This window comes from Procambarus clarkii, chromosome 28 (assembly GCF_040958095.1).
Source record: "Procambarus clarkii isolate CNS0578487 chromosome 28, FALCON_Pclarkii_2.0, whole genome shotgun sequence".
Lineage (NCBI taxonomy): Eukaryota > Metazoa > Arthropoda > Malacostraca > Decapoda > Cambaridae > Procambarus > Procambarus clarkii.
Window position 1 is genome coordinate 3341929 of NC_091177.1, and position 273772 is coordinate 3615700.

Sequence of the window (273772 nt, forward strand, 5' to 3'; positions counted from 1 at the left end):
TTGCCCCAATTGTGTATATATTTTGTAATGATTGTCTGTTAATGTAAATATCTTTCATAAAATTTTTAACAAAAAACGTTACACTTTATTATTTTATAATACATTCATAATTTAAAACAATACAATTCAATAGAATAAAATTAATTATAATTCCTCTGTTATGAAGAGGAATTATAATTAATGTTATTCATAAATAATAATTTATTAAGATTATAATTTATTATAATTGTCTTAAAATTTAATGTGAAATTTGGGTTTGCTATTTTAAACTTAATAACGTAATTCGCGGTTGCATTATATTCTTATTAATAGACCATTTAAACTTTTAACGTTTTAGTTTTTAATCTATATGAAATAGATGGCAACTAAGTTGTACTTTTTTCGTGGAACCACATGGAACACTGCTTGGAAATCACTGTTCTAGAGAATGTAAATTCAGCTTTTTAAATTTCTTCATAAAGAAGTTTCTAATTTATAAATTTAACGTATTCATCCTTTTCTGTACGTGTTCAAGGGAATTTATGTCCATTCTATAACGGTGACTGAAAGAGAGCTGCATTTATGCACATATTTTTGGCCTTATGTTCCTACTGCTCAATACTCAGCCCTAAAAGAATATTGTTGTGAAGACATGGGGGTCTACAGAGACAGGGAGGAGTGTCGTGAAGACATGGGGGTCTACAGAGACAGGGAGGAGTGTTGTGAAGACATGGGGGTCTACAGAGACAGGGGGGGAGTGTTGTGAAGACATGGGGGTCTACAGAGACAGGGGGGAGTGTTGTGAAGACATGGGGGTCTACAGAGACAGGGGGGAGTGTTGTGAAGACATGGGTCTACAGAGACAGGGAGGAGTGTTGTGAAGACATGGGGGTCTACAGAGACAGGGAGGAGTGTTGTGAAGACATGGGGGTCTACAGAGACAGGGAGGAGTGTTGTGAAGACATGGGGTCTACAGAGACAGGGAGGAGTGTTGTGGAGACATGGGGGGCTACAGAGACAGGGAGGAGTGTTGTGAAGACATGGGGGTCTACAGAGACAGGGGGGAGTGTTGTGAAGACATGGGGGTCTACAGAGACAGGGGGGAGTGTTGTGAAGACATGGGGGTCTACAGAGACAGGGGGGAGTGTTGTGAAGACATGGGTCTACAGAGACAGGGAGGAGTGTTGTGAAGACATGGGGGTCTACAGAGACAGGGAGGAGTGTTGTGAAGACATGGGGGGCTACAGAGACAGGGAGGAGTGTTGTGAAGACATGGGGGTCTACAGAGACAGGGAGGAGGGTTGTGAAGACATGGGGGGCTACAGAGACAGGGGGGAGTGTTGTGAAGACATGGGGGTCTACAGAGACAGGGAGGAGTGTTGTGAAGACATGGGGGTCTACAGAGACAGGGAGGAGTGTTGTGAAGACATGGGGGGGGCGGTCTACAGAGACAGGGAGGAGTGTTGTGAAGACATGGGGGTCTACAGAGACAGAGATGGGTGTTGAAAGCTTGTCTGATGCTAATGTTTACATAAATGCTGCTAGGTCATCAGAGTTGCGTGGTTGTGCAACTGAGAAAGTAAGGCGTACTTGGCCGTATCCCGATGCCTCGCAACCTGAACACTTCAAGGCTATACATACGCCCTTTTTTTCAGTATACTTAAGCGGAATGAATTCAAGTAGCTGTACGAATGTCATTTATTAACAAACAATTTGACTTAATGACACGTGCTAACTAGCATACTAGATTTGTACTTTGCCTTATTGACCAGAATCGATTATTGACTGTCAGCTGCTATTTTACTGCAAAGGTCATCACCACTGTGCCACAATCCATTGATTCTGGGTTCGATTCCCGGACAGAGCGAAACTTTGGGCATGTTTACATAACATCGAAAACGTTCAGCGAAGGATGACAAAATTTATCCCTAAAGTACTACGAATTTATCTTACAAAGATAAGTTAGGATTTACCTTTCTTTTTCTAGAGAGGCGTATAAGGCTACAAGTGGATGAAGACCATTTACGAGGCGTACATAAAGTCATACAATAATCGTCAGGTCTGAATTCGTAACACTATTTTTAAACTGGTGAAATTCCGATTTAAAAGGAATGCAGAATAGGCAAATGTAAGACCATATAAGAATTAAGGAAACTTCAGAAGGCCTATGGGCTCATACATGGCAGCTTCTGTTTATATCCATACAAACTCATTCATATATGTCTAATATACGCTTGAAACAATCCAGTGATCCCACGTCTATTATGTAATCTGTCCCACAGATTACTATAAATCTATTCCTTAGTAATAGCTATGGACGAATGAAATATTTCATTGAAGATAGCATCAATATAGCATCAATGTAGTATACCATACAAATTGAATAGATCGTATACTAATGACCCAAAGTGGATAACAAAGAATTTGAAGAACCTTATAGGTAAAAAGAGAGCTTGGTACAAAAGGATTAAAAATGGGGAGGTCACTTTAGAACAGGAATTCGTACAACTGGTTAGAAATGTTAAAAAAGAGATAAGGAAAGCAAAAAGGAACTATGAAGTTCGCATAGCAGGGCAAGCAAAGACAAATCCTAAAGGGTTTTTTCAGTTATATCGTACTAAGACTAGGGAAAGGATAGGTCCATTAAAAACTGAGACAGGTCAAATAACAGATAGTGATGAAGAGATGAGTAGTATTTTTAATAAATATTTTGTATCTGTATTTACTAAAGAGGAACTTAACAATATGCCTTCAGCCGAACAAGTCTATGTGGGTGGGGACGAGGACAGGTTGACGAGTTTAGCAGTTACCAGGGAGGATGTTCTTAAACAAATAGTAAAACTCAAACCAAACAAATCCCCAGGGCCGGATGAAGTGTTTGCTAGGGTGCTTAAAGAATGCAAAGAGGAGCTTTGTGACCCACTGTCAACCATATTTAATAAATCAATAGAGTCAGGCAGAGTGCCAGAGTTTTGGAAAGTTGCTAATGTGATACCAGTTTTTAAGAAAGGAGATAGATCACTTGCGTCTAACTATCGACCAATTAGCCTAACGTCTATTGTGGGAAAGTTACTCGAATCTATAATAGCAAATAAAATTCGTCTTCATCTTGAAAAACATAAATTAATAATTGAGTCGCAACATGGTTTTATAAATGGCCGTTCATGTTTAACAAATTTGTTATCTTTTTATTCTAGCATTGTTGAGGCAGTTGATAGTGGTAAGGATTGCGATGTGGTATACCTTGACTTTAGCAAAGCTTTTGATACAGTGCCACATGAAAGACTGATTAAAAAAATAGAGTCTCATGGTATTGGGGGTGCTATATTAAGCTGGATTAGGGCATGGCTATACCAAAGGAAACAGAGAGTTAGTATAAATGGTATCAAGTCAGAGTGGGAAAATGTTGTAAGTGGAGTGCCTCAAGGCTCTGTCCTGGGACCTCTGTTGTTTATAATATATATAAATGATTTAGATTCAGGTTTGAGTAGCAACATTTGCAAATTTGCCGATGATACGAAAATCGGTAGGGAAATTAATTCGGAGGACTCACTATCACTTCAAGTTGATCTAGATAGGGTTTTGAAATGGTCAAAGGATTGGCAGATGCAGTTTAATGCTGATAAATGTAAAGTTCTGAGGTTAGGTAATGATGATAGAGTTACAAGATACGAGCTAGATGGTGTTGTGATTGCGAAGTCGGATTGCGAAAGGGATCTGGGAGTTATGATTAGTAAGAATTTAAAACAAAAGGATCAATGCATAAATGTTCGTAATAAGGCAAATCGGACACTTGGATTTATTAATCGCAGCGTTAGTAACAAGACACCTGGTGTGGTTCTCAAGCTATATCTTGCTCTAGTTAGGCCCCATTTAGATTATGCAGTTCAGTTTTGGTCGCCATATTATAGAATGGATATAAATTCACTTGAACGTGTCCAGCGTAGGATGACTAAGTTAATTCCCCAAATTAGAAATCTTTCATATGAAGAAAGATTAACAAAGCTTAAGTTGCATTCACTGGAAAGGCGAAGAGTTAGGGGTGACATGATAGAGGTTTACAAGTGGATGAATGGACATAACCGGGGGGATATTAATAGGGTATTAAAAGTATCAACACAGGACAGAACACGAAACAATGGATATAAATTGGATAAGTTTAGATTTAGGAAAGACTTGGGTAAATACTGGTTCAGTAACAGGGTTGTTGATTTGTGGAACCAATTGCCGCGTAACATTGTGGAGGTGGGGTCCCTCGATTGTTTCAAGCACGGGTTGGACAAGTATATGAGTGGGATTGGGTGGTTATAGAATAGGAGCTGCCTCGTATGGGCCAATAGGCCTTCTGCAGTTACCTTTGTTCTTATGTTCTTATGTTCTTATCAATGAAGATAACATTTTAGTGTTTTGTTGAGCATGAAGGAGACCTCCCCTGAGCACTGGTTCCCGTCACCAGATCGAAGTCTTGTTCAGTGTTGTAGTTACCGAGGTGAAACAGTGCCCTAGTACAGGTGTTGCAGGTCCGTGCGCATCCTTCACACGCCAAACAACCTTATAAAATCAATTATGTCTTTGCAGGTGATGGAAGCAAGAAGCAGCGTGACACGGGGTCAGTGGAGGCAGGAGTGTGAGCGTGGCCCTGCCAGGCTTGGTAACCTTCAGGAAAGGTGCCGTGCAAACACTGATATTTACACTCCCTGGTATATATGGGCTAAGTTAACAAGTCTTATAAACTAGCGCATATGCTGCTGGTTGCAGCCTCACATTCCTATTATATATCACAGTATTACCAAACATATTTGTCCAGATGTCACACCAGACAGATTTTCCCAAAGATGGCAGCCAGATAAAGTGTTTGGCTGATCCATAGCGTCTGATCAATGTGCTTCCAATGTTGGGATTAATACACTTCTCAATGTGGTTTATGTATGTTATTAGCGAGAGACTCTCGACCCTTATCCCTGAGGGAACTCGCTCATTCCTGAGAGCCTCGCTCATTAATGAGGGCTAATCTCGCTAATCGCTGACGGACCCGGTTGGTTCCCAAGGGACACCGCTCATCTATGAGTTTGGAAGCCGAGTTGAACGGAAGAGATCTTTGAAAGCCTTGACAGGTTGTGGAAAGGGAAATGGGAGTTTCCGTGCTACATATGATATACATAAGAACTATGAGACCTCTTATCAATTATGCTGCACTTTTCATTTCTTGTTTTAGTAAAAGTAGAATAAACAAATTGGAGAAGGTACAAAACGGAGTCATACAAATAATTATTGGATCCTCATAAAATGCTGTTTGAGATGACAGCATTTTTAAAATGAATTTACAGTGTTGGGGATTGAGGTTCCGAGATAAATGTAGCTTAGGCGATTAGATTAATGAGGGGTGGGAGAGCTAATGAACTAATCCACCCAGTTCAAAAGGCGGAAAGAAATCAACAATGTTTTATGGGCTATTCATGCCCGTGCCACCTCTTGGATGGCTTAATCTTTATCAATCAACAATGTTCACGGGAGACATCTCCCGTCACGCAGGGTGCCGTCGCACCTTCACAGATCTCCAGTATCAGTTCTTGATACTGGTAACGGCTCAAAAGGGCCACCACTTACGGGCTATTCATGCCCGTGCCACCTTTTGGGTGGCTTAATCTTCATCAATCAATCAATCAACAATGTTGTGATAAAGTTTTGATGACACATCAGATAATGAAGAAACGACAACGTTTCGGTCCGTCCAGGAACATCATCATCATATGACTTCATAAGGGATAGGGAGTGCTGACTTTGACATCGGCACCGTAGTTACTATTATTACATATCGCTTAACTGACGATGTCTCTTCAACGCAGGCTGAACTTCAAGCTGTATTATCAAGCTTAAAAGAAGTAGCTATGGGTAGTATAGATGCCTGTTTCCTATTGATCGTGAAAAAAAGTGTTGACTAAAATATTAGAAGACCTGGGGCCAGATTCACGAAGCAGTTACCCAAGCACTTACAAACCTATACATCTTTTCTCAGTCTTTGGCAGCTTTATTTACATTTATTAAACAGTTTACAAGCATGAAAACTTTCCAGTCAACTGTTGTTATTGTTATAAACAGCCTCCGGGAGTTATATAGTTTTGTAACTGGTTACAATACCTTGATAAATAATAAGGCGAAAGTTGTACGAGGAAATTTTAATGGAAGTATAATATAATATTTATTTATTGGTACTTATATATATATATATATATATATATATATATATATATATATATATATATATATATATATTATATATATATATATATATATATATATATATATATATATATATATATATATATATTATATATATATATATATATATATATATATATATATATATATATATATATATATTATTAAATATGACCGAAAAAGTAAGATTAATAATTCTAACACGAATTTTCTCAATCTTTCGTACATTATGCTTCACTGTTGGAGGTAAATCAAAAATCACTTCTCCAAAATTCATTTTTATTTCTAGTCTGACGCGACACGGGCGCGTTTCGTAAAACTTATTACATTTTCAAAGACTTCACAAATACACAACTGATTAGAACTTGCGTTTCCCTGATTTTATATCTACATTTGAGTGAGGTGGCGAAAGAGTGAGGAAAGCCAATAGGCTTTCTACAAACACTTCTATTCAATACCCATTGTTTCTGTTCTGTCTTGTGTTGATACTTTTAATACCCTATTAATATCCTCTAGTGTTCTGTCTTGTGTTAATGCCACATCATCCTTCCCACCTCACTCAAATGTAATGCCACATCACCCTTCCCACCTCACTCAAATGTAGATATAAAATCAGGGAAACGCAAGTTCTAATCAGTTGTGTATTTGTGAAGTCTTTGAAAATGTAATAAGTTTTACGAAACGCGCCCGTGTCGCGTCAGACTAGAAATAAAAATGAATTTTGGAGAAGTGATTTTTGATTTACCTCCAACAGTGAAGCATAATGTACGAAAGATTGAGAAAATTCGTGTTAGAATTATTAATCTTACTTTTTCGGTCATATTTAATAATATATGTCTACAGGAAAGACTGCTACCAAAATATACTAATATATATATTATATATATATATATATATATATTATATATATATATATATATATATATATATATATATATATATATATATATATATATATATATTATATATATATATATATATATATATATATATTATATATATATATATATATATATATATATATTATACATATATATATATATATATATATATATATATATATATATATATATATTATATATATATATATATATATATATATATATATATATATATATATTATATATATATATATATATATATATATATATATATATATATATATATATATATATATATATATATATATATATATATATATATATACATATATAGGTGGAGTTATGTATGTGATAACAAAGATAAAATATGGAAGTTAATGTTAAACTTTCAGATATAATTGTTATGATTTTAGCAATATAAATAGTTTCCAAGACCTTTAAGTTTAGACTAAAAGCACAAGAAGTCAGTAGAGGGAAGTGGGTAAGTGAGGGTGTGGGTAGGTGACTGGGTGAGTGTGGGTGGATGGGTGAGTGTGGGTGTGTGTGGTGAGGGCTTCACAGTGACCTGCCACAGCTGAGGACACAACCTGCCTCAGGGGCACACCAAGAGTGCAAGAGACACCCACATTATCACACATGTGGTGTTCAGGGCGTCCTGGGGTGTTCCTCGCCTACTGAACCTTGCACCTCCAACATCTAATAAAGTGAACAACATAGATCTTAGACCAAAGGATCTTAGACCTCTTATGTTTTAAATAACTTCCAACAGGTTCGAAATTGCAAATTAAGAATTTACCTGCAGGTAAGTCTTTCTTAGCATGTTGCAATCAATTTCTAATGGTGTTTGATAACTTACAGTACCAAAGCAAGGGGAATTTTATGCATTGGATCTCCTTACAAACTGTAGAAATGTCAACATTGGCAGACAATAAGGCATTTAATAACGTCCTCAAAATCCTATTCAACATTTTGCCTTGGTAAAACATCAAATTAAACTCTCGTAAACAATAATCCAATAACTTAAAAGTTGGAGCAAAGTTTGAAAGTTCTATTTATTATGGTTTAAACTGCATTAGTGACTTGAATACTAATACTGGCGACTACTTCACTACCACGACAACTTCCCCATACACGAGCGGCCAGCTTGGTTTTAATGGTGTGATGTTGTGGGTATTCCTGGAGCGGCCAGCTTGGTTCTAATGGTGTGATGTTGTTGGTATTCCCTGGTAATACTTTGTCGTCTTCATCACTCGTCCTCGTCGTCAGCGTCGTCATCCGGGTAGTCGCTCTCCTTCTTCTTCTTCTTCTTACTTTTCCTCTTTGTCCTCCTCTTCTTCTTGCCCTTCTGCTTGGGTGTCTCCACCTCCTCCACGTCCAGCCCGGACTCTTCCTCTTCTTTCTTTTCTTCCGTCTGTGGTATGAGGCTATTATTACTCTCCCTTCTCTGTGTCTCTGTCTGTCTGTCCCTCCGTCCGTTATTCTCTCTCTCTGTTTCTCTCTCACTGTTCTCTCTCTCTCTCTCTCTCTCTCTCTCTCTCTCTCTCTCTCTCTCTCTCTCTCTCTCTCTCAGTTTCTCTCTCACTGTTTCTCTCTCTCTCTCTGTTTCTCTCTCTCTCTGTTTCTCTCTCACTATTTCTCTCTCACTGTTTCTCTCTCACTGTTTCTATCTCATTGTTTCTATCTCATTGTTTCTCTCTCACTGTTTCTCTCATTGTTTCTCTCTCACTGTTTCTCTCTCACTGTTTCTTTCGCACTGTTTTCTCTCTCTCTCTCTCTCTCTCTCTCTCTCTCTCTCTCTCTCTCTCTCTCTCTCTCTCTCTCTCTCTCTCTCTCTCTCTCTCTCTCTCTCTCTCTCTCTCTCTCTCTCTCTCTCTCTCTCTCACCTGGATCCTGGTGTAGTTCATATAGAGGTAGTCCTTGCAGAGGGCGTCACAGAGCTCCTCGCCACACTCCCTGCAGGTGGGGAACCTTGTCTCTGGCAGCGACCCGCGACCCGGCACCACCTGTAGTGGTGGTGATCACTAGGGTGCACTCTCCTATTTCATTATCACCCCTTCTAACACCACAGTGTTACAGGGGAAAGTACCAAACCATTACGACTATATAGCACTGGGAAGGGATCAGGGTTTGGGATGGGACGGGGGAAAGGAATGGTGCCCAACCACTTGGATGGTCGGGGATTAAACGCCGACCTGCGTGAAGTGAGACCGTGATTCTACCGTCCAGCCCAAGTGGTTGGGCCAAGGGCAGTCAAAGCGGTGTTACGGGGGATTACTCACTGTGAGGATAGAGACAGCTTTCTGTAACGTATACAAGTAGTTTACTGTGAAGATACAAGCAGCTTACTGGGAAGCAGGTTACTGTGAGAATTCAGGCAGGTTACTGTGAGAATTCAAGCAGGTTACTATGAGGTTACAGGATTTTTTTAATGATACAGGACACTGTAGTCAGAGAAGACTCGCTGGATGCATCGTAGTGATAAATTTCATGCATTGATATGTATTGAAAAGCACGTGACCTAGTTTCTGTAAGCAGACTTGTTATTCAACAGCATCTATATTTCAATGACGTCGTGCAGCAGGCTGTGGCAAGCTCTCAAATGAATTTACAAAGTAGTTTGAAGCAGCGTACGGTAGCGAGAGAGTCCGTGCGACCTCTAGGAACTCTGCCTATACATTTCCAATGTAGTGAGAACAATTTCAGCTGGGAACACTTGTAAATTTAAATAAATTTAAAACAAATCACCCATTAAACTCCCTTATGTATTTGCCCGGGGGATTGGACACATGGGTTTGATTCACTATCAACTCAATATACATTGTATTTATTTTCCCTTACACAACCACTTGAAAATCCCGTTCGATGAGTGTATGATGAAACATTCAAAAATTTACTTTTTCTCGGTAAAATATTGATGTAAATTAGGTGCGACTTTATATATAGGGAGATACGGCAGACACCAAGTTGTGAAGCCTGGAGGCCCTCAGTGTATAAGGAAGTGCTATCGACAAGGAAGTGCTATCGACAAGGCAGGCCCTTGGTAACGTGCGGGACATTAGGCTATCAGGAGGCTATCACCAGATATGAAGAAGCCAACTGGTGAAGCAGTCAAGCTACTAGTCAACACATAATAACATTATAACACTAATAACTCAGTCTCCGTGGTGTAGTGGTAAGACACTCGCCTGGCGTTCCGCGAGCGCTATGTCATGGGTTCGTATCCTGGCCGGGGAGGATTTACTGGGCGCAATTCCTTAACTGTAGCCTCTGTTTAACGCAACAGTAAAATGTGTACTTGGATGAAAAAACGATTCTTCGCGGCAGGGGATCGTATTCCAGGGACCATAGGATTAAGGACTTGCCCGAAACGCTACGCGTACTAGTGGCTCTACAAGAATGTAACAACTCTTGTATATATCTCATTATGCTACAACTACATCACATACTGAACATATCGACGTCACATTAATATAAATGATAGATAATTGTCAAAATTAGGTAATTACAGACATAATTTACAGGCTACCCGCTCAGTCATTTAGGTCATTATAGTGGGTAATTTTATTTTACCAACATTAAAATGGGATGACTATTGAAAAACTGTTGAAAAGCGAGCTGTTTTAGATAGTTGACAAGCCTATTTCACACGTAAATTTCCATAAATATAACATTTAATATTTAGTAATTGTGTTGGGGTGACAGGCAGCAGTGTATATGATTGATAAAGATTAAGCCACACACACAAAAGGTGGCACGGGCATGAATAGCCCGTAAAAAAGCAGTGTATATAGACATGCTAGGCTTATATCGAGGTCCCACCTCCACAGGTGGAATTACTGACCCCGCCCAGAATGCAGCCACACAACAAGCTGACTAACTACTTACTGGTAAAAATGCATTAGGTAATAGGAAACGTGCTCTACCATTTCTATCCCGCCCGGGATTCGAACCCTGAATTTTCGATTGTGAATAGAGAACCCGACTGTACTACCGAAACCGCTTTTACAACACGTAAATATTTAGCAAATAATGCTGTAGTTATGGTGAGTAGAAGTGATCGTTGTCAGTTACATTCATTATATAATGTAACAATAAAATAACTGCGCTTACAGTATTTAAAACCAATTATGAGAGGCTAGCAAAAATGAGCAGAAAGCATTTAGGAAAAATCATGTAATGTGGAGCTTTCGAGCTGTAACTCGGACTATATAATGTCAATTACTTACTTCTTGGTTTATATTTTAAACTGGTTAAAGGTAGTACGACATTTCCTTGTAGTCGGGAGGTCCTTCCACAATTTAGAAACTTTTATTTGCATGATAGTTCCACCTTAGTCGAGTCGCACTCCGGGAAAATCTAATAGATACTTGGAGGCGATGAGTCACAATAACGTGGCTGAAGTATGTTGACCAGACCACACACTAGAAAATGAAGGGACGATGACGTTTCGGTCCGTCCTGGACCATTCTCAAGTCGATTGAGAATGAAGTACTGACTTGAGAATGGTCCAGGACGGACCGAAACGTCGTCGTCCCTTCATTTTCTAGTGTGTGGATTGGTCAATAGATACTTTTTTCCCTGTTATGTTGGCCTGTTGCAGCGATCTGTGATGCGGTTATTTCTTAGGTTAGAAATGGCATTGCACTTCAAAACTGAAGATATATAACACATTTGAGAAAGTGTGTAATAGTAATTTTAATTTAGCATGTTCAAGGAGTTAACTAAAGTTATTGCATGCTGTCTGCGTTAGGGTTTATTATTCTAATTGCTTGTGTTGAGTAATTATGCGTCTGAGGAAGTTTTGAGTCATTGAGATATAGATAGATGAATAAGTCATACAGTGGAATCAGTGCTTAGCGAGGGTCATAATCCCCGATTTTAGGAAGTAATAATATAGTTTAAGACAGTTTTCTACGGCAATTTAAGATCAACATGTTGTGTAAGTGTACATCTAAGAATTTCCAAAACTTTTCACTCTCCATCTGGGAGTCATGTATTCTTAGAAGTGTTTGGCTGGTGGATATATTTCCCGACAATGTGCATGTTGTGAGCGTTGAGGCCAAGTTAATGGTCAACCATTTTAAGTAGACTTGTCACTATAGTCACTGTCACTATAGTCACTACTTGTCACTGTAATGTCGTGTAGGACGTAGCTGAGAAGACAAAGGTTGTGTTATCAATAATATTGGATTTGGGTATCGGGAAACATGCTTTCCTTTCGTCACACTGAGGCCCAATAAATATTACAATATATAAATAATAATAAAAAAAACCTTGAGAGTGAATTGGTGTTGACCTTGACAATTCGCCCGGTCCAGTCCTTGCCCTCGGCCAGGCGCTCGGCCTCTTCCCGCACTCTCTGTAGCTGTAAGCGACCCATCTCCACGTACCTGTACAAGCACACACACCCATGTACTGCTTCTCCGTGTGGCTACTGTCGCAGACTCTCGCAGGGGTATTCTGACAGCCTCTGGAAGGGGTACTGCCACAGCCTCTGGAAGAGGTACTGCCACAGCCTCTCGAGGGTATGTATGAACAAAGCTCTACCCCGCAAGCACAACCAGGTGAGTACAAAGGGGGCCAGCAACGGGGCACTAATCTACATATATATATACAAGTATGTATGAGAGTGTGTACATGTATATATAACATTAATAATTGTGTAACTAGCGTCAAAAGATTGTTATTTGCTTAGCTAAATGAACTAGAGGGTTCAGTTCCTGAACCGACCAATTAAATAACCGACTTGATTACCTACACTATTGCTTATTTTGGAGTATTTATCCTGTACAATTTATATAAATGAATTACACTTGACGAGTGTATTGAACAAACACATTTTAACAAAATTAATTCTGTATACATTTTGTATTACCATATTATAATAATTAATGTTAAATAACTCTCATGTTGTATTTCTCTTATTATTTAATTACTGGCGTCTTATAGTCAGGAACAGGAAGTGTATTAGGCTTATCCAGGTCTCCTGAGGCCAACAACTAACAATGCCGGCATGCAACCCACAACAGTTGACTGATTGATTGATGAAGATTAAGCCACCCAAAAGGTGGCACGGGCACGAATAGCCCGTAAGTGGTGGCCCTTTTGAGCCATTACCAGTATCAATAGAAGACACTGGAAATCTGTGGAGGTGCGGCTGCACCCTGCGTGACGGGAGATGTCTCCCGTAACAGTTGACTGACTCCCCGGTACCTAGGTACTGCTAAGTGAACAGAGGCGTCAGGTGAAAGGTGACGTGCCAAAATATTTCACCCTGACCGGGAATTGAACTCGGGTCCAATTAGTGTTATGATTATTATTAGTAAATTGATTAAAATACTAATATGCTCATTCTTCCAATGATGCCATTTGATGCCAAGTATTAGGACACAGTATGTGTTTTAAGGTGTCAGGAGCAGAGGTGCCATGGGCACAATCAGAGAACACTGTATGAACATCAGAGGTCCACGGTTGTTCAACGTCGTACCAGCGAGCATCAGGAATATTACACGAACAACCGTGGACATCTTCAAGAGAAAACTAGATTGTTTCCTTCAAGGAGTCCCGGACCAACCGGGCTGTGGTGGGTATGTGGGCCTGCGGGCTGCTCCAAGCAACAGCCTGGTGGACCAAACTCTCACAAGTCAAGTCTGGCCTCGGGCCGGGCTTGGGGAGTAGAAAAACTCTCAGAACCCCATCAAGCAGGTATCAACCAGGTCAAGGCTGCTACGTTCAAGAACACCAAATGCGGGAGAGGAAAATGTGGGACATTTGACTAGCCGCCGGCTTCCTGTCCTCGTCGAAGCCACTAATGAGTTTTTTTTTTAACCAAGACTAGGATTTTTAAGGGTTGTCAAATGACGTACCTGGTGAAACTGCAAGCAAGAGCTGTTATCCTACCTCAACTCATCTGAAGCCTGCTCCTAGAAACTCATTTATTTCATGAGAATGTACTTAGAAACTATCACACAGGGAACTATCATAAAGAAACCTGGTGAACAGGCAGCAAGAGCTGTAATCCTGCCTCAGCTATGTTGAAACCTTTCTTTCCTCTGGAGAGAGAGAGAGAGAGAGAGATAGAGAGAGAGAGAGAGAGAGAGAGAGAGAGAGAGAGAGAGAGAGAGAGAGAGAGAGAGAGAGAGAGAGAGAGAGTATACACAACACCTAAAGTATACCTGGAGAATATCTCCTCCTCGCATTTGTTCTTGGGTCGAGCTGTGGTCAGCATCCTCCAGTCAATATCCACCTGTAATAACATTAACAATCACAACCAGTTGTTACGGCATACAGTGCTGACAATGGTCAACACAAACATCACAATATATATATATATATATATATATATATATATATATATATATATATATATATATATATATATATATATATATATATATATATATATATATATATATATATATATATTCCAATTTTCTATCGGCATTAAACGATAAAATATACCAATATTCTACGACTACGAAAACCTTTCTATGACGATAGAAAAACAATTTTCTATCGTCAATAAATGGAATATTCTTTTCTTATCTTCAATGATCGTTCGCATGTGGATAAGTTTGTTTTGCATTTTCACCCTAAACATTTAAAACCGACTTATTTATGATATTGAAGTAAATTATAAATAGCATGTCTTGACTCGCTAATTCCTGATATTGGTGATAACTGATAATATTTTTTTATATTTCCGCCGATAATAAAACCTATATTCATGAGATTAGGCTTACATTATCTAAGTTGTGTCCTAAACTATTTCAGTTGAATACAATTAAAACTGTTAAATAGAGCATTTGTTCTGATTAAAAAAATGTCGATGCTGGAATTAAGTTCTTATGCGCGTTTTTTTTTTTTTAATAAAAGGCTGTTCCAAACCTGTTTTACTGAATATCGAGGAAAACTACTAATATAAAATTTTGTACCTATCGGAAAAATGATCACAGTTCCTGAAGCTACTAATTATGCAAAATTACCTTAAAAGGGGACTATTAGCTGTCATATTAGAAAGGAACTTAGGAATATTCTCAAACATTCCTCTCAGCAAAATAACTTTTAGTTTGAGCTTGCCAATAATCATAACACTAGAAAGTATTTAAAAATACACAGATCCTTTAGCCTTTCCCCTCAGATCTGGTGTTGTCGATCTTCGTAAATTTTTGAACTAATGTTCAGTACGTGGGGAATACCTCACGAGTAAGGGGGGAGGGTAGAAATAGCCTAAGCTACTTTGGGATGTATTTCTTTCTTATCTCAATAAACATACTTGAACTTGAACCTCACGAGGACTTAAAACAATACTTTGGCATGTATTGATGAGGACGGACTCCGTATCCCCGGAGTCCGTCCTCATCAATACATGCCAAATGTTTGTTAATCCAGCCGCCAGACCCCCTGTTTACGACTAAACGGTTTACACACAATTCACAACTGATGATGTTGAACCATTTCTCGAACAGTGCCTCGCTGACGACCTCTGTTCGAGCCTCACGCTGTATGCTTCACCCATGTAATTTATAGGAGGAGCCGGTCGGCTGAGCGGACGGCACGCTGGATTTGTGATCCTGTGGTCCTGGGTTCGATCCCAGGCGCCGGCGAGAAACAATGGGCAGAGTTTCTTTCACCCTATGCCCCTGTTACCTAGCAGTAAAATAGGTACCTGGGTGTTAGTCAGCTGTCACGGGCTGCTTCCTGGGGGTGGAGGCCTGGTCGAGGACCGGGCCGCGGGGACACTAAAAAGCCCCGAAATCATCTCAAGATAACCTCGAGATGTACGTCAAATACAAATAATCGCCAACCTAAATAACAACAACCTAACCTATGCCTAACTATACATAGAACTTTAATATATAACATAAATATATAAATGAGAAGAAACTTATTTTTCATACACAATATGTTAAAAGTGATGAACATGTCTTGGTGGACGGCCGCCGCTTTAACGAGCCTAGCGAGGGGGGAGCGGTTCAGACCAGCTGGCTCGTTACAGACATTAAGACACTTACACACATTAGACGAAAGAAAACATATAGTTTACATGTTTTCCAATTATCAGTTATTATTATTATTATTATTATTATTATTATTATTATTATTATTAGTAGTAGTAGTAGTAGTAGTAATAGTAGTAGTAGTATTATTAATACTGTTACCTGGTAGAACTCGTGCATGTTGAGTCCCTGCATGGAGGGTGGGAGGGGGTCGGCATAGCCGGCCTGGGGCGGCTCCTCGCTCCTGGCTGGGGTGTGGCGCCACCCCCCAGGTCCGTCACCCATCACCTCACCTGGACGCACCTGTGGTGAGAGAAATGAACATGAGAGGTGAGGGAAGGGGTTCTAGGGAGACAAGAGTGGTATCACAATAATTATACCTGCGGCCCTGCAGCAACTGACATACACTGATGTTACACGTTTACCAGCTGACACAGACATCTCCGTATAGCTTACACTCTAGAGGTTGGGTCAGGAATCCTTATACCCAATGTCCGTGAAGAGCTCTTGCATGTAACGTACCCGCTGGCCGTGTGACGCCGCTTACACACCAGTTATGCAAGCCAACGTTCTCAGGTGAGTGGCCAGTATCAGTTGTTGATGATAAGTGGTATCAGTAGGTTTAGCGTTGATGATGATATAACGGTCTCTAGAACAATTATCAAACTGTGTACACCATTCCTTATGTTAATAGTGAACTAACATAACTATTATGTTATTTTATAACATCTTCAGTCAAATCTGACGAGGTCAAGAATTTATAGATAACATATACTAAAAACAATTAATATTTAGTTGGAAATAATATACCACAAATATTTGTGACTGTGAAGAATGTGTGAAGCAAGAGTGATTACCATTGAGGAACGTGTGGTGGCCAGCACCTGATGCATCAGTGTCAGGATCCCATCAACACAGTTATGGAGAGACTTAAGTAATCTATCCTCTACAGCGACAGTGTTGGCAAGAGAAACTCTGCAACACAAGTAGCATTATACCTTCCTCTGTCTCTCTGGCAGCAACACCACCTTACCTTGAGGTGCTTCCGGGGCTTAGCGTCCCCGCGGCCCGGTCGTCGACCAGGCCTCCTGACATCTGACAGACCACAACAACATCTGCAGCCCAGCATCCATAATAATTTCTCTTCTGAAATCGACTCTAAATAGATCGACGTAACTTGGGATGCCGATATCATCGGTGTAACCATACATGGAGAAGGTTACAAGGCTAGGTCGTTCCAAATATCTCAAGCGCTACATTCTCGGCCCTTTTAAAATGCCCTACCTACATTGTCTCTCACTCAAACCACACTCACCTTCTCTGGGCGTATCTTGTACTCCGGGACCTTCTCAAAAGCCTTGTCAAAGTCTTCCTTTGTTTTGATCTTGGTGCGGAAGAGGTCGAGGGCCTGGGCTGGCGCCTTCACCACCGTCAACATGTCCTCCAGTTTGATCGTCATCCTGCAGGTGCAAGATACAGCTCAGAGTAGTTCCTCAGGAGACACATCAGGGACAATAAAGACCAGGGATGCAAGGTGATAAATGTAAGGTATTAAGCGAGCTGAGAGGAAGGAACTGAGAGAATCAGGAAAGAGAACCGAAGATGAAAAGATAACTAGAAAGCCAATACAAATTCGAAGTTGTGGACCCAAGTGAGATAAGCAGTTGGTTGAAATTAGATAATGAATCAAAATGATGCTGATGTAATGATAAGATGAAAAGATGTGGAAGCCAGTATTACAGGCACGATGGGGAGAGGGTAGGGAGGGAGGGAGTAGGGGGGAGAGAGAGAGAGAGAGAGAGAGAGAGAGAGAGAGAGAGAGAGAGAGAGAGAGAGAGAGAGAGAGAGAGAGAGAGAGAGAGAGAGAGAGAGAGAGAGAGAGAGAGAGAGAGAGAGAGAGAGAGAGAGAGAGAGAGAGAGAGAGAGAGAGAGAGAGAGAGAGAGGATCACTTACAAACAGTAATTTGTTGTGATTTTGAAGCAAACTTTTTATTTTCAAGCAAACAAACTAAAAAGTAAATTTTCTTGTAGTATAACCTATGTTAACCTTCAAGACATTGATATCAGAGAGGAATTAAAAAATCTTATAGCATTTGGCACTATTATTGAGGAATACAATATAAAAAATACTGTAGCACAATTTTTACCTTGCTGTTGTTGGCAATAACCGTTTTTACGGTGGCAGGAAAATCAGGTTCACACGTACAAGTATGAAGATGAATGTCTTGTCTCTGCACTCCTTATAGTTGATCGCCTAAAGCAGTTACTTGAACACAAAACATGCAGATTCTAAAATTGATCTAGAGTCCTTCGTTAAGTTACACTAAGGCCCTTCGCTGTGTTGATAACGCATTTACTATAATTGTTAATTCGAGCAGGATAATAAATACTCGTTAAAATGAAACACAACTTGCAATAGTGCAGCACAAACACGCCATCAAACCTGGAAGCACTGTTCACTCCAACGTTCAGTTGTGTATGGCGTCCCTAGCAACCACTCTAGCAACGGGGAGCTGCTGTTGTCGTTCGTGAATCCACTTGTGTCGCGGATGGCAAACAAAATTAATTTTTTTGACATTTAGAATACATCTAGGTAATGAGTTATACATATATTATAATAACACCAGCAAATTCGTAATCTAGCAGTGACTCACATAACTAAGTAAGATAGACAAGGGTCGCCATAGGCCTCCAAACACTCTTCAATTCAAATTAATTTGGATGCAAGATAACTGAAAATGGCGGGTAAGAACTAACTAAAGTCTTCGAATGATGGAGATCTTATAGGCAGACAGATAGAGATCAAGACAGGGAGATAGAGAAGAGACATACAGAGACGGAGATAGAGTGATAGACGGTAAAATAATATCACATATCTTTAATATGGCCATTGGAACACAAGCCCAGGCAATACAACAAAATGCCCTTGACTTTATTATTTTGTGGCTGTAACGAAGACTTCCCCGACGCTAAATGTATAAATTAACGCTTGTGCTAAGCCGTTCATAGAACAGTTTCTTCTTCTTCGAAGACGGCGGGTAAAATGTCCACAAATAAACCCAAACATGTGGTGCGAGGCTTCAGACACCATCTAGCCTCCACCAAAGTCTAAACAATTTTATACTCGTTGATTTTAAAATCCAAGGTTTCTAGTTATACAGTCATTAAGGAAATTACATGTAATATTGCAAGGTCTCTTTATTGTTGAGTTTTACAGTTTTTTGTTATATTAATAAGTATACAATTATGTATAATGCAGCTAAGAGAATATGTATAATGCAGCTTAGAGAATATGTATAATGCAGCTTAGAGAATATGTATAATGCAGCTTAGAGAATATGTATAATGCAGCTTAGTCACCTAATTAACGTCATGTAACAAAATCAATTCACAAATCTTCATCTAAAATAAATCAATTTGTGTTGTTGTTATCATTGTTAAATACTATATTTGTATTCCTAATATAGTTGCTCATGAAGCTACGGATTGTATAAGAAAATAGACAATACCTTTCCTCATTAACTATTACTTTAAAAACTGTGCATCATTTGATAATTTTATTTAACAGTTCAAATGTTAGCTAACTTATTATATAATGTTACATGTTACCCAATGAGTTTTAAACTAAATTCTCTTATTATTTAAGTTGTCTGAAACACCTCGTGTGTAAGGAAGTGGATTCATATGATATATATATATATATATATATATATATATATATATATATATATATATATATATATATATATATATATATATATATATATATATATATAGGGGTTCTTCTTCTTCTTCTTATTATTATTATTATTATTATTATTATTATTATTATTATTATATAGCCTAGACAAGGTCGATGCTCGTCCTAAACACTCTCGTGGTACACACTTCAAGGCTGCCCTACATATCACACTCCCATGACAAGGATCACCCACACTCTTCGTGTTGGCACGTGGCTACTGCGGCTTCTGGTCAACAGGACCACAAACATCAACAACGGTTAGTTAGCTTAGTTAATTTAATATGCACTCTATATACCCATCCTTCGAGTGGTGGTGGGAAGGATAGTTACATAATAATCTCAGGAAGTACATACATTACAGACAGTAGGCTGATGTATGAGCCTATGGAGCCTCTGTAAGTCTTTCCACTACCGTCCACAAGATGGGTATGGGGTGCATAATAAATGAACTAAACTAACTAACTAACAGTAGGCTACCTTGTAATAATTTACTATGATTTTGAACAACATATAACTTTGGATGATATATGGAGGTATTTCTTGAACATTGGTGATATAGTTATCTCTAAAGTCTTTGCAAACTAGTGGTGCGGAGTGTGTGGATAGTTGTGTTGAGTTTACATTTGGCCGGGTGTACACCATCGTATAATGCAAACTCACAGATATACATATAACAATCTAAATCGAGTAGTAGTAAGATGTATATAGGAGCCCACTGTACCCAGCGGCCCTACTGCTGGAGAGGCTTCTAACTGTGTTCATAATCTGCGTACAGTCTAGTCATTAAAAGTTTCGAGTCTCTGACAACTTGTGTATTCCCACGTGGCTGTGATATATTGAACACCTGCGTGCCACAATTTACATATAAGTATATGTACACCGATTTTATATAGATAATATATTTTAATAATAAATTTTTGTGCCACAGCTGTAATGAATTGCCTAAAATAAGTTGTGAATAAAGATTATAAAATTAAATGTAATCAATTATTTAAATAACCAAATAAGCTTATTACTCTGGTGTGCAGTTAATGACGTTATATAAAATCAAATCAAATCAAATCAAATGTTTATTTAGGTCAAAGTACATACATACAAGATGAGCTACAAACATAATGTTGGATTTCTAGATATAGCTAGTACATACAGTGCCCAATGAACAAATCCACAAGGGCCGTGATGAGGGTTCGAACCTAAGTCCAAAAGGATCCCAGACGCGCCTTAATCGACTGTGCCACGACATGGTTAAAAGAATTACAACCGGGAGTGCTACTGCCTGTGTAGTGTAGTGTAGTGTAGTTAATGCCTAATTAAACGTACAGCGTTTCGGGCAAGGTGTGGGGGAAAAAACACTTAGACTAAAACATAATACAAAGTGAAATCAAAGCAGAAAATGAATTGAAAAAGGGGAAAAAAAACATGGCGGAAATCATTAGTTAGTCAAGTTGGTCAACAAACAGCATTGTTTAAAATAACAAGACATGGGTTGACACTTAGGGGGTAAGGTAGGTTACATGGAGTTTATTAGATAGTACTTAGTTTTCTTTTCTCTATATATAATATATATATATATATATATATATATATATATATATATATATATATATATATACATATATATAAAGAATGGTCCCCAGGTTGCATTGTTTAAATAATTGAAAAACATAAGAACTTGTATACAGTGTAGGTGGGTACAGATATTTAAAGTTCTCATTTCCTCATGATCTCACCCCTAGCGTCAGAGGGGAAATTTATTAACTAACAGACCTGAGTCACCGCCATGTATTCCCTGTGAATCATGTCCAATATAACCCTGTGAATATCACCTCCCCCAGCCTGAAGCTTCCAACGTTGTTTTGGGGCTACTGTGATATTTCAAATTAACTGTTGTGGTAGCAAAATACTGTTAAGATTTGTTCATTTACTGTTAAGAGATTACGTTGTACTACATGTGTTAGCATTGGAACATGTGAGGGGAATGGTATTAACTGGGTGCCGACCAACAGTATTTTCATGATCAATACGTGCGACAAGACCCGGCTGTTTGAGTTGCCAGTACGTCTACCTACCTTAATTAATATTTACCAAATTCATATTCGTCAAAAAGTTCAACTATTTACACGGTACTAGAAATTACATTTATAAATAGTTTTGAAAATATCAAGGAACGAATGTAGTGATGTATGCTGTATAAAATAATGATCTCAAATTGAGGTTGAACCTCAGCTATGTCGGGCCTGACCGGCGCAGTCATGAGCATGGGCTGTATATTTTCCCTAGTGCAGGGAAATTCTTCCTCCCTGCCACCTTCCCTACATGAGATCGCATATTTAGTAAACACATGAAAATATAATATAATCTCTGTATAAGTAACATGGAACTATGAAAGATAAGCTATTAATTATCTCGTTTCTTAATGTCACTTTATTTTGTCTGCATAATACCTTAAACCTCCATGTAATTAATGTTATTGAATATGACCGAAATGGTTATTTTAATGATTATAGCATGAATAATCTCTATATAACTGCTTTCGAAAAAGTCCAACACCAGGCAACAAAAATCATCCCAGAATTAAGTCGACTCTCATACCAGGAACGGTTGAGGGCCACAGGACTAAAAAACACTGTTAAGCATGACGGAGCTAATCTCACCAAAACTTTAAAAATACTGAACAGTTTGGAGGACACTGATCCAGACAACTTCTTGAAAAAATTAAATATAACACAAACAATTAAGAAGCAACGGTTTAAAGCTCATCAATTAAACCATAATGTAGAGCACGAAACAGGAAATGCTTTTTCACCCACAGGGTTATAAACCCATGGAATCGCATACCCGGCGAAGCCGTAAAACACGGTTGAATTGCAAAATAATACTATAAAATCATTAGGACAAATGTGGAGGGTCCTTTGATAAGCCTCCGGCTTCCTGTCTTCGTCGAGGCCACTAAGAGGCTAAATTCGTGTAAATGTCGATTATTTTTCATTAAAAATATATTACAATAAGAAAGTTGGGAGTGCGAGTGGCAGAGATGTAGGAACTCTCAATACCATAAGGTTTATATAGCACATTTCGTCTTTGTATTAATTCGATCATCAAGATAATTTATATAAAGTCGAGAATAATGAATCACCAAGTCTTAATCTGAAACAAGTAATATGTTTGTTTACTTAAAAATCTTTTTTGTAAAACAAGTTATAATTGTAACTTATATTATGCAAATTTGTAGTATGAAACAGTTGCTACCATTATATTATTAGTTAATATCAGTTTAGTCGTAAACTCTCGCGCATTAAAGTTAACTTTTGTAGCTTATGTATTTTGTAAATGATCCATCACGTTCATTAATTATTTCCAACTAGTCTAAGAAATAAAAAAATAATAAGAAAAGTATTTCAGTATAATTATGCAAGCCCATTAATCATAGCTCCACATATGTAGGCCTATTTTAAATCTATATAGACAACTAAGGCAATAGCTTTTCACCTATATAGCTTCCATCCTTTAGTTATACCGTCTCCACAACTGTGGCATTCATTGTATCATATGATTCACTACCTTTCAAATTCACCCATTCAAAAATACAACATTATGCCTATATAATAATTTTCAGGGAAACTTCCATACCATAGCTTCCCCTAAAGGATTAGGGCCTCTAGGGAAAATGGTGGTGCACATGGCAAGTTTTCCCCTGGCATCTCCCCGGTCTTCCCTGCAGCAGTGTGGCCCGAGCGCCGGTAGTGACAGTGTGTATTAATTTGATACTTTTGGCAGCATCTGGACTAATACAGGTATTATATGTAGAGCTTTTTATATTTATGCATTGAAATGGAGGCAACCGGGGACTATAATACAGGATTTATGGTGTGAATTATTTGGAATGGGTGAGTATTGATATTTTGTGTTCAAACAGGGTGTGGACCAGTTGGCCAAAATTTAAGAAAGGGGAACAATATGGACTCTGGCTTGGTGGACATATTGCCTTATTGAGTTTGTATTTAGTGTCACGCTATCGAGTTCCATCTATTGGATAACGACATTACTTATTGCAAGTTTCACGCACACTGCGTATGCATAACCAAACATATATAGGCGAACAGAAAGAAACGGACACATTGGAAATTTTCCCTCGTATTAATTTCAGAATGATTGACTAAATTTGTTTTCGTATTTACGCTTGCTGAACGCCGTAAGCGATCACATCATTTATACATGAGATAAATAGCATCAGTATTAACTTAAGCAACGTGTTATGTAGGTCTAACGTGACATTATCAGCTAGAGCTCTGTGGACTTAAAAATACATTTCTGACGGTAATGCGATCTTTGAGGTATTACCAGGATAACAATGGACATTATAGTGAGACTAGAGTCTGTGAATGCTGACTACAATCATATAAGCTACGTGATATCGCAGATAGATGGCATCATGTGTGTGTGAAAAGTGGTAAACATTATTGAATATATGGTAGCCTAGCCTGCCATGACAGATGCGTTTGAAGGAGGCTTTCTTCAGTAACAGGAAGATAAGTTTGATGACTTGCATATGCTACTAACATTGACGCTCATTATTGGGAACACCAAGAACAAGAACGGTGGGACTGGGGATGATCTCACGAAAGGTAAACCCTAATAGGGAGGAAACAATGATCAGTGACCATGACCAGTCTTAGTGCACGATAAATATCTAAGAGACATTGCAACAGAAGGTGGACATTGAAACTAGGAAATATAAACCTGTAACAGTTCTTTGTAACAATTCTTGTGAGTATATACAATCTTAGTTGACTGAATAGCAATAGTTTAATTGAGGAAGTGCAGTACTAAGTGAGATACATTCTTGCAAAGCCAATAACATGCATAAGGTTTCGGACGAGCCCGGATTGTCATAATGATTTAGTTACAATATACCATTTCCAGTGAGTATGACATCAATCAAAGTACCGCCAGTCTTAAACAAATGCTTATATCTAGTAGATAAATTATAGCTATACATACGAGTACTGCGGGAAAGTGCAATTCAGTTAAATATTAAGATAAGAGCCTTGTACTGTCGGTCATTGTTTAATAAATCCCTGAACTATATGTTTGACAAATCTCTCACCCTGTCCATGGAGGACAGAATTAAATGTATATATGCTAGTTAGCATTGTAAATGTGTGGCCACGTCTGTGGTAGAAAATAATAATAATAATATAAAAAACTGTCGGTCACTAGCAACATTTTGTCCATAAAATTCCATATGGGGAATATGTTTGATTTACAGTTATACGGTAATAAAAGACCTAAATTAAATAGGTTTGTTAACAATTGTGCAATAAGGTAACTAAACAATGTATTGACAGTTCTATACATTAATGAGGTACCTCTGGCATTGTCCCTGAGAACTATAGGCTTCACCGGTCTTTGACTCTTCGCCACACCCAACATAAAACCCCCCAAAAATGCCATAAAACACGAAATTTCTACACTATTCACAGTAAATAATACAATTTAAAAATACTTAATAGAAAGTAAATTATATTATATAAATTATTATTGCTTTAAATAATTTTATATTTGTACCCATTTACTGATGATTAACTGTGAAGGACGGCGTATATAATTCGAAAGGTGTACCAAACTACTACTCTGTGGAATATTATCACGACATACAAAATACTGAGATAAATATACAAAAACAACTTCTTTTAAAGTGAGAGAAAACACACAGAAAGGACATACCGGTAGATGTACGCAGGAAATGTAATATGTCGAAGAAATGTAAGGAATTCCTCGTACCCTATTCATGTGATCAACAATTAGAATACACTGAAAGATGAAGTAGTATAAGTCACCTCCAGCAACAACTGCAAGGTGAGATATGGCAAAAGTATCAAAAGTCAATAAATTTAAAACAGTAATCCTCCCCGTAGCAACTGTTAGGTAAGCCCTACCACCACCAGATCGATATATTGGACTTCTCCTTAAGTCTTATCTCTTTATGACGAGTTACTCCGGAAACAGTTGATATAACGAATGTTGTTAATGACTCAGGGGCAAGAAGTCTAAGCATAGTGGCGCCTGTATATGCCTTGCATGTCGGGAATATGTACACGTATGCTTGTCTTAGTAAAGGGGCCGAGCGTGTACCTGTGTGGCGTGTGTGTACCTGTGTTGTGTGTCTAAAGTGTGTGTCTGTGTGGCGTGTGTACCTGTGTTGTGTGTGTGCCTGTGTTGTGTATGTACCTGTGTGGCGTGTGTGTCTGTGTGGCGTGTGTGTACCTGTGTTGTGTGTGCTTGTGTTGTGTGTGTGTACCTGTGTTGTGTGTGTGCCTGTGTTGTGTGTGTGCCTGTGTTGTGTGTGCCTGTGTTGTGTGTGTACCTGTGTGGCGTGTGTACCTGTGTGGCGTGTGTACCTGTGTGGCGTGTGTACCTGTGTGGCGTGTGTACCTGTGTGGCGTGTGTACCTGTGTTGTGTGTGCCTGTGTGGCGTGTGTACGTGTGTTGCGTGTGTGGGTCGCATGTTCTAGTGCTGAGGCGTGAGCGTGTGCTCGTTCCATTTATTATGAACTCGTACTTTATTCATCTAGTGCTTGTGGCGGCTGAGCCTCAGCTCTTGGGTCAAGGCAACCTTCAGTCGCTTGGTATACATGTCCCTGTATACCAGGGATATGTATCAGTATACAGGTTGTCTCCACCACTTCAATACCCAGCATTAATTTACTTACTGCACTAAAACAGCCAAAGGTTTAATGTCTCTTTTGCTCATTCAGGTACTTAGTTTCAAGTACCTTCCCTTCCCATCTGCCCCAAGATTTCCCCCCATCACATATATATATCCTCTCCTCTCCTCTCTATCCCTCTTACTCTTTTTACCTTTCTCCGCCCTATGTCTCTCTCTCTCTCTCATTCTTAAGATGTAATACATCGTTCTCGAGTAACAAAATTAGTGACTGGGTCAGCCACTTTTCACTGATCGGGAGGGGTCACCATTCAGCCCGATCCCCCTCCTTAATAGAAGAATAAAACCGACCCGACCAGCCTATGTCTATTCCCTACCCCAGATCACTCACCCTACAAAGTTGAATGAGAGTAGCCCTAAGCGTCTGGCCTACAACCTTGGACGAACAAACAGACATTCTTGTAGATATAGTCTGTCTTTGTTTACCATCAGTTGCCGTCTCTACTGTTCTGTCTTCTGACGTTGTGAGGTTTAGTTCCTTTAGACGCTCCTAATATCTTATACCTCTTAGTTCTGGCACTATCCTGGTGTCACATGTTCCTCGGGATTTATTTCAGATTAATTTTGTGTTTGCGAGATAAGGACTTCATGCTGGAGCCGAAATACCAGAATTTATCAGACGTATTTGGTAGAGCCCAGAGATTGTTTCCTTGTTCAAATTTCAGAATGCAGTTCTTACGTTGGCTAAACCTTGTATATGCAGCTTATGTTTTCCGGTTAATGTTGTCTCTTAAAGAGACCAGTTCCATGTTATCTCAGTCATCAGGTCTTTTTTTTTCCAACACAAGAAGGGCCCCTCTTCCATGTGGTATATACCTTGTGTCCGGTCATATAGCACCAATCTTCATAACTTTGCACACGTAGAATTACATTCTAACAGTCGCTTTTTGACCATTCTTTAACTTTTTAAGTTCTGTCAGTGTTTTCTACAGTATCCTGCGGGTATATTCTGTAAAGGTGTTTGGATATGCCATAAATGAGTATGCACTGTGAGACACTCAACATATTAGTCAGGGACAGGATAGGTGTTATTATTGAGCCTATGGAGCCCCGCTAACAACCCCTCGACGCTCTGATACACTCCTACCAACCTTATTGTTTATTTACTTCTCCCATATGGTAGATGTCGTGGACAGGGAGCATATTAAGCTCTAGGATGTCTCTCTAAGCCAACAACTCCACGATGCAACCCACAACGTTCACTCTGCTCTCGAGTACCTGTTTACTGCTAGGGTAACAGAGGCACATCGGGTATAAAGAAACGTGCCCAAACATCTCGCCGGTCCGATGAATCGAACGCTGGTATAAATGGTTATGAGCAGAGGCTAGCCACTGTAGCACTTTCACCGTCACTTCTGACCACTTCTCCAAATTGTATAATAATCTGATGAAGAGTACCGTGCCAAAGACTTTCTGACTGTCCAATAGTATGCAGTCTTCCTGTCCTTTTCAAGTTTGTATGTTTTTTGTCGCCCTCTGTGTGTGTGTGTGTGTGTGTGTGTGGAGGGGTGGGGGTGGGGGTGCGTATACGAATAGGTGGGTGAACAACAGGTGCGTTCTAAGTGTGCGCAGGAAACATGCTGGGGGTCGAGGTGAGCGATGTGTTGAGGAAGGAACACAGGTGGCAACGGTCAGGTAATTGTGTTTCAGATCAATACTGGCCTAGGTACTGCTACCTTTTACATCCTGTCTGCTTGCCTGTCTGCCTGCCTGACTTGTGTCTGTCTTCTTGCTTGTCTCCTGTCTCTATATATGTCTAAATGCCTGTCTGCATATCTACCTAAATAACTGACTACTTGACTCACATAACTAACTGCCTGTCCACATAACTGACTGCCTGTCCACATAACTGACTGCCTGTCCACATAACTGACTGGCTGTCCACCATGATGTCGTCCTGGTTCCTGTTGCCGTATCCTTTCCTGCCTCGCCAAGTCCGCCTGCAACCCTATAAATACTCAAGTAATACTACATTATCCATGGGGACAATACTGTATCCCACGGACACTGCCGCACGCAGGGACACATGTACGCTGGGACACTGATGTACGCAGGGACACTGCCGTACGCAGGGACACTGCCGTACGCAGGGACACTGCCGTACGCAGGGACACTGCCGTACGCAGGGACACTGCCGTACGCAGGGACACTGCCGTACGCAGGGACACTGCCGTACGCAGGGACACTGCCGTACGCAGGGACACTGCCGTACGCAGGGACACTGCCGTACGCAGGGACACTGCCGTACGCAGGGACACTGCCGTACGCAGGGACACTGCCGCACGCAGGGACACTGTTGTATGCAGGGCCACTGCTGTATCAGAGGGACACGTCTCCTCCCGGCATGCTTGACACACACACATGCCTGAAGGTTTAACCGGTGGATGAAGTCTGGTGGAGCTGGGCAGCACAGCTACTCTTTAACTCGGGGGAAGGGAGGAGGTGGTCTTGTCAGGGTGGCCAAGCTCTCTCTCGAGTACAGTTAAAGGGGCAGAGGGATGAGGGGCGTGATCTATGGGGCGCTCCCTTGCCTTGTAGGGATCTATGGGGTGATATCTTGCCTTGTAAAGGGCTATGGGATAACCCTCCTAATCCGGTTATGTTGGGATATATATAAACGAAATTGCAATTTAAATGGCAAGCGAGGAAGCACTTAAAGTAAGTGACTGCGAGTCAATATCCCAGCCAGTACTAGTCAACTACAAAGAACTATCAAACGAGTTTTGAAACAAAAATTCTGGCTGGAACACAGCGCTCTATAACACATCCCCCATCAACTGCTCGGCACAAAACACGCCTCCCTCTGTAACGAGTAACCGTGATGGTCGCTAAAGCTGGTGGACCAGTTTCTGGATCTTTTAAGTTTAGTGCATGAGTTGATAGAGCTGTGTTCCGCCATGAGGGGAGAGAATTGTCATGGCAAAGCACCAAGCCATTACGACTATATAGCACTGGGAAGGGATCAGGATAAGGATTTAAGATGGGATGGGGAGGAAGGAATGATGGCCAACCACTTGGACGGTCGGGGACTGAATGACGACCTGCATGAAGCGAGACCGTCGCTCTACCATCCAGCCCAAGTGGTTGGACGTTCCGCCATGAGGATAGATTTAGAAAGATTGACGGAAGAAGTGAAAGTAGATGCGGAATTGTCACAAGATGAGGCTAAGACGGATGGGGATCCTGTGAAAACAACACGTTAGCTTGTCTTTAGGATAAGGGCCTTATGAAGAGGTCTTTGGTATTCATTGTGAAACCCTCTGCGCTGAAGGATGAGTGATGGAGGGCGGTAGCTGCTCGCCCGGTAATGGAGACAAAGAAGATTTCAAGTCAGGATGGCAAGAGGCAGGACACCGAAGCGACTCAACAGGAGAGGAAGGAAAATCTTAGTTGTTGTGGATTCTCAAATAATATATGTTGGAGGCTTTTTTGTACAAGAGATGCTGGTAATAGGATGACGGTGTGTTTTCCCTGTGACTGGTATAGGTGACATATCACACAGACTAGATAACAATTTGGGCGGCAATGTGAACAAGCCTATTGTCTGTTTCTGTTGGAAGGAATGATGTTGGCAAGGGTAAAAGTAACGAAATTTTAAACTGATTCAAGTTAGCACTAGAAATAAATAGGCGATGAGTCACAATTACGTGGCTAAAGTATGTCACAATCGACTTAAGAATGGTCCAGGACGGACCGAAACGTCGTCGTCCCTTCACCTTCTAGTGTGTGATCTGGTCAACTAGAAATAAATAGTTCCGCCGAGGTTCGGTGTTAGTAGTGAGTGGTTGTCAAGGACAGTTGGGATAAATCTCCGATTTTAAATCATTCTTTAGTTGTGAAATAACATTCATAAACAACTGGGACTCGTTCAGTGGTCAGAACAAAAAACTCCTGTATACGAGGGACGGGGTGGCGACCTTGACAAGGAAGACGTCTGGACGTCTGCTCCGTCTGGCGGCCGCCGGAACACGTGGCGGGAATTTAAGTTTCTGGTGTAGACATTGCCGTCAGACAGTCCTAATTTACCGGTCTAGAGTGTTACGACGCCTGGCGTACTTATCGCCCAGGATCACATGGAACTTTATCATTTTTTTTCAGTTTTCTGGCTGGTTCTTCAGGCGGGGAGACGGTGCCCGGCGCCGGCTTGGCCGAGAGATGCGGGGAGAGGGAGGTCTTAGTGGGCTCCTACTGTGTCCTTGGAGAATGGTCAGCTCCTGTACTCACCTAGTTGTGTTTGCGGGGGTTGAGCTCTGGCTCTTTGGTCCCGCCTCTCAACCGTCAATCAACTGATGGACAGATTCCTGAGCCTACTGGGCTCTGTCATATCTACATTTGAAACTGTGTATGGAGTCAGCCTCCACCACATCAGTTCCTGTGTGGCCCTCAGGGTGTGGTGGTCTCCTGTGTGGCCCTCAAGGTGTGGTGGGCTCCTGTGTGGCCCTCAGGGTGTGGTGGGCTCCTGTGTGGCCCTCAGGGTGTGGTGGGCTCCTGTGTGGCCCTCAGGGTGTGGTGGGCTCCTGTGTGGCCCTCAGGGTGTGGTGGGCTCCTGTGTGGCCCTCAGGGTGTGGTGGGCTCCTGGTGTGGCCCTCAGGGTGTGGTGGGCTCCTGTGTGGCCCTCAGGGTGTGGTGGGCTCCTGTGTGGCCCTCAGGGTGTGGTGGGCTCCTGTGTGGCCCTCAGGGTGTGGTGGGCTCCTGTGTGGCCCTCAGGGTGTGGTGGGCTCCTGTGTGGCCCTCAGGGTGTGGTGGGCTCCTGTGTGGCCCTCAGGGTGTGGTGGGCTCCTGTGTGGCCCTCAGGGTGTGCTGGGTGGCTGGCTCCTGCTGTGTCAGAGGTCACTAAAAGTCGTATATGCGTATTTGCCTATTTGGATATGAGTTTATTTGGGACCGTGTTTTTGAATAGACTGTGTTTGGCTACGCAGTGTGTGTGTGTGTGTGTGTGTGTGTGTGTGTGTGTGTGTGTGTGTGTGTGTGTGTGTGTGTGTGTGTGTGTGTGTGTGTGTGGTGGAGGCCCGTGTCTGCCTCCCTGAGGGACTCCTTAGGAGCCCCAAACACCTGCTTATCACTGTTTGCTTCCGTTGTTGTTGTTGTTGTTTCAGATTTAGCTACTCAAAAGGAAATGTCCATGTAGCACGGGCTATGGTGAGCCCGTAAATGAGTTCGGTTATTCGCGATAACCTTGTTACTGTGATATTTGGGTCAAAGTTGTTTCCGGCGACAGGCGTCGTTAATATAGCCGTAAGTCATTGCGTCTTACCCTCCAATAAGGGCACGCCGGGGCACGCGAGGCAACACTGCCCTTGCCGCTCTGAAGTCAGCATCAGAAAAATGGAAAGAAAACCAGTGAGGGGAATGTAAAAGGGGTTTAGCTAAAAATATTATTGGTGAACACAAGCATCAACATAACACCCTAAATGTGTACAACACAAGCAGTAGCAGTATTAGAAACAGGCGATTTAAGTGCTCCTTATATATATATATATATATATATATATATATATATATATATATATATATATATATATATATATATATATATATATATATATATATATATATATATAACAAGCCACACGTCTTCAGTACAGAAACCACCAGAAATGTAGAACCGATAAATAAACAAATCCACAAGGGCCGTGACGAGGATTCGAACCTACGTCGAATCTTGTCATCACATCTCCCAACACCCTTAATTACATCTCCTTCGCAGCTTCCCTCACACCTGCCAACATCTTAATTCTTGTCTTCTTATGTCAACACTGTGACCATATGTAACACTGACCTAGATATTGCCATACTGCGCCTGCTCAGTTTCCAGCCACGCTAACACTGGCTGACACTGAAGGCTCTGGTAGATAGTGCTAGGCGATAGGATGCAGAGGGGAAAGGGAAGGGTAAGAGCGGGGGAAAAGAGAAGAGGGGGGAGGAGAGAAAGATGAAGGGGTAAAGATGGAAAAGGGAGAGTGAAATAGAAGGAAATACAAGACCATAAAAATCCAGAGATAGACAACAAGACTGGTTCATGAGTTGAGGTGACTGAGCTACGAGGAAAGGCTGAGAGAAAGAAGAGTGCCTCAGCACCCACACACGCACGCGCGTGAGTGTATTTGGGGGAGACGGCGCCGGCCGAGGTCTGTGTAAACCACGGAGGTTGCAGCTCTGGGTATTCCTTGTTTACCCGCGGGGTAATAAGATCATAGGGTTCGGTTTAATACTTATATTCATAAAGGGCGTTCCACACAAACTGGGTCGGTGAGTGGCAACATTGCCACTCACGAAATAGGAGAAGATAAATGAGAGAAGGGAGCAGGGGGGGGGGGAAGGGATATTATCACTCAAAATGTGTGGTATGACATTACGGGCTATTCATGCCCGTGCCACCTCTATGGTGACTTAATCTTCATCAATCAATCACTCGTGGTACTGGCCCTACTGGTGCTGGTCCTCCCAGTGTTTACCCATACTGCACATTTACTCTCACAAACAACCTTGTTTAAATTTAGGTTGACTATATTTTGTAATTCCATGAAGGTTGAAATAAGGTTGTATCACCTGCCTTCGCGCCATAAACGGTATCAACACAGGCTTAGCACGGGGTGCGTGCGTGCATGCGCGCATGCATATGTTGGTACGCGTGTGTGGTCATGTCTCAATACACATGTAGGAAATGTAGATGTTTATCTCTCAGAATGTTTGGTAATATGTTTATTGTTTGTGATGTGTGTATATGTATGTATTAACACGATGTACTGAACGGGGTGAGAATAGCTTGAGCTGCCTCATCCCTTTGTGTGTATTTTACCTCAATAAACTTACTTCAATTTCAATTTCATTACACATATCACGTGAGCAGAAGGACCGAAATAATCTTTGATGGTAAATGGGAACATGTGTGTATGACAAAGATATCAAACATTTTTATTTAAATAATAATAATAATAATAGATATAATGCATTTAGCAATCCCCCGTGGCGCAGTGGTAAGACACTCGCCCAGGGTTTCGCGAGCCCTTTGGCTTGGGTTCGTATCCTGGCCGGGGAGGGTTGCTGGGCGCCAATCCTTACCTGTAGCCTCTGTTCACCCAGCAGTCAATAGGTACCTGGTTGTTAAACGATTTGGCGGGTCGTATTCCGGGGAAAATTAGGATCCAGGACCTGCCCGAAACGCTATGCGTGCTAGTGGCTGTACAAACATGTAAGAACTCTTGAATAAATAAATAAATAAATAAATAAATAATGTTAGTAATACTAATGACTGCACTGCTGGTGGCGACGATAAAACGATATCGAGAATAGACGCAGCACAAATAAGATAAATATATAGGAACTGGCCAAGAAGGCGCCCATGTTGCTCGGTACAGACGGTAAACATCACTCCTTCCCGGACTACATAACCCCGCGAGACGTCTCTAGGTCACCCCGCTGCCGAGGACGCAGACCACTCTGCTTCAGAAAATAACTACGACACGGGGCACTGCACTACGCGCTTCCTTCATGATGTGCTCGTCGTTTAAAAGCTGTTTATGTGTATGTTTACTATAAATGTTCGTAGGAGGCAGGAGCAAGGTCGCACGCTCCTAGTCCGCGTGTCTCAGGTTACATACCATCGTGCGCCTACCATAGTGGGATACTCACCTATTTGTACTTGCGGGGGTTGAGCTTTGGCTCTTTGGTCCCGCCTCTCAACTGTTAATCAACTGGGCGTACGTTAGCAGTTGCAAGCAGACGAGGAAGTTGTTTGTGTATATTTGCTCACGCCTGATAAACACGTAAATCTTCCTCCAATAATTTAATAGCTTTATCGTTGTATTCTATTAATATATTCACGCTCAAATGTGACATTACTTTACCGTTTCAGAGAGTGAAGGCAGCAGGAGTGCCTGAAGGTAGCGCTGCTCATGTGGGAGGCCAGCCATCCTCTCTCCAAGAGCCAGGACCACGCCCTCTGGCTACCTGGGGGCACACCAGCCACCTCTGCCTCAATGACCGTATCACTGCGACGTCACTGATGGATTCATCATTCAGCTGCCTGGCGAATTCATAGGAACCCTTGGTGCCATATCGAGCTGGTGGCACCACTGGCACGCCTCCCCTAGAGATAGGGTTAAGGCTGGGCCCTGCGTGAGGTAGAGAACCGCTATGGTGTAGCAAGTCTCGTTTTATTGTGAAATAGTAATCGGGAGGCTGAAAAGTGTTCTTACTGGAAGAAGACGTCTTGCTTGACCGTGAAGAGATCTCGTGACAGGAAGGGTAAAACAATGCATGCCGTGTGTGTCCCCAACACTACTTGCTGGTCTCCGGTGTGATCAACATCTTCCCTCCCTAGCATTCATGGAGACTTTAACGTACATACATTTGCCACACAATTCTAAAATGGCATTCCCAGCTCGTAGCAGCAGCGTTGTTTTAAAGAGCTGTTATGAGACTATATCTGAAAGTTCCTAGGAAATAACTTTAAGGTTTATCAAACTTAGGATAATTACCCATGTTCCCAGTCTCCCCTAAAGTCCCTCTCACGGCACCGCGCCAGTCTTGGTGTTGATGCATTGATGCACTCCACGCTCTGAGACGAACTTTAAGTTTGGATATAAGTGTTTAGCTGGTTCTAGACGCACTTCAAATGTGTGAGCTTTCTTAAATTGGGTCTAGAAAGAAAAGTTGAAAAGGTGTACGTGTTTATTTACAAAGACATCGTCAGAGTAGCTCTAAGACGGGCTGAGTCACCATCTGAACACAAGAGACAAAAATATCGGTCATATCCTAATACCTGACGGAGGAGGACCTCTGCCCTGGTGACACTGATCCAACTGATACGCAGAAGCTTGTCCCCCGTAACTTCAAGTCTTTGACACCATCTGCTAGGAGGCTCTTGTCAATACTGGCCTCTTGTTACAAACTCCAATATTATATTATACCGGTTTTTGCGAATTTATTTAAGGTAAAACCCTACGCCTTTATTGTCACCTTTAATTTAAGAGGTTCCTCACTTTCGTTTGCGAAATCCTTTAAGAAAGACACCCCACCATCCTGTGAAGTGCAACTACTTCAAGGACACCCTCTAAATTATTTCATCAACCGCTTGAAGGAGAACCCTTCCCTGAGTGAGTTCCTGCAGCACCCGACCTCCGTCAGGCTAAGAGGGCTGTGATGACGGACAAGGGCGTGACCATCGAGCGGTCCCCGTCAGGGCTGGGGATGGGCGTGTTCTCCGCCCACCTGGGCGGGGGAGGGAACAAGACCTGGGAGCCCCAGCAGAGCACCATCATCACCAAGCTGGCCCAGACACCCACTACCCGCATCCACACCAACGAAACCTTCGAAATAGACAGACGAATCAGAAAAACGGACGAGAAGAACAATGTGGTAAGTAGAGCAGAGTGAAAAATGTGGGAAGAGAGCGAGATATGATTATACACTAACATTATACAAAGTATATAGCTTGTGGGTTCATAGGATCAAATAATCCGTCATCCGGTTCAAAGATGACCAAATAATTCGGTTTCGAAGGTCCAAATAATGTGGGAACCGACCTGTGAGATTTATATTTATTTAATTTATATGAATTTATATTTACGTTAATTTATATACTTCGATAGCAATTTGTATAATGTTAAGTGGACTGTATTTCTGCAATAATCTCATAATCTCACAAATCGATCCTCTACACATTAGGGGGGGTTATTAAATTAATATATATGCAACCAATCAAACTACAGTAATAGCTACATACATTGATGAGGTTCCTTCTCTTATAGTACAGCAGGTTAGTCCACCAGGTATAACTAGAGTGTAGACACCAAATTATCCTCTTTGAGGTAGCTTCTATCACCCAGTAACTGGTGCACATAATCTTGCATCCTCGTCTTGACCTGTCAAAAGTGCGCTAGCTGTGAAGCCAGAATCCTATATATGACAAGCTATATCAGAGAAAACACTATACAGTACATGGAACATTAAAGACCTGGCTTAATTACCTTTAGTATGAGGCGATTTCGCGTTCTAACCGGCTAACCCTATATCCTGACATTAATGGCCATAAATGAATGATATACGGGTTTCGGATAGACACTTAACTTGATTGTAGACATCGTGTTGGAGATGGTACCTTTGGTTTCCATAACACTACGTCCAAGTAAATTAACAGGAGCCGAATTTGCTCCCGTGTGAGCCTCTGGTCTCAATATAAATGGCTGCATCTAACACTCCATTCTATTGACGTCACTGGCCGACATTGTCCAGAATGATAGGAGCCGAACTCGCTCCACACGTCTCGGAGGTGACACAACAATGGCTGCCCTCCTCCTCACTCTGACGCCTGGCCTACATTGTCCAGATTTCAGAACGTGATAGAAGGGTCACATTTACTCTACTTTAATATTGATAATTAAGTTAATTTATATAAGATGTTTTTATGATGGTAAAGTCCAAAGACTAATGTATTTAAGAATAATTCCCAGCAGAATAGCTGGTCAATTTATAATGGTATGTGGTGATGATATCCCGTTTTCTTTAGACGGTAATTCCACTACAAGTTACGTTTTCTATGGGTAACTTGTTGGTAATACAGTTATTATCTGTATGATTATTAAATGGTGTCGGATTTTCCGACATAGCTATTTAAAAACTAAGTATATTAAAATATGTAATATAAAACTAATTATAGTACAGATATTTTTGGGTAAATTTGTAAAGTGAGCTGATGTAGGATAATAGTTAGATTTGTAGAATATGTTAGAAATATCATTGGTAATCATTTTGCAAGAGAGCGAGTTAACTCGTATCATATTTATGCTTGAGTTGCTACAGTCATTGTACGGAAGCTTTATCTTCAGTTAATTTGATTTCCAATTTGGCATTTCTCCTCATAGTGAGAGATAAAGAGAAAAAAAGAGATTGAGAACGAGAATGAAGAGAGTGATATAGATAGCCTAATAACACGAATCAAAATATAACTCATGGTTATATGCAAAATGACCTCGCCCAACTCCCCCTTAACCTATAAACACGATGAAGGTATAAACAATTAATTTACACATACAGCCTTCACCCTCACTACCACAATCTCACCCTCACTACCACATTCACCACTACAACCAACCTCCACTAGCATAACACTACAACCACCACCACCACTATCAACAGCCCCCACCACCACCTCAAGCATCATGCCACCACCCATCACTAACAACGAACCCCTACAGAACCGGAGCTGTGGGTGTGGTGGGTGGGCGAGGGCGGCGCAGCTGGAGCACGACCTCACAGAACTCGCCTTGACCCACCAGAACCTGCTGGTTGGCCTCCACCTTCAGGTCGATTCCCTCAAGCAGAAGAACAGAGGTAAGAAGGGGAGGGTGCATGGATTGGGGGAATGGGTGATGGGTAGTAGGGGTGATAGGTAGGGGTTGTAAAAAAGACAAAAATTAAGTATTATTTAATATTAAAATTACTATTAAATTATCAAATTATTAAAACAGAACCGCCGACCCTCCGAAGCCGAAAATGTAAACATTATTTCAAAATTCACTTTAAACAAATCTCATGAAAAACCGGGAGGACCTTTGACAAGCCGCTGGCTTCTTGTCCTCATCAATGCCGCTAGAGATAGTGGCTATCAGGTAAAAATTATTATACAGCAAATTAGTGTATGTTCCTTGTTCATCAGATTAAAGAAAACTAAACTTCTCTATTTACAAAGAAAACGCATTGACTGTATGGGTAACAATAATACATATGAATAGGCCCGTGACGCAATAAGCTTGACTGTCGCCGTCTATCGAGTACTCCAAACTCATCACGTGAGCAGTAATGTATTGTGCACTCTATACTAATTCTGTAAGTGGCGGTGTATTGTGTACTCTACAATCTTCCTGTGAGCTGTAGTTTATTGTGCACTCCACACACACACACACACACACCCTGTGAGTGACAAGGTTAGGTAAGGTCGGTGTTTTCTATGAATCTTTTTAAGGGTATCTATTATGTTTAGTATATCACCTATGCACGTAGTTAATAAGTCAATATTGACTTTACGAATTTGCGAGAACGGGTTGGAGTGATAGGTTATTGTGCACCCCATGCTAATCCTGGGAGTGGTAGATTACTGTGCATACAGTATTCATCCTGTGAGTGGTAGTTTACTGTGCACCACGTACTCATCCTGTGAGTTGTAGTTTACTGTGAGCCACACTCATTCTGTTAGTAGTAGTTATCTTTATCATTTATCAATTCTGATTGAAATTACCTACTTAAAATTATCTGCTAGATTAAGGACCTGCACGAAACGCTGTGCGTACTAGTGGCTTTACAAGAATGTAAATACTGTACTATCCAATGTATTCTCACAAACCCAATGTACCTTCTTGTATATATATAAATAAATAAATAAATAAGTTTACTGTGCACACCATAGTCATCCTGTGAATGGTAGGTTATTGTGCATCCCGATACTTGCAATGGTCTGATGTAGTCAAACTTAGACACACCAAGAACCACCAGTCTCTCTTCCTCCTGCGTGCCACACAAATTTGATTTCGTCTATTATGAAAGTTTTCGATTTCTGTGATCAAATGACCGTAATGGAGGCCACTTGACATGGGGCCCCAAGCCATAGAAAAGTCAACTGTCGTCACGGGAACATTCGGCCCGAAAACTTCTCGTAAAGAGGGAATTTATCCGTGTTGTTTTTCGTATCCACAAATTTCACTAAAAATTTTCTTGTGGAAATTCATAATATAAACTTTCACGTCTTTTCCGCTGAGATCACATACACAAATTTAATATTTAGTGCATTAGGTTTCTCGTCATGAATGATAGTTATATAATAATTAACACTTTATACACATTTTGCGTACGTATTTTGATATAATGCGAGTAATCATGCTACATACATATATACACATTCATATCCATATAGTAAGCTCACTCCGTAATTGCAGATCTGACCTTCCAACTCCTCATGGGCCCATCAGCTGCACAGATCAAGCCTGATTTTCCATTCAGCCCTGAGAGTGATGAGGCTTCCTCTCCCAAGGTGAGTGAGTGAGTTTTTGGTAGTCCCACTGCCGTTAGTTAGTTAGTTAGTGTTCTATCAGCCTTGCAGTTACTGACATCATATAGCCAAAGGTTAATACACAGTGTGCACTCATTCTCCATGGGTATATATTACATATCTTCAATGTCTACTTCAATTCCGCATGAAAATCATGGTTTAGTCTGGCTGGTAAAATAGTTTTCATATTATGTTATGACGTTCCTATCGACTGTTTCTACAAACTTTGGTCTCTAAAAGTCTTCTCCGAGTATTCATTGTATTCTTATAGTTGATGTGCTCTGTCTACAGCGCACTGGAGAATTCCTACACTGGCTCTGTTTGCATCTTCATATTTTGCCTGGAGTCTCCTGTTGTTCTCTGGTGGTTTTAGATTACTGCCATTACTATTATTTAGATTTTATATACAGTACTGTATATTGAGTACACTTGAAAGGATGTGCAGTGACTTGATATCTAACATATTTACAAATTCAAGTAAGGGGGCCGAGTGCTGTCTGGGGCCAGAGATTGTTATTGTTCCAATTGCTGATTTGTGTCGAGTAATTAGAGGCCTAGATGGTTTTGGGTAGTAGAACCCCCAAGCACAAATACCATAATTGAGATAAGGATAGATGAAAGTAATAGAGCGTTACCAAGGCAGGGCGAGGTACATAATATCTGCCTTTAGAAAGAATGCCAACAGTTTTAGAAACTTTAAGCTATATTTTTAAATCTAGCTTAACTTTAAGCTATTTTTAATTTAAGCCCTGGAAATTCAGCTTGTTATCAATGAGAACACAAAGAAATTTACCATCTACTTTGTTACTAATTTGGATATTGTTAATTCTTAGATTAATTTGATCAGAGGATTTATTACCCAAAAAAATTATAAATGGTTTTATCAATGTTAAGGGTGAGTTTCTTAGCAGTTAGCCACAGATGGACTTTAATTAGTTCAGTATTCACTGTCTTTCAGGATAAGAGGGTTAGGACTGGAGAAAATGAAGGTTGTGTCATCAGCAAATAAAATTGGCTTGAAGTGTTGAAAGGCATTTGGAAGGTCATTAATGTAGATGAGATAGAGGAGAGGGCCAAGTATACTGCCCTGAGGAACACTAATGTTAATGGATAGGGTGTGACAATTGGAATCATTCACAGAGACATACTGGAGCCTTTCACAGGGGTAAGACAGAAAGTATTGGAGGGAGTGACCTGACTCCATAATGTTGTAATTTAAGAAAGTTATTGTGGTTAACAGTGTTAAAAGCCTTACGTAGGTCAACATATAACCCAACAGGGTACTCATTTTTATCAAGAGTTATATGTATCAAACAAACTAATCAGTAATCTGTTTAGATAAGAAAACATTATAAGCCTGACTGGCATGTAACACTCAATCTCTATTGTAGAACGAAATACCAAACAAAGTAGAGCCAAATAACCAAAAAAGAGACAACAAATCAGCCAAGACTGCAGACACCAGCCCCGTCATCACTACCTCCACCGCCAGAGTTACCAGCACTGATACCGCCAAGGCCCCGCTCACTGTACAGTCACCGCCAGCCTCTCTCCTCAACGGTGACATCGTAGTAAGGTAAGAGCATTACGGTCTTATTAACGGTGACATCGTAGTAAGGTAAGAGCATTACGGTCTTATTAACGGTGACATCGTAGTAAGGTAAGAGCATTACGGTCTTATTAACGGTGACATCGTAGTAAGGTAAGAGCATTACGGTCTTATTAACGGTGACATCGTAGTAAGGTAAGAGCATTACGGTCTTATCAACGGTGACATCGTAGTAAGGGAAAGAGCATTACAGTCTCGTCTGCCGGAAACGCTATGCGTGTTAGTGGTTTTGCAAGAATGTAAGAACACCAATGTTATGTACTCTCACAAATCCATTGTACCATGTAATGTAAATAAAATCAACGGTGACATCATAGCTAAGGTAAGAACATTACGGTCTCATCAACGGTGACTTCGTAGTAAGGTAGGAGCATTACACTAATCAGCAGGTGACATTCGTAATAAGGTAAAAGCATTACAGTCATGACACAGGGGAAACTAGACCAGTCTGGCCAGTAACTGGATGAGTGACTGTACTAATAGCCTAGCATGTGTGTAGAGGAACATGACCAGCCTAATTGACAGTTTTTCCTCTAACAACACGCGTCCCAGCATGATATCTCAATGTCAACTTCGCCTTCAGGAAGACACTAGCGAGTCTGCTTATGTCCTCTGCATCATCACCTCCATGGCTATACAAATAAATAAATAAAATATGGGCAAAAGTGAGAAAAACTAACCCTGTAAACAACTCGTGTTCCACCTGGTGACACAAACCGGAACTGTAAACACAACTCGTCCTTCACCCGGAGTCAACTAAACCTGTAAACAGAACTCATACTCCACCTGGTGACTAAAACTGGAACTGTAAATAAGACTCACACTCCACCTGATGAATAAAACTGGAACTGTAAATACAACTAATGCTACACCTGGTGACTAAAACTGGAACTGTAAATAAGACTCATACTCCACTTGATGACTGTGACTAAAACTGGAACTGTAAATAAGACTCACACTCCACCTGATGACTAAAACTGGAACTGTAAATAAGACTCACACTCCACCTGATGACTAAAACTGGAACTGTAAATACAACTAATGCTACACCTGGTGACTAAATTAGTAAAACAGACTATCATCTACGCTAATATTTCAATATTTGATTAACACATCATGAACGCTCTTTGTTCTGGCGATGAGCTGTGTAAATGTGAACTTGTGAATAAAACTTAAAATAAGTTTTTTAATGATAAATAGGCATGAATCCCAATGTCTTACTAGTTATTACCTGAATTTGGCCATGGGCTAGTTATAGGTCAATAGGACCCTCTACAGTTTTCTTTATTCTTATTTTGCAGTTCTGTATTACTCTGCCATGTATTCATAGAAGCAACTCAACTATAATATAAAACTTAAAAAATACTGTACTGTACAGCATAACCTAGATAATTAAATTTATATTTATAATTTTAATATGAGAGGACAATTTAGATGTAAAACCTTACAATAGTATCAGCATGCCCTGTATAGTCTCCTCCAGCAGTAACTCTCCTACTGGCAGATAAATGCTTATTATTATTAACATCTTTATTGACAAAATTAATTACAATTTTGCCTAATCTGAGGATTTCAATTAAGTCATATTAAAGTGAGGATAATGCTGGTATTCAGTCATGCAGGACAGAGGGTCATATACAAGACAATAGGTCTAAACTGGCACATATATATATCATGGTTACAATCAATGTCTGCCATTAATAATTCTTCCTCTTCCGCTTCACTGTAAATGAATTTAGTTTTTCTTGACAAATATTTTGCTGTCAAAGAAGATCTTTTTACACTATATAAAGTTTTATTCAAAAAGTGTCCCTCTTCCTCTTCTATAAATGATTTACTTCATAAGGATTTCTTGATATGAATTTTGTCCTTCTATGTAGACATAGAGTAGCAGTCACCACAGCACATCTCTCTTTATCAGACGCCCTCTTCCGGGGCGTTCAGGGCGAGGCGACCCTCGACTGGTGCGGTCTCTGGACCTGGAGCTGCTGGAGGAGGAGGCAGACCACACCCGGGGCCTACTGGAGGAGGAGCGAGCCAAGAACAAGTACCTGACCTCGCTAGTCGAGGACCTTAAGAGGTAAGGCTGTCTCCGCTACATTATCCCAATATCATGGTGTATATATCCCTTGTTGTTCAAAGTAGCACGGGCTATGGTGGGCCCATAGTGGACTTACCTGGCACAGGAGCGGGGCTGTAACTGTGTGTGTGTAAGCTAGGCCATTGGCGTGTTTACATGATAATGGCGGGTGAGGTATGGGTGGCCGGGAGCCGCACCATACAGCACAGACGTGTCCAGTGAGGCAGGGGTCCAGTCCGCCAAATGTGGGCAAAAGTGATAACAACTAAATCTTGTGTTAATATTTTAGGCAATTTTTAACAATTGTAACAATAATTTAGGCAATTCATAACATTTACAATGTTATGGAGGAATTAGTTGGGCATTTGATATGATTTTGATATTTAATAGATGTCTGAATTCATGAATGCTTTTACATTTAATAACTTAATGTCAAAAGTTGTGTCAATAAATATGTTGCAAAAATGTATATATTCTGTCGAGAAGCGACAAATTTTAATTAGAAATATAGGCTTTATGTTGATTATTTTTTTGGATCAGTTACCTTCATACCCTGAGAGTTGATCATTGAGGATTATCAATCTCCATTTTCTCCGATTTGCAACTGTAATATTAATGAATTATATTTGCAAAATAAAGTGTATGCAAATGATTAGGCCTACAAAATATGAACCAAATAATTGTAGGCTCCATAAGAATGAATTCTGAGGTTGATTTATAAGGATTTTTCTTGTTTAGGAAATATGCCTATAGCTTGCCCTCCAGTGTGACATTGACCAGCCCATGTGAGATCTTCAATAGGTCTAAAATATGCCAGGTGTGATCTTAAATAGATCAGGTGTGGTTGTAAATAAGTTTTGTGTGTCTCAAATAGGTCTGGCGTGTAAGCTAGGTTGTTGTTGTTTTAGATTCAGCTACTGGGAACAAGAAGGTCCAAGTAGCACGGGCTACATTTAAATAGGTCATCTATAAGTCATGTGTGATGGTAAATACTTCAGGTGTGGTCTTGACTAGGTCTGCTGTGATTTTGACTAGGTTATGTATAGTCTTGGCTAGGTCAGGTGGGTCCTGACCAGGTCGGGTGTGGTCTTGACCAGGTCGGGTGTGGTCTTGACCAGGTCGGGTGTGTGGTCTTGACCAAGTCGGGTGTGGTCTATGTTTGTTGACTACTTATTAAACAAGTGAAGCTTGGGTTCCACAAACTAGTTTCATATCTCTATAATATGGATCTGGAGGAGCATGCTCCAATCCCTTTACTAAACGATCTGACCAACATCCGTCAGGATGCTGCTGGAAGACGACCCCCCGCCTCCTGCTGCTGCAGTGGGCACAGACGCTGAGGTACTGTGCTCAGATGATATCTCCCAGCATTCCCCGTGGTGACTGCAATCATGTTGAGTGATGTTCATGTGCACTGTTCTTTGGCTTTTCTACAGCAACTGGCAATGACACCAGAAAGCATGTTCTTGCCTTGGATGTAAACATATGCCTGAACGTGTGCATTAACTTCATCATGAAACTAGAATTAAGGCATTCTAGGTGTTTATTGCCATGCAGAAGGCATTATAAGTCATTCACCCCCTCTTGCCTTTCAGCCCCCTCTGCCTCTCAATCCCCTCTGTCTCTCTCTGCATCCCTGACCTTCTCATCCCCTCTCTGCCACCTCTTCCTATCAGTCCCAATTTACCATTCAACCTCTGGCTAGCCCACAACCAATGCTTGCCTCACAACGCCTTTCATTTTGCTACCTCTCTTTTTTCTCTCAACCATTATATTCCACTTTAAATATAAGAACCTCACCGCCTCTCTGTCAACCTCTTCCTGTCTCACATCCACTAATTCCACACACTACTTCATTCATCTCTCACTTGCATACCACACCAATAGAGACAAATAGACTGGAGTGCTCTGTGAAATCAGGGAATAGAATGTCCAAGAAGAACCTCAATATATGGTATGTTATATAGAATATACAATAAAGGAGAGGAAATAAAAGAAAGTGTAAGTAAAATAGAGTATGACGTGATTGCAATAGAAGAAACCAAAATAAATGAAATGATCTCGGATGCAGTGTTTCCAGGGTGATACCAAGTAATGATAAAGGAAATGAAACAAAGACAGGGAGGGAAAGTGGCACTCCAACAAAACGAAAGTAGAAGTTTGAGAGGAACTAGAACATAGGGCTTCAAATGGATACACAGATTAAATCACTTGCACTCTGACAGTAGATGGAAAAAATAGTGGTCCTTGTAATGTGCAATCCCCCGACAAACAGCAGAACATTCAGGCAGGAATACAAAGACACCAAGAAAACATGCATAGATTGACTGTAGAGGACAACAACAGCAGTACATAGACGAAAAAGCAAAACTACTAATCATTGGGGAAAATAAATGAGAGAGAGAGAGAGATTGGTAATTGAGAATCCTCATGGGGGAGAAAAACCTGGGTAGCAAAGTTAATGGTAGTTATGGTAATGAACCTCTTAACACATTGCTCGACTTTATTAAAATCTGAGAAGACTGGGACTTGTCCTCCCAAAATGAGGACAATATTGAGAACTTGGAGGATGACATATCACTAGGATCCAGCGATCATTGTACAATGGTAGGAAGAACTGTAGAAAACAGTCCAGGAAATGATGGATCAAGTCAAAGGGAGATGCAGAACAACTGAAGAGAGATACATACTAACAATAAAGGGGAAAAAGGTTTAAGGGAATATATCAACCGATGGTTCAACAGACAAAGCCAAGAAGTTAACTTAAAAAGCAGGAGGAAATACAAAAAAATACAGAGAACAAGAGATAAACCTAATAGATGTAACAAAGCTAGGAATGAATACATAAACATAATAAGAGTGTTAGAAAAACTATGACAATGACAATTTAAGTACGGTAAAGAAACAACAGAATTTACTTAATAGTCACATATGAAGGAAAGTGTGAATGACAAAGGGACTAGATTATACATGAGGGTAGGAAAACATACTGAACAAAAAATTACAACGAAATTTGTGAGGAACTAAATGCCAGTTTCCATTGAGTTTTCATGATTGAGCCAGAACAGTTCCCAGTGCTATGAGAGGAGGTAATCCTAAACGAAAGACTGACAAATATTGAGGTAACAGCAGACGAAGTAATGAGGCACCTATAGCTTCACTAGATGAAACTAAAGCTATTGGACCAGACAATGTATCTCATGGATATTAAAAGAAGTTGCACATGTCCTCAATGTACCTCTAGCTCTGATCTGAATCATTCAATTGTGAAGGAAGATTTTCCCAGCTGCTTGGAGATGGCAAATATGGTACCAATAATATACAAGCATTCCCTGCAAAGTACTCGAAAGAATAACAACAATAAGACTAAACACCTATGGATTATTAGGATTGTAAACAAACACCAACATGGTTTTAGAAAAAGGTAGCCATGCCTATGGAACAAGAGATTCTCGATAACGAAGCGAAAATAATCTAGGAGTAAAGAGGATTGGGCAGTTTATGTATTTCTGGATTGCTGAAAAGCCTTTTACACAGTTCCACACACGAAACTACTTCACAAACTTGGGAGGCAGGTAGGAGAATGTGGAAGAGCACTGATATTGGTAAGTGAGTACCTAACAGAGAAGGAATAAGAGAGTAACGGTGAAGGGCGAGAAGTCGAACTTTCCAATTTATTGTCAAGACATTATTCGTGCATTAAACTTCTGTATTATGGTGTGTGGCGTATAATTCCTGACCATCCCAGAGTGCACTGTCGCACTCTCAGCCTCAGTTACTGTGGCTGTCTTTATTTTGAGTTTAATATGAACTCACTGTTTGGTCACAGGTTTATCATGAGGGGAAGTAAATTATGAATCTATTAAGGAAAGTAACTTTTAATTACTTATATGTTTGGGCCTCTAGAGACATCAATATGTGTGCACATGAATATTTTATTTTATAAGATAAATTTTGCAAAATCAAATCATATTAAATCCTTTCATTCACACTTAAAATACCATTATACTTTTAAATAATGTTGCAAATTATACGCTTAATAAGTTCCTCAAATTAATTATAGACTGGTGGAGGGATATTGGAAAATTATCCCAAACACTACTTAATAATAGAATATATTTGTTGAAGGAAGCTTATAACAGGATTATATTACCTTGTAAACATAAGTCAGTTATCATATTTGTTCTCTATGACATCCAACTTTGATCTGACTAGCGGCAAGAGGTGGCAACCAGTCTTCAAGACTACGGTAAGTGAAAGCTAATTGTCAGGAACTAAGTTTTGCAAGAGAGAGAGACGTTTATCCAACCCTTCCAGGCAGTTGAAATTATACTTTCAATTGAAGACATCACAACTTATGCAGAAAATTATATGAGCATGTGGTCAAGATTTAGATTATAATTGTGTGTGTGTGTGAGGGGCAACCACGATACCACAGATTTGTTAATTTTGTGTATGTGTGGACACGTTCACCGAGTCACCTCCCTCCCCTCCCAACACCCCCAGGCAGGCGCGGGAGGCAGCCAGCGAGAACAGCCTAGCACATCTTAACAAGAAGGTGGGCGCGCCCCCTGTTCTGCCCCCACCACGCCCCCCTCCACGCCCACAACCACGCACCGCTGACCTCACCCCCCGCGCCACCGTTCACACCTCCCCGCACGCTAGACAAGTGAGCATCGATACGCCTGGGTCACGCACGCTCTCATTTTCTCTACAATTGTCACGTTATTTGATTTCCACCGACTACTTATATTACTCTAATACGAGTTTACAGTCGTGGGGTTTGTTTATGAGTGTTAATGATGTCCACCTTGACCCACAAGGACCCACTGGTAAACATAGCTGCATTACTTTACTGTCGAACCATAAGTAATTATTACATTTTCAGTGATAACAATATTTAGTAAAACATTTATTTATCTGAAAACGAACAAGTTACCCGAAATTACCTGTATTGTAGCCGCTCACAAGCCATACAGCAGACTTGCAAATTAGCCAGTAATTATACACTATAAACCCAATATATCGTTACAATGTACAAAGAATAGATTTGGCAAAATGTGTCGTTAAGCTTGTAGAATGCTTGTATAATGACCATGAAAGCTTGAAGATCAATCACCATATATACTTACGTAATTGTCGTATAAGCTTGTACAGTAAACATGGAAACTTGAGTAATCGTTATGAAAGCACATGTAATCGCCAATGAAGTTTCTTTAATCGCTATGAAAGCTATCTGTCTTACAGTGTACCAAATCTCCTCTAAATGTTTTCTTTTACGCTTTCCCAATTTGAAAGGCAATTTGATAAGTGATTAAAGGCCTAGACGAAGATATATGTTCTCAAGCGTCGAACGTGATAGAAAACGTGTTCACAGTATCGACAACTTTACTTCAAGGACTACCTAAATTTGCATCTATGTAAACTTCAATATATGTAGGAGTATTAATACTTGGGAACATATTATGGCTGTCACCCTGGTGTTTGCCGCCACTAGAACACCCCCGAGGCTAGAACACCCCCGGGCTAGAACACCTCAGCTAGAACACCCCCGGGCTAGAACACCTCAGCTAGAACACCCCCGGGCTAGAACACCCCCGAGGATAGAACACCCCCGGGCTAGAACACCTCAGCTAGAACACCCCCGAGGATAGAACACCTCGGGGATAGATCACCTCCGGGGGGTAGAACAAACAAGGACTAAAGCACCCCCGGGGCTAGAACACCAGAAGCAGGACTTGACGAGTGACTTTATTGTAAATTAGCTTTGCTTTATTGTTAATTGTCGCAACTCCATAAATCTCAATTTCAAGATTTCCTGACTATTATTAACTGGCCGCGTACGGACTGTTATATATTGGGTCTACTATTGCTTGTGCGTGCGCTTTTATCAAAATCTATGAACATTTAAGTTCAAATCTATGAACAAAGTTAAAATGCAGCTGTGTTTTGTGCCTAATAATGTCTCATTGTATAATTAATTTGTTAAGGGGCTGAAATTTTCTTACTCTATTCGAGATAAAAAGGAAATAAATTAGGATAAATATAAAAAAATTATCATATAGTTATCCCCGTAACATCTGGAAAACTTGGGGTAAACAGTGACAAAAGAGCATAAGTGTGCAGTAGGCCTATACTGCAAGGGAATAATTTATAATACATTGGAGAAGTAGGCTGCGATAAAGTCAAATACGGTGGATAGTAATAATGTAGTAGAGTTGAGAGGAACATTAATAAAACACTAAAGTAATCAACAACAGTCCATAACGTAAGCAACTCCCTTTACTAACTGCTCCGACACCTCTCTATTATAAGTATCTGTTCTTTTCTAAATTTATATGTAATATGCTCGTTAAATGCTCATATGACTCAAGAATACAGTCACAACCTTTACTAAAATAGCAAAGATCTTAAGCTATTTAACAAGTGATAGGAAGTAAATTAGTACTAGTTTAGGTATCAATAATCTTGTCTCTGTAATGTTAAATACTCGGGGGGCTAAATAAAGACTGGAAATAATAAAACAGAAGTATATTATAAATAATGTTCGTTTGTTATTAGTAATGATATTAATTTGTTTAATTCAAAATTGGATTTACACTAAATCCTAAAGTACTGTAATGAGTAAAATCCATTTTCCCTGATTTACAAGATAAAATCCCTTACCAAAAGTTGAGTAATGTTGGTGGGCTTGGGCAGGTAGGCAAGAGGGAGGCGTCTCCAGGCTCCCAGCTGGTCGACCCGTTACTGGGCAACACCACCTCCTCCCAAGTCCAGCGAAGCCTAGCAACAGACGTAGGCAGGACCCAGGCGGATCGAGAACCTCGCTTCCCACCCCTCCGTCAGCACCACCAGCAGCAGCAGCAGCAGGAGAGAGGGGCGAGGCCGCTACCCCACAACACCACCAGTCCTGCCAACCGTCGATTGTCGGAGAGGTGATCAGCCATTACTTTAAGCTGGTGTTCTGCCACCCAGGTCCTTGTACGGACACTCTTATGGTTTTTGGTTTTCATCGACAATATTAAAGGATTAACATGTGTTCGATATGAGTTATAATTTATTTATTGCTGTATAACGTAAAGTGAGAATATTGGCTATGCGATAATGATGACTCAGTATCCTGGGTGATAATACAACCCGCAAGCCTCATCTTCCCCGATCATTAGAATTCATATTTCACAGATCAGGCCACATTTTCCCACTTGTGGATGCGAGAATCATCTGTACGTATATATAGTTTTTTTTTTTTTTACTGTGATGCATGTAAACTCGCGCTGTTAGACGAGAAGTGTAGTTCTTAGTTCACATATAATAAGTTTTTAATACTAAATTTGGTCGGGATTACAGTACTGTATACTTAAATAATAAAAAGTGTGATCGAGTGACCCTGGCAGTGGATAAGCATAAATCTTAAAACCTAATCTAAATAGTTGGATGAAGCGGTGTACTTATATTATACAGGTAAATTACGTTACACTCTTGCAATAACCTTTCGTCATTTTCAAATGTTAATTTTCATCGCTTAAAAGATGACTGATGTAATTCTTTACTGCAGGTCTAGTGAACGCGATAGCGGAACCACCTTTCCTGCCATTGCTTCAGCTCGACCGGAACAGCAACAGCACGAACAACACCAACAGCGGGGCCGAGGAAGGTACTTCGGCCGAGGGCGTACAAGAAATCGACAACAGCAGCAGCCTCAGCAACAATCCCAGCAGCAACAGCAACAAAGACAAGAGGCTGTTGAGGCAGAGCCTAGTGTTCACCTGGCGAAAGGCTCTGGGCGACCCCCTCCACCCCGGGAGGACTCCAGGAGCCGTCGGGACCCTGTCAGGACACCTACTTCACCTAGAGACTCTTCACAAGGACCACGAGGAGGCAGGCATGGCCGAGACGGGTCTGTGGGTGCCACCTCCTCATCTCAAACAGAAATTAAGCGCGGGGCGTCCGGACAGGAGCAAGAGCCCCGACCTGAGACGCGTATCAAGGGGCGCGGGCGAGCACACAGGCGAGGTGGGCGGGGGCGTCCGCGCAAAGAGAAACACAACACTCCATCAGAGCAGCCAGAAAGCGAGCAGTAACGTCTTGCTTGTAATTAGCTGCCAATACACACACACCCGACCTCAGTGCTATGCATACAGTAGACGGCTTCTTTCTCGATATTAGATGTGATGCCGTGAAAGGTTCCCAAAGGCTCCGTTCAGCATCCACTTATACTTCTGATAATGGTTACAAACATTTAATATCATCTGTTAGCTTTTAAATATCTGAACTAAAGATGATTCGCTCGTCAAGATGGGAACTGGTCTGGCGTATCCTAAGTACAACCTGTTAGCGAGTGTTGGAACTATCACATCAATATCTCGCTAACAGGGAACATTAACCTAACTGTTATGGTTGTTATATATTCCTTTGGCAGACGATCCCTAATGGTCTGACACTCCACTGGTGTGTAGAGTTTGAAATGTGAAGTAGAAAGCAAAACTTGAATTAAAATGTATTATGGCCAACTATATATTAATTATCCTTTTAAAGTAGCTAAAGCCAAAATCTACGTGATCATTGCAAAATTTAACATTGGAACTCCTACAATAACATATTTTCACTAATTTCAAATAGTCAAACACTAAGGTAGAAAACAGACATTCTCTCGTATAAGTATTTATACGAAATTATATATGTATATATAATATATATATTATATATATATATATATATATATATATATATATATATATATATATATATATATATATATATATATATATATATATAGATGTGTGTGTGTGTGTACAATACTGTACAGTATATACTGTATATGCATACTACAGGGATATTCGGCGGTGCCTGGGTCTGTATTCGTTTGTCTCTCTCCCTCCCAAACCAAGTTTGATGTGATTGTATAATGTTACAGAGAACTCAAAACTATACACAAACAAAACTCTGTACCAGGCATAACAGGTAATATTATCCGAAGACTCGTGACTGTCTCACCTCTCACATGACACCACCGCTCCCACCACCACCACGGCTGCCTGGAGTTCTCTCCACTCTCAGTTCACGTCTCGGCACGCTAGGGAGTGCATTCGGCTGACACTGAAACTGTGGACTGGTGGGCTGAACAAATTCACATTAAATTAAACAACTTCGACAATATACTTTCTGAACGAAGCTAAGACTATCTTAGAAGATAACGTCGTAATTGGTGACGTTTATAAGACCTAACCTTGTAACATCTGATGTTTTACGCGACATATTTCTGACGTATTCCATCAAGGTCTGTAATCAACCAGTAATACTTCAGGTTTGGGTGGTGCTTGCGCTACACACCTAAAATGAGTTTATTAGCATTTATGTTGGCCTGTGCCTTGACTAGCCTTGTGGTTTACGTCTATGAGACCAGGAAGAAAGACAAAAAAACAAACGCTTAGACAAGGCACAGTGTACAGGGCTCTTGCATACGTACTGAAGATCTGGATTCTAAATTAGACATATGGAATAGATATGAGCTTATGGGCATGTTGTTGGTCAAACACACGCAAGAGCTACCGACACAATTTATAATGTACATCGTCATCCATTTTGCTAGTTGGGAAGTCACATGATTATATTGGATTGTTTACTTTTAAGCTGTAGCATCTAGGGTACAACAATATGGGTACAACTGGCATCGGAAGGCAAGCAACCCAGCCACCAAATGACAAGCTACGTACAATGCTGTACAAATAACTGTAATGTACACATTAGCATATTTAGACACATTGATTATACTCTGCAACATAACTAACATATCGTCACATCAACACCCAAACCCCCGGTAATTAACGATATAAAATACAGTAACACTGTCAGTATCACATCACTCACGCATATCAAAGCTATAATATCAAGTTAGAAGGTCTAACGTGAAGCTGACGAACTACAAATAGTTCTCTCAGGCAGACACTAGACTACTCCGACAAACATGGAACCAGCATCGACACTTAAGACTTACTCCAGGAAAGATGAGCCAAGTATCAACACTTAGATGTTCTCCAGCAAGCAGACTAAAGCACCACTATTAACAACACCAACACGTACTCTGGTATTGCGCAATTCTACAAGATCAAAACTGCTATAATAATACTTATACAAGGCGCAGCGCCTCGGCATCAGTTGGTATTACCACACAATGAAAATAAGAGTGGATAGCTAGGAACTCAGTACAGTAACATACTGTGATACAGTACATCTAACACGTCAAGATCAGTAAGTTAAACGTTTTTAACAAACTAATACGTACATTTCATCCTGTAATGGGGAAACAAGCTTAACTCAGCTCACCAAAAGAGTCAGCACATTAACATCTCCTCGAACCCACGAGATTAGTTTTACCACAAGAAAATTTCGCTATTACACGTCCGTCAATAAACTAGGAGTATATAACCACCTGCAGGATCAGCAACGTCTTCAGTCACGTCACAACGGTGTGGTAACATGACGTCGCCTCGACGTTGTGTTCTAACTTAAAGTGACGTCAGCGTTTAGCGCGAGGTCTCATGGAATGGTTGGACAATAACAAAGTGGTTCTCATTGCCGTCACATGTTCAGGTGAGTACATTTTAATATCTAAATTGTAAACTTGTTCTGTTCGTCGTCTAAACTGATTCTGATAAATTATGTAACAATTTACCTGAGGGCCATCATCTTTAGTGACTGGAGTAGGAAGCCGGCGGCTTGTCGAAGGTACCCTCCTTGTTCCTGAGGACTTTTTCCACGTGGATTTTTAACTCAATAACGTCTATGCATTTACGGCTTCGGTGGGTAGCCGGTTCCATGGGTTCATAACTCTGGGTAAAAAAGCATCTAATACCAATCTGTTTTGTCTCTTTACGGATGCAGTCTAAGCATTTGGGCGCAAGGCGCGCCGCATCAACCTTCAGAAAGTATAGGTTGTATCCGATAATTTGACTTTAATGCACTTATACATGTATTGCGTCCTTCCTTCACCCTCATTATAATTATTATTATTATTGAGAAAATACGTAGGAGCCGTGATGAGGATTCGAACTTATACTCTGTGTACTCCCAAGCACACGCCTTTGACTCCCGATGCACTCTGGCTCTGTCGTCCAGGAATTCTATCTCAGACGCTTCCTCTTTCAATACACAGAGAAGTGGCATTAACAGAATGTTTAATATAATAAGAATAAGAATAATAATAAAAGTAAGTACACGGTAACCAGGACTCACTATAGTAATTTCAAATCAAAATTTGTTGTTGATAAAGTTGAAATTCCATCTTTTACCGTGTAGGAAATAAGTGGTCGTCCCGTTTTAATGCTATCTACTTAGCGTATTCCAGTATTCCATCTGCTCATTACTCTGACACAGAAAACATTGATGATGCGGGGTACAATACAAAAGATATAGACTCCACGCCCTTGTTTTTTAATTGTCGTTTATTGTGCACCCCATACTCATCCTGTGAGCGGTAGCGCAAAAAGCATTACAGAGGGCACAAAAGGTCTCCACTAAGATATCCTGGGAGCCCGGCGCGGGTCTTCACCACCATCACCGCTCCACTCCATAAATGGAAGCAAAATCGATCGCTATGCCGGCCTGAAACCTTTGAACTGACTGTTTATTGATTTTCTCTCCATAATTCTTTGTTTCTTTCTCCACCTACGCAGCTACTTCTCGTTCGTCAACCCGGCTGCCTCTCGTTAATCTCCCCAGTTGTTATAATGTTAATATTAATTATTTGCAATAATTTGTATCATATTACATGAAATGTATACCATCGTTTAAACCAACGAGGTTGTGTATACAAGTACCACTTAATGTGTACACACACACCAGGCTGTGTATACGAGCACCAGGCTATGTATACGAGCACCAGGCTGTGTATACGAGCACCAGGCTATGTATACGAGCACCAGGCTGTGTATACGAGCACCAGGCTATGTATACGAGCACTAGGCTATGTATACGAGCACCAGGCTATGTATACGAGCACCAGGCTATGTATACGAACACCAGGCTATGTATACGAGCACCAGGCTATGTATACGAGCACCAGGCTATGTATACGAGCACCAGGCTATGTATACGAGCACCAGGCTATGTATACGAACACCAGGCTATGTATACGAGCACCAGGCTATGTATACGAGCACCAGGCTATGTATACGAGCACCAGGCTATGTATACGAGCACCAGGCTATATATACGAGCACCAGGCTATGTATACGAGCACCAGGCTATGTATACGAGCACCAGGCTATGTATACGAGCACCAGGCTATGTATACGAGCACCAGGCTATGTATACGAGCACCAGCACCTGTGTATACAAACCTGCTCACATTTTTGGAAGCGGTAACAAGGTATTGAGACAAAGGACCTCCAGTAGCTGTAGTATGCATGGACTTTACGCGGGCTTTTGGTACGGTGCCACAGGAGAGCCTGGCAGGGGAATCACAGGCACATAGAATAAATGGTAGAAAACTTAGAATGGGTAAAACCCATTTAACCATATGGTTAAAGTAGGGAAAACGGGCCGGGGGAATGGGGAGGGGGTCGTCCAAGGCGGAAATGAATCTGTCTGAAGAAATGTGGTGAGTAGGGGACCGCAGGGTTCATGATGGGGCCGGCCCTTTTTGTGATACATCAGTGACATAGATGGGAGCATTACAAACCACATCATCAGATTTACAGGTGGTTAATATTTATGGTAGAGTGGGAAATGAAAACGACATTCAGCATATACAAAGATATACATTCCCTCCACAAGTGGTATTAAGACTGGCAAATGCTTTTTAATATCGAAAAATGCAAGATATTGCATGTAGGGCATTGCAATCTACGTCACACCTACCACATTAACATCATTTCCTTGCAGCAGATTGATGAAGAAGAGAACACTGGAATAGAATCCGTCATTCACTGGAGGATGCACAACAAGTGGGAGCTGCAGTAAAAGAAATCTATCCAGGCCCCGGGAATAGGCAAGGCCGCTGTCACTTCAAGGAGAAGAGGGTGGTTGTTCAATTGTATCAATCTCTGGTGCTCCTCCACTTGGATTATTGTATCCAAGCAGCATGTAGACCTCATCTTCAGAAAGATATAGCTGCTTTGGAGAAAGTTCAACACAGGGCAACAAAAATTATTCCAGAACTAAGTCAACTCTCATACCAGGATCGGTTGAGGGCCACAGAGCTAATAGCATTGCAAACCAGACATGACAGGGCTGATCTCCTCGAAACTTTTAAAATACTGAACAATTTTGAGAGCATTAATCCAGACAACTTTTTCAAAAGGTCAGATGTAACACAAACAAGGAGCCACGGTTTCGATCTCAACCAGTCACAATGCAGGACAGAAAACAGGAGATGCTTCTTCACCCACAGGGTTATAGACCTATGGAACCGCCTACCCGCCGAAGAGGTAAATGACAAAACATTGCTGCAATTTAAGATCCAAATATATAAAATCATCAGGACAAAAGGGGAGGGGGTGGAGAGGGATATTTCACAAGCCGCCGACTTCCTGTCTTCGTCGAGGCCACCAGAGAGATTGGCCCTCAGGTAAATAAGTAATTAGCGTGCATAATGGCAACTGATGGAATACAACCATCAAGGATATTCAGAATCATACTGTGCAAATAAGCAGTTACATTAGACGCGGAAGGCGGCCACAAGTACCACAGAGAGACACCACAAGCCGGGTTGAGTCAGGTGCCTGTGACCAGCTCAGGAACCTGACACTCAACCTCCAGGTCTAGTCACGGCCCTCGAGGTCAAGTTATACCGCCCTGCTGACCCTGTTGTTATGTGGTTGTGACGGTGCTGTGGTTAGTGCTGCTGTGGTGGTGGTGCGGTAGTAGTGTGGTTCTTGTGGTGCAGCCACGTAACCAATACCATCAGTACCACCACAGCCACATAGCCACTACCATCAACACCACCACCACAACTACTACCATAGCCGCAACAATCATCACCACCACCACCACGGCGCCTCTGATAACACAGTGCCACTTGAAATATGAGTCCATCAGGGCCAGGGGAAACCTGAGAGCCAATTGGAAAATGATGTAACGTCCAAAGCTGTTACAAAGCCATACTAGGAGGAGTATCATCATCTGCACCCAGGCCTCTCTCCTCCCTTCCCCACTCCCCCCTTCTTTCCAACTCTTCCCCTCTCCCCTCTCCAAATTTCTTCCCAAGATTCCCCCTCTCACTTCCTCTCCTCTCCTTCCATCTCCACCTTTCTCCCTACACACCACTACAATCATTTTCACTACATGGGCGCTCACTGATAGGTAGGTACCACATCTACCAACCATCATCATCACTATCTTCTCCTTCACCATCTTCCCTCTACTTCAGCATCTTCCCTCTCCTTCAATACCTTCCCTCTCCTTCACTACCTTCCCTCCCCTTCACCGCTCTCTCTGCACATAGGTCGGGAGGCGCTTGATGAATCTTAGGATGGAGTTATCCTTTAAATGGATAATAGTAAGCTTGGAGTCTTCACGGGAGACATCTCCCGTCACGCATAAACGCTACGCGTGATAGTGGCTTTACAAGAATGTAAAATCAACATCATTTCTATGTACTCTCTTAACCCCCAATGTACCTTCCTGTATATAAATAAATAAATAAATAAATAAATATATACGCTGTATGGTCACGTTATACACTGAGTGTAGTCACATTATATAGTGGGGGTTACATTATAAACAATGTGTGTGGTCACATTATACACTCTGATCACATCAGCTATCAATCATCGTTAACTCATTAAGACCTACATCACAATATACAACCTTAATATCCAGTAGATACACACGGTGTTCGACAAAATATTTGTTCACATGTTTTATATAAATCAGCGTGAGAGAGAACCCACCAGGAGTCAGGACCAACGACTGTGTACTGGTGGCAGTGGGTCTTCCATTTGATTGTTGCCGCCGAAGGCGGCTAGTTTATTGTGCACCCCATACTCATCCTGTGAGCGGTAGCGCAAAAGCATTACAGAGGGCACAAAAGGTCTTTATCAGTCTCTCACGTCACGTCCTGTCCGGCCAGTGTATGTATTGTCGCTGTCCACCTGTTGGAGAGCTCGGGGAGGTGTGAGTGTGTGGCCAGGAGCAGTAACCATCTGGGAGTCAGGCTGGAGGACTGGCTCACCCCAATACTCCGCTATGTTAGTGTATTACTTGCTTCTAACATCCACAGGTAATACTTATTAATTATAACTAAAACATTTGATTGTTGACCAATCCACACACTAGAAAATGAAGGGACGACGACGTTTCGGTCCGTCCTGGACCATTCTCAAGTCGATTGTCGATTGTAAAACATTTGATTTTTAATAATTTTGGTTTGTACCAAAACTGATGTCTTAATTGTTGCTAATAGGAATTGGTAAATGACCTGAGTGTGGTTAAGGTCATCAATACTGACTCCAGATCTGCTTCTTAGTTAATGTTGTACTAAAGCGGAAAGTTCAATAATTTAGAGTTAGAGGGTCTAGTATTACAATTTAGTTCGTTCGCAACTGACAATTTGGGGTCCCGGGTTTGATTCCCAGGCAAGTTAAAAATAGTTGGGCATGTTTTCTTTCACCTAATGCCTCTCTTTATCCAGCAGTAAATCGGAACTCAGGAGTTAGGTAACTGTTGTTAGGTTGCATCCTGGAGAGGGTCAGTAGTTCGACCCTGGGGGGGGGGGGGCCTCAATAAAATCTTAAAAAACATATATGCTCAGGCTTCCTGTCGCAGACAACACGAATTAATTAAATTAATATATCATGTACAGCTACTGCAACATGCAGAGGAGGTGTAAACACAACTTTAATTAAGTTAATTAATTATGCACCCCATGCATACCCATGCTGTGAGTGGTTGTGAAAAGGTCACAAATGCATGTTTTGTTTGCATGTTGCCAAACATGATACAATATTTTAAGCGATTGTTTATCAACCTTTACATATAGATGATGCTGGTTCTCTCGTCCACGATGTGTTTCCCCTGCCTGTCGTATAGTACTCCCACTTACGTGTTAATATATGACAAGCAGTGTGTTCTCGGGGGTTGATGTGGTTCCTCCCGGTAGTGGTGGGTGCTGGCGGATGCCTGGCGGCGTTGCGGGCGTGGCTGCAAGGTCCCACCTGCAGGAGCAAGGCCAGGCTGGACGGCAGGACGGTGGTCATCACGGGCTGCAACACTGGCATCGGCAAGGAGACCGCCAGGGACCTCTCTCGTCGGGGTAAGTTATTCTAGGTCAGTGCGGTGGCTGGATCGCCAATTAGGTTTAGATCAGTATGAATAAGTGGTCAGTGTTGTAGCCGAGTGAGTCAGTGGTGTGTCAGTCACTATTATTAACACTGGACTCGTATGTGCCACTGATCTTCCTATGGCTTTACCAAACTGTAAAACTTGTTTAACTCAGAAACATCATTTACATTTATATTACTTGACTCCATAATCTTGCTAGATTCCTCCAAATTTAATTGTCCGCACAACTTCGAATGATCTCGGTAACCACTTTCAAAGCAAATCCCTTGATGGTGTTTGACTCCGGCAGGAGCCCGGGTGGTAATGTTGTGCCGGGACCTGCAGAAGGCGAAAGTGGCGGCGGAGGAGATCAACAAGGAGACAGGGAACACCGTGGGCGTCTACCACCTGGACCTCGCCTCCCTAGAGTCAGTCAGGAACACCGCTGCCATCCTCTCGCAGACAGAGCCCCACATCCACGCTTTAATCAATAATGCAGGTGAGAGGGGATGTATGGGTAATGGTGCAGTGAGAGGAATGTGGAAGTGAGGATGTTGAGAGAGGTGTGTTATGAGTGAGAATCTGACTGGGAAAATGTGGTGTGTTATAACGTGGTATTAGTGTGCAAACAAGGTATCAGGAGTACCACCAATAGGGGCTAGGCTAAGTTCGGTCCCCAGGGGAGCTACTTTCCCGAAATTAGATATAGAAATAGTCTGCAGTCTAGAAACAGATCGCCTAACCCTAACGATCCTGGCGCCTACATGCAATATAATAGGGGCCAGGACGCAATAGAGTGGAGTACCACAAGGTTCCATCTTGGCGCCAACCCTTTTTGTCATATATATCAATGACAGATGAAAATATTACAAACCACATCATCAAATTTGCAGATAACACTATAAAATCTATGGTAAAGTAGAAAAGGAAAACGATATTGAGGGCTTACAAAGAAAAAGATCTACATTAACCTCACGAATGGTCGGAAGACTGGAAAATGGTTGTTAATACAGTACTGAAAAATGCAAGACCTTGCATATAGGGCATAACAGTGCACATTACAACTATCAAATCAACATCACTATTATGAAGCAGATTGGCGAAGAAAGTTATTCAAATCATAGGAGCTGCAGTAAAATAAAAAAGATATTTGAATAGTCAAACGAACCTTTCACTTTAAGGAAAAGAAGGTAGTTATTCCACTGTACAAGTCTGGTGTGCAGCCCGTCCTCCAAACAAAGACCCAAAAGTGATTCCATGCACCCGCCAAACTCCCTGTTTATGAATGAAAAACGGTTTACACACGACTCACAACTGATTTCCTTCGAACACTTCCGGAACAAGTAAGTAATTATCAAAGAAGGCACCAAGCCGGGAAGGCTATGTGCACCACTTCCGGAACAAGTGCTTCACTCACGACTTTTGTTCGACCCACAACGCTGTAAATGCTTCAAATACAAATACAAATAATCGCCAACAGAACCTAAACACCTAACCTAACCTATGTCTATATATGCACACTATACTTATATATTATAATATTAATTTATATTTGAGAAAATTCCCGTTTTGAATGAACAGCATGTTAAATTTATGAATGCGTCTGTGGGGTCGACCGCTGGATGGAATGTACTTCGTGAGTGAAGAGTCGAGGATGGGTTGCTGGTGCGCCCCCATCTGGAATACTGTATCCAAGCACAGACCTCACCTTCAAAAGGACATATCTACTTTAGGGAAAGTCATACCAGGAACGGTTGAGGGCAACAGGACAAACAAGACTGTAAACCAGACAAGCGCTGTCTTCCTGTCCCCGTCAAGGCCACTAAAGACGGTAGCCCTCAGGTAAACCGTATTGTCACTACGAGGCTCGTGTAGCGAAAAGCAACACAGTGTCTGGGATGCTCTCGGACGCAGGTTCGAATCCTCGTCACGGCCCTTGGATTTGTTTACATGTCTTTCATATTTATAACCTCTTGTCAAAAGCTGTGTCCTTACCTAGCCACGTGTCCCTGTGGCAGGTGTGATGATGTGTCCGCGGTGGGAGACGAAGGACGGGTTCGAGATGCAGCTGGGGACCAACCACTTGGGTCACTTCCTCTTGACGTTGCTGCTCCTCCGTCAGCTCAAGGCCTCAGCCCCCTCCAGGATCATTAATGTCTCCTCTATCGCTCACACACGTAAGTGCTCCTCCTCCTCTTGCTGTATAGTTGCAATGGCTTGGCGCTTTCCCTGATAATCCCCTTCCGTTCCTACGGGTCACTCAATACTCTGAAGTAGGACGTCTGCGAGGTCGTCCAAACGTCTCACATTCTGTATATTTTGGTCTGGTTGACGGCCAAGGGATGCTATGAATAAAACTGCACACCTGAGTCGGTATTTATGGAGCTGTTAGAAAATAATACAATAAATAACGAAAACATTTATGAAATTAGGATTTATTTTCTTGTTGAATTACTCCCCGATTGATTTACCTCTCTTCTTGCCCATCATATTTAGCCATTCTCTTCACATCCTCCCTGTGCCACTCTGCCCCATCATTTATATTTCCTTCTATCTTTAAAACTCCCATCTTTCCTGATTAACTTCTTCCCATATTTTGGCTATCATTCCTCGAAGTCATCTGCATGGTAGATGGCAGCATCATCGATCAGCTTGTGTAGGTATGGCAACTATTAGTCTATGCATCAATACTTTGAAAAACGTGACTCTCGGTTACAAGTATCTCTGGGAATTTTCATTATCTGCTGATGGAGACTTGACCAAATGTAAACTGTATCTACAAAATTATTAGCACACCCTCCGTCACTATGTGATGGAATGCGAAAATATACGTGAATTCAGAGACAATTCTATAATAAATGTACCAGAGATGTGTAAATATTTAATTCAAAATGATCTGCTACCAGAAATTTTAACTAAATATCCCCAGTTTGCTAACTGTAGGTAGTAACTAAGTGATTGTAACCTATCCACTGGATGGGGGGCGGTGTGCAGGACAAACATATCAGTTGTGACACTAGCTCTCCACATATGTCAGTTGCTTAATTTAGAAACTGCACTTGTGGTCGATCTCGAGCCCAATGATGATGTGACAATGAGCATTGAATTTTGTAACTAGCTCATCAAGATTGTAACTTGCTTAGCTAAATGAATTGTGGGGTTCAGTCCCTGAGCCCATTATGTGCCTCTAACACTTTCCACTACCGCTCACAAGATGGGTATGGGGTGCATAATAAGCTAAACTAAACTAAACTCTGGTACACCTCGAGGTGTGTCAAAGTGAAAGGACATCTCTTCCAACGAAGAGATATCAGTCATGTACATCATCTGGACCCATTTCATTATAGACAATTTTAATATTAAAATATCTATTGCAATTAGTACTAGCACTAATAGCAATCAATATTAGGATTATAAAGATGCGTTGTATATTCTGCCATTCTTTAACCTTACCCTGGCCAACAGGTCCTGGACTGACTGCTTGCCATACAAGTCCTGTACTTTTTGTGTGCCTCCGGCGACAACAATCAAAATACAATTTCTCATCGCAAAAACCACCTTATTTCTCTCAAACATAGCCTCTCAAGAGTATTGCCAACTTATCTGCCTCTTAACTTCCGTCATTCTCGATAGGATCACTGACAAATTTTCTCTACTCACTTAACTTCCACCAGTTTCAATAGGGCCGCTAACAGCATTCATTCAGTCCCTCTTGCCCAGTCCCCAGCATCACTAACAGCTGGCTCATGCCTCCAGCAGAGGGCAGGATGTACTGGGAGGACTTGCAGCTAAAGAAGAACTACGACGCCAAGAAGGCCTACTGTCAGAGCAAGCTTGCTAACATCCTTTTCACACACGAACTAGCTAAGCAACTCCACGGTGCGTCTCCACAGTATTTTGTATTTTAAGTACTGCCTGTAAATTCTTGCAAGTGTATGTTTGACCTTTTTATTAGTTCAGCTACAAGTGGAGATCCATACTCATGGTATAACTTTTTTCTATTATATTTTATCATTCATAATTTTAAAACAAAGTGTGTATGTGTCAGCTAATACCTGCATTTATTTACACTAGCTGCACAGGTTTATTCATACTCAAAGCTTATTACCTGGACCATGCAGGAACAGGTGTGACCACCTACTCGCTTCATCCAGGAGTGGTGCAGACGGAGTTAGGCCGCTACATCAACCAGTCCGTCAATGGCTTTATCCATTGGGCCTTCCACTTTTTTGGCAAGTTTTTCTTCAAGACAGTGGAGCGGGGCGCACAGACCACCATCTATTGCACTGTCAGCGAGGACATCGCTACACACACTGGCAAATACTACAGGTAGGCAGTAGTGTACCAGGTCAGGTGCAAATATCTGGGATGCAAGGAAAATGTTCCAAAATTCCGAACCCCGAGTAACCATTATTTAACTACAGTATCTGCCTTTTAAATGCCTATTATATGCATACTTATGTATGCCTCTGCTTATGCATTTCAGTGACTGCAGTGAAAAGCAACCATACCCCCATGCAGTGAGTGATGCAGATGCCAAGAGACTGTGGGATACAAGTATTCAGCTGGTGGGTTTGGAGGAGTATAGTGTATAGAGCAACGCTGCAATAAGCTGCCACTTTTATCACTACATAAAAGTAGGTCTAGCCAGCCACAAGCTAAAACATAGGAGACATTCAGCATTTCATGATATATACCCATACAAGCTCAGCACCCTTTTTTGATGGTATACCTATTCCAGCATTCAATAAAATATATACAACAAATACAATAACACTATATAATTTTGCTTGTTATACATACATACACACACACAAAGTAAAAAAAAATAATCTACAACAAAATTGCATTTCACAACACCAACAGATGCATGCTCTCCATAATCACACAAATCACGTTCTCCATGCATGCCACTAACACACGTACATGTTCAAAAACCTTGCTACTAAATGCTAATCCTGATCTGAAATACTTCCTTGATATATACAGTAGAACCCATGAACACTACACGAGAAATAAATATAAAATCTGATATCCATAGACTAAATCTGTGCAGACACACTATGCAAATAAAAGAACCCAGTCTATGGAACTCGCTCCCTAAGGAATTAAAAAAAAAAAAAAATGTCCAACCTATGCAGATTGTATTATGAAGTACTTTACTTCAGAAGCAAAGTACTGTACCTAATTTCATCCTCATAGTTTGCTACCTTGTGCTTCAAACTCTCACCATCTTGTACTACCCACTACCCCCATTTTTAGTACTCAAAGGTATTCAGCTTCAGTATAATCAATCATTATCATCAATTTATATTGTACTGTAGTTATGTTGAACTCAAATTCTGCTACAATGTATCTTTTAATACTATTACTTTATCTGTTAGATTAAGGACATGCCCAAAATGCTGTGTGTGTTAAGTGCAAGAATGTAAGAACACCAATGTTATATTCTCTCACAACCAATGTATCTTCTTGTATACAGTATAAATAAATAAATAAAATGAATAAATTAGACTATTTAACACCATGTTTTCCCTAGAACACAAAGAGGGACAATGCAGTTTGAACAATAAGGAGCAGGGCAGCGCTCCATTAAGTGCCTGTGAGTTAAACGTGTATGACCAATATATAACCTTGCCAGAGCCGTTTTCCTGCCGGTTATAGTGGTAGGAGGAAGGCCACAAGGACACATTACTCTTTAGAGTATGCAGTGTGCCTCTGTAACCCTTTCCACCACCACCCACAGGATGGGTATGGGGTGCATAATCAAGAAAAATTGAAATTGCCCTTTAAGAACGTAACGATGAACTCAGCCAGTCCTTGTCCAGCATATTTAATAACTTACACAGTAGTCTTAACAAAGAGGTGGAAGAGTTGCAAATGTGGTGCCAATTTGTAAGATGGCTAAATCACTTGCATTAAATATGCTTTAGACCTATCAAAAGGATTGTGTAGCAGAGATTTCATGAGGAGCTGGTGGTTATGAGCGAAGTACAAGAGGCTGGTGATGCACAAACCAATATCCTCCCCAAAGGTGACAGTGTAGGAATACACACAGTACACAACACATTATAGCCTAACAAGGGCATAAGGCAAATGGAACAGACAATAAGGGCAAGATGGCCCTCAAATTTATCACACTATGAATTTGAGAGACTCCATATGATGCAGTCAAATATACGTTTCATGGTTAATTTTTGTTAGGGGGGGGGGGAGGGTTTCCCCACCATAGCCACCTTTTCTAAAGTTTCTGGAACAAATAAGTTACCAATGCATAAAGATTAAATGGTTATAACTATCCTTGCAACAGAAACCCAAATTACTAGGATGCTAAAATAGCTTCATAACAATGAGGTTTATTTCTATTTCAAGAAGATTGTTAGTTCAAAAACAAAAAAATTTGTCTGTGGAAATTTAATGTTTAAATTTAGTACGTATACAAACATTATATAAAAGGTTAAATAAAACTTTAATTTGATAAACCATGTATTTGTGTTGAAATACCAGGTCCCCAGCAATACCCCTTAGGGATACAAGGTAACAATCTCACGCGCCAGACAGGGCAGCACACGGGCACGAAATTTAAGTTATAGCACTGGTGTGATATGACCATTGAACTGTTGACATTCAACATCAATGGCTAAGAACTAAACCAACGATTAGATTGTTGTACAAATAATGAAGGGCTACATCTTCTGTACAATTACCCTACATCCTCAAACAACCAAACAACATCCTTCCTGCCAACACCACCACTAATAAATGTACAAGTATAGTCATGTTGCTATAATTCACCAGAAAGAAGTCTTGTACAATCTTAGAAGAGTTGTGGCAGAGATGTGTCATGGTTGAAATTAACAACTAAAAATGTTCAGGTTTGCAGCACCATAAAAAAACTGATGATCCATAACCTCTCATGTGCAGAGGGAAGCAAGCACCAAACGCCATCCCAATACCCCTCTTACAATGTGTCCAGGTTAAACAAGATACCACGTAATGCCACCCGCCCCTAGGACAACCACAAACTGCCACACTGTGTTCTTGGCTCCTTGCACCATACAAAATAGTAACAGTAATCTTGGTCTACGGGGTTTATTACCACAGTACTGGATATGCTGACGCAAGGCATCAGAAGACAAAGCAAGCCCACCCGGAATGGACTGGAAACTTTAAAAGTATCCTTAATGGCCTACTGGAATTGTCTTCCGCTTGTCATACAAAATTAATCGGTAAATTATGTACCACTGCTGCTGCCATATATAAAAAAAGCACAATTTGTATTGAATATCTAACTCTCAGTAATTCTGTATGCATAACGTCAAGATAATCCATGAATGTGAAAGCTAGAACATAACCTTAACCATATTGTTAGTTTTTTCAATGGTACATTACTTAGCTGTCCTTATGAAGAGAAAATAAAACCCTTATAAAAAGGGCAATTATCACTGGAATGAGCTTTGTAACAAAGTATAGCAGTTGAACCAAAGAATGCTCCTGCTGCATAGTAACAAAGTCTTCAAAATAAAATAAAATAAAAACTCAAAAAAAGAACCTAAGGAATAATAACAAAGTCTAAATCAATGCTTGGCAAATGCCCCCTACCCCCTGCAGTAATGAAACCAAAAGAAAGAGGTGCACCCATGACACTTGGGGTGACCAGATCTGCCACCAAACCTCTTTCCCTACTGGTCATACTCATGGCATAAAATAATGTTTCAACAATGGTACTCTTCATGGCATATAAAAGTAAACAAATGTATCCTTAATGAAACAAACTGCCAATTGCAACATATGTTATGTGCTCGAGACTGTCCTGCAAGACTTCACCACCACTGGCAACATTGCACTTTAAAATGCCACATGAAATCTGTCATCTCACTTCAGTATTTATATCGTGCAAATATATACATATACTTGTATATGTATATATATACATATACATGTATATATACATATATATTTACAGATAAAATCTAAGTAGTGGGTAACCTACACAAGTTCAATCTTAGAGAAACATGCTGGGAATTGAACTTTTGCACAACCCAAAACGAGCTTCTACTGGTAACAGTCTCCAATAACTGCCCGTCATTACCCTTAAAAAATTTACTTTAGGAATATAGTGCTATTACCCATAAACAGCACAGAAATACAAAATTATACTAATATTGCAGCTCAAAAGGTTTACCCACATGTGGTCCCAACATGAAACAATCTGCCATGAAGCAACAATTTCAATTTCTCTTCCTACAAAAGAAGCTTAGTACAAAATACAGTTAAATTGAAAGATCTTCATGGCAGAAGTCATTACAGTGCTAGTGGACACACCGACACCATGGCTAAGAATGGACGTGAGCCAATGTCGGTGAAATTCTTGCAGGTCAAGGCTGCTTGCTTGCCCCCAATCTGACTTGTCACTGCGTGGCACCAGCACCCTGCAGAAAGCAAAACAACAAAATTAATTACAGTTCCTATAACCTACCTCATTCATGTTCTAAAAAGTATTTATATTGTCTTGTCTCAAGTTTCTAACAACTAAAATCTATGCTATAAACATATTATCCTGCATAGCATAAATTTTTCATCAATGCCCAGTATGTCAACCAACAACTTAAGTGTGTATATATACTGTACAACATGGATGAACAGGCTCTACATAACAGATAAAAATAAGCAATAATATTAACAGCAGTGTCTATGTGGCTGATTCTTTAATAAAATGAAAGGTGACAATTTTAGGAATTAGGTCAAATCGCACCTTTTACAACTTGCTCCTACCATTCAGTCATGGTTTTCCATACTACCTGCATGTGGCAGATAAACTAGGCATTTTCTTTTTTTTTTGGTTAGGCACAATCGGCCAAGCACCCTTATAGTCATTCAGCATTCAAGTTAGGATAAGTTAGTTTATTATGGATATTTTTGGTTTGGAGTAAGCAGGAAATGGGTCGACAACCTAAAAATGCTGTTCTGTTGAGTATTATTTACATAATGAATATCCAACATTAGCTAACTTACTGTGCAACAATATACAATGAGCCAATGATGTTTACTTTTCAGAACCTTTTATTATCAATATATTGTTTAAACACTTGTGAAAAGGGAGAAGGGAGGGAGTGTTAGGATTTGTAACACAGCATCAGTAATATATTTGTAGCAAAGTAAAATTAGCAACAAGAAGGAAGATAAGGAGGAGGAAACAAATATTGTGTCATAAACAAAACAATTGCCATCATTGAAAGAAAAAATACCTTGCATTTTTGTTCATCGATCACCGATTTTCCTTATATAGATGTTAATACTTAAAACTACTATTTTGTTAAATGCACATAACTGCACCAATGTCAATGCATGCTGACAATAACCTTGAAGTCATATTTTAATATATTTGTCAACAAAAACAAAGCATGTATAGTGCAAACTCAAGCTTCTGTAATAGAGGTCTTGTTAACCTATTTTCTTGTGTTTGTGGACCAAGTAAGAAATCACCTATTGGGATTAAGTATCAAAAGTAGCATTAAATCAGTAGTTAAAGAGCATTCTGTTACAGAATATTTGAGAGTTCATAGATATAACTTAAGACGCTACTATGTGAGCAGAAAAATAAATAATCGATGTCAAACGAGTCATTCACCGAGGCTTTTATCAAGGGACGCATGACAGTGTGAAGCAAACATTACTTGCTCGGATTGAACACCTTTAAGAGAATGGAGTAGATATACAGTAATTGGTAACCTCCATTAAACCTACCAAACTTATCAGCACCAGGTCAATTATTACCATCTATGGCAAAGCTTTACTTTCCCAAGACGGTAAATTAACTATGTGAATTGTCAAAATGGAATTCACACCCTAGCATATCAGTCTGTCATGGCCTCTTACCAAGATGTCTCTCACGTGTACACCATTTGCCCACCACCTTGGTCCTCACTCTTACACTTTATCAATTAACACAGTCAATGCCATCTTATATGCCTAAAGACCATACCATCAACATTCTGTTCTCAGGGAGTCTTAATTCCTGTCCCATTTACAAGCACAACAATGTTAATGCAATACCATGAAATAAATAATACAACAATAATTTGCTGCACAAGACTATCAGTTTATATAGAATTATTTATGCCCCTATAAACAAACTTAAAATCAAACCATTACAATATTGTGATAAGTAAGTAATTATCAAAAAGAAGGCACCAAACCGGGAAAGCTATGTAACAATATTGTGATAAAAATTATCTACTGTACTTGGAAAAAACCATTTTGGGCACAATAGCCGACTTCATTATTGATCATTTAAACTTTTTTTCTAATAGGCGAATGTTAAGAAAGGCAACATTTATACTTTACTTACAAATACTAAAATCTTTTTTTTTTCAATTTTCACATATACATCCCCATGCATTTTACACAAGCAATTGTGAGGATGTTTTCTAATAAGAGAATTACAACCTCCTACCTTCACAAGCTAGGTATCCAAATGGATGAGGACTTCGTCAAACTTTACATATTGCTGTTTTAGTCTCATCAGAAATGTTTCCAATATGTTATGACGGAGTTACACATTAGGGGAAAAAAAATTAAAAAAAAGAAAGACAAACAAACCAGCATGCAAAGGATTACTAAAAGATGAAAAAATGTCATCACAAACCCAGGTCAACAAACAGGAATAGCAGTACAAACTCAAAGCCACACAATGGTGTGATGCAAGTGCATGTTCTCTACTAACCAATACACTAAACTGAATACTGGTAAATGCCACAAACACACTGCCCCAAACTTTACAAAATTATATAAATTCATAATACATGCTTCAGTTAAAACTAAGCATATAGTTCATTAATTATTCAATTACACACCCCTTTAAAATTACCATATACTAATAACGCTATAAAATTGTCTAATATCAAAGCAAAAGCTAAATACAGTGATGCCTTCACCTGTGACTAATCACTATAGTATTGATTTACCAGAATACCTCCTTTGTGCTCATTAAATATCAATGTCACACTTAAGAACAAAGCAGTGTAAAAATGAACACACTGGTATCCATGAAAATCAATGGTAATCATGAGCAAAATCACAGGAAAATGAAGGTACTAGGCATGTGCGTGACGTGCATCAGTCGGCCTGCCAACCAAGGACAACCAAGGTTACAACACCAATGCAACTGAGGAACAATGGAAATACCTTAAGGGTCAGTGCTTTTGCCAATTAGTTTTCCAAAAAATCCCTGAAATAAGAAAATGGGGTTAACAGTTTGCAAAGAGGCAAATAAAATGAGTGGGCACCATCATTAACGAGCTATTAACAAGCGAATCGTTAGTCAAGACACACGGGGTCATGCAACACTTACGCACTAGAAAGCTAATCCACATCTAACAGGAAGAAATATAAAAATCAGAACATAACTACCCGGTAACCAAAACCTACACATCTTTTCCCAATGTGCTAAAATATTCATTTGCAAGCACTTTAAACATTCTAAAATATTTGCTGTACTAAATTTGCAAATGCTCCAAGATAAAGAGGTACAAAGTAATTGTATCTTAATTTAAGATGTTATTCGGCCATTAATTCCTTTAACTTCAGGCGCCTGTAAAAACTTGAGCACACATTAAATTAGAGAACAACTGTGAGTATCTGAAAACACGTGCTTATCACTAGTTTAAAATTTTCTTATTTCAAATATTTCATTATTTTGCAAATAAATATCTTACACTTTAAAGAATATTAAACTCAGTCCCACCATATTGTCTCTGGTTGCAGGCAAATTTCAGTAAGTACAGTATTCTGAACACTACCTTGGGGGAACATCAACATATTGTTGAAAGTGAGAAACGAGTATCAAGCTTCATTTTAAATTAGCACTGAGAAATGAAGCATTGACGGAAAAGCAGCAGGTATAAAAGCACCCCCTCCTCCCCCCAAAAAAGTGGGATAAAATATTTTATCTCCAGGCAGTGTCATAAGCATTTTCTAGGTAAAAAAAATGGATACTATAGAGCTCTTTGAAGCAAAAGCTGCACAAATTTAGCCCATGTCCATTAAGATATCAGTCAAGACCTGTGTAAGTCAACTTGAGAAGGGAAGAGGTGGGGGTAGCAATGTTCTCAGCCACACACAAGATGTACATTAAAAACATTTGCAGACATCTCATCAGTGCAATTGGGCAAAACATCTAAGGTCCTCCGAGTACTTAGTTTCCTAATGGGAAGACACTTCAAGACAGTCCTCGGGGACTGTTGATGTTTCCCAAAATAGTTAAAAGATATGCAACAAAATCTGCAAAACACAAAGGGAGATGATTTAGGATCTTAGTGAATACAGACTGGGTTCTCAGCCATAGATTTCCAGTGAGATAAGACATATTGGAGTTCAGGAAGAGTGAAGAGATTGTTATCGAGGAGATGAAGGAGTGCGCCAAGTCCATGGGGCTTACAAGTGGGAGAAAGACAAGTACTGGAGCTAATGGCTGAAAAATGCAAACCCAGTTCGTTCATGACCAGCACAAGATCTGTAACAACAGAACCAAGAAAAAAAAAAGGAATAAATGTTTGGAACAAATTTATCCATAATCATATGATTCTCTTCCAGACACAAAGAAGGGTGCCTAACAGTAATTGGTGGAAAATCATCCACCGTTATGTAAGATATTAAAGCATATCCAAGATTATATCCATAGATGACATACAAAGAGACCTCATGGTTGATATGACTATATTTAAATCAGAACCCAAGTGGTTTATGGCTATATACTGTATAGAACATAACCATGTGGCTGCCTCCAACAATAACAAAAATTGCAATCAAAGCAGCTGTCAACGTCACAATCTAAGAAAGTCTGTGCGTTTGAAAATAATTTATAAACGTTATCTAACCAAGATAATATAATCCCTATAGGGTTGTTGATAGAGGAACACTAGAAATAATCACAAAATTAAGAATAGCAAGAAAAAAAAAGTTTCTAAATCTGTCTAGGCAGCTGAATCCAGCTACCTGGTACATGGACAAGGAGTAGATGACACTAGACAGATTATAAACATTACCTCGTGAGGGCATATCTAGTGCTTCATGGAACTTTTAAGAGACTATATCACTGTACAGGATTTAAGACTAACGTAACTACTAGTGCCTCATTACTGATATTGGGCAAGTCTTCATGCTACAAGACTTGAGCAACCCAGACATCATTAACAACTCCATTATGCAGAAAAGGTGGTTTGTGGTAGCTTTGACTGGATCCGTATTGTTACACTTTTTGACTTAGCCTATAACAAAGTTTCCGTTATACCATGGGCTTGTTGAGCTCAACTAAGTCAGTTTCAATAAGTCAAAGAATAATTGTAGTTAGTAAAGATCAAAATCTTGTTAAAAACAAACACTGACACTAATTAATCATTGATAATAAATTTATGACCATATACCAGGGTAGTTATAAATAAACTTGGCTAGATCTATAACAAGAGTGCCAGTAGCTTTCGCTTCACTGATTTGTATCAATTTTCACCAAACATTGCTAATGTAGGATTACATACCAGGACTGTTCCTGAACAAAGAGCCTGGATGTGCCACCCCATTTAATTTTATTTTTGTATTTACAAAAATTATTTAATGTTTAAATAAGAGTAAATTCTCACAGATGTAGATTTCCAAGCCTCACATTTCGATGTACAAATGACCCTATGGGCATTCGCACTCGCATTCCAAAACAGAATTAAATATTTAGGCCTTTGCTGGCATCAATACTTTTACCAGGAGGCATTCTTACAGCGTACATTCCAAGCACAATCAGGATTCCACCTAGAAACAAACACTTCTGTATGCCATAGGAACCATAGCGAGGAAGAGAACAGATGGCAACATCGAATAAGGGGTAATGAAAAAGAAGGACGGGGCAGATCACGAGAAGTGCAGCAGCAGCAGCATCACGAGAAGAGCAGCAGCAGCCCAGCCACGGTTCAGTGTATCTATGAATCACAAAACAGGACCTCAGTGCTCCTTTAGAGTAAGAACACGTGCAAGTACTTCACATTCGGGATTCAGTGACCAGGATTCTGATAATAGCAGTGTTTGGCTCAAGTTAATGATGCGAGTAGTAGTGACGAGCGTTTGTGGCTATGCTGTACGGTACTGTGATCAATGGTTATGCACATTAATCACACTTACCAGAACTGCTTAGTGGTTTGCAATGGTGCATCAATATGTAGATAATTATATACAACATGTGTAGCGCGATAATAGCAAAAACGTATTCTCCAAAAAAAATACAATAGTGTGAACACATAAGTGACATGAATGTATTTCTGCATATCTATGTTCTGCATGTTTTATTATACTGTACTGTGTAAATTTATCAAATTACACACTTACATAATAATAATAATAATAATAATAAAAAAACAGCGTTGAATGTAATGAAACGCCATTTTCTGGGTGAGTCCCGGAGGCTTCCCGGAGCTATCCCAGGCTGGTATGCTAATGTTAGACTTTGGCATCAGTCATGTGTATGGAGTTCTTAGGCCTACCGGGGACCACGCCCAGAACCGGGCCCCCTCAGAGAGGCAAGGGGAGCAATGGCCTATAGAAGCCCCCGTGTAGTTGGAAGCATTCTATGTCTGCCATCGACCGGAACAGGCACCCAGAAAGGTAAGCGCCCCAAAACAAACCCCTATTCTGGTTAAAATTGCTACCAAAAACCGAACTAGTGGATAGAACTCCCCAACCGAAAACAAGCAAACTAGTGTGACGTCACACACCGCCGCGCCGCTGTCTGCGCAGCTCCCCCCTCCCCGGGAGGGGGAAGGGGGAGCCCCAGACCTCCCGCGCCGGCTACCCACACCTCAGTTCTTGAGGCTGGATGTCAAAAACACGAAAAACCGCCGACCGGAGGGAGGGAGGGATGCCGGGGAGCCTCTGGGACTCGCCCAGAAAATGGCGTTTCATTACATTCAACGCTGGTTTTCTGGGGGGAGCCCCGTCGGCTCCCCAACTACCCACAGACAGAAAAAAGAGGGACTTACCCGGGAGGCGGTCGTCGCTCACCCCTCAACTCGAAGCAGAGACAACTGGCTGCAACCGCCGACCCAAAGCAACACAGGCCCGACGAGGCCCAGGGACATTCACAAGGTAACGAGCAGCCAGGACCCTGTTCGACCGCCAAAATCCCCGCGCCCGAATATCAGACCAAGACATATTCCCAAAGACGGCAGCAAGAGCCGCGAACTTACGAACGTCATGGGCACAGGGATAGACCGCAGGCTGGCTGGACCTAATAACCCTGCGGACGACCTGAGAGACCCGAACCCGCGAACAGGGAAGAAGGGAAACCGGATCAACCCACAGCGCGTCCCCGGACACAGAAGCTGTGGCGCGCAAATAACGGCGAAGCGCCGCAACCGGACACAAAACATGATGCACCCCCGGCCTGACCAACCAAGCATCAACCACCCATGGACCCCTCCGGAACGCAGCAGTCTCATTCTTCGCCAGAAAAGAAGGAGACGGCTGCAAACGAACAAAACAATCACCACGACCAAAAGAGCAGAAACCCTCAGACGCTTCCTCAAGAACTGAGGTGTGGGTAGCCGGCGCGGGGGGTCTGGGGCTCCCCCTTCCCCCTCCCGGGGAGGGGGGAGCTGCGCAGACAGCGGCGCGGCGGTGTGTGACGTCACACTAGTTTGCTTGTTTTCGGTTGGGGAGTTCTATCCACTAGTTCGGTTTTTGGTAGCAATTTTAACCAGAATAGGGGTTTGTTTTGGAGCGCTTACCTTTCTGGGTGCCTGTTCCGGTCGATGGCAGACATAGAATGCTTCCAACTACACGGGGGCTTCTATAGGCCATTGCTCCCCTTGCCTCTCTGATGGGGCCCGGTTCTGGCCGTGGTCCCCGGTAGGCCTAAGAACTCCATACACATGACTGATGCCAAAGTCTGACATTAGCATATCAGCCTGGGATGGCTGCGGGGAGCCGACGGGGCTCCCCCCAGAAAAATCGGTAACACTAAAATATATTAGTCTAAATTTATTTGCAGCAACTCCCATCGCATGCCTGGCCAGGACAACCGCCTCCGGGCGTCTCATCCAAAAACGCTCATGTAACTGGATGTCATTCCAAGATTTTCTCTCTCCACAACCAAAGCTACATACAGAAATAAGCTAATTTTATAACAAAATACTGTAACACTAAAATAGATGACAGGTGACACCAAAGAAGCCAATCGTGCAGTCAACTTACTTTGGTGTCAAACTTATTAAATTTGTTATAAAATGAGGTTATTTCCATGTAAAATTATGAGTATTAATGTTATACACTCAGTGCTAATATTAAGAAATTTTTTAATTTCTTATAAATTTACAGAATTCAACATTTTTTGGGACAGTAAGTAAATTTTAAGGGTAATTTTAATAGTACAGGTACCGACTCGTTAAGAGAACCGGAAAGTGGCATTATTTCTCTAATAGCTCATTACATTCAGATGAAGAACTAGTTCATGAAGAGCAATGTTTACTACATCCTTAGCACCCCAAACAAGTTCCACCACCTACCTTAGGAAAAAAGCATACTTGAACAAGTTTTCAAGATCTTGTATGGAGAAACACCTTGATGCTTGGTTAGTGCCAAAGTCATCTTCACTGCTAATATCCACATAATATTATGTTGCATTATGTTTAGAGTACCTAGTGGAGTTTTAAACTATTATGTATTTATGTACTTTTTTTGTAGGGGTGGGGGTGTTTTGGGTGGGAGAGGAGAATCAGGAGGATTGACCAAATGTTTGAGCATTATATTTCTGAAAGTGACAAACTGAACTGATCAAACTGGGAAATGTTGAGTGTAACCATGTCTTATGAAACTAGTAGACATCAAGGTGGAAACACAGAAATAGCATATCATTTTTTGTTCCGGCATAAAAATGTATTCTTCTCTGTTGATACCTCTTTTTTTTTAATTAACACACATTGGCATGTGCTGATTGTAAGTAAAAAAATCTATTTGGGCGCCATACCTCGGCTAAAGTCATCTAGTAAAATTTGAAACACCAACGGTCATATTTCAGCATGATGGGACTTGCTGTTCTAAACACGGTTGCTGAGGAACACACTTCATGCCCATACCAAACTACTACTACATCATGGCTATGTGTAGCCATAGAAGAATGAGATTACGCACCCAATGTGCCATGGGCCAACACTTAAAAGTTTGGAAAACTTATGTATGCAGCATTGTGCAACTCAAGATAAGAAACCCTTATGAATCTCTAATCAAAGACCAGTATAAAGAAAAATACCTTTTATCCTTGGACGTTATTCTGTGCCCATTTAGAACAGGTTTGAGTGGACTAGATGACTGAGAAAAGTGTATGGCCAGTCTTTGCAGGAGCAACAGAATAGAATGAGGCACCACAAGGCTGAGTACCTCTGAGAAACGAAGCAGAAAAAAGACTAAACCACACACCAGAAGATTAGGAAATGACGACGTTTTGGTCCATCCGGGACCATTATCAAGTCGAAACAGAAAGAATGAGGAAGACAGCAGATAATGCAAATACTTTACATGAACTGCTCAACAGCTACATCAAGAGGAAGGAAACACTATGAAACATGATTAAACCGAATCCAACACATTTATTAAATGACAGGGAAGAGTGTGAACAAATCTGCAGGAGATTCCAAATTTTCATAATAGAGCAGGGCTGGAGGACAGATTATCCAAGATAAAGTAAGGAGGTACCTGTAAGAGCTGAATATGACAGGCTGTGGGGACAAATCTTGGTATGAACACTGAATTCAAAGATCAATGTAAGCTGCTGTTATGATGTATAGAATTTAATTAGAAATAGAATTAGAAATTTGGAGGGAAGCCAATGTAGTACCAATATACAAAAAGAAAGATAGGATGCACTTTAATACCAGGCAAGGTAATGGCCAAGACCATAAGAAGGAAGCTATTAGAACATTTGGAGAGGAGAGACTTCAAAATGGGAAGTCCAGTCTCAGAAATCTCAGAGTTCTTCGACTGGAATACAGACAAATTTGACTCCAAAAGACTCTTCAATGCAGTACCCAAATACAACTGTTAGCAAGTTGTAGAAATCAACACACAGTGGAGAGATTTCAGAGTAGTGAGATATTGCCAATCCACAGGGCTTGGCAAGTTCCTATAAATGTTATTAAACGAGTCAAAACTAACATGTTTACATAAAACTTGCATAACCATGTCAGTTTGTTCTCTACCAATTGCTTCTGAAGGTCTGCTAATCTTTTATACAAGCCATATTTATAATTATGAAAACATAGAAATGCAAGTAATATGTTTGATACAAATGCAAAAGACCAGTTACTATGACCATTAGCTACCTTGAAGAAAATCTTGATATGGGTCAAAAAATGTAATACTCCAAGTGTAATATGAGACTTAGGAATCTGTGTATAGTGTACTTAAATAAGTGTTCATTCAATGATTTTGCTGCCAAGCTGCAAGTATGCATAGTATTTTCTTGACATTCATTCAGTTCAACCTCTAAGGGTGACATTGTTCTACATCTATGGCAGACTGTGTTTAATCTTGTAAGTTGCTTACCTTCTTTTTCTTTTTGGCCTTTTTAGCTGATGCCCCTGACTGAACCTGAGGTGTGTTAGTATCTGTGACTGAAGCAGAGGAAGCAGACATCAGACTGGCGGTGTCGGCCCTCGAAGTGTTGTCCTGGTAGCATCAGTCAGCAAGGTAAGGAGGGGAAAAGCATGCTTTGTTAAGACACCCTTAGCAACATCTACACTCCCACTGGCCTTTAAAAACTTCATTTACACCATGATCACTACACCACTCCCACACCTGTCATGCAACAGACCATAGATATAAAGGTTATACTTCTTGACCTTTAGGGGTCACTCAAAATTTTAAATATGTACACAATAAATGTATGTGCACAATTCAACTTTAAAATTGACCTATTTACATCTATTTCCTGTTGACATGAAGGCTGTGCTCAAGCTCTGCTGGTGACACAAAACCGGTTAGTAAATACTCAAATTGTTTAGCACCAGTAAACATGCAATGTATTTTAAGGTGCAGGAGAGCATTAAGCCACATGAAGCTACATAAAACTTCATTCTGAAGTGCAACTACTATATTTTAGAAAATAGCAATCAATTATTGTTAGGCAGTTATCGATACAGCATATTAAAAGCTTATGCAACATTCAAATAAGCCCTGCATTAATAATATTAGCACTGCTTGCTGCAAAAATTTAAAATTCTGGCTTCAGGTATGAAACAGGTGAAGACTGAACACCTGTAACAACATGTCAAGTGCCCAATGCAAGTGTGACAGCAGCCAAAGGAAAAACAAGCCAGGATTACAGAAGGATTACATCTTGGTACTTATCACGAGCACGTCTACCTCAACCTCGTTAAATATTTACAACTGTGTTGCAGATTGTGCCTGTCAGTTTTGTGGGACATGGGACATTTTCATAACATTAATGGCCAAATATTGAGGTACTCACCTCCTGACATTGCTCCTCATTAGCTGGGCCATTAGTGCTAGCAGTCTGTGGAAGAAATCAAAACATTATCCAAATGGTTAAAAGACTCATAATTACTGAACCTATCAACTTAAAAGTTAAACAGTAATGAAAATGCTGCTCAAAACAGATTTCCTTCATTCAACTGTAAAGACCTTGTTTGCATAATGCAATCTTGTATAATTTACTCAACCTACCATGCGATCTGTTTAAAAATATCAAACAATATATGTCCACGTAAATATACAGTAAAATACTGCAAGGTAGCCATGAATGTGTGTGAAGACCGTTTGTAACCAGGAAAAGACCATTTGTGTGAAAATACTATACTTTAAGAAGTAATTACAGAAATGTGGAGTCAGTATGGCTATATATCAATATGTAGTTCTCAATCAAAATTACCTATATATAATGCAAGACAGTTGCAAAGTGTAGAAAGTGTGTTTAAGATGTGAGTATGGGCATGTTTACAATAAGTAGTAGAAAAAGTCTCCTGTAAACAAAAAGAAAAATTGGTACCATAAACAAAAGGAAACAATCAAGTTTAAACAAGAAGCCTTCAGACCTAATTGGAAGACAGAAGCCAAGAATTGCTAAGACCAGCCTGACACTAAAGAACTAGATCTCTGATCAGTGTTGGAGAGTTGAGAGGGTAAGGGAAGGGGAAACTACCATGAGTGACAGATGAGCATAAAACCGAGTGGGTGAGTGGCTGGGCAGAGTCAAGTGTTAACCTGTATGGATGCCAGTACTCTGTCTTAATAAGGTACATACATACAAATATTTAACCATATTATTATACAAGATTTGAAGTTTAAAAGGTTAGCAACTATAAGATAGCAATAAAGAAACTGTGTTGGACAACTTTTCCCCTTTAACCATTAATATATTTTCTTGTGTCATTCTCCTTAAACATAATTGTTCAAAATTTATACAAGGAAATAAGCGTGTCTATTAACATCATTCAAGTCTGTAAATGCAGACCCGATCGTAAATATTTCAGCTAACTCAAGGTCTTACTCGGTGACGCCTAAAATGTTTATACTGAACTAGGTTTTCTCAGCTTAGGGTGTAACTAAATTTGGTGTCAAAATGTTTGCAAATGAATTTAGCATAGATACAAAAAAAATGTTGATCATCAATTATACATGACTGCTAAATATACAATTGTTTATGAAAATGTTACATTTCAGCATAAAAATGGAAATGGTTGGTCTATAGAAAAAACTTCCATAGTTCTCCTGCAGATAATTTGCAAAGCACAGAAAGATATTCCCAAGCATGGCAACTATCACCTTAAGCCATAGGTGGTTGGCAGAAATTATTTTTGGAAAGCCCCCCCCCCCAAAAAAAAAGACACATAAGAAACTACACATTTAAGCATTATCGGAATGCTGAAGTGTTAAGTCTGGAAGAATTAATTTCCCTTCCCATTGCAAATTAAGAAATGTAAAAGTAATGGTTGTGAACCTCATTACAACAGAAACAGACTTCTCAACATTAATCCCAGTTTGGTTTAGAAGGGGTGAAAAGGAGAGGGCATATTGTGTAGCTACTGAGCATCATAACCAGCAACACACAAATACACCACAATGATGTATCTTATCCCAACCCATCCTCTCAAACAGTACATCACATTTTAGTGTGTATATCCCCCTAAAGCCAAAAACTGACTTACTAATAATAATAACTTCTCATTTTCTATTTGTGGGTCCTCTGTTAGGTTGGGGCAACTTAGTACCCCAGTTTAGTGACGCTGTGAATGCTCAAGAGGATGGGCTGCTTATCCAGATCAAATGGCTCTGTGGTCTTGCATTGACAAGGCAAGTTGGGTCAGATACTTTTTTTTTTTTTAACCATAATGTAATAAATTTTAGTGCACATTCTGAAACACATTGTAACCAATTTTTTACAAAATGGCCAAATTACAGTACAGTATTCTGGTTTGCCACATTATCAGGATACCTAATCCAGAAAATCAAAATGGAGCCCAACTATAATTTGTTCAGACTTGTGTTCAACTAAATTTCATAAAAGTGAAAACCCACTATGTTCAGACAAAAATATATTGTACAATTATTCCTCTACTGGTCTCCACAGCTAAGGTATTCTACACCAGGAAGGGAGGGAGGGAGAGAGAGAAATCGGGAGTCCTGAACAAAACATTTGATTATACCAAATTTACCTCGCCATGACAAATTCAAACCAAGTAATAATGCTTTCAGCAGAATAACCGAATCAATTTCCTGCAACAGAAGACTAGGTAGGTTTGAAAGTAGTCAATCAGATGTATCCGTAGATATGCATCTCTCAGGGTATAAAATGTTTTAAGGAGAGAACTGTGGAGGTTAAGAGGTGGGTATCAAGACTAGTTTAGGGTCATGAACCGAGCACAGGATAAAGCAGTGAAAAAGGCAGTGAAAGCAGTGAAAAGAAAATGTATGTGTATGTGTGAGGCTCAGAACAGCAATCAGGAGGCCTGGTCAGAGACTGGGCCACAGGGATACTAATTCTCAGAATCTTCAACAGTGAAGGTGTAGGGAGTGAAGGCATGGATGGCTATGCTAATTGTGGTGATAGTACAGTAATTATACAGTACATAATAATTGTGTACTTTTAGGAATCTCCCAATTTATGTACTCTTGACAAAGAAAACCGAGACTACATCCATCAACTTGGCCAAATATAAACTGCTACATTTATACAAGCAGCAGGTGAGAAGTGTTACATTATGGAACCAGCAGAAACCACATTACTGCACTAGCCTGGTACCCAGGAGGCACAATATAAGAGTAATGTTAATTCAATCACAAATCAACGTTACACTTGGATAATGTGCTCCCGTGCGTATGAGAGCCAGTGATGCCATACTACATGAGTATCAACAAAAAATATATCCATTTATTGGAGATGGCAATATTAAACATTTTCCCAACTATAATGGAACAAGAATGCGATGGCAGAATTTCTTTGTACGGGTTCTCAAATGCTACATAATAAAATCACTTAAATTTTCATAATACAGTATAGTATAATAAGCTCCATGGGTAATAAGCTTAGCCACTTTTAGACTACCAGCAGTACTGCCCTGTACTAAACTTCATACAAGCAACTAATTTTGGTACCATTTATAAATTCAAATTTTATATTCAATTACTTAACACTTCTTTTTATAACTGGAGAGCAAAGCGTTTATAAAATATACATTGATATAGATGAGGCAACCTTCATACTGCTAAGGCATCTACGGTGGAACTACAAAATCAATTTAACAGCAAAGAAATTTGAACAAAGATGGTGCAAACCTGCTTGAATGCATCCCGACGAGTGGAAGGTCAGAGTAACAAGACATTGTTCCGTTCATAAGAGTGGTTGCTATGGAAAGTTTCTCTGGTTCAAATGGTATAGTAAATGGGAGAAATGGGGAGGAAGGGGGACGTTCTTCCAGTGATTTTTGTATCAAAATGGGCACCAAAAAGTGCATTTGCACAATTGTGGCAAAATTTTATTGAAAATAATACAACCCATCCTCCTGTTTAGATAGTAATTTTTATAACTATGTCCACAATAGTACAAACATTTATGTACTACGCAATAAGTAGAACTTGAAAATCATTTTTTGGTTTGTCCACATTCAGTAGTACCAATTTCTACTTTCTAATTGTGTTGCACATCAGTATATGAACTTTGGTCCTCACCCTTCCAATAAGTACTACCAAAACAGGAGCATGGGCTGAATAATAAATATCAGTTGCAACATATTGGCTCATTAATGAAATGATACATTCAAGCAGGTTAACAATATACTGTACTGTACTTGACTTATGTTTGACAATGCTAGAATGAACTGCATCGAGCTAGAAAGTAACATACATCATGTCCACTTAAACAAAAAATTATCACTTGTTGCCACACATACACATGCAATAACCCACTCGATATGTACATGTGACTCTCCAACAAATGAAACAAATTACAAATTTGACAAAAAGAAACATCCTTCCTAAGACATCACATCACACTAGTCAGTTAACCTGTCTGCCAAATGTTTTATATTGAACCTTCTTAATGGTTTGTGTGTTAGGCCTGTTTACATTTCTAGAGAACTCAAACTCTCTGAGCTAAACTGAAAATAAAATGGAGATAAAAACTATTCTGTAATTCTACCATTTAAGAATAATTTGACTTACAAAATAGGTAGACATGTATACTGCATCTGTATTTTATGCAACAGCTCATACCATAAACATATACACACACAACCCTCTACATGACCTATGAGGGGTGATTGTCCCCAGTGTAATAATGCAATGCTATACATTACGTAGTGGATCATCGTGTCTATGTAAATCAAAAGCCTACATACACTAGCATAAAATACCAATTATTTTTATAACATTAAAATATAAAAAAAGTTATGTGAAAACTTTTTACAGTGGCTGGGAAGAACACACATTCCCCTCCCCCCCCCCCAAAATACAAGACTTACCAAATATGACGACTTGTCTCTAAATTTATCACTGTATGAGGTTCTTGTGTTTAAATGCCATGTTTTGTACATCAACATATCTAACAAGTGAGAGTATGCTTACAATTTGTATTGATAATGTGTACACATTTAAGTACAATATAAAAAAATATTTCACACATTCAGTTAAGTTTTTAAATTCTGAAGGAATTTTCAATCCTCGTACATTAATGAGACAGCACCCACAAACAAGTGAAACTTAAGCAAAGCTACCACCATAAACTACACCAACACTAAAAGCTGGCCCCTAGAGGTAAATACACAGAAGAGAGGAAATGCAAGCAATGGAGGTTTGAGGGAGAAAATAAAATACAATAAACACTTTAATTTGATGACTCTGCACAGAAACAAATCTGAACTAATGCAATCTACTACTAGACGCTAACAACATTCATATGCACTGACACCATATTTGAGATATAACACCAAAACCAGCATTTTGCATCCATACATGTCTGCACTATTACAACAATGGTTGATGTGGATGTCAAGAGGACCAGTGTGGCAGATGACCCAAGGAGCTCTAGGGCAACATGAAAACTGAAACCAGCAGCTCAATGGTCACCTGCTGTTCCATCGAGTTGTTGTTGTTGTTGATGGTGTTGTTGCTGTCGAGTCCCAACCAACCAGCCATGTAGCCCATTTTACTCACACGGCTAGCGGCCAGGGCTGCCTGCAACACCACACACCCACTAGTGTTAGTGCACCAACCCCTACTCACTTCTCCCTAATGAAAATGCTAGCAAGCACCCAAAACCCACTATAAAGCTTGCAAGATTATTTTCTACTTCTAATATTTGAGACGTAAGTATTGTACATTAATATTTACCTATTCCAAACCATATCCACTTTCACTATTATCAGGGGGTCATTTCTAATATTAATATTTAGAAAAATATTAATATATAACAGTACTGTAATTCTAATTTTTACTCCAATAAAAAGCTAGAGCTACCTATTTAAAACATGTGGCTCAGAACTCAACAGAGTAACCTACCCCATATGGCGAGTTTATTTACAGATGCCGGGGAGAGGACATCATTGTTTAGATGGTAGAGTTTATAATGAATGAGCTACACATACTGAGTTTTAATTTAGTAATTGGACGTTTCAATTTGAATATTATACATGTACAGTTTTTACATAGCTTCAAGCACTAAGACAAATCTACCCTATTACCATTAAGGTGATGATCCAATGACTAGATCTGTGGGTGAGTATGGTAAGTAACGTGTCTATGTCAGCCATGCAACACCACTAACCTCGGCGCAAACCAATTGGCAGCTTCTAAGCAAACAGTATGCAGCTTCTAAGCAAACAATACGCAGCTTCTACGCAAACAATATGCAGCTTCTAAGCAAACAATACGCAGCTTCTAAGCAAACAATACACAACATCTATCAAGCTAACAAAATCATTTACATGCATCGTCATATACAAAAATCTGCCAAGAAAGCTAAATAAAAGAACCAGCAAAGAAACAAAAGACAAATGGCTTAGGATGCCATCATGCAGCTTCCAAAAGGAATAGTAAAAACAAGTGCTCAGATTAAAGCTTTAGCAAAATACAAACTAGGCGTGTTATTGTACATCTCTCATCTTGCTTCTGATCATTACATCCATCTTACCTGTCAATTTTCACTGGTTTTGCTTTTACAGTACTGGTGGATGTCCGATCTTGACTCAATATATGGTGTCTACAATCACTAGCTAGCAAACTTTTGCATTCATTTTATATTTTTCAATATCAACAATAATTATGGCAAACCATTTAAATGAGTGATAAAATCATAATTTGACAAATGTGTTTTCTAGCTAGTGGCACCAGCTTCATGAACACCCCCATTTCCCAATGTGGGACTATCACGCAAGAAGCGTGCACCTCGTCTATCACCTACCTTAACAGCAGCTAGCTCCTTCTGCAATTGTTCGATAAGCTGCTCCTGCTGCCGGCTGGCATCCTGCCCCACACTGACCAGTGTTCGCAGCTTGTCATTGTTTGTCTTCAGCTCCAGCAAAGTTGCTTCATCACTACCACCCTGCACATAATGCTGAGGGTTGGTCTTGGAACATGTCAATTCACTTGCTGAGGGTATCAAACTTTATGCAACATACCCAAACCATCCAGAATTATATATCAATGGCTTATCCCAGGTTAATTTTCCATAATATTAGCTCTAACGGGATTGAAGTGTAGAATTTTTCTGACCTTTTCAATACAGTCGAATTAGCATTGATCTACGACACCCAAGTTCTACATAGTAACCTCGAAGGTGATGAGGATGACATTTTCCAACCACCCACAGGATGTGCTTGTAAACCCAGATATGTTATTCATGACAAAACTATAGTTACAGTTCTAAATGTAAATGATTTGCCAACATCTATCAGCCTTACTGCCATTCTCACCAAATAGATTGGAACAAGCAAGTCCATAGAAAAAATTGAAATACTATAATCCCATTATTTTTAACTCACGAGGAAACAACCCAAGTGGCAATGTTGCATAATGTTTAGCAACCAAACTCATTGATCCATTTTTTCCCTTCATTTCTCTACACTCTACCTTCATCCTCCAATTATCAACCTTATTAATCATGAACAACAAACTTTTTTATCATTATTCTGTTCTCCACTTCTTCTCTTCAGATATAAATTTTTTTAGTTAAGATGGTAATGTTGCAGCAAACCCATCATTTGTCACTAGTCAATAAGACTAAAATAATTCAAATAGCCATGGTTTTAAATATTCATTTTTAGAATCAAAATCTGAGGCAAAGTACACTTAACTGCCTTATAATTTGAACTTCTTCAGATGTCATTGCCAAAAATTAACCAAACATCCATTCAAGCACTATCAATGATACAAGCATATTCAACATTAAGCAAGTCAAACTACATGCAGTAATCACAATAAAATATTACTACAAATTCCCTGCTGTAGACACCAAGACGGACTCTGAAAAACATTGTCTATTAAGTACAGTCAAACATAAACCCAGCTTTATGAAGTGTGACACTGTAGTGTCTTTGTCCCGGTACTTCCCATCCCAGAACCTTAAGACGAGTACTGGCATCGCATGATGAAGTTAACTATTAACCCTCAAAATGCGGTCATCGTCACATGTTGTTGTTCTAGTGTAATGCGCCAATCACGTATCATAATGTGCATCAATATTTGAATAAGATTGATACCCACGTGGTTCTAATAGTTCAATGGTGTCTCGACAGTCATGGGAGATCACAAAATTTGCAGTCGGGCAGGCTTTAGCTCCTGGTCCCACCATCATATCAGCCAATCTAAACCCAGTACAGTCAGCCATGTGCTATCCAAACCCCTTGGGACTGAGACTGAATGGATAAGACGTTGCGTTCGGCTAAGTGGTTAGTCATCCTGAAAAGCTGTTTTGTTTGTACTTGCCAATATATGTTCTTATCTGCTTGTTATCAAAGCTCCATCAAATATAATCTTCAAGTTATTTAGATAGAAAAGATGGTGGTGGTGGATGATGATAGTGTTGGGTTCACAGAAGTGGAGATTAATGGTGATGGGGTAACCTTGGCAGACTGCCTTTTGTCATGTAGTCTAATGTACCCAGTGTCACGGCAGAGTTAACAGCTGAGCCATCTATTAGTCTATGAACACTGCTCATGTGGTGCTGGGTACAGTCACTGGGCAAACTTGTTTCATCGTTATCGCACATTTTTATTCAGACTACCTGCCCTACCAGTTATCCGAACAAGCCCCAATTGGATAACAGGCATTTGTGTGTGACAGGCATTCGTAAAGCATGTGGCTGACTATATTTACTTTGACATTCTTTTTACTTTTGCATAGATCCTTTAATTATATTTTGTATAAAAAAATTTGTAAAATATTTTTTGTTTAGTCCTGGCTCACATCACAATACTGTATTGATAAATGCCAGAAGAAGGGTAACTGAACGGGTAGACATACGATCCTCTGTATACTGTATTTTCCACTTTTGAATATAGATCTACTATTATATAAAAAACTGAGTAAGCAAGGCGAGTCAGTTTTTTTTATACATATACTGTATATGAAATAATAATAATAAAACCATGATTTAGCTATGCCTAAATATCCACTTAGGAAAATTTAACAAAAATTCAGAACACTTTTGTGTTTGAACACATTGTCAGGGAATACAGACAGAAGGTACGAGATTACATAACCCACTACACCGGAGCAGATAAAGATCCAGAAACAAAATATTGAACAATGAAAATGACATGAAGGTGGGATGATTAACTGGGCATTCCCTCATTCTTGGAATATATTACACACACACACTTATTCGTTACATTATTTTATACTACTGTATCAAGAATCCCACCAATTATGACGCTATCTAATTTATATAATCCTGAACTTGCATTAATATTATCTAATTCACTACTTTTTGTAACTATGCTGGCCAGATAAACATCTTGACGAGAGAATAAAAGAACCCAAGTATAGTACTGCACAAGGACGGGTCAAAGAGTCCAATGCATTGTTCGTTTACTAATATTGTAATCATTCAACTGACAGGACTAATTCATGCAAAAGTGTGGAGTGTAAATAAGGTACCGAAAGAATTATGATTAAATCTTCATTTATAAGAGGTAGTGAATTAGATAATATTAATACAAGTCTAGGATCATATAAATTAAATAGCTTTATAATTGGTAAGATTCGTAATAGGTATAAAATTATATAAAGAATAATTGGATATAATACATTCCAAGAATGAGGGAATACCCAGTTAATCATCCCACCTTCGTGTCAATTCCCCCTTATTCAATATTTTGTTAATGGGTCTTTATCTCCATAAAGTAAGGTAACTGGATCTTTATCTTCACGACTTTAGGTTTAGTAGGGTATATAATCCCTGTCTTCTGTTTGTATTCCTTGATAATGTGATCAAACATCAAGACATTCACAATTTGTTTCATTTTCCTAAGTGGATACTTAAACATATAAGTGCATGTGTATATACGTGTGTTTTGTGTATTTTATGTATACTGTACATGCGTGTGTGCACGCACACACACAATATTATATATATACTGTATATATTATATAATGTATGCATGTGTATATGTATATAAATGTGTATGTATGTATATATAATGTACAGTATGTGTATATATAACAATTTTGACCAGTCAGGTTGAGAATTTGGACAATACACACACTTTGAGGGTTTAGCATCAGTAATTTTACTAAAACCCAGTTGTTAGAAGATTTTACAATGTAACAATATAGATTTTATTAAATTTTTGCAACTTTCTTTTCAACAAGAATCTCAAGCCAATGGAAAATTCATCCACAAAGTTGGTGACATCAGTCAATGCAAATTATTTGCAACAGGATATAAATCCTTAACCTCCAAAACACCAGGCCTAACACCTACTTCAAATACAATAGGCCAATTCCCTTATAATTCAAGTCCAAAATCGCCTAAATGTACCAAGCTCAGTTCTCCTTCAAATTATAAATGTTTCAGCCACACGCCCAATCCTCAGTTCTACTTACTAAGCAACAAGATATTGGTCACATTTGGCAAAGTCTCTGGACTCACTTTGGTGGCTGTCTTGGAGAGCTGGTCCTGAGCAAGTTTCAGTTCTTCCAAAAGCGAGGACTTCTCCTTCTCTTCCTTCTGTAATTCCTGCTGTAGGACTTTAAGCTGAGCCTGCATCTGCAAGGAAAATATTTAACTATTAGTCACAAGGAAAGCGACTCTGCAATTAAATTTATCTAGTTGAAATGTGTGCAAAAAACCATATACATAATTCAAACATGAATTATGAAAGAAGCAAAAATAAAACCATGAGTGTTTATACAAGAAATGGTGAATGGAACATTTTGCAAAATGTTTTGGAGATATTGCATTTCTGGAAATCTGAAATAAATTTTACATATAACTTCTATGCTAGTCAATGGCAGCCAATGGACCACCAGGAAACAAATACTGAAGTAAATGCAAGTCCAAGCAAAGTGGGTTATATGAGTATTTGCATTCAAAAGATAGGCAATGCAACATACTAAACGAGTTAATCTGGAGAAGTAACAAATAACCTTTTTCCACATTAAATGTGTCTTGTACACATGATGTTACATCATTCAATGTTATGTAACCTCCCTTAATTAATTGGATAAAAATAAATTATTATATAGTAATATTTGTGAGGTGTAAGAGAGGGTTTAAAAGGTACCACAATTGTCCATTTACTGAACTTTATTCTACCACCAATAGCTAGTAGCATTCACAGCGTCCAGGGACTTGTTTCTTCCGTCATTGACCGCTAACCTTGTACATATATTAATCCTGTGACTGCAATAAGTCAATGTTGTGAGATGTCACCTTCATTATTCACTATACAATATACATCATGAGGGATCTTGAAGTAGGTCAAATGAATAATGTTAGATGGGTATAAACCTAGTGTATGGGTTTAATGTAGGTAATTGGAGACTATTTTGATGCATAGAGATGATGCAGTTCTTTAAGCAGAGTAAAGAATTAAGAACTACTTAGTTGAAAACTTTACTGAGGTGTGTGAGAAGACTTAAAAGTGAATGTGAAAAGTTAACAGTTAAACCAGTATAAATGAATAATCAGAAGCATGCATGGGGTTAGAAGAGTGCATACGTAGAGAATGAGAATGTCAGGAGACACGAGAATGCAGAGTCAAACGGCAAGATTGAGGGAAGAGTACTTCAAGGGTTTGGACATGTTGAACAAATTGATAAGTATTCGAGTAAAGTTAAGGGGCTGGAATGCCAGAAAGCAGGTGGTGGACATGGTAGCAAGTGTAGGAATTGTGAGTGGAAGTGGGTTATTAATTCATGAACAGCATTACTAATCTACATCAACACAACTAAGCAAGTTTCATGTTATACTTCAGTTAACTTTACATTTTTTGAAGATTCATTGATGTTAAAGTGTGTCCACATATAGGAGGAATAAATATTTTACAATAACATTTCCATCCAGTCTCACTGCAAGCAAAAGTAGTTAGTGCAAGGGTGCCTGTAAGCTTTAGTATGTGCTTGAAAACCATACAATAAGGAAATGTTTAATAATGGACACTGACTGCTATAACCTTATTCTTTACACATTACAACTAGGCAAGATTTTCCCGACAAGCAATGTATCAAAACATTATGTAGTCTTCTAGTCCTATAACATGTCCTTATGTACGGTATTAAAGCAGTCAAGCGTGAAAAACTAGACTAGGGTGGCTAGAATCACTTCAAATATCATTGAGCCCATTAGTGTCACAGCAATACTGTACTGTTATTATACTAATTATAAACTGCCACTAAACAATGTAACCTTGCTCGAACAAATTGTAATGGACTGGAAACCATGTCGTGTCAATAAAAAAAGCAGAGAAAAGTCTGGTGAAAATTATACTTTCTTTGGCAAGCTGTCTTACTAGACTAGCTCTATTTGGTGTAATTTTTTTTTTTTTTTTTTTTTTTTTTTTTTTTTTTTTTTTAATTCTGGTGAACCCTATATCCAGGTTAATTAGTACAGCCATGTGACTAAATAAATTATGAATAATAAAAATTTATCGTCAACTGAATTGATTTAAAATTAAATGGTTGCTTTATTTTAACTATGCAACCTACCGTGTGGAGGTTCTGGGGATCAAAGGCCCCATGACCCACCCTCTGACCAGGCTATCTTCAATGTCTCTCCCATGATTCCAGTTGCATTTTATAAGATTGTGCTTATTTAGGAAAATAATTAAATTTGAGCAGAGCAATATTAAAAAGAGATGCCATTCATACCCATCTTTTACCCACACTGTAGGCAAAATCCTAATCTGTACCCGTTATATTATGGATCCCTACCAACAGAATACACAAAGATTTTACCAGCATCTTCATTTTTGTCAATGCCAGTCCTTCCATATTTTTCCTAACTTTATTTTTTGTATGGAGAGCACCATAATCCCCCCTAACAGTGCAATTGAACCAAGCCTATGTAAGCAAGGTGTTATTCATACGGCTGAAGAAGATATTTGTTACAGGTAAGCATGACTAGGCCAATGACAAGGGCAACAAAACCCTAAGGAAGAGAAATCACATATTCACAACTTGAATAGGGAGAGATCACAGACAGTGACGACAATGCGATTGTTGATTTTGACAAAACTATGACGGTACAATCCACAGAATGCTTAAGAAGGGCTGATGAAAATGTGATTATGGATGATAATGTGACAGGTTCAGTGGAGAGAGATAACCCAAGGTATAATTTGCTAACAAGAGGCTCAAAATTGAGTAGTGTGTTACAAATGGTTGAGAGGAGTGCTGGTGGTGATGCTGGCCTAGTAGTTAAAAGTAAGCTAAACTTTTCCTGTTACTACAGTACCTAGATTTTTTTTTAGGCTTCCTGTGAAATACAGAAATTAGGAAGTTGCAGGTTTATATCACTTTAGGTTGGTCAAAGAAAATTACTAGGTAGTGATGAGAATGAGACATTTTAAACAGTTTAGAATGCTGTCAAGACTAATTGCAAGGGATAATTGTAATCTGAGGCAGGACACTTAAGCAAGACTTATGTAATTTGAAGGTCCCTCAAAACAGTCCTGCACCCTATGTTAGACCATTTTAACCATTAGTTATGCAGTTATAGCAAAATGGTTATTCCAGTCTATGCATAAAAAATAAAAATTTGAAAAATAATTTTTCATTATAGAATTATTAAGTTGTATGCAAAATATAAGAAAAACATGAAAATTAGTAAATAATATTCTTTTTACTGGGTGGAGGCACTGAAACGTGTGGTTACTATGTGGTCTAACGTCTGTCAACACGCGATGCCCAACTTTCCCGACACTGACGTATGCGAGACATTACCCGTGTTCTCCTTGGATATTTCTCTAATTGTTTATCAATTGTTTCTCTATAGAAAAATGTGCGTTGAATAAATTCATAACACACAGACACACAATGTTTCAATTAAGAGATTGGTTTACCTGGTATACTCCATTACAACCATTTAGAGCAGTGAAAAGAATATGAACATAATATGGCCCAATTGGCACCATATGGGAGGGAAGAGTATACGCTGAAAGCAAGGTGTAAGCCACTGTGCCGCCACAGATTATGGTAGGCTCCTAATACACCTAACACGTGATAGTGGTTCAATTGATGATTGGTTTATCTGGTATACCTCACTACAACCATATAGAGCAGTGAAAACCATATGAACATCATGGGCATACATAGCGTATAGTTATCAGGGAATTTTATACAATGACGACAACTGCATTAACATAAGTTATGTAACCATGAAATGATAGCAGGATTTTTTTCCATGTGTCAAGGTAAACTCCATTACATCCATACACCTATTATATCCTCATGTCCATCATACTTGTAAAACCCAGATAATAATGGTTTAAATCATCATATAACGACATCTGCATTACCCCGTGAATCATCATAGGATGGTAACTGTTGCCTAAGTATTAAAAGTTCTATAATAGTGTTAATTACTGTAGCAGTGTGTGTGTAATTACCTAAGGGTAGTTACAGGATGAGAGCTACGCTCGTGGTGTCCTGTCTTCCAAGTACTCTGTCGTATCATGTTTTAAAACTACTGACGGTTTTGGCCTCCACCACCTTCTCACTTGTTCCAACCATCTACTATTTTTTTTTGTGTGTAATATATTTATGCATGTATGCATGTTATCCAATTTTAGGAAAGAACAAATTGGCAGTAAATAGCAAACAAGTGAACATCGAGAACAGAAACCCTTAGTGAACCAAAACAGGTCCAGTTCCAATTACAGTTGTCTGTTAGAACAAGGTTACATTGTAAAATACGGTAATTATATCCCAAGATTTAGAATAAAATTAATGTGAAACAGCAAGCTTGTCTCCATGAGCCCAAAGATGGTAGTTTAACCAACCCTTATTGACAATGGCACCCTTTACTGTCCCAAATATACCTGAGTAACTACGAGGGGTAGAGACTTCTCTATGCAAGTTAACGCAAACTCCATCCCACAAATCTCTGCCGTTGCCTAGAAAAAGAGTGGAAAATCGTCTCTCAAACAGACTATGAGCATGAAAAATCCTATGGCCACCAGTACACTACTGTCCCAATACAAACATTCTCTAACACATTTCAAGCAAAATAATCTCAAAATAAAATTGTTACCTTTCGGCATCTTTCAGTACAGTAATTTTGTTTCCCTACAGTATTGAAATATCTTACTTTTTAAATGTACTTATTTATTTTCAAAACACTTAGCCATCGTATTCAATGACTAATTAACAATGACCTTGCTGGTTCTGATCAAGATTACCCAAGCACACACACACTTGCAGTATGTGTGTAAACCAATGCACACTTCTATAATGAATCAATAAATATTTAGTAAAACTTCAAGTTGAAATTTTAAAGCCACACATGTTTGGTTCAACAAAAGACATTTCACAATACAAGACAATATGGATAATACTAAACCCCACAAAGTCAATGGATTTTCAACCGACTCACTGTGATAATACTCCTGGATGATGAAATTAGCTCACCATGATTTCAATAAGGCAAGTTGAGGATAATGAGTGTTGAAAGGCTACATGCACTTGATCCACACTAAAACAAAAGCCAGTTAGAATAATGTGATTAGTGACAACTCTGGGTACTCACATCTTCTGACTTTTTAACCGTCTTTAAGGTATCTTCTAGTTGTTTCACCTCGAGTTTCAGGTTGGCTTTGTCTGCCGTCAGCTGCCGCACACTACTCTCTTTCTCGGAGAGACGCTCCTTCCACGCCACCTCCTCTGACTCTACCGAGGCTTGTAGTGATTTTAACAGATTTTCCTGCCAATACAAAATAAATTAGTATTATTTGTTACAAATATGCACAAAATATATTGGTAAAATAACCAAACACACTGAAGCAAAATGAAGCAGTCTTAAGACTTAACAAAGAATCAAGAGCATTTACTACAACATTAGGTTTTGTACAGCACAACCAAGTAGATAAACAATTTAAGCAGTAAAAATGAACATAACAAGAACAAAAGTCATGTCATATGAATTCAATGTTTTTATTTTTGGCACTTCGCCTTTTTCCCATCAATTCTGACCATAAAATACAAAGTAACCTAGACAATCCAGAGCACATTGCCAAGTCTTTATTACCAATTATTAATAATGTAAATAATTCATTAAAAACTGCACCATGAATTTGTCACATGCAACAGGTGAGCAGCGCAGGGGTATTTTTTGTGTTGCCTCATCTTGCCTTCCTATTCAATTATATAAAGAAATTACAAACCTAATATTTACATCCTCCTTGTAACTTTGATTACCATACTGTTTTGCACCCTGACTTTTGTCATTCATAAGTGAACACATCCAGGATTCAATGACAGATAAAAGTGGGTCATCCATATCAAGGAGGATGGGAAGAGTAAAGATAACATTCAGAAAAACACCACTCACTGTATCTGCCAAGACCTTCTGGTAGTGGGTGACCTTATCAGAGACTACACGCACTTCTTCCTCTAGTTCACTAATTCTTTGGCTGTCATCTACTGATGGTGAAGATGCTTCCTGGAGACCAGCAACCTAGAATAAAAATACAACACATGTGTACCAAGCACGCATACACCAAATACACTACAGTTCTGACAAGAAACAAGTGTGAAATTTTAATGTTAAAGATTGTCAATCAACATCCAATAAAAACAAGAACTCTACCATGAAAAATATATTTCCAACAGACTTTATTAAGTACAGTTTAATTATGCAGTCTTAAATCTATGGGTAGGAATTACCCCCGCTGCTTTGACTCGCATAGACAAGGCAGTCGATACTTCCTCAAACTTGGAGGTATGGATGACAAGTTTCCAACACACAAAATTCACAAATGATAAATTAGAATATAAACAATATTTGAGAAGTATAGAGAAAGCCTACCTGTGATCGAAGGTCAGCATTCTCTCTGGAAAGCTCCTCAACTTGTGATTTAAGGGCGGGATCCTGTACCTTCACTTCAACCTCTTTCTCCACAACCTGGATAACCATGATAAATGCACATTAACATAATTAATTATATTAAACACTTCCTAAACCATCGGTACCTGCCAAACACACACTGAAACTACGACGTTGGTACAACGTTCGAACAAGTTTTAACACCTAACCAGTTATAACAACTAATATAGCAAGTTGTAACAACGTTCTAATATGTCATAAAAGCGTTAAGCCAAGATGTAAAAACTTTATTACAAGTTATAACAAGCGGAAAATAGAGACAGTTTCGGTTTGTGTTTCCAGGGTAAAATACCAGCAATTAGTCTGTTCAGTCACGATAACAGCAAAACTCAAAGCACATGATCTATAACATTTGTCTCCTGGTTGTTCTCAGATCAATTACATTATGCACATTTATTACTCATTAAATATCAATTCCCTTTAACAAAAATTAACAATTAAAAAACTTGTCATTAGTGTATTCATGAAATGTATCTCGAGCTTGGGAATGTCTGATATTAGTGGTCATCTTGGTGGTTGCTTAATAAACATGTTCAATGTGCCATTATTTCATTATTATTGCAATTAGGATGTAGTTCTTTTGAAATAAATATATACACACACACACACACTTAGGTAATTACACACACACAGAGGGAGAGTGCGAGTGAATTGTTTTTGTCAAAGTGCTATAGTAATTGTAATGGGAGAATTGAATGGTTGAATTCATCAATTTTTTTTATCAAGAGTTGCACAGGTCAGTTGGGGTAGAGACCAAAATGAGATTCTCCTTCCTTTGAGGAGGAAACAGGTGACTATTTGATGAATGGATGATAGACTGGTGGGGAGGGAATAAACGAGTGAATTTGAAGGTTTGAGGAGAAAAACCCGGAAAAGATGAGCCAATATTATGAATATTTGACAACACTGAAATTGAGTGTGAACAGCACATAATCTAATGTAGACAAGGCTAGGCAGTAGCATTTTTTTTTTTTTAAGGAGTAAATGTTCAGTTTGACTATATTTAACAAATTATAGAGAACAACATATGGAGAAAATGCAAGATTGAACCAGTGAAGAGCAGAGGTGCCATAGTCACAATCGGAGAACACTGTATAAACATCAGAGGTCCGCGGTTGTTTAAGTCCTCCCAGCGACTATAAGATATATTGCCGGAACAACCGTGGACATCTTCAAGAGAAAAGTGGACTGTTTTCTAAGAGAAGTTCTGGATCAGCCAGGCTGTTGTGGGTACGTGGCCCTGCGGGCCGCTCCAAGCAACAGCCTGGTGGACCAAACTTTCACAAGTCGAGCCTGGCCTAGGGCCGGGCTTGGGGAGTAGAAGAACTCCCAGAACCCCATCAAGCAGGTATCACAAAACATGTCCTTGTGCACAAGTGAGTGAGTTTAACTGTGAATACTTAGCTAGTGTTGTGGCACGTCTTTATCCCTTCAGTTATATTGAGTGTATAACGTGGCGAATGAAAGCACGTTTTCTTTTTTTCTTTGGGCTGATGCCTCTCCATCCCATGAAAGTGAGAAATGGGTAATAATGTTCATATATAAAGCAAATAAGTTTTAAAATTATTCATATCCATAAATTCCCATTACAAGACTCTCGAGACCGTTATCATTTACCCTAAAAGGAAAAACTGACATTTCCAAACTGGTATGTGTACTCTTAATTAACAAGCACAACTTCCAGTCTTAACATTCACTCACACACACACAGCCCACCTTGACAATTTCCACAACCTTCTCTACAACCTCTGGTTCAGGCTGCTGAACAGTCTGGGTCGCAACCTGTAATGCTTTGCTCTCAAACTCGCTCAGGAATGCTCCCTGATCCTGAAAAGAAAGACATAAAAAAATCTTAGGAATTTCAGTACTATAAATCCAGTGATGTAGCCCTCCTTAAGTTATAATATGAATAAGTGCTACAAGACACCTCGTATTAAAGAGCTACCTGCATATAGTCAAGGTGAATTATCCCAGGGCTTGTGTAAATATTTTGAAACATTGTATTATCTATATCAAAAGCAAACTCTCAACACTGGAGTACTTCATCCCAGTGCACTGTACAAGGAAAAGAAACAATTTATTACAACAGAACCTTGAAACTAATTATTTATGAACATGGAACACTCACTACAACTCTGGGTTATACTGTATCTCGGCTCACACCTGACACCCAGCCTCTACCATGAAACTTATTAAAATTGCCTGCCTTGCACATACAAAAAATAAATTACTGTACATCAGTTGCTCTGGCTGTAGCTTCCTTATACCAATAATTTTAACTGTAAAACTTCCAACTCACAAGCCTTATACACAGCTTAACACTGGCAACTTAGTGTCACCTGCTACACAAATGTATATACAAAGTTACATGCTTCAAACATACAATGTAACAAATAATGTAAAATCTGAACATAAAATTTTCCAGTTCTCTGTTAACAACTTTTCCATTAATACTGTATATACAAAGTTGTGAGTGGTAATGAATGCCTGTTATCTGCCCTCAAGAGATTGGTCTACTAACCAGTGGTTTCCATTTTCACAAAAACTTTATTCTGACTTTAAATTTCACCATTTATTTTAATTTTGTTAAAAATCATTTGTCAAGTCCAATAAAATTGCCCGAGTCCATCACACAAATATGTAAAGACATTTACTCCATGCTCACAAGTTGCTTCATCTATGCTTCCTCCCACAAGTCAGTCAACAGCACCAACCAATCTTGATACACCTCTCCATGTTATAATTCACACTTCCATTTCATATCTTTCCATATTTTTGTTTTCGATTATCTATTCACATAATGTATGCTTCACATTGTCCATTTCCACTGTTCTAGTTCTTATTTGTCATGCACATGTCACACCTGCATCTATCTGTATATGAAGGAAGGCATTACCACTACTTCATGCAGCCCTCTAGGCACATCAATTTCATTCTTCATAAGAACGTTATGCATAGTGCCAGGTACTTTCCTTCCCCGACTCTACTCTCAACTTGGCTTGCACAAATTCCTAGTGTCAATCACACCTCTCGGATATTTAAACCGATCCGTCACCTCTGTACACACAAATTTATGCATCCATACTTCACACTGCACCACGCCATCACTTACATCCATACTTATTTTTAGCAGTCAACAAAGCCAACTGCTCTAACATAGTTAGCCTTCTCTGCTAGAACTTTACCATTTGTATATAGTAAATATGACATATACAGTAGTACTGTATCACATTCCATTTATTATTATTATTATATACTGTGAATGTGTGAATAAACATACTATTGACCCAGATATCGCACAGCTTGTGTACTCCTACAGTAACGTCAAACTAGTCACTCGACACATTATTAACACTCTCCCTAAGAAGTACACTCCAAATACAAACTATCTTTAAATTTTCTTCCAAGTCAATTTATCATGTAGCTAACAGTTTTAATAGAAGTATTAAGAAATTTTAATGTGAACCTCATTTACTATCAAACTAGTGCTGATATCCTAACAACAAATATTTAATCATTACAAATATTTAAGACATTCTATCTTTCACGTTTGTTTTGTTTTTTGAAGTCCTATGTGTAAACCCATTTATTATATAACAATACCCTAATATAATGTTTGTCATTGCCTTGAAAAATGTGTCAGTTCAAAATACTAGAACAACCTACCTTTATATGTACAAAGACCTTAGTGACTTGCATTATAAGTACAATAAATATGATGCAGTGCCAATTATGGGAATATGTGCATAATGAGCTAAAGCCAATAACAATAATACTAGCCAAAAGGGGGAAAAAAGGCCACTTACTGTTATAAAAGAAGGAAGACTCAAATCAAGCCAACAATCTTGAGAAAAACTAGCCGTCGTCTTATTACGGTATAAAATTATTTACATCTAGCACTTGAAAAGCTGTCTTCAACCAAGTAGTGGTTTAATGTAATACAAATTTGTTGTTTTATATAACCAGTTTGATTCAAATTTAACCTTTTCAGTAATGCTACAGAGTATGGCAAGTACATACATACATACATACTCTCCACTGGGTGTCATTCTAAACATATCCCTTTTCTTCACTACATCACATTTTCCTTTCTCTGGTATGCGTTACCTCACTCCAAAGAGAAAGATTCGGGGGTAGAGACAGGGAAATAGTACGACATTGAGAAATACTCAGTGAGGAGTGTACTGAATGCATCTCAAGCCCTAACTGAACACCTTTGTCTAACTAGTTTCAAATTACCTCAAGGTACTGTACTACTGAAAAATTGTAACTACCGAACTGTAAAACTAGACTAAACTAAAACTACTGAAACTGTAAATAACTGCAAAGATGCATTTCCTGCACTAGACTCAACCACTATGAAGTTTACACGCTAAGGAAACTATTTACAAGTACTGTAGTTAATTTGCTTAAATAAAACATACAAAAAGTAGTACAGTACTGTTATCTTGAGGTGATTTCGGGGCTTAGCGTCCCCGCGGCCCAGTCCTTGACCAGGCATCCTTTTTGTTACACAATTACACACCCCCAGGAAGCAGCCCATAGCAACTGTAACACCTGAGTACCCATTTACTGCTAGGTAACAGGGCCATCAGGGTGAAAGAAACTCTGCCTATTGTTTCCGCCTCCACCGGGGATCGAACCCAGAACCTCAGGACTACGAATCCAAAGCGCTGTCCACTCAGCTGTTAGGCTCACTGTACTGTGCTTTAATGAGTATCACAAGGAAAGTCTTCCTTTTAAGAGGAAGAATAACAGAATCCAGTCCTAATTTTAAATATATTTTTAATTGTGGTAGAAGAACCTTTGAGGATAAGAGAATCTAAAAAGGTAAAAAGGTTCTTTCAGATACCAAATTTTGTATAGTGTTGTAATTTATAATAATCAAAATGCCCAAACACTACCAACTCTCCAGCTTAGGAAATATTTTAAAGATAATTTTAATTCAACCAAAACATTTGTGAAATATGTTCGACTGAAGCAAGAGCAACGGGGAAGTTAGGAATACGTGTGGACTAATCGAACATGCATCTAGGAGGAAAAAAAAAATTTTTGGATACAAAGTTTTTCTTGACAAGTGCCAAAATCATTTAATAGGCTGGATGACACCCACAACCCAGGCCAACATGGATTTAGAACATGAAACTCATGCCTTTTGTAGCTACTCAACCACTGACAAAATTACAAATGCCTTGGAAGAAAAAAATGCAGATGTGGAATACTTTGAAATTGACTTTGGTAAGGCATTTGATGTGACCATGGAGTGATAGTCCATGAACTGAGGTTGGTAGGAAAATTTAAGGAACTATATCTCCATCATTTGTAAAAATATAAACTGAACACACCTGAGCCTGGCTTCTACATGCATACAAATATTACCTAAAGTTGGCAAAGTGTGTAAATTTCATAAAGTTTATATTTATGTTATCAAAAGCTGGTAGAACTTATTCTACAAAGTTTATATTCTAGTACAAGACATCTCTGTTTCTGTAGTTAATAATCACAGATCATTTAAAAAATTATGTTTAACAAAGAAACCATTCAATAGTCCTACTTTAGTAGTGGCTGCTTCTTTGTCATGTTTTTGGCACACATCTGGAACAGCTGTGACACTGGGAAGACATACTGAGGTATTCTTTTTGTCCGAGTGGCTAGCAAAGCTAGTTTCCTCTACACAAACAGCGGTGCATGAACCCTCTGGTTTTGCTTGTGCAGATGCGAGAGTATTCTCGGGCACTGGTGCATTATTGGGTTTGGCCCCAGATGACTTCTTGCCACGATTCTTCTTCTTCGCCATTTTAACCAAAACTGTTGCACAGCTTGCCCTTTCAAGATGCCAGGTATTTTGCAACTACAGTTCTCAAAGCCTTAGGCACAGCATTACATCACATTTGAGAGATTAACAGCATGTGTTTAATCTCTATTGCTCTTCAAGCTCGCCTGCTCTCCTGCACCACACACGGAGGCAAGCTCCACTGAGGGGCGACGCAGTGCCTCCTCTCTCCTCTGCCTCTGGGATCAATACTTTAATCAATAGACTCAGGCCGGCACTGCGCCACAGTTGCTCAACCAGCCTTGCCAACCCTACACACAAGGATTATTATTGCTCTATTCTTTAGCAACATTTTTGTATTTTTACTTTAAAAGGATAAAACAAGTACAGCATCACTTGATAAATTCCAGTTGAAGCAGACTGCTACCTCACTGACATCTGAAAAACCGCCTCCTAGCTGGATGTCCTGAACAGTTGGGGGTTCAGCTGTTCCACGTTGGGGACTAGCTTTTCAATCACTAGACACAACATGCTATCTCCGAGGGAAGGGGGGAGTTTGCCTGTGATAGTCAAGGATGCTTCGTCCACAATACCCCCAAAGCCTTCTCAGAGGTAAAAATGGATTTAACTTTTATCATACCCAAGAATATTCTAGTTTCTGCAGAGCTGCATTATTTAAATACTAGTATACCTGTACTGTACTTAAATAGCCTCAAGTAGCACTACAGCATTTTCTTATTTTCACACAATAACAAAGGCAAGTTAAATTTCCACTACTAAATGTCTTTAATTTGACTCTTGACAGTGTTAAAGGGCAACAACTGCTCTCCATTAAGAAAACCATTTTTTATCAGTGGCACAAAGTATATATAGTATATTATTGTCCCATTACCCACCTACCCTGGGGAGGGGGAGGCAACGGTACCATTACCCACCCCTCCAGGGAGGGGGAAAGGCCCCATTACCCATTCCCCCAACGAGAGGGAAAACAATGGCTCCATTACCCACTCTTCCACTGGAGGGGGGCAACAGACCCATTACCCAAACCTCGAATGGAGGGAATGGCAATGGCCCTATTACTCCACACCTCCGAGAGGTGGCAGCAGCGGCCCCATTACCCACACTCCCAGGGAGGGGCAGCAGTGGCCCCATTACCCACACTCCCAGGGAGGGGCAGCAGTGGCCCCCATTACCCACACTCCCAGGGAGGGGCAGCAGTGGCCCCATTACCCACACTCCCAGGGAGGGGCAGCAGTGGCCCCCATTACCCACACTCCCAGGGAGGGGCAGCAGTGGCCCCCATTACCCACACTCCCAGGGAGGGGCAGCAGTGGCCCCCATTACCCACACTCCCAGGGAGGGGCAGCAGTGGCCCCCATTACCCACACTCCCAGGGAGGGGCAGCAGTGGCCCCCATTACCCACACTCCCAGGGAGGGGCAGCAGTGGCCCCCATTACCCACACTCCCAGGGAGGGGCAGCAGTGGCCCCCATTACCCACACTCCCAGGGAGGGGCAGCAGTGGCCCCCATTACCCACACTCCCAGGGAGGGGCAGCAGTGGCCCCCATTACCCACACTCCCAGGGAGGGGCAGCAGTGGCCCCCATTACCCACACTCCCAGGGAGGGGCAGCAGTGGCCCCCATTACCCACACTCCCAGGGAGGGGCAGCAGTGGCCCCCATTACCCACACTCCCAGGGAGGGGCAGCAGTGGCCCCATTACCCACACTCCCAGGGAGGGGCAGCAGTGGCCCCCATTACCCACACTCCCAGGGAGGGGCAGCAGTGGCCCCCATTACCCACACTCCCAGGGAGGGGCAGCAGTGGCCCCCATTACCCACACTCCCAGGGAGGGGCAGCAGTGGCCCCCATTACCCACACTCCCAGGGAGGGGCAGCAGTGGCCCCCATTACCCACACTCCCAGGGAGGGGCAGCAGTGGCCCCCATTACCCACACTCCCAGGGAGGGGCAGCAGTGGCCCCATTACCCACACTCCCAGGGAGGGGCAGCAGTGGCCCCATTACCCACACTCCCAGGGAGGGGCAGCAGTGCCCCCATTACCCACACTCCCAGGGAGGGGCAGCAGTGGCCCCATTACCCACACTCCCAGGGAGGGGCAGCAGTGGCCCCATTACCCACACTCCCAGGGAGGGGCAGCAGTGGCCCCCATTACCCACACTCCCAGGGAGGGGCAGCAGTGGCCCCCATTACCCACACTCCTAGGGAGGGGCAGCAGTGGCCCCCATTACCCACACTCCTAGGGAGGGGCAGCAGTGGCCCCCATTACCTATTCCATCTCAGGGAGATAAGGTAACAGCTCTATTACTCACACCAAGGGAGACTGCAGAACCCTGTAGGGGAAATAAACCAATAGTTCAACACTTAAGATCAATTGTTGAATGTCATGATATTTCAGCTTAAGAGAATAAACAAACCAGTTTAACCTATTACTAAAGGCACTTGTGTTCAAGAGTAGCAAGTGATGTCAGTGAAACGAAGAGATTATTCGACTTTTCTCACACTGCAGCATTTCCAACTTTCATAATAAGGCCAATTACAGTTAAATTCACCACCAAATAATTTAATACTTAATGCAAATTACTAATTTCGATCAAGAAGTTTTGAATACATCAAAGAATTGTTCCCCCAAAAATATAAAATGGCAACAGACATCGTGAAAGGGAAAAAATCAATGTTGTATACAGATGCCTCTTCCCCCTCAATCAATACAGGAAAATCAATACCAAGTTTCCCTGCACAGTACAATCTATCCCTGTCTTAATGTGCTTGAACATAAAAAATAAAGAAAACCTCCATAACCTCCACACTTATACATTAAACACTTGTACCCCTTCCCCCTCATCACACTAAAATGCCAAGTCATGCATTAAACCCACATATTACAAACAGCCACCACTGAGCCTGGATTCTTCCACTGGCCTGATCCCACATGTATCTGTTTGTCATGGAAAAGGCTGCCACATTGGTAAGTGGAGCAAGGATCCAGTTCCTAATAGTCTGGCAACTTCAAAAACTGTACAGGTAAATAATTTAAGTTAACATATAAAGAGTTGAGAATTAACCAACAATGCTAAACTTTCTATTCATCCATAAACAGCTAAGCCAGTGACAACAGCATTGTACCGGTACTATAAAAATCTACTCAACAGAACAGCAAGTGCCTACCTGCTGTTAGTACTTTGCAAAATGAAACTACAAGAGAGGATTCCAAATGAAACTATAAAAAATGTAGACAAAATATTTACAAATACTGTACCTCTGAACTCTTCATCCCACTCAGGAAGGAAATCAACGAGAACAAAAAAAAGCAGCAGCAGCACAGAGGCAAAGAAATAAGAGAAATTAAAATTTGTACAAATTGAGTATTCTTTGCCACCACACACAACTGGCAATTAACTAAAATCTTGACTGTCTTTAATTTGCAAACAAAAAATCAGTGTTGAATGTAATAAACGACAATTTCTGGGCAAGTCCTGGTGGCTCCCTGAAGCTACTACACTGATACAGTGCCATACTACTAGGTGCCATCAGTCATGTTCAGTGTACATACTACTAGGTGCCATCAGTTCTTATTGGCCTACCAGGGACCACGAGCCAAAACCTGGCCCCTTAAAGAGGCTCAGGAAACGGTGGCACTATGAAAACCTTTTATGTAAAGTTATTCATGTCTGCCACCACCATGGCAAGATGCCAAAATGTCAGCAAAACAAAACATGAAAAATGAAAATTGGGGGAAAAAAACTGGAGAGAGAAATGAAAGCGCAGAACCCCCTCTACAACCCAACCCCCGAGAACGAGCAACCAGGGAGAATCATAGCAACAACCAGACATGTAAGCTTGGGACCCACCTCAAGTTTACACACGTCTGGGAGTACGTCCCACCAGCAATAAACACTCCCGTCATGAGGAAGGACACACAATTCGAGACAACTAGCTTACTTGAAGGATGAGGACCACCACAGGCGAGGAGACTCCCTTAAGGGAGTCTAAAGGAGTGTCTCCTGAACACGCCAGGAAAGAGAACCCTGATTGTGCAAGGGTAGCGATTAAGGCACACCCAAGGAAGGGAACACTGAGCACATGCAGCTCCAAGCACACTAAATTCCTGGCTCATGTTACACATATGCATACACAAGCATCCTCAAAGGCAAACACCACTTAAGTAAAATGGGAGACTGGAGCCAAAGTGACTTAAGCGGGAAAACAGACACCGGGTACATCAGTAAAAGAAATGGGGGTGGAGTAACTGGCTGACCCAGCCTGCATCCCTCCTCCCTCCAAACGAGTAGGTGGGAGGTGGAGCGAACTAGCTCGCAGTAGTTTCATGAATTTTGGCCACTTTGTTTACATTGTTGGCAGAGTTCTTTTGGCGGTTTTCAGGCTGCGGTCCCATTTCTTAACAAGCAGTAGACTGTTTTGTTTCATGACTTTCTGGGTGCCTTCCCTTGGTGGTGGCAGACATGAATAACTTTACATAAAAGGTTTTCATATTGCCACCGCTTCCTGTGCCTCTCTAAGGAGCCAAGGTTGACTTGTGGTTGCTAGTAGGCCAATAAGAACTGACTGATGTCACCTAGTAGTATGGCACAATTTCAGTGTAGTAGCTTTATGGTGCCACAAGGGGCTCCCCCAGTTAATGCTAGTGCCAATATCACTTCAACCTCCCTACTCCAAAGTCTGATAAATTTTCTAAACCACTTTGATCATAAGACAATTCAATTAATCAAATTTCAAAAGAAAATACACAAAGGTAAGACCACTCCAAAACAGAGATAAAAAGATCATCTAGTGTCAATAATTGGCAAATCTCAACATATTTCACATATACAAATGTTAACATTTATGCAACAGTGCAATGACACCAAGCAAAGTATTGCTGAACATTTACTAACAAGGACAAAATAAAAATTAAGAAGCATTGATTGTAATTTAGCACCCTTTTCTGGTACTCGGTATCTCCTCAGTATTGATGCACTGATACTAACAAGGTGAGGGGACCTTTGTATTTGATCTACCCAAAACTTAAAAGGACCAACCAAAAAGTTACACAAACCAAAAGACACCCAATCCACAAATCTGAAAATGCAAATTTATAACATTTTGATCCAACCTGGACTATTATTAAGTCATGGATGGAAAGAAACCATTGTCAATTCTTTTATTTTCAGATGTGTGTGTTGGGTGTCTAATGGTAAGTTGAATGGTAAGTCACAATGTGACTTGCTGTCTGCGAAACAAAAACCACCGACTAAATGAGATGAACAATGAAAAACCGGTAATCTAGTTTACTGTTGGTGTACAACTCGAGTCCTAACTTGCCTGGATATCACCAGATGGCAGTATAAGGCCTCCAGGGGGTCTCTGCTTGCCACCTACCTCAAGAATCGCCAGTACTGTACCCGAAAAATTTCCCATGGGGAATGGTGTGGAATAACTAGGCAGGATAGGAAGAAAAGTGTTTCACATTTACTGAAAAAAATCTTAAAGAGTAGAAGAAAAGTAGGACAAGGGCTTATACATGAGATTGTATAAAGCAGCAGTATCAAGTCTACCAGATGCCCAGGTCGCGGACAAAGAAGCAAAGAATGCTGCCGAAGCAGCAAACTGGCCCACCATGGAAAACGAATCCTGGAAAAATTTGAAAAAACCAAAAGGGACAGACAGACCCATCAAAACTTCAAAACACATTACAGTGCAACTTCAATTATTCAGACCAATTGGTACCTTCAGAAGCCTGGATAACTGAAAATTCTGATCATCATATTCACATCCTAATTTTTCCATGCGTTGTGAGTGAATTTCACTGAGCAAAATTATAATTGAACCCATTCATACAACCGACATCCACCAGAACATGACTAGAGATTTTTTACCCTCATCCACCATATTCCCAGAATCCAGACCCTAAAGCTTATTTTAATAATAATAATTCATTGTGTTAGGGGAGCCGGTCGGCCGAGCGGACAGCACGCGGGACTTGTGATCCTGTGGTCCTGGGTTCGATCCCAGGTGCTGGCGAGAAACAATGGGCAGAGTTTCTTTCACCCTATGCCCCTGTTACCTAGTAGTAAATAGGTACCTGGGTGTTAGTCAGCTGTCACGGGCTGCTTCCTGGGGGCGGAGGCCTGGTCGAGGACCGGGCCGCTGGGACACTAAAGCCCTGAAATCATCTCAAGATAACCTCAAGATAAGGGGACAGGCAGCCAGTATGTATTCATACATGTTAGGCTTATATCAGTCCCCCCACCCCCCTAAGGTCAAATTACTGACCCTGCCCAGGATGGAACCTACAACAAGCTGACTAACTCCTTAGTACTTAGCACCTACATACTGCTAGCTGAACATTGGCATTAGGTGATAGGAAATTTGTACAAGCATTTCTGTCCCATACAGAATTTTACATAGGAAGACCCCCCTTAGTGAAAATTAACCAGGTCCATGAATTTTCCTATACAGTACCTATACCTATTTCCTATACTTGTTTAGCTCATTTTCTAGGAAATATTTATGGACCCCTTTCCAATAAATGATCAAAAATATGCTATCTTCAATATTCAGAACATTTTCAGTACCACCACTGAGTCAGAAAAGCCACTAAACAAAAACTGGTCACATCCACTGGCCAGTTTCCACACAGGCTGTGTGGCTGTGTTTCCACCAAGCCCCCAAGCCCTAACACCCAGAGAACATGGGGTAAAAACCACACTAGACAAGAGCCACCTGCCCAGGAATGCAGGAGAGAAAACTCAACAATCCAGAGCACAATTGGAGAGGAGAGGGGTGAGGAAGGAGACTTACCAGTGTATACATAGAATTTGTAGCATTTTTAGAATTTTTAGACCCATGAGACCCTCATGGCAGAGGCATGGCATGATCTTCAGGCCTAGTGGTACCAGTAGGTTAGCACAGGGGAGCTACCGAGAGGACCATACCATAAAAAGTGTCATTACAGTAGGATTTAAGCTTTAAACAATGTTCCTAAAGCAAACTTATTTCAGATGAGATTTCTGCTATACAGAAATAAAAATTACTAATAAATATCTTTAACCATGTTTTATTAAGAACTAATTTTTCTTCTAACAATTATAAGTGCTCTATGCAATAGAGCACAGAGCAATAACTTCAATAAGCCAGACATAATTAGGTACACTTTATGCATCAATATATGCATTAATTAAGTTGTAAATAATTGTGGATGGACAAGCGAGGTATTTGTGTCGAGGAGCAAGCCATCACTGAACTGGTAGTTCACAGGAGCACTAACATGGCAAGAAAACAGTGCTATGCTAACATCTATATTTAAGCCTTGGTGGAAGAGGAAATGGAGGGCCAGTTCTGGGGATTTTGACAAATTTTTTATTTAAAATACTTTTAGTGGGATTATTCATTAGGAAATGGAACAATAAAAACACTAAGTTATTCCCATCCACAACTCAAACAAGTAAGAAACATTTTGCTTTTTTTTTTTTTAAAGAAAATGTTACTATACACACATTAAATAATCCACCATGCAATTTCCATTAATGTATTTTAAATTATTTCTACTCACTAATGCAACTGGCATAAACAGTATTGTGTTCTCTAATGAAAAAAAAATGAAAAAATTAGTAAATGGTTTCCACATCCCTGTTAGGCTTTACCTCTAAATTCTGACGAATGTTAAGGATCAAGTTAAGCCAGTCAATGGTCCATGCTAACACTACTTCTGGTACAAAGACTATACTCACCTGCTCGCTGTACACATCAGTTAAATTATACAAAGCTGGTTGGTCTCCAATGAAAAACAAGGTTCCGGTAATCTTTTCCCTATTAACTGCCATTATCAATATTTTTTTTTTTTTTAACACCAACCTGTTAGTGCACATTCTTAATTAACATGAAAATTTTAAAAGTTACCTTGTAATTACAAGAAATGCATATACTGCTTTATCATCATTTTCCAGAGCACAGGCTGTTTCTTATATTTCAGTACAATATGCAAGTTGTATGACAACCTCCAAATTATGCGATGAAGCACTACCAGTGTTAAGGCATTCACAGTGATAGCAAGTATTATACAAGTAATAGGTTTTTCTAGAAAGTTATCATCATAACTTTCTTATCATCTAAGTGTGGCCCATATCATGTCCAGTATTAAAAATATTGAGAACATGTTGAAAAAGAAACCTGGAAGAGGAGACGAAGATTACATGTCATGATGCAGAAATTATGAAGAAAGGCAAAAGCTAGTAGGTAAAACAGTATAAATGCCGTACACAAGATCAATGAAAACCAACTTTTGCACCGACACCTTACCAACCAAGAAGTTTCTTTTACTCTGATAACTAAAACAAAGCCCTGCTAGTGGTGCTCCCCTCAAAGTCACACATTAAAGTGGAAATTCTGTCCATAATTTAACTTCATTTCCAGTTGAATTGTGCGATACAAGCACACTAGATTTTCACAAAAATACACTACCATAATGATGAGAGAAGCAAGGGTGAATTAAGGCAACAATAAACCACATTTAATTGTAATGAAATGCCATTTTCTGGGCAAGTCCCGGAGGCCCCCTGAAGCAATCCGAACTGTTATGTTTGGGCGTCATCAGTCAAAGAAGTTCTTATGCCTACCAAGAACCACGAGCTAGATCCTGGTCCCCCTCAGAGATGCACAGGCAGCAACGGCCTATGAGCACTTAACATTTAAAGTATTGGGCGGGGGCTCATTTAAGGAGCGCGGGGGTTTATGAGGTTCAACAGCGTCTTTGCCACCAGGTACCTAGTGAACGTTCTGGTTCCTTCTCGGCTGTGAGTGGTTTTCGGGCTCCTGTCGCAGCCATCTGTCTCAAGAACTGGAGTGGTGGGCTGCCGGCTTCCTCCCCCCTCCAGGGGCAAGCAGAAGTGCTAGTCACATGAAGGGTTGTATGTTTGGTTTCTTTCTAGGGAGAGTTATTTTGGTCTTTCAGGATGTAGATTGCACAGGTTAACCAGACAGTGGTCTGTTTTGATTTGCCTATCTTTCTGGGTCCTTTCCCAGTCGATGACAATGACATACTTTACATCTGAAGTGCTCATAGGCCATTGCTCCCTGCGCCTCTGAGGGGACCAGGTTCTGGCTCGTGGGTCCCGATAGGCAAGAACTCCTGTGACTGATGACCCCAAACTAATACAACACACATCAGTTCGGAAAGCTTCAGGCAGGAGATGGGGCTCCCCACAGAAAAATGCCCGTTTCCAATGTCTACTTACTTTGCCAATATTAGTCCATGTAAGACACCATTAAGAACTAATACAAGGCATTAACTGGTATGCATTCAGCTTGTATGTCAAGTTATACAACAAGTGTTATTGGATGGATGCTATCCTAACGTGTTAATTTCCCACAAAATTGGTATTCAAAAAAATTCCAATTAGTTTCCCTTTTTTTTTAATATTTTATAATGACTGTACTGTAGTGTAACACCATACAGACCCTAATCAAGCAGGTAACACTACATCTGGGTTAAATGCCTGTGTGACATTTCAAATTTATTAAATTAAAAACTAAAATTTTTTATATTTTTATAGTGTATAGTGATCATGAAACCCTAAAAATGTCACCCAGTTCAGTCACCACAAATCGGCCAGAGTGATTTTACACTGGGCAGTTTAACGTGGACCTGCTTCGACAGGTTGAAAATTTTTACGATCATACATCGGTTTTACAGTGTGAATGTTCTGTTGTGTATGAATTTGGGTAGTAATTGCCATTCAAATATTGCATCAATCTTCTTCATACTGAATGTGATAGAAAACTTATCTAAAAGTAGCCTTTCTGAATGCAGTCATGTAACTGATAATTTTTTAAAAACCATTTATGGCAGGGTTAACGTGGTAGCTACAATTTACTTGCCTAGGCTGTTTTTTTAATTTAAAAAACCCAGGCATTTAAAACAAAAATTTTGTTTATCTATTAATTGGACAAAAACCCAACCTTCCTTAACCCCAAGGGGGTTTAAGATTTTTTTTTTTTTTTTTTTTTTTTTTTTTACCAATCCTGATTTAAGGCTATGCTCAAAGTGATACAGGGTATACCAAACATTTAAGTTCATCCTGGTTCAGCAGGTAATGTGTGTGTGTCTGGGAAGCCCAGGGACTTGAATTCTATCCCATCACATTGCCTCAATATTCGTTTTCTATCCAATGATTATAATTGTCATAAATATGCACTAAAACAATTATTTTCAAATGACATACAGTATATCAGACAATGGCAAAAATGCAACAAAACTTAACATTATCTAGATACACACACATGCCAGGCATCAAGATCAATACACCTATATGGGCAGAATTCTGGTTGAGGTTACGCAACTAAACAAATTTGCCTTATATTCCACTATTACTTTTTTAGTACCTTTCATAAATAATTATTCACCAGTATGTTTAATGACTCAACACTGACAAATGTTGACCACTACTGTACTGCCACATAGAAAACATTATTATTTTTGTTCACACATTGTAGGAATTAAGCTAAACTTTCCCCTTATTTTATAAAAGCAAAAAAAAAAATCAACATTGCATTATCTATTAGTGTTTTCCACCCACCATGAGACAAATCCTTCGTGCATCCATGCACATGCATTCATGCTCATGTTCTTATCTACACGTGCTTACAGGTAGATATGACTAGCTTCCTCTTCTCTTTAGGGTATTTAAGACAATAATACACAGTTCCCAATGACTGTCTTAAATTGCTTTACCTGTTAACTTAATTGGCTTAAACTACATCTTTCAATTGATTCTGCCTCAGTCATCTAGCTCAACTTTTCTGGAAGAGTCTGCACTCTTTAACTTTGTTTCGATTTATATCTACTGTTAGTCTTTCCTAACTATGAGCGATGTTAATGAAATTCACTATGAACATATTATAAAACTTCATTTAACACACGAACTATTATTGCTCCTTAAACTGCCGTAAGTTTTCACATTTTACACACTTTCAATTACTTTACAGTATCATGGCTAAATCTCTATCCTTGTCTATAATCATCCCCTGCTGTCCACTTTGCTATACTCTGTATTCTCTTTATCTTGCACTGAGCACTAACTAGTCCAAACGGCACACCAACTTCCTTACCTGCAAGGATCAGAGACAGACCTGGGAGTGGCAATAACATCAGAGCAACAGACTAACCAGAATCATATGCAAAAATTGGCAAAATAAGAACATTTAAAAATCATGCCATTCCTAGAAAACACAGTATCAGTGTCAAATCCCACCATCTGTCACTGTCACCCCCAGGGGCCACTATCTATCTTGCTTGCCCATGTTTAGCTACATGATAAGGCCTATGCATGTGCTCGCCACTCTTTCATGCATTTTATTTCTAAAATACTTGTTGACAATTGCATTCTTTAAATTTTCAAAAGGTGCTGATGTTTTTCCTACTACCCTGGGTCTTCGATATAAATTTCTTCCTTATTACGAAATATATATACAGGGTATTTGCTTTATTATTCTGATACTGTATTTACTATCTGACATATCTCTCTTGCCTAGTATTTATGTAATCTTTATAATCACACTGAGGTTTCTGGATGGTTTTATGTACTTGATTGTTGCCCACAATTGTAGCTTCCAGGGACCCATGTTCACTGTAACTTGGTAATTGTCCATGACAAATTCCAATTGTTGCTTCACATGTCTACATCTCGTTTTGTGTCGGTCAATCTTGACTAGTACTTTTATTTCCTAACATCCTTCAAAAAACATTTCAATATATTCATGCTTTCATTTATGGACACAATGAACATAGGTGGACCTCAATTTGGGATGGGATTAGTTCCTATTAAAAACTAAATACTGTAATCATAAATCCAACCTAAACATAATTGGGGAAATTGCAATTTAGATCCCCTAACAAAGTCCAAATTTTTCAACTCAATAAAATAGTTTTGAACTTTAAATATTTAATGCTTCCTCAATTTTAATGCTTCCTAAACACTTAATTAAGCCCAAAATTCATACAATGTGCAGTGTTAAGAATATTTCAAAATTAGTAAAATCTTAAGAGGTGTGAGAAAGCCGAGTACACTGCTGGGAATGAGGCAGAACTGCAGATTACCACAAAATATCTGCACTAATATGCTTTAACCTGTGCCTAACCTGTGAACCGTTGCAAAATTTACCCACACACTTATCTAACTTTGGTGTACCTTTTTTGGCATTGGACCCATATTCTGCAATGTTGCATTACTCGAGGGCTGCCTGTTAAGGTGCCAGCATAATTCCTTCCAAACAATATTTTTGACTACGCCAACGAAATACTTTACTGTGGTCTGGATAGAGAAAAGCCTTCATCCAAGCAAGAAGTGCACCCTTTACTACACCAAAGCGTTCCAATTTCTAAAAAAAGCTTGTCGTGATCATGAATGCATACATTGTACAGTACATATGCAACTGTTTACAAGCTTCCACAAAAGGTCAGCTCAGTTTTAGGGCAAGATTCCCAGTGTAATGCTCAAATTTCAGTTATTGATAGACAAAAAAAAATAAAATGATGGAGCCGTTAAACTTCCATACATCACTTTATTCATTTTAATATTGCAAAGCTTATTCAAATACTTAAAAAATTTCATTTATAATATTTATGATAATGTGCAAGTGTTCTTTGTAATGATTTTTTTTTTGCCAATTTTACAAATTTGCTGTATTTAAACTTTTCCCCCCAACTCCAATACCTCTAAGCTTCCACTCTAGCAAATATGAACTGTATTAGTAGCTATTGCAACTGCCAAATTCAAACGTGTGTTCACTCTGACCGTAAAAAACATGAAGCTTCTGAAAACTGGCATGCACAGTTTCAGCGATTTACAATCATCCAATACTTCAGTAATATTCATCATTACCCAGTTTCCCATTTGCAAAGGAAGTGGAGCCACTTGTCCAGAGAAGACAAAGAAACAATACAGGGCAAGAGAGTATTAGAGAGATGTTCATAATGACACCCATCTAGTAGAAAAAGCAGCATTCATGACAAAGGACCATAATATTAAATAAATAAAATATGATGCTTGTAACTCCTCCTGCACCTAACACGGTGTTTAAAGTAAGATACACAATAGTCGAATGAAATTCCACGAGATAACGTATAAAATTATGTAATTTGAGTAATCTGGAAGCCAGCCCAACTGGATCCCCGGAACCTTGTTCTTCAGTTTAGCAAGTGATGTGAGCAATTTAGGACAGCATGACTAACAAATGGTTTACCTGGTATGTCTTTTTCCTAACAGGAAGGGCCTGAAATGGGAACAACTGCTGTAGGAAGGTGCTGATCTTCCACATTCATTTAAAAACATATTTGAGTAAAATTACCTCACGTGATTGATTAAACTGTACCCGGAAACATACAGAGCCAAATGTCTGCTGCTGACTTGGGAATCAATAATGACTGGGAAAATTACTTTTTACTTAAATTACCCCTCAAAGTTTTACTTAGATCATGTAAAGATTTCTATTAATCCCCCTTGCCTCTCGTTCACAAATCTTTAAGCACTAATTACATACAATCTGGGTACAAGAAAATATAAACAAACCCTTATTGTTTCAATGAAAAAAAGTAAATTAAAAAAAGAAAACTATGCCCTTTCAAAAGGAAAACCTGAATACTGTACATCCATTTCTTAAATAAAATTAATAATAAAAAAGAAACTCCAAATACACAACCAAAAATAAAAATCACATACATGCAGTGCTTCCCCACCCTCAAGCACCAAACACTGAATCAAGTTTCCCCTCAGCTTTACAAATTGCATCAACTGCAAAAATAATAAATAAAAAATAAAAAAATAAATCATTGCACATACACGCATTCAGATACACACACACACAAACAGAAGCACAGATACTCACCAATGCATCATCTACAACAACCTCGGGGAAAATTCTTCTTAGGACGGCACGAACCTTTGCTTTCTCCTCTTCCACTTCACCAGATGCCTCCTTCAGACAGAAAAAAATTATATTAATGCTGGCAAAGGTTACAAAGCGCCAATCATCATATCAACCATATTCTATTAAACCAACGTGCAAACTATATTTGGGGAAAACCTTACATAACCACTCACACCAATATTGCTTTCTGTAATTTTGTTCTACAATCCTTTCAGACAATTATGATATTTTTTGTAATGCCTGCTAAAATATAATAAATTAAAAACCACAATGCAGAGAAATAATAGAACAAATTTCAAGTCATTGCCCTTCTTCCTCCCCTCTCCTGTTTTCAATGGGTAGAGGCATCAGCCTCAAGAGAGGGGGGGGGGGGGAATAATGGCCACGAGGGAAGAAAAAAATTAAGTTTCTAGTAGAGTGAAGGAATGAAGTACAAGTACTTTAAGTTCCAACAAAAAAAGTGTAAAGTTTTATATTTAAATTTTCATGTGCTATACTAGCGAAAGCAGCATGCCACTCCACATAAGAGAACCACTAATGGCCTGGTAGCCTGGTGGATAGCAGCGCAGGACTCTTAATTCTGTGGCGCGGGTTTCGATTCCCGCACCAGGCAGGAACAAATGGGCAAAGTTTCTTTCACCCTGAATGCCCCTGTTACCTAGCAGTAAATAGGTACCTGGGAGTTAGTCAGCTGTCACGGGCTGCTTCCTGGGGGGGTGTGTGTGTATGTGGTGTGGAGAAAAAGAAAAAAATGTAGTTAGTAAACAGTTGATTGACAGTTGAGAGGCAGGCCGAAAGAGCAAAGCTCAACCCCCACAAACAACTAGGTGAATACTAATGCAGCATTTCAACTTTATTCTGAACACAACTCTGGATCATACATTAGAAAAAAAAAACAGATTTCATTGATAACTGAAAGGAGGCAATTTATCTTTACTATTGAGGCTGGTTAAGAAAGAAAAATTAAACAAAAATTATTAAAAATTTTTTTACATATGATTAGAATTAGCCTAATTATCACTCTTGCAGAACCCCTAGTTATCTAGGAGGTCCATAGTCCCCAGGTTACGAACCCTTGCACTAGTAGACCCTGAAATATTAAGTTTATACGAAGGTGAATCTGAGGAATATAACCAATTTCAAGGATCTAGTGACCCTGTCATTAGTGATGGGGACAGTGACATTGGCTTTCCTGGTGGTAACAGAGATATTTGTCTTCATGGGGGGAAAGTGGTGTCAGTCAAGTTCACGTGATGTCTCGGAGGACAAATCGAGAGATTTTCAACATGTTCTCGTGTCCACTGTATTCATGGAGCTCGTGCTAAACTGCCCAGTCAGTGTTGTTGGTTCACAGCCAAAAAAATCCGGGTTCAATTACCACACAGGACTGACATTTCAGCAAGTTTCCTTTTACACGATACCTCTAAACACCTAATAGTGAATAGGTACCCAAGAGTTAGGAAACTTCTTGTTTGTATCCTGGGAAATGGCCGTCACTGGCATAAGTAGATCTCAATAAGATTAACTGGTTTCCTGTTTCTGACAATGGGAACCACGTTGACAGCAATCAGCACCACTAGTCTCCTCCTTGGACAACTCACCACTTGGATTCTTCAAGAGTCAGAGAGAGAAAGACTTGGGGATTGATATCATGCCAGACCTGTCCCCTGAAGCCCATATCACGAGGATAACATCAGCGGCATATGCCAGGTTGGCTAATCTAAGAATGGCCTTCAGAAACTTGTGTAAGGAGTTATTCAGAACCTTGTATACCACACGTCAGACCAATCATGAAGTATGTGGCTCGAGCATGGAGTCCATATCTAGTCAAGCACAAGACTAAATTGGAGAAGGTTCAAAGGTTTGCCACCAGGCTAGTGCCCAAACCGAGAGGTACGAGCCACGAGGAGAGACTACGGAAACTAAACCTCACGCAGCTGGAAGACAGGAGTTAGGGGGAACATGATCACCACATACAAGATTCTCAAAGGAATTGATAGGGTAGATAAGGAAATGCTATTTAACACAAGGGGCACACGCACTAGGGGACACAGGTAGAAATTGAGTGCCTAAATGAGCCAGAGATATAATAGAAAGAACTTTTTTAGTGTCAGTGGTTGACAAATGGAATGCATTAGAGAGTGATGTGGTGGAGGCTGACTCCATACATACAGGTTCCTGAGCCCAGTAGGCTCAGGAACCTGTACATCAGTTGATTGACAGTCGAGTGGCGGGACCAAAGAACCAGAGCTCAACTCCCGCAAGCACAAATAGGCGAGTACTTAAGTTCTCACGCCAAAGTTTGCATACAACAAAATATGCACATTATTAAAGATCCTCTTGACTCCCAGTCTATGATATTTATTAAGTGACACCATTTGTATCAGGTATGAGAGCAAGCAAGTCTACACCTTCACTAATACGCAGGCACTAATTCTATTGATGCAAATTTGCTGTTGTCATACCTCCTGTCATTACAAAACCAGTTATAAAGTTTAGTATTCACAAGTTTTTGTTTGGGGGAATAAAAGTGTGGATGGATTAATTAATATCTATAAAAACAGCTAGGCTGATGGATAAAAATTAAATGGACGCCCAATGCAAGGCTATTGGGAGTCTTTGAGAAGGATGTGACAATCTGCTTCTCTTGCAATCATATATACAAATTTTCATTAGGTATTTATGGATGCTCAAATTAAAAACTTCTCAAATTTCACTGTATGAGAACTTTAATCATTCTTTGACAGTTTATTGGGCAAGGTAAAGCATTTGTAAAAAGTTTTAAAATATTTCAAACAGGTATTCATAGGACATGCTTACAATTGCTACCGAGCCATGATAACTAACGTAATTTTGATGTTAAAATACCTATAGTGTTACATTACTATTTGTGAATAAATGTAAATTAAGCAGATGCTAATTGATTGTACTGAAAAACTAGTTCGTGAAAATTATTATTACCCTCAACAGCCCGACAACTGAGAAAGGAAAGTGTTAGAAATATTAATAGAAATGCTAACAACATGAATAGAAATTATTATGCAGAGAAGGTGTCAGGAGTTAGTGAATATGAAGCAACCAATGTGGTACTGCAGTATTAGTGGTGCCAACATTATTCTATAAATTACCCAGTATCTTTCTTGTAAGTACTCTTATTTTATTTATTTCAATAATTAGGCTTTATTGAAATGACCGACTAGAATATTTTTCCACTTTTCAGTCCAAACTTATAAAGTATTTTACTCTACTACCTTCAAATATGCACAAATAAGTTTGAGTAACCAAATGCTGACAAATCTAAACATGATAATCATACAAAGCATATGATGGCCATACCAAGGAAAAAAAGAAATTTAAATACCCATACTGCAACGTTATCATGCTCACTCGCTACACTTTACATTGCCAAGCACCTTGTTGTAATTATATAAAACTTGTATACTGCATTCTATATATATATATATATATCCCAAGGACAAGAAAAGCACTATTAGCATGTTAGAAGAAATACTAAAATTGAAGACCAGCTAAAGGAGATTAACAACCTTCAGGCTCTATGTTCCTTTTAACCAGAAATGACAAATAAAAAACCCCAATACTAATTTTTACTATTAATATCATTCCATTAGTAAGCACTATTACAGTTTCACTTAAAATTAACTACAATTTCAAAATTTTAGAACGAGTCAACATATGATGCATACTAACAGAAACGATAACCGAAAACGTACATGTTTTCCTCATTCACAACACATTAACTCAACCATTTTATCTAAATGCAGAAAAAAAATCACCTCATTGATTAAATTTGTCCTTCACCTGAGAGTACCTCTAATATTTACTGCACTAGATAAATACTGTATGTAGCAAGTGAAGCTAGCTATACAAAACTTGCCCAGTTTTTTAAATATAATGTAGTATTTGAAACCAGGAATCAACCATGCATAACAAAAACCTGTAGGTTGTCTTAAATCTCAATTGGCGAATTCTATTTCTCATCAGACCTTGCAAAGCTTTCTTACTAACAGTAGAGCAGCACTTACATCCACCTGCTTGAGTCTAGCCATCAGTTTTTCCTCTGTGCTCGTTAAGGCCTCCAGGACTTTGTGGTTCTTTTCTCGTAACTCCTACAAGGCAGGGATTAACAACACACGTGTTAGACTTAAGGGAATCTAGTACTGGATCTCATTAATTATTAAGCTTGTTAATAAATATATGGGTATAGGCATTCCATTCAGTTATCCTCTTATGATAACTATACTGTATATAAAATTTGCAAATTGTATGAATTGTAATACAAATGTTTGAAACAATAGGTCAATGGATACAGAGTGGCCACACAAAGCTAAATCTCAGGTGTGAAAGCAATTCTAGGCTGCATCAGGTTTAAATCATACAGTGCCCTAAGAAGCCCACACAGTAAGACATTGCATGCACACCAGCCTAGGTCTGCTTGATGGGGGGGGGGGATAAAGTCTCATGGGCACAGGCAATAGGAGCAACACTAAGAGGCAGAGGGAGACTTCTACACACAACCACATTGTGACCAAAATGTATTAAGCTCGCTCTTGGGATGTCTATTAGCCCGCAAAGTGAGCAAAGTAAAAATCAATCACGGTTAGTCATAATCTCTCCCTCATACAACAGGGGGCATAGACTCAAGCTTATCAGACAAAAACAAAAAAAAAGTGTGCAAGTGCATAATACAAATCAAATTCTTCAGTCTAACAATAGTGATACAACATGCTAGAGGTTTTATTCTGCCCCACCAGAGGCAGGCTTATAAACTGGTTGAGAAGTGGTGTCGTCTACCAAGGCAGGTAAACCACTCCCAAAAAAGAAGCAGTAGGCTCACCATTTAAGTGATATCTTATAACAAAACTACAATGGATTACAATAGACTCAACATTTAGGAGCTCGGGTACACCACAAGACTTGTAACCTCAATTCCACTTACCAGCATTGAAAATCTTCTAAACACAAGGGAAAGTTTTCAAAGCTTATAAATAGGAAAAAGTGAAGACAACAGTACATCCAACATTAGGTGAAAAATACTAAGAAAATTAATCATTAAAAATTATACCTAACTTACAGCCATGCAAATTCCAAGAGTGTGTGTCAAGTAACAATTAAGTAATATGCTAAAGCACTGCTGGAACAAAATGTGGGGAAAAGTTACTCACATTGTTCTTCGCTCTTTGGCTCTCTAAATCTTCTTTTAGTCTCTTAATTTCTTTCTTCAAGTTTGCTACTTCAGACAACTGTTCTTCTATTAGGTTTTCTTTCTCCTTCACTCTGTAATGTCATTACTTATTATTTAATAATCCTAATGAAAAAACCTGAACACAGTATGATGTTCATGGAATCAATAGTTTTTTTTATGACAACCATTTCAAATGTCAACACTGATTTCCAAACATTTCTGCCATAATGTAAAAAATAAAGTTTAATTCTTACAATGATTCTAGGTGGGCTGTGTCGGGCGCTGAGGTCGGTTCTGTATGTACATCCCCATTCTCTTGCCCTTCAGCAGCTGGACGGACGCTCTGTGATGCCAAAGACTCTTTCTCCTCCTTTAGTCGCTCAATCTGATGACAAGATCAAAACTTCTAAATTAAAAGTATGCAAGATAAAATCACTGGTTGTCAGTCACTATGTTATTGTTTGAAGTGGGCACACTCATACAGGTATTGACATCATGGAAAAATGTGTGACGAATTTAAAGAGGATACATTGACCTTAAAATTACAATAATATAGCCTGTAGATGCAATACATTAAGAGATTGACATTTGTGTTTCAGGGGTAGTACCCAATTTGGTGTCTAAAGTAAACCACCACTTCAGTCACCCACTTTGTGAGAAAATGTTTAATCTTCTGTTTGTGAACCCATTTAAAGGCTTAAATGGTAAGGCAACCAAGTTTATGAAAGTTTACCACATTACCACATTGCACAACTGTGTTTCTCTGTCAAAAGGCAATGTGGTAAAGCAGGAGAGGTCTTGTGAGCTCTACCTACACAAGCGGCTGAGTATTTCACTTCTCCATTTTAACAAATAATGGCTGGTGAAATGATTTGAGGATAAAACAGTCCCCGTGGCCTAGTTGGCAAGACACTTGCATGGCGTTTCGCGAGCAATTTGTCCTGGGGTTCGTATCCTGGCCGGGGAGGATTTACTGGCCGTCAATCCTTAACCGTAGCCTCTGTTTACCCAACAGTAAAATGGGTACACGGTTAGAAATTTTGTAATAAAAGCACATCAAAGTGCCACACACTACGTTGCCAATGGCACCTGACATGGCAAAAAATATCTCCCAATATACTACACACATTGCTAACTAACCAAAACACTGCTATTATCAGAATCCTGGTCACTAAATACTGAATATGAATAATTTTCCCCAGGTTTATTTTCCCAATAGGACACAAGGTCCATTTCATGACGCGTAGACATGCTAAAAGGCAGCAATGTGTTGTGGATGTCCGATTCTTGCTGTGAACACTGTAACCAGCATTGGGTTCACTGATGTCTAAACCTTTTATATAGTTTTTGTCAGTCAGGATTTATATGCCACAATCATTAAATAATTAGTTATTTATGTCATTATTAAACGATGCACAAGCTGCAAGGCAGTGCCGTGAGCTGCTGTTGCATGTACTACACATACAACAGCATTTTATTAATGGTAATAAAACAAAGGGTATTAAGGGTATTACCATTAAATCCCCAAAGTATTTTGAAAACAAACAAAAATGTCCACTTCAAAGCACCTTCATGCAAGACAATATTTGAAGGTGATAAATTGCATTAACTGGAGTTGATGAAACTTGTTTCAAATGCACTAAAAGACTGAAGTGTTACAAGTCCTACACAAACTGCAGCCCACTTTTCCTGCATGCATTGTCATTAAATGCAACCTGCAGGAATTCAATATACAGAGCAACTCTACAGTGTGACAATATTTAACATTTCTACAGGCTGCGGCTTGCACAGATACATTTCAAACCAAATTAAGTGTAAAAAGCCCAATTAAACCCTTTAAAGTCACAAAAAATATAATGACCGAGCTTACCTGAGTATTTTGGTCTAAAACCACTTGGCGTACACTACAAAGCTCAGATTCCACTTGAGTCAATCTCGAATCTACTTCGGTTTTCTCATGTGATATTTCCTGAAAAAAAATGCACAATAAGGTTCTGTATAATCCTCAATACATTAAGTCTAAAGGCAAATTAAATATTTACCTTGTTACTTTAAAATCTTCTGAAAGTACATTAAACCTTTCCAACCACCTTAACCTTATAAACCCCCCCTATACGTACTATACTTGCAAATGCACTAGCCAATGTTGGGCTCAGTTGGTTTTAAAATCTGTTGCCAAACTATCTTGTGTACAAAGTGATTTATCCACAGTGCTTATATATTTCAAGAGGTTCATCATGAAAGTGCAAATAGGATGGTAATGAAAGTTTTGAAATTCCAAAATCGGATTACTCGTTTTAGCGTAATCCAAACACTTACAACAAATTACTGTACGCTAAATTACAATTAATTACTGTATGCTAAAACATGTTATTGTACCAGAATGCTAAAGGTTAATCCCAGGAATTAATAATGGAAGTATTAAGAATAAGAGTTAACGTGATTGAAGTATACACAAGGATAAAAGTGCAAGACAAATGAGATATTAATACAGTGATAAATAAATCACCACAAAAGACAATACAAAACACAGTACATTAACGAATTCAATTGGGAAGGTAAGTTTCAGAAAAGACTGGTAAATACTGATTTGGAAATAAACTTGATTCATGGAACTGATTACAGAGTAACATAACACATGGAAGTCACTGGATTGCTTGCAGGCAAAGTTTAGGCATGCTGGTACTATATACGAGTTTGGAAAGTCACAAATGGGAGTTGCCTTGCATGGGTCAATAGGCCTTCTGCAGTTTCCTTTATTCTTGTGTTATTTTTAAAATCACTGTACGATTCCCACACATCAACTAATCCATACTCTAATTCTACTGATACCATAAATATAAATTGCACAAATCTAAATTTGCATTCTCCAAACTCAAGCAGAGTCAGGGCTGCTTGTGTAATACTGCTAGCTACAATTACAATACATACAACTAACTTGGGCTTTCTAGAGATTTAGTAAATATTACATCTTACCTGTAGTTTGTGCTGTAATTGTGCATATTTGGCTTTATCACCAGTTAGCTGTCCACTCAAGGCATTCCGATCTGCATCCATGGCTGCTAACTCTGCCAGAGCTTGAGCACGAGCTGCATCGGCACTTTGAAGCTGTGCTTGCAGCTCTGATAGCTGAGCATTTCTGGCTACTTCTTCCCCATTACGCTTATCTTCAAGAACTCTTATGTGCTCCTCATATTGTTGGCATCTTTGACTTAATTCTTCGTGTTCTTGTCGAAGCATTTTTGCCTGCATTTCAGCCTCGGTTAGTGATGCACGTAAAGTGGTCACTTCACTTTCATTACTGGTGCTCTGCAGTTGATCCAATAGCTGCTGCTGCTGCTGGAGCTTTGCTTGGTACTCTTGTTCCAAGGATGTGCGCAATTCATTCAAACGTGCTGCCTGTGCCGACTGGGCACTAGCAGCCGCTGCCTCCTGTTGTCGAAGATAATTTGCAGCAGATTCATCCAACTGAGTCTTCAGCTTTGATGATTTGGATCGTTCTCCATGTAGTTCTGAGCACAGATCAGTAATCTTTGCAGAGAGGGCAGAGTGAGCTTCATCTTTATCACGCAAGCGATTTTCAACTTCCTCCAACTGCCGTTTCAACTGTGTGATAGGGTCCACTTTGCCTTTCTTTACCCAGTCACCTCCAGCATTGTTCTGCTGCTGCTTATTGAGAAGGACATCAATCAAGGTTTGGATCTCGTTACCAGACAGTGGGGCTCGCTGCACCATGGGAAGGAGCTTAGATTCACTCAAAGCTGTAAAAGAAAATATCACTGAGAACCATCATAAGCAAAAGTTTATAACAAAAATTTAACATTAAAATGGGTTTCCTAACTTTACTAATTACACTTTAAATAATCATTGTTTTTTTTTATGTTGGGAATTAGGCTTTACTTATTTTCTCTAGAATGTGATCTACCAAATACTTTACATCTAGGTCTCCCAAATTATTGTTGCTTGCAAGGTGAACAGGCAAGAGCATAATCTATTATTATTGTTTTCATTATTTAAGACCTTTATCGTTATTCCATCTTAGGAGTTTACTTCTCATACTTTCCTTTCAACTCTCCTTTAGTCTCCATTCACACACAAGATACATGTGCCTTGCTAAAGCTCTTGGTATCTCTCCATTTATCCACCTTTCTTCAGTGCATGACCTTTATTAATAAGCAAGAGACAACACAACAAACTGGAATAGGTGGAAATTGAAAACGACGAGCCAGAACTGTGTAAGAATTTCTTGTACAAAGAACCCTAGTGTAGCGAGCCCTTACCAGTGTAGGGTTGCCTTCACCACATTCACCATTTCAAAACCAAGTACAGTATGAGACTACCAGATAGGAATGGAGGAAATATTAAAGTAGCATCTACGGTGTTCATCTTCACACACTATGCCATTGCCTGGCCTGTCCTCATGTCCACACCTACACTTCAAATATTTCACAAAAAGAATTATAGATTTCTGAAAAATAACTATTAAAAAAAAACAGCTCTCCTTCCAGGCATTTGTTTATTAATGGCCACACAAATTTTGCCAGAAATATGAACTTTGTGAGGAAAACCAACTTTAGAATGAGTGATGTATATAATGGTTTAGTAGGTCTACAGAACAGAAAACTCGTCAGCAGAGAAAGCAGGGATATCACCAGCAGACATTATTAAAGAATTAGTGACAAAGATTGCTGCCCGACAGGCATTTTCAATACAGTACTGCCGATAATTGTTCGTCATCTTTCAAATTTTATGGATCTTATAGATTTGCTTCAAATTAGGTAAAATCTGTTGTTTCGTCTAATATGTTTATGTATGTAAATTGTAAACCTCTTTAAATTTATACCATTTATTACGGATGTTCATGTTACCACTAGTATTACTACGAGACTTTTACAAATATACATCGCCACTCAAATCAGCGAGACTTCTCTCTTCATCTTGTCCCCCTTTCCTTTTAATCTACATTCTCAGCTATTTTTTGTTATATTTTATATCAAAACTGATAAAGATGTTGAAATGATATACTGCTGTAGTGTTTTACTTGTGTAATAACTGTGTACTGTACATTTATGGGAAGCTAGTGATTGATGAATTACTAGTATTTATCAAAAGGATGTCTTGCTTTTCAGCTGTATATCCCCTCCAAATGCCACAGATTCACACTCAAATTATTCTAACAGACAAGAATGGCTATAGACATACTTTACCCCAGCACCAAATTAGTAATTCCCAATAACTATCCTCGTGGTTCTTGCAATAGTGTAGTAAAGGTGCTGATAGCTCCATTTGTGAATAAGGACCACATTTTATATATGTAGACAACTATTATACCAGTCTCTTGCTAACTATGTTGCTACTTTAACTTTACACTGTGTGTGGGGTTAGTAAAGTAATTAAAGTCATGAAGGAAAGAAATGCCAGTGTTTGACCAAAGAATTTCAGATGGTGACCTAGTCAAAACAACATGAGAAAATGCAAGCGCTACATTTTCTCGACAGGTGCAACATTAACATGTTGTGAATACTGTACTGATGTTACACACGATGAAAGATATAAATTCCTCAAGTGACCAGTCCATAATGTAACTGAAAAAAAGATTTCAGTCACATTGAAAAAATACATCAACTTGTGATACTTCCCACTGCACACCAACCCAGGGGAACCTTGGCTGGTTATCTCCAGAATGAACGCTCATAAATCGATGACGTTATCGTGAGATATGATCCCTTCATTACAAGCAAAGTAACTTGGGGTCGAGCTCAACTTACTGGTGATATCATTTTTCTGTTTCTCTTTTTTCTTCTTTTTGTCCTGGGGTGATGTAGGCTTCTCCACAAGAGCAACTGGAGCCACAGGAGTCACTGAAGCCACAGGACTCTCAACAGCTGCCTCTGTGACTACTACCTCCACAGCAACAACAGGTACCTCAACAACCTAGGAAATTTTAATAAAGTTTCTACAATATGCCTACAGTCCACACTTTACACATTTTATTTATCTATCAATTTCCAACTCAAATCCGTAATCAAGATGAAAGAAAAACATTAAATTTTTGTTTGACATTCATATCTAGACCCTTCCACTGTTACATTTATCTAGTGGCTACCTTTTGTGTGCAGCTTTTATTGACATTTTTTAAATAAATTCATTACTGTAACAAAAAAAAGAAAATTGAGGAGTTTGAGGAACGGTAACAATAAATCAATTAACCAGGCTCTTTGTGTACAATCAGTTGGAATGCCTCAGAAGGACAGATGTAATGTTAAAACATGATACAGGAATGTAAAATGTATTGCAAATATCTTCAAAAAGGTCAAACATGGGTACCTTTTTATGTCCATAGAATTCCTTTCACTTTTGCAACTAGTACTTTATTTTTTATAAATAAAAACTTATCCTCCCACAAACAAATGAACACATTCAAAACATTAAAACACACATTTAACTTACAACTTCTTTGGCCTCCTTGACGGGGGGTAAGGATGCAGGCTCTGGAGCAGCCTCAACCCTCACTGCCTCTGTCTTGATGGTGATAGTCTCCTGAACTTCCTCCACTACTATCTTCCTGGGAGTATCTTCTACCTCTCGTTCCTTTTCTTTCTTCTTTTTCTTTTCCTTCTTCTTCTCATGCATCAAAATTAAACAACAATTAGAAAAGTCTACACTGATTAAATGCACTTTTGAATGTAGCCACTTCAGAGTTATCCTTGTTAGTCCATTTTTAATCTGCATACTAGATCTCCAAAATTCATAAGAACACTTAAATTTTGAACAAGTGCTCATCTGCATTACTCTGAATACAGTCATTATCAATAAATGGAAAGCAAGGACATACCATATTTATTATTGGCCTCAAGTCAAAAGACAACAAAAAATTAAGTCAATCAAGTGTTAAAAATTACCTGGGTAGGCTGGGTTGGAGGTTCGTTTTCTACGGGTGGTGGTGGTGGGGGTGGCGGCATTGGCTTGGGCTTGGGCTCAGGCTCGGGCTCGACCTCCACCTCTTGTACTGCCGTAGCACCCACGGATTCTGGATCATCCTTTTTCCCTTTTACTTTCTTGACCTATAAGATGTACATATATGTTATTAGCCATATTAAAATACAATGTATAGCACTGCAATTAGTATGAGTTTTGGCTCTAAGGTCAAGTGCTAAGGCATCTGTATCATTCAGCACTATGTTGCTAAGTAACCGTGTAAATACCTTAAAATCTCCCAATTCCCAATATTTTTCTGAAAACTTGCAACATATGCTATACATTTGATAACTGGCCATTTATCTACCACAACTTAATTTGAAATTCCTTTTTTATTTTTAGGAAGAGGAAGGTGGTTTAGCAGCTTACCTGTTGATTTCAAGGTTCAACATCAAGGCCTGGCATCTGACCAATCTTGTATTCACTGATTACACCATCTGACAAGTTATCGTACTCCTCTCTAACGACTTTAACAAATCATTGGTGTGAAGTTAGTCATACCTTTAACTAAAAATCAACACTTGCAATTTCAAACTAACCTTAGATTATCAAAGAGGGCTGCCCCACTCACCTTTGGTTTCTTGTGCTGCTTATCGGCCTTAGTTTGTGCATTATCTTGGTCGCGTTTTTGCCGTTGTTCTGCTATAGCCTCTTCAAATGGAGTTTCTTTTGTGCCCAGGGTGGCCAGCAAGTACACCACCATTGTCAACACCAGCACCACACCTCCAAGAACTAAAATGTCCATGATGTCTTCTTACCAACACCACTGTAAAGAGTACTGTAAGTAGAATATTAATTAGAAACAGTACTGTACAGTATACACAAGAATAATGCAAAAGACATACTTGACCCATATGAATTTGCTCCCTATTTATATCCACACCAACACATTCATATACTGCATAGCTTGTGTAACCTAGCCTTGAAACTTGCTGTGCCATCAGACATCTTGTGTTACTCAATAACTTTTCCCATAAATCAATCCTAATATCTACCCAGTTCTTTCCTGAATCTAAGCTTATCGAGTTTATATCTATTGTCTCGTGTTCGATTTTGTGCCAAAATGTTTAAACTGTAATTTACCGTACTTCTTTTGTTATACCCTTTCATCCATTTATATACTGTACTGTACAGTACTTCAATAGTGTCACCAAACTACTACTTTCTAATGAATGTAAATCAGCTTTTCAAATCTTGTCATAAGGGGGTTGTTTAATTCCACGAATTAACTGTTAAGTTTTCAAGGGAATTTACACCCATTCTATAATGCAGCCACCAAAACATGTTAATAAAAATCGTTTATAAGCTTAAATACTGCACAGTACTGTACAGAATAATTATGTACTCTATAAAAAATATGCTATCTATCATTGCTTACCCAAGTTTTGGCCCCATGATCTAACTACAACACTTAATTTGAACTTGGAAACTCTTTGAAGCACAGGGTCCAGCCCCTGTCCACCTAGTTGTAAATAGTTACCCAGGAGTTAGTCCGGCTCGCTGTGGGAGTTGCATCTGAGGGGGGGGGGATGGAAGTCAGTAATTCGACCCTGGATGGGGGAACCACAGAATAAGTCTAACACGTACTGTATGTATACCTGTCCCCCGTCACGAATTATTATATTATGACAGCCACCAGCAGTAACTAACCTCTACTGAAAAGGCTTAACATCTTTACTTTCATTGTTAGCCGAGACCATTCCTCACAGATTGGTCTAGGCTCGAGAGATTCCTGTGAATCACACAGGAATTGTGATTCCTCTCAATTCTCGGAGGAATCTACAGTAGATAAAGATATTGTTCAACACGGGTGGTACATGAACAAGGTGACACAGGTGGAAATGAGTATCCAAATGAGCCACAGGGATGTTAGAAAGAACTTTTTGAAGTGTCAGAGTAGTTAACAGATAGACTGCATTAGGCAGTGATGTGGTGGAGGCAGATTTTGGGCAGGGAATCGGCCCTGGCCACCCCCACAGCCGCGCAAACCGGCCCTGGCCACCCCCACAGCCGTGCAAACCGGCCCTGGCCACCCCCACAGCCGCGCAAACCGGCCCTGGCCACCCCCACAGCCGCGCAAACCGGCCCTGGCCACCCCCACAGCCGCGCAAACCGGCCCTGGCCACCCCCACAGCCGCGCGAACCTGCCCTGGCCACCCCCACAGCCGCGCAAACTGGCCCTGGCCACCCCCACATCTACGGGAACCTGTCCCTGGCCACCCCACACTTGTGGGAGAACCTGTTCCTGACCAGCCCACATCCGCGGGAACCATCACTGACCGGCCCACAACCGCGGGAACCATCCCTGACCGGCCCCACAACCGCGGGAACCATCCCTGACCGGCCCCACAACCGCGGGAACCATCCCTGACCGGCCCCACAACCGCGGGAACCATCCCTGACCGGCCCCACACCCGCGGGAACCATCCCTGACCGGCCCCACACCCGCGGGAACCATCCCTGACTGGCCCCACACCCACGGGAACCATCCCTGACTGGCCCCACACCCACGGGAACCATCCCTGACTGGCCCCACACCCGCGGGAACCATCCCTGACTGGCCCCACACCCGCGGGAAACATCCCTGACCGGCCCACACCTACGGGAACCATCCCTGACCGACCCACACCCGCGGGAACCATCCCTGACCGGCCCACACCCGCGGGAACCATCCCTGACCGGCCCACATCTGCGGGAACCATCCCTGACCGGCCCACATCTGCGGGAACCATCCCTGACCGGCCCACAGCTGCGGGAACCATCCCTGACCGGCCCACACCTGCAGGAACCATCCCTGACCGGCCCACACCTGCGGGAACCATCCCTGACCGGCCCACACCTGCAGGAACCATCCCTGACCGGCCCACACCTGCAGGAACCATCCCTGACCAGCCCACACCTGCAGGAACCATCCCTGACCGGCCCACACCTGCAGGAACCATTCCTGACCAGCCCACACCTGCAAGAACCATCCTTGACCAGCCCACACCTGGAGGAGCCATCCTTGACCGGCCCACACCTGCAGGAACCATCCCTGACCGGCCCACACCTACGGGAACCATCCCTGACCGGCCCACACCTACGGGAACCATCCCTGACCGGCCCACACCCGCAGGAACCATCCCTGACCGGCCCACACCCGCAGGAACCATCCCTGACTGGCCCACATATGCAGGAACCATTCCTGACTGGCCCACACCCGCAAGAACCATCCCTGACCGGCCCACACCCGCAAGAACCATCCCTGACCGGCCCTACACCCGCAAGAACCACCCCTGACCGGCCCACACCCGCAAGAACCATCCCTGACCGGCCCACATCTGCCAACCCAACACACCAAACGTCAACAAACCGACAAGCACAGCTTGCAGGCGCGTGTCACCCCCACACACGCCGCCAAGCACAGCTGGCCCTGACACCTGCCAGTGCCCAGCGGCCGCGCCAGTGTGGCTGACGAGCAAAACACAAAACAGCGTCAGGTTTGGAAGGGTCTTTAAATGAGTTTGACAGGCCGGTGGTAGGAGGTGTCAACTTGGCCCACCACCACCCACAGATTGACAGAGTTTCTCCTTCACTGTGACGAGACACGCGCCTCCTGGGTAGCCAGGCCTCATGCCCTGGCCTTACTTACCTCGCTGATACACGTAGAGGGGGGTTATGTGAGGTAGGCGAGGCAATAATAACAAGGAGGGGTAAGAGAGAGAGAGAGAGAGTGGGCCGCTCCCTCCCCTGCCTCACTGAGAGCACTGGCCCACCCGGCATGCAACACCTCCCACCATTGGCCCACAGCCTCGCATGCAGCACCGACACATCACGGAGCACAACTCCTCTATCTCACTCATTTCATCTCAATCCCCGAATGATTTATAAATCTCTTTATTTATTTTGATCTATATTATGATGCTTTCTTCCGGTGTGAGGTATATAGGGCTAAGCTCTGTTGTTGTAGATGGTTATAATGGACGTTGCTCCGTAGTGGCGCCTCTAGTGGCATGGCTGTTCCGGCCGGCATGTTCCTCCCCTGCCACGTAGCCGCCATGGCAACTCCAAACAAACACCTAACGCGCCGGAATCAAGAGTCTTTCTCATACATGTATCTTTTTAACAACTCATTTTAACCCCCTTTCATGCATCAATTAAACACGCTTGCTTACTCTTAAGCCGACATTTCTACCTCATATGAACGGTCGCAATTGCGTGAAAAAAGTTAACCCTCTTAAAAAAAGAGTCTAAAAAGTTTTGGGAATGAAATAAAATATATAATTACATATTTAACCATGTAACTAGGGTTTCTAAATAACATTTTTTAATTTTTGGTTATTTGTGGCAGCTTGCGGTACGGTAGAACTCTCAAATAGTGAGTGCTCCCTCCATCAGCTAGGCTGACCGCTATATATACCCCATCAAGCCCCATTTTAACTCTAAATTTCATAATGAAACGAAGTCAGAAATCTTTGGCCAGCATTGTGAAGGATGTGGAGACCATCATGGTGGACATAGAGGGCACGACGACTTCCATTAGCTTCGTGAAGGTGAGTTTAGTGGGATGCGAACCCCGGCGGACAACAGGTGCCGGGGGAGGAGGCGGAACACCCGGGCCCCCATGACGTAATCTCGCTCCAGTTACGGTTTTTGGGGGAGATTCTCCAGCCGGAGGGTCGTGCCCCGTGGTGAGGGGCACGTGCCCGACCCGGGGGCACGTGCCCCGACCCGGGGGTGTTGTATGGGTCGGGCATTACAAGTGTGTGTGTCCATCATATAGGAGGGTGACGTCATGATGGTGATAGACCCGGATACACTGACCCAGTGTATGTGTATATGATCATGTCTCCTGCTCGCTCACTCACGCCTTACTCACCATCACCACTCACTCCTCACTCACCACCACCACCACATATTCCTCATTCACCACTTACTCATCACTAACCACCACACATTCATCACTAACCATTCATCACTAACCACCACACACACTCATCACTAACCACCACACACACTCATCACTAACCACCACACACACTCATCACTAACCACCACCACACACTCATCACTAACCACCATTCATCACTAACCACCACACACTCATCACTCACCACCACACACTCATCACTAACCACCACCACACACACTCATCACTAACCACACACACTCATCACTAACAACCACACACACTCATCACTAACCACCACACACACTCATCACTAACCACCACACACACTCATCACTAACCACCACACACACTCATCACTAACCACCACACACACTCATCACTAACCACCACACACACTCATCACTAACCACCACACACACTCATCACTAACCACCACACACACTCATCACTAACCACCACACACACTCATCACTAACCACCACACACACTCATCACTAACCACCACACACACTCATCACTAACCACCACACACACTCATCACTAACCACCACACACACTCATCACTAACCACCACACACACTCATCACTAACCACCACACACACTCATCACTAACCACCACACACACTCATCACTAACCACCACACACACTCATCACTAACCACCACACACACTCATCACTAACCACCACACACTCATCACTAACCACCACATACTCATCACTAACCACCACACACTCATCACTAACCACCACACACTCATCACTAACCACCACACACTCATCACTAACCACCACCACACACACTCATCACTAACCACCACCACACACACTCATCACTAACCACCACCACACACATCACTAACCACCACACACTCATCACTAACCACCACACACTCATCACTAACCACCACACACTCATCACTAACCACCACACAGTGTATTCACATTTGAGTATCTACAATCAATAAGTCACAATAACCTGTCTGAAAATTAGACAACCTCAACTCTGAACATAAGGAAAGTTCCCACATTTGGGTCCAAGACAGACCGAAACTTTGGCAGTTCCTTAATTTTTCAGAGTCATGAGTTGTGTGTCTAATTATATTATCTAGTGGAAATAAAAATAGCCTGCTCATAGAAGGGAGCAGTAAGCAAGGAATACCGAAGGGGGAAATTACGAAGAGATGAGAAAATTCCTGATGGAAATACCATGGGGAAACAGAACTCGGAAGAAAGACTACAAAAACGCAATGGAGTACATCACACAGATGCCAGTATTGCCGGAACAACCCTGGACATCTTCAAGAGAAAACTGGACTGTTTTCTAAGAGAAGTTCCGGATCAGCCGGGCTGTGGTGGGTATGTGGGCCTGCTGCAGGCCGCTCCAAGCAACAGCCTGGTGGACCAAACTCTCACAAGTCGAGCCTGGCCTCGGGCCGGGCTTGGGGAGTAGAAGAACTCCCAGAACCCCATCAAGCAGGCAGACAATATTTTCCTGGTCCATAAGGAAAATAATCAATTGCAACTGAACCCATGGTTGAATTAGGATAGATGTTAAGAGGTAAAACAAAGTGCAAGAACATGGTTGACACAACAGAAATGATGTGATGACTTATATTTAATTTTGTAACTAGCTCATCAAGATTGTAACTTGCTTAGCTAAATGAATTGTGGGGTTCAGTCCCTGAGCCCATTATGTGCCTCTGTAACCCTTTCCACTACCGCCCACAAGATGGGTATGGGGTGCATAATAAATGAACTAAACTAACTAACACTACAGAAATAAGAGAACACAGGAGGAAGATACTGTAACAATAAAGAGGGACCGAGGGAGACTATTGCCCCCAGGGTATGGGACTGTGTAACACGTCTGAACAACCATCATGTTGGCAAAGTTTACCACCAGGTATGAGACGAGGTGTTCCAGTCACTGCCGCCTCGGCCGGAACAATATATAGGCCTATATCACTATTGAGATACACACTGCAAGGTGACAAGTTGCAAAGGCGGGCTCTGGGTCTCTGCCATCCAGTGTTGGGGGGATGGGGGTAGGTTCCTCTCTTGGAGAACAGCCATTCGCTGTAAGACCACGCCCAAGAGCACTGACCGGGGCATTGGTCATGTATGGGCAAGGTAGGCCTAGCTTTGTTCTGCCTGGCGATAGGTTCCAAGTGGTACCAAGGGCTGGAATTTTCAAGGAGCACAAGTCCGAGAGTAGAATTAGTAGTTAGTGCGAATTTGGTGTCAAGTAAATGAGGGAGTGTTTTCCTTACAGATAGCAGGTCTAGCAGCAGACCTGGGTTTACAACTGTGCGAGAGAATGGTGTTCTCTCAGCTAATCATGGCTGCTGTGCTGAGTAATGCTGTGCATTCAGCCTGTGTAATCGCCTGTATTCAAGGTCACAAGTACAACTCAGAGTGGCATCATGTCACCAGTGGAGTCCCAGAGGGTTCAGTACTAGGGCCTATCCTGTTTCTCATATACGTAAATGATTTTCCAGAGGGAATAGAATCATTCCTCTCAATTTTTGCTGATGTTAAAATTATGAGAAGGATTAAGACAGAGGAAGACATCAAATGACTACAAGACTACCTGGAGTGATCCAACAAATGGTTACTACAATCTAACTCAAGCAAGTGTAATGAAAATAGTTGAATGGAGCAGGAAGACTGCATGATCAATCCCTAACCCAGTCACGGAGGGAGACTGCATGATTCTAGCAGTAACAGTCACGGCTGAAAACGGCTAGGTATAACTGTGAAGAGAATGATTGGCCTACATAGCAGCCCACACCTTTACACGGAAGACGGAAATGCCACTCTGAGCTCTCTGACCTTCACGTCTTTCGATCTATATTGTATATTGATTCAATCCTCAGTGTTACCTGCTTTATTATTGTTAATATTTAATGTAGTGCTGCAACCTTAAGTTTATTATTATGTCTCGCTACGTGAACCTGTTTATAATTTATACTAAGAAACTGCTTTATGCACGGTTCCTATGTTTGTGTTTGTCCGTTTTTTTGTTTTATTATTTAGTTTATTTTCTTCCACGGACGCGGCTTTTCATTTACTTTACTAACCAGCATAATCACATTTTCTTCTGTCCTGTATAGACAGGATTAGAGGTCTGTTCTCGATATATTGTGCTGTGGAGCACTCGCCTACAGAAGATATAAAAGGCACACTTTCGGTCTCCGACATATTTGGGCAATTAAATAATTGATTCACCTCGTCGTGTACCGTGTTTGGTAGGTGCAGGCGAGTTGATAGCTCATACGTGTTGAAGCTCATCCTGTATCATGGTGTTCCATCACCATCTGAACATGACGCTTGAGGTAGGCGTATGTTGACGCTGAAGTGTTGCGCTCCATTCCAAGATGGCGGGAACATTAATATGGCAGTGTTGGTCGAGTGTGAGGATGAAGGGGCCACACTGTGATCTCTCGCACACTACGTATACCCCGGACATTTACTCCTATACAATTTATTATGTATAACAACTACCATGAGAACGCATCATGTAAACCCAAAACTGCATTGAAGTGAAAACCTCGGGTTGGTTTGTATGTGATCGGCAGCCCGTCCTCCGTGATCGCCATGCCCGTGGGCTGGCGTTGGGGGGCGTCGACCTCCTGCTGGCGGCGGGGTGCCCTGGCGTTATCATCTCTCCTAGTTCATTCACACATCTCAGGCCACCATTGAGACTTACCCACTTAGACTTCCCTCGTCTTCGTCAATTTGTAGGCTGGCAACTTTCTGACGTGTATTGCATTGCAATGTGGTCATATCTGAGGCTACATTTGTTGTTCACGGTCCATTCATGCTTTGGAAGTCGTGTTCATGTCCTACTAGGCCAGTGTTTATGAGGGTCTCGGGTGTAAATGTGATTGGAAATATCTTAGTGGAAGCGAGTTCGGAGCAGGATTGTGTCTGCCTCATACCTTCTTGGAGCGTATATTCATACACAGGTATACATGGGGACAGGGGAAGTAGGTGAAATGGAAGAGTTTGATTATATGTATTAATAGATGATGTGAAAGTAGTGTGACAAGTGCGAGGGGTCGTGAGAGAGGATGGTGTGTGTGTGTTGAAGAAGGCGGTGTTCGGAAAGAGGATGTCACGTCTCCACAAGAGGCTGTACAAGAAATGATATAGTGTCGAGAAAATGAACTACAGTACTGTACAAACATCAGACGATAGAAAGTGATACGACACTAAATATGTGAGTGGAATGAGACGAAGGTGAGGCAGCCGTGTGGGGGTTGTAAGGTGGAAAGTGAAGGTAAGTGAGGCGTTGCTGACTGACACTGTCAAGGAGGCTCTTGAGGGATGTGATTGATTGATTGATGAAGATTAAGCCACCCAAAAGGTGGCACGGGCATGAATAGCCCGTAAGTGGTGGCCCATTTGAGCCATTACCAGTATCAAGAGCTGATACTGGAGATCTGTGGAGGTGCGACTGCACCCTGCCTGACAGGGAGATGTCTCCCGTGAGGGATGTGATGCATGGACAATGTTGATAAAGGAAGATGTGCCGAGTAATGCGAGAAGAATAGTGAAATATAACAATTGTCAATTGTTTGTAAGGGAATTGAATTGGGATAAAACAAAAAGATAGAGGATGAGAAAGTTGAGAGAGAGCTTCGTGATCAATAAGGTATATTTAACATAAACGTTTAGATACAGTAGTAGTGAGAACAAAGGAAGTTACCCAGTGAAGGATGCTGGAGAAGTGTTGAGAGAGGCGTGTGATGCTACCAACACCACCAGTCAATATTTGATGAGCATATCTGTACAAATGTTGAAGAAATACTCACATGCTTTCAAATGGAGTGAGTTGGTGGTAGAAACATGGGTGCAACACACGAGGAGAGGGAGTCAGTATATTTGTAAAACTGCGAATAGAGTATAGAGAAGAAGGACCCCCCTGGTATAGATGAACTTACTGCAGGTACAGTGAGGCACACGAGTGAGGTGATAGTGGACATGTTATATGGGCATCTTCAAGAGAAAACTAGATCATTTCCCCCAAGGAGTGCCGTGGTGGGTATGTGGGCCTGCGGGCCGCGCCAAGCAACAGCCTGGTGGACCAAACTCTCACAAGTCAAGCCTGGCCTCGGGCCGGGCTTGGGGAGTAGAAGAACTTTCAGAACCCCATCAAACAAGTATGCATGTTCCTGTGTCACAAGGTCGAGGTCCTCAGCACTGGGTAAAGGTCATATAGTCTATATATATAAGAGAAAGGGAAGCAATATGTGAAGCTTAGGGGGGATTAGTTTACTTAACATGGGATGAAAAGTACAAATTGAGAGAGCTAACAAAGTAGAATAGGGGGAGGAAGAGGGTGGATTTAAGACGGGAGGATAAATTGCGGCCATTGACAGGTGTATGCAGATAATGTGGTGTCCTCGGGCCAGAGTGATGAGCAGTGGCTCAAGATTGTCACTCAAGTTGAGAGTGAGTGCAATAGAAAAAAAGTTGAAGTAAAGAAAGAAGTCAGTAAAGACAAAATTAGATTATGGTGTTTGAAGGAAGGGAACGTGATGTGGATTTTGTAGATCTTCATAGAATGACAAGACAGCGACTCTGAACTTTAGGGGTTAATAGTTAGTGAAGAGATACAGCAATGATTGAATACGTTTATGTACTTAGGGGCCAGTGTTAAAGATGTGTGGAAGATGAAACAAGAGATGATAATGAGTGGAAGAGTGATAGAGGTGAATAGTATAATGAAGGGAATAAAATAATGTTAGAAAGCCACAGCAACTACAATGGTTAAAAAAGCAGTTGAGGAATGGGATACCCTAGTGGACACTGTGCATCTATATCCACCACCAAGATAATGTTATTAAAACAAGACTAAAACCAGCGCACTAAAACAGAAGCGAAAAAGAAACGGGGAGGGAGGAAGAAACCCCACCTCCATATAAAACTTTAACCCAAATATCACAGTAACAAGATTATCGCGAATAACCGAACTCAATTACGGGCTCACCATAGCCCGTGCTACATGGACATTTAATTCTGAGTAGCTAAATCTGTAACAACAACAACAACATGTTAGAATAGGTATTAAGAAGGGCCAGAATGGCAAGTGTAACTCGCCCAATTCAACGTGTCTCCTTATTATGCACCCCATACCCATCCCGTGGGCGGTGGTGGAAAGGGTTATAATTGAGTGAAAATTATTTTATCTTTAGAAAAAGGTATTTATTTATTGATATACAAGATATATACATCAATATGAACATTGGGTTTATAAGAGTATATAGCATTGGTGTTTTTACATTAATGTAAAGTCACTAGTAAAGTTGGTGTAAGTAGGCCTATATAATTGGTATAACAATGAGGAAGTATTGATGAAGTGTAGCACATAAGTAGTTAGTAAACAGTTGATTGACAGTTGAGAGGCGGGCCGAAAGAGCAAAGCTCAACCCCCGCAAACACAACTAGGTGAATACTAGAAATACTAAAATACTAGGTGAATACTAAAATACTAGGTGAATACCGAGGTTGTACCTGTCAGTACAATGCCTGACAACTGCTTAATGTGAATGGTGTATAATAGTGAGACCATATAGCAGGGGGCACGGCACCCCTATCTTGGAAGGGGAGGAAGAATGAAACAATACAAGACAGTAAGGGACAGGGAGAGACTGAAGGGTGAAAGGAGTGTGGGGGGTGATAAGTCTCCTGGAGAAACTTGGTCAGCGTCACCCCTGTTATCTTCCACGGGCTCACCATAGCCCGTGCTACATGGACACTACGTTCTGAGTAGCTAAATCTAAAGAACACCAACAGCTACCCCTGACGGGAGGGAGGGAGGGCGGCCCCAGCTAGACTACAGATACATATCAACCTAAGGCTGGGTCAGGTCTCCTGAGAAGAACACCATTATCGCAGCACAATGGTAATTGTTCCCCTCTTAACCTTGTACATGAGCCAGATACCTCTTATGGTTGACGTGGTTCATCACCGACCACTACCAACACTTGCATCAGTACAGCAACAACCAGGGGGAGGGGGGGGACTTGTCGCACTACTCACCACTATTAGTAGTGGTATTACTAGTGGAGGTTTTTTTCATCTTTGTCTTAGTGTTGGCTGAATGGAGTGAGTGAGTGAGTGCGTAATATTCGGCCGGATACGCCCAGTAGTAGAGCACCGGAAGCTGAGCATTAAGTGTTCAGTAACTCAGTAAACAGCTGCTGTTGTGCACAGGCTGCCTGCTCCTCTCCCCCCTCCCTCCCTGCCCCAGACAAAGTCCCCCCAATCACCCCCACACACCCCACTATCACCCCCCACCTCTCCCCCGAGCCACAGGTGTACCACGCCTGCCGGCCACCCAGTACTTCACACTCGTCACGGGTAACCTGTCTTTACGGGCTATTCATGCCCGCGCCACCTTTTGGGTTGGCTTAATCTTCATCAATAACCCGTCTGCAATATGGTATTTTCAGGCCACCAAGTTAGACAGGTTAAATATCCCAAAAAGGAATCCACAGGGAAATAGCAGTTCGGTTATATAGACTACGTCTGGGTTACAGATGCAACTGGGAGATTAGTGAACCCAGACAGAGTGCATCTTCTGCCAAATCACAGAAAAGCCACTACTTCACTATCTCCTGGAATGTGAAGCAACCAACGACCTTAGAAGAGCTTTAAGAGTCCCTGAATCTTGCAGTAACCAGCCTGAAGCCATCAACACTGCCTCTCTTCTGGTCAAAAAAGGTGTCCAGCAGCTGGAGACCCTCATAAACACTATCAAGCACTATCCTCCGCCACGATAAGCAGCCATATAGTAATGACTGACGATTTAACTGTGAGCTCAACACACAGTATATCCTTTCACGACCAAAGGTCACATTCACTCTGAAAGAAAGCTACCACTATCGGGCTATTCATGCCCGTGCCACCGCTTGGGTGGCTTGTAGAAGATGAGCATGAAGATGTTCATCTTCATCAATCAATCAAATTACCGGCATTTAAGTCTAGGAAATGTTATTGTTACTTGTTTATTGTGTACTAGAACATTGTCAGCCCCCCCCCCCCTGTGCTTGTACTCACCTAGTTGTGCTTGCAGGGTAGAGCATCTGCTCTTAAGCCCCACCTTTCGACCCTTAAGTCAGTGCAGCATCTCTCTCTCTCAAGGAGGTTTCACCGAGTGTTATATATATATATATATATATATATATATATATATTATATATATTATATTATATATATATATATATATATATATATATATATATATATATATATATATATATATATATATATATATGAGTGAGTGAGTGTGGGTGTTGCAGGAGGTGCTGTTCCCGTATGTGCGGCGAGAGATCACCACCCACTTGCGCGACACTTGGGACACCCATCACACCCGCCATGACGTCGCTGCTCTTAAACAACAAGTAAGGATCCTACCATGTTTACTGCCTTCTCTTCCAGCCTGCCTGCCTGTCTGTCTGTCTGTCTGTCTGTCTGTCTGTGTCTGTCTGTCTGTGTCTGTCTGTCTGTGTCTGTCTGTCTGTGTCTGCCTGCCTCCCTGCCTGCCTGCTTGCCTGCCTGCTTCCCTGCCTCCCTGCCTCCCTGCCTCCCTGCCTCCCTGCCTGCCTGCCTCCCTGCCTCCCTGCCTGCCTGCCTCCCTGCCTCCCTGCCTGCCTGCTTCCCTGCCTCCCTGCCTGCCTGCTTCCCTGCCTCCCTGCCTCCCTGCTTCCCTGCCTCCCTGCCTGCCTGCTTCCCTGCCTGCCTGCCTGCCTGCCTGCTTCCCTGCCTGCCTGCCTGCCTGCTTCCCTGCCTGCCTGCCTCCCTGCTTCCCTGCCTGCCTGCCTCCCTGCTTCCCTGCCTGCCTGCCTCCCTGCTTCCCTGCCTCCCTGCTTCCCTGTCTGCCTGCCTGCCTGCTTCTCTGCCTGCCTGCCTGCTTGCCTGCCTGCCTGCCTGCCTGTCTCCCTGCCCGCCTGCCACGGCCATGACATTCTCTGGTGCATGAATACTGCATTATCTTCTCTCTCAGTCTCCCCTTTCTTCCTCCTTCTCATGCCACCCTCCTCCTTTTCTTCTTCTGTATCTCCTCCTCCTCACAGTCTCGGTCTCCTGCAGTCGTCAAGGCCACCAGCAGTGTGCCCCGGGGGTTGTTCCCTTGGCAATCATCTTGGCCAAAATCATTCTCTCCTCTACCGATAATAAGAGCCGTGTGTGTGTGTACTCACCCAGTCATGCTTGTGGGGGTCGAGCTTCGGCTCTTTGGTCCCAGTTTCTCAATCGTTAATCAACACTCGTAAGATTCCTGAGCCTATTGGGCTCTATCATATCTACATTTGAAACTATGTATGGAGACCGGCTCTATCGCATCAGTGTCTAATATATTCCACTTAACTACTCTAAAAAGAACTTTTTTCAGTGTTAGTGTCTCTATGGCTGTTTTGGGTACTCAGTTGCTACCCGTGTCCCCAATATGCGTGTACCACCTGTGTTAAATAAACCGTGTTTACCTACTCAATCAATTCCACTGAGAATCGTGTATATGGTGATCATGGTTCCCCTAACTCTTCTCTCAGCGACGTGAAGATCTCTTGAAATCTCTTATTGGGTTCCTCACACACTTCTTTGTCATTCTCTGTGTACATGTCCTCACCCGTTCTCGGTTTCATCGTCATAGGCTCACCTGATATCCCATCATCATAGGCTCACCTGATATCCCAGCATCATAGGCTCACCTGATATCCCAGCATCATAGGATCACCTAATATCCCAGCATCATAGGATCACCTGATATCCCAGCATCATAGGCTCACCTGATATCCCAGCATCATAGGTATACCTGATAGCCTACATAAACCTATGCAGACTGGGATTCAACAAGTCAATGACGAGTTTACCGAGTATGTTTGAGCAGTGTTCGTATGCTGACTGAGACTCGGACTTCAGATGAGTATCTGAAGGTGGATGGTTGGCGGGAAGCCAGTCATCTTTAAGTTTCGGACGTCGACCGGCCACCCAGCTCGTGCAATTTGTAAACACGCTGCTGCCAGCTTGGAGCCGTTATTCCCTCCATATAGTTGTCATTTATTTATTTATAACATTTTATGTTCTTGTAAAGTGTGAATGATGATCTCATATAAGGTATATTGTGTTGTAAAGCTTATGCATTTCACGAGTGTAGTTTAATAAGGCAAATTACACAATAATATGGTGTCTGGAACTCCCCATAATCTACTGATATCTAGATTTTTATCCATGATAATTATCATATCATTTTGTATTATGTGTGAATGGCTCCAGAGATAAAAGTGGAATAGTTTGGGCTATGGTCTAGACACTAGACTAAACAGAGAGGCTGGAGGCATTAAACAGGCCCAAACTGGAAGAGGGGAGGAAAGAGGAGACATGATCACTACGTTCAAAATTGTCAAAATAGACAAGGGATGCGTTTTTGAAACCTGTAACTTCAAGAATAAGAGGACATAGATAGCTAAGGAAACAAAGGTGCCGGAAAAAAACATTGGAACGTTCGCTTTTGTGAACAGAGTTGTCGAATGTTACAAAATTTAAAGTGAGAAGGCGGTGGATTCCAAAATTTTTAGCAAGATTTAGTTTAGTTCCTTTCAGACCAACTATTCTATCAAGAAGGGGTTCAAGAACGACCACTAGGATAGTCTCTAAGCTAAGTAACTTACATATGCGGTGAGTTAGTCTCAATTTGAATTTCCTATCCTGCACACCGCACCCAATCCAATGGGGGGGGGGGGGAATCTATAGGAATCTGCTTCAAAATGTTTTATATATATATATATATATATATATATATATATATATATATATATATATTATTATATATTATATATATATATATAATATTATATTATATTATATTATATTATATATTATATATATATATATATATATATATATATATATATATATATATATATATATATATATATATATATATATATATATATATATATATATATATATATATGACAAAGATTACAAGGCAGGCGGGGACACAGCTCCCGTAGCTCTCATCCTATAACAGCACTTGAACAATTACATAGTCTCCTTCCTATTGGCTATCAATTAAATGACTAGACATAAACTGTCGACTGTGTTGTGAGTGATGTAGACACGATGGTTTACACATTATGTTCATGGTCACTTCCTGTTTTGATTTAGCGTGTGACGGATGTTTGGACGGCGACCAGCCTATTGTCACGACACACTGATGCCTCTGTCCACCCGGGTGTAGCGGCCCCACACACACACAGCAGTGTACCAAGAATGTTATCGGTTATCTTAGACCAGTTGCTCAACTCTCAAGATTATATCGCAGAAGTTAATCTATTGGAATATTTTATCTTTGGGAATTACAAAAAAAATTCTAGCATATTTTTTTTTGTCTCTAAAGTTATGAAATATATTTTATGTTGAGGAAACTTTTCAAACCTTAGGTGTTAGTACTTGATTCTTCTGAAGCTGTTTCTTATAGGTTGCTATCAGTAACTCTCTTAACTCAGTGCCGCAGGTGGCACCGCCTGTCTCAGTGCCGCAGGTGGCACCACCTGTCTCAGTGCCACAGGTGGCACCTGGTAAGGAGAGGGAGAGAGGTTAATACATGATGGAAGTGAGGACAGTGGTCCGGGAGGTGGTGGTGGTGCCACCTCCGGTGGTGTAGCAGGTAACCGGGTTTCTTAAGGAGGTGAGCAGTTGTACTCACCTAGTTGTGCTTACGGGGGTTGAGCTCTGGCTCTTTGGTCTTGCTTCTCAACTGTCAATCAACTGGTGTACAGGTTCCTGACCCTATGAGGCTCTATCTACTCTTGAAACTGTGTATAGAGTCAGCCTCCACCACATCACTTCCTAATGCATTCCATTTGTTAACCACTCTGACACTGAAAAAGTTCTTTCTAATGTCTCTATTGCTCATTTGGGCACTTAGTTTCCACCTGTGTCCCCTAGTGGGCGTTCCCCTTGTGTTAAACTGTCTTTATCTACCCTATCAATTCCTCTGAGAATTTTGTATGTGGCGATCATGCCCCCCCTAACTCTTCTGTCTTCCAGCTAAGTGAGATTTAATTCCCGTAGTCTCTCCTCGTAGCTCATACCTCTCAGCTCGGGTACTAGTCTGGTGACAAACCTTTGAACCTTCTCCAGTTTAGTCTTACGCTTGACCGAGATATGGACTCCAGCATGGAGTCCATATCTCACATACTCCAGGATTGGTCTGACATGTGTGTTATACAAGGTTCTGAATAACTCCTTATACAAGTATCTAAAGGCCGTTCTTATGTTGGCCAACCTGGCATATGCCGCTGATGTTATCCTTTTGATATGAGCTTCAGGGGACAGGTCTGGCGTGATATCAACCCCCAGGTCTTTCTCTCTCTCTGATTCTTGCAGAATTCCATCTTCCAAATTGTACGTTGTATCTGGCCTCGTGTTCCTACGGTTGTGTTGGGGTAATGATGCCACTGTGTGTGAAGGTGCGTGTAAGCGGCCTGGCCTCACACCACAGCTGGCCAGGCCTCGCACACACCCTTCATATCATCACCATACATATAGTGACACATAGTGACCAGTATAACTAGGTAAACAAGAGTATTGTGACTAGTAACACTGAGGTGAGGACACGTCCACAGGTGAGGGAGGACGTAAGTGCCGGAGTGGAGGGAGTAGAGCCTCTTCCCTCGGAGGACGACCACCACGCCCTCGTCTCCGCCCTCGCCGCCTGCGTCTTGGCCATGATGGACGCCGACAGGAAGGTGGCCGCCCTCAAGACTCTCCAGGGCCACATGTGGCACAGAGCCTACCACACCGGCGCCATTACTGCCCAGTCAGTTGAATAATTGTCATATCAGTGTTGGGCTCCTGGGTTATCCCTCGCTATAACTGTATAATGTATATACCCGCGCTCCCTGCGGAGGCGACGACTCCTGCCGCTCCCGCCCCGGGGCGCCACCTGCACCCTTTGCGCCCACCTGCGCCACTCCAAGTCCGTTTCAACTGCTTCTTAAATGGCTTACAGTCCTCTTCAAATAACTTAATTTTCTCCTCTTACATCTCATATAACTTGTGCGTTTATGCAAGCAATCCCCGACCGTCCAAGTGGTTGGGCACTATTCCTTTCCCCCCGTCCCATCCCAAACCCTTATCCTGACCCCTTCCCAGTGCTATATAGTCGTAATGGCTTGACGCTTTTCCCTCATAGTTTCTTTCTTTTCCTTCCACCCTTACATTTCTACTCAGCTTATATTCAAAGCTATGATTACGAATCTTGGTTGGTTGTTTAAGATTCAGCTACTGGGAACAAAACGTTCCAAATAGCACGGGCTATGGTGAGCCCGTCATACGAATCTTGGGATGTTGAGAGTATATATATGTCTTGGGAGGTGTTGAGGAGACCACGGGAGACATCTCCCGTCACGCAGGGTGCAGTCGCACCTCCACAGATCTCCAGTATCATCTCTTGATACTGGTAATGGCTCAAAAGGGCCACCACTTACGGGCTATTCATGCCCGTGCCACCTTTTGGGTGGCTTAATCTTCATCAATCAATCTTGAGGAGACCCAGGAGTGAGGTGCCCGTTCTTGTCTCTCATGGTGAGTCCTCGTGCTGGATATATTCACACTTCACAGGTAGTGGAGTTGGAAGAGGAGAGGGTCCAGACCGCCAGAGATTACAGACTCACCCAATACTCACATCCTGTGAGCGGCGGCGGGAAGGTTACACACAGACACCCCTATAACCATCCTGTGATGAGTATGAGGTGCCCATTACAAGGCTGAATATTGCAATTTCCCAAGGTCATAGGAGACGTCTCCAGGGGGTATGTTTGGTTCTGCAGTCGGGGGTAAGAGTGGTTATTGTTCCCAAGTCTAAGACACTTCAAGTAAGGAGCGCCTAGACAATTAGATCATAGACCAATTGCCAACAACTGTGGCCTAAAGAGTTTACCTGTTTACTCAATAATTTCTTTAGTTTCCAGACATAAATATAGATGACAGTTCCAGAACAGGAGACCTGTAACCAGAGCCTCACATAGCAGCAACACCTGAAATTGTTGGTTTTTATTCCTTAAATCAATATCTTGTTATGTTGTTTGTTACTTGTAAGACATTGATGTTAGGCGTATTATCTTATCTCTCCGTGTTATCTGCCTGTAGTCAGCGAGTCTGGGCCCGTCTCATGATGGTTATTACCTCATAGGAGGCCTCCCATGGGAGGCCTCACATGAGTACAATTGGCAAAGGGGGAGATACCCCCCTTCTGCCCCTACCCAGGGGAGCAAGGTAGGAGGTAGGGAGGGATATCTCCCTTCCAGACTCTCCAGCATGCATTCGTGTGTGCTGGTCCTCATGACTGATGCCGCCTCCTCCTCCTCCTCCCTGGTCATAACCTGTACGTGTGGTGCCGGCAGTGTGTACGAGGACGTGGTGGGGGCCCTGCAGGAGTGGAAGGAGTCCGGCAAGCGCCTCGTCGTCTACTCCTCCGGTAGCGTGCAAGCCCAGAAGCTGCTCTTCACTCACTCCTGCCACGGAGACCTTCTCCATGTGAGTCTGGGGAAAGAGGGAGGGAGGGGGGGAAGGGGAAGAGCGAGGGGTTGAATCATTGATTGGTAAATAAGTTAACTGACACGGTTGGCGGGACATTGACACGGATGGCATGACTATGACACGAATGGCAGGGACAATGACACAGGATTACATGACAATGAGGTGTTGGAGATTTCACCTTGTGCTGTAAGGATCCAAATCCCAGCGGTCAACTGCACAGAAAAACACTAGAAACCGTAGAGCTGCCCGACAGCTTGAAGACAGCCACCATAATACTGATATACATTCACAAAAAAATGAGAGTGGGCGGGGGGGGGGCTGTAGACTACAAGGCTAATATGCCTAACGTAAAATCTGTATAAAGTCATGGAGCTAATACACAGAAAATTAGTGCAGAAACTGGGGGGGGGGAAGGGTCTGTCGGCCGAGCGGACAGCACGCTGGACTTGTGATCCTGTGGTCCAGGGTTCGATCCCGGGCGCCGGCGAGAAACAATGGGCAGAGTTTCTTTCACCCTATGCCCCTGTTACCTAGCAGTAAAATAGGTACCTGGGTGTTAGTCAGCTGTCACGGGCTGCTTCCTGGGGGTGGAGGCCTGGTTGAGGACCGGGCCGCGGGGATACCTAAAGCCCAGAAATCATCTCAAGATAACCTCAAGAAGGGACTGTCGGGGCACCAAAGCACTGGTTCAGTACAGTCGGGTCTTGCCTCACAAACTTATTACAATTACATAAAGGGTCAATGAAGATCAGTCAGGCCATAGAAGTAATTATCAAAAGAAGGCACCGAGCCGAAAGGACATAGAAGTGTGGACAGAGTACACCATTATAGTTCTCTAAAAGGTCTTTAACACATTAATTGACAATATGAACAGACCGGAATGTGAGGGAGGACACGCTTGGAGATAAGAGAGAGAGAGCCGCGTCATGGTCAGGGGGATATGATGAGGGTGGGGATAGGGGCTACCAGCAAGGGAGACATCTCCCGTCACGCAGGGTGCAGTCGCACCTCCACAGATCTCCAGTATCAGCTCTTGATACTGGTAATGGCTCAAAAGGGCCACCACTTACGGGCTATTCATGCAAGTGCCACCTTTTGGGTGGCTTAATCTTCATTGAATCGGGGCTACCAGGGTCCCCATTGCTCTCTTCCCGAGAAACATTCTATTCTTGGCTGATGTGAGTCTTGTACCAAGAGTAACACTACTTGCTTATGTTAATGTTTGTGGCTAATGAGCAGCATAAGAAGAGAGGATGGCTACAAGAGACGGCCTACAAGACGTTACCAAGCAACAGGAATGGTCCGACAATTGGCTACTGGAGTTCAGTCTCAGCTAATGTAGGGATTAGCAGGGTTAATAATCATGGCTCTGGCAGATATGAGGCCGGAGACGAGATACCACCTTGGGAGTAAGGAGGGAAGGTACCTTCTTGAGGTTATCTTGAGATGATTTCGGGGCTTATAGCGTCACCGCGGCCCGGTCCTCGACCAGGCCTCCTTTTTTGTTATACACTTCCCCAGGAAGCAGCCCGTAGCAGCTGTCTAACTCCCAGGTACCTATTTACTGCTAGGTAACAATCACATCAGGGTGAAAGAAACATTTTGCCCATTTGTCTATCTATCTTCAGGTTATCTTGAGATGATTTCGGGGCTTTTAGTGTCCCCGCGGCCCGGTCCTCGACCAGGCCTCCACCCCCAGGAAGCAGCCCGTGACAGCTGACTAACACCCAGGTATTTTACTGCGTAACAGGGGTATAGGGTGAAAGAAACTCTGCCCATTGTTTCTCGCCAGGCGCCTGGGATCGAACCCAGGACTACAGGATCACAAGTCCAGCGTGCTGTCCGCTCGGCAAACCGGCTCCCCTTCCCCAAGTCTCACAGACGCCTGAGAATAGACATTACCTGGGACCTACTCTCGAGGTGTATATATTAACCAGGTATCACAATGTTCTAAAACAACTGTGAACAGCCAACACCACGATCACTGAGAACAGTCAACACCACGATCACTGAGAACAGTCAACACCACGATCACTGAGAACAGTCAACACCACGAGCACTGAGAACAGTCAACACCACGATCACTGAGAACAGTCAACACCACGATCACTGAGAACAGTCAACACCACGATCACTGAGAACAGTCAACACCACGATCACTGAGAACAGTCAACACCACGATCACTGAGAACAGTCAACACCACGATCACTGAGAACAGTCAACACCACGATCACTGAGAACAGTCAACACCACGAGCACTGAGAACAGTCAACACCACGAGCACTGAGAACAGTCAACACCACGATCACTGAGAACAGTCAACACCACGAGCACTGAGAACAGTCAACACCACGAGCACTGAGAACAGTCAACACCACGAGCACTGAGAACAGTCAACACCACGATCACTGAGAACAGTCAACACCACGATCACTGAGAACAGTCAACACCACGATCACTGAGAACAGTCAACACCACGATCACTGAGAACAGTCAACACCACGATCACTGAGAACAGTCAACACCACGATCACTGAGAACAGTCAACACCACGATCACTGAGAACAGTCAACACCACGAGCACTGAGAACAGTCAACACCACGAGCACTGAGAACAGTCAACACCACGATCACTGAGAACAGTCAACACCACGATCACTGAGAACAGTCAACACCACGATCACTGAGAACAGTCAACACCACGATCACTGAGAACAGTCAACACCACGATCACTGAGAACAGTCAACACCACGATCACTGAGAACAGTCAACACCACGATCACTGAGAACAGCCAACACCACGAGCACTGAGAACAGCCAACACCACGAGCACTGAGAACAGCCAACACCACGATCACTGAGAACAGCCAACACCACGATCACTGAGAACAGTCAACACCACGAGCACTGAGAACAGTCAACACCACGATCACTGAGAACAGTCAACACCACGATCACTGAGAACAGTCAACACCACGATCACTGAGAACAGTCAACACCACGATCACTGAGAACAGTCAACACCACGAGCACTGAGAACAGTCAACACCACGATCACTGAGAACAGCCAACACCACGATCACTGAGAACAGCCAACACCACGAGCACTGAGAACAGTCAACACCACGATCACTGAGAACAGCCAACACCACGATCACTGAGAACAGTCAACACCACGAGCACTGAGAACAGTCAACACCACGATCACTGAGAACAGTCAACACCACGATCACTGAGAACAGTCAACACCACGAGCACTGAGAACAGTCAACACCACGATCACTGAGAACAGTCAACACCACGATCACTGAGAACAGTCAACACCACGAGCACTGAGAACAGTCAACACCACGAGCACTGAGAACAGTCAACACCACGAGCACTGAGAACAGTCAACACCACGATCACTGAGAACAGTCAACACCACGAGCACTGAGAACAGTCAACACCACGAGCACTGAGAACAGTCAACACCACGAGCACTGAGAACAGTCAACACCACGATCACTGAGAACAGTCAACACCACGATCACTGAGAACAGTCAACACCACGATCACTGAGAACAGTCAACACCACGATCACTGAGAACAGTCAACACCACGATCACTGAGAACAGTCAACACCACGATCACTGAGAACAGTCAACACCACGATCACTGAGAACAGTCAACACCACGAGCACTGAGAACAGTCAACACCACGAGCACTGAGAACAGTCAACACCACGAGCACTGAGAACAGTCAACACCACGATCACTGAGAACAGTCAACACCACGATCACTGAGAACAGTCAACACCACGATCACTGAGAACAGTCAACACCACGATCACTGAGAACAGTCAACACCACGAGCACTGAGAACAGTCAACACCACGATCACTGAGAACAGTCAACACCACGATCACTGAGAACAGTCAACACCACGATCACTGAGAACAGTCAACACCACGATCACTGAGAACAGTCAACACCACGAGCACTGAGAACAGTCAACACCACGATCACTGAGAACAGTCAACACCACGATCACTGAGAACAGTCAACACCACGATCACTGAGAACAGTCAACACCACGATCACTGAGAACAGTCAACACCACGATCACTGAGAACAGTCAACACCACGATCACTGAGAACAGTCAACACCACGATCACTGAGAACAGTCAACACCACGATCACTGAGAACAGTCAACACCACGATCACTGAGAACAGTCAACACCACGATCACTGAGAACAGTCAACACCACGAGCACTGAGAACAGTCAACACCACGAGCACTGAGAACAGTCAACACCACGAGCACTGAGAACAGTCAACACCACGATCACTGAGAACAGTCAACACCACGAGCACTGAGAACAGTCAACACCACGAGCACTGAGAACAGTCAACACCACGAGCACTGAGAACAGTCAACACCACGATCACTGAGAACAGTCAACACCACGATCACTGAGAACAGTCAACACCACGATCACTGAGAACAGTCAACACCACGATCACTGAGAACAGTCAACACCACGATCACTGAGAACAGTCAACACCACGATCACTGAGAACAGTCAACACCACGATCACTGAGAACAGTCAACACCACGAGCACTGAGAACAGTCAACACCACGATCACTGAGAACAGTCAACACCACGATCACTGAGAACAGTCAACACCACGAGCACTGAGAACAGTCAACACCACGATCACTGAGAACAGTCAACACCACGATCACTGAGAACAGTCAACACCACGATCACTGAGAACAGTCAACACCACGAGCACTGAGAACAGTCAACACCACGATCACTGAGAACAGTCAACACCACGATCACTGAGAACAGTCAACACCACGATCACTGAGAACAGTCAACACCACGATCACTGAGAACAGTCAACACCACGATCACTGAGAACAGTCAACACCACGATCACTGAGAACAGTCAACACCACGATCACTGAGAACAGTCAACACCACGATCACTGAGAACAGTCAACACCACGATCACTGAGAACAGTCAACACCACGATCACTGAGAACAGTCAACACCACGATCACTGAGAACAGTCAACACCACGATCACTGAGAACAGTCAACACCACGATCACTGAGAACAGTCAACACCACGATCACTGAGAACAGTCAACACCACGATCACTGAGAACAGTCAACACCACGATCACTGAGAACAGTCAACACCACGAGCACTGAGAACAGTCAACACCACGAGCACTGAGAACAGTCAACACCACGATCACTGAGAACAGTCAACACCACGAGCACTGAGAACAGTCAACACCACGATCACTGAGAACAGTCAACACCACGAGCACTGAGAACAGTCAACACCACGATCACTGAGAACAGTCAACACCACGATCACTGAGAACAGTCAACACCACGATCACTGAGAACAGTCAACACCACGATCACTGAGAACAGTCAACACCACGATCACTGAGAACAGTCAACACCACGATCACTGAGAACAGTCAACACCACGATCACTGAGAACAGTCAACACCACGATCACTGAGAACAGTCAACACCACGATCACTGAGAACAGTCAACACCACGATCACTGAGAACAGTCAACACCACGATCACTGAGAACAGTCAACACCACGAGCACTGAGAACAGTCAACACCACGAGCACTGAGAACAGTCAACACCACGATCACTGAGAACAGTCAACACCACGATCACTGAGAACAGTCAACACCACGATCACTGAGAACAGTCAACACCACGATCACTGAGAACAGTCAACACCACGATCACTGAGAACAGTCAACACCACGAGCACTGAGAACAGTCAACACCACGATCACTGAGAACAGTCAACACCACGATCACTGAGAACAGTCAACACCACGATCACTGAGAACAGTCAACACCACGATCACTGAGAACAGTCAACACCACGATCACTGAGAACAGTCAACACCACGATCACTGAGAACAGTCAACACCACGATCACTGAGAACAGTCAACACCACGAGCACTGAGAACAGTCAACACCACGAGCACTGAGAACAGTCAACACCACGAGCACTGAGAACAGTCAACACCACGATCACTGAGAACAGTCAACACCACGATCACTGAGAACAGTCAACACCACGATCACTGAGAACAGTCAACACCACGATCACTGAGAACAGTCAACACCACGAGCACTGAGAACAGTCAACACCACGAGCACTGAGAACAGTCAACACCACGATCACTGAGAACAGTCAACACCACGATCACTGAGAACAGTCAACACCACGATCACTGAGAACAGTCAACACCACGATCACTGAGAACAGTCAACACCACGATCACTGAGAACAGTCAACACCACGATCACTGAGAACAGTCAACACCACGATCACTGAGAACAGTCAACACCACGATCACTGAGAACAGTCAACACCACGATCACTGAGAACAGTCAACACCACGATCACTGAGAACAGTCAACACCACGATCACTGAGAACAGTCAACACCACGATCACTGAGAACAGTCAACACCACGATCACTGAGAACAGTCAACACCACGATCACTGATAACAGTCAACACCACGATCACTGAGAACAGTCAACACCACGATCACTGAGAACAGTCAACACCACGATCACTGAGAACAGTCAACACCACGATCACTGAGAACAGTCAACACCACGATCACTGAGAACAGTCAACACCACGAGCACTGAGAACAGTCAACACCACGATCACTGAGAACAGTCAACACCACGATCACTGAGAACAGTCAACACCACGATCACTGAGAACAGTCAACACCACGATCACTGAGAACAGTCAACACCACGATCACTGAGAACAGTCAACACCACGATCACTGAGAACAGTCAACACCACGATCACTGAGAACAGTCAACACCACGATCACTGAGAACAGTCAACACCACGATCACTGAGAACAGTCAACACCACGATCACTGAGAACAGTTAACACCACGATCACTGAGAACAGTCAACACCACGATCACTGAGAACAGTCAACACCACGATCACTGAGAACAGTCAACACCACGATCACTGAGAACAGTCAACACCACGATCACTGAGAACAGTCAACACCACGATCACTGGGTCAGTTCTCGTGTACTGCCTGCTGGGCTCCAGGCGCACTCATCCCGCAGCTGTAAGCACACCACATAAAAGGCTAGACTCCATCCCAGCTTCACGCCATCTACGGTAGTACACACACACGAGACATGATAATTATGTACAAAATACTCAGAGCCATCGACGAGGTTGACAGGGTACAGAATGACGTGGGGACCGACCAGGACAAGAGGAACATTGTAAACCACTTACGCAAATGGGACAATGCACACTATAAGTCATTATCATTATAAGAAAAGTGAATAAATGGAACACGTTAGGGAGGGGTAATGGAGGCAGACTCCATACCTGGACTCAACACCAAGTATGATACAACTCCAGGGTGAATGAAACAATTATACCAGCTGAACCAAGACTTAGAGGCGGGACCCAGGAACTAAGGGAGATAATTATCAGGAGAAAGTGCTAAGCCAGCACGACTATATAGGAGAAAAATCATGTTTAAGAAGAGGAAATATATTTGAGAGGACAAGGACATACTGTACAAGCCTTATACGAGTATTGACACAGTAGATCTAATTGAAATGTTCAAAATAGTGAACAGATGATGCGGATGGAACCTGGAGACATGTCAACAAATACAATGCTTTAGAGGGACAAGTAGTTGAACTAATTGATTAGTTTGAGAACGAGAGGCAAGAAACCCGGGATAGTCAGTAGGCACTGCATTACGACCAACAACTGGAAGATTATATCAGTTCAGTTCTAACTCCATTCTGCTCTCTCTTCCCTGTGGTGCTCCTCTGGTGGCCAGTTCTTCAGCGAGCACTTCGACACGACCGTCGGAGCCAAGGTGGAGGTGGAGAGCTACCGCAGGATCCTCCAGCACCTCGACTGCTCGCCGGAGAAAGTGCTCTTCATCACGGACCTGGCTAAAGGTGAGCCTCGCGTCCCGCCAGTGTTGGTATTGGAGTCTCCCGTGTGGCTGGGGGGTGGTGGTGGCGGCCATAGCCAGCCAGTGTTGGTATTGGAGTCTCCCGTGTGGCTGGGGGGTGGTGGTGGCGGCCATGGCCAGCCAGTGTTCGTATTGTAGTCTCCCATGTAGCAGGGGTGGTAGTGGCGGCCATGGCCACTCGTGTGGCCATGGGGTGCGTGTTGTGGAAGGTGTGACCCCTCCTCCTCCTGTCTCGCCTGCAGGCCCCTGCGTCACACTGCCACCGGAGATGGCCACACCTAGGTCACCTCGCCCAGCCTTCCCTGCCCCCACAACACCTAAGGTTCCCACAACCTGACAATAATGGTGCGTATTCTGTATGTTGCTAACAGAGGCGAGGGCAGCCCAGGGCGCGGGACTGCGGGTGGTGTTGTCGGTGAGGGAGGGCACGGCGCCCCTCACCCCGGAGGACCTGGCAGCCTTCCCGGTCATCCACTCCTTCGACGAGCTTCGTCGCCAGCAGCAGCCACACTCACCCGCCACCAAGCGTGCGAGGGACCACTAACATCACCAGTAGATGGCTCGTGGACACTTCCATCCTCACATCTCCCTCCCGCCTTTCTTCCCCCCCCCCCCCTCCTCTCTACCTACCTACCTCTCTCTCTCTCCCCCCCCTCTCTCCCTCCTTCCCTCCCTCTCCACAGTAGCCCGCAAAAACTGGTCAACAATAAAAATTGCCACGACTAAAAACCCGATTATAGAAAAAATTAAAATAAAAACAAAATTCCTAATATAGCGTTTAATTTTTTATAATAATGCCTTGTGAATATCTACGTGTTCAATTATATTTACCTGTTTTATCTACCTGTTTTATCTAAGTGTCCATCTACAGTACATGTTTGTCTACTTGTTAATCTCTCCAACCGTGACGTACAACAATAATACCAAAGTATATAAATGGACACGTGTGTGTGTGTGTGTGTGTGTGTGTGTGTGTGTGTGTGTGTGTGTGTGTGTGTGTGTGTGTGTGTGTGTGTGTGTGTCCAAGGTTGGAGGCCAGACACCTGGTCTTACTGCTCACCCAAATGTTGTCATTGGTTAACAAATCCACAAGGGCCGTGACGAGGGTTCGAACCTATGTTGTCATTGGTGTTGATCAGGTGGCCAAGATGGACGGGTCGGGACTGGCACCAGTGTGCCAGGGTCACACAGCCCTGGTTACCTCTTACGGACAATCTCGCTGTAGTATTATGACTTGACTCTGAATTATTATTATTATTAGACTTTCGGCGCTGTGGAGAAAGGGGGACCTGCTGCATGGGTAACAGCTTCTCCTCCGTATCAACCTACCCTGGCTTTGCGCCTCCAGACCGACAACTCCATAGTCTCCTGAGACCGATGGATGCCTACTGCTAGACAGGGTGACCGGCAGTGCCCGGGTCTCTCCCCCCCCCCCTTCCCCGCATGTATGTCCCATTCTCCTATGAAAATTTGTGGCGAGTGAATAGCGGGAATAAGCATCAAACTCTACGAAAAACAATTCCCTGATTTTATTTCAGACCATGAAAGACCTAGGGGGACCAATAGATGCCAATGTTTCTTAAAGCACGGCACTTGGGCAGACCGCCATTACCCTGTGACTCTCGCATAAACCCCAGGATGCAAGTTAATCATTTGAGTGAGGCTAGCCACAAGCGTTTGACCTACTGTGGAGACACACAGACATAAGTTTGATAAGGATTTTTGTTTTTACTTTTTGTATTGTATTATGGTATCGCTAATATTGAGAGAGAGAGAGAGCGAGAGCGAGAGCGAGAGAGAGAGAGAGAGAGAGAGAGAGAGAGGGGGGGGGGGAGACTAACAGACAGACCCGGGCCCCGCCGGTTACCGGGTTCGATTCCCGGGCGGACAGAAATGGTTAGTCACGTTTCCTTTTTACCTGATGCCTCTGTTCACCAAGCAGTAAATAGGTAGCCGCGAGTGTGGCAGCTACCTATAAGTGTGTGTGTGTGTGTGTAATATATATTTATATATATATACACACACATATACACACACACATATACACACACACACATATACACACACACACAAGCATCCTGTCCCCGACAAATATTAATAAGATAACTAGGTCGTAGTGTTTGAGGAAATTGCCTGAGTGTTTGGTACTCTTTATCTGATACATGATATTATGTGTATTATACATTATCTCCTATTATACACGGCTCACGTATCATGTATCACCAGTAGCAAGTGCAGGTGGCGAAGGCAGGCAGGGAGGTGGAGACATGTGTCGTGGAGCAGGGAGGTTGGAGACACACATGTGTCGTGGAGAAGGGGGGTGGAGACACGTGTCGTGGAGCAGGGAGGTTGGAGACACACATGTGTCGTGGAGCAGGGAGGTGGAGACACACATGTGTCGTGGAGCAACAATCCATGATGGCGCAACAAAGATGGAAACAAACAGCAAGGACCTTCATGTGTCATTGTTGTAGATGTTGGGAACAATACCTGCTGAAGGGGAGGGGGTGATGGGGCAGAGGAAGGGGGGGGGGGGTGATAGGGCAGAAGAAGGGGGGGGGGTGAAGGGGGCAGGGGTGACAACTTTCTCACAAACACAAAAGTATACAGTGAAAGACAACGTGTAAACTAATAATTACTATGGAGGATAATATATAATAATAAGACCTGAGGTTAAACATGTTCCCGAGGCCAGGCGATGGACGTCCTCGCGTCAGAGCGGGAAGCAACGGAGATCTTAGTCCATACAGAGTATATTGAGGAGACGATGTGAGCGAGGCACTGTGCCGGGAGAGTAGAGGCACTATGTCGGGAAGGTAGAGGCACTGTGCCGGGAGAGTAGAGGCACTATGTCGGGAAGGTAGAGGCACTATGTCGGGAAGGTAGAGGCACTATGTCGGGAAGGTAGAGGCACTGTGCCGGGAGAGTAGAGGCACCTGGTGATAGAGGGGACGGGTTACACTGAACACGGTGACCACACAGGAAACACTAGGTCACTTTGTTCATCATATTTCCCTAACAATTTAGACACAGGAGTAACAAACATTTGTCAATTCTCCGATGATTATTATATTGGGCACGAAGCCAAATGCATTGGAGAGATTTGCTACAAGATTGGTCCAAGAACTGCAAGGCTTGAGCTACGAGGAAGGGCTGAGGGACGTAGCCCTCCCCTTCACCAAGGTAACAGTGACAGGACGGGGCGTCATCGTTGGTTACCAAGGGGCCAGATTCACGAAAGCACTTACGCAAACACTTACGAACCTGTACATCTTTTCTCAATCTTTGGCGGCTTTGTTTCCAATTATTAAACAGTTAATGAGCTCCGAAGCACCAGGAGGCTGTTTATAACAACAGTTGAATGGAAAGTTTTCATGCTTGTAAATTGTTTAATAAATGTAACCAAAGCCGTCAAAGATTGATGAAAGATGTACACGTTCGTAAGTGCTTGCGTAAGTGCTTTCGTGAATCTGGCCCCAGAAACTCAGCCATAGCCACGCAAGACACCTCACTGTAAGGTGGGGAACAACTGGAAGGAATAAAAGGAGAACAGAAGGACAGGAGGACGTGGGAGTAACGAGGAAGAAATGAAGGAAGGAATTTGGGAAAGGACAGGGAAGGAATGGAGAGAAATAAATTAAAGGGGGTAAAACTGAGGGGGATCCGGGCATGCTATTGTTTACTTCAGATCAAACAAAAAAGGCAGGAGTTGAACAATGAACCTCCCCCCCCCTCCCTCCCTCTCTCTCACTCTCCCACTCTGCAGAATATAGTTACACTTGCTGCTAGACTGAGAGTGTGAGAGAGTCCTGGAGGTGAGTCAGCCCTCCAAACACCCACCGGGTCTTACTCACCCCACCTACCCACACCCAGCTTCTCCCCGTCTCTAATTACCCTTCTCCCCACCACCACCACTACACTACTAACCTGCTACCACCCCCACACCCACGCCATCCTCCCCACCTGCACACTTTTGTTATAGATTCAGCTACTCGGAACCATTTCCAAGGGCTATGGTGAGCCCGTAGTGGACTTACCTGGCACAGGAGCGGGGCTATGTCCTCCTGCACACGTTGTTGTTACTGTTTTAGATTTAGCTACTCAGAAGGAAGTGTCCATGTAGCACGGGCTATGGTGACTCCGTAATGTCCCCTGCACACTTACGTGAGCGTGTTTATCCCTGGCTTGGATGATAGGTCAGGTTCCAGCTGTGAGTTCACCTGGCAACTTTCATCAAGTACTGCCTTATTATTGCTTGTCATTTCTCTCGTGCGGAAAATCCTGGTAGTTTGACCATTCACCTGACCTACTTTATATGGCGCAGCTTCGTTTCACTCTACCTTCTCTTCTGCACATCTTCATTACTTTACACTTGCGGATTGATCTCTAGGAGCCACCTGTGTACCCACTGCTGCAGTTTGTGAACGTCTTCCTACAGAACAATACAATTCTTTTTAGTATGTGTGTGTTCTTGCTCTTTATGTCAACAGGATCGAGTTTAAGCTCAATGGACCCCGTCTGTATTTACACAAACGACAGATGGACAATGACTCCCCCAACTTATATGGCTAATATCAAATCTACTCTGAAAATTATCAATGTGGTTTCCTTCTACCTCATCTAGTTCACTCAATTTTCCTGCTACACTAAAAGAATATATATATCCCGTCTCTGTGTGTCTCAACTTTCGTCCTTGTCCTCTCGTTCTATCGTTAGTTATTCTAAACATTTTCTCCTTTTTCCATCACATCAATTTAAGTCTTTTGTCTACATCATGTTTCCTCTTCACAACAGGTGACAAGGTCGATGTATACAAATGGATGAATGTGTAAAAGAAGTAGAATATTATAATGGTGCTAAATATATCAACACGAAATAAAAGAGGGAAAACTTGGCTACAAGTGACATGAACACAATGACATTATGGCATCATGATGCGTCTATGATAAAATATTGAGGGTTGTGTGAGGCTCATCATACTGACTCAATGTTGTCTCAAATTATATAGGTTTAGATTCAGAAAATACAATGTTTTCCTTCTATAGTCGAGGAGGGGGGGGGGGTGATGTTGCAACCACCCCCCCTCCCCCCACGAGGCAACTCAGAACCTGCTACCACAACCTGGGAGAACGTGCCAAACCGTCACTGTGCCGTCCAAGGATTGACCCCGGGATCCTCGGATATGAGCTGATGACGTAGACTACTGTGCTACAGCACCTCAAAACATGTATAAAATAGAATGTCTGTCCCAAGCAGGAGACCAGACGCTCGGGCTAGTCTCACGCAACTTTCCAAAGTGACACATGGGACGGAAAGATGTACTCACCTAATTGTGCTTGCGGGGGTTGAGCTTTGGCTCTTTGGTCCCGCCTCTCAACTGTCAATCAACTGGTGTGGGGAAGGAGGGGTGTGTGTATAGGGGTTGGGGGGAGTATGACAGCATTATAGGCCAATTAGGGTCTGCCACTTTAATAAATATGGGCATTTATAGTGACCTGCAATTTTACATGATATCTGAAATCAGGGATTAGCTTTCCGTAGATATTTTAGCCGTTTTATCAGTGCTTCAAAACAAACTTATCTGGGGAGATGGGAAGGGAATAAGGTTCAGAGGGGCGAGTGGAGAGGGGGATAGGCGAGAGAGACCCGGACACAGCCGGGTACCGCATCTAGTAATCGTATAAAATATCCTTGCCAATAGAGTAGTTATTAGCGGCGTGAAGTCACTATACGAGGCGGGTGCCAGACACGTTGCTATAGTGCAACCAACCCAACGTGTCACAGTGCATGGCGTCACTCTCTTATATAAAAACAAGCGCACGTTGGGTCATTCAGTATAGGTGAGCGAGTGGGTGGCCAGGACTCACAGCCTCGCCTCGCTTACTGGAATATGGACAGCAGACTTATACGAGGAATATTATATGGTTCAATCAAGTTCATGTAAGCTAAGACTCCCTATATATACCGAGGAGACTCTCAGTCATAGATATTAATAATAATATAAAAACTATAAGCTGAAGAGATAAAACAACAAATAAACAAGAACAGTGAGAAAATAGCTCCGGACATGAGGACTGTGAATCTATACAAAAAATCGCTACGACCTTGAAGGTGTGTGTGTGTGTGTGTGTGTGTGTGTGTGTGTGTGTGTGTGTGTGTGTGTTGGTCAGCGAGAGGTGAGGGAAGACGAGGGTAGAGAGTGAGAAAAGGAGGGGGGGGGTGAAGGTAGGAGTGATGGGACGGAATGGGACGGGTGCTGAGGAAGGGTAAGATCCCACCTTGACAACAGCAGTATACCCACTAGCAGTAGTGTCTTCATTCCTGTACCCCCTATACTCCCACACTCTCTCACCCACACACCCACCTTTACTCCCAACTCACTCATCTCTCCAGCCCATCTCATACTAAAACGCCCCCCATTCCACCCAGCCCCCCCTCCACCCCATGTATATCTTCTCCCCCCCCCCCAAATCACATTTATCCATTCTCCAGCCCTAACATGTGAAAAAAACCTTACAACCACTCGCAGCTCACTGCAAATAGAAAGCAAGCTTAGCTAAGCTATCAAACACTTCATGTCAGCAAGGCGGACATATGTTACAATAACTCATTATATTTCACATATCTAAACTTTTCCCTCATCAACACATGTGGAAATCTGACATTAGAACGGTATTTAAACACCTTCTATACAATGTTACGAATGATACTGTTTACTTCGGGCTGCCCTCACAAGACTGAGCCTAGACAGTCATCGTGGCGAGGAACAGTAGATTTGTAAACAATAAAGCAAGTTAACAGTTATAATAAAATGTATATATACTGTTAGTATTAGCACCCTCGGGTGTTGACATTTACTCACTGAAATAAGATATCCTCTTACACACTGGGAATGATCACATCACGCCAGTCACAGTACAACCACAACGACATACATTTTCAAGAGGAAACTAGATTTATTCCTCCAAGGAGTGCCGGACCAACCGGGCTGTGGTGGCCCTGCGGGCCGCTCCAAGCACCAGCCTGGTGGACCAAACTCTCACAAGTCAAGCCTGGCCTCGGGCCGGGCTTGGGGAGTAGAACTCCCAGAACCCCATCAACCAGGTATACATCACTACACAAACAGAACAGACTGAGACACCTAAACCAGGTAAAGAGGAACTAACCTGTTAGAAAAATAAGAGTTGAAGAGTGCAGAGTCCTTCAGTGTCACAAATCAACTCTTGCAGACTATGCCATTGGATACCGTGGAAGGTGGCGAGGTTCCCAAGTCCAGAATCATTAAGGTCTCTTCCCAACTACAGCCCGACGGTCGAGGGGCCCCTCTGTGAGTAGCAAGATTTCCAGCTGGTTCATAACACTGAGACTGACTACTTATCCGGCGTATGTTAAATCTCCTTCAGTCTTAAATTATGGGCACAAAGCCTACCCACATTCTGATAATAACTTCCCCGAATTACGACACCACCAGCACCAGGAACAAGAACAAAATACCTAAATGGCCTAAACCTAGATCTGAGAGCGGCGTTTCCCAAACTAGCTGGCTGAACCAGACTCGACCTGTCTTGAGGCTCGTCTAGAAAGTGTTTGAACCCTAAAACCCATTCATCAATTTTAACGAACTGTGCATTCACATTATATATTTTTATTAAATATAGGGTAACATTATTTCTTACTGAATATGTGCTGAATTGTTGGGCTAATCTGAAGTTTGGTTAGGCTCTGCTACAGTACGTGAGTGAAGCATTTATCGAGGTGGGATTCGAGAAGAGGATGTGAACGAAGCACTGCTCGAGAAAAATACAAACATCAGCTGTGCGTTGTTATTTTTGTTATTGTTTTAGATTCAGTTAATTTCTTTGTGATTTACACACACACACATTATATATATATATATATATATATATATATATATATATATATATATATATATATATATATATATATATATATATATATATATATATATATATATATATATATATATATATATATATATATATATATATATATATATATATTATATATATATGTCGTACCTAATAGCCAGAACGCACTTCTCAGCCTACTATTCAAGGCCCGATTTGCCTAATAAGCCAAGTTTTCATGAATTAATGTTTTTTCGTCTACCTAACCTACCTAACCTAACCTAACCTAGCTTTTTTTGGCTACCTAACCTAACCTTACATATAAATATAGGTTAGGTTAGGTTAGGTAGGGTTGGTTAGGTTCGGTCATATATCTACGTTAATTTTAACTCCAATAAAAAAAAATTGTCCTCATACATAGAGAAAAGGGTTGCTTTATCATTTCATAAGAAAAAAATTATAGTAAATATATTAATTCAGGAAAACTTGGCTTATTAGGCAAATCGGGCCTTGAATAGTAGGCTGAGAAGTGAGTTCTGGCTACTAGGTACGACATATATATATATATATATATATATATATATATATATATATATATATATATATATATATATATATATATATATATATATATATATATATATATATTCTCTTTAAACTGAGAAAAAGTAGGACAAGAGGATATAGATATATATAAGATGGAAGCGTAAATGAGCTTAAAATGTAAGTAAATACTTCAAATACTTCATTAAGGACTTCAACAAGAAAACTCTCAATAAAGTCATGGAAGTCACCTCCATCCACAACTTTAAGGCCAAATTCGATAAAAAATTCGGACGTCAGGTAAGTTAACATATGACACAAGAGGGATATAATATACAAGGCAATATAGCAGGTGGGCCTTAGTTGTAGTAGTTGGTTCTCATTTACCCATAATATAGTCGCTCTTAGTTAATTACTGGTAGATAAGCTTGACTTTTATCACCAGAATCAAACTTTCTTGGAACGTAACCGACAACAGTTATCAAATTCTTGGGTATCTCTTTACTGATAAGGGAGAATAGAGGCCACTAGGTCAACTTTTTGACCTTCCACATGATGCAACCCACAACAGTTGCTTAAGTCGCAGGTACACGTTTACAGCTAGATGGCATATATAGACATAGATGCATCAGATGAAAGGAAACGTGTCGAACCCTGGATGGTTGTGACCCAATGTCGCAGACTACTGCGCTACCGTACTCAACTTGGTGGTATGTGCAATTTGCCTAAAGGACGACACAGGTGCAGCTACAGGACTGGCTCAAACACCGTCTATGCCACATGCTGATGATAAATAAATAAATAAATAAATATAACTTTTTCAGTGTCAGAGTAGTTAATAATAAAGGGAATACATTAGGAAGAGAAGTGGTGGAGGATGACTCCATACACAGTTCAAATGTAGATATGACAAAGCTCAGGAACCTGTACACCAGTAGATTGACAGTTAAGAGGCGGGACCAAAGAGCCGAAGCTCAACCCCTCCTCCCACAAGCACAACTAGGTGAGTACAGGATCGGCAGATTAATTAATTGTTCCTATCTACCAAAATATATTTTGTAAATGTTTATTTTCTCAATTGACTTAGTTGCATATAGAAATAGTACGTGGACATAATAAAATAAAGATTTTATTATTATTTAAATAATTAGTATTTGCAAGTTTTGTTTATTTTGTTAAACTGTAATGAAGTGATGTGGTGTGGTGGATGTGAAGGATGCGGCCGCGTGTTCACCCATCAGGAGAGTGTAAACAACAGCTCCCAGAGACTCTCCTCACCTCCTCCAATATGGTGAGATTTTAATAGTTTATTGGCTGATTTATGTGTGTGTGTAGTGTGCTTAAAGTAGTCTGCCAAAATTAGCTATAATAAATCTTTTCAATCATGGTTAAAATACTAAGTGCATGGTTTCTCTTATTATTTAGGAATTGGTAGAATTGAAACAATAATTCATTGTGTTAGGGGACAGGCAGTCAATGTATATATGCATATGTATTTTTGGGTATATATATTTTTGGATGTAGATTTATTAATAAAGTTTTAAGATTATATTTAAAAAGAAACGTGCCATACTATGTTTTATTTCAGTGGAATGAGACTCATTTGCTAAGTAAAGTTTTATTTGGAAAAAATGGAAATGCAGTATTTTCTTGTTATGTGTTGCTTTTATTCGGTTTGATTTCCCATTGCATAACTTGAGTAGGGTTCTGAAAGGAAATCAAATCTAGTTATTGCTTACCTAACCTAAAATATTTCCAACTTTCTCCTAGCTGCTCATGATTTTCGGAATAATTAGGTATCCAAGCCTAGAGACCGCCTCATTCAAAAAGACATACAGCACCTGCTTGGGAAAACGCTCAACACAGATACAAAAATCATCCCAGAACTAATTCAACTCTCATACCAGAAATGGTTGAGAGCCACAGGGCTAACAATATTGCAAACCAGACATGACAGGACAGATCTCATCAAGATCTTTAAAATACTGAACAAGTTCGAGGATATTAATCCAAACCACTTTTTGAAAATGGCAAACGTAACACACACAAGGGACAGCTCAACAAGCTACAATGTAGGACAGAAAACAAGATCTTGTAAACTTATAAACCCATGAAACGGCCTACCCAATGAAGCTGTAAATGTTAAGACATTGCTACAGTTCAAAATCCAGCTGGAACAAATCCTTGGGGGTAGTAGGGGGACCTTTTACAAGCTGCTGGTTTCCTGTCTCCATTGACATCACTGAAGAGATAGGTAAATTCAGGTAAGGTATGGTTAGAATAAAAATAGTTGGAATGATGGCAGTACATTTGTGGACTTTCTAGACATGTTAGGTAAGGCTGGGGTAAAATACTTTTGGTTAGGTAAAGGCTACCTTTTTTTAGTACAGTATTTAGTAAAATATACTCCTTTGCCCAAAACACTGTGGGTATTACTGGCTTTAGGCATAGCTCTATCTCTATCTAGAAATCCAACCTTCTGTTTATACAGTAACTCATTTTGTATGTATGTCCCGGTAGTACAGCTGAGTTCGTTCTCGATGCACAGTCGAGAATTCCGGGTTCAAATCCTGGGTGGGACAGAAATGGTTAGGCACATATCCTTTCACCTAATAGCAAGTAGGTACTCAGGAGTTAGTCATCTTGTTGTGGGGTTGCATCCTGGGTGGGGTCAGTAATTCGACCCTGGGGCGGAAGGGGGGAGGACCTCGATAAAAAGCCTAATTTGTATAAATACACTCTGGCTTCCAGTCCCCCGACTCGGTGATTTATATTATTGTATGTACGTTTACCTGAATAACAATTATTATTATTGTTATAATTATTATTATTATACTGTATATGAGTATAGTATATAGGCTTATATATACAGTTACTTTACCAACTATGTAACCACAGTAACTTAACCAATGTATTGTCTAATGTATGAATAAAATATGACTAAAGTATATAGGCCTATACCTCATTACTTAGGTTTTTTGAATGGTTCTCAACATTTATAAATGTACTTTTGTGTACTGTAGTACTGTACGTACTTGTCTTTTTCAGCCAAAATCTAAGAAAACTCGGAAGTTTGCTATCATGAAGAGAATGATCAGCTTAAATGACCCAAGACTGTATGTATCACATTCTGTATTTTTTTGTTGCTAAAGTTGACAGACATAAGTACAGTAGTCATAAAACTTTGACAGAAATCTTTTGAGTTTAATGTTTACTGATGATACTGCAATGTGGAAATCCTTAATACTGTAAATTCTTTATTGAAGGGTTTATTATACAGTATTTTCATATCTTTATCAAGATTTATGTGATGGTTTTGAACAAGTTAAGTAATTATTTATCAGTAAAGTGCAATTTGACATGGCATCTTAATTAAAGGGAATGCAGTGGTTTGCAGCTTTATCTTTGTTCTGTAAATGCCATATATTTACTTATGTCATGTTTAGTGTTGCTGTCAAGTAATTTTTCATTTGTTCAATTGAGAAAATGATGTTTAATATTCTCTGAATTGTTTTTTTCTTTTACTCAATATAAATCAAGATTGCAAGATAATATTTTAAACAATTTGTTGATTTCTTCTTAAATAAAAAATGTACAGGTTCTTTTCTTTTCAGGAAAGAGGAGGACCGAAGAACCAAAAAGCAAAAAATCCCTGATCCTCACGAACATAAGATCAATGAAGCGTAAGATACTCTATTTTTCGGATAATGTTATTGCCAGTTTTATGTTATGCCAATACCATTCTTAAGAATTTGCTATACACTAATGTGTTTGTTTGTAGATCATTTGTGGATTATTTTGTGAGCTGTGGATTAGATTATGGCAGTGAAGAAGCTGGTAGAAAAGGATGTGAGCCATATTGTACTAGGTTTGTTTGGCCATAGCAACATTTAGGGAGGTGATAGAAATATTCTTTAGTGTGGTGAAGAGATTTTATGAAGGAAGTAGAGCATGTGAGTGTTTAGAGTGAATGGTTTGATAAAAATGTAGGATTCTGTCATGGTTGCATGTTGGTTCTGTGGTTGTTCAATGTGCATATGGGTAATCTTTAGAAAAGTCAAAGCTAAAGTAAAAGAGAAGGCTCTACGGTTCGAGTATGATGGGAATAAATGCCATTTACCAAATATAATGTATGCATCATGAGACCTATCCAATATGTAATCCTCCACCTACATGTTCCATTTCCATCACTCTAGCCCCTTTTATTTAACTCTTGAATATCTTTCTTACAAATCAAACTCTAGTCATCCTTCCAGATATCCAAGCCACTTTAGAATATTTATTTTCGCTCACTACTTCCCTACACCCCACATCTTCCATATGCTCCTCTTTCTTATTCGTCACCCATAGATAGATTCATGTACTATACAGGGGGAATGACAGTCTGGCACTCCCACCACAAGTATCTTATCAAAGTTCAAAGCAGGGATACAAAGGTGTTAAAGAGGCATTTGAGAAAGGGCTGAATGCAGTACAAAATAACCCAAAAAAATGTATTTGAATATGAATAAAAGACCTTCCAAACCCTCACTTGGCTTCACATCTGACCACTAAATGAGGACACTTGGCAAAGGAAACAAGATAGAAAGCACCCGATGGTAAAGTACTCGATACCAAACCCCCATGCAGCTTCTTCCTAAATCTGAAGCTACAGTTCATAGGTCAAGGCACCTAAAGAAGTAAGATCATCTTCAAAATAATGAGTAGTCTGTGAGAAAACACCAACAAACGACAACTGAGACTGCCAGCAGTGAAATACCAGTGTACAAGTCCTGACCTTAGCACTGTGTTCATAAACGGCCTTCCAAGATAAAGGCTTGAACATGGTGGTCAACAAAAAGTGATTCTTCCTTTGAATGAAAATCTTGCTTAATTGAACATTAAGCGAGACTTTCATGCTCTTACTGTGGGGAAAAAGTCAGTATATCGGTAACTCATAGCAATTAAACTTGAAATTAATTAATTAATTAAAAATATAGATTAAAATAAATTCAGACTAAAAAATTTCAAAATTCAAATTTTAAATCTTCATTTACTGCAAACTAATATTAATTAAAACATTGAACTCGAAGGTAAATAAGAAAATGTTACTGGCAAAGACAAACATAAAACATCATGTAACTCAAGACAAAGCAATCATGAAAATTAATAAGTCTATTCATAGATTGAATATTTAAATTTGAGAGCAAGCAAATGATTCTATTGAGGAAGGTTCTTTTTCATATTGACTCAAAACTCTATGTACATGAATAAAAAAAATTAAATTCTTCTATGCAATAGGATGTATTAAAATTGTTTTGCTTGTAGTCCACAGTTTTCTTCAGCTCTTTTCTTTGAGTACAACACGCAATTGGGTCCACCTTACCACATACTTATCGATACCAACTTCATCAATTTTGCTATCAAGAACAAAGTCGATATTGTCAAAGTAAGTACAGTGCTGTATTTGTGGTGTTTTGTAAAAGCTAGTATAATATTTTAATTTACAATATAATGTTCAATCACTGTCATAAATCATTATAGCAATTAAACCCATAGCTTGAGTTTTATTTACTGTTTTATATTCTTTACTAACCTGTTGTCCGAGCTGTTGCATTTGGTTGCCCTTTCAGATAAAATTCTGGTGTTGATAAACCAGAATTGTGAACAGTCATAATGTCATTCTGGCCTGGTGGCACAGGGAGAGTTTAAATATCTACTACAGGCTCTTACTAAGGTATTTGAGGGAGGTCACTGGATCCAGACAGAATTACAAATAGTGCAGTTTTCTGGGAACTGGTCTGATTTCCATTTAATCCTCCTTGGTGTCTGATTCAGGTAACTTTTCTCCCAATGCAGTTTAAAATTTAGTTCTTATTTTCCACTGCAGATGTAGAGGAACCAACTTCCAGAACGTATTCTCAGTTAAAGCTTCATGCATCTCCAGCACTAGAAGATTTGTAACTTTTTACTTAGGGAACAGCATGTTGGTAGTGTAATGCTCAAAAGAGGAGTGCTTTGCTTTTCCTTCTATAGTGTTGAAAACTAACCATAGTCTCTTCTGGCATCTCAGGGTATTTAGTTTTTTCCTTGGCCCACATTCAGGTGTGTTGAATGTGTTGGTGGATGGTTTTTTCGCTTTTGTCTCATTTGGACGGAGGCCTCGTACAAGAGACTTTGCAGCCCATTCAGCCTTCCTCAGGGTGAACCTTTTTGCACCTTAAATGACCTTGGAGTGTATACTTGAAAATCTCTGTTGACACTGGGGGCCATAATATTGCCCTGCCTTAACTACACAATTTCAATCTATTTACAGCAACTTTTACCTTACAATACATTCAAATGTGATAGATCGGGAAGGTAGTTTTTTGCATTTACCTAGAGCTAGAATTTTATTTGGTTAAAGTTCCAGGTTATGCTAATACAATACCATATATTGACTTCTCTTTATATAACATGATGATTGTCCAGAATGGACTGAAACTTTCCTAATAAACCTTTCTGAAGGTCACTTTCCTTTATTTTCAGACGGATGAGTTGGGTGTCTTGCTAATACAATATTAAAATTAATACAATTTGTAATCTTCAGGGAATGATGGACTGTCTTTATGCCAAGTGCATTCCTTGTGTTACTGAATGTGTTAGAGGAGAATTGGAACGCATGGGAGAAAAGTATCGCTTGGCATTAAAAGTTATCAAAGACCCACGCTTTGAGAACTTGCCTTGTCTTCACAAAGGAATATATGCTGATGACTGTCTTGTTCAGCGTGTAACACAGGTGAGGCTCTAATGTACACACAATCTTTTATGCAGGCAACCATTTTAACTCATAAGTCTTAAAAAAAGTGTATATTTCGAATACTTTAGAATTGGGGTGAAGTGACAGATAGTACATAATATTGCATGCCATGTATTTATAGCACAATAATTCGTATTGTTCTAACTGAAATGCTGAAAAGTTAATGTACAGTAGCTTATCGGGGTTCCTAGAAAAAGATAGCATTCAGCACAGTAAATTAAGTTTTACATTCTTAAATCTATTATACTGTATATGGATTTTATATTGATAATGTTAATTATTATATATTGATAATACTAGGTACAGTATTATCAATATAAATATTATGTGACTAGCCTTTCTTTCCTTAGCAATAACTCATGTTTCCCAACCCATGTACTGAAAATGCAAGATTTTTAATTTGAATTCGGTAATCTAAAAGTGTTTTCCATTTTGTTTCTTCATGCAGCATAAATGTTATATTGTGGCAACTTGTGATAAAGACCTAAGAGAAGAATCCGCAAGATTCCTGGTGTTCCTATCATGAGTGTCGGCCAACACAAGTAAGTCGAAGTCACAGTACATACCACCCACCAGAAGTTGTCAGTGTCTTAAGCTTCGTGAGTTGCATGCCTTTAACTAGAGCAGTAATGAAGATTATCAACTTATTTTTTGAAGGTTAAAGTAGTTGCCACACTGAGAACACAAAAATTATATATACTAGTACATACTTGTCTTTTATATGTAAGACACTTGCAGGTATATTTCTTCACTTTTTGAGGCTTGTATCTGATATTACTAATCTTTGTTCCCTAATTTATTAACGTCTCGTAATACCAAAGTAAATGATTAAGAAAGAGCATATCTCTTCCCAGTTGTGTTGGAGGGTGATCCAGCAAGTGCTCACTAATGCAGCAGTGCAGCTCTATCACTGTTAAAAGTTGGATTTAATGCTGTTAATTAACCCTTAGGCTATAAATGTTGCTCAGATGCCTAATATGGTGAATAGATCCATACTCTGGCTAGCATGCAACATAGTCTTCTTGGCTTGGTACCTTCTTTTTATAATAGTTATATTGTTATATAAGTAAGTTATATTGCAATTTATTTTGCAGGTTTGTCATTGAAAGAATGCCAGATGCACCTCAAATGTAGCGACCACCAGAGGCTCTACATTGTGTGTGTGGCTAAAGTTCTTCACTACAGTCACTGAAGAATTGGGTTATTCTAGCCGAGATGTTGGACACAATGCATACAAACTGTGTTTGCTGGGTACAACACCTTCCCCATCTGCCCGAGACATAAGGTGGTCTGGTGCTGCTGCTGCCGAAGAAAATACATTCCAAAGATCTCTCTCTTGATTCGAAGATGTGTGACCATCATCTTATTATGGCAGAGATCTTGGATCCAGTAACATTGACAGCCAATTAATAATTTATGTAATTATAGCCTGGACTCTTTAAACCTACCCATCAGTAGTACAGTAATTACTACAGTACTGATGTTGATATCCAGCTGACCCAATTTTATACTCTAATGTGACAAAGGTTCTATATATGATATATATGTACTATTAGAAATTTATTCTGCATATCTATGTATTGAAGTTTGTTTACCGTTGCAACAGCAGTGTGTATACAATTTAAAGCATTTTACAGTATATAGATTTCATTACATAATGAATATAATTTGCTTTAATTTGCCCAAAACATTGTTGGTGATCAAAATATATCGAATTCTGAAGGAATAGTCCTGCCATAAGGCGACTTCTACTCAAGCTGTTGAAATGTATTAAATAGAAATAGATGTTGTTGACCATTATATTTACATTAGTCATTGTTTACACTAAGGATCTAGTATGTCTGAAGCAATCATGTCACAACAGTGTTGTAGTGGTAAAACCGGTCATCAGAGGCTGATGTAGAAACTGGAAGTTTGTAAAATCCAGTGCCGAATTAAGTTCTACTGCAGAGTCCCTTATGTTCCAGCATATTCTTTTAAAGATTACTTCACACACATTGATAATGAACTATTTTTCAAAGGCTCATGGTCTATAAATCTAAATCATCTTCATTGACGATTTTAAGCTGGAAGAAGAATTTTTAGCATCACACGAACTTGCCCTCCTAACCTATATACTGTATTTCATGTATAAGAAAGGACAGTAGGTGTCTCGCTGGCTCCTGGCTGGGGGTTTTCACTGTATTGGTAATATAATTTTAGGGGCAGACCTATATATTTTCTTCGCTGAATTAGAATATTTAAAAATTTGTTGTGCAAATGAAAGCCTTTTTAATGGTTTGGAGTTATTGTCTACATGATCACAATGACAATAATGCTAGAAATAATAATTATATATTTTATTGTATAACATTATACATAATGCAGTACAGTATAAACACAATAGTTCATGCCTATAACATTTTCCTAAAATTTACAAGAATTGTGAACTTCCATTTTTAGCCAACTTTGCAAAAACTCCTGACCTGCTGCACCATCTGGAAATAAGACAGCCACACAATAAATGGCATGTGTACCATTTATGAGCCATGAACTTTGCTTATACTTTTTCAGTTTCAGTAACACGCCGTCAAAGTAATTTAGACTGCAGCATCTATGTTTTAAGCAGGCCTTGTAATTTAATAATTGAACTCTGGTAATGCCTGTACAATACTGTGTATCCAAATTGGTGTCTACAGCAGATTAACATTACTATATTTAATTTAACAAAATTGTAAAAGGTGGCTGGGTGAAATGTGTGTACATAAACTTTCCACCATAAAAACTTTTCACCATAAAAGTGAAGAAATAAGCACACGATACATGTATGCTTGTCCAGCTCCATGTAACTGGAAACAAACTAAATATGAAAGAGGCATGAAAGTAGATTTACTCTGAACAATCAAACATGGTTTCTTTAATATAATATTTTACTATGAAGCATTCCAAGATGTTTGAATCATGGCTAGTGTTGGTACAAAGAAAAAAAAAAATTATTATTAATTCAGCAGAAGAGTGAATGGTATATACCAGGAGGAGAGCAAGAGGCAGCATTACTACCAGAGGAGACAGCGGTCGTCACCACGGTTCATGGCAGAACCTGCTGGACAGTTCCACACATTGCTGAACTCTTCATCATTGGAGAGTGGACCTAGGATACGGAATCTGCCCGGGGAGTGAGGGTCTGTAGCCAGCTGAGTCAGCACCACCTGGGCTGTCTTGTGCTCACACCACACCTGGAGTATGTTTATAATTTAGTACTTACTACAAAAGTTACTCTAGCCTCAGGATGTGCCATGATATTAACATTTGCTCTTCAAGTGTGAAAAGTCTATCTGCTTGTCTGTCCATCGATTAGTTATCATGCCTAAGTTATATGTTTAGAAAAAGATTGGGTATAAACAAGATGGATTACTCTAATAGCATAGAAGAATTGAATTTCCACAATTAAAAAGTGCCCGAGTGTCCCAGAGGAAACAGTGGCTTCCAACTGAAAGGTATGTACAACTGAAATAATCTTCATTACATGAACATAATTTAGGAACAGGAATATGCATTTTGCAATCTTACAAAATATGATACTGTACCCTAATAATGATAACAAATAATCATTACTCACATTAGCAAAGCCAAGGTAGAAGAGATGGTCTGGGGAGAATTCATCAAGGCCTGGAAGCCTAGCTTCCTCCCCATAGCGCTCCACATAGAGCTGGTAGGCTCTATAGGCTTCCCGGATCCCACCATTGTCTGCTATGTTCTCCCCTTCTGTCTGGTACCCATTTATCTGGGTATCAGGCAAATAATTGTCTGGATTAGAATAGGCAAATAATTGTAACATGTTTATTAGATGAGTGAGATCTTAATTTTTTTATCTGAAGTTGTCACCAGCATACACTCTACCCGTCTCCAAAAATGGAAACCAGTCTGTTTGAATTACTGAGGTCCCACTAGCCTATGACTGACCTTTCTGAGGATGCAACCCACAACAGTTTTTCTGACTTCCAGGTACAGTTCTTATTTACTGCTAGGTGAACAGAGGCAACACACGTAAGGAAACTGATATACATCTTGCCCTGCCTGAAAATTGAACCTGGGACCATTCAGTTGAGAATTGGCAGTACTAACCACTGTGCTATGGGTCATATCCTCATACAGTATTTGCACACGCGCACACACACTCAAATAAGAGAAAAGAATGTTACCGATATATTTAGTCCAACTTCGGACAACTCGGGAGGAATGTAGGCATTATACTGATCGACATAGCACTGTGCTCGTTCATTATAGGCCTGGATGGTGGCATTGCTCCACCACTCCTTCAGGTTTCCATACTTGTCAAACAGGCGACCTGAACAAGTAAAACCACTTACACTAATTTATCATCTAAAAGAATATTCAGGCTTCTTTACATAAAAAGTTTAGTATGTTTTCGAGATTCAGAAGAAATGCACGTTAAACCCACTCACTGAAGATAAATGGTATTGAAACGTTTATTATTCAGGAAAATAATTGATATAACAGTATAAAGAAAAGTTTAAGCGTTGTTCAAGGAAAACATTATGTGACTTACCCGAGTTGTCAAAGCCATGGGTCATTTCGTGGCCAATAACCATTCCAATGCCTCCATAGTTGAGGGCAGCAAGGGAATTATGAGCGTAGAATGGCGATTGCAGAATGCCGGCCAGAATAGCTGGAAAGGTAATATTATCATAGCAAGATGGGCAGGCGAGCCAAACATTGCTTTATGCAAATTTATAGTCAGTAAAAAGAGACTAGATGAGAGACTTGCACATGGAACTAGCTAATGATTACTATTTTACCAACTAATAGTGCTAAAAGCAAAAGCTGCCAATGCAAATTATTACACACTGATGGTGTTTTCCTGAGGGTTGTAAAAAGCGTTGACCACTGTTGGCGGGAAGAGGAACCTGGCGAGGAAGAAACAAGGCATCAGGAATGTCATTAAATCTTCTACTATGCAACGTTTTCTTCTGTTAGGTATTATGTGATATGAAAAATTATGGTTTCCAAATTATAATGCAGATTGTGTGCCCGACTTTCATATATTATTTACTTACGAATGTTCAGGAGTTTCTCGTAGTGATGCCAGGGAATGGAAATCATACCATGCTCCAATGTTTATCAAATTCTGCACCTGCTTATCGTTTACGATCACCAGCTGAAGATGGGAACCATAAAAAGTTAGAGACTTGAGTAAACCAGCAATTACTGCACAAGATGAAATTTCCCAGTCCCCATCTACTTGTATTACCTTAATCCTTGTCACTCCATCTCATTCTATTCCTTCATCTCCTATGCCTTTACCTTTGTCTCCTTGACCTTTTACTCTTTCCTGCCTCCTCCTACTCCCCCTTTTGTTCTTCCTGAACTTCCACTGCTTTTCACTTACCTACCACCATCATTCATCCCCCATTATTCTCTTAACATTTATTTTCACCTTCCTCTCCTGTATATTCTTTCCTCTCCTTTCAGTACCCTCACTCATCCCCACCTTCCTTTTTTTTCTCTATCTCATCCTCCTCCTCACATCATTCTTTGTGTTCTCCAACATCTTCCACTTCTTCAGTCTGCTAGATAGTTTAACAGAGACTGCAATAGGTCAGAGTATCCAAGAAGAGGGGATGTTGGCAAGACGTGAAAAGAATGCAGACTTTCCCAAGAGTACTGATCCTTTTATATTCAAGTGTATCCTTGTTGACTCCCTCTTGTAAATCCCCCCCATTAATCTGTATTCCAGCTGACAGTATAGTGAACAGGTGTACTATTTTCATCATGCATGATACAGAACAGTATTATTTGCAGTCAGTACTGACATCCTCATATGCCAGAGTGAGCTGAGCATCATCCATGATCCAGTCAGGGTAGGCGACAAAGGGATCAATTGCTTCCAGCTTCTCCTTAGCCACTACCAAATCCTCTGACATCATCCAGGTGTTTTCGTCCAGGAGAGAGAGGTACGCTGCTCGGATGTCCTCCACCATCTCTGTTGTCTGAGGAGGAATAGGAGGCAGGCTATAACAAATGCTCGCATGTGTTGGCAGACAGACCTTCACATCAATCACCATAAACACTACCTTACCTCTGGCTTCACTGTGCTGGCCATGAACTGGTCGACATATTCTCTGGAAAGTGCAAAGCCCAAGTTATAATTGGTTTGGTCCATGCAGTGCTGCGATCGCGGTGGTAACTCTTGCAGGCCGTACAGGTCATGGTAGAACTGCAGTGATACGTTCCTCATGGCATAAGTGGTCTCCTCTTGGAGTTCGTACAGCCACCACCAACCAATGGCATTTGCTGTCCATGGAGAGAAAGACATTATTTTCATATATGAACTATAACGAATGGGCAACTTACCTAAATTTACCCGAGGTCGCCACCCTTAGTGGCCTCGACGAAGACACGAAGCTGGTGGCATGTGAAAGATCTCCTCATTGTTCCTGAGAATTTTATCCAGCTAAATTTTACCTAGATTTAGCAGATCAGCAATTCTATGGATATATATAACCTTATGGGTGAAAAAAAGCATCTACTGCCTTATATCCTACATTGTGGCTTGTTGAGCTTGAAGTTATTACCCCTTGTATGTATTACATTTGGCATTTTAAAGAAATGATCTAGATTAATATCGTCCATCTTGTTACCGTATTTTAAAAGGTCTTGTTGAGATCAACTGTGTTATATCTGGTTTAAATTGTTAGTCCTCTGGCCCTCAACAGTTCCCAATATGAACTATTTATGGGATTTACTTATGGAATGATATTTTTGTTGCTCTGTTCAACTTTCTCCAAAACAGATATATGGCCTGAAGATGAGGTCTCCATGCTTAGATACAGTATGTAATTCAAATTGGGGGGGGGAGGCTCACCAGAGACTGGTATAGTTGAATTAATATTGACTTTTCCTTGAAGTCAAAGGTTCTTTTAATTATTCCTAAGGTCTAGTTGGATTTGTAAATGTAGCGCCCATTTGTTTAGCAACTTTCAATGACTGGTGGATCCTAAATCTTAGGTCTGTTTATTCATTAATCTGTTGCATGGTAGTGTTTTTGATATGATGGTTGTAATGTTCATTCTTCTGCCCTACATGCAACATCTTGTATTTTCAGTACTGAATAGCATTTGCCAGTCTGACCATTTGTGGAGTTCATATTGATATCTTTGCAAGGGGTCAATATTGTTTTTTTGCTTTCTACTTTACCATAGATCTTAATGTCATCAGGAAATCTGGAGATGTTTGTAACATTCTCATAGGTACACAAGGAAATCATACTAACGTGATATATCACTGAGAAAACCAATTGGAGCAATGCAGAGGATTCGAACCTTTGATCTAGGTAAGACATACTTTGCCCAGAGGCCATGACATAGGTGGACAGCTTGGGAGTACCTAGGTCAAGAGTTCGAATCCTCTGCAGTGCTCCAATTGATTTTTTCATTCTCAAATGTCATTGATGTATATGACAAAAAGGGTTGGACCCAATATGGAACCTTGTAATGAATACTCAGTTCACTACATTTTTCAAGTCACATTCATTTCCTTTTAGGACAACGCCTTGCTTTTCTGTTTTACTCATTTTTTTATCCATTCTAGTAGTTTACCATTTATTCCATGTGCTTGCAATTTTCCTTGCCAGTCTTTCATATAATATCTTATCAACATCTTCAGAGAAGACCTTGTGTGTTGCATCTACTGATAGTCCATTATCTAAATAGCTGATTACTTTCCCAAAAAGTGAGCAGGTTAGTAACACAGGATTTATTTTTAACAAAGTCATGTGTTAATTTTACTAGATTGTGCACCGAGATGATGAATATTCCCTCCCTTGAGATTCTCTCCAAGCTCCTTTAGCTTTAAGAGAATCCAAGTACTGTACAGTATTCTGCCAAGGTCTTTTTGCCTTTTTTGAAGATAGGGTGAAATATTTCCAGTCTAGGAGGACTTTCCCTTGCTCCAAAGATTTTTGAATAGGAGTTTCAGTAGTAAACACAGTTCATCGGCCAGTTCCTTAACGATTTTGGATCGAATTCTGTCCGCACCTGGAGCTATAGACGACTTTAATTTGTCAATGCTTTTCCCGATTGTTTAAGACGTTGTGAGGATATTCCTTAATTCATTCTCTTCCCTTGTTTCACGCATGTGTTTGGGTATTGGTATGTTGTGTAATGTTTCTATTGTGAACACTATAGTATAGTGTTCATTCATAGTGTTGAATGCCTATTCATCCTCTTTGTATCATCTTTCAAGAGTCCTACCAATTCTTTTGTCTTGTTTTACTTTCTATATACGGAAAGCATTAAAGGACTTGGGAGTTTACAGTTTACCATGACTAAGCTGGCACAACATCAGCTGTTTTGTTAATGAACTAACAAGGAGGTGTAAAAGTTTGAGTTGCTCCATCTCTGTGTTTTCCATACCTTATGTCATTCAGTATAAGTGGAATATCTCTGTATCTGTCTCTACAGAACACAAAACAATGTATATAAGTTGTATAAGTTTAGATTTAGGACAGACCAGTGTAAATACCGGTTTGGAAACAGGGATGTAGATTTATGGAACAAATTACCAGGTATCATAATAGGCGTTGGATCCCTGGACTGTTTCAAGTGTAGGTTAGACATTACATGTGAGTTTAGGTTAATATAAATAGAAGCCGGCTTATTTAGGCTAATAGGCCTTTTGCAGCATAATTCATTATTATACCATACCATAAAGAACTCACCAAGAGTCCTGGTGTCAGTAGCAGCAAGGAGGTTACTGAAGTCACTGAAGAAGTTACCCTTGAAGGAGATGACAGGTTCGTCGGAGGTGATAGTGACTCCGGGGGCAGTAAACATCTCCTTCACGAACGCCAACCAGTCAAACTGATAACCAAATATCAATGAAAAATATTAATTTACTCACCTCTTTTTGCAGTAAAATTTTAATTAATCGTACTACTATTTGTATATGTATATATTTAATTTATATCCATTTTGATATTTATTATAATGTCTATATTCATCATTGTGAAATACTGTACATAAAAAGACAAAACTCAATCAGATCAGGAAATCAGATCAGCCAAAAGAAAATATGAAAGAAAACTTCAGAAATATGAAAGAAAACAGCCCACACCCACCCACTGGGTGGGTGTGGGCTGCAGGACAAGTCGGTGATAGTTATATGCAACTATATAGTTCTCAACAAATGTAAATTGTTTAGCTTAGAGACTGTTGCGAGTCTCTGTTGTGAGACTGGACTCAAGACTGAGTCTTGGACTCATTATACTCTAAAATACGATATATATATATATATATATATATATATATATATATATATATATATATATATATATATATATATATATATATATATATATATATATATGCGAACAAGCCTGAATGGTCCCCAGAACATATGCAACTGAAAACTCACACCCCAGAAGTGACTCGAACCCATACTCCCAGAAGCAACGCATCTGGTATGTACAAGACGCCTTAATCCACTTGACCATCACGACCGGACATAATGAGGTGATAGCCGAGGCTATTTGAACCACCCCACCGCCGGCACTCGGATAGTTATCTTGGGCATAGCATTTTACCAAATCACCTCATTCTTTGGGGCAACACGTGAGGAACACAAATGCGAACAAGCCTGAATGGTCCCCAGGACATATGCAACTGAAAACTCACACCCCAGAAGTGACTCGAACCCATACTCCCAGAAGCAACGCATCTGGTATGTACAAGACGCCTTAATCCACTTGACCATCACGACCGGACATAATGAGGTGATAGCCGAGGCTATTTGAACCACCCCACCGCCGGCACTCGGATAGTTATCTTGGGCATAGCATTTTACCAAATCACCTCATTCTTTGGGGCAACACGTGAGGAACACAAATGCGAACAAGCCTGAATGGTCCCCAGGACATATGCAACTGAAAACTCACACTTTGGTAATTTGGTAAAATGCTATGCCCAAGATAACTATCCGAGTGCCGGCGGTGGGGTGGTTCAAATAGCCTCGGCTATCACCTCATTATGTCCGGTCGTGATGGTCAAGTGGATTAAGGCGTCTTGTACATACCAGATGCGTTGCTTCTGGGAGTATGGGTTCGAGTCACTTCTGGGGTGTGAGTTTTCAGTTGCATATGTCCTGGGGACCATTCAGGCTTGTTCGCATTTGTGTTCCTCACGTGTTGCCCCAAAGAATGAGGTGATTTGGTAAAATGCTATGCCCAAGATAACTATCCGAGTGCCGGCGGTGGGGTGGTTCAAATAGCCTCGGCTATCACCTCATTATGTCCGGTCGTGATGGTCAAGTGGATTAAGGCGTCTTGTACATACCAGATGCGTTGCTTCTGGGAGTATGGGTTCGAGTCACTTCTGGGGTGTGAGTTTTCAGTTGCATATGTCCTGGGGACCATTCAGGCTTGTTCGCATTTGTGTTCCTCACGTGTTGCCCCAAAGAATGAGGTGATTTGGTAAAATGCTATGCCCAAGATAACTATCCGAGTGCCGGCGGTGGGGTGGTTCAAATAGCCTCGGCTATCACCTCATTATGTCCGGTCGTGATGGTCAAGTGGATTAAGGCGTCTTGTACATACCAGATGCGTTGCTTCTGGGAGTATGGGTTCGAGTCACTTCTGGGGTGTGAGTTTTCAGTTGCATATGTCCTGGGGACCATTCAGGCTTGTTCGCATTTGTGTTCCTCACGTGTTGCCCCAAAGAATGAGGTGATTTGGTAAAATGCTATGCCCAAGATAACTATCCGAGTGCCGGCGGTGGGGTGGTTCAAATAGCCTCGGCTATCACCTCATTATGTCCGGTCGTGATGGTCAAGTGGATTAAGGCGTCTTGTACATACCAGATGCGTTGCTTCTGGGAGTATGGGTTCGAGTCACTTCTGGGGTGTGAGTTTTCAGTTGCATATGTCCTGGGGACCATTCAGGCTTGTTCGCATTTGTGTTCCTCACGTGTTGCCCCAAAGAATGAGGTGATTTGGTAAAATGCTATGCCCAAGATAACTATCCGAGTGCCGGCGGTGGGGTGGTTCAAATAGCCTCGGCTATCACCTCATTATGTCCGGTCGTGATGGTCAAGTGGATTAAGGCGTCTTGTACATACCAGATGCGTTGCTTCTGGGAGTATGGGTTCGAGTCACTTTTGGGGTGTGAGTTTTCAGTTATATATATATATATATATATATATATATATATATAATAAATATGTAACGAACTTATCATGGCTAACTTGCTTCGCTAAGTTAATTTTGGGGTTCAAGTCCCTGAGCCCATTATGTGTGTCTTGTGACAGTTTCAACTACCGCCCAACGGATGGGTATGGGGTGCATAATAAAGGAACTAAACTATACAAAAAAAGAACTCATTTGCAAAGAAGTAACAAAAATATTTACAATATATTAGCACCAAGGAAAACATGCATCATATATATTATTAGAGTGGCACTGACCTCACCAGGAGTGCCAGCATCGGTGTCTGTCTGTACCCCGGTCAGGTCAGTCCTCCATATGGTGTTGGTGGTCTCGTTGACAGCCTTCAGCACCACCTGTCAAAGAACATCAGTCAAGTGCTCCACGCCCGCAAGGCACCTCATATACTTTTGAATTAAGACTTATATACGTATTACATAATCTTGACCTGTACAGAAAATAGTAACACATATAATCAAGATAATATAAACCTTAGAGAATGCAATCTCAAAGTCAACAACATCTTGGACTTGTTGCTGAATATCTTGATCAGTGACGGAGGAGCCCTTGTAGTCTCGGTAGAGCTTGGCTGCATCAGTCATGAGGCTGCTGTAAACTGTTATCAACCCTTCCACGTTGCTGGCCATCAGCGACACTCCTAGTGGCACCGTGCCTGTATCAATCTGCAACATCATTCACTTATTTTGGAGATCTGAACATTGTTATGGGGGGTTCTCTTCTTTTGATAAAATATTAAATTGCTATAGAAGTATTGATCTATTGAAATTACTTTGGGAGAGAACCTTATTTGTGATTTTTGTAGATAGACTTTAAACCTGCCCGAAACCCTATGTGTGCGCTAATGGCTTTACAAGAATTTAAGAACTATAAAGCCATTTTATAGCATAGCAAATAAAAGATATATGAATAATTAGACCAAAACTGGTGAAAATAAAGAGATTCATGTTAGATAACTGACATAGATGATATTGGTGAGGACGTTTTCTATGTCAAGGTCGACGCCCACAGAAACGAGAGGGAAGACTTCGAGCTGTCTAAGATTGTTGATGGCGGTGGAGAGGGTGAAGCCAGCGGGGTCCCAGTCAGCGTCCACCATGGGCCAGCCGCCCTGAGCTGCCAGCGGCGAGTCCAGAGGTGCCAAGCCTAAGCTATCCATTGTATCTGTGGGAAATGTCTTTAGATTACATTTTTGCTCTGTCTGATTACAGTCTGCTCCACCATCAATGTTTCCCATGTCCTCGTGCATACTCTCTCCACCCGACGAGGTCCCGCTTATGTCCAACTGTCTTTAATATCGTCATTCAACGTTTCTCGTGTGGTCATTCAGCTCTTTCATGTCATTGTCTCATTACCTTGTTCAATGTCCTTGGCCTCTACCATATGCTCTTTTTTGTGTCTCTTATCCACCTCCCTGCCCCCCCTTCCCCGATTCCTTTCCTCAGGCCGGCCACCTACCCGTGTCCATGCAGGAGTCGTAGTAGGTATGGATCATATGGATGGGCTCCGGGGCGTCTGGCACGGCTGGCGTTTCCAAGATGAGATGGAGACGCTTGTCTAGCTTGTCCGCCGCCTCGTCGAACGTGCCCGTCCTGGTATGATAATAATTGCGATATAAAAGAGACCGCCAGGAACAACAAGAGAGGGAGTGGGGGACGCAGGACGGCGAGTGGAAGAAAAGGTGTTACTGGTCCACAAGATGGGTATGGGGTGCACTAATAAATGAACTAAACTAACTGGTGATAATGTGACAACCGACGAGTAACGCGGGCCTCAGATTAACGATGGTTCTGGTTACCTGGGGCCAGATTCACGAAGCAGTTACGCAAGCACTTACGAGCCTGTACATCTTTTCTCAATCTTTGGCGGCTTTGTTTACAATTATTAAACAGTTAATGAGCTCTGAAGCACCAGGAGGCTGTTTATAACAATAACAGCAGTTGATTGGGAAGTTTTCATGCTTGTAAACTGTTTAATAAATGTAACCAAAGCCGTCAAAGATTGAGGAAAGATGTACACGTTCGTAAGTGCTTGCGTAACTGCTTCGTGAATCTGGCCCCTGGTTACAGCTGCCAACCTGTAGGACGTCGCCAGGAACACGACACCAAGTCCATCTTTCTATATCATGCACAACGTGCACAAACATGCAATATAGAAGTAATAGCAACTATAAGTGTATATTATCAATATATAGCAAAACAAAAATAATTTGCAATAGCAGTTAATATTACAAGAAATATTACAAGAGGCGGGAGAAGATGGAGACAGTAACAGTGGAATATTTAGGGAAAAGGCATCAACAAGAGCTATACTCACTCGCCAGACTCCGGGATGGGATGCTTGTCGACCCAGCCACCACAAGCGAACTGGTAGAAGTTATCACACGGGTTGGTCGTCAGGTCGAGGCTCTCAGAGATGCGTGTCGCTGTCGGGTGTGGGACGGATGAACATATTATGTAACACAAACATATAGAAAAGTGGTTTACGAACAATATAGTTTAAGGTTGCCCGAGTCGGTTTCAAAATAAACCATATTATGTATGTTTTCTACAAACATCCTAGAATTTTCATATTTTCCTGCTGCTGACTTGTTTCTGGACAGTAGGCTTGCCCAAATATAGTACCACATCGACAAGACAATTAAAGGTGTTTCGCCAGTTCCATTACTATTATCACAACACAAATGGACGTTAACAATGTATAATGGCCATCACCCCTCACCAGCCACTGCACACTCTGGCGTCTCGCACACCCTCACACCACCCTTCTGTCGAGTTGTCGGCAGACGCGTCGACTCCTTCCTCTTCTTCACTGGTGATTCCACGACGGTCTTGTCCCTCGCCTCCAGCAGCTCAGGTCGCCTTGGGCCGTCGTGTTCTCGAGGTACCAGAAGCGGCGCTGGCTCCTGCTGGGGGCGAGCAGGTTCAGATATTATCCCGCTCCTTCAAATAAACAAATCAATAACAAGATTATATTAAACGTGCATGTTATTTACTTTGGATTAAATTGATACTGGCAAATCCCAGGTTGAATTGTTTTTACCATGTCGTAGTGTAGTGGTCTAGGGTGAGTGCTTGGGAGTACCAAGTGTGCAGGTTCGAATCCTCCTCATGGCTCCTATCCCTATCCCCACCAATAACCACCCCTACTACCCACACCTTCTATAACCCCTACCTCTACCCCCGAAAATAATCACCACTACCCCATATCAGTAACTCCCTTAACCACTATGCTCTCGACGCCTACCTCTTTTGTCAAGGGCTGCATCTGTGTTACCCTGAGTGGCTTGGGTCGGTCGTGTTCCTGTGGCACCTCCAGGAGCACTGTCTCCTGAAGAAGGCATAAGAGGAGCAGGTTGGATCAGGACGCAGAACATTGGTATGATAATGATTACAACAATAGTGATAATAATATAGAGAGAATGGGAGGACTTACCTCCTGGAAGTCCGGGTGAGGTGGGTGTTGGGGCCCGGTGTACACAGGGTCCTGGACAAGTGGCTCACTCCTCCCTATGTACAGTGCCTCAGTCTTCTTGAGTGGTTCCTCCACCTGTGACACACTATAGTCAGACGTGTAGTCAAGTATGATACCATATAACTTTAAAATACTTTTGTTCTAAAAAAAAGCAGGAACCTCCTCTCACTCCTTCATGCTCTTCTATATTGGCATTACTCTACGGTAATTATGAGGAGAAAGCGCTACGCCAGTATATGACTGCACTGATAATAATAGCACCGGTTACGAGAGCTGACCAAGAACTAGTATGTTTCCATATAATCTCATAAATATTAAATATTGGTTTACTTTACTTCCACAAATTCAGGTTGATGGCTGTTGGTGTTAGGAGTGTCGTGCTGGGCACCGGCCTGGGCGTGTCTCTCCTCCCACGACTGATGGAGACGACCCATAACAACAATATACTATTCAATAAAAGTTTAGAAACCGCACATTGCTACAGGAACGAAATGCAACTCAAGCTTCCAAACTCTATAAAAGTGCAATTGTTGTTTTAAGATGAGTTTACCCAGTAAATGATTTATATTATATATACATGTATGCCCATATCTGTAAGCATATTAGTCTACCTGATGGAGGAGTATATATATATCTCGTTACCTGACGGAGGGAGCTGGAGACACCCAGCCCGCCCAGTCTGGGTGGGTCTACCTCATGCTGCTCCACTGAAGGAGCTTTTGGCGAGGCTGAGTTGCAGACGTGTTGGTGAAGTTGCAGACGTGTTGGTGAAGTGTTGGTGGAGTTGCAGACGTGTTGGTGGAGTTGCAGACGTGTTGGTGGAGTTAAAGAATACAAATAACATTTACAATTAATAATACAACAAATACAAATAAAATAATTGAACAAATAAAATAAGCTGTAACAAACAAAATTATACAGGAAATATGACAAAAATGTACTAGAAAAAGTTTCTAATACAGCATAATAAATAATTTCAAACAATAAAATATATATAGATTCTAGAGCTTGGCCTAAACCTCCAACATTCAATTAAATAATTTACACAAACCGAAAAAAAAATTCCAAAATTATTTGAAGGTGGTGATGCAATTAAGTTATGAGTGACACGCACCTGTGGAGACGATGGCGAGGACGGCAGCCGAGGCGACCACAGCGACCAGCCCCACGCCAGCCACCACGCCCCACCGTCCTCTCACACGCACCCACCCACGCCTGAGGGCAGCCACATGTTATATAGTGTTTTCCTAACTCAAAAAAAGGGGATTTATTATACTATACATTGTTATTGTCTCCTAGGGAGGCAGTGGCTGTATAAGCCATGTGTACCGGCAGTAGAGAAAGAGGAGGTACCTGGGAGGCTGAGGGTCGTCGAGCGTCACGTCCACAAACCCACCACCACTCCGCTCCTGTAGGGGCAGACGGAGAGAAGAGGTTTACATACAAACTTGTATGTTCCTTGTCTTGATTTTTTTTTTATTGTTGCCCCAGGAGGCACTTAGTTTATTGTGCACCTCATACTCATCCTGTGAGCGGTAGCGCAAAAGGTCTTTATCAGACCTTAACTTAGATTATTACATAAACAATTTCATCTATCCTTCACATTTGTCTTATCTTACTGTCTTGTCTTCCTTGTCTTATTGTCTTGTCTTCCTTGTTTTACTGTTTATTTTTCCTGTCTTCAACAAAAAATGCACAACAAAATATCTGGTGTTTATATACGAGCCACTACAGTACCTCGCCCTTGAGCTTATCACAACACTTGATCGCCCGAGAGATTACATCAAGAGACAGGAGATAAACATGGCATCTACGGTTGCATCTTCTCTCTAACATATCATTAATTTGATAAAGATGAGAAGTTAGCTAACGCTTAAAATATTTGGAAAATTGATTCCTTTGGAGGATCATTTTAACTTATTGTATTATTCACTCCAACATATAAATAGATTATATACCACTACGCCCCCTCACATTCACCGCACTTTACGGGTTTATAACATAACATTTCAATACAAAACAAATGAATACAACATATTCTAGCTCATATGAAACCGTGACAATACAACCAGTTGAAATCATGAAATAAATCAACTCTGCTACCTAAATATCAGTCGAACAGTGGCAACTCTGCCTCTAAAACCTACTGGTTGAGACTTCAGTAGATAACAGTTATCTATGTAGACTGTGTTACGGAGTCACCTGTTGCCTTGCTAACTTTGTCTCGTGACGTACACTCATATCTTAGTATGCCGTTCTTCACGAGGCTAATAGAAGGAATAATACTACGTGTATACTAGTTAAAATACAATTAGAAGGATGAACGACCTTCCTGCCGTGTTCTTTGTTAACCCGTCATTAATACTTGCATCGTTGTGCACACATCTAGACATCAAGGAAGTCAGGTTAAGTTTAGTGAATGTTTCAGTCCACGGAGATTGAGGAAGACCAGAAATAACTAATGCCAAAATGGAGGATACTGTGGAAAAATGTTAGTTATTACATTTAAATGATGTGACGTAATGCTCCATCTATTTTTGTCAAACACCAGCTTATTTTTGAGAGAAAATATTCGCTTGCTTCCATCCTTTGTGAATGTCTTGGCAACATTAAGATACTATAATTTACTTGGCTTTATTTATGAAATTGTAAATGACTTGTTTGGGTACCTTTACCGTACCTTTACATAACTTACGTTCTGTATTAAAATTATAGTTTAAATATTTAGTTTATTATATATTGACTTTATTTACCACTGTACGCGACGTGAAAATGGTCCAGAAAGGACCGAAACATCGTTATTTTCCCTATTTTCAGATGTTCGGTTTGGGTGTTTAATGAGTAGCCACGTTATTGTGATTATTGCCTGCATATACACAAATATTCAATATGACGTCGAGCTCAAATTCAAGGTTTAGCATATTGTTACATCTCCATGGTGTGGATTTAGCCTTTGTTCATTGTCAGCGGTCTAGAGGGAGTTGTCGTCTTTCAAGGCGCCAGAGTACAGAGTACAAATAGCAAGGCTTCATTAAAGATTACACAGTTTTACACATAACCGGGCCGTCATAGATATTGAAACACATGATGAATACAACAAAAAGAGGAAACTAACAGGAAAAATGGGGTGGTAGTCGAGGCGTCGGGGGAACCATGGGGTGGTAATAGAGGCGTCGGGGGAACCATGGGGGGGGTGGGGGGTGGTAGAGGCATCGGGGGAACCATGGGGTGGTAGTCGAGGCGTCGGGGAAACCATGGGGTGGTAGTAGAGGCGTCGGGGGAACCATAGGGTGGTAGTCGAGGCGTCGGGGGAACCATGGGGTGGTAATTGAGGCGTCGGGGGAACCATAGGGTGGTAATAGAGGCGTCGAGGGAACCATAGGGTGGTAGTCGAGGCGTCGGGGAACCATGGAGGTGGTAGTTGAGGCGTCGAGGGAAATATGGGGGTGGTAGTTGAGGAGTCGAGGGAAATATGGGGGGTGGTAGTTGAGTATTATGGAAACGTAACACCTTAAAAAAAAATTGGAACTCGAGAAAAGTCTAGGAGTTACGTCTAGCAGTATTAATGATCGATGTAAGGCAAGTAGGCTACATCATAATATCAACCAACAAACTCGCATTCAAGTTAAAAAAATATCTACTATATTATATTTAAAAAAATCGTCGAACCAAACACACCTTCAGATAGATAATGTCATTATTAATATAAAAAATATGGGAAAGTTCCTTGGCTTATACACAGACATGAGACTTAACTTCACTACACACATACAGCACATAACCGATAGCTAAAGTCTCTAAAACTGTTGGTCATTTCTTTTTAAAGACAGAGCGGTCTCCTCTGTTCTAATGTTCTAGTTTAGTAACTACAAATTTCGAAAACAATATCCAGAGACCTTAGACAGAAATAAATTGACATTAGAAAATGTCATAACTGACCTGAATCTCTATGTGTTCCCTGAGCGACGTCATCACTAAGAATGGTGACCATTTGAGCTGTGGAACAGTGGCCACTCCTCACACACACCGCCGCCTATCTCTTCTATCTCCTGTACCAAGTCGAGTTTTTTTATTCTCAAATTGATAATTTCACAGATGTGGGACGTTAATGTAGAACACTACGTTAACTCCTTTATTTTCGTGGGGGTACCAATACACAGTATTAACATAGGTAAGATTTTATTTCGCTAAATTTGGTTTGGTTTGGCTAGATACGTAAGATAGCCTAGGTTAGCCTTATTAGGCTTGGTTAGGTTATATTAGATTAACTACTAGATTATATCTAGTAGTTCAGAATCTACATTAGTACAGAGCGTGGACTGGCACCCACTAGACGTCCCGTAGCTTCTAGCCTAGTATGAAGGATAACTTGTAACGTTAGATAAATAAATAAGTCCACTACGGGCTTACTCAAAAGCTACGTGGAACTTTTGTTCCAAGTAGATGAATCTAAAACAACAAACAATAAATAAATAAATATATAAATATGTCTAAAAAGCAAATGTTTAAATAAGTGACCATCCAGATGGTGCCCGTGGATAAAAAAGTTATGTAAATACCCAGAGAAGATAACTCCGTAGATAACAGCTTCAAGTATATAACTAAAAAGATAATGGTTTAGATTTATAGGTTTTATTTATATGCACTGGGGCCTCAATTATCAATAAATGTGCCTGATAAACTTCGGTTTTTACGGCAAACACCCAGACGGAAACACTAAAAGAATACAATAATAGACTACATAAGGTTCTTTCAAAAGGTATAAGCATACCTGAAGTAAGTAGAGAAGTATCTAAGACTAAGTAATAATGCACTTGTTGAGCTCAAGCAGTTCATAACAAAACCTTTATCAAGCTTAACGTAAAAAATCAAGTTGCATTCACCAAATCTAGAGGAAGCTGGGAGTCAGAAGCAATAGTAATCAGTACGAGTCAAAAGTCACCTGTTGGAGGTTATCTGACGAGGCGATAACATCAGGGAAACCCATCAGGTGCATCAGAAGCCATCTTGCCAATGCAGGCTCCATGATCATCACTATCCCTCCGATTTGATGAAATAATTTATGGAGGGCGTCTCTATGATCGCTAATGACCGAGACGCAATAACATAGCACAATAAGGGTGAACACTAAAATACTTTTGCTGTACTGCATCAATGAAATATATTACCTTTAATCTTGGGCTACTAACATATAAAACGTGATTAAAGTGAAAACAGTAGAATACAAAAATATATATTGTATCCTATGCAGGCGATGAGTCACAATAACGTGGCTAAAGTATGTTGATCAGACCACACACTAGAAGGTGAAGGGACGACGACGTTTCGGTCCGTCCTGGACCATCATCAAGTCGATTGACTTAATAATGGTCCAGGACGGACCGAAACGTCGTCATTTCTAATGACTTACTGTAAATATATAGCTCTTGAAATAGAACATTCTCTGTAACTAGCTGACATTGTAACTATAAGGTGTAAAGGATAGATGAAATTGTTTATGTAATAATCTAAGATGAGGTCTGATAAAGACCTTATGTGCCCTCTGTAATGCTTTTGCGCTACCGCTCACAGGACGAGTATGGGGTGCACAATATACTAGCCGCCTCTGGCGATAACAATCAATCAAGTCGTCATTCCTTCAATCTCTATAGTGTGTGGTTTAGTCAACATTTTTGGAAAGTTTGTGTGATGAGAGGAAAACTTCAGGCATGGTAAGACAGTGATTACCGTCGCCTCATTAACACGTGAAGGAGGGGCAGTAAAAATTAAGATGTCAACACAGTCGAGTGGCGAGTAGAAAAGAAAACCTGATAGAAATCATCGAGGAAAAGATTTTAATCAGATTGAGCTTGATGCCATGTGGGAAGTTCTGCACGCAAGGGGCAATGTGTGACTACTGACTATTGCGTATTTTGTAATGATACTCTATTAGTAACTCCTTGAGTGTTTATCACAACTGTAAAGTGTTACGTTGAATGTTTCTATTAGCAGCTTCCTCATTATGTCTCGCTGTTCAGTCCTTGTTTGGATTATATTGTACAGTCTCTTGTCTTCATCTATCACATAACACACATTATTTAACAACCCAATTACTTTATTACTTATAGACCATCCTCTTACATTACCCACCAGACCGGGACCCGGATTCACGAAGCACTTACGAACCTGTACATATTTTCTCATCCTTTGACGGCTTTGTTTACAAATATTAAACAGCACCAAACTGCTCCGAAGCACCAGGAGGCTGTTTATATCAATAACAACAGTTGATTGGGAAGTTTTCTTGCTTGTAAACTGTTTAATAAATGTAACCAAAGCCGTCAAAGATTGAGGAAAGATGTACACGTTCGTAAGTACTTGCGTAAATGCTTCGTGAATCCGGGTTCGGAGCACTGGGAGGCGGGACAAACATGCCGCATTCACACTCCCAGCAAAACACGTGACACTCAAACTTACTTGTGAACATTAGGACAAGAAAACGGCCATCGTGCTTCATCAGACTTTTGTTATTGGTAGAACTGTTATTATTGCTAGAGTTTTTATTATCAGTGAATGTTGTACTCTATAAATGGTTTCATAACTGTTTATTTTGTGTGATGCGCGTGCGACCTGGCCAGGATTCCCACACTCTTTTAAAGCCTCTAATTCCGGCTACTTCCGTTTTCTCATGTCCTTGTTTACAATTTTGGCTTCTGACTGTTTTTTTTTGTTTCCCAGCGTGGCCTCTTATTTTTCTTCCTCAGTCCCTGGGGCTCCCTGCTGACCTCTGTCCCTGGGGGGGGGGCTCCCTGCTGACCTCTGTCCCTGGGGGGGGGGGCTCCCTGCTGACCTCAGTCCCTGGGGGGCCTCCCTGCTGACCTCAGTCCCTGGGGGGCCTCCCTGCTGACCTCAGTCCCTGGGGGGCCTCCCTGCTGACCTCAGTCCCTGGGGGGCCTCCCTGCTGACCTCAGTCCCTGGGGGGCCTCCCTGCTGACCTCAGTCCCTGGGGGGCCTCCCTGCTGACCTCAGTCCCTGGGGGGCCTCCCTGCTGACCTCCGAATGGTACCTCTCCAAGATTCGGCAGAAGGAGACAGCGAGGGGATCGTGCACTCTTGACCTCAGCACACCCAGGCACCTGTAACCTGCCAGGGAGGTGCAGTAGCAGAAGGCAGGGGGGTAGGAGTAGGCAGGGAGGAGGAGGAGAAGGCAGGGGGGAGGAGGAGAAGGCATGGGGGAGGAGGAGAAGGCAGGGGGGGAGGAGGAGAAGGCAGGGGGGAGGATAAAGAGTGGAGGGGGCGAGAAAAAAATGAATAATTAGTCAACCAAAAATAAAAATGAAACGGTTAACAAGTAAATAAAAAAGAAAATATATGAGACAGTCAGCAAAGCACAGATTCTTAATGTAGAATTCCGTCTTGAGTGATAACGAGTCTTTTGGCGGCAAAACTGCCCCGCGGACCTGAACAATTACTGTACAAAATATATATAATATATGTGTTGACAAGCTTGTAGATATTGTTCTTGTTTAGAGATAATGGTAATATTCGCCTGTCTCATCTATCAAATAGTAGCAACGGATACATCTCTGTCGGTCTAAACAGTCAACACCTGTCTGTCGGCCTAAACAGTCAACACCTGTCTGTCGGCCTAAACGAGGCACACACATGTATATATAGGTCTAAACACTGCCTGTACCTCTTTCACTTGCGGTGACATGGGGCGCCGTCATCCTGAGGCAGGTGTTGTGAAGGTCAGGGGAGCCCAGGTAAGGGAGGGAGGCGAGGGGCAGGAGCCCTTGCCCGAGGAGGCTGCAGGAGCCGCCCCCAGCTGCTGCTGCCCCTCCTCCTCCTGCTCCGCCCCGCGGCGGCGGCGCCACCATCAGGAGCACCTCCAGCCACCCCGCGCTCTCCTTCCCTATCACACCTGTCGGGCTGACAAACCTACGTTAGTCTTCCTCCGTCAACACTCCAACACATATAAATCGCCTCCTGTAACATAAAATACACATTTACTTCGCCACCTCCAGCACAGGAAGCCTCTACATCACCACCTCCAGCACAGGAAGCCTCTACATCACCACCTCCAGCACAGGAAGCCTCTACATCACCACCTCCAGCACAGGAAGCCTCTACATCACCACCTCTAGCACAGGAAGCCTCTACATCACCACCTCCAGCACAGGAAGCCTCTACATCACCACCTCCAGCACAGGAAGCCTCTACATCACCACCTCCAGCACAGGAAGCCTCTACATCACCACCTCCAGCACAGGAAGCCTCTACATCACCACCTCCAGCACAGGAAGCCTCTACATCACCACCTCCAGCACAGGAAGCCTCTACATCACCACCTCCAGCACAGGAAGCCTCTACATCACCACCTCCAGCACAGGAAGCCTCTACATCACCACCTCCAGCACAGGAAGCCTCTACATCACCACCTCCAGCACAGGAAGCCTCTACATCACCACCTCCGGGTGGTGATGTAGAGAATATTCCTATGATGTAGGAATATTTACGGGTCGTAACTCACAACTCGAAGGTGTCGTAGAAGGAGGCTGGTCGCGCCTTTGCGGTTGTACAGACGACAGCGTTGGGGAACATGTGGCGAGGTACGACCTGAGCCACCACGTAGTACCGGGGCTGGCACGACTTCCTGCTCGAGGCCATGGAGGACGACTCGTTACCCTCGACCATATCCCTCGCCTCCAGCACCCGTACTTTCAGACGCCCCGGCTCACTGTAGAAGGTCTGAACACATTGTTTGGTGTGTGTGTGTGTGTTACTTTGTCAATGACTTCCCACTTGTCATAAATTACAAATAATAATAATAATAATAATAATAAATGTTGCTGCAACTATCAATTATTAACGAAAAGTAAATTTTTGTTTGTATTTAATCTGAACACATATGTCCAATGTTTTTCCATGGAAAACTATATATTATTTGTTTTTAAAGAAGCGAGAGTTGGGTGTAGTGAGGGATGAATATTTACCCTGAGGAGGAGGTGGGCCACGGTGGGCCGGCGGTGGTCCAGCAGGTGGGCGTAGTGGGCCTCGTAGTACTGGATGATGAGCGCCTGGGTGCGCACTCGCTGCTCCTCCGCCTCCTCCAGCAGGGACCTGTACCCTGAAGAACATTAACCAAACATGGGAGTCGATGTTTACACAAGTGCGCGCCATCCTCACCAACATATACCATTGACACACAGCTGTTGTAGGAGGGGAACACAGGTGTTGAGGGATGGATACAGAGATGGAGGGGGGGTGTGGCTTACCTGGGGTGGAGGCGGAGGATGGGTGCAGGTGGCCTGGAGACGTCAACAAGAGGAAGGAAGACCGGATACTGCGGTAGACACCTTCCCAGTACTCGTCAGCTGCCCTCTGTGTATCCCCGCCACCACAACACCCGCAATTAATAAACAACAATAAATATAATAGATACGTTATAGAGAAAATTAGGTCGGGAGTACATTAGACAACCGATGGTTAGAAAGGCGGGGTCCAAGACCTAACAGCTTGACCATAAAGGCACAATTCAGAAGTGAACACGTACAGCTTGGACCAAAGAGCCAGAGCTCAGCCCCCCGCAAGCACAACTAGGCGAGTACAGCCTCACCTGTGGCCTGGTGTTGACGCTGACCATGAAGGTGGCGACTACCGCGTCCCACAGTCGCTGGAGGAGGCGCTGCTGGAGGGTCGAGGGAAGGTGTTGGAGGCGGAGGAGGGCGAGTGTTGGGGTGATCACGTGATCCAGGAGGGCTTCCTCTTTCCCTGCCTCGCACGCTGCCTCTACTGCCTCTCTCAGCCTCGACTTGACCTGCGCACCACACCACCAAGCGACGGATTATTCTTTATCGCTCAGTAAATGACATTATATTCAGCACCTAAAATTTAACAATCGGACAACACATTTCTTGACCGCCACGTGTCCCAGCTGGCACGTACTCCCCCCCTAGTTAAGTATCTAGGACACTTGAGACACCTAGCTGGGTATCTAGGACACGGACACGTGTCCCAGCCGGCACGTATCGGAAACATCACTGGAGCAATATGCCAGTCCATGCTGACCTGACAGACAGCGGTGTCTATGGTGCGGTCGAGCATGAAGTCAATGTTGTGGGCGACGCTGGTAGTGAGATTGGTGACGGAGTCCTGAACCTGGCTGGCGGCGGCAGTTCTTCCCCGAGCCACCAGCCGCCCCACAGCCACCTCCACGCCCAGGGCTCCTGCCAGCCCCATCACCGACTGCAGGGCGCCCCACATACTACCCACACGCCCTATAAACTGTGGGCGTGGGCAAGGCAGGGGAGAGAGAGAGAGACAGGTGTGTGTCATAATTGAAGTTTATCATATTTGCACCAACACTGATATTGTAACAGTTAGTATTGTTAGTTAGTATATTGCAGACCCCATACCTATCCTGTGAGCTGTGGCGACAGTGTTCCAGGCACACGATGGGCTCAAGAGCTGAAACCCAGTGATCTATGAGCTACGTAATATACCTTTGGAGTCAACGGTATATTTATACCTACATTGTATTTAGCCTCAAATTTGTGATAGTTACACTTGTAGCAAATATGCTCATCTCTGAAATTGAGAATGTGCTTTCCGTAGAGTTTGCATTTTTCTGTAATATTAACTATCAAATGAGAGAGAGAGAGAGATATGCACTGACTTTTATAGATAGATATATTTAATATAGAACAATGTTAATTAAACATTGTTTCAAGTCAATGACTTAAGGCTTAAGTACTAGAAACATTGAGAAGTTACCTCCAGGTCAAAACACGGCGTGGGTGTGGGCGGTGGTGGAGGGTGGGTGGCGACATGGGTGGTGGCGGGTGGGGGGAGTATGGCCAGCCCCTGGCAGCAGACGACGGCCAGGGAGCACAGGTTCTCCAGCACCAGCACCAGCAGCGCTCCGCTCGTCTCCTCATCCGGCCACTCCAACGCTTCCCACCACGCCCTCACCTGCAGCACCCACACACTCTCTCAACATCTTATTACAAAAGCAAGTTAATAAATTAGTGCATAAACACAGTTTCCTCACACTGCGACACCCGGGCAACAAGTAAAGAACACAAACATAATTACCTCAGCAAACACACTCAGCAGTTCCTGGAAGGAAGATTTGTAGGTGGGGGCGGACGGGGCAGCTGAGGTCGGGGGCAGCATAGACGGAGGAACACTGGGTGAAGGTCCAGGAACAGCAACAGTAGCGGCACAAGTAAGATGATAAGTAGCAGATAATGTAGAACTAATGGACTCGGGAACAGTGGAAGAAAATTTAGGATCAACTGAGGGGCAGTCGGAAACAGCCAAATGGGATACAGGAACGGGTGATGAGGACACGGGAGCGGGCGATGAGGACACGGGAGCGGGCGATAAGGACACGGGAGCGGGCGACAAGGACTCGGGAACAGTAGGAGGATTAGGAAGACGATCCAGAAGCAGGTGGCGCTGAAGGCGTGCGAGTGTGTGGTGGTGGATGCGGTTGAGCCAGCTGGCTACACTACCCAGAAACCAGCTGGGGAATCCCTCGACGTCACCCCTCTCACCATCTGCCGCAGAGTCCCTTTCTCCAGCCTCCTGGACTACCCTGCGTGGTCAACAACGGTACTTGTTAGTGAGAGCCGAGCGGCATGAGCGGCCTCCCTCACCCTCTCTGCATCCATCACTCCTCCATGCATGTAAGCCATATAACCAGAACTACCGAGACTACCACAAGGGCAACTGACGTGTGGAGGCGAGCCAGCTCCCTGTACAGTGACCAGAGCGGGGAGCCCACAGAGAAGTCCTCCAACACCTCGCTTCCATCTAGAAAAGAAGCGGGGATTACTAACGTTATTTCTTATCGGTCTGGTTGTAATAATAATGATCAAAGTATTAGCAGTGGTGGTAGGGGTAGTGGTAATAAAAGCGGTAGTAGAAGGCTAGTAGTAGTAGTAGTAGTAATCCAAGAGGGTAAGTAGCAAGGTAAAAGTAATAGAAGCAGAAGTAAGAGGTGCAGTGTGGATAGCAGCAGTAGAGGTGAATGTATATACTTCATAATAATACACTTATTATCATTATTACACATTTATTCGAGGAATGTGAGTTAGAACCTGTGCCGTGTAGAGTCGTGGACTTGGGCGTGGGCGTAGAGACCGGCGTGGGTGTAGAGAGCGCAGGGTAGGTGGGGCTGAGGAGTGGTACTATGATCTTGGCTAGATGTCTGCTGAACTCTCGGTAGCTGATGGTGGTGTAGGTAATGAACATCTCCCTGTGGCGGAGACTATGTTAACAGCTGTGGAAGGTGTAGGAGACCAGTTTCTCATCTTACATCTATTCTCAAGCTATGCCAAGGCCCCACCCATAGGGGGGGGGGGGGCATTATATCACATTTTGTGTATGGTGCAACAAAGACTATGTTTTTAAACAAAAGTATCATACACTTTGATTTGTGCATATTTTTTTTTTTTTTTTTAATTTTGCCTCGAGGGGCGAGTTTATTGGGCAGCGCCACTCATCTTGTGAGTGGACATACCGCCATAGCAGCATGTACAACACTCCCCAATAGGAAGAAAACCCGCTGGGTTGTTCATCTTTAAAAAGGCCTTTTATAATGTTGATAATTATTTGTACAGTGTATTTACAGTAGGCTACAGGGCGAGACACCAAACCCCTGCTCGGGCTTCCCTCGTCCAAGCTACGCCCGACAGCAAAGATGTAATCATCACTTTTAATGCACTATGTATTCAAACTCGGTATCTTCTAAAATATAAATAAACGATGTTTTGTATTAGAATTTTGCGTATGATTTAGCTTAGGTGTTTAGCTTCTGTTGGCGATAATATATTTGTAGTACGTGGGCGAAGCATTTACATAATTGCTATTCGAACAGATGTCGTCAGCGAAGCACTGTTCGAGAAATGTCCGAATGTCATCAGTTTTAAGTCATGTGTAAAGTATTTTTCATTCATAAACAGAGGATTTGGCGACTGCATGGAATGAACATTTGGCCTTTGTTGATAAGGACAGACTGCTAAAATTTAATACAATCACATAAGTCACGACTATAGGGAACATTTTATTTTACTAAATGTGCTTTTATAAAATTTTAAGCTTCGTATATCTGCCAAAAATGCAGTTCCCTTTAACATTTGCAGACCTAAGATGACTTACCGATGCTAACAACAAAAACTAAATAATCTTATAAAATTAAATCCTAAATCCAATTATTTAGAATTTTTCTGTTCTTAAACCTAATCCTGACCACTAAATTATCTTTTTATTATATTAATGTTGCCTTCGAGAACACATAACTAACTTCTTGTTGAAAATTATATTTACGATTTGAAGACATGATCGTAGTTGTGTGCGTCTTGTTTTATAGTAGAGTGAGCCTCGCGTGTTAGGCTCATGAGGCTGTGTAGGCGCCCCTCCGCCTGCCCCTGCCAGCTCCCCAATACTTCGCCCCACCTGGAATAATACGTTTGTTTACTCGTCTTAAAAATCAAACGAAACCACAACAAATCAAATCAATTACCGGAAACGTTTCCCCACTATCATACGAGTCCGGATTAGCAGGAACTTCGTGTTATATATGAATATCTTACAATCACGTAAACGAATATGAAGGCACACAGTCAATTCAAGTACTATTTAATAGTAGAAAAGGAGATACATAAACTATGTAGGACCAGGACAAGCAGACACAGACAAAAAGAGCCAAAACTCAGCCCCCGCAAGCACAATTAGATGAATACGTGCCAGACAGCCACGCAGACATGAGACAACCCGGCGAAGAGCCATACCAGAGGGTGGCGTGTCTGGTGAGAGCGGCGTAGACGTCATCGTGGATGACTGGCTGTCCCGTCTGGTCCAGGAGGTGTCTGGTGCCCGGGTCCTCCTCCAGCCTCCGCAGCGTCCTGTAACCAAGGTCAGCCGACTTTTAGATCTTACTGCTGACCGACTTCAGTTAGGCGAAACATATGTACGTTTACACCACCTCCTGCTGTGCATTTGGTCAATAATTTACACCACCTGTTGACGTGGATTTGACCAATCGTTTGCACCACCTGCTGACAGGAATGCGACCAAGAATCGCCACGCACCTGAGTGTGTAAGTGAGCTGGGGTCGCCAGTGGCGTCCTGGGGGAAAAGCCTGGTGAAGTGACCTGAGTCTCTTGAGTTGAGAGTAGACGAAGATCGTGAGAGAGTGTAACAGGTGGTCGACATCCTCTTGCGGGTACTTGCCTCTCGCCATCGCGAACTGAACCGTCTCCAGCTGGTGGTAGATCCATCTGGCGTCCACGGTGGCTAGGCGACTGCCAACTAGCCACCACACCAGCTGTTGAACATCATCAGCCAGGCAGAGTTTGATTCCCAGCTGGTTCAGATCCTCAGTGGCTCGTTGGGACAGCTGGCCGTTCCACAGAAGGGGTCTGTCCTCTGTCTGGGAGAAAGTACGAGAGAGAGAGCGAGCACGAAGGTAAATAAACAGTGATATTCGTCATTTATAGATTAATCTTAGTGAGACACATACTCTCACCACGTGGGTGTGGGCGTGGAGGTTGACTGTGTGGGCGTGGAGGGCGGCAGTAACAGCGGCGTGGTAGGCACGACGGGGTCCCTCCTGCGGCCACGTGAAGACGCGGGAGGCCACTAGCATACTATGTTCCTCCCAGCTCCTCTCCCGCCTGTTCCTCCCCCACTCCTGAAGGACCGTCAACCAAAAATATTAAGCCTGCGTATATATGAAGGAGGTATTTTCATGAAGGCATACCCCAGCTCAGTTAACTTCAGAGTATCCCCTAAACAGCCTATTCACGCATGTATGTACACATATATTTATATGTATAAATTTATACACGTATGTGTACTTTAGATTTTGTCGGAACTGTAATAAAAGGTAATAACACATAGAAATTACAGCCGATTTAATGTGCATTATCGTGGGCTATGAAACCAAAGTTGGTTATGGTAATGCGTGCAGTGTGGCTCCTCCCAGCCCGTGGCGGAGCAACTTGAGCCACGCACGCACGCCCGCCCGCCATTGTATTGCTTGCAATCCTTGTTTAATACGTCGATACCTGAATTCAGTTCCCTAGTTGCTACGTGAAGCACTCAACTATTCATTGTTGGTCCACCTTTGCAAGGTGGGCCAACAATTGAACGCCATCCTGCATGATGCGAGACCGTCGCTCTGCCGCTCTGCCCAAGTGGTTGGGCCAGCTAACAGAGGACTCGACAGATAATATATAAATAAAATAATGTAAATAACAAACTGATGTCCACCGAATGCAATACCAACCACTCCTTAAGAAGGTAAGAATTATTACTCACCTGTTCGTCTGGAACTGACTGAATATGACTGTGACAGTGCCATCTGGAGGCCCTGGCAAGACCAGAGCCTTGGGCACAGCCCGTGTCCCTGGCACCACCAGACCCGGCCACAGTTAGGTTGCTGAATGTCTCGTGCTCCGTCGAGGTGGGTTTCCAGTGTTTCCTCAGCGACAGAACACAATTCTTAAACATAACTGAGGACCTCTGGAGCGTCACAGAGATTCTGCCATGCTGCCAGTCACTCTTGAAGGAGCACCGCTGATAAGACCCTCAAGAGTGTAGTCGTGAGGTGTCCAGAGGGTCACGTCATAGAAGTGCTGGCATCCTTTAAAGCCCCACACTAAGCACGACATATCAGGGAAGCTGATATGCATTTGCAGTGTGCAAGAGATCCCACCAGACGAGCGCCACGATCACAATAAGCGGAGGCTGGCACCATATATGCTCAGATGAATGGTATCACGGCGTTCACTACCACCGAGATAGTAACAATAATAGTTGTCACACTTGTATCTAAGTTTAACGGCGAGGTGTTTGGTTCAGCCGTGTGGAAACCTAGATCGAGTCATTGTCTCAACACAAAGGTTGCGTTTTGAGGAGAAACTTGAGAGTTCTCACAACTCGTGTATACCCGGCCACCCGTGTGGGGGCTGTACCACTGCCAGCGGCCGTCCTGCACACACCACGCCACACCACTATTGTCAGGGAGAGGCGGCCTGCACCACTGCCCAAAGGGTAGGGAGGCAGGCAGGAAGGGAGGGAGCTGAATGAAAGAACGCGGAAGTTAGGGAGAGAACGCGGAAGTTAGGGAGAGTGCAACGCAGACGTCGAGAAGTAGAAATAAGAAGAAAGGGATTTAGAATGAGAGGGAAAATATGGTAGGTAGAAAAGGAAGAGAGTGAAGGGGGATTAGATGGCAGACGTACGTGAGCCTGGCAGTGTAACACAACACCGGCCGGATGATGCTATTGATGACATTATCCGGCCATGCCCCTCTCGCGCCTGTAGTTCACCCACGGTAACCCCCCCCCGGCCCCCACGGTACCGCCCCCCCCCCCACACACACCAACACCCACGGTACCGCCCCCCCCCCACACACACCAACACCCACGGTACCGCCCCCCCCCCCCCACACACACACCAACACCCACGGTACCGCCCCCCCCCCACACACACCAACACCCACGGTACCAGCCACAACAATAAGAGCGACTTATCAACTAATTCCTTTATTTATTCCCACAAACGTGATCATTCAGGTACAATGTTATTCCATTCCATTCATCTGGGACTCTAGGAGACTCGAACCCTGCACCCCCACGCGTATAAGGCCGAAGCTCTACTGACCGAGCTATTAAGCAGCCTTAATAAGGAAAAGTTTCCAGAAGCAGCATCCTGCTGCCAAACTGGAGTTATTGACTTTCCCTGACCTACTGAACCTCAGAGGAAATAGATATGTATATTAACATTAAAAATCACTATCACTTCTCGAGGCGTCAGAGACAAAACCGAAAACTGTTCGAGAGTTGTGCAGACAGACCCTCGCTACAGAGCATTTAAGTTGCCTAGAAAGCTTGATAGATCATTCAGAAGCCCTTTGAACACCTTGAACGCTAATGAGCTGCTCATCTTGGCATTTTTTTTGGCCAGTCTGCGCACGCGAGGATACGCACGCAAGCTACAGTTGCGAGGTGTGCACGCAAAGGTGTGCACGCACCGGCTATACGGAGTGTGCACACACCTGTGTTCCCAGGAAGGCTAATGGCTGGTTCAGCAACTGTAATTGCCTTCTCCTCTTCCCCAGAGTGCCTATAAGCGGCCTTTGTCTGACTTTATACAAAACATATAATAATAATAAATAAATAAATAAATAAATAAATAAATATATATATATATATATATATATATATATATATATATATATATATATATATAAATAATATATATATATATATAATATATAATATAATATATATATATATAATATATATATATATATATAAATATATATATTATATATATATATAATATAATATATATTAATATAATATATATATATATATTATATAATGTCCTTCGGTTTCGGTTGAAAAGTTATCCTTTGGCGACTGTTTTTACTATATTGTCACATTTGGTTTGTCTCTCAAGTTGGTTCACACGTCAGGAAAATCTAGAGACAAAGATGTATACAAGTTATCGTAGTGATGCTCTTCAGTTTCTTTAATGACAATGATATAATATGGCGTTTAATGCGGGTACTGGTGGTCGAGAACGCTGGTGTCAACATGCGCCATATAGCGCCACATACCATATAGCTCCACACACATACCACATAGCTCTACACGGCGCCACATACACATATAGCACTACGGTCACTGTCCTGAGTCGCTGCACGTCTTGATTGAAGAGGGACCTGGTAACCAGGACTTGGTGGTCGTCCTGGCGGCGAAGTTTTGAGGCCTACTTGAACCACAGGGTGCACATCACCTGCTGACCGAGCAGGGTCAGCAGACCGTCTGCTGCTCTCAGGGATTGACTTGTGAAACCAGTTACAACTTAAGAGACAGGGCCCGGGAGCTGAAGCTCGATGCTTCCAAGTAGAGAGAGAGCTGTAAGTACGCACACAATCGCAGTCTGACAGGCAAATACATACAATGGCGTGACTTAACGGACATAGTCACGCAACAAGTCGTTTAATGCAGGTTTTTGGCCGTTTAATCTTAATGTAATATGTGACTCTCCGTCTCTATTGTTTGGTGGAGACAGTACAGTCTCTCCACGCACACGTAAACACACACGCATACACACACACACACACACACATACATACGCACGCACTCACACACACACATGTGGTGGAGGCTGACTCCATACACAGTTTCAAGTGTAGATATGATAGAGCCCAATAGGCTCAGGAACCTGTACACCTGTTGATTGACAGTTGAGAGGCGGGACCAAAGAGCCAGAGCTCAACCCCCGCAAGCACAACTAGGCGAGTACACACGTTATCTGATAAAGAGTGCTGGGGAGACGGGACACCACGAGCGTAGCTCTCATCCTGTAACTACACTTAGGTAATAACACACAAACCTATCTCCTGAAGCCCATATACAAATAATAACATCTGCGGCATATGCGAGGCTGGCTAACATCAGGGGCAGCCTTCAGGAACCTGTGTAAGGAATCCTTCAGAACCTTGTATACCACATATGTAAGACCAATCCTGGAGTATGCGGCCCCAACATGGAGCCCGTACCTTGTCAAGCACAAGACGAAGCTGGAAACATTTCAGAGGTATGCCACTAGGCTAGTCCCAGAACTAAGAGGCATGAGTTACAAGGAAAGGCTGCGTGAAATGCACCTTACGACACTGGAAGACAGAAGGGGAGGACATGATCACTACCTACAAAATTCTCAGAGGAATTGACAGGGTAGATTAACTGTTTAACACGGGTGGTACGCGAACAAAAGGACACAGGTGGAGACCGAGTACCCAAATGAGCCACAAGGACGTTAGAAAGAACTTTTTCAGTGTCAGAGTAGTTAACAGATGGAATGCATTAGGCAGTGATGTGGTGGAGGCTGACTCGATACTCAGCTTCAAGTGTAGATATGATAGAGCCCAGTAGGCTCAGGAACCTGTACACCAGTTGATTGACAGTTGAGAGGCGGTACCAAAAAGCAGAGCTTAACCCAACTAGGGGAGTACACACACACAGGTGTGTGTTGTTGTAGTGTGTCTAGTTGTAATCACAGCTAGGTGAATACAACTAGGTGTACCCACACACACTGCATATGGTCCTACATATACGAGTATATGTGGTATATGAGGTATACCGAGTATATCGCCGAGAGGTGCTTGGGACGATCCCCAGCTAGGAGTGATCAATAGACTTCACGGTCGACAATATAGAAGATATTTGAAGAAGATATAAAAGAAGAAGACAATTAAATAGAGATAAAAGGAGTAGTGAGAGATGGAAGAGGAGAAGAGGGAGGATGAATAAGATAAATAAAATACTTAAACGGCTAAAAAGCAAAACAGGGTAGGAAATTTGAATAAAAATAGAAGAGATGACCTTCCAGAGAGACCTCACAAAGGCAAGACCTTCCAGAGAAACCTCACGAAGGCAAGACCTTCCAGAGAGACCTCAAGAAGGCAAGACCTTCCAGAGAAACCTCACGAAGGCAAGACCTTCCAGAGAGACCTCACGAAGGCAAGACCTTCCAGAGAAACCTCACGAAGGCAAGACCTTCCAGAGAAACCTCACGAAGGCAAGACCTTCCAGAGAGACCTCAAGAAGGCAAGACCTTCCAGAGAGACCTCACGAAGGCAAGACCTTCCAGAGAGACCTCACGAAGGCAAGACCTTCCAGAGAGACCACAAAGACAAGAAGCTTCCAATGAGTGTCTGTTAAAAAGAATGTATACAGTCTAATTCATGTAAGTTCTTCATTTGGTCTCCCTAGAAGGTCCTCTTCTTCGTCTAGTTTTTTTATGGAAGATCCAGCTTTTCGAGTCTGCTAGGTAAAGCAGACGAAGTAGAAGACCTTTGCGTGAGAGAAGATGAAGAGGAGAAACCTTCTCGAAGACCAGAAGTAGAAGAAAAAGGAAGATGAGCAGTTTGGGAAAGAGGGACGGACCCAGCTGAATGAAAGAGAAAGTCTGGAGGGGTTGTGAGAGCGAGCGCCGAGCGGTAGGGGCCTCCAGCTGCTGGCGCTGCATAACCGATGCATCATTGCACTCTTCGACTTAGACTCGCTCACACCTTCGTCCGTTCTGGGTTGCGAGAGCGGGGCCTCCAGTCCGTTCTGTTGCGGATTTCACGGCGTGGGAGTCCGGCACTGAAACATCCACCAGAGCTCCGGTGTTCGGTACATGCATCATACCATTACATAGACACACCGAGGTCTTTCTCTGGATATATTGGCGTTTTATGTCGGGAGTCCAAGTACAGGACTTCATCACACAAAAGTTTTCTTTAGCTGTACTGGTTCTCAGCGCGCGCACACACACTGTTGAGAATACAATGCTAGAAAAGACAGCTGGTGTTGAAAAAGGAAAACTGGTGAAGTGGAGTTGAGGGTGGTGTAGGTGTGACAGAACACCGGTATTGAACAAGTGGTGGCGAGTGGGATCCTTGTGCGAGTGTGGCCAGCATGCGGCTTCTGGCACTCGTCCTCATGGTGGGCGTACTGGGCTTGGCCTCAGGGATAAACTTGAACATCTTCAGGTGGCCCACCTTTAATCGCAATAGAAGTGGCAAAGGTGGCAGTGGTGGAGGAGGAGGCTACGGTGGAGGAGGAGGCTACGGCGGTGGAGGAGGCTACGGCGGAAGTGGAAGCGAGAAAGGAAATCCCCTACAAAGTCTGCAAAGGCTTAAAAATCAGGCTTTCACCAGCCTCAGGAACCTGAAGGAACCCATAATCGACGGGATCAGCAAACTTAAGAATCATGTATTGGGTCTGAAGGGTAACTTGCTCCAGTTCAAAGGTGATTTACTCACCAAGGCCGGCAGGTTCCTTACCAAAGGTCAAGACAGTGGTAAGTCTAGCTACCACAGTCGACCGCCATCACACTACGGTGGTAGTGGCCATGTTGCTGGTGGTTATGGTGGTGGGGGTCGTGGTGGTGGTGGTTATGGAGGTGGGGGCCGTGGAGGTGGTGGGCATGGTGGAGGTGGTCATGGTGGTGGGGGCCACAGTAGTGGTGGTGGACACAGTGGAAGTAGTCATAGTGGTGGGGGTTATGTTTCTGGTGGCCACGGGGGTGGTGGCCACAGTGGTGGTGGCCACGGAGGGCACGGGGGTGGTGGCCACAGTGGTGGTGGCCACGGAGGGCACGGGGGTGGTGGCCACAGTGGTGGTGGCCACGGAGGGCACGGGGGTGGTGGCCACAGTGGTGGTGGCCACGGAGGGCACGGGGGTGATGGCCACAGTGGTGGTGGCCACGGAGGGCACGGGGGTGATGGCCACAGTGGTGGTGGCCACGAAGGGCACGGGGGTGGTGGCCACAGTGGTGGCGGCCACGGAGGGCACGGCGCTGCCCCGGCCTCCAGCTACAGTGCTTCCCCGGCCCCCAGCGCCGTGTCCCCTGCTGCCAGTTACAGCGCCCCACCAGCTTCGACCCCCAGTTACAGCGCTCCTCCAGCTTCAACCCCCAGTTACAGCGCCCCACCAGCTTCAACCCCCAGTTACAGCGCTCCTCCAGCTTCGACCCCCAGTTACAGCGCCCTTCCAGTTTCGACCCCCAGTTACAGCGCCCTTCCAGTTTCGACCCCCAGTTACAGCACCCCTCCCAGCCTTTACAGCCTGTCACCAGCACCGTCAGGCGGGCACAGCAACGCGAGGTCACCGTCGCCCAGCGGATTCGTCGCCCCCAAGATTACCTTCAGGGGGTTCACGGCCTCCGTGGCTCCTTCACCTGCCGGTTACAGTGCCTCTAAGGATGGCTCAGGCCAGGCACCTGCCCCAGGCTACCGTATCCCTGCACCCACTGCTGCTGTCACTGGAACTAGCACTACCAGTTCATACAGCCAGGTTAGTGCAACATCCAAGCGGAACGCTTTACCAGCGGGTCCAGCAGGATCAACGGGCAGCAGGTACGGCGAGCAGCAGGAGCAGCACATTAATGCTCCTCTCTTCGCCGCCATGACCATGGGCCACCTCTTGGACGAAGACGAAGTCTTACTAGGAACGGCAGAAAATTCCTGGCGGCCGCTCACGAAGGACCACGGCAGCCGTTCCCGCCTATAACGCCCGCTCCGCCACCAGGGGAGCCGTTAGCTCTACCGAACACCCGCTCTACATCAACCTCGACGACGCCACCGCCAACGGTGTCCAAAAGTCTAGTGACACACTCCTGGGTGAGCCGGTCTCTGTGGACGATGGTGACACGTACTTGCTATCCGCCACAGAGGAGTCCGACGACGTCCTGCTGGTGGATCAGGGCAGCCCTGACGCGGCGGCCCAGGCTCTTGCCAGGGTTGTCGACGCCGCTGAACTACTGATTGAGGCCTCGCCGGCCGGCCGATCCCTTTCAGGAGGACGGCCGCAGGAGACCATCCTCGCCGTAAAGCAGGCAGCAGGAGGGGCGAGACTGAGTCGGGAGTCCGACACGCAGCTCCAGCCGGGGCAAGAGTCCAACATGATGTTCTCAGCGCTCATGGAGGAGCTCAAACTCAATATTCTGATGGCACTCATCCGTCGGGCCAACCTGGAGGCTATGCTCACCACTCAGGGTAAGACCTGTCTTCCGGAATCTCTCTCTTTTTATTTAATACCATATTCATTGTACGTTTAAATTCAACATAATAGTTCATCATTGCTTTGAAAACGTATAAATTTAATATGTTGTCCAAGGTCGTTGTGGCTTCTATAGGTACTATATAATTACATGTACTATCAGGACCGTATGGGTGTGTGTCCCGCTGAGAGCGATCTGGCCTCTACCAAAGCTGAAACATTTCGGACGCAATACCGGGTAGTTACAGAGTCTCTCGGGACCTCTGATACGACCCGGTAAACAGTTTAACAACCTATTCTTGGGACCTCTTATTGTCACTGATATGTTTTGTTTGGGGGGGGGGGAGAAGGGTTAGGTCTGGCTTGGTTATTCAGCGCAAAATGATAATTCGCCTAGTCTGGGATAGGCAGCCTGTGCATATATATTATATATATATATATATATATATATATATATATATATATATATATATATATATCTGTTATTCTTATATTGAGGTCCCCCCCCCCTCCAGTGTTGAACTACTAACCCTCCCCAGGATACTACCCACAATAGTTGACTAACTCTTCGGTACCTATTAACTGTTAGATAATAGAAGTAGGTATTCATCAGTCACAGGAGACTATGAAGTTGCGCTCTGGTTGTCGGTCTGGAGTGGCCTCTCCAGGGCGCAAAGCCAGGGTAGGTTGATACGGAGAAGCTGTCACCCAAGCAGCAGTTCCCCCCCCCCTCTCCACGGCACCGAAAGTATCCAATGGAAAGTCAAACGCCATGCATTTTCCTTTCATCTAATATCTTTGTTAGGTAAACAAAGATAGGTGAAGGGAAACATGCCCAACCATTTCTGCCCTGCCCGGGATTCTCGATTGCGAGCCTAAGAACGAACCCAACTGAGCTCATATGTGGCGTGTGTGATGTGGAGCCTCTGTACATTATGCCTCTGTACCAACCTTATATCTAGGTACACGAGGAGGAGGTGGTAGCAGAAAGACCTCCTCCCACTGATAGATGGAGTAAGACGCCATCATATAGAGGCTTGGCTCACGTAATTTTTAAATTCAACGCGAATAGTTCCAGGATTGGCAAATAATATTATAAAATTATATATATCTCCAATTTAAACATAAATAATTTGTACAGGTTCCAGAGATATTACTGAAGCCACGATATTTTTTCTGTGCTACTAATGAATGTAATATATTAAAATAAGAAATAAAAGTTTGTTCGAAAACTAATGTTATAAAGAAATTAGATGAAAGTACGTCGTGAATACCGTCAAAAGATGTCAACACTGCTCAGCAAGCGGCGGGGAGTAGATAAAACAGGTCAACATTACCAAACAACTCTTCCCCAACACAAGAACTTACTTCCAAGAGCCGAAACAGTTAACTCCAAGGTCCAGAAAGTCGGGTGAAGTAGCTCTCTCACATCTAGTACCTCACGACATGTGTTTGACTGGCCAATACGTCTATAACTTTCTCCCTTCTGGCAGCTAAGGAAAACGATCACTGAGGATCACTGGTGATCGAGCCATTTTTTCTGCTTTGCTGATGGTAACGTCACGTGTTGTGATGCCATCAGCGCCACCTGTTGATTGTAATTGTTTGTAAGAGGAAAGGTTGCATCGTTGCCCTTGCCATGGAGCCTAGTTAATCCTCCTCGTTTTGTGGTTGTCAAATAACATAGTTGTTTACCTACTTACCAAACATAATTACTGGTCGAGTTGTTGCTCAGACAAATTATATTATATATACTCACATAATTCTTACATTCTTGTAAAGCTTCTATTATACATAGTGTTTCGGGCAGGTCCCTAATCCTAAATTACATTTAAATTCCATAAACTGATTTTTTGTAATATAATTTTTTTGTTTTATACACTTAACACCAGCAGCCTAGTACCGCAATACTGCAGGAAACTTTGACGAGAAATTTAAATAAAACTAATGTGGCTCATTTATTTATGACCTTGACTAGCTGTGGGAGGTTAGTGTACTGCATATGCATGTGCATGTGCATGTGCATGTGCGTGCGTGTGTGTGTGTGTGTGTGTGTGTGTGTGTGTGTGTGTGTGTGTGTGTGTGTGTGTGTGTGTGTGTGTGTGTGTGTGTGTGTGTTATAGGCAGCACTGTCCGTGGATGCTGCCTCAAACAAGCCAGTCTGACTGCAACAGACGTTAAGTAACTTTCGTTAACTTTCAGTCGGATGGTAACGAAAACGAAGCTCTAGCTGGTAAAAGTGGCTGACACATCCAGGTTCTCTCCAGCCCAGAATAGTCACCAGTTTATTGCAGGGGTTCCTGCATCCCTTGCAAGATCATTGCTGTCTTCTTATATGTGATATCAATATGCTGTATTGTGCCTATTAATCTTTGTTAAAGCTGTCAATGCAATCAATCAGAGCTACCGATGTGCTTTAATATACCTACTAATCTCTCTCATCTCATTTTTTTCTTGCAATGTACCTGTTATTATATAAATTCTGCTAGAATTTACCTACATCAAATTATTTGTTAGATTAAGGACCTGCCCGAAACGTTTGCATTCAGAAAGGCTTTATAAAATATTAGTTTGGCGAGAGGGTTGTTAATTCATGGAACAAATTACCGGGTAATATGAGAGTTGTGGGATTGCCAATTGTTTCAAGCGTAGGTTAGACATTTATGAACGAGTTAGATTGGGTATACTATATATGGGTCAATAGGCCTTCTGCCGTTTTATTTATTCATACGGCTCCAGCGAAATGATTTATCAATCATTTGCTCTGCTGCAAGTGTAAGGAATATGACAAAGTATTCGACGTATCGTGGAGCGCGGTCTGGCGCTCACTCTCTCTGACAACACCTGGCGAGGAAGGCTCAGTAGGGCGGCGTACGGTGCTGGCTCCTCTGCTGCAAGTTCGAAGCTTGCAGGTCCTCTGTGGATGCTGGCTGTCTACTGGGGTAGGTATGACCTACTTAGTGCAGGGAGGGGGGCTAGTGGTGTAGGCAGGTGAATAGGGGTGGTGGTGTAGGCAGGTGTAGGAGGGGGTGTGTGCAGGAATAGGGGGGGGGGTGTAGGCAGGTGTAGGGGGGGTGTAGGCAGGTGTAGGGGTGGTGGTGACCCGGTTGACTGACCCTGCTGGTGGTGTTAGTAGTAACTAGTTATTGGAAGCGGCGCAGATTAGATAATGATAGAGAGTATGAAGTTTCTACATAATAGATATTGATTTCTGTTTGATATTTGTCGTGGTGGGTTTGAAGATGCTGATGATGATGGTGATTGTGGTATTGATAATGGTGACAGTAGTGGTGATGGGGAAAGAAGTGGCAGTTGCCGTGTCAGTGGAGGAGGGAGATGATAAAGGTGGCACTTCAGGGAGCGAATACGATGAAAGTTTTGTAAGCTAGGTTAGGCGTAGGGTAGATTAGGCTAAGCATAGGCTAGGCTAGGCATATTCAGTGCATAAGCTAGGATAGGCATACTCAGTGCATAGGCTAGGTTAAAGTAAGCTAGGCATAGGCTAAGGTAGACTAGGCTAGGCATATTCAGTGCATAGGTTAAGCTAAAGTAAGCTAGGCAAGGCACAGGCTAAGGTAGGCTGGGCTAGACGGCTAGGCTTAGGGTAGGGTAGGGTAGGGTAGGTGGAGGCGGCACGATGGACAGCCCACCAGCCGGCCACACATCACAGAGCTGCACTCAGGTTGGCCACAACAAATTATGATCTGGTTACATAAATCAAAACTTTTCCCGAGCATTAACGAAAATAATGGTGGTGTTCTGTAAGAAATGGAAAGAAGGAGGGAAAGAGATGGAAGAATAGCGAGAGAGAAGGAAAGAGTCAGAGAGGTAGGCAGAAGGAAGGAAACAGTACAGATGGAGGGAGGGAGAGCGGAGCCAGCCAGACACTGATGGAGGCGTCATCTGTGGTTAATTTACCTCCACCTCTCCAAGCTTTTCACTGAATATCACGCGAGCACTGCCGTGCCACAAGCAGGAGGTGAACCTTGTATAATACGTATTATTATATAAGATTATCATGTTACGTTTATAACTTAACCTAATGAAAATGAGCTTAAACTCGCCGTCTCTCAAGGAATACAAAGGCCAGCTGTACCCTACGGGCATTACCCTGGTACTAGCGATAAAGAAGTCATCCCTTCATTCAGTGATATTGAAGAGATTTTCTCACTCCTATTCCTATCCACCTAACTCATTAAACAGGAGAGGCCCTATAGTTAAGTCCCTTCATGCACTGCGCTCTTAACACGGCTCTGATGTCTCGTCCGACACTATTCCCTCGTTCTTGTTCTGTGACAAGCATACAATTTGAAGTGATTTTCCCTAACCAAAAGGGTACAAACCTAGGTAACTTACCTATTGAGACCGAGGTCCATCAGTCAGAGGAACCCTCAATATTGAGGCTATTAATTTCAATATTGCACCATAATTCTGATGCTGTGGTCGAATCGCCAAATTCTGGTTGATTAAGTGTGAGGACAGGTTTGACTGTGTCCCTCAGTGACCACACCATAGGTCCTACAGCCTTTGGCACGTCCAGTTCCAGCACATACCTCCTAATTTCATTTCTAGTAATTTAAAAAATTTCCGAAACTTATCGGTTTATCGTCACCTCTCGCTATTCAGTCTCTATTGTAAAGACCTGGAATCTTTTATTAAATTTTTCGCACACCTTGTCAGTGAGTGAGTGTTTAAACATGGACATCCAAACAGAGGAAGGAGAAATAGAGTGGGGAAAACAGGAACAGAAGAGTAAATGAAGAAAACCCATAAAAGAAGACCTTGTTCCACAACTAAGTTACCTACTTATCTTGCTAGTTAGAGCAGAACAGGATAGCAAAATAAGAAAGGCCCCCCCAATTACCTGCTAAGCCAGGTGTTGACAGGTATTTTTCCACTCCCGCCAAGTTTTATAACTTAACTTAAATGTCCGAAAGTTTTCCCAGGCCTTTTACGTCACACTCCCACCTCCTCCCCCCCAACTTTCCCCTCCAGCGTCAGGCTCCTCATCCCCTCTTCAACCCCAGGAGGGAGGAAGAGGAAACTGGGAAAGTACCATATTGCTTTAGTGTACCTCGGGTCCTCATCCATTGATTCGTCAGTAACAGTTGTCCGGTTGCCTGGCGGTGCTGGGTCGAGGTGACCCGCAAATAAAAACAAATTCACATCAGAGATCAGTTAAAAAGTGATCTCAAATCGTATGCTCTTTATCTGTACAAGAGTCACAGCTGAACTGCTGATACGTGGGGAATACCTTACGATACATTAAGTACCGAACTGTGTGAATATGGGATATCTCTTACCATACAATATTGTCCGTCAGGTAAGGTGCTTCCTCCTCGATCCGCGGTCACAACAGTTCTAGTGATCATATTTGATCTTACACAAACATAATGTTTTCATTGTTTTAATAAACTGCCAACCTGTCCTCAGATTTTAATTTTGCAAGTGAAGTCAACCCGTCCTCAACTCAAGTCCATTACATCCAGCGGTCGACCCCACAGACGCATTCATAATTTTTTACATGCTGTTCATTCAAAACGGAAATTTTCTCAAATATAAATTAATATTATAATATATTAGCATATTGTGCATATATAGGCATAGGTTAGGTTAGGTGTTTAGGTTCTGTTGGCGATTATTTGTATTTGTAGTACGTGGGTGAAGCATTTATAGCGTTGTGATTCGAACAAAATTCGTCATGGAAGCACTTGTTCCGGATATGTTCGAACGTCAGCAGTTGTGAGTCGTGTGTAACCCGCTTTTCATTCATAAACAGGGGGTTTGGTGGGTGCATGGAATCACTTTTGGATCTTTATTTGGAGGACGGGCTGCATCTGGGAATCATTCATATGGGTAGAATGTGTCCTGCCCTGAAGAACTTTGAATCCATAACTCTATTATTTACCAACTAGTTCGTCTTCTGCAAATAGGTTTTTAGTGTTGTCCACGAAGTTAAGGGAGGTGGGAACCTTGAGAACATTAGCCTCTTATGACATACTCTCTGTTTCACCCTTTTCCTGTGACTGATACCGCCTCTTTCTCTACCTCGGTGACTTTCACTCCTGACCAATTAAGATCTTACTACTCGCCCCTTAATGCAGTGTTGACACAATAATTACGTAATGATCAGCTGTTTCTTCCACCGCAACAAACATTGTTGCGACCTTCGACCTCCATACATGAGTCCCTTATTGTTTCCCTCTCAGGAAGTTACGCGCATCGCAGCTCTTTTTTTATTATATTTCCTGAGGGCCATAGGTGGTGGGAAAGACGGGAGGGGTGGGAGGAAAGAGTTACGAGAAGGAGGGGGAGGGAAGGGAAGCGAGAGAGTAGAGAATTGGAGGCAATCAAGAAATTAGGCGTCGATGATGTGAACAATACCAGTTAATAACATTTATATACCAATCTTTGTCTTTACTTATATCCAATTCCTTTACTTCGTTGTTTACTCTTAGAAAGCAAAAGTCTTTTCCTCCTTCACTATCCCAATTTATCTTTCCCTCTCCCTACCTCTAACTCTCACTTTCCCTCTCCCTCTACCCTAGCCGTTCTCCCCGACTCACGCAGCCACTTTCTAATACTTCCATAGTATTCCCCCTTCACTAGCACTTTTGTTTCATTCTACAAGTTTTTCCTACACACATAAAAAAACCTTTCCCGGAGACTCGGCACGACACCCGTCTCCCTCAAACACTTATCGTGATGAGGAAACACTTTGTCTTGGGACTGTGAAAGAGGTACTGCGATGGGGAAGGGTGTTCAACCATAGGGGTGAGAGGTGGGGTGTTCCTCCATAGAGCGGGAGGGGATGGGGACACGTATTCAACCACAAGGTACAGAGTGGGACGGTGTTCAACAGCGGGGTTGGGTGGGATAAGGGGGTGTTCAGCCATAGGTTTGGGGAGTGAGGCGGTGTTCAACTACAGGATCCTCTTTATGCATGTGTGGCTGTGAACGACTAAGGGGGACGGGGGCATTGTACGGGTGAATGAAGAGGCTGGGGGGCGCAGGGGGGACAGTCACGTATGGGCCGAGGTCTGACGCGTATTTTAAGTGGAAGAGCAGAGAGGAGAGAGAGGCCAAGGAGAGAGGGTGTGGACACACCCGGCCCTTGACTACCGCCTTCCTCATGTTTACATACAACACGTGACTGCGTGACGCTACCAGCGCGTAGTCAATGGTTCTCTTGGTTAGGTCAAGTGTAATGGATAACCCCGGCGACCCTCACCTTATAACCAGTGGGAATTATATAATTCAGATTTATTGTTATTACTGTTATTATTTATGTACATAGCATTGTCAATATTATTAATATTTAGATTATTGTACTAATCACCAGTGTATTTCTTGGAGACTTCATCGACGGAGTAGATAGTGAGCTTGCTTACTGTGCTACTGATAGTTTCTTAATCAAATTTGTTATTACCATTAACTTATAGAGTATCATTGAAAGGCTAATTGTATCAACGTAGTTTTGTGACATTTATAACAAGTCTTTAACCAGGGGTAGACTCACCCTGTAACACCACCACCACAGCCAGGGTAGACCCACCCTGTAACACCACCACCACAGCGAGGGTAGACCCACCCTGTAACACCACCACCACAGCCAGGGTAGACCCACCCTGTAACACCACCACCACAGCCAGGGTAGACCCACCCTGTAACACCACCACCACAGGCAGGGTAGACCCACCCTGTAACACCACCACCATAGCCAGGGTAGACCCACCCTGTAACACCACCACCACAGCCAGGGTAGACCCACCCTGTAACACCACCACCACAGGCAGGGTAGACCCACCCTGTAACACCACCACCATAGCCAGGGTAGACCCACCCTGTAACACCACCACCACAGCCAGGGTAGACCCACCCTGTAACACCACCACCACAGGCAGGGTAGACCCACCCTGTAACACCACCACCATAGCCAGGGTAGACCCACCCTGTAACACCACCACCACAGCCAGGGTAGACCCACCCTGTAACACCACCACCACAGGCAGGGTAGACCCACCCTGTAACACCACCACCATAGCCAGGGTAGACCCACCTTGTAACACCACCATCATGATCCTCAATAATCATCATGATCAACAGCAGGAAAGTGTATCACTGATGGAGTCAAAATGGTTAGTCATTAATTTGTGGAGTTGGCTTGCCTCGCCGCCTTTATTGAAGCCCTTTCTAATTGAGTGGTTAGGTATGGTGAGATGGTATAGGGCTGTGTATGTGACGTATGGTGTGTAGTATACTGTGTTTAGTATACCGTGTTTTGTTTATATTATACTGTGTTGTATATATTATACTGTGTGTTCTGTATAGTATAATGTGTGTGGAGTGAAGAATGAGGGAGAGGTGGTGGCGTGAGGGAGAGAAAGATGAGGGATGGGTGGTGGCGTGAGGGAGAGAAAGGGGGGAGTGAGTCAGGCAACAGTTATCATGCTAATTGTCATACAGTATATGCTCAGCAAGACCAGTATGGCACACGCGTGCACTCAGGTGGGAAAATTTGTGACCTCGAGCTGTTCAGTGATGCTTGGAGGAGAGTTCGTGTTAGCCACGAGCCCCTGCGTGTGTTCGCGGAGAATTATCAACAAAATCTACAATTTTGTATTTTGGTGAGGTGTGAAAACATTTCCAGAAGTCTAACAGGCCTGGTGGACCAAACTCTCACAAGTCAAGCCTGGCCTCTGGCCGGGCTTGGGGAGTAGAAGAACTCCCAGAACCCCATCAACTAGGTATCAACCAGGCCTGCTGGGGTAATTACGAGGTACTCAAACCCAATTCCCCGTGTCCAGGTAGCAATAATTAATGCTCCGTGAGTACTGTTGATTTACTCATTCGTTTATTTCCACTGATAGTCATGCACCAACCCTGTGATCTGTGTTCTTGGCCCTCCACAGGCGGCTTCACTATCTTCGCGCCAACTGACTCTGCCTTTACCCAGCTGCCTCGCTCTCTCGTCTCCCTTCTCCAGAACAACACGGACAAGCTGCGGGAGGTGGTCCTCTTCCACGTGGTCCCTGGCACTCTCCGCCTTCACCAGTTGGGCAACAATGACATGCTGAGCTCCACCTCACCCAAAGGTCGCAAGCTGAGAGTCAATGTCTTCCTCAACGGTGGTGGCCCAGATGATAAGGTGAGGAGTAGGGCCATGGAGGGAGGGAGGAAACAAAGAGAGAGGGGGAGAGGAGAGATGGAGAACGAGAGAGAGAATGAAGAGAGAGAGAGAGAATGAAGAGAGAGAGAGAGAAAATGTGCGTGATTTATATTCTGAAGCAATAAACTATACGGTGTACGTGTAGTGAGGAAGACTTAAGTGGTGTACCTAACCTTACCCGTATCTGCAGGTGGTGACCGTCAATGGGGCGCGGATATTACAGGAGGACATGCTGGCCACAAATGGTGTTATCCACGTAATCGACCGCGTCCTGTACCCGATGACGGACCTCTCCATCACCGACCACCTCTCCGCCTGTGAGACCTTCACTGGTAAATTATCTCATCTTCCTCATGTCTTTCATTTCTTGTATTTCCATCAGTGATAATGTTTTATCACATATTAGAGCGGTTTATTATTAAATTATTTTGATGATTAACTTTAATGTTTATCATGTTTAAAATATTTGTATGTCATTAAACTATGGGATATGTAATATTAAATTACATTCGATTGAGTGCTCGGGCTGTAGCTTATGTAATATAACTTTAGCACACAGCAGTCAGGTCATGAACTTTTGTCTCTACCATCAATAAATACCACTCAAGATTATATAATCTACTTAAAAAAATATATAAAAAAGTCTACAAATATGATAATGGATAACATTAAAAGCACGAGACGGTTTTACAAAAATGTTCAATATATATATACCACTAGACTAGACACTGGCCAACAGGTAAAATATGAGTGATACCTTTTTTTAATAATCACAGAATGAGAGTTGACTCATAACTTTCTCATTGCTAGCTAAGCTCATAATCTCACAACGTTTTGCACAGTGTCTGTTAACTAACGTGATTTGAAGCCTAGTGTTTAGACTTTAGAAGATTAAATTTGCTCACAATAATATGGAGATTCTAACTTTTTAGGTCATGTCATTGTAATTCACAGGTATGTTTAAAGTTAGATTTTACCTGTTACATATTCTATTTCTCAAAAATTGTAGTAGAGCCTGTACTGTAGAGCAACACCCAGATAACGTTAATGCAACGTTGACTCAACATTATCAACGGTAATTCAACGTTGAACCAATGTTGATAACGTTTATTCAGCGTTACTCTTGAACAGTCCCAGTTTGCACAATGTCCAACAGCAGTGGCAAAGACGGCATTTACACCTTGGATTTTGTACCTAGTGGGTAAGCTCCTCATCCACCCTAATGAATAATATAACTTCTTTGCTGGTTGACAGGAGCCAACGTTGCAGTGAAGGGCGCCGGTCTGATGCCGGTGCTGGAACAGGAGGGACCTTTCACTGTGTTTCTCCCAACCACTGATGCATTTGCTGCTATTGACAATGCCACTGTGTCCAGCTTCATTCAAAATATCACCTTGTTGCAACGTAAGTCGGGGAATTGTGGGAGGGGGGGAAGTTTGCAGGAGCGCAGTGGAGTTTATGATAGTATGAAATGATTGTTCTATATCCTTTACTGATGTATGTGAAAGGAAACTTTTTTTCACAATCCCTGTAGAGAGAGAGAGAGATAAATGGATATAAACAATCAAGAGTTAGTGCCGTAGAAATTGACAATATAAGTAGTATGTGGTGAAGTACAAATGTCCGTAAAATTTAAGAAAACAGTTTGAGAATCACTTTACTGAATGAAATTCGTCTCTCGAGTTCCAGCTGTCACGGAGAGAAACTTTGGAGCGAACCAGTGACTCAGTACTATAGTTCGATAAGTCTTTCACCATTATATCCACCTATGATGATCGATTTCCATGTCAGAATTGCTGGCCACAACAGAAGTTTATGAGTGGAAATTACCCTTAGATTTACACAGGTGATTGCTTCCAACATCTGGAATATGACAGACCATGGAGTGGTAGATACTTGTATGATGAGAACTGATTAATCTTGAGTATAGCTGACCTTTGGGTAACTGATCCACAGATGTACTCATGTACCACATAGTTCCTGGAGCTTACTTCAGTGAGGGTTTACGTGACGGTATGTGGCTTCCAACTCTGGCCCAGGAGCAGGGAACTGCAGGTTCGGATCACCAGTGATGGATACACACGTAAGTGCTGAGTATCTCTTATTTTTATCCTTATTGCAGACATTGATTTCTCTTACATAGTAACATGTAAGAGATAACTATAAAATAACTTAATAAATAAACTTATAATCATCAAAGCTATCCCTAAATTTAACCATATAAATTTATGGTTATCTCTTACATGATAATAAATGGTTATCATGTCAGAGATAACCATAAATAAATAACTATACTGACCCCTGTGGTAAATCGTAAGGCAAGGGATAACTTATTTAGTCTTGTGCCAAAGTGCTTGCTCTGCAGACACTATGCACAAGCTTACCTGACACTAATAGTTTAGTAATCATGCATCCAAAAATGAAACGCAATTGAGTTACAACAGCTCAATAATGCCTACACCAAAGAAATTACGTTCTAAATCTATTAACGTGTGCCTGTACATAACGTGCAACTAGTTGCAAATTAATACCGTATTGTGAAAACTGTATCTGGTGTATTCAATAATTCTGACCCATTTCCCCCTGCCATTCTACATGTGCAAAGTTCTTGAGAAGATTGGGCAGGAAGGTAATCTGAGGAAGGGATAGCTTTGTTGAAAATAGTAAACATTCAAAGAGCAGTCTGAACTGCTGCATCTGTTAAGTCATTTGAGGCAACATTAATATGGCTGAGCACCCAGCAAAGTTCTACTTATAGCTGCTAAAGTAGTCATAACCAACGTTGAATTTCCATTACAAAAGTATAAGAAGGGTTAAGGTTAGAACCATTACAGCACTTGGAGTCAACAACAATAACATATGAATATTTATGCAGTAAATAAACTGTCACAGAACAGGCCAAAGTGTTATTGATTTTAGTTTGCATTTTTTCCAGTTATAGTATTGTGACTTGTTCCCTTATCTAACTTAATATGTGACGTTACTGCAGCTTTATTACACAAAATGGCATATTCTCCTTTTTTATTTTTAGGTCGTTTAGCTGGAGTGGGGCAGGCAACTAGAGTCATCAAGCACGACATCATTGCTACTAATGGGGTAATACATGTCATCGATACAGTCTTGAGGCCAGAACAGGAAACTCCAATATGTGGCCACTTCTAGGAAGATATGGTACCCTTTATGTGATGCCATAGAGGTTAAGTAATAGACTCAGGACTAGTGTTGTCCTCAACCAACTATGCTCACCATGCAACATGTTAGTCACTCAACATGAAAGATTTAAGAAAGTTCAGTATTGAAGCTTGTTCTTTCTCTACATTTCCAGAATCCCATTTATTGTTTTTAAAATTACTGTGTAACAATGGTTTTATTTATTTCTCTTAATTATATAATCATGATATAAACACGAGTCTTTTTTGGCACTGAAGTGATGAGCATAGCTAAGTGGGGTACACATGTAATAATACATATAATCTTTTTACTTAAATTTATTATATACTCCTTCAGAGTACAGATAAGGATCCACCTGTGTGGATCTTGCTTGGCAGACATGGCAGGTCCATTAATGTGACCCAAGCTCTATACTAAATGCCATAAGTGTAAGTCATTTATTATGATAGAATATGGGTCAGCATCTCAGTGCTATAACCTTAAGGGTTATTCCACACATGTTTAAGGCTTGCCTTTTACAGTATTTAATGTTGCATTGTACCGAATGAATGTATGTAGCAGAGTTGTAAATATAATATATAATTGTAAAATAATGTCTTTTAAGTTACCATTTTAGATTTTAATAATGAAATATGTTTAATGTTTCTTTCAACAGCCTTGTGTTTATATATATGTAAATGTTAATTACTATTCCATTACAGTACTGTACTTTTATTTAATGGGTTGCACAAATTATTTTTTTAATGGACACATTGAGTGCATCTGGAAACACTCGGTGCATAGTTTCGAACCCTCATTGAGGCTCCTATGGATTTGTTTGTTAATAGTTAATTTCTTCTGAAAGGACTGACTGCTGGTTCTTTTTGAGGAACGTGTACCCACCTTTGGGTACGAGGCATCACAGTAACACACGCACAACCTCTCACACAGTGTATACCATTTATTTGGCAATGTAAATCACTTTATAAATAAATTGATGGACACCATCCACTGCTCTTTCCCAACATACGTGTTAACGAAGCACTCGATTAATACACCAACATTTTTGATCTAACAAGCCTTAAAGATCACTCCTTAATTTACAACATTATATTTTCAGTGTATATAAAAAAATTTATATCTAATTTTTAGTTTATTAAGTTTAAGTAGAAATGTAATGTTTTGACATGCCTTTGTATAAAACAATTTGGATGTAAACAAAAAATAAGGCACACTTATGCAACATTAAAAAATGAAGACAGCATAATACAGTTTAGAACTTTCTCTAACATTTAACAGCCTTTCTTGCTTAACCTAGACCAAGAGGAAATTAAACAAAAACTTTTTTTTATTCCTTTTATATAAAAAGAGCAACTGATGACATGTATAGTACATTAAACTTTGGTTTTCAAGGACATACACATAAACAAGAGAACCCTCACTTGAAATCTACTCGAGTCCACCATATACTAACCATCTATATACCTGTATGTGTATATATATAGATGGTTCTTACCCATAAATACTGGGTGTATCACACCTTCCTCTTAGTCATGTGTAGCCAGTGTTATAATTCATTTTGCAATGAAAGTTAATATTTATTTACAACCAACCCTTTACTAATTTTTCTTCTTGAAATTTATGCCTTATTTTAAAAATGTCAAACTAAGCATGACAATAGATGGTTCCCTTTTCTGTCATATTTAACATATACAACTGCAAAGATAAGAAAACAATTCTTTCAAAATTGTATGAATTTTATACAGAATTCTCCACAAACCTGTGGAAATGAATTCCTTTACCGAGGTTAAAGTCAGACGAGTTACAGACTATGACAAGATTGAATAACCGAGTCTGTAGTGAAGAGCATGGATATCACTCCACCTACCAAGACGACGATCAACTAGCAAGTTATCACCATCAGTATTTTAACCCTTCCATCCATCAGCTATCTTGTACACGAAAGGTGTAGGCCTCTGAGAGTAGCAGCCTTAAGAGGATAAAGGGTACAGAACAAATTTATACCAAAATCAAATAAGCATCTTCCTAGAAGGAAGTATAAGGAAGAAAGGAAGAAGTCTCAATCATATACAGAATAAGCCCCCAAAATCTAAGTTCACCCTCTCACATAAGATATATTACCATTAAAACACAAACAAGTCAGTTTTAAAGTCTAAAGTCAGCAAGTGTAATTCTGTAGCATCTTTAGAATATGGTTACACTGAGTATTTTTCAAATTTGACATTGTATGTGAAATTATATCTTAAAAAATTAAGTACACCTGTACCATATTATTGGAAAAAATTCATTATCCATAATATCAATCCTTATGGTCCAGAAGCATCAATACTTCCTGAGCGTCCATCTCCAGGAAAGTTTGATCTTTCATCACCTTTTATTAGGTAGTAAATGCATATGGATTAAAAATAAAAAAATGCCAAATTATAAAACTAATGTTTTCACTACTTTTTCATATACACAAGAATGCACTTAGCAACTGACACTTGAAGCTTTAACACTTCTCATGTCCTTTGACAACTTTCAAATGACTTACTGGAAGCTTCCCCAAGCAATACATTGACAGCAGTCCAAAATGCTAAGATGCATAACTCCAGCGCTCTTATCCTTGAATGCAAATACTCATCAACACAACACAAAATGACAAAAAGTACTGGGAAGACGGGACACCTCAAGTGTAGCTCTTATCCTGTAACCACACTTAGGTAATTAATTACAACTAGAGCCCACCATAAGAAAAAAAGGTTTCTGTCACTTTATTTCAAATGGTTAGGGAAACCTCTATGGCACAGCCAGCCTGTGGACAACACTTTTACTGCATGTCACAAAACATCCCTTTCTCAACTATTTGCAGAATATTGCTTATTTTCTCCCATGATCACAAGGATGTCTCAGTTGTGTCAGAACTCTTAACAGATAGTCTTGTTGTGCAAGTCTGAAATAAGCAAAAGCTCTGATGCAGTTGTCCGACAGGTGCCGAAAGCTATTATTTCCTCTTCCAGTGATCGTAGTGAAATTTCGTACAAGTCAGATGTGTCCCTTGCAGTATCAACCTTCTTTGAATTCCAAGTAAGACAGCAATTTATTCTGACACTCGCATGATACTTGCATCTCCCTGAGCAGAAAATTATACTTAGTTTTATCACAATCCTAAATTAATAGCATTAAGTTGTATATATATCAGGTAATGTGTGCATGACCATGTTCCAAGTCTTGTGTTCTCATATCACATGCTGTTAAAAGAAAATTATTGCAAAACAAATTTTGCATTGGTTTCTCTTAATGCTGAAAATAAAAACATAAAAAAATATGCATTATCAGAACTTTTCAAGTACTTACAATACAGTATGGCCAAAAGTTGTGGTGATTGTGTATAATGCTGATCTGAGGGAAAATCTGAGTGCTTTCCTCAACTGTAACTCAGCAGGTAGACTTTCCCCCGTGCCTGCTCTCCTGGCCAATGTTACTCGACCCAAGCCATCCACCACCTGCCAAAATATACTCCAATAAAGACAAATTCTGTTTTCAATGTCTGTGCAAGGTTATAATTCCAAGCACAGTACAATGATAAACAATGCACTGAGCTATAAATACATGCCTTAGGTAACTTACTTAGAAAGTCAAGATGAAAATAATGGTCTTCAAATATCATTTCCATTATCTCTTGTATGTTATAATTTGCTGTGAAACTTTGTACAGTATTTTACCAATGTTATTTGACTTATTTCTCACTTCAAATACTAACTAGCAACAGTCATTATAAATAATGTACTTCTTTAACAAGACTGGGAGCAGGAGGACACTACCATACCTTCTGCAGTTGAGTGAAAGCCATTAGTATATCTGGTATGTTCCTCTGTACTACACCATATTTGTCTTCTGTGAAGGATGCTGCTGTCAGGTCCCCAAGAGCTACAATACAATTGGAATTATTACAAATTACTGGAGCTGTATCTGTTCAAATACAGAGGATACCTTTCATAACTTTCTATTGATATAAGAGTACAATTCCCAAAAAACCATCTGAAATTAGCAAGATATCAATGCAAATATTGTTAAAATATCTTTACAATTATTTTTATCTTACCAATTTATATAGCCTTATTTCACTTACCCTGAATAGCCCATATGACAGGCAGCCCTTCAGCGAAGATGCTTCGGTTAGTGGAGTCAGGAAGGTCAGACAAAAAATATCCGAATATTGGAAATCTTTTCAAACCCATTATAACCTGAACAATGAAAACAAGTCATCAGGAAAATCAGAAATTAAAGACTTTTGATAAAATAATAAGCATATCTTTCCAATCTAAGCACAATATTTGGTTAAAGAAAAAATTGTAGCGGAAGAACATTTTTAGTGAACATAAAGAAAAAATTGCATCAAAATCTTAAGAGATCAAGAAGTAACTTATACTTAAGGAATTAAGTTTCAGGATAAACTAAAACTGCACAGATCATCTGAAAAAATATTTTGCAATATCTTCTCTTGCTGCCAGATTTTCTTTGTGACCACCTGATTAGTTAGGCTTCTAACGACCCATTTGGAGTACAGGTACCACATACTTTATTTTTACTGATCAAATGATGTTTTAACACATGTTGACAGGTAATTCTGGCCCAATCTTGGTTGGCATAATTTAATTACTGCATCCAGTAATTTTTCCTTTTATACTTGTGAAAATTGTTTCACAATTACATCTGTCCTCAAAATTATGAGGCTGTGTGCTAAGTCTTTTGTTTAAGTGGTTTATACATGCTGCTTTCTCCACTTTGTTCAGTGAATAAATCATTCCCCTAAGTCCCTGATAGGAAAGCACATATTAAAACTGATTTATATTCACAATACATAAACACACACAATACATAAAGTTTTTACATTATGAAACTATGTAGTCTATAATGGCAAACATGTAATACTGTAACAACAAAATATCAAATTCCGTACATTTATTAGTCTCTCCTTAAGTGGAACCTGTGGCAGCTTGGCAACTTCATTCTTGTTGACATCAGTTGGGGCAAATCCTGTCCCAGCAGGAACAGGGGACACCTTAGGGAGGCTCTCTGGGCAGTTGTGTTTACGGAGCCTTTCACAGAATTTACGAATCAGATTGAGAGAGGGATTCACGATGCCGAGCCAGTTCCGAGGATGACCACCTTACATTCATAAAGATGAAATATCATTAATATATAAAATGTACTCAATACTTTGTGTACTATTTTAACTTGTGCAAGCTTTCATTAGGGGTGCTACCCAGCTGCACTCAGGATCTGAGGGAAAAGATGGTGCCTGGGTGCAGCTACCCAGCTCCACCCAGGTCTCTCTTCCCCCTATAACTTCCCCTTTGAACTTTCTTCTTCAAGATCTCCCCGTCTCTCTTCTCCCCACTCTTCAAATATCCCCCCCCCCCATCTCCTTCCCTCTCTTGAAACATCTTCCCCTCCCCCATTCTGCTTCCTTCTCTTCCCCTCTATTCCACTCTCAGTAATTCTGAATTCACATTCATTAGGGACCTTTCACAGATTAGGTGCGAGGGGAGTGACTATTCGGCCTGACCCTCCCTCTTAATAGGAATAATAGGATCAACCCTGACTAATTGATGTCCATCCCATACCACATACCCCTTGCCTTGCAAAGTTGGGCGAAGCTAGCCACAAGCATCTAATCTCCAACTTCATACAGTCATTCCCTCATATCTAGTAATTATCAAAGAAGGCACCAAGCTGGGAAGGCTATGTAGCACCATCCCTCATATCTATATTATAAGAGAATGTGTGTGTAAAGTCAGAGGCCAGATGCTAGGGACTAGGGGGCATGAAGAGGTTCAGGACAAGAGAGGGAGGGGGGAAGGTGGGGGGAGGACTATTGTATTGGGAGCACCATCTGGGCACCACTGGGTACCCCATCTAGTATACTATACTAGATGGGGTATATTATGATATAAATGATTACGCATTTCTCAGCAATCTGCCATTTTAAACACATTTTTAAGTCAATGTTTTTGGACAAAACTTCCAATATATGAATCGTACTATGAAACATTTTATTTGTATCCATGATAATACTTGCAGCACAGTGCAAAGAAACATATTTGCATGTAACTAGTGTGACATGAAGTAACTGCTTCTCTTTATTTAAAAAACAAATAAAAGATCATGAGTAATAACCTGGTTGACTGATGGTGAAAACTTGAGAACGTCTAGCAAAGTTTCTAGGGTCTGAAGCTGCCAGTGACTTGAGGTCATAGAATGCTAGAAGTTGGAGGAGACCAGAGGAGCTGAGGGCATGACAAAGCCTCCATGAGCATCCATCTGCTTCAGGGTTGCTGTCCTCTTCGGTGGCAACTGGAATCTCAACAGGCTGATAACAAAATATTTGTATTATTCTCCTGTAAAAAACAAATTAAGAAAGCAATGCAAGCTTCATTATTACCTGGTTTCCAGCTTACAAAGTTGGATATTTCTCCCATGTTAACCTTCACCAGTCTGCTGCAATTCTTTGTCTTTCCATGAGTTTTCCCCACTTTCTGAATAAGTTTGTTTGATTTTGTTTCTATTTCATATGCACCATTTTTTGTCTACTAAATAAATCTTTTTCACATATTTTATACTTTCATCATATGCCTTCTGTCTTGCCCCCCACCCCTAATTTATTTTTCATCTATAACATGCCTTTATTTGTTAATCATCTGCACTCTCCATTTGATCCCACAAGTATTTGTACTTCATCTTCCATCTGTTCGTGGAACTCTTGCACACTTCCTTAATATTCTCAACCAAATATTCCTATCAATGTCAACAATGAACCGAGCAATGGCAACAATGACCTGATCAATGCCAACAATGATTGTACTTGTAGCAAACAGTCAAACAATTTGGGAAAATTCCATGCAAATACTTCTTTAACTGACCTCTGTTATAAAAATATGGAAGACCTGAGAGAAGAGGGCGAGACTGATGGCCAGGAAGCACAGTGGCCAGCATGGTCATCATCATCAGTGACAAGTCAAAGATCACCAGCCACTCTTGCCACGTCCCACCATACATCAAACTTATCGCTATTGCTGCAAAGACAATATTATTTGTTAAACAAAATCAATTGCTAGTGCATATAACTACACACACACATATATATACAGTATATAAGATACAGCAGTAACGAATAATAATAATGATGCCTGTACTACTAACCAACAGCCATATAGAAACAAATGGCAAACAAAAATGAAAGTTTGCTGGCCCCGTAGGTATTGCAGGCATCCCGCAAGTTCTGGAGGCTCAAGCTTGCCTTGATCAACTGCAATTTGCGTGGGTGTGCAGGGGCAGGCGTCACCACATTCCCATTGGCCATGAAGTACTTGTAGCTATAGTGATATCCCATATACACACCCATGAACATTATCAGAGTCTTGCGTTTAAGGCACATGATATCCCTGGAAAAATGGGCACTTATAAAAATCCAAAATGTATACACTTTGTGTATATTCTTTGCATCCACTAGTGGCTTATTTTGACAACAAAAAGTTCAAACCAGATAAAGATCTTGTGGAAAGTAAAGATTTTAAAGATAAATTACACTAAATTCTAAAGCCAAAAATGCATGAAAAGATTTTTTTGCACTAAATTCATAATAAGAATGACAATACAGTACAGTATTTCAAATCGTCTTAGCCAGTATAAAACTGCAGAACTCAACAAACTCATTACCAATATTTTTACAGATTAGAATAGTTTTATTGCCAAAAATACAGCAAAAACACACTCAGTCATATATAATATAAACATTATGGTTTTGGTGGCATTAATATCTTTACATTTGTCAGTCTGTCGCAATGCTAGTTAGTCGAGACATTCATATACAATTGTGCTACTTTATCCCCTGAGAACGGGGTATCAACTTAGCCAGACATGGCTAAGTTTCACCCTCCAAGAGAAATGGAGTATAACTTACCCAGGCATACATGCCCTTAAAAAGAAGGGGAAGTCAGGGTGTGCGAGGGACGTATAAAAGTTCGCCAATAGTGCACAAGCAATCATAATGAGGCCACTCCTGAAGAGTACCGTCAGGGAAAGAATTCGTCTCCACTTCTCCCAGCGGTTAAGCGGCACCCATGCACTCACTGAAAGGTTAAAATTCACAATGTGTAAATATTATATTATTTATGTATTACAAAACACACACACTATATTATTTAATGGATACCCAAGAGGATGTTAGGTGTGTTGTCAACCCCATTTTCAATTTTTACATGATATTTACAACCATTTGAACACTTAAGCATGCTCCAAGCTACCACAAACACTCATTTATGAATGAACTTTACAGAAACATTCTAGATTTAAAAATTTTGTTTCATGTTATTATGAAGTTCAGTCCATGTGCATACTGGAATGAATGGGTTTTTGGTTTTTGGGCTGGAATCCTTTTGATTATAAGGCACCAACCATATTCATATTAGAATACAGTACTGTACCAGGATTGTATTACATGCAGGAATCTATACAGAACGGCATTCGGTTTTATATCACCAGTAATTTGTTGGAAAGAATTTATTAATGAACAAATCTTGATTTTATGGAATAATTTGTAATTCAAATCACAATTTCAATTTAATAGCCCCTGGAAGCATAAACGCTTAATTCTGTTCAAATTTTTTACAATAGTATATACTGTACTGCACAGTACAGTACTACATTAATAAAAAACACATTTAGGAATGTTTTGCTATACTGTATTGTACTTTAATTCTTATCATAAATGTTAAAAAACAGTCCTGTATTTATGATTTTTTCCAAGTGTGCCATAGCCATAACAGTACTGTACTTTAACAGGACTTGTCTCAGCGACGAGCATTTTACCTGCGCCAGCATGGTGTGACCTCTCATTACACAGTAATTTTTATAAATTTGACTTTGGATTTTTCATAATGAGTAAATGTCTGCCAGCAAGCAAAGTACTGTACTGTAGTGCTGTGTGCTAAACTCGGGAAAGGATTTAGACGAGGCATCTCAATATTTTAGTCTCGGTCAAAACAGATGACGGTTGTCAGCCCCTCTTGTGGTGGTGGGGCTGTTGCCCTCTAGTGGCAGTTAGAGAAGTAAGCAGTTAGCCAATTGGTGGTTAGGAAAGGCATGAATGCTATTTTTTGTTTTCATTTATTTCTCAGAGAGGGTGCAGAGTTCATTATATTGTTTTTTGGTATTAGGAAAAAATTGTTGTCACTGCAGGACTCAGGTCAACTAGAGACCAGACCATAGTGTCTGCAGTAACTGAGGGAGCATTGCTTAATTGTTTTAATATTTGTTACTAAAAACAACAAAAACATGGACAAATACAATCCACTGGAAATTACTAGTCTAAATACAACAACGATCCAGATTTCATGGCGAACATCAACAAATCTAATTCTAAATTAGAATTTTAGCTGGGTGATCCAATAGGAATTCTGAAATTTGATATTATTACTTAGAAAGACGTACAAATTTTTGAGGTTACAAATGTTCGCAACTAAACAAAATTGAGAAATTGGATAATAATAATAATGATATGAGAAAATCCGTAAGACCAGTGATAAGGGTTCGAACCTAACATAGCTCCTACGGATTTTCTCATTGTTGCAGTCATGTTAGTGCAATTACTCTGTGCAATAATGATAAATTAATGCAAAAATAAAATTGATCTTAAGTAACTTCAAGAACATGTCAAAACTGATGTACGGTAATTGTTTGTAAAAAAATTAACTTCTGTATGATATTTATATGAACATGTAAAGATACTTAGACAACACTAAGAAATATAGAGAGCATATGCAATAGATTTTTGGTATGCAATCCTTAACACAGATTCAGAAGATATATTTGTAACCAATTCAATAACCTCATTAATTCTCAACAGACACGCACACACACACACACACACACACATACCAGCGTACGACTTAATGTGGACTCTTGCCAGCAAGACAAAACACACAGCAGGAACCACCAGACGCATCAGTTTCGTTGGATAGATGCACGACGTTACAAGATTTGAGACGATGGTAACTGGATTCCAAACTCCCTGGGCAACAACTGTATGGTACAGGTTGCACACAGCCATCGGGGCAACGACCTGCAGCAGCAACAGGCACGCCAAGGCTCGCACATATCGCCATAGCAACACCTGCAACATTTAGTCATTTATTAACATAAACACTTATTCTAAATATTGGTAATATATTCTTGCAAAGCCACTAATATATGCATACCATTTCTCATCATTTTAGAATAAGAACTTATATAGTACAAATATATATCTTTTCAATACTATTTTTTTTGCTAAAACTCTCTTATCACTGGTCACTCATTGGCCGTGGCCAATGAGTGACCATAGGCGATTGATAAACGGCATCTGCGACCCACGTGACATTTCGAGGTGTCACTGCGTTGCTTTATACCACCTGCCTAGTGCTCCGTAGGTGATCTGCTGATCGCTGCGAGCGGTCTCCTGCTGACCACAGTGGGCAGTCTTCTGCTAATCTCTGGTACTAACATTAAGGGCTATTCATGCCCGTGCCACCTTTTGAGTGGCTAAATCATTATCAATCAATCTATAATTGCGTACTAATGGCTTTACAAGAATCTAAACACATCTTGTTATGTACTCTCACAAAACCAATGTACCTTCTTGTTTATATATATATATATAAATAAATAAATCTAGTGCTAATATAAACAAGTGGACTGGGGTACACTAACTACCCGTCAGTCGTTCTCTCCATCACAGAAACCCCGCAACAAGGCGCTCAACACCTGCGGCGACATGCTCACCTCCTTGGAGAAGAGCTCCTCGGGCTTCATCACGCCCACCAAGCTGGCTAAAAGTGGTGTTAAGTAACGAGAGGAGCGCCAGGCCGCCCTCAACCCTCCCTGTTTGAACACACCGAACACCCGGGATGGTGCTGCCCGCCACTTCGTACACTTCGTACACGCGCTTGCAAAAAAAAAAAAAAAAAAAAAAACTGGGAAAGTTGTACTTTAATCATGTCATTAATCATGTTTATGTCATGACTGTATGGGTCATATTTCCAGCTGTTGTGAGGCAGCTGCACGATGCTCATCACATGGGCCGAGGGAGCTATATTAGGTTCTTTAAACTGTATGCGAGTCGTCTCATGTACGAAGTGACCTGCTCGACCCTTGAAGGTCCGTCGTACGCTGACCAGACAATTATTGCACTTTTATTTTATACAACAAATTACAAATTTTTATTCAGGTAAAGTACATACATACAAGGTAAGATACAAAAGTTGATGGATTTATAGATAGAGCTAGTACATACAATGCCTAAAGCCAATATTACGCAAAGCGTTTCGGGCAGTATAATATTATTTAAATAATAAATATGTTGATTTTTTGCAAACAAATATATTGGTTATGTTAATGAACATTCAAGCTCAACACGCCACAATGCAGGACTAAAAACAAGAGATGCTTTTTTACCCACAGGGTTATAAACCCGTGGAACCGCCTATCCGTCGAATCCGTAAATGCCAAAACACAGTTAAATTTTAAAATCCAGCTATTATCAGGGCAAACCGGGGTATATTTGACATGCCGCCGGCTTCCTGTCCTCGTCGAGGCCACTAATGGGTTAATGGCCCTCAGGTAGCAGGTTAGGTTGACTTTATTAGATTGTGAACCTTGAGATATTGAATGATTTCCTCTCTAAGACATGTGTAAGTACTTCATTCATAATGATGTGCTGCCCGAAATCTTAGCGAAGTATCCAAAATTTGCTTACTGTAGGTAATGCATGCACATGACTGTAAAGCTGCCGCCCAGTTGGTGGGTGTGGAGCACATGACTGTAAAGCTGCCGCCCAGTTGGGTGGGTGGGCAGCAAGACTAGTAACTGTGTGACTCACTATAGATGTAAAGTGCCTTGTATAGTACAATACAATACAATACAATACAATACAATTTTATTTAGGTAAGGTACATACATACAATAAATTTTTACAAGGATTGGTTGACTTATAGGTAGAGCTAGTACATACAATGCCTAAAGCCACTATTACGCAAAGCGTTTCGGGCATGATAAACTTAAATGACAAGCTTAATACTAATTGAGCATAATGAGTAGAATGAAAACAAGAAATGAAAACATAGATGAAAAAGCAGCACAAATACAATTATGTCGACAAACAGCGCTCTTTAAAGAAAAACAGACATTGGTTGAACAATAGAAGGGTAAGGTAGGTTACAGGGAATTTATTAGGTATAGCTTCGTTTTTAACTTAAACTGGTTGAGAGAGGTACAGTCTTTAACATGGTTGGGAAGGTCATTCCACATTCTGGGCCCCTTGATTTGTAGAGCATTTCTAGTTTGATTAAGTCGTACTCTAGGAATATCAAAACTATTTATTTCTGGTGTGGTGCTCATGGGTTCTGTTACAACCTTCTATGAAGCTTTTGAGATCAGGATTGGCATTATAGTTTAGCGTTTTATATATGTATAATACACATGAGAGAATGTGCAGTGACTTAATGTCTAACATATTCAGAGATTTGAGTAGGGGTACCGAGTGATGTCTGGGGCCAGAATTGGATATTGTCCTAATAGCAGCTTTGTGTTGAGTAATTAGAGGACGTAAGTGATTTTGGGTAGTAGAGCCCCAAGCACAAATACCATAGTTGAGATATGGATAGATAAGGGAGTAATAGAGAGTCACCAGGGCAGGGCGTGGTACATAATATCTGATCTTAGAAAGAATGCCCACAGTTTTTGAAACTTTTTTTGATATGTTTAGAATGTGTCCCTGGAAATTCAGCTTGTGGTCAATGAGAATGCCAAGGAATTTGCCATCTAATTTGTTACAAATTTGGGTATTGTTTATTTTGAGATTTATTTGATTAGAGGATTTATTGCCAAACAGAATATAGAAAGTTTTGTCAATGTTAAGGGTGAGTTTGTTGGCAGTTAGCCACAGATGGTGACTGTTGTGAGCCTCTTGTTGAATCACTTGTGTCACAAAAGATTATTTATTGATGTGTGTATTTGTGTGGGTGATTAGATATGTATGTGTATGTATATATGTATACGTATATATATATATATATATATATATATATATATATATATATATATATATATATATATATATATATATATATATATATATATATATGTCGTACCTAGTAGCCAGAACGCACTTCTCTGCCTACTATGCAAGGAGCGATTTGTCTAATAAGCCAAGTTTTCCTGAATTAATATATTTTCTATATTTTTTTTCTTATGAAATTATAAAGCTAACTATTTCATTATGTATGAAATCAATTTATTTTTATTGGAGTTAAAATTAACGTAGATATATGACCGAACCTAACCAACCCTACCTAACCTAACCTAACCTATCTCTATAGGTTAGGTTATGTTAGGTAGCCAAAAAAGTTAGGTTAGGTTAGGTTAGGTAGGTTAGGTAGTCGAAAAACAATTAATTCATGAAAACTTGGTTTATTAGGCAAATCGGGCCGTGCATAGTAGACTGAGAAGTGCGTTCTGGCTACTAGGTACGACATATATATATATATATATATATATATATATATATATATATATATATATATATATATATATATATATATATATATATATATATATATATATATATATATATATATATATATATATATATATATAATATATATATATATATATATATATATATATATATATATATATATATATATATATATATATATATATATATATATATATATATATATATATATATATATATATATATATATATATATATGTCGTACCTAATAGCCAGAACGCACTTCTCAGCCTACTATTCAAGGCCCGATTTGCCTAATAAGCCAAGTTTTCATTAATTAATGTTTTTTCGTCTACCTAACCTACCTAACCTAACCTAACCTAGCTTTTTTTGGCTACCTAACCTAACCTTACCTATAAATATAGGTTAGGTTAGGTTAGGTAGGGTTGGTTAGGTTCGGTCATATATCTATGTTAATTTTAACTCCAATAAAAAAAAATTGACCTCATACATAGAGAAAAGGGTTGCTTTATCATTTCATAAGAAAAAAATTATAGTAAATATATTAATTCAGGAAAACTTGGCTTATTAGGCAAATCGGGCCTTGAATAGTAGGCTGAGAAGTGAGTTCTGGCTACTAGGTACGACATATATATATATATATATATATATATATATATATATATATATATATATATATATATATATATATATATATATATATATATATATATATATATATATATATATATATATATATATATATATATATATATATATATATATATATATATATATATATATATATATATATATATATATATATATATATATATATATATATATATATATATATATATATATATATATATATATATATATATATATATATATATATATATATATATATATATATATATATATATATATATATATATATATATATATATATATATATATATATATATATATATATATATATATATATATATATATATATATATATATATATATATATATATATATATATATATATATATATATATATATATATATATATATATATATATATATATATATATATATATATATATATATATATATATATATATATATATATATATATATATATATATATATATATATATATATATATATATATATATATATATATATATATATATATATATATATATATATATATGTACATGTATGTATGAGGGTGTGTACATGTATTTATAACATTAATAATTTTGTAACTAGCGTCAAAATTTTTTATTTGCTTAGCTAAATGAGCTAGAGGGTTCAGTTCCTGAACCGATTATGTGCCTCTGTAATCCTTTACACCACCGCCCACGGGATGGGTATGGGGTGCATAATAAAGAAATTGAATTGTCTATTATTTTATTAACAAGCTTAGGTATACACAGCAATGTGCTACTATCCTATTCTATATGAAAGATTACAAAGTGTAGATCAAAAGCCAGCTATACATTAATCTATATATCACAACTTCTCAGGAAGTCAGTCATACATGGAATCAGGTGAGTTAGTTTTAGTTTAGTTCATTTATTATGCACCCCATACCCATGTTGTGAGCGGTAGTGGAAAGGGTTACAGAGGCACATAATGGGCTCCGGGACTGAACCCCACAATTCATTTAGCTAAGCAAGTTACAATCTTGATGAACTAGTTACAAAATTCAGTATAAGTCGTCACATCAACAATGGGTTCGAGAATGACCACAGGTGAGAATATGAGATCTATTAGATCTCTGATAGAAGACTCCGGCAAACTCCACTCTAAGCGGACAAGAATCGTTTATTATCGTTCATCGGCAAGTTGTCATGCAAACAATTCATAAGAATTATTAGATAACTTTTGCCACTACAGCTACTAAAAAGTTGATCTAAAAATGTTATACATCACTATAGCAAAATCTCATGTATATATTTAGCAAATAAAGATCAAATAGAATCGTGTTGTTGTCTATGACGTCATGACGAAAGCATGTCAACATCAATATGTCAACACAGCCACGTGGCCCAGGTCACCGCTCCTCCATACACACACTCGTGGATATTAACCATGCTTCAGGAACTCCAGACACTCTCGTGGAAGTATTTGCGAATGTATCCGTTGAAAGATATCACTTGGAAGGTGGGTAAATTGGTTCATCTCTAAGCTCAGGTTAGGGTGACATAAGGTATAATGTTTCTTCCCATGAAACAGTGGTGTACCGAGTGCCCTTAGCTAGTAAGGTCCTGGTGGAGCAAAGAAGATTTAAGAGATAAATATTGAACAATTGAATAAGTTTTCTGATGAATCGCTCCACTAAAACCACACCCCAACCTAACAGCTTTCCAATTGACCACTGATACAAGCCACATACCAAAGACAGTTTATCAGCTAATTTGAAAACCTCTCTATCTTTACCCAACCTAAGCTAGCAGAGAAACCTACGATATATAAATTTATGTACAACTTTGCCATCCACTTCATGGGTGATGCTCTCGAATACCAGGACAGGTTAAGGGTCACAGGGTAGATCTCATGGAAACTTATAAAACACTGAACAAATTAGGGGATATTTATCCACACCATTTCTTTAAAAGATCAAATATAACATACAAGGACCAACAGCTTCAAGCTCAACAAGCCACAATGCAGGATGTAAAACAGGCAGGAGATGCTTTTTCACTCATAGGGCTATAAACCCTTGGAACTGCCTACCCGCCAAAGCCATAAATGGCAAGACATTACTGTAGTTAAAAATCCAGTTGAGAAAAATTCTCACGAAAAATGAGGGTACCTTTGACAAACCGCCAGCTTTCTGTCCCCATTGAGGCCACTATATAAATGATGGCCATCAGATTACTTCACATAAATTTGTTATTCATTCATATTTTAAATGCATTACATAATGCTAGCTTGCATCTACATGGCTTTAATATGTTAAAATCCTATTTAAATTTGATCACAGGCAGAGTAAGATCTTAGAACATAAGAACAAAGATAACTGCAGAAGGCCTATTGGCCCATACGAGGCAGCTCCTCTCTCTTCCTCTTGGACCCCACTATCTTGTCTGACTGTGTAGCCTGGCCTAAGTCTCAAGTCCAAGTCTTTATTAACCTAATAAGTTTTATATCCTTAATGAGATTTACCTCGTGTAGTGTTTGGGAAAAATTGAAACGATACAGGATTAATCAAATAAGTCATTTCCAACAGATAACATGTTGCTGAGGTCAGGAAGCCCATACTTAGGCATATCTAAGTCATCCTATGCAAAGTATGGAACATCCCCCAAGATACATCCCACAACAGTTACCTAACTCCTGGGTGTCGGTTTACTCCTAATGCTATTTGTTTGACAATAGATGTGCGCTATAAAGATGCACATTCAATAAGTAAATTTATCTTTTATCTCAGATTTATCATAATGATAATGCCACAGTAAATTATAATGAATGATCCTAATTACATGAGATAATATAAGAATAAAAGCTTGGTGGTAGGCAAACAAATGAAATATTAGATTATGGTTTCTCACCGTCATACACAGGAAGCCTGTTGGGCTTATCAAACTCCAGCTAGCTAATGACTGACCTCCTGGATATGACCTATACAACAATCAAACGATTGTCAGGTGCCTATTTGCTACTAGGTGAACAGAGGTATTGGGTGCAAAGGAACATGCCCAAAAGTCTTTCTAATTTTTGTTTTCTAATCCAGGAGCAATCATGTTTGAGCAAATTAAAGGAAACACTTAACGAACTGGCTTACGACAAGCACCAGCTTGCCGATGGTAATGGTATACAGTATTCCCGATTTACACCTTACCTCCTTTAATCTCCATCCAATTTAATTAATTACCATTATTGAGGTAATACAGTATATTATTCCTAATAAATGGCAGCCAACAAATTGTTGTTAGAATAGTGACCTGTATAGTATAATAGAGAAATTAAAATACCAGTACTTAATTCCAAGATTTTTAGAATTTTGTATTACAAATATAAAGGCACTGAATACTTGCCGTGTCGTTGGAATGTTGCGGAAATTAAATTACAGTACTGTACTATGCAATTACTCTTATCAAGAGTAATAGTAAACCATCTAGAAGAATAAATTGTATTCTTTACAGATTATTTAACTACTGTATTGTTAAATATGTATAGTATTGTAGATCTTGCTAGACAGTCGGATACAAACAAGATTTGATAGCATTCAGGAGTTCTCACATTACCAACTAACATGTTCCCAGGCTTATCATTATCTTATCAAGTATATCATTATCTTGAGAAAATCCGTAGGAGCAGTGATGAGAGTTCGAACCTATGCAGTGGGTGTTCCCACGCACACGCTTCTAGCGACTAGACCACAACATGGATAAGGATTGCAACCTGAAGTTCTTCTGAACACACTGATGCAGTCACATCTTCTGAACACATTGATGCAGTCACGTTAGTGTGATTACTCTCTGTGTATATCATTATCTTGTAAAGTCCATGAACTTCATTTAGGTGTTGCTTTTGACATGCCATGTACCATATGCAACTTAGCATAACTATTATGAGGGTGAGTTGCTGTTTCCAGTTAGCAATACTGCTTTGGATTTCCTGAATAAGTTAGGTTATTATGGCTATGTTAAAGTTAGATTATGATGATTAAATTATGGGTGACTTTTCATGCACCCATCATAATTTTTGGCTAACCTAACTTTGCCTAATACAGTATATCTTTACCTTGCCTTCAATTAATAATTTAATTTAGAAAAGCGTGGATAGCTGAAAGGAGCTAGTTGACACCAGGGAAAGCCCTTACTGATACCAGTTTAATGCTCTTCTCTCATTTGATTGCTTTCCAGGGTATCCAGGCACAGCTAACGTCTCTCAAGTATGATGAATCAATGGATTTCCAGAAACGGCTTCTCACCAGTACTGTTCAACACCCAACTGCTCAAAAATACCCTGTGACTTTGGCCTACACTCGCTTATTCCTCAAAGCACTCATTCATCAGGTATAAAGTAATGCATTACATATATACATGTATATATCTTATCTATTTATTTATTTATCTATTTATCTAATTGTTGGTGTTGCTGAGGACAATGGGATTGTCAATTGATCAGTCAAGCTAACATTAATCTTGGGCTTAACCAGTAGCTGCACATGTGACCACCTGGCCACAACCTCGTCCTTGTTTAAGGGCCCTCAACAAACCATTCACAGGCTTAATGTCCCTAACAGGTATACCCATACCCATATTTGGTGATGAGTAGCTGTCTACATGTCTATTACAAAATTTAATAACATACTGTAAACATGTTTGATAATAAGCATATGCCATTTAAAATCAATGCGGGGAATGTAGTGACATACTGTATATTACAATTATTACAGATCGAGGTTAGCAACCATGAAGTGTGTGAAGAACTTTACATGACATACACAAAAATGCTCTCTCAAGATACTTCGACCCAGTGCAGTAAATACTGCTTCCGAACCTACAACCTGGAGGACAATGGTGTCATCACGCTAAAGGAAACGTGCAAACTCATTTGTGATGGCACAACAGGGCCTGTGTACTTGGGAGGTTTGTAATGTACTATTATTGTATCCGTGCTCCGTGAGCTTTAAGGTGGTGTTATTTTCATATAATCAGGATAAAGAATTCTGTTGCAGATATTTAAGATGATACAGTACTTCAGAAGATAATTTCTAATGGCAGTATTGCATCAGTATGCAATACTACACTACTTGGCAATGTTATTGTCACAACATTTTAAATTGCATGTAAATCTCGCTGGGTTTTTTAGAAGCTTTTTTATTTTTATGTTAAAACAGTCTTTGAACTAAAGTCGGTTTGTCTTTTGCAGGCTAGTCGTGTTTTAGCAGATTGGTGTCGCAAAGAATCTGCTCATTTTAAAGATAAAAATATTCTAGAGCTCGGTGCCGGTTTAGGTCTATTGGGCCTAACAGTTCTCCGTAGGTGTAAACCCTTATCGTACACCTTTACTGACATTCACCCGACTGTCCTCGAAGACTTTATCAGAAAACATACAACTTAATCTTGCTGGAAGGGGCTTTGACTCTATGCAATATGATAATGACAAAACATCCACTGTTAATGACTGGGTAAGGACAGTGGCAGTGACATGTCTGAAGATAATGTGCTGTATCATGAATTCTGTTTTCTACTATTTTGTTTCATATTAGGATTGGCCAGGTTGCGGTCCCTTTGCTGAGAGTTTGGCATATTGCACATACGGTACTTATGTTCTACTATGTAATGTATAAAATTCAGATGAATTCAATGTTTCAGGCAAATGATGTTACCATAAAATACAATGACATCGATGTGCAAATAAAAAAATTAGATTGGGCAAGTGATTCTTGTGATTGTGATGTTGATGTTATTCTTGCTGCAGGTAAATGTTCTAGTTGTTGGTACACTGTTTAAATAATGGCATTGTGAGGGCTTTGTCATCGCTTTGAAATACTGTAATGTTACATATGATAAGACTGTTCAATGGTTTTTGTTATTAAACTTGTGTATTAAACTTTCAGATGTGGTTTATGACTCGGACATAATAAGAGATTTAGTAAACATATTAAAGGATACCCTCAGCAAGAACCCTGCTTCAGCAGCTTATGTTGCCAGTACAATAAGGAACCCAGATACATATGCTTTCTTCAAAGATACATTGGGTAATGTTTCATACAGGCTTCTGTAGCTGTTTCTAATGGTATTGATTCATCTTTCTAGGAACATCTCTGGAAACTTTAACTACCGGTATTTCCACATTAGGTTGAGTACTCAAACTGTGGCACTGTAAACACCACACCACTCACCCCACCGTACACCGCAATCCACATCATAATCAAACCAATGTCCACCCCTCCTTAACCCACCAGGCATATACTTCCCCATCCCCTTCCCCTCGAGCCACCTACTGTGAGAAAAGCTGAAGGGTAAGCTAAACTTTTCCAGTATCTTACATATCTCGGATTCAAGAAATAAAAGAATGAAGGAGAGTTGAAACAAAGAGACTGTTCATGGGGGTAACCTGGAATAACCTAGAAATGCACTCCTAGACATGCACAAGAGTCACTTGTCAATGGAGAGCTGGTATATTCAGAGCCCAATTCGAGAAGTTGAACAGTTCTCACACGAAATACATTAAAGACTGTGGTAATATGCCTTACACTTGAGCACCTGAGATTGACAACCCAGCCACCTTTTTCCGGGAAAAACAAAACATTACTTACCAGCTAGGAGGAAGCCGGGATCTGATAGCCAGGAAGCAGCAGTAGAGTCATATTCCGAGAGAGCTAGATTCGCTTCGGGTATATGATCCTCATACCTTAGATGTCAAAATTTCAGATCTTGGTACACCCGAGTAAAAGGAAGGTTGGACCACAGAAAACTTTGAAGAGCTGGAGCATCATGAGGAACTTAAGCATGAAGTAGAAATGGGGAATCGCATACAAACTGTGACTAGGGTTCAGCAGGTGACCCTTTGTAGAGATTAGTGTCGATAGGCTTGATTACAATTGACCAAGATGGATAAAAGTTGAACCGAGCCAAATTCATGACTATCGCTGTGTGGTTCACAAGTGTGTGGTAATTAAGTGCTACGACTCCCTTAAAGTCATCCAAAACAAGGCCCTGCCCCCAGTTAAATAAAGTTAGTCTAGTATGACTAGTTGACCCCCCCCCCCCTTTATGGAAGAAATGAAGCTTCCGAAGTAATACTTAACTTTATTAAACCTTATAATAAGAAATGTTCAGTAATTCAGCCATCTCTTGAATCCAAGGTACAGGACAGACAGAATTTCACTAAGAAACAACAACATGGTGAAACCAACTTCTTCATATTACAATAATATTTAAGGCCCCTGGTCTTTCATTAACTCATTTTGGTATAGAGTATAAACAGTCATATATAAACTCTACAGTAACCAGAGTCCATTTAGCAGGACAGATGGGGGTTATAATAAATGACACAAACGTCACTGTGAAATAACCTAATTCATTGCCAGTTAATACAATATGAGATGCCTGGTCTTCCAGTAATGCTTAAAGCTTATCAGTACTGTATACATATAAGAGTTCTACAGTAATAATATTAATAAGGTCAACCAGCGGGCTATGATATAAATAGAACAGTATTTAGCCACTTTGCAATCATTAGCCTACGAGCCAGGATGTCCAACCACATACAGCTCCTCGCTTGCAGCCATCTTGCTGTCATTCGTTACTGGCAAGTAGTCATACTGAAGACAATATAATTTCTTAAAAGCTGCCAAAACCCCATCATACACTCACTGGCAATTTTACTATCATCCCAGCTTTTCAGTCTATCAATAATATAACATTACTTATATTCCTACAAAATAATAACTTCACTTGTATTGTCATACAGCAGGCAGCGCACTTCATTCTGTCCATTTATGGGCCACCAAACTGAAAAGTAAACATGATAATCAAACTATATACCAGAGATGAGGAAATGAGAGCTTCGGTCCATCCTGGACCATTATCAAGTCGATTGGATCACAATCAACTTGGTAATGGTCCATGACGAACCGAAATGTCGACGTCTCCTCATCATTCTGGTGTGTGGTTTGGTCATTGTATCATCAGCCATGTTATTGAGATTCATTGTCTGCAAACTCTAAATGTATATGTTCCCCCACTACTGCCTACTCCTTGCCATACATCTAGGCCTGCAAAGGTATTTATGTACTGTACTACCCTAGTACAATAATCACTTTTAATTAAATTACTTCACAAATACTTCAGTCTATTGTTTGCTACTTTACTCACATAATTAGTTTGTTATAGTTTTTACACCCATATTTTAATCTCCTTAATAATATGCATTTGGTACTTAATTTGACATTGTATACAACTGATAATTAGTTTTTTGTAAGGATCAGTGTGTAATATTAGTGTCCAATTTTACAATGAGTGAAGTGTGGTTATTAAATGAAACATTCAAGAATTTCAAAATAAGGTTGAATTTTAAATTTGTGTATCCTGTTTTTTATGCTTACAAAATTAAAAATTTCTTGCCATTTTTGCTTCTAATCTCGGCTATCTTATTATTCATATAAAATACATGTATCCAAGTATGCTTTTTCTTTCTTTACGATTGCAAGTACAGTATGTTGAAGTACAATTCTGACTGCTTAGACATCTTGGTTTATCTTTTGTTTTTTCAGCATCTGTGGGTCTTGCTGCATGTTCCGAATCTTACCACCAGTACCAAGAATCCCCGTCACAACCAAAATGTTCCATCACCATCCTCCATATATCCCTATTAGGTTAGTACTACATCTGGTATTTTATATGTTATTCTGACAACTGTCTCTTGGAGCCATCGTGGAGCCTGGATGTCAGGGGCTGGTGAAAGGTTTTCTCCACTCTTCTCATCAACTGTTTTCAGTTGTACAGTATTTTCAATTGCAGGACTGTTATAGCCTGTCCAAAAGTAATAAACATTGCAGGTTGGCTGAAGTTGATTAGTTTTGTTATGAGACGTTTTGCGTTATTACACTCCTGTGTACAGGGGTACCTCGGTTTGAGAATTTAATCCATTCCTGGAGACGGTTGATAACCCAAAAATTCGTAAACCGAAGCGATTTTTCACATAAGAAATAATGGGAAATGAATTAATCCGTTCCCGACTCCCAAAAAACTTCACTTCAAAGTAAATTTTATACCTAATTTGCTCAAATCTTCACCACAAAAGTATGTTCAAGTTATTAATTACCCTTGCTGATGACTCCTGTTTGCGTATGTAAGATGGCTGAGAAGGGGGGAGAAGGAGAGGTGTTACTGTTTGGAAGGGGAGTTCCCTTCCATTATAACATCAGGCAGTGAAGATTTCTCTGGAGTGGACTCTCTGGCACATTTTGCCTGCATACCACTAGGTCCTGGTTGTGGCTCACTGCTTGATTTTCTCACTTTTCTCACAAGGAAACGTTCCATTGAAGATTGTTTTTCCCTTCTTTGCAACACTTGACTGTAGTGAGGCATCACAATGTCATTGGAAAGATTAATGCAAAGGCCTACTACCTGTACAACTTTCTCTGGGTGATTCTTTTCAGCAAAACTTTGCAGTCCTTCCCATACTGCACATATTTTCTTAATTAATGAGGAAAGGAACTTTCTCTACTCCCTCCTCTTCCTCCTCTGATGATTTGCTGTACTGCCTAGCTAGTTCAACAACACGAGTACCATTTTCATGTTTACGAATGATCTTTTGTTTTTCCTCTATGGTCATTCTTACATGTGTTTTCTTGCCTTGAACCTTACCACTGACTTTCTTGGGACCCATGGCGAGATATATACTGGTAATAACAACTTTTATGCTCAAATAGCCAAAAATCCGAAAAGAAACTGTAAATTCTTGTGAAGAATTCAGGCGGAATAAATAGTCACTGGGCACGAGGCACTGGTAAACTGAGGTGCGATCGCCGTGCCACCATGCGCTAGGTCAGCCGTACGTGTATCAACAAACTTGTATCCCGAGGTGAAGTTTGTATCCCGATTCAAATTTTCCTAACAAATCGGGCTCGTAACCCGAAAAGTTCGTAAACAGGGGAGTTCGTAAACCGAGGTACCGCTGTAATAACGTAAAACCACACTAATGTTGAATGATAATTGGATGATTGTTTCATGAAGATGTTAGACGTGAAATAATATACTGTAAAGTATATAGTTGAAGAGACAAGATAGCTGGCCATTAAAAGAGGGAATTGACAGTGATCTTGGAGTACTATATAAAAGATTTTAATCAGTTGAATCTTGATATTATATGGGAGGTACACTTTACAGTGTATACTTAGGAAGTGGTTGAAGTATGAGGGAAAGTGCATTAGGATTGAAGTTTTTTTACCTGAATTTACCTGAGGACCACTAACACTAGTGGTCTCAATGAGGACAGGAATACAGTGGCTTGTCAAAGGTCCCCCATTTGTGCTGATGATTTTTTCTAGCCTGAGTTAAAAATTCAACAGAGTTTTGGCATTTACAGCTTCTGCAGGTAGGTGGTTCCATGGGTGTATAACCCTATTGGTGAAAAAGCATCTCGCTTTCAGTGCTACATTGTTGCTTGTTGAGCTTAAAACCATTGTTCTTTATGTTACGTCTGACCTTTAAAGAAGTTGTCTGGATCCTCCAAATTGTTCAGTATTGTGAACAATACTGAACATTGTGATTGGAGAGTTGTTTAAATTATCTATGTACAAAATATACGGTTATTGCAGATAAGGTCTTGGATTTCATAAAACACAAAAGACAAGAAACTAATTTTATTTGAGGACCACAAAAAAAGTCAAACTTACTGATGATGCTATGCCTTGGGCTAGTAATTATTATGCATATGAGGAAGTGTTTGCATATTGCTGATCAGCTTTTCCAAAATGTGTAATTGGTGATAAGTCGTAAAAAACCACAACTAATCATCCAAAAGCAAATTTTGGAAAATGCTTAAAGTAAATATGGACAGTATGGCCTACATAATAATTATTTTATATGGACAATACAGAATAAATAATTATGTTAGTAATATATACAATGATAATGCAGACAGTGTTTTGTAATAATGAGAGAAAATAATGCATTTGCACACCACATTACATGGAGCCAAATGCCCATGTTGTTCTCGGGTGTGAGATTGGTCACATTGGTGTGATGTGTTACTGAGACTTGTAAACTCAGATACACGTGTACAACATCAAACAGTCAAATTTTGCTCAGCCTTGTGCTATATCTACTTTAAACAACATTCTATTTAATTGTATCTCATCCAGCGATTTTAGCTCCCATGAAAGTGCAATTAATGTTAAATAGAGGTTTGTAAAACAAATCTCAAGAAAACTGTGTTATACTTATATTAGTTCGTAATTCGTACATGATATAAAAAAAAATTTAGGCACTTAATTTTCTTTTTATGAAGTTATTGAAATTTGTTTCCTCTATGCTTGGTTGTCTTATCATAAGGTTAATAATTCTGAACATAATTTTCTGAACTGCACTCTTGTTTTATTTTCCTTTAAGTAGCAAATGAGTAAGGCTTATTGTTAACAAATCTTTACGATACTCGGCTGATCAAAATTTCGCTGTTCTACCCTAAGGGAGAGCTATGGTCGTGTTTGCAATGACCTTAAGCCGACGTGTACTACAACCATCTGCTCATCTTTTCACCTGGTTTCTGTAGTAAAATTGTCTGATTTCTTCAGATATACAATATTTAAATTAGAAAGAAAATCCAAGCAGACAGTTCTAGTCAATACAAGCAAAGCACAGCAAATACAATCCTTGAGTAAAGCATGGTGGACTAGTAATGGTTGAATCATTACGGACCATTAATGGTTGAAGCATTATGGGCTAGTAATGGTTGAAACATTATGAACTAGTTATGACTAAAGCATTGCAGACTAGTTATGGTTAAAACATAGCAGACTAGTAATAGTTAAGGCATTATCGACTAGCTATGGTTAAATCATAGTGGACTAGTAATGGTTGAAGCATTATGGACTAGCTATGAGTAAAGCATAGTAGACTAGTAATGGGTGAGGCATTATGGACTAGCTATTAGTAAAGCATAGTGGACTAGTAATTGGTGAAGCATTATGGACTAGCTATGAGTAAAGCATAGTGGACTAGTAATGGACGAGGCATTATGGACGAGCTATGAGTAAAGCATAGTGGACTAGTAATGGGTGAAGCATAGTGAACTAGTAATGGGTGAAGCATAGTGAACTAGTAATGGGTGAAGCATCATGGACTAGCTATGAGTAAAGCATAGTGAACTAGTAATGGGTGAAGCATAGTGAACTAGTAATGGGTGAAGCATTATGGACTAGCTATGAGTAAAGCATAGTGGACTAGTAATGGGTGAAGCATTATGGAGCAGTAACGGCTTACACTGCACATCGTAAGTAGAGAAAAGGTTATGTAGGGATATTTCATACATATAAGGGAGACCATTCATTCCTAAGATCTTTTCATTAGCTAAGGAATTTTAATAATTCAATGTGACTAATACATAGCTGAATTTTAACAAACATTTTTCATTTATTAAAAAAACATTTGACTTTAGGAATGCTACAGAAATTGAATCTTATTACAGTACAGTATTACTTTATATTGAACAAATATGTCAATATAAATTTTACAAAATTTAAGTGGCTGCCACTGCATACCATGAACTATGACTACCCATTGTTGTGACCTGAAGGTGGTAAATAGTAATTTTCCTTATCTACTTGGCTAACTAATTGCACAGAATTGTGTCAGATGCAGTTATTGGTATGGATGCCATGATAGATAGTACATTAAAATGGAAATACATACTGTAGTTCAAAATATAGTATATTCCATATAATATATACACATATTATATAGATCGACTGCAAGACACAACTTCTCTTCCAGATTACATTTCTGAGGTCAGAGGCAGTAGCTTCACTCAGTCGTCCTGGGCATTTTAGGCAGAAATTATCTTTTAATATCACCTTTGAGGGGGTAAAATATATTGTGTAGTAGAAATTCAATGTACATACCGTACTACCGAGTTATAGAATTTCTGTTGATAGAAAACATTAAGGAAGATTTAATAATATTTTCAGTAAGATTTGGCTATGGTGCCTAGACTGCACCAAAGAAGTTATTACAAAATTTTATTGAAGATTCAAACAGTAGCTTTTTTTTAGTTAAATAGATTTGTTTATTACTATTAAAACATCAATGAGTTAAGTAATAAATTTAATTACATTTTGTTTTACGAAATACTGTATTATAATTACATTTAGACATGGGTTGATATGAAAATACAAAATATACTTAAACTATGTACTGTATAATAGTTTTAAAATTCCATTTTTCATATTATCAAAAACCCTATTTTATTTATTTTCCTTAAATATGGTAAGTTAAATAAATTAATCAGGAATGTATTTAGTTCTCGATAAAATGAATGGCTTCCAAGTTTCATTTAAGTGGCTAAGATATTTATTAAAACATTAATGATTATGATTGATTAACCCTTCGGCCGCACAGACATGTAGCTTTTGGGGGTTGGCTAAACCCGCACAATATTTATGCTCCATATTATTGCTCAGCATGTCTTAGAAGACCTGGCTGCAAAATGTTTATACTGTAATGATACTCTAATGCACTTGAGGATTATATCCAAACGATTGTGGTGTTCGTCTAATGCTAGCACACTCTTGGAGCTCCTTGGCAGTGTGTCTTACTTGACTATTTGGTAGAGAAGTTATGTCATGGAGTAATAATCATTGTGTTCCGCTGCATCTATATTGCACCATACCTGAAGATGTGTCACATGTTAATATTTTCTGGCCAATTAAATGGTACCCTTATTATGCTTAAAACTTTTGTTTTTAACATTTCTCTATTTAAGCAGTGACAAATTAGCAGCCAATTTTGTATTCTTCGTGCAGTTATATATGCATTATTGATCTGTGCAATATCTTGAAACAATTTGTTTCTTCGAGAGTGAATTGTATAAATGCTTAAAGTTTAAGTGCATAAAGCATAAATATTTGGAGTATTTATGTTTATTTTAACTCTTGCTATTTTAATGATAAAAATGTATACGGTACCTGTACTGTAATTAGTACAAGTGTGTGCATTTTGTGGAAAATATGTTAGTGATGTCGCATTATATATTAGTGATGCTCTCTTTGCCGTTATATATGTGCTTTGTTATACAGTGGTGCAAGTTGTTCTTTAATCTAGTTTATAGCTTAAATTGTACACTATTATAGTCTTATGTAGGATTGCATAATGCAATATTGCCAGTGTTTATGAGCATTATTGTCACAAGTCTCCATCATTATGCACATATTACTGCTATAACATCTCTTAATATAGAAAAATATAGCCATAAATAAGTATTCTCTATTGCACAAAGGTCTAGATCAGATTTTGTTCCAAATAGGAAGGCAGACTACATTTGATCATAACTTTAATAAAGTTTTTCTTTTGTTTTTAATTTGAGAACAGTTAAAAGTAGAATGCATAATTAAGAAATATTTTGAATTTCATTTTTGTTTCAAGAAAATACTGTAATGTGATTTAGATATTTGACTGTATGGACACTGGAATTTACCCTTGATGTGGTAGGTATCCATTTTGATTTTTTGGCATTATTGTCATTTGTAATATTGGTTATGGACTAGAGCATTTGATTAAAATACAATGATCTGTATTGTCTAATAAATATTGTGCTTTTATTCTTAACTTTACTCTATTACTATTGTCACTCATCATTTAATGTGATAATTTCAATCATCCCTTAAGTTAACGTTTCACTCAAGGTCACATGCATACACATTCATTCTTCATTCATATTTAATATTCTAGATTACTGCTCTACTGACTAGTTGATTAACTTCATCCAATTCTATTCTATTCTTAACCAAGCACAAATAGATAATCTTAATGATCATGGTCCTGTGGACGGAACTTTTGTCTTTTCCACTGAGATGTTTCTCATTCTCTTGATACATTGCATCACTGAACAGAATCTGAACCTTATGCAAGGAAATAATAAAAATGTTTCTTAACCTAGACTAGGCAAAGTTAGACAGACTTGTATGGTTGAATGCATTCTTATTTTTAGTGATAATTTAAAGCTCATGATCTTGTTTTCATCATAATGGCTCCTCTTACATGCAAAAGAAGGCTGGTTATATGGTCTTCTTTCAATATGTTAGGCTTTTGACCATTCCTACATGTATTAACAACTGCTGAAGTTTCAATAGCCTTATTATCAAACAAGAATATTTCATGTTCATGTACAGTACATCAAGTTAGGCTCATGACTACTGGCATTGACTAGGAAATAAAGCTTTCAGCCTCTTAACACAATTTCTCAAGTACACATGAGAAGGAAAGTGTGAGTACGAGGGCACACAACACTTCTTCATGGCTTGTAAGGGCAGATTGGTCTCGGTGATATATGAGAGGGAACGTAACACTTGGGATGTGGATTAGGTTAGCATGGAATAGAAGAGATGGCAACTGGTAAGTGTGTTAGTTAAACTTAACACATGAACCTCTTCAGGTCACAAGTACATGTACTGTACCTGAGTGCCAAGTCAGGTGTTTAAGGGTACAAGTGTTTAGCGAGTGACTGGTAGAGATAAATGGGATTTACGACTGCCAGTTCAATCTCATCTTTGTTATATATATATTTAAACTTGCTTAGCACTTTATCCTCATAGTTACCTTACCATTGCCATAATATTTTCTCAATGTATGCCAGCTTCCAAAGAAGGTAATACATAAAAATATGATTGCAAAATTCCTGGATCATTTTTTCATTCTATACCCCCATATCTACTGTATGCTATACAAGTACTACTACTCTGCTATACAAGAAGTACTTCTTGTATAGCAGAGTACTATACTATGTGATTGTACACATAATTTGATTTTATTGTCAATGTACAGTATTCATTTATCTGTCATAAAAGCATAAAATTGCTGTGCCATCAATGATATATTATGTATCATCCTGTAGATATATTATTGTTCTAGTTTCTTCAAAAGTGCATCATACAAGACATGCCAGTTCTTGGCAAAAATTGATGCCTTCATAATGAGATCTGCCATTCTTCCGTTTGGCCATGTGTTCAAAACATTTATGTTTGAAAAGATAAACTTTCAAAAATCAATCTTTTTAAAATGCTATTTGAGAAGAATGCAAACTTTCAAAATGTCACATGCAGAAGAAGGCATGCTTTGAAACAAAAATACACATTCAGAAAGCATGTCTCTCAGAAGCAGACAGACTCGCAAGCACACATTCCAGGAACCGAGGGACGGAGAGTAGGGTTCTCTTGTCGGACCTGGACGGATATAGACTGGACGGAGTGCAGGGTCTGGGCGCCTCACAGCATGGGACGGCAAGTTGGACAGTTAAAACTAGAATGCTAATTTTACAAGAAGATACATTGACTATATAACACCTATGGCCTTAGAAGTACAAGTATTAGTATACAGTATATTATAGTATGATTTAATTTTCAAAGGATAAAATAATATATGGTAAGTGACTAGAATAAGTATAGGGAAACTGCCATAGCAAACACGACTACAGTACTATGTACATTGACAAGTATGGAGGGAAAGACACGTACAAAACTAGTTTTAAGTACGTATTTAAATTACTTTTGAGGGATTCTTTTTACAAATTACCCTATAGGAAATGTGTACAAGAGACATTTTGTTTAGTGTCACATTTTAAGAGAATTTTTCCTTACACTTCCTATCAACAATCTTAGCAACTGTTATAGCTTGTGTGGGATGAAAACAATTCAGTTTGAAGATACCACAAGTGCTAAAGTTACTGTACTTTCTTTGTGCATTGTACGAGCAACATTATTCAAGCTCAAGAGAAATCTCAAAGTTCTCCTCTATGATCAGGCTATGGCACAGCGAATTCAGGACTTCCCGAGAGCAGCCGAGGTTAAATAATGCCTCTCTGGTTCTCACTCGGCACACTTAACACAAGGAGATTAAAATAACTAGCATACATTGCTAGTTGTATGAGAGATCGTTGCCTCCTCTTTCTTAGGCCACTCCCAGTTTTACCACAATAAGGAAATAAGGTTATGACTAGACTTGGTTGGACTAGTTCTGATTTTAGGATTCCTGGTGAGTAAAATGGTGCAAGTAAAAGAATTGCTGGTAAACACCTTTTTGCAAAATGAAAAATAATAATTTACCAGACTTCTTGTGAGCTTCACTAGTAAAACACTATAACTCCAAAGTCTTTCCTGCTTTCAAATTCAGGAATTTATATTTTCCTCACTTTATGAAAGCAATTAAAATATTTTATCTAGTAATCACTCTGTTAGGTACAGTTATCTTAAACATTTTACATCGTTTTTGTTTTGTTGAATCTTCAACAAAAGTAAACCTTATTTTTTGTTTTACAGAACGTCCAAATCTATAAGGTTATCAAAGTCAAGATTGGCATCAAGTAAGGACAACGTCTTGGCTTCATCCCATCCAGAATCAGGGCCCCAGCAAGCATGAGCGTCTTGTACCAACACGGGTGCTGTAGATGGCTCCAAGGGCGTAAGCTGAGTCAAACTACTGCAAAATGTGTTAATGGATGGAAGCTCCCCGTACCCTCCTTTATTCCAATTTACACCATTGTTGATGTTGAGGGAAGAAGTGAGAGAATCGGCATCATCATTAGAAGCTTCAGAATACTCGGGACTAGTAAAGAGATCCTCCTCCACCCCTAGAGATGCTGGACTAAGTTCTAAGGATGGTAACGTTGGAGGTGTGTTGGTTGAGGTGGTAATGGTGACAATCTGTTGGTGCTGAGAAGTCGCATGGTCACTTGTATGGAGATGATGGTGATGGAGATTCTGGTGATGGTGATGCAGGTGGGGATGTTGTGCAGAGGTGGTGGTAGTAATTGTGGCAGGGTATGTGGATGGGTCACCAGTCTGACTGAGGTCGGTTACTAATTCTTGGGCCCGACATGGCCAGGAATCATCATGGACTTCCTCCCCAAGCAATGTTGACCAAACCAAGTCATCTCTTAGATTATTGCTAGCTTCCCTTAATTCCTCATCCACTTCAATGCCTGAAAAATATGAAAATGGTTTAATTTAGTCTTATTCTTGTAATAAATAATTTATTGTCTTGTATGTCACAGAATTTTACTTTTTACTTCCATATGAATAAATTAAAATAAATTGACTATGAAAAACATTTACAGTATTTGACTCCCTATTGAATAATGATAAAGTATGCTGTAAGTTTAAGTTAAGATTTTGCACTAGACAAAATGTGCTCCCTTTCCCCACCGTTTTCCAATTTATGCCAAAATATTATAGTTGCACAATAATCTCCCAATCTTCACACTCGCCACTTGCATATCAAACATGTTATCTCTTCGACCATGCTTGTAACCTAAATTGGTTAGCATATAATGGAAAGCATCCATTACATGCAGTTAAATTTAATTTTTTATTTTTATTTTTAAATATTCTTACCATGTACAGTACCTTTATTATTTATAAACTAAGAAATATTGAACTAATGAAGTACAGTATTTGTGTTAGTTTATGTGCCAAGTTACTTTCAGATTTCACTAATCTAATCTCCAAGATATATCCTGTAGGGCCTTTCATCTTGAAAAAGTGTTGTTGTGGAAGGGTCAGTATAGCAAACATCAGACACAAATGTAGCAACATCTCAAACAAAGAAGGTTAAAATAAAGTATGGTTTCATGGTAGGGTCAAAATAAAGTATGGTTTCATGGTAGGGTCAAAATAAAGTATGATTTCATGGTAGGGTCAAAATAAAGTATGGTTTCATGGTGGGGTCAAAATAAACAAAGATCTTGCATGTAGAACAAAGTTTAGGAAGCACTCTTGATTTTTTTTTGTCATGTTGGTCATTATTGATGTGCAATTGAAAACTATATTTACTCTAATGTATATTCATTATATGTTTGGTACATTCAAGATTCCTAAACTACTGTACTCGCTTTTATTCGGTGAATCTTCCTCTGTATTTAGATGATTTTTGATTCATACATACACCTCTTTAATCAATGTTGGGGGGGAAGATCACTATTTTTAGAATGGTACTTTCTTCCTGCGAGCAGAAATAGCAACAGGAGCCTGATGTATCGATAATGGCACTACGGCTTCAGTGCCATAAGCTCGTTTGTGTAATAAGGAAACCACTCAAAGTGACATGCCATTACTCATTGCTTTTGAATGGACTACCGATTGTTTTCTTTGACATTTTTGATCTTTGAACTTTTAAGAACTCTAGATCTATTACTTTACCTCGGAATAAATCACATTTTTTTGTTATCAACTTTTCCCAAGGTAACACTTGCACAATGCGGAAAATGTTTAACTTTGCATTAAGCTATTTTATTTACGAGATAAACTGAATACTTTTAGAGCATGTGTAACTAGATATCTCAAACACTCGATGTGGTGATCAAACTCGCTTCTCACTTCAAAAATATTTGTAATAAAATTCCCACTTCATCTCGTAGTTGGAGAGTTGCAAACTTTTAGCATGGCGGTGTGTCCATACCAGTCTCCTCCAGTGGCCTCTTCCTTCCTGCTCCCAGTAATAACTAATATTTGTCATGATGCTCTCTGTTTCTTGTAATGGTTATTATTTACTACAGAACCTATTGTTTACTGAAGCGTTTTAATTTTTAAATAATTGTCAACTAATAATTCACAACTAGGCAGTTTATTGTAAACTATTTGACAAAACCTCCATTTCTCTTTATGAAAGTTTCTTATATTTGTCGAGTATATCCTTGTACAGGTAGATGAAAAACTTAATCTGAAATGTTAATTTTGCTACAATAGACAAGCAAAAAAACGGATGTCCAAAGAACTGACCATCTTGGGTGAGGATGTGTGGCCGAGGAGGAGGTTTGTTGGTGGGGGGCGGCATGAAGGCTGCCTGCGCCGGCTGCACCACCACCTTGATGCCCAGTGGGTGGGTTACCACCTGCTGGTGGGCAGGCGGCCTTCTGCTCTTTTTGGACTTAGACGGTGGGGGAAGTGTTGGTCGAGCTGGACGGCGCTTCTTAAACACTCCATCGACGAGAGACTCGGCATACTCGGGGTCCAGCCTCCAGAACCCGCCTTTACCTGGCTCGTCTTTACTCCGAGGCACCTTCAGGAAGCACTTGTTGAGAGAGAGGTTGTGACGGATGGAGTTCTGGGGTGAGGAGGAGCAGGAGTCAACTGAGTACATGTGAACACATGTAAATATTATAATAACTACAATAATAATAATAATGGAGAAACTACAATGCCGTAGTGCTTGAATGAAGGCGAGGGACAGACCTAATACTGTACACGTATAAATGTATTAAAAATCAAATTGTCAGATGTAACCTACAGCCTTTCTCAATGTACTGTATAGAACCTATATCCAATTTTTTTGATGTAAGTTACAACCGAAAATTAGTTTTTTAATAAATTTATGCATATATATTGGGTCTTTACTTCACTTTCAATAATAACAACTAAGGTATCATTTGAGAAAGTATGCAGTCTCCTAAATCGTAATAAAACAATACCATAATAACAAGCAGCAACTTAATTAATAACTTAATAAATGAGCTTGAAACCATTTCTCCTTAACAAGTAACAGTGTAGGACTGAAAACAGGAGATGCTTAACATCTGAATTAAGTTCTTCACCCATAGGGTTATTAACCCATGGAACTGCCTACTCGCTGAAGCCATAGGTACTGTACGAAAAAAAAAGTTAAATTTTTAAAATCCAAATGGAAAAAAATCATCAGGGTGGGGTGGGGGGGGCCATTGACAAGATGCCGCTTCCTGTCCCTCGTCTCCACTAGTGCGTTAGTGGCCTTCAGATAAACCCGTTATTACCTAAACCCGTTATCTTTTTTCTTGTGTTTTTCCGACCTCGTTTTTTTCTCTGCTTTCCTTTCGTGGTCAAGAGTGGCGATGCCCTCGTGATAACTATAGTGTGTGGGGTAACATTATGCAGGTATCATGTAGAAAGGTACTTGAGGTTATCAGAATGGTGATATTACCAGAAAAATCACGTAAATGCAGGCGATGAGTCACAATAACGTGGCTAAAGTATGATGACCAGACCACACACTAGAAGGTAAAGGGACGACGACGTTTCGGTCCGTCCTGGACCATTCTCAAGTCGATTCTTGAGAATCGACCATTCGATTCGACTTGAGAATGGTCCAGGACGGACCGAAACGTCGTCGTCCCTTCACCTTCTAGTGTGTGGTCTGGTCAACACGTAAATGCAGTTTTGGCAAATTTCTGAATAGCTTTTAAATACGTAAGATAGTGAAATATCAGCTATAAACTGGAGTAGGCAGATGTGGTGTGGCGCTCACATAGTGAACTGTAGCATACAGCTGTAGTGCAATACCCGCACAATTACACTTTGGTAATTACACTGCAGTGCGGTACCCGCATACAAGCTAGTGTACAGCTGCAATGTGTGACCCGCACACAAAGAAATATAGAAATAAAGTTTAAAAATCACAAAGAAATGCAACGGAATAAATGTTAACTATAGTTTGGGGTTACGAGGAAATATTACTCTTTGGACAAGCTCAAATTGGACGACGGATGAGCAGGAGTGGATAAGATATAATCATCCCGTCCTCACAGCGTGGGGGGGGGCCATCAGACCAACTCCCTGTTGATGAATGAACGATACTTTACACACGACTCACGACTGCCTAACTGCTGACGCTGTCCGAAACGCTTTGCGAAAAAAAGTGGCTTCATTAGTTGGCCAGTACCCGTGGTGTAGTGGTTAAGACGCTCGCCTGGCGCTTTGTCCTGGGTTCGTATCCTAGCCAGGGAGGATTTACTGGGTGCAAATCCTTAACTGTAGCCTCTGTTTAATTCAACAGTAAAATGGGTACTTGGTTGTAAAAACGATTCTTCGCGGGGTCGTATTCCAGGGAACATAGGGTTAAGGACTTGCCCAAAACGCTACCCATACTAGTGGCTCTACAAGAATGTATGAACTCTTGTATATATAAATAATAAAAAAAAGTATGTGTAACTCCTGTCCTTACAATTGTACAGTACTCTCATGTTCTTTGTGCACATTCTTTTGAATAAACATTATCATTGTCGTTCGAACACTGTTTCGATCACTTCCAATATTTGAATCGCACGTTTAAAAATTGCTTTATACCCAGGTACTGGAAATACAAGTAATTACCAACAGAACCAAAACACCTAACCTAACCTCTCTTAGGCCTAAGCTATAAACAAAATTCTAATTACGATAATATAAATTTATATTCGAGAAATATATAATTTTTGATTGATGTTAAAATTCACGGGATGATTATACTGAAGGAAGTGAACGAAGCCCGTCTCGAACCACTTTAAAACAGTCAGTTTGACAAATGTAAAATAGTGGAGACAATCACTGACTTATATAGTCCATATTTTGTACATACACATTGTGAACTAGACAGGTCATTGTTTTGATGATAGACTGTTATAATAAACAGGCTGTTTGACAGGGAAGGAATCATTACGAGGCGTCACAAAGGGAAACCGAGCTCCCGAATGAGTAAATCAAACAACAAATATGTTGACCAGACCACACACTAGAAGGTGAAGGGACGACGACGTTTCGGTCCGTCCTGGACCATTCTCAACTCGATTGAGAACTAGTCCAGGACGGACCGAAACGTCGTCGTCCCTTCATCTTCTAGTGTGTGGTCTGGTCAACTTACTTTAGCCATGTTATTGTGTCTCATCGTCTGCAAACAACAAATATCATCAATAGCCAGCCCGTCCTCTATACAAAGACTCAAAGTTTATTACATACACCCGCCAAACCCCCAGCTGTTTATGAATGAAAAACGGTTTACACACGACTCACAACTGATGACGTCCGAACACTTCCGGAACAAGTGCTTCACTGACGAATTATGTTCGAACCACAACGCTGTAAATGCTTCACCCACGTTACTACAAATACAAATAATCGCCAACAGAACCTAAAGACTTAACTTAGCCAATGCCTAAATATGCACAATATGCTAATATATAATAATATTAATTTATATTTGAGAAAAATTCTGTTTTGGATGAAAAGAATGTTAAAATTGGTGATGAATGCGTCTTTGGGGTCGACCGCTGGATAAAATGGACTTCATCTGAGGACGGGTTGCAATAGGAGAGTATAGTGAGGTAGTGGAGTGCACGACAAACTCCACTTGTTTGGTGGAGGTGTCGAACGGAATTATTAATAGCTGAAGGGCGGGACGCAACACCTGGATTTCAATCGCTCACAAACAGGTGAGTGAACGCTGAGACAAGCAGTCTGACACATAACCTGGCTAAAGGGAAAAAGTAGTTTGGCATCATTACAGTTTAAAAGGTCGACTGTTAAAAGGTTGGCGGCGTCGAAGAACTAAGAACTCAATGCTCTAAATTCTGGTGAAGAAGTTATGTAGGCGCACACAGTCATCACTACAGAGTACTGTACAAGCGCCTGCCCTTCCAGCCACCTTCCCCCCCCCACCTCGCCTGACATTTAGTATAGCGGCAGAATTGCCAATCAGCACTGGATGGATCCCGCCCCCACCCCCCCCACCCCCTTCGTGCACCTGGTGAGGGGGGAGGGGGTTCTTGTGTTTGTTTATATTTGCTCATCCTGTGGAGTTATGTCCAGTGGAAAGATGTAGGAGGCGACGTCTGTTATTTTAGATTCAACTACTTGGAACAAAAGTTCCAAAGTAGCACGGGCTATGGTGATCCCGTAGTGGACTTACCTGGCACAGGAGCGAGGCTGTAACTCTGGGCGGCATCTGTCTCGTTGAGTACATATGTGTGTGTGTGAGATGTGTGTCTCTGGTGGATTCGTGTCCCCAGCGACCCGTCCAGACGTTCCTCCGACACCTATCACTCATTCTTAGACGCTGCCTAGCTCTTGTTACTCCTTATCTTTAGTTAATTCTCCATCACACTCCCCCCCCCCCGTCCTCTCCCTCCCCCCATCACATGTCCCCCACCCCCTCAACCCTCCCTCACACTCCCCCCACCACCCCTCACACTTCAGTACTGACACTCATCAACAAAGTAGCCATCACTGTGAGTGTCCATCAGTAAGCCTCGCCCCTCATCTGTCTTTACCCGCTCTTCCCTCATTAATATTAAGCCTCCCGCGTCACGCCTCACACTCCTCCATTATTAATTATCCTCATCTCTGGTCTCTCTCCCTCCCGTCTCCTCTGGTCACTCATTGTTACTCGCTCTTCCACTCAGTCGTCCAGAGTACTGACTCTTGTTAGCTGCTGGCTCCGTTTAGCACCTACTGAGGTCTGCTGCCTGCGTCTGGCCAGAGGGGGTCTGCTGCCTGCGTCTGGCCAGAGGGGGTCTGCTGCCTGAGTATACCTTTCAGTGACTACGGTGACTCCTCACCGTCACTCGGTTCACTACTCAGCCTAGTTGTGCTTGCGGGGGTCGAGCTCCGGCTCTTTGGTCCCGCCTCTCTCAACTGTCAATCACCTCGGTTCACTCTACGTCTCTATTCTTATTTTTTAAGTTATGTTCCCCTAATCCATCCTCCTCCTGCCTGCATTGTGTCCTCGCTCCCTCCTTGACCCCCCTCGGCCCCCCCCGCCATTCCTCGCCAACAACCGACCCCATCTTGTGCATGACTCCCGACCCGGTTATAAGGACCACCACCTTTGGGTTGAAATGCCGTGAACCCCCAACAAACAAACTCGGGGTCCTGTACTCTCCCACGCCTCGTCTGGCCTCCTCTCCCCCCCCCCACACCTCCCTCGCCACGCACACCTAATTATTCACCGCTGTAACCATCCAGGTGCACCAAACAAGCAGTTCCTTGGTATTGATTGGCTGTGGGAGTAGGTGGGCCATTTGGGGGGGGTTGCCAGGCAGTGCCACACTACTCATTTCTTGGGATACGGGGACGAGGTGAAGGGGGGGGGGGCGGGGCTCCCTCTCTCTCCTTTCGTTTTCTCAAGTTGATTTTTATTTTCAACTGTGCACCAAGCTGATGAGCGTCGACTGTGTGTCACCGTACTGGCTACCGTGACACCATTATGGTCTGATGCCAATGAACTATATGGCGGCAATTACCACAAACTACTGTGGTTTGTCCGTCATTATTATTTTATCAGAAACTAAACTACTTTATGCAGGAACTCCTCCCCCTCCACCCAAAAAAAAAAACTCGTTGCAATAGGGTGTTTTGGGTCACACGAGGCCCTATAGACACCCATTATTTTGACTGGTGCATCTAATCTAGTCTCAACCCGTTATCTCTGTTTGTCGTCTGATCTGAATTCCTTGTCAAGTGTTTCTTGTTAATGAATGTTTTACACACAGGCGGGTAGAGGAGCAGACGGCTTGTGACCGGGCCCAGGCCCTCCCCTTTCCCTTCCCTTCCCTTCATTTTATCCAGGTGGTCATTTTACTTGGAGGTTTGCTATTAGCCAGGTGGTCTTTCTACCAAGACAGTCGCTTTAACTTCTCAGTGGGAAGTTGTGTTATTGACGAGTTCTGTTTAATCCAAACAGTCTAAGTAGAGCTTGTTATATTCAAGTGGTCTTTCGATAAACATATATTCGTTCTGTTGAGGGAGCCAGTTGTTCGACCCTTGCAAATTGTCAGCAAAGCGTCTACCATTCAACATTGAGATTAGAGTCTGCACGGGCGAGATAGAGAGAGAGAGAGAGAGAGAGAGAGAGGGGGGGGGGGGGGAGGGGGAGGGGGGAGGGGGGAGGAGGATATACAAACCGCCACATAAAATCCTATTCACTAAGACAACAGCATCGCAAGCATAGCTCAGACTAAAGGCCGGAATCCACGCACTGTGAGATCCAACTCTTCCTGTGCTCCAAGTCTGTAGATCCACTTTATAAAATACGGACAAAAAATTGAACAAAATTCAATCCTCTTTCATCCAGCGCTTCATTTCGTCTAATCCTAAAAAAAAAAAAAAATAATCCATTTTGTGCGCGTCCACATACAACAGCTCCCTTCTTGGGAAACGTAATCCTTTTTTGCCGACCTCTTATTACTGGAGGAGAGGTACGCTTTCATCTTGTTTATGAACGTATACATACATATACATCTTGCCGAGTTTAGAACTGGATTTCCAATTGAAGCGTTTTGTGTGGTAGCGCTTGGGAGAGATCAAGTGAGGAGGAGGAGGAGGGATGAGTATGTAGGTGTTGTGTTGCCTATTTGTGTTGACGGGGGAATGATTTGCAGTCTTTGGGCTCCGCCTCTTGGCGATTAACTGACTGAGAAGATGCGTAGTGTCTCGATTGTTTAGTGCAGTGCCCTTGTTACTGTAGACTGAAGGAGCTTGTCCAGGCACAGCTTCAGCTGGCCTCGTCACTTGCCGCAAGTATCAAGTATCATTAATCATATCTTTCAACCCACATATCTGAAAATAAAGAAAGTGGCGATGTTTGGGTCCGTCCATTACCCAACTTGCGCTTCCAACACTACAACACTGCGTTGTGCCTTCCCTTCACAGCTGAACTAATAAATCTCACTTAATACACTTCGTTCTCTTGATATAACATTAGACTTTCGACAAACCAACACACTTCGTAGCACTCTGGTCCAACGCTGCTCATCCTGCGTCCAACGCTGCTCGTGTTGATTCTGTTTTATGCTCTTATCCTCGCCAAGACTTTAGGGAACTGGCCGTACTCTTAATGACTGACTAAAAGAACACAAAAGAAGTGTTATGGACAAGCACAAACAATGTTCTCTCTCTCTCTTGTCATCTTAGGGGGGCCAAGCGTCCTGTAATTGGTCTTCTAAAATAATCTTTTCCGCCTCTACCGTCCATAGACGCCGTCTTGTCGAATCTGCTCTCATTCTCAACAGGAGCCCCCCCAGTACAGGCTTTGTTGCTCTTGGATCTTACCTTTCCCGCCACATAGTTAAATGTCACACGTGATCTGACGTAACTTTAGCCTCTCTCCGCTCTTTTCTTTCTATTCTGGTGTTCTGTTTTTGTTTTGTTTCTATTTCGCCTATTTGATTTTGCCATTAGACCGTTGGCAGTTTTCGTTTTGGCTTATTAGCTCCCATGGTATACTTCTAACCTTTCATCTCGCATCCTTACCTTATATATTGACCTTCAGCGCTCTAAGTAAGTTTTAATCACACGCCGCTCCTGTGCCAGGTAAGTCCACTACGGGCTCACCATAGCCCGTGCTACTTGGAACTTTTTATTCCAAGTAGCGAATCTTAAACAACAATCATCTCTACACGACGTGACAATGGTCCAGGGAGGCCCGATACGTCGACTCTTCCTTTATTTTCAGACGTGTGGGGTTGGTTGTGTAATGTTCAGCCCCGTTGTTGTGACTCTGCAGTCAGGTCCCCTCTCTCGGCCCGTGTTCATTCCTCGGGGAGTTTTGTTCAGTGTTTACCCTGCTCTCAACTCTCAAGTTTATAGAGCATTTCATGTGGTAAACTGGGAAAAAGAGTTTACGTTGTGTTTAAGCCAATAAAACCTACCTGCAGCCACAAGTATATGAACTTGGAGAATGGACACACGAGGGGGAATCCAAGTAGTAATTACGCTCACAGAAACAAAACTGTCTGGTAGTGACAACAAAGGTAGTTTATAGCATCAAATGAGGAAACTGTAAGAGGCGACGTGGCACTTATCAGTTATGAACATAAGACAAACCATACTGCAGAAGGTCTGTTTAGCTCATACCAGGCAGCTCCTATTAACACCCACCCAAACTGATTCATATACATGCCTAGCCTGCGCTTGAAACAATCCAGCGAGCCCACGACTACCGATACCTGGTAATCTGTTCCATAAATCTACAAGACTATTACCAAACCCAGTATTTACAGAAGTCTGTCCTAAATCTAGACGTATCGAATTCATATCTATTGTTCCGTTTTCTATTTTGTGTTGATAAATTTAAAACATTATTTATATCCCTTTAGTTATACTTTTTATCCATTTATATACTTGGGTAAGTCTTGAGGGTGTCAGCAGCTCGTGCTGGCCCACCATCTAGCTACCCAGCTCTGACGAAACACAAGCTTTAGCACAATAAACATGGCGTGTTCAATACACAAAGAAATCACAATAGCGTGATGAATCGAATGAACAAATCCGTCGGATTAAGGCAGCGTCTGGGATTCTCTCGGACGTAGGTTCGAATCCTCGTCACGGCCCTTGTGGATTTGTTCAAGGATTCGAACTTTGATGAGTTGATGTTGAAGAGCTGTGTGGCGAGGTTGTCCTCCTCCTTTAGGGAGGAGTGTGACGTCCTCACACTGTCTAGAACTTGCTTTTCTTGCTGACATTATTGGAATCTAATAAAGCGAGTCTACAGCCGCCAGAGCAAGGTGCTGCTGATCTTGACGAATTGGAACTCTGGGATCCTGGCAGTCGATGGCAGTAACTTGGTGCAACTTAAGTGCATGATTGCCACGCTCACAACACCCCCTCCCCCCTTCATCGTCGTTTAATCATTGTACGTGTATAAATATGCTACATGACTACGCACACATAGTCATACACGCACACATACATAGTCATACACGCACACAAGAGCAAACGTACCACAATTACCAGCAGAAAAGTCCTCCCCACCGACGTGACGCTCATTCCTATCCCGTAAAAATGTTTCAATATGAGCATTCCTTTGAAGCTCCGACCTGGCATATTGGCAACACTGGGGAGGGTAATGACACCCCCCTTTTGGTACTACTGCTGTGGGTTGTGGCTTCTCGCATTGGTAAGGCCACGGGGGGCGGCGGCCCCTCTTGGTAAGGCCACGGGGGGCGGCGGCACCTCTTGGTAAGGCCACGGGGGACGGCGGCACCTCTTGGTAAGGCCACGGGGGGCGGCGGCACCTCTTGGTAAGGCCACGAGGGGCGGCGGCACCTCTTGGTAAGGCCACGGGGGGCGGCGGCACCTCTTGGTAAGGCCACGGGGGGTGGCGGCACCTCTTGGTAAGGCCACGGGGGGCGGCGGCACCTCTTGGTAAGGCCACGGGGGGCGGCGGCACCTCTTGGTAAGGCCACGGGGGGCGGCGGCACCTCTTGGTAAGGCCACGGGGGGCGGCGGCACCTCTTGGTAAGGCCACGGGGGGCGGCGGCACCTCTTGGTAAGACCACGGGGGGCGGCGGCACCTCTTGGTAAGTTGACGAACTCGTCCTGGAAGTCGACTGTCCATTGGACGAGTCTTGCCAGAGGTCAGGTTTGAAAATACAAGTATTCGCCAACAGACACAAAACGACTAACTAAACCTACTTTAGTTTTAACTACACACAAAGCAATAAAATATATATATTGATAAATTAGTTTAAGGTTAACAATGGAAAACGTTCACTTGAGTGATGAACAAACTACACACCAGGAAATGAAGACAACGTTTCGGTCCGTCCTGGACAATTGTCAGGTTGTGTGATAATGGTCCACGACGGACCGAAACGTCGTCGTTTCTTTATTTTCTGATGCGGGATTTTAGCCATCATATCTTCAGCCTCGTTAATGTAACTCGTCTTCATTTGTGTCCTGTCTGGGAGGGTCGCAGCGTGAGTGAGCCGAGCCTGAGGACGGCCCAGCTGTTCAAGAATCGTTGAACAGGTGAGCTGCCAAAGGAGGCGAGTACCCTGATCAAGAACTTAAAACTGAACGGTGGGTGACTTAAAATAGGCGAGTGCAGGCAGGTGGTATAACTAGAACAAGGTGTTGGCGTAGCAACCTTACCTGCCAAGAGGGGTCGGCCGTCTTGTAATAAGCAAAGTTCTCCTTAATCCACTTGTAAATGGCCGAGAGGGTCATCTTGTTCTGGTTCTCCTTCATGGCCATACCGATGAGCGCCGCGTAGCTGTAGGGCGGCTTCACGCTACCGTCCTGAGAGTAGTCTATTCTGTCTAACTTCTCCTGCACCTCCGCCTTCCTTTTCCTGTCTGTTGGGGGCGTGTGTGAGGTTTGCGTGGGCGGCAGAGGGTTGTGGGGCTGTGGGGAGGCCGGGGGCGTGGGCGGCGTGGCCAGGTGGGGCACCATGCCGCCCATGTCTAGAGAATGTAGCCAGGTGAGTGAGGTCAAGTCGTCACCGCCGCCCATGCTGGTGTCGCTACTGAAGGCGCTATAGCCACTGAAACCCATCACACTGCCGCTGTTGTCGTGTCCTGCACCGTCAGACTGGTGGACGTCGCCGCCGCTCGTGGGCATGGGGTAGCATGGGTGGCGCGTTGTGTTGGTGTATTGAGTGTGATAGTGGGCGGGCTTGTTCATTCCCACCATACAGGTAGGGGCGTTGCTGCCGCCTGAGGTGAAGGGCTTGTGGTGGAGAGCGTTGGAGCTGACTTTGGTGGCGTACTGATGAGGGTAGAGTGGTGGCCCCTGCATCCTGGCGGCGGACTCCCGCCCTCGCAACACCACCTGCAAGCTCTCCCGCCCTCCGGTCTCCGACATAAAGTCCACGCGCCTTTACTTTCCTCCGAGGTTGTGGCAACGAGACATCGGAGACTTGGGGTCGCTCTATGCTTCACCCGGTCTCCAGGCACCCGAGGGAGAACGTCTCCAGCAAGTCCAACATATATGACCGAGCAACAGCGAGGATATGGCGACGGTGGACAAGCATATGTCGTGGAGTCGTTACGACGACTCGAGATACACTTCTTGATCGAAGACAATCTAACCAATGTTATTGTCTCGGTTGCACTTTCGGTGAATGTCTGTTGTTTTCCAATTGGTGGCGGGTGTGTCGACCAGTTGGTGGCGGGTTTGTCGACCAGTAGGTGGCGGGTGTGTGTCGACCAGTAGGTGGCGGGTGTGTGTCGACCAGTAGGTGGCGGGTGTGTCGATCAGTAGGTGGCGGGTTTGTCGACCAGTAGGTGGCGGGTGTGTCGATCAGTAGGTGTCGGGTTTGTCGACCAGTAAGTGGCGGGTTTGTCGACCAGTTGGTGGTGGGTGTGTCGACCAGTTGGTGGCGGGTGTGTCGACCAGTAGGTGGCGGGTTTGTCGACCAGTTGGTGGCGGGTGTGTCGACCAGTAGGTGGCGGGTGTGTCGACCAGTAGGTGGCGGGTGTATCGAAGTCTTAAAGACAGTCACACTTCCTTTATTACCTCTCCTTCATATTACATATATACTGACGTTTTCCACTGCTTCAGGGCTTCAAGAGCTGACACCACTCTGCTGATAAATCGTGATCAGCGTAGACTGGACGAATGCACATGACGAACCGATCTTCCACACTTCCCTCAGTTCACATCAACAGTAATTTATGCTCTTTCTCGTCGTCTTCCAAAATCCATCGGTAGAATTTGCATGACAGACTCTTCTAGTGGACCCAGAATTCAATCACCAACTCTAAATGCCGTCGTGGACCCACCTTTTACTCCCTGAGCTGAGGAGCGGTTTCTTGTCGCCGTCTGGCGGGCTCACTCTCCCACTATTTCCTTAAATCGCTAAATTTCCTTAAACATCAGCATCTTCACGAAACCTGTTGCTGAGTCTATTATCCGCGAAGCAGATTCTTCGGTTCTTCTCATAACATCCTGGTGGTTCTTCTGGGAGTTTTTTTTTCCTCTTGGGAAGTTCTCTTCATTGGGGGGGTTCTCCTGGGAGTTTTTCTCCACCTTCCGTCCCAACTCTGCTGTTGATTCTGTAATGTTTTGTCTCTTGTGGTCCTGCTGCGTCTCATCGGGGCATCCGGCCACGATCTCAATCAAGTGTCATTCCGGGCTGCTTCCCTCTCCGCCTCTCCGGCTTCTCTGTCAACACAAGAATAGGATACATTATTATTTGTCAACATTCATTTTGAAGGGGAGACCCCGCACATGCATATTCATCATCGACACATGATAGTCACATTCAACGTCGACACGATCAATTAATAGATTCGACGTCTTGTCATGACTGGTGCATCAAACACTCTATAGTAACTTTATAAACTGATATCAGAATAGTAACACAAATAATATTATATACGATATTTACTCAATAATGATAATAATACTAATAATACAATTTGCATAAAAGAATAGATTAGAAAGGTGTTTTTACACCTCCCAGAGAGTCTCTGGAGAGGGGAAGGGTGGCGGTAAAAAAACAGGTGGCAGATAATCCGGATTCATTGGCAGAACTCCCCTTCATTCGTTGTTTATATTCCCGCTTGTCAACAAAGAGGAAGGCGAGGGGCTGAGTAAATCGCATCCCACGAGTCGGTGGGCGTGCCCGGGTGAGGGCGTGGGTGGGGGGGGGGGGTGGCTGCTGGTGGGTTGGGAGGGAGAAGGACGAACGCTTGAATGAGTAAATAAATGAATAAACAAACTAGTCACATTTTTCCCCCAGGTGAGTAAACGCGTCGCTTATAGTAATAGTTGATTCAGTTCTCGAAGAGTATTATACGTAAAGGGATTTAGTCGCTGGTAATTTTCCTGTATACTACTGCTCTTGTTTGTTTTGAGTTTACAGGGTCGAGCTTCGGCTCCTGGGGCCAGATTCACGAAAGCACTTACGAACGTGTACATCTTTCCTCAATATTTGACGGCTTTGGTTACATTTATTAAACAGTTTACAAGCATGAAAACTTCCCATTCAACTGTTGTTATTGTTATAAACAGCCTCCTGGTGCTTCGGAGCTCATTAACTGTTTAATAATTGGAAACAAAGCCGTCAAAGATTGAGAAAAGATGTACAGGTTCGTAAGTGCTTGTCTAAGTGTTTTCGTGAATCTGGCTCCTGGAAACTAGTCTTTTTCAGCTGTCGGTTGTGAGCCGTAGTGACTGAACACTTTCAGCTCCTATCATAGTTGCTGTTGAAACATTGTGTAACTCCAGCCTTTACTACCTCCAATTCTACACTGGACTACACGCCCAATTCGACGAAACATTTTCTTGTAGCCTTATGGTTCGTGTGTGTTCCAGTTTCTACCTATGGATTCTTGTTTAATGTTCCAATTTTGACTTTCATCTTTTTCTACTGTTATATCCCTGTGGATTTGACTCAATCATGTCATCTCCTTATCTTTTTTTTCAGCTAATTGCTGAAAGTTTCAGTTCCTTTAGGCTTTCCATGCACGTTTTTTCAGTTAGCTTCAAAGCCAGTCCCCAGGAATTAACTTCTGTACCTTCTCCAGGTGAGGAGATGCACATACTGGGGATGCATACTTTAATCTTGGTTTCACGTAGGTAATATATACACACACACACACTGTGTGTGTGTGTGTGTGTGTGTGTGTGTGTGTGTGTGTGTGTGTGACCGACATCATGGTGGGCTATCGATCTTTAGCCAAGTCCACTAGTCAAGCATACCGAGACGCGCGCGCGCACAGACACGCAAACACACACACACACACACACACAGACACACACACCAGTGTATGAGTATGTAAGAGAGCCGCACTAGCACGTATGGAGGGGAGTTTAGGGTGCGGCAGAACTGGTAGTTGGACGAGTCTAATGAAGAGGTCATTGGGGCAGACTACATTCATACTTTAAAACACTTTAAAACGTCATCAAAATATTGGGAGCACCGAGTCACTCTCAAGTTTACTCGGAGCAGTGTGACTTCCGGTACTGGTCACAGCTGTGTGACTTCCGGTACTGGTCACAGCTGTGTGGCTCCCGGTACTGGTCACAGCTGTGTGGCTCCCGGTACTGGTCACAGATGTGTGGCTCCCGGTACTGGTCACAGCTGTGTGGCTCCCGGTACTGGTCACAGATGTGTGGCTCCCGGCACTGGTCACAGCTGTGTGGCTCCCGGTACTGGTCACAGATGTGTGGCTCCCGGCACTGGTCACAGCTGTGTGGCTCCCGGTACTGGTCACAGATGTGTGGCTCCCGGTACTGGTCACAGCTGTGTGGCTCCCGGTACTGGTCACAGCTGTGTGGCTCCCGGTACTGGTCACAGCTGTGTGGCTCCCGGTACTGGTCACAGATGTGTGGCTCCCGGTACTGGTCACAGCTGTGTGGCTCCCGGTACTGGTCAAAGCTGTGTGGCTCCCGGTACTGGTCACAGCTGTGTGGCTCCCGGTACTGGTCACAGATGTGTGGCTCCCGTGTGGGCTCCCGGCACTGGTCACAGCTGTGTGGCTCCCGGTACTGGTCACAGATGTGTGGCTCCCGGTACTGGTCACAGCTGTGTGGCTCCCGGTACTGGTCACAGCTGTGTGGCTCCCGGTACTGGTCACAGCTGTGTGGCTCCCGGTACTGGTCACAGATGTGTGGCTCCCGGTACTGGTCACAGCTGTGTGGCTCCCGGTACTGGTCACAGCTGTGTGGCTCCCGGTACTGGTCACAGCTGTGTGGCTCCCGGTACTGGTCACAGATGTGTGGCTCCCGGTACTGGTCACAGCTGTGTGGCTCCCGGTACTGGTCACAGATGTGTGGCTCCCAGTACTGGTCACAGCTGTGTGGCTCCCGGTACTGGTCACAGATGTGTGGCTCCCGGTACTGGTCACAGATGTGTGGCTCCCGGTACTGGTCACAGATGTGTGGCTCCCGGTACTGGTCACAGATGTGTGGCTCCCGGTACTGGTCACAGATGTGTGGCTCCCGGTACTGGTCACAGCTGTGTGGCTCCCGGTACTGGTCACAGCTGTGTGGCTCCCGGTACTGGTCACAGATGTGTGGCTCCCGGTACTGGTCACAGATGTGTGGCTCCCGGTACTGGTCACAGCTGTGTGGCTCCCGGTACTGGTCACAGCTGTGACTAAATAATTTACAAAAGGTCTGTATTTTTATTACATAATAACGACAGTGTGTGCAAACATCAAAGAGTGATTTTTATTATTCCAAAGATGAATTCCTTCGAAAGTATTTGTGCACATTTCTGTTTGATTCGTGTTTTTTTGTGTAAGATTTAATGTATATTAATAGTTAATGTATTTAATGTATCACTATATGTCAGAGAAACATTGTAGGCTGTTGGGTTATGGGCCACGCTGGTCCCTCTTGGCTGTTCGGGGGCCCCCGTGTTCACGGTCCTGGGTGACGCTGTCAGTAAGCAGGGACCGCGTCTGTTATGGTAGCTACAACTGTCACCATTACCTAAATGTGTGCAGGAGGAGGAGGAGGATGTCGGCCCGTCTGTGTCAACAAATAGGCGCCGCCCAATCACAATGGCCGCCGGGAGGAAGGGGGGAAAAAGAGATGGGGGGCGAGTGCTCTGGCACAGCCAATCAGCAGCGTCCTGGTCCCGGAGGGGCCGGAGCGCGCGCCCAAACTGCCTGCTGGAGGAACCGCAGCACAGACCTGGCTCCGGTCTGCAAGAATCTGGCTTCCATGTTATTTACCTGGGCAGTGATAATCACAATATGGCTGCCTGTGGTGGTGGTGTTGCGGGGAGTGTAGATTGAGTGACTTGCTCTGGTAACACGCCACCAAGATAGGCTCTCTTATGTGTTTTCATTGCGCGAAAATTGCTGAAACCCAATGTTACAGAAATAGCTTCTTGGAATAGATTAAAGCATGTTCTTGTCCTGCTCTCTGTTGTCTGATGTTGTTTATTCTACATTTTTTTTTATGTAAAACCATTATTTATATTTTTGTAATAGATAAAACTTTGTTCTTAGAGTATCAGCCTTTAGAACACTCTTCAATTGCCGAGACGAGGCTTGCGAGAAAGGGCTTAGCCATAACAACCGGGTAATAACCGACCCAAACACCAGTCGCTCGGAAATCATGAACTAACCGACCCGGAGCTGCGGCTAGTAAACAAACTTCACAGATCTCAGAGGTAAAAATTCTCCCCAAAAACAAATTCCAAAACAGAGATTGAAAAGCGATGGGAATGAGCTAAGCTGGTCACCCGAGTGACAGCGAGTGATAGCTGGCGTGTCACCCGAGTGACAGCGAGTGATAGCTGGCGTGTCACCCGAGTGACAGCGAGTGATAGCTGGCGTGTCACCCGAGTGACAGCGAGTGATAGCTGGCGTGTCACCCGAGTGACAGCGAGTGATAGCTGGCGTGTCACCCGAGTGACAGCGAGTGATAGCTGGCGTGTCACCCGAGTGATAGCTGGCGTGTCACCCGAGTGACAGCGAGTGATAGCTGGCGTGTCACCCGAGTGACAGCGAGTGATAGCTGGCGTGTCACCCGAGTGACAGCGAGTGATAGCTGGCGTGTCACCCGAGTGACAGCGAGTGATAGCTGGCGTGTCACCCGAGTGACAGCGAGTGATAGCTGGCGTGTCACCCGAGTGACAGCCGGTGATACCTGGCGTGTTATTGTGGTATTTGTCTGCGTCCTCCTCCTCCTCCACGCTTGAAGCCTTTGCCGCCACATTTTAACCAACGAGCCGCTGTGGGTTTTTCTGTTTGTGTGGCGCGTGATTGATGTTCGTCAGAGTATGCCAACACTGATCATTTTCTCCTGGAAATTGCTTTTGATGAACCGTAATATAGTTGGCTGCAATGAAGCTCGGGGGTTCAGTTGAAGGGGTTTTTGTGTGGGTCGTCTATTGAGGCGGCCAGGGTACGTCCTGAAGAGCGCGGAGACGCTCTCGAGAGCCGGGATAGGAAGGGATGACGAGAACTTGCTGGAAACCTTCGGAGAACTTTGGAGAACGTGTAGAACTTGCCGGAAATGGTGGGGTTAGTGTTATTATTTCTCTCTCTTTCCATCCATCTTAAAGACAAACGTAATACAGGTTATTGAAGGCAAAGAACATGCATTTCTTAAATGAGAATACTGATGTTGGTTAACCGGAAGAGGACCGCCTGGACGGGGGACTTAAGAGGTACAACCAGGAGGTAGAAGCTTAAGACTTGGCTGGTGGTGGTGGTCTTGTGTGTCGTCATCAGTCTTCCCCCGAGGCTCCCGTTCCTCCATTCATCGGTTTCCAGAATGTTGATAACCTGATCCGCGGCTCAAGACGGTCTTATTTTTCACCGTGTCAGTCCCGTAGGTGTTTTATGACTCTTGTTTCTGTCTGTCTGTCTGTCTCTGTCTCTCTCTCTCTCTCTCTCTCTCTCTCTCTCTCTCTCTCTCTCTCTCTCTCTCTCTCTCTCTCTCTCTCTCTCTCTCTCTCTCTCTCTCTCTCTCTCTCCTAGCGTCGTTAGATTAAGTTCTTTGTCTCTCTTCGTACTCCGTCCCTCGTAATTTTGGGATGAATCTACTTGCAGTCTTTTGTGCTTTTTAAAAGTTTCTCCGTATCATAGTGGCTTGGCGCTTTCCCCCTGATAACTCCCTACCCTCCGTATCATATTTGAGGTGAAGGGCCTCTAATATATAGGCTGCATATTCTAGGGCTGTTCTCATGTAGGTGGTGTACAGTCATCCGAATGGTTCGTTATTAAGGTTCCAAAGTGCTGTTCTGGTATCTATTAACTGCTAGGTGAAGAGATGTATCAAGTGAAAGAAACCGCTCTGGTTGCAAAAAAGGAAATTTTCTAATATTTTTCGGCACTTCTGTTTCCTTTGCTTGAATCTGTGTTCTCAAGTTCGGGAAGTTGCAGGTTTCAGGAATTTTTCTTTGTCAGTTTGATGTATTCCTGTTAGTATTTTGTAAGTGGTGATCATATCACCTCTCTTTCTTCTATTTTCTGGTTTTGACATTTTTTAATGCCTCTAGTCTCTCCTCGTAACTCTTATTTTTCAGTTCCGGAAGCCAGTTTTGTAGCATGCCGCTGCACCTTTTCCAGTTTCTTCATGTGCCTCTTGAGACTTTGGGCACCATACAACTGCTGCATATTCCAATTTTGGTCTCACATAAGTCTTGAACAGTTTCTTTAATATTTCACCATCCATATAATTAAAAGACAGTCTGAAGTTGGAAAGCGACACACGCTCCTCTCACAATGTTCTCTATGTGTTCCTCTGGCGACAACTTACTACCCAAAACCACCCCCCTTCCCTAGGTCTCCTTCTTTATTAGAGTTCTGTAATACCTTTCCACATAATTTGTAAATTGTGTGTGTGATCTATTTTCTCCGATTCCACATTCCATAACATGGCATTTATTCACATTGAATTCCATCTGCCACTGTACGCTCCAAGCACTTAATATTATCTTAGATCAATTTGAAGGGCATTACAATCGTCTGCGTCTCCTGTCTTCCCCAGTATCTTAGCATCATCCGTAAACATGTTCATATAATTGTGTATTCCTTCTGATAGATGGTTTATGTAGACTATGAACATTACTGGTGCAAGAACTGAACCCTGTGGTACTCCGCTAGTAACACTCCTCCAGTCAGATACATTGATTACCGCCCTCATCTGTCTGTCAGTTAGAAAATAGTCTGTCAGACAAGTCCTGTCAGGCAGACAGAAAAAAGTCTGTCGGCTAGAACACCAGAAACAAGATAATAGAAAAATAGAAAAGGTGTGTGTGTGTGTACTCACCTAGTTGTGTCTGCAGGATCGAGCATTGACGCTTGGATCCCTTGTGTGTGTGTGTGTGTGTGTGTGTGTGTGTGTGTGTGAGGGGAGGAGGTAGGTAGGTCAAAGGATTAGTGAGTCAGGTGATGAGTCATATGTATTGACTTGTAGGCACTGACTAACCTGGGTGAGGGTACACACACACACACACACACACACACACACACACACACACACACACACATACACACAATCATATCTACATACCATATCTAATTAAACACAAAACAAAGTTAGAAAAGATTCAGCGGTATGCCACCAGGCTCGTCCCGGAACTGAGAGGTATGAGCTACGAGGAAAGGCTGAAGGAGCTGAATGTCACGTTCCTGGAAAACAGAAGAGTAAGGGGAGACATGATAACCACCTACAAAATTCTCAGGGGAATTGACAGGGGTGGACAAAGACAAACTCTTCAGCACGGGTGGGACACAAACAAGGGGACACAGGTGGAAACTTAGTACCCAGATGAGCCACAGGGACGTTAGAAAGAATTTTTTCAATGTCAGAGTAGTTAATAAATGGAATGCACTAGGAAGTGATGTGGTGGAGGCTGACTCCATACACAGTTTCAAATGTAGGTATGATAGAGCCCAGTAGACTCAGGAATCTCTACACCAGTTGATTGACAGTTGAGAGGCGGGACCAAAGAGCCAAAGCTCAACCCCCACAAGCACAACCAGGTAAATACACACACGTATGACAGCTCGAGGTGACCAGTAACTCTATTGATTACAGATTGTGAGCCGGGGCCACTGAGGTAGAGCTCAACCCATGCAAGCAAATTAGGTGAGTACACAGGCGCCTTGATTGAGGGGAACAGACGCACGCTGGCATCCGATTGAACTTAAGACGTGTTTTTTTTTTAGGGAGGAGGGAGAGGGGAAGGGGGATGACGTACGAGAGGGGACATGATGTGGGGGTGAGGGGAGCGGAGGGGAGGGAGAGGGTAGAGTGAGGGAAGGCACCTACCCCACACAGGGCCAATTGAGGGCATGAGAACACACTAGAAGTGTGAATATTTTATGGCATACTTTTGAGGCCAATAGGTCAATCCAGGCCCCCCCCCCCCTAGGGGTGGGTGAAGGGGGCAGAGGGGAAGGGGGGCAGAGGGGAAGGGGGGGGCAGAGGGGAAGTGGGTGCTGAGTGGGTGTGGATGTCGCTAAGATATAAGTGAAGAATAATGTTAGGTATTTTGTTGCTGAATCTTTTTAGAAACAGAACCATAGCATCCACTCGTCTTTATTCCGTACAAGATGGAAATTGACAGCTTTAGTTGGCTTAATATCGAGAGTTGACAACTGTTGACAGGTGTCACTCAGACTGACAGCTTGACCAATGTGTATGTTCTTGTGATGACCATAAACTGACAGGTTATCAATCGTAATTATTGTTTTGTTAAACCCGGACAAAGTTACCTCCGGTAGCCCCTTGTGGGGCCCAGGAGCTACAGGCGTGGTTATATAGGTTCACGCCGGACCAGACCCCCGGTGGTAATGCTGCCCAC

General features: G+C 41.4%; 14 protein-coding genes across 51 annotated transcripts in view; 6 read left to right on the top strand and 8 right to left on the bottom strand.

Annotated features, from left to right (window-relative positions):
* Positions 1 to 7408: 7408 nt before the first annotated feature.
* Positions 7409 to 42925, bottom strand: LOC123755015 (uncharacterized). Of its 2 annotated transcripts, none has more exons than XM_069332786.1 (7): positions 41882 to 42925; positions 17394 to 17538; positions 16241 to 16381; positions 14255 to 14325; positions 12376 to 12469; positions 8963 to 9082; positions 7409 to 8490 (listed from the first exon to the last, which is right to left on the bottom strand). In XM_069332786.1, exons 2-7 carry the CDS (start codon positions 17535 to 17537, stop codon positions 8326 to 8328), a joined length of 735 nt encoding a protein of 244 aa, XP_069188887.1. In that variant the 5' UTR covers position 17538; positions 41882 to 42925; the 3' UTR covers positions 7409 to 8325. The 2 variants fall into 2 exon arrangements, with proteins under 2 accessions (XP_069188887.1, XP_045593381.2); XM_045737425.2 differs by lacking the exon at positions 41882 to 42925 and adding an exon at positions 18226 to 18617.
* Positions 23466 to 51791, top strand: LOC123755013 (uncharacterized). 3 transcript variants are annotated; one of them, XM_045737422.2, is made up of 9 exons: positions 23466 to 23614; positions 34403 to 35907; positions 37746 to 37881; positions 39480 to 39574; positions 40984 to 41168; positions 43123 to 43281; positions 44565 to 44622; positions 49981 to 50216; positions 50837 to 51791. In XM_045737422.2, exons 2-9 carry the CDS (start codon positions 35692 to 35694, stop codon positions 51360 to 51362), a joined length of 1611 nt encoding a protein of 536 aa, XP_045593378.1. In that variant the 5' UTR covers positions 23466 to 23614; positions 34403 to 35691; the 3' UTR covers positions 51363 to 51791. The 3 variants fall into 3 exon arrangements, with proteins under 3 accessions (XP_045593378.1, XP_045593377.1, XP_045593379.1); XM_045737421.2 differs by lacking the exon at positions 44565 to 44622 and adding an exon at positions 47788 to 47950; XM_045737423.2 differs by lacking the exons at positions 44565 to 44622; positions 49981 to 50216.
* Positions 51792 to 52323: 532 nt separating this feature from the next.
* On the top strand, positions 52324 to 65055 carry LOC123755010 (retinol dehydrogenase 11). 5 transcript variants are annotated; one of them, XM_045737415.2, is made up of 8 exons: positions 52324 to 52558; positions 53717 to 53871; positions 59381 to 59533; positions 59852 to 60040; positions 61560 to 61718; positions 63298 to 63420; positions 63663 to 63870; positions 64028 to 65055. In XM_045737415.2, the coding sequence occupies exons 2-8, from the start codon at positions 53820 to 53822 to the stop codon at positions 64134 to 64136; spliced, it is 993 nt and encodes a 330-aa protein (XP_045593371.1). In that variant the 5' UTR covers positions 52324 to 52558; positions 53717 to 53819; the 3' UTR covers positions 64137 to 65055. The 5 variants fall into 5 exon arrangements, with proteins under 5 accessions (XP_045593371.1, XP_045593373.1, XP_045593372.1 ...); XM_045737416.2 differs by having other exon boundaries at positions 52348 to 52393; XM_045737417.2 differs by having other exon boundaries at positions 52328 to 53871; positions 63301 to 63420.
* A 954-nt stretch (positions 65056 to 66009) lies between these two features.
* On the bottom strand, positions 66010 to 162477 carry LOC123755007 (ribosome-binding protein 1). Of its 22 annotated transcripts, none has more exons than XM_069332788.1 (24): positions 162185 to 162477; positions 128100 to 128294; positions 127453 to 127614; positions 127001 to 127171; positions 126319 to 126484; positions 123527 to 124311; positions 122421 to 122519; positions 120805 to 120935; positions 120531 to 120642; positions 119391 to 119474; positions 115306 to 115395; positions 114664 to 114693; positions 97349 to 97459; positions 95555 to 95650; positions 95078 to 95203; positions 94277 to 94450; positions 93570 to 93644; positions 89180 to 89296; positions 85490 to 85630; positions 84157 to 84264; positions 79046 to 79090; positions 78121 to 78243; positions 70729 to 70771; positions 66010 to 67973 (listed from the first exon to the last, which is right to left on the bottom strand). In XM_069332788.1, the coding sequence occupies exons 2-23, from the start codon at positions 128271 to 128273 to the stop codon at positions 70730 to 70732; spliced, it is 3162 nt and encodes a 1053-aa protein (XP_069188889.1). In that variant the 5' UTR covers positions 128274 to 128294; positions 162185 to 162477; the 3' UTR covers positions 66010 to 67973; position 70729. The 22 variants fall into 22 exon arrangements, with proteins under 22 accessions (XP_069188889.1, XP_069188888.1, XP_045593350.2 ...); XM_069332787.1 differs by having other exon boundaries at positions 128100 to 128306; XM_045737394.2 differs by lacking the exon at positions 162185 to 162477 and adding an exon at positions 131160 to 131321 and having other exon boundaries at positions 128100 to 128306.
* On the bottom strand, positions 129174 to 130770 carry LOC138369333 (elastin-like). The gene is made up of 2 exons (XM_069332568.1): positions 129673 to 130770; positions 129174 to 129260 (listed from the first exon to the last, which is right to left on the bottom strand). Exons 1-2 carry the CDS (start codon positions 130768 to 130770, stop codon positions 129174 to 129176), a joined length of 1185 nt encoding a protein of 394 aa, XP_069188669.1.
* Positions 131895 to 155788, top strand: Enoph (enolase-phosphatase E1). 3 transcript variants are annotated; one of them, XM_069332799.1, is made up of 6 exons: positions 131895 to 132060; positions 140731 to 140832; positions 145060 to 145253; positions 146839 to 146971; positions 154878 to 155001; positions 155390 to 155788. In XM_069332799.1, the coding sequence occupies exons 1-6, from the start codon at positions 131962 to 131964 to the stop codon at positions 155560 to 155562; spliced, it is 825 nt and encodes a 274-aa protein (XP_069188900.1). In that variant the 5' UTR covers positions 131895 to 131961; the 3' UTR covers positions 155563 to 155788. The 3 variants fall into 3 exon arrangements, with proteins under 3 accessions (XP_069188900.1, XP_069188902.1, XP_069188901.1); XM_069332800.1 differs by lacking the exon at positions 131895 to 132060 and adding an exon at positions 140211 to 140243; XM_069332801.1 differs by lacking the exon at positions 140731 to 140832.
* Positions 162478 to 164614: 2137 nt separating the features above from the next.
* On the top strand, positions 164615 to 172592 carry Bka (FCF1 rRNA-processing protein Bka). The gene is given in 8 exon segments (XM_045737420.2): positions 164615 to 164720; positions 166478 to 166545; positions 167044 to 167112; positions 168737 to 168857; positions 169998 to 170186; positions 170656 to 170689; positions 170692 to 170749; positions 171302 to 172592. Coding segments are annotated over 8 exon segments (654 nt in total). The 5' UTR covers positions 164615 to 164645; the 3' UTR covers positions 171342 to 172592.
* Positions 172532 to 188935, bottom strand: LOC123755009 (neprilysin-1). 2 transcript variants are annotated; one of them, XM_045737414.2, is made up of 22 exons: positions 188835 to 188935; positions 186249 to 186304; positions 186010 to 186110; positions 185538 to 185623; positions 185231 to 185311; positions 184857 to 184970; positions 184668 to 184751; positions 184143 to 184326; positions 183738 to 183846; positions 182880 to 183013; positions 182383 to 182585; positions 181895 to 182086; positions 181664 to 181759; positions 178927 to 179068; positions 176287 to 176501; positions 176021 to 176197; positions 175265 to 175365; positions 175056 to 175114; positions 174757 to 174876; positions 174389 to 174534; positions 173806 to 173970; positions 172532 to 173422 (listed from the first exon to the last, which is right to left on the bottom strand). In XM_045737414.2, the coding sequence occupies exons 1-22, from the start codon at positions 188865 to 188867 to the stop codon at positions 173243 to 173245; spliced, it is 2778 nt and encodes a 925-aa protein (XP_045593370.2). In that variant the 5' UTR covers positions 188868 to 188935; the 3' UTR covers positions 172532 to 173242. The 2 variants fall into 2 exon arrangements, with proteins under 2 accessions (XP_045593370.2, XP_045593369.2); XM_045737413.2 differs by having other exon boundaries at positions 184143 to 184329.
* A 2448-nt stretch (positions 188936 to 191383) lies between these two features.
* On the bottom strand, positions 191384 to 208970 carry LOC123755005 (protein unc-13 homolog D). Of its 7 annotated transcripts, XR_011229843.1 has the most exons (17): positions 200204 to 201131; positions 199404 to 199574; positions 198973 to 199313; positions 198673 to 198786; positions 198209 to 198337; positions 196981 to 197138; positions 196615 to 196693; positions 195971 to 196475; positions 195650 to 195847; positions 194945 to 195160; positions 194493 to 194693; positions 194152 to 194257; positions 193870 to 194003; positions 193407 to 193624; positions 192570 to 192805; positions 191692 to 192016; positions 191384 to 191659 (listed from the first exon to the last, which is right to left on the bottom strand). XR_011229843.1 is itself a non-coding variant. In XM_069332794.1 (16 exons), the coding sequence occupies exons 2-16, from the start codon at positions 199527 to 199529 to the stop codon at positions 191871 to 191873; spliced, it is 2907 nt and encodes a 968-aa protein (XP_069188895.1). In that variant the 5' UTR covers positions 199530 to 199574; positions 208816 to 208970; the 3' UTR covers positions 191384 to 191870. The 7 variants fall into 7 exon arrangements, 6 of the variants coding, with proteins under 6 accessions (XP_069188895.1, XP_045593346.2, XP_069188894.1 ...); XM_069332794.1 differs by lacking the exon at positions 200204 to 201131 and adding an exon at positions 208816 to 208970 and having other exon boundaries at positions 191384 to 192016; XM_045737390.2 differs by having other exon boundaries at positions 191384 to 192016; positions 199410 to 199574.
* Positions 204709 to 220270, top strand: LOC123755085 (uncharacterized). Its single transcript, XM_069332569.1, is given in 8 exon segments — positions 204709 to 206927; positions 206929 to 207443; positions 216360 to 216595; positions 216807 to 216948; positions 217871 to 218020; positions 218573 to 218661; positions 218663 to 218699; positions 219648 to 220270. Coding segments are annotated over 8 exon segments (2865 nt in total). The 5' UTR covers positions 204709 to 205362; the 3' UTR covers positions 219779 to 220270.
* Positions 220271 to 221497: 1227 nt separating this feature from the next.
* Positions 221498 to 230730, bottom strand: Ndc1 (Nuclear division cycle 1). Its single transcript, XM_045737393.2, is given in 12 exon segments — positions 221498 to 222899; positions 223124 to 223272; positions 223596 to 223696; positions 223899 to 224013; positions 224730 to 224938; positions 225950 to 226142; positions 226693 to 226746; positions 226748 to 226845; positions 226973 to 227214; positions 227733 to 227901; positions 229709 to 229943; positions 230591 to 230730. Coding segments are annotated over 12 exon segments (1662 nt in total). The 5' UTR covers positions 230621 to 230730; the 3' UTR covers positions 221498 to 222832.
* A 4592-nt stretch (positions 230731 to 235322) lies between these two features.
* Positions 235323 to 252100, top strand: LOC123755004 (protein-lysine N-methyltransferase EEF2KMT). The gene is given in 10 exon segments (XM_045737385.2): positions 235323 to 235481; positions 238190 to 238342; positions 238726 to 238899; positions 238901 to 238918; positions 239202 to 239363; positions 239365 to 239460; positions 239648 to 239753; positions 239893 to 240033; positions 242554 to 242655; positions 251311 to 252100. Coding segments are annotated over 10 exon segments (1119 nt in total). The 5' UTR covers positions 235323 to 235331; the 3' UTR covers positions 251328 to 252100.
* LOC123755003 (forkhead box protein A2) lies at positions 248568 to 264491 on the bottom strand. The gene is made up of 3 exons (XM_045737384.2): positions 263644 to 264491; positions 253768 to 254092; positions 248568 to 251972 (listed from the first exon to the last, which is right to left on the bottom strand). Exons 1-3 carry the CDS (start codon positions 264352 to 264354, stop codon positions 251305 to 251307), a joined length of 1704 nt encoding a protein of 567 aa, XP_045593340.2. The 5' UTR covers positions 264355 to 264491; the 3' UTR covers positions 248568 to 251304.
* A 2944-nt stretch (positions 264492 to 267435) lies between these two features.
* Positions 267436 to 273772, bottom strand: part of LOC123755084 (uncharacterized) — an 8363-nt gene continuing 2026 nt past the window's right edge. The window contains exon 2 of the mRNA XM_069332570.1: positions 267436 to 268597. Within this exon, the coding sequence (XP_069188671.1) occupies positions 267436 to 268597 (1162 nt within the window). The remainder of the gene's footprint in view (positions 268598 to 273772) is intronic.

Excerpts from the sequence above, each read along its gene's own strand:
- LOC123755005 (XM_069332793.1), bottom strand. The coding sequence starts at position 200,395 with ATGTTTAAGAATTGTGTTCTGTCGCTGAGGAAACACTGGAAACCCACC. Across the intron at positions 193,625-193,869 it reads TGGCCCACCTCCTCCTCAGG|ACCTTCTACAGTGAGCCGGG; the intron begins GTAAATATTCAT and ends CAATGTGTTCAG. Across the intron at positions 192,017-192,569 it reads TGTCACCGCAAGTGAAAGAG|GTTACAGGTGCCTGGGTGTG; the intron begins GTACAGGCAGTG and ends CCTCCCTGGCAG.
- LOC123755003 (XM_045737384.2), bottom strand. The coding sequence starts at position 264,354 with ATGTCGGAGACCGGAGGGCGGGAGAGCTTGCAGGTGGTGTTGCGAGGG. Across the intron at positions 254,093-263,643 it reads CGGCCGACCCCTCTTGGCAG|AACTCCATCCGTCACAACCT; the intron begins GTAAGGTTGCTA and ends TCCTCACCCCAG. Across the intron at positions 251,973-253,767 it reads ACACATCCTCACCCAAGATG|GCATTGAAGTGGATGAGGAA; the intron begins GTCAGTTCTTTG and ends CATATTTTTCAG.
- LOC123755015 (XM_069332786.1), bottom strand. The coding sequence starts at position 17,537 with ATGACGATCAAACTGGAGGACATGTTGACGGTGGTGAAGGCGCCAGCC. Across the intron at positions 12,470-14,254 it reads GAGGAGGAGATATTCTCCAG|GTACGTGGAGATGGGTCGCT; the intron begins GTATACTTTAGG and ends GTGCTTGTACAG. Across the intron at positions 9,083-12,375 it reads GGACCGGGCGAATTGTCAAG|GTGGTGCCGGGTCGCGGGTC; the intron begins GTCAACACCAAT and ends CCACCACTACAG.
- LOC123755007 (XM_069332788.1), bottom strand. The coding sequence starts at position 128,273 with ATGGACATTTTAGTTCTTGGAGGTGTGGTGCTGGTGTTGACAATGGTG. Across the intron at positions 124,312-126,318 it reads ACAGAAAAATGATATCACCA|CTTTGAGTGAATCTAAGCTC; the intron begins GTAAGTTGAGCT and ends TTTCTTTTACAG. Across the intron at positions 94,451-95,077 it reads AGAAGGTCTTGGCAGATACA|GAAAATCTGTTAAAATCACT; the intron begins GTGAGTGGTGTT and ends TTGTATTGGCAG.
- LOC138369333 (XM_069332568.1), bottom strand. The coding sequence starts at position 130,770 with ATGGTTCTTGCGGGTGTGGGCCGGTCAGGGATGGTTCTTGCGGGTGTG. Across the intron at positions 129,261-129,672 it reads TGTGGGGGTGGCCAGGGCAG|GAATCTCTCGAGCCTAGACC; the intron begins GTTCGCGCGGCT and ends TGTGATTCACAG.
- LOC123755009 (XM_045737413.2), bottom strand. The coding sequence starts at position 188,867 with ATGACGTCGCTCAGGGAACACATAGAGATTCAG. Across the intron at positions 184,971-185,230 it reads ATCAACCTGAATTTGTGGAA|GTGGAGGAACCACTCAAGAA; the intron begins GTAAAGTAAACC and ends AGTGTGTCACAG. Across the intron at positions 173,423-173,805 it reads TCTACCTTGGCTTTGCTAAT|GTGTGGTGTGAGCACAAGAC; the intron begins GTGAGTAATGAT and ends AACATACTCCAG.
- LOC123755013 (XM_045737421.2), top strand. The coding sequence starts at position 35,692 with ATGACGGACAAGGGCGTGACCATCGAGCGGTCCCCGTCAGGGCTGGGG. Across the intron at positions 37,882-39,479 it reads CCTCAAGCAGAAGAACAGAG|ATCTGACCTTCCAACTCCTC; the intron begins GTAAGAAGGGGA and ends CCGTAATTGCAG. Across the intron at positions 47,951-49,980 it reads CCTCCCCGCACGCTAGACAA|GTAGGCAAGAGGGAGGCGTC; the intron begins GTGAGCATCGAT and ends GGGCTTGGGCAG.
- Enoph (XM_069332799.1), top strand. The coding sequence starts at position 131,962 with ATGAAACGAAGTCAGAAATCTTTGGCCAGCATTGTGAAGGATGTGGAG. Across the intron at positions 140,833-145,059 it reads TCGCTGCTCTTAAACAACAA|GTGAGGGAGGACGTAAGTGC; the intron begins GTAAGGATCCTA and ends ACACGTCCACAG. Across the intron at positions 155,002-155,389 it reads CATCACGGACCTGGCTAAAG|AGGCGAGGGCAGCCCAGGGC; the intron begins GTGAGCCTCGCG and ends TGTTGCTAACAG.
- LOC123755010 (XM_045737415.2), top strand. The coding sequence starts at position 53,820 with ATGGAATGGTTGGACAATAACAAAGTGGTTCTCATTGCCGTCACATGT. Across the intron at positions 60,041-61,559 it reads CGCTTTAATCAATAATGCAG|GTGTGATGATGTGTCCGCGG; the intron begins GTGAGAGGGGAT and ends TCCCTGTGGCAG. Across the intron at positions 61,719-63,297 it reads CTCCTCTATCGCTCACACAC|CAGAGGGCAGGATGTACTGG; the intron begins GTAAGTGCTCCT and ends TCATGCCTCCAG.